The sequence below is a fragment of the Carassius gibelio genome, chromosome B16, assembly GCF_023724105.1.
Source record: "Carassius gibelio isolate Cgi1373 ecotype wild population from Czech Republic chromosome B16, carGib1.2-hapl.c, whole genome shotgun sequence".
NCBI lineage: Eukaryota > Metazoa > Chordata > Actinopteri > Cypriniformes > Cyprinidae > Carassius > Carassius gibelio.
The window spans coordinates 11,569,721-11,858,078 of NC_068411.1; the positions used below are offsets into that span (position 1 = coordinate 11,569,721).

Genomic DNA, 288,358 nt, shown 5'->3' on the forward strand with positions numbered 1-288,358 from the left:
AAAGGCTCGAATGGGCCCTGCTGTAGTGATTTAAGCACTAGAGACAGGTCCCAAGAGGGTATACAGGGGGGCCGGGATGGATTTAACCTCCTGGCCCCTCTAAGGAACCTGATGATGAGGTCATGCTTACCCAAAGACTTCCCATTCACAGGGTCATGGTACGCAGCAATAGCGGCAACCTGGACTTTGAGGGTGGAGGGAGACAGCCTTCGCTCCAACCCTTGCTGCAAAAAGGATAGCACGGCCGCAATCGGGCATCTTCGGGGGTCTTCTCGGCGAGAAGAACACCACTCAACGAACAGGTTCCACTTCAAGGCATAGGCGTGTCTCGTAGACGGTGCTCTTGCCGAAGTGATGGTGTTAACTACCTCTTGGGGTAGGTCACCTAGAACCTCCGCGTCCCGTCCAGGGACCAAACATGGAGTTTCCAAAGGTCTGGACGCGGGTGCCAAATGGTGCCCCGTCTCTGAGTCAGTAAATCCCTCCTCAGAGGAACCAGCCAAGGAGGGGCTGTCGAGAGGAGCACTAGTTCGGGGAACCAGGTCCGAGTAGGCCAATATGGCGCTACTAGTAAGACTTGCTCCTCGTCCTCCTGGACTTTGCACAACGTCTGTGCGAGAAGGCTCACTGGGGGAAACGCATACTTGCGTAGGTCCCGCGGCCAGCTGTGTGCCAGTGCGTCCGTGCCGAGAGTTCCCTCGGTCAGGGAGTAGAAAGCCTGGCAGTGAGAGGTCTCTGGAGCAGCAAACAGGTCTACCTGAGCGGCTCTGAACCGCCTCCAAATCAGCTGGACCGTCAGGGGATGGAGTCGCCATTCTCCCGGGAGCATTGCTCAAGACAGCTCGTCGGCTGTACGACTGAGCAGGCCTGGAATGTGAACAGCACGAAGTGACCTCAGAACCTTCTGACTCCAAAGGAGGAGGTGGCGGGCGAGTTGCAAGATGCGACGAGAGCGCAGACCACCTTGGTGGTTGATGTACGCAACAGTCGCAGTGTTGTCCAATCGGACCAGCACAGGCTTGCCTCGTAAGAGACCTTTGAGACGGTTCAAGGCAAGGTGCGTTGCTAACAACTCTAGGCAATTGATGTGCCACTGCAGCTGCGGGCCCGTCCAAACCCCTAAGACTGCATGCCCGTTGTACGTGGCCCCCCCGGCGGTGGTGGAGGCATGCGTGTAAACCACAGCATGCCTGGAGATCTGCTCTAAGGGCACCCCTGCCCATAGGAATGCCAGATCTGACCACGGAGTGAGGGTTTGGCGACAGGCCGGTGTAACTTGGACCCGGTGAGTGCCGCGCTTCCACGCCCACCTCGGGACTCGGCCATAAAGCCAGTGCCGGAGCGGTCTCATATGTGATAGGCCGAGCGGTGTAAGTGCCGCTGTGGCCACCATATGCCCCAGGAGCCTCTGAAAGAGTTTCAGTGGGACCGCCGTCCTGCTCTTGGACGTATTCAAGCAGGCTAGCACCGACCGCGCACGTTCCTCTGTGAGGCGTGCTGTCTGTTCGACCGAATCCAACTCCATATCGAGAAAAGAGATCCTCTGCAATGGTGAGAGTTTGCTCTTTTCCCAGCTGACCTGAAGGCCCAACAGGCTCAGGTGCCGGAGCACCACATCCCTGTTCTCGCACAACTGATCTCGAGACTGTGCTAGTATCAGCCAATTGAGAATGCGAACACTCTGCTCTCTGAGAGGAACGAGAGCTGCCTCCGTGACTTCCGTGAAGACACAGGGAGACTGGGACAGCCGGAAGGGCAGGACCTTGTACTGATATGCTAGTCCTTCGAACGCAAGCCGCAGAAAAGGTCTGTGGCGCGGAAGTATGGACACATGAAAGTACACGTCCTTCAGGTCGATCGCTGCAAACCAATCTTGGGGACGAACGCACCTGAAAATGCGTTTCTGTGTCAACATTTTGAACTGTAGCCGATAGAGGGCCCGATTCAAAACTCGCAGATCCAAGACCGGTCGTAACCCACCGCTTTTCTTGGGTACAATGAGGTACGGGCTGTAAAGCCCCTTCCAGGTTTGACGGGGGCCAGGACGGGAGGGGCAGCCTGCCTGTGCCCAGCTCAACGGCACCACTTGGAGGCTGCTGCAGATGCGACGCGTGAGCAGGGGCGGATGCAGGGGGCTGCCCTCGGCGACGAGCAGGCTGGGGCACTGCAGCCGGCGGGTGGGTGGAGATAGCAGCAGCTGCCCGCCGGGGCAGGATGTGTCGGATCGCCTCAGTCTGCTTCTGGGCAGCCGAGAATTGCTGGGCCAAAATCTCGACTGCGTCGCCGAAGAGGCCGGTCTGGGACACAGGGGCATTGAGAAACCGGACCTTGTCGGTGTCCCTCATGTCTGCCAGACCCAGCCACAGATGGCGCTCCTGGACCACTAATGTGGACATCGCACGACCCAGCAAACTCGCGGTGACCTTCGTCGCTCGAAGCGCAAGGTCAGTGGCGGTTCGGAGCTCTTCCAGAAGCGCTGGATCGTGACCACCCTCGTGCAGGTCTTTCAGTGCCTTAGCCTTGTGCACCTGCAGTAACGCCATAGCGTGTAAGGCGGAAGCAGCTTCCCCGCAAGCCACATAGGCACTGCCGGTCAGACCAGACGAGTGCCTACAGGCCCGGGAAGGGAGCACCGGGTCTCCACGCCAGGAGGCGGCGGACTTAGGACACAATTGCCATCCACGACTTGGTGAGCTCGTCATGCACTTCCGGAAAGAAAGGCACTGGGGTGGGGCGCTGAGAACCAGCGCGCACCACCCCGAGAAACCAATCATCCAGCCGTGAGGGCTCGGGACGCGGTGGGGGATTCCACTCGAGCCCTACCCTCTCGGCGGCCCGGGAAAGCATAGCTGCCACTTCGGGATCCGAATCAGGCTTTGTCACCATCCCAGAGGACGGTAGCGCAACCGAACTGTGATCCGACAGCTCTCCCTCTGATGCTGAGATCGACATCTGGTCGGGGGGAGTCCCACTGGATACCGCTGGTACGCTCCTTGAAGAGGGCCCAGCGCGTTCCGTGGGTTGCTCCACTGGATCGGAGGTGCTAGAGGAGTGATGGTCCCCAGAGGGTTGGTTCCCTGGTTTGCCACCACTGTGATCCTCAAACCACTCGCGCTACTGCCGGAAGTGGTTCTCGTCTGTCGGCCGCCAGAACGAGCCCCAGATCGCGGCCGCGGCAACGGGACTCCGCCCCCCTGAAGGTAGCGGAGCCTGGTTTGCAGCTCCGAGATGGTCATATTCCCGCAGTGAGAACATGACTCATCCACGAAAGCCACCTCAGCGTGCTCGACGCCCAGACACGTGAGGCAGCGATCGTGACCATCACCCGGTGCCAGGTAACGACCGCACCCAGAAACGCACGGGTGAAACGGCATCCTTATAAGGACGATCCGTCGTCTTTACAAAGACGCACCCGTAAAGCTCTTTTAGAGAGAATTTGCTCTTTTAGGAAATGCTCTTTCAGTGCTGAGGCGCACAAGGGGGGATGGCCGCTTGCAACACGACAGGGGTAGTGCAACCTGAAGTGTGCAAATCCACTCGACACAGGAACGACCGCCGCTGAAGCGCCGTCTCGCCAACACACGAAGCTTCCGAGAGCGTGCTGAACCCGTAGTTCACAGCAGACACAGTTGAGCAGAGCGATACTAACGCTGGTATGCATTGCACCTGCTGCCCTCTTATACTCACGCAGTGATCAGCGGCAGCTGGATGCAATAATTGCATGCCAATGTGCATTGGCTCGTTTAGTTTACACTCGAAGTAGATTGGTCTATCGAAGCGATATCCCATATTCGTCGGTCATCCGACGTGGCGTCGAGAGTGACCGACTGAAAGGGAACCCGTGTTACAACACTCCTCCATCTCCCCTACAAGAGTTTGTGAATGTGAAGAGATTTTCAACCAAGCAACTTGTGAATCTGTAATAGATCAGTTCTACTAAACAATTCATCTTACATCCTTTTTATCGCCCAGTATGAAGCAAATGCAAATATTCCACAGCACAACATCATTTAGCTTGTGTATGTTGCCAGCTGTGAGACAATGATGAAACTCAACTGAGAGCTGGTAATTATAGTCAGACATATACGCTTATGTTACAAAGATTGTATAATTTTCGCAAAAGACACAAACAAGAGTGTTTCCCGTGCAATTCTATAATGATAAATAGCCTCTACGGCTTTATGCAATTTGGATGATTGACTACTATAAGTGAAACTGAAAAAAAATGCAGCAAAGAAAAGGAAAATCATTACAGACAATAGGCAGGAAAGCAGGCTGTTTTACTATCATACCGCTCGATTGCAGTAAATTGCATCAGCACAGCCTCCGTTTCAATAGTCTAGTCGCTCCTTCCAAAATCTCAAGAATAACACGGTCTTGAAATCAGTTTCAATAAGGAAAAAGTGACAAGTGCCTCATAAAATCAGCCATGTAAGTTTAAGTGGATGTACACTTCAACCTGTCAGAGAAAAGTCAAAACCGTGTCAGGACAAATGAACTTTCTGAAGGCTGATGGAGCAGATCTGTTCCCCAAAAACTGTATCTGCCCGTTTTCACAAATTCTACTACTGTCTGTGGACTTAAACGCAAATATGACTTAAAGTTGATTTAAATAAATGATTATTATTGAACTGAAAGGTTAAATACTGATTTACTCATGTGGTGGGCATGACCTGTTAGATATCTAATACTCCTCCACAGACAGTCACCAAGGCATACGCTGCATCTAGACTATCACTGATGTTAAAGGCTCAGTTTTATTAAAGGACCAAAGATGATCTGATATGTCTTTCTCAGGGACACGCTTTCAGCTTTTCATTTCATACTGAATAGACAGCAAAACTGGCCATGTTCTCTTCTTAAGCTTCACAGAATCCTAGGAATTCAAGGATTTTGATCTGTAGCATCTGTTGGACATTTTATTGAAAAGACTGGATTGCTGTGGCCTTATCTTCCATTGTACCATGTGAAAATTCATCTAAAGAGCAGTCACACATCCATACACCAAAGTTATGGGAGCAGAAAGAGAGAAAACCATCCAATTAAGCCACTCAAAGGTTCCTCATGCAGTATATTTTTACTTCTTTAAGTGTTTATATTTTATTTAGGAAACACATAACGAGAATAATGATTTAAGTCTAAATGGAAGTGTTTATCCAAAACAGATTGGTGCAAAACATGCCAAATGTGCTTGAACGTGAACTCAGTATCCCTTACGAAAGGAAAATATATTTACCAATATATTTCTTAAAATATATTGTGATATATTGTAATATATTATTTTCCCTTTTTATTTTCTAATATTTTATATATTTGAATACATTTAATAATATATTGATATATTATATAATATATTGCAAATGATTACAAATGATTGCCGCTTTCAATATATTGCAATATATTGGAAAAAAAATATATATATAAGAATATATGCCTAATATATTACTTAATATTTTTCAATATACTGCAATATATTTTTGTTTCATAAGGGATGAATCGTTTTTTCTTGAATCATTTGAGTAGGTTTCAGTCCATATCTACAGCAGATATTAAAATCCTACCCCAAAAACCATGTTAAAATAAAGTCTGAGAAACTAAAAGCAGCACAAAATTCTAGGTGAAGGCAGAAATTTCTCGAGGAGATCAAACACAGGGCATTAGTATTAGCGTTAATAGGAACTGGTTCTCCGTTAGAGCTTCCAACTCTTAGACAAACACAGCAGAGTTTACTCACTGCCTGAATGTGTCAATCAAAGTGGAGGGTTGAGCTCACACTGAATGTTTGGAAACCAGATGAAAACCCCCAAAAATGAGACGAACTAGCGGAGTCGCACTGGCAGCCACAGCTGAACATGTCCTCCAGCTACAACAAATCTCACAGACAACTCAAATGGTAAATCGGCCTGTTTTCAGTTACCCTGATGACAACAATTTGTTAAAACCTCTTGTTGAAAACATTTGTTAAACGTTAAATTTAGTGCTTTCCTACTGAAATATATTCACAATATGTTACCAAATGGGCTGAACTAACTTGGAAAAGTAGTCATAGATTGCTAAAATTGGATACATAAGAGATTAATCCTGTCTATATATTCCATGAATTATTCATTTAGCTGCTTCATTGAATGGAATACAGGCTTGTATTTGGAATATCCTCTCTTTATCCCCCAGGGAGATGGCCTGTCTGGTTTTGGTTGCAAATATAAAACATTTAAGCAATATCAAAAGATAAATTTGCTTTACCTTAAGAAAGTGTTCATTATAACCTCAGGTTTATTTTCTATTAATTTCAATTATAATTATATTCCATTTCAGCATGTTTAGAGTTTTTAACAGTTGTTTCAATTGTTTAAAATGAACAGTGAAAAAAACTAAACCAAAAAATACAAAAATAAAATATAAAATGAAGGAGTAAGATGTTTGTATCCTAAATACACTGCCATTAAGTAGGGGCTAAATAATGTGACACTGGTTCTCAGTAATTGATTGACATGTTTACCATAAATTAAGAAGAATACTGAAAATGTATTTCTTACAACAATTTGTTTAACTGTGTTAAATGCTTGAGCATGAATCATGCAAAAACAGTGGCATTAAAAATGTGGGATACAGCTTTTTGGTAAAAAAAAAAAAAAAAAAAAACAACCAAAAAAAAAAAAATTTAAATAGTTTTTCACAAACAAAAACATTTGGATATGAATTCAAAAGATTATTGCAAATGATTTTGTGAGCTTACTGTTGAGAAGGTCAAGACCTCTAAAAACATGATCCAATACAACCCCCCACCCCCCATCCGCAGCTGATTCTAATGATTTCATTGGTCATGCCAATCATGTACACAATGCTGAAACAACCACTGACCCCCAACATTAACCTCAGTGTACTGATACCGATAGACAGCATTACAGTTTGTTGCAGTCGGATCCAACCATGATATTTCTAATCTAAGTCTGAACACATTTTGACAGTTACTTGTAAAGATGCTGATTTTATGGTATATAATAGGTTATTTGTAACATTTTATGTTACAAATAACTAGGGCCGGGACTTTAACGCGTTAATTCAGATTAATTAATTACACAAAAAACAACGCGTTAACTAAGATTAATTAATTACAGAAAAAAAATTCCCGCATTTTGAATAACGTATTTTTGCACCGCGGAACGTTTCTCACTGGATGAGTTTCGGCGGACCGATTATACTGAAGCACCAACTAGCGTTCGCTTCGCATATCACCTCAGCAGCACATTGAGCCTCAAGTATCACCTCATCGCAAAACATATAGCAGCTAGCGTGGACTTTACACATTATGTTGAACTGTGTATTATTTTGTTGGTGCAACAGTTTATGTTGAACTCTTTATTGTTTTGGCCAAGGTTATTGAGAGTTGGACTTAGTATGTCATGGCCTCTGAAGCAACAGAGAGATGTTTTCTAATAGTCAGGGTTTCCAATGTTCTGAATGTAATTGACAGTATTGTGTTTTACTTAAAAACACTTTACAGAAGGTTCCAGCACCTATAAGCTACCTGAATTTCTGAAATGTACTATTTCTAAATTGTTTCTAAATATGCTATTGCTACACTTCATGGCAAAAATTGCACTGGTCTGCTAGACTTGGTTGAACAAAAATAAACAATATTTTGTTGCTTAAGCTTATGTATTCAGTCATTATTCAATGGTACACTATAAATCCATGTGAAAAAATTACTTCTCACTGTTCTCAGGTCAAATATTTATCTGCGATTAAAATGCGATTAATTTCGATTAATTAATTACAAAGCCTCTAATTAATTAGATTAATTTTTTTAATCGAGTCCCGGCCCTACAAATAACAAATAAAAAGTAACAGTTTATGTCACTTTATTTTAAGGTAGTTGTGTAGTTTAGGTATTGGGTATAATTAGGGATGTAGAATATGGTCATGCAGAATATGTGCTTTATTGATAAACAGGTAATATGTTAATAATAGGCATGTTGATAAGAAACTAGTAAATAGTGAGAATTGGTCCCTATACTCTAAAGAGTTACTGTTGACTATAGAATACTTCTGCTCCACCGACATGATCACTAGTGTACCAACCAAGACCCAGAAAAAGGCTTTCCATAACGTGTCTCTAACCCCTGCAATAAAGTGTTCATATTCACATTGACAGCATGATCAAAAGCTAGCAGCTTCAGGAGAAGCTCTCCAGTTTCAGATTTCTGAGTAACAGGGATCTACATTTGGCCTGAAGGCATCCAGCCCCACAGAGATGCTTCGTTCCAAAAGCCGCCCATCAACTATCTGAATTAATGACAGTAAAGCAGTCTTGCGGTGACTTTATTTCCTGCAGGGAATCAAACACATGAACCAGATAAAAATCTCACAGACTAACTAAATATATGCTGTATATATCTTCGTAAACATCGAAACTTTTGATTGTAAAGACTCACTGTTTCAAAGGTAGCCAAAAAACACAAACTAGATTTTAGTGTAAAATAAGTGCAAACCTTTTCGGTGTAAAGTTATAGTCAACGAAACACCTTAAATCTTAAAAATACAGAGACCTACATGTGACACAGCTATTAATTAAGAATTAATTCCCTTATTTTAGTAAATCGAAGCCATTATACTAATCGAAACCTTATACTAATTTGTTTTCCAGTTTTAATGAAACCATAATGAAATAGTACAATTGGGCCCTAATTTAATAAAACAAGGGAATGAATGAATGAGTCGCAGGAACAAATTCTTAATTTGCAGCCAAGATTTATGCATAACGAGGGAACAAATTAATAAAACAATAGAATAAATTCTTAATTTGTGGTCATGATAAATATCTTTTGTCATGTGCTGTGCTGCATAATAACGACCATAACATTTTTAAGAAAGCAGCTTAGCAGGTGAAATATTGCAGTTTTTTTTTTATAATACATAATACAATTATAGACTTCATATTTTCATTTTTAAATCCTACAGTAATTGGCCCAATTCACTTCTATTGTACAGTGTAAGTGCCTCACCGTAAGCTTCCCATTTTTGTTTAAAGAAAAGAACAGATGAGGTGATTCTTTTTTTTTCTTCTTTTTTTTGTGGTAAATCAACATTATGTCAGAAATGTCGTTGTTTTCTTTTAAGAACTTTATTTTTAAAGCCTTCGCCTACTGCCGCTCAGCCACCTTGACTTTATTTTAGGTCTCCTCTATAACTCTGACATATTTTGTGTGCTTGAATAAAGATGTCCTAACGCGCAGCTTGGTGGAAAGGGGGGAGTTGATTCTATAAATAAAGCATGATGGATGGGCATCACGCTCCATAACCCTATGTAAAGAAGGTGACTCTTCAGAACTTTAAATTAGTTTGTGTTGTGTTTACTGGTGGGGTGGCTTCAGTGTAGGTAAATGGAGGAAACAGTGGCCTTTCCCGCTCACATGATTTTCCAACTCATTACACCGACAAACTCAGCGTAACCTCATTAAACTCATTGGCCATATATGGAAGTCTGTTAGTAAGCTGATTACATTTTTAAAGGAACACTCCACTTTTTTTGAAAATAGGCTCATTTTCCAACTCCCCTAGAGTTAAAGGGGGGGTGAAATGCTCGTTTTCACTCAATATCCTGTTAATCTTGAGTACCTATAGAGTAGTACTGCATCCTTCATAACTCCAAAAGGTCTTTAGTTTTATTATATTTAATAAGAGAAAGATAGTCTGTACCGATTTTTCCCGGAAAAACACGACCGACTGGAGGCGTGATGTGTGGGCGGAGCTAAAGAATCACGAGCACGAGTAGGCTTTTGCGTTGAGAGCGTTTGGAAGCTGTGACACCGTGAGTAAAAAACCAACCAAAACAAACCATGGCTAACAGTCAGATTCAGCGTATATTTATGATCCAGAATCAGATCCCGAGTCTGAAACTGAACGAGAGCAGCAGCAGCAACGACTCGCTCCGAGCGGGGCTCGAACCCGGGTCTCGGCATGGGAGGCGGACGCACTAACAAGGAGGCAGAGATATTTGAAGCAGTTTTACTCACCGCCTGCGGTTCCAACACACGATCGTGGCCCTTTTTTTCGTTGGGATTGCATCATCCTTAAGAAATAAACGATACACAAATCCGTCGTCAAACTGGGCCATGTTTGTAAAACATGCATCTTCGAAATGCAGGGAACAAACACAAACACTTGCACAACTCCGTTGATGCTCTGTAAAAATAAACTCCATCCACTGGTCCCTTAATGCTGTTTTTTTTTTTTTTTTGGTAATCTGTGCAGGGTTGTCTTGCCCTGGCAACCAAAAATACACTTCTTTTGTGACATTTCGCGACGCTCTCGCTCTGATCACTGAATGCCTCTGCTCTCAGTGCTCTGCTATATGGGAGCGCGCGCTCTTCCGGCAGACGTGCCCTAGGACCCATATAAGGAAATTCCGCTCCATCTAACGTCACACAGAGCCATACTCGAAAAAAACTTTCCGAAACTTGTGACAAACCGGAAGGAGTATTTTTGGAACAGAAATACTCCTTCAAACGTACAACTTAATTTTTGAAACTTTGTCCATGTTTAGCATGGGAATCCAACTCTTTAACAGTGTAAAAAACTAAGTATGCATGAAATAGCATTTCACCCCCCCCCCCCCCCTTTAAACAATTTTTGAATCCATTCAGCCGATCTCCGGGTCGATCTTTTAGCTTGGCTTAGCATAGATCATTGAATCTGATCAGCCGTTAGCATCTCACCCAGAAATTACTAAAGAGCTTAGTAACTTTTCATTTTCCGTCAGTCTTAGTACACTTAGTAACTACAGTAGGAAAAATATAGAATCTCTTTGGTCATTTTTGAGCTAGCAGTGCTACCGCCAGACCCGGAGTTCGGCTGAATGGATTCGAAAACATTAAAACTCAACTGTTTAACTCTAGGGGAGTTGGAAAATTAGTCCCTTATGGGATATAAAATGGGTTTAGTATGATCAGCAGTAACCACGTCACAATGAGTGCTTTTACTTTCCGCAATCTGTGCTTCCAGGACCTGTAATTAAATTACTGACCGCTTCCATATGCATCCATCCCAGGCATGCTTTTAAGATCAAAGCCAAGTCTAGCATTCCAAACAACTCCAAACCTCACTTCTGTATCCATGATCTCTGGGAAAGTTAACGGATCGCTCCTCCTGTGTCTAGAATGAGCTCTAAGTTTTGTTTTCATAGGCCGAGTGGTGCCCTCACAAATCCTGACATCATTTGCAATAACATACACAAATGCGGCTAAAAGCTACCAGCTGTTTTAAACTCAAACCAATTCTCTCCTACATATGAGCTGGAAAACAGCCGCAAAGGTGCATTTCTGTGACTTTTACCACCACACCCCAATGTCTGCACTATGTAACTCAAACGCAGCAGCTCAAATCCAATCCTGACTACACGAAAAACAAATATGAACATTCTCCAGAAGAAAGGTTAAAGTGATGTTCCAGGTTCAATAAAAATTTAATTCTGTCATTATTTATGTATTTGCAATCCAATAAGACTTCAATTTTGTAACATATCTGAAGATATTTTATTTTTAACAAGCAACATTTTCACACTTCAAAAATACATTGTTAATGTAATCCATATGAATCAAGCAGTTTAATTCAAGTCTTCAGAACAAACACCATAAACCGATTTAATTTCATATATAAATATATCAAAGCACATACAGGGAATACATCCAGAATCTCAAGAGTGCTTGGTTAAAGGGTCACCCAAAAATGAAAATTAGCCCATAAATTACTCACCTTCAAGGCATCCTAGGTGTATATTACTTTCTTCTTTTAGATAAATCCAATCAAGAGTTATATAAAAAAAATTGTCTTTGATCTTTCAAGCTGTTTAATGGCTGTCAGCGGATGTTGCACTGCATCAGTCCAAAAGAAGCCAAATAAAAAGTGCCCATCTATAATACAAATTGCCTCACACAGCTCCAGGGGGTGAACAAAGTCCTCATGTAGCAAATCGATGTGTTTTGTAAGAAAAATAACCATATTTAAAATATGATTATGTATGATTATGTAAAATATAGTTATATGTAATACAATATGATTGAAAATATGGTTTAATTATGTTTTATATTTCAATTTAATAACACAGACATCTTACGTCATCCTCCCAGAACTGCTTCCGTGTACAACTATTGGCGTAAGCTACATTAAAGTGATTATTACGTTTAAAATTATGGATATTTTTCTTACAAAAATGCATCTATTCACTACAGGAGGCCTTTATTCACCCCCCGGACTCCTTTGAGGCATGTATTATGGTGAATCTGTGCGCTCTATTTGGTGGTTTGGAATAGCCAGGACAATTTTAAATATAACTCTGTCACGCTGTCTAGTCTCTGTTTCCCTGGGTGTCCACTAGCGGGCTCACTTCCCCTTAGGCACTTAGGCACCATAGGCATTAGATTTCCTCTAGTCTTGTCCTGTAATCATAGTAATTGCACTCCTGTTAATTGCACCAGATGCAGGCACTCTATTGTCATTAGCCTCCCTATAAATTCCAGTCTTTTCCTGTTGTTTGGATGGAGCCCTTACCCTTTGTGTTCCAGCATTCTCGTCCCCCGAGATTATTCCTGTCTGCTCGTCCTCCGAGTCCTCTCGTATTCCGAGTCCCTTTTCCTGTCCCTTTCCTTTGTTTGTTTTGTTTTGTACTGATTGGTTGGTTTGACCTTGGCTTGTTGACTACGATTTGGATTATCCCTCATTAAAGACATCGCCATTTGGATCTCTCTATCTCCCTGTGTCTCTCTGGTGCACAATCGTAACAGAAGGACTCCATCCAACAGACCCAGCGGTATGTCCTTTCATGTCTCCTCCCCAGCCAGTATGGTGGAGCGGAGGGCTAAATACTTTAAGTTAACCACCTTCCGCCAAGAGGGCAATGATGTGGGTGCCATGGCACTGGTGTTCTGGTCCCTGGCTGAGGGCATGGGATATAATGATGCGGCCCTTAAGGACTATTTTAATACTGGGCTGGATGACCCGGTTCCTCAGAAGGAACTGGCTCAATTGGACACATTCGGGTTCTGGGAATTTGTGTGCTACTTGCAGCATCAGCTTCTGTGGGATGACCCAGCCACTCTTATCTCTTCGGGTGGGATGGCCGCCAGCCCAGCGCCATCTCACAAGAAGCCTACCAGCCCAGCGCCACGATGCAAGATGCGTCACAGCACAAGGTGGTCGTCAGTCCAGCACCACTGCCCAAGATGGCCGCCAGTCCAGCGTCACAACACAAGGTGGTCGTCAGTCCAGCGCCACTGCCCAAGATGGCCACCAGCCCAGCGTCACAGCACAAGGTGGTCATCAGCTCAGCACCACGATGCAAGATGGCCGCCAGCCCAGTGCCACTGTCCAAGATGGCTGCCGGCCCAGCGACGCTGACCAAAATGGCCGCCGGTCCAGCGCCACGGCCCAAGATGGCTGTCGGTCCAGAGTCAGGGTTAGTCACCATTGTCCTTCCAGAGTCAATTCAGATTCCAGTTGACCCTCTAGAGTCGAGTCAGGTTCCTGTTGACCATCCAGAGTCGAGTCACGTTCCAGTTGACCCTCCAGAGTTGAGTCAGGTTCTAGTTGACCCTCCAGAGTCGAGTCAGGTGCTCATGGACCCTCCAGAGTCAGGGTTAGTCACTGTAGACCTTCCAGAGTCAGGTTTAGTCACTGTCGACCTTCCAGAGTCAGGGTTAGTAACCGTTGACCTTCCAGAGTCAGGGTTAGTTCCTGTTGACCTTCCAGAGTCGAGTCAGGTGCCCGTTGATTTTCCAGAGTTGAGTCAGGTTCTGGTTGACCCTCCAGTGTCGAGTCGTGTGCTCTTGGACCCTCCAGAGTCAGGGTTAGTCACCGTTGACCTTCCAGAATCAGGGCTAGTCACCGTTGACCTCCCAGAGTCAGGACTAGTCACCATTGAACCTTCCAGAGTCAGGGCTAGTTACCGTGGACTTTCCAGAGTTAAGGCTAGTCACCATTGACCTTCCAGAGTCAGGACTAGTCACCATTGACCTTCCAGAGTCAAGGCTAGTCACCGTTGACCTTTCAGAATCAAGTCAAGTCACTGGTGATCTTCAAGGACAGAGTCAAGTCACTGGTGATCTTCAGGGACAGAGTCAAATCACCGGTGATCTTCAGGGACAGAATCAAGTAACCGGTGATCTTCAAGGACCGAGTCAAGTCACCGGGGTTCTTCATGAACAAGGAAACACCATGGGAGTACCAGAGTCTCGTCATTTCCCTGTTGAACTATCGGAGCCTCTCCATGTCTCTGCTGAACTACCAGAGCCGTTCCATGTCTCTGCTGAACTACTAGAGTCTCCCCTCGGCTCGGCTGATCTATCAGAGTCTCTCCTCGCCTCTGCGGAACTTCCAGAGTCTTGTCACATCTCAGTCGAACTCTCTGAGCACCTGACTGATCCTGTTGTGGCCATGGAGGCTACCCGTAACTTGTTCATGCGCTTTGTTTCAGACTTGCCCAACCAGATTTGTCCTCCTGTCCATTTGACCACACGGAGGTGGTGGTCTTCTGCTCCACCTTGGGGGGCATCTGTTTCGGCCGCATGGATATGGTGGTCTTCTGCTCCGCCCCTGGGGGACGTCTGGTTCGGCCGCACTGATGTGGTGGTCTTCTGCTCCGCCCTGGGGGGCGTCTGTTTCGGCCGCACTGATGTGGTGGTCTTCTGCTCCGCCCTGGGGGGCGCCTGGTTCGGCCGCACGGATGTGGTGGTCTTCTGCTCCACCCTGGGGGGACGTTTGCTTCAGCCACAAGGATGTGGTGGTCTTCTGCTCCGCCCTGGTGAGCGTCACGTGATGTCCTTCTTGGACTTGTGTTTTTGTGTTTTGGTTTTTTTGTTTTTTCTGTCCTGGCCCTCCGTCCCTCCTCCTGATCCTCCGCCGGTCCACCTCCCTCCTGGATTTCTTGTCTGTGTCTTTCATTCTGTTTCCCTCTAAGGACCTGGCCCTCCGTCCCTGCCCCTGATCCTCCGCCGGTCCACCACCCTCCTGGACTCCTTGTTTTGTGTTGCACTTCTCTTGTCTCTGTTTCCCCATTCTACCTGGTCCTCTTGTCTCTGTTTTACCATTTTATCTGGCCCTCCGTCCCTCCCCCTGGTCCTCCGCCGCTGCACCTCCCTCCTGGTCTCTTTGTGTCTTTGGTTTTCCCTTGGGTACGGGTGGAGCATCTGGCAGCTGCTCCGTGGAGGAGGGGGTAATGTCACGCTGTCTAGTCTCTGTTTCCCTGGGTGTCCACTAGTGGGCTTACTTCCCCTTAGGCACTTCACCGTAGGCACTAGATTTCCTCTAGTCTTATCCTGTAATCACAGTAATTGCACTCCTGTTAATTGCACCAGGTACAGACACTCTATTGTCATTAGCCTCCCTAGAAATTCCAGTCTTTTCCTGTTGTTTGGATGGAGCCCTTACCCTTTGTGTTCCAGCATTCTCGTCCCCCGAGATTATTCCTGTCTGCTCATCCTCCGAGTCCTCTCGTATTCCGAGTCCTGGAATACTGGGACTGATTGGTTGGTTTGACCTTGGCTTGTTGACTACGATTTGGATTATGCCTCATTAAAGACACCTGCATTTGGATCTCTCTATCTCCCTGTGTCTCTTTGGTGCACGATCGTCACAAATTCCGACTGGATTCGTCTGAAGAAGAAAGTCATATACACGTAGGATGCCTTGAGGGTGAGTATAACACAAGCTTATTTACATTCCCTTTAAGCTCCTTTGTGGCATAATGTTGATTACAATGTTAAATAAATACATAAATTATTTTGAATCACTTATTTCTTAAAAGAAAATTGAGTAATAATGAGGCACATACAATTTAAGTTAATTGGGCATTTTTTTTGTATTTGACCACAGAAATTAAAAGCTTGTAATTATAGAAGACTGGGTATTTTCACACACACACACACACACACACACACACACACACACACACATACAAAACTAAAACTACAATCAATTTGTTCCTTCATGATTTTCTTTACAAAAGTAAATGGGGACTGTTCACCTTTGTAAGTGCCTCTCTGTAGCCCCGATTTTTTTTCAAATTAATATACTGTAATATCACAAATGCTGTCGACTGAACTTAACTTGTACAGAACCAAGAATATTGCTTTTAAGAAATGTTGTGGCTGGATCTTGTCAATATATTGCATCGAGGCCAGAGAATAAGTCTTGGCAGCTTTTGATGAAGTTAAGTCTCTGAAATCCCAGGAAAATGCTTTTATGATATGGTCTCTAATCTGAGGCCCAAGGCAATGTAAAAGAAGCCTTGGGTCAATGGTTGTAAACTCTTGTCATCCGATCAAAGCAGAGAAAAAAACTCATGAGGAGTAATTTTTCTTCAGGAAACTGACCGATTAGCTTGTTAACCAAACTTATCTTTGTAATTTTATTTACAAAATCGTCTGTGCCAAGAAAAAATTGCCAAAAGAAAAAAAATGCACAGATCCCAGGAAACAGGCACATACAGTAACCTCCCAAGTCTGTGACATTTCTCTTTGTGAAACATGTGCATTCAAGATGCTTGTATGATTCAGATTTAGTCATGGCGAGTAGAAACCTGTGGGAAAACCAAAGACTGGGGCCGATTTTCTTGCATAATATTCATATGTCCTCTCAATCCATGTTGTCATAGAAACAAGAACTTACTTGTTTGATGTAATTGAAAACCAGACATTAAGTGGAGCTCACATTAGCACACACACGTACACATACAGCATAAAGAGGTCACAAGCATCCACAGCATTTCCTTCACTTGATAAAAATACAGTAACACACAGTTCAATATAAATACAGGAATAAAGAACAGATCCATCTAGATGATTTTTGTGCATTGTGTTTTATTTATCTGAAGTCTGTGATTTTTCCAATGTTTACATTTCAACCATAAATTTGCCATCTTGTCTAAAAAGTTGAAAACCAACTCACAAAGAAAGGTTTGAAACCAGTTAATCACTGTTAAAACATATATATTTTTTTCTGTTTAAGTAATGAAAAACAAGCCGACATGAGAATTTTTCCTCGCAGCTCAAGCAGTAGGGTGTTGTAAATTTAATTTAGAATTTAATTCTCACCCTCGTGTTATTCCAAACCAATTTAACTTTTGTTCACCTAGGAAACACGCAGAAAAGGAAACCTGAGAGATTTCTGTCCCTCAATTGAAAGTTCATGCAAGTTCATACGAAAATGTGTAAGCTTCAGAGAGTTCATAAAGACATCATAAAATTAGTCCATATCATTTGTGCAGCCTAATTGTCTTCTTAAGAATCACAATCACTTTATACCATAGATTTAATTTATCCTTCTACTTACACATCGATCAATACACACGATAAGCCAAAGCTTACCACATTGGATAATATAATATACATTATAGTATACAGTGTACACTATGTGCGCTGATCAATTTTTATATATGAATAAATCTGTTAATCATATAAAACTATTGCATCTCTTCAGTAGACTCGGACTAAACTGCTTATTCATTTGGACTTTTGAAGTGTTAAAGTTTGGTGGAGTGGACTTTCAATGGAGGGAAAGAAATCTGTCAGCTGGATGATTTTCATCTAACTCTTTAATAACAGCTTATGTTGAAGTATGACTAAACAGTAGCATATCCATTACTTATTGTTTGCTTGTTTGTTTTAGGAAAGGAGAACTAGGCTTAGTTTCCAAGGGGAAGTCAGATGTTCTGATGACTAAGACATACTCAGTTTGTGGAAAATGACATCATAATACCATTACACAGTTTGTCACTGTTTACATGAAATTGTGAAGCCAAGACTTCCCAAGCTAATTTTAGCCACAGATGCTGGATCTTTATTCATAGTTTTTTTTTTGTGTGTGTGTGTGTTGTTTTAATGTAATTTTAATATACATTATGAACCACTTATTTTTACAGAATTGACAAATCAGAGCATAAAATATGAATAGAAATGACATACAGTAATTTCACATTATAAAACTAAATTAGACTATAGAAAATGAAAAAAGAAAATTCCGCAAGTATCGACGTAGCAGTATATATTACATGACAGTGGAGTGATCAGGAGTGTACCTGAGGTTATGATGAATTAGACAGAGAATTCTCAAGGTAATGATGTGATCGACCGACTGCTATGAGCTGATGGACAGGGGTTAGTTCAGCTGTTTGTCAGTGACTCACTATCTGGGGAGCATTTCCTCCAGGTCAGCGACCACATAGGCCACCACAGCCCAAACAGCAGAACACAGGTTCATCTCCTCTGGGTTTTGAACGCTCATTGTGTCACCGTCGCTGTGGTGGAACCAGAAGTACCTCTGGTCTGCAGTGTGTAGGCTGGCGCCTGAGAAAAAAGATACATAATGAAGAGAACTGAAATGGTGTGATTCTGTGTTTCATATGTGTGAAAATGGTCCTTCTGCCTTAGAATATTAAATAGTCTGGCTTACGTCTGTTATTTAAAATAGTTCACCCAAAAATGAAAATTCCATCGTCATTTACTCACCCACATGTTCCAAACACATTCTCTCCAATTCAGTTATTTAAAATTATGAATACATCAAATGTTCTAAAGCCATATGATAGGGTTATATAAGAAACAAATTATGGAAGCTTGTTTCTGGAATAAAAAATTAAACAGGACTTTTTTTCTCAGAATCTATAGAATTTTGAGTTTACAACCACAGAATAACACAATTAAAAAAAGGTATTTAAATAAAAAAAGTTAATTGTGACTATATCTCAAAGTTGGGGAATTGCATAACAAACAGACTTCTGAAAATCTTAAATTATTAGCTACTATACCATATTTTTCGGTACATAAGTTCCTTTTTTATCATCTGAACTGTGCTGCAATTTAAATTGTAAAGCAACTTATATAATGAAAATAATATCAACATTGGCAATTTAATTTAGCTTTAAAAAAATTAGTTTGGACTTCCCATTTAATGTAAATTCCACACACACACACACACACACACACACACACACACACACACACACACACACACACATATATATATATATATATAAAACATGATTTAGAGATGTGTACAGATGTGACTTGTTTGGTATTTTTCTTTTTCTTCTCTTAAAAATGAAAATTTGAACCGGTGCAAAATATAATAAAGCGCAGCTTATTTTCTGATAAATACAGTCTGTCAAATATCTGAACAAATAATTATTTTGAATTAGATCTGAATGATTTGTTCACTTTTTAGATGAATCTGGTTCACAGTTCACAAATCTAATGGTTTTAGCATCTGACTGGAGGGGGAATATTATCAATTTCATTCAGCTTCTCACGCAAAAACTATTGTGTGGCTCAAGAACACTGGGAATATAACGAGTGACATCAACCAATTTTATGATTCATTTATGGTGCTGAGTCGTATTTGAAACGTGAAAGCTCCTGGCCACTTTCATTGCAACAGCATGAAATAAAAGTCTTCAGAATTTTGCTTCTTGCATTTCACTGAAAAAGGAAGTCATATGTGTTTCGAATGACATGGTGTGTAAATTACCATTCATTTTGGGGCCATTACAAAATGACTACAAGCTATTCTTTTTGTTTAGTTTTAAACTCTGTATGGGTTTTCATATTCCTAGGCCTTGATTCAAGTGACGCTGATGACAAGCTGAACATGGCAGTGACTCATTAACACAGCATCACTCATGCAAAATCATTTTAAGATCAGTGTGACATAAACATGGACAAAAACGTTTTCTATATCCCTCTGCAGGCCTCATTCTCTTTGTTTGGAGGAGCAATAGAATCCAGAATGCATGTGGTTGCAGTTAAAGCCTGTTTGCCTGCCATCTATTTCTGTACTGATCCCATATGTGAACAGGCACCAGCCGCAAGATTCTTTATTCCCCAGGAAATTTAGGGACAGAGATTTGTTTGACCTTAGAAGGGTGCTTGGTGAAGCATTGCTTATTCTCTGGCCTAGAATCAATAGTGTGAGGTGTACAGTGCAGTGAACTGAAAAAACTGCACAGAGTTGAGGCTACGTTCCAACAAACCTCCAATGTAAATGCAACTATCAGTATGGTTTTTAAAACATCTATTTGGTTTTATATTTAAAGATTTTTTATTTAAACTAAACTTCAGATTGCGATGCTAATGTTCAAACGAGTTATTCACAATCTGCTATGATTACTATACTTTGCTTGTTGAGTGAAATTCTATCATTAGACTCTTATCTTGTAAAAAAATTTTTTTAAAGTTTCAAGTAAATTACGTACTTTTCTTTTCATCTATTTGGTTATATATTTAAACATTATTTATTTAAACTAAACTTCAGTTTACAATGGTAGTATCTATCTATCTATCTATCTGGCAATACTAGTTTTAAAATAATTTTTTTTTTTTTTTCAAGAATGCATTAAATTGGTCAAAATTGACTCGTATATTGTTACAAAATAAACTATATTTCAAGTAAATGGCATTTTTTCTTTTCATTTGATCATTAAATAATCCTGAAAAGAAATATTTTACAATTTCTTCAAAAATATTAAGCAGCACAACTGTTTTCAACATAGAGCTGGATAGTAATAAGAAATGTGTCTAAGCACCAAATCTGCATGATTTCTGAAGTATCATTTGACACTGAAGACTGGATTAATGATGCTGACATTTCAGCTTTATCATCGTAGGAATAAACTAAATTTAAAGATATTAAAACAACAACAACAACAAAAAATTATATTTTATATTATTACTCAATTATGTTCATTGTAATTAAATTTTTGGTCTCATAAATGCAGCTTTGCTGAGCTTAAGAAAGAAAGGGTAATTTAACAAACTTTCTGCTTTAGATTTTTTGATTATTGCTGATGATTTTATTATTACTGACTGCACTGTTAACACTATACCAGATAAAAACCCATAATACTACATCACATTCGCGGTAAATTCTACAATACCCAACAGCAAATACATACCGTATCAAGCTCCGCTTTTGAGTTGGTAAGCTGCCATGACTGTAACAGAAACCATCTCAGCTTACATTAAACTTGAGAGAAGCTGTTGAAAAGCGATGCCAAGATTTCATGTTTGAATTTGCAGCTTTATCAAGGGGAAAAACTACAGAGCAACTTCAAATGCAGCAGAGAATGGAAAACAGAAACCAGCTCAAGTTGCTCTGTATTGCAGTGGCTGTTTAGACAGCTGTGCAGGTGATTAATTTGTTTTAACGTGTTGGCTTTAAACTTTCGGCATGCATTTCTACGTGACTCCTGCTGCATTCATTTTTCCTGCAGTGATGTCAGTCAGTTCATCTGAAAACACTGTGTGCAGTGCAGCGAGGGAACAACCGGTCCTCTTGTGTGCCGCAGTTCATTGGTGGTTAAAGCAATCAGACTGGTGACTACTGACATTAATGAGATTTATCCATTCTAATGCTCAAGTAATTTAATATGATGATGGGAGAAGGCAGTATAGCTGCCATGCGTGACTTTTCACAAGAGCTAATGACTGCTTATACAGTGGGGTCGCAGGGTCTGAAATCACACCGTGAAGCTAGAACAAAGAAAAGTTATGACATAAAATGAACACCAAATATTTATATTTCTAGGTCGCTAAATCAAATGTAAGCAGATCTGTGACACAGATCAAGCAAGGTACAAAAGGTCAGATATTCTTGCCAGAAAAAGATGCTCTTTGGAACATGCTGGACGACATGAATTGTTAAATCATGTTACTTTTTTTAATGTTCAACTTTTTACTTTTTATGCTAAAGACAAATCAAAAAGATAATAATGAAATTTAATCAAATTAAATTAGAAAAAAGGACTTTAGGACTTACACCAGAAAACTGCAGAGAAGACACTCCGATGCTACAAACGGAAATATTGAAGATACTGGTCACGGTTTGTTATCTTAATAGCAATAGAACTGATCAATAGTCATAAAAATCAAACTTTGCCAGTTTTCTGAGTGTGAAAATATTAAGTGATACACTGCATTGCACCTGTCCGGATCTGCTTCTGGGGGCTAACCATGTGAGCACTCTTCACTTCTGCCAAGTTTCCCAAGCTTTTCAGAGCCAATTTCACAGACCATTGGCTGAACTCAAACAATTAATGCAGTTCTTTTAGTCATTAATCTGCTGAAGTCCATTGCGGTTTGAATGAGGAAAGCAAAAAAAAAAAAAAAAGGAGTATCAATTAAACACATTACATGTGTATAACCATGTTTGCTTAATGAGTGGCTTCTTAGCCTAAAATTGACAATGATAAAAGCAAATATAAAAAGTATAAAATAGGTACAAAGGCTACATCTTGTCTTCACAGAAGAAAGAAGGTTTGGAATGACATGACAGCGAATAGTAATTTTCAAATTTGGGTGAAATGTCCTACAGATTACGCCGTTTTACTTTGTTAATTGCAATCAATCACAAGGCATGATCCAGAAATGAATTCTGCTAGATGAAACTGACCTGGAACCCCGGCTTTCATCCACATGTTAATGTCTGTCCCCTCTCCATGTTCTTCAAGTGACGTGACATTGATGGGAGCCAACAGTTTCATCAACTCCTTCATGATTCCCCGAGCTTTGTCACTGCCAGTGAACTGCAGTCCCAGTGGACTGAAGGTGCCCAGGTCAGACTCCATTACCAGGTCAAAGTTCGAGATGTTTGCCTTAGGAGAAGAGAAGTCACCACAAAAATCAGAGTAGAAATATGTTAAAAAAATGCTATTATATTATATATTTACAGCGATCAGTTTAACATGTTAACTTAATTAGTTCTAAAAATAATGTGATTAAATGGGTCATAAGATGTTGTAATGAAAGGTTTTTTATGCATTTTAAGGTTCAAAAACACATTATTTTCCACATACTGTACATTATTGTAGCTCCTTTTTGCCACACCTTTCTGAAACGTATCGTTTTTTACAAAGCTTATCGGTCTGAAAAGCGTGGTTTGCTCTGATTGGCCAGTGCATCTATCCAGTGCATTGTGATTGGACGATAGCCTCAAGCGTGTGATGGAAATGTTATGCCCTTTACCATATGGGTCAATGGGTCAATGGTGAAGAGTTGGGGAGGTGGAGGGGAAAGACTAGAAAGAAGGTAAGGCTGCTATGATTATTTATAGTGGGTCTCTCTTGTGTTGGTTGGAAAGATGATGTGATTACTCATGGTGAATTGGCCGGGTTGATTATCTACGTGTGGTTCTCTCTCGAGGTGGTTGGATGGATAGTGCGGTTATTGATAGGGAATTGGCCGCGTTGATTCTCTGCGTGTGCACCTCCTGAAATGTGTTAATAAAACATCACGTTGTAGGCTACTCTCACAGGAAATAGTCCTCATGCTACGTGAAATCTGTTGCACACATATTTGGTTGAACTGTTCCGGAACAGTGTTGTAAATACAACTTATCCACTGATTTGTAGTTGTGTCCTCATTTAGAAGGCAAAACAAAGTAGTTTAGCTTTTAGAACGAAACACACAGTTTCGCCACATCATGGCATTAGCAACAACAGCGAGAATCTAATTTAAGCCTTCTTTCTTTGCAAAAACATTTTGGTGGCCCTTTAAAGCCACAGCAGAATTGTTGAACATCTCCAAACAACACAGCGTTTTTAGCTTCGGAATGAATCTTCGTTTTGAACAAATTGTGTGAATCAATGTTTCAAAGGCCTATTCATAAACAGTAGGGCTGGGAATCACCAGAGGCCTCACGTTACAATATTATCACAATACTTGTGTCACTATACAATATTATTGCAATTTTAAATATATTGCAATACCCTGCGATATATAGCGATATTACAGTGCTACTTGAACTTGTACAAAAAGGTTGTCCAGACCTTTCAGCAATTGGGGCATTTGAAATTAAATTACTGTTAAAATTTAATTCTATTAAATTAAACATGTAGTCTTACATCTAGGGATGCGCTGAAATGAAAATTCTGGGCCAAAACGGACACCGAAAATTGCACTTGGCTGAAAACCAAAAAATGCTTTGTAATGATTATTTGTTATTTTGTAAGACATTTTAAATGTAACTCAATTTAATGATACTGAATAATAAAAATAAAATAAAAACAAGCCAATAAAATAACCACACTTTTACTTAAAGTAACAATAAAACTGGACAGAATTTATATTAATATTGGTAACACTTTACAATAAGGTTAGTTAAATAATATTTTGTAGGTATTTTCACAATAAAATTGATTAATTAATCAAAACATGTAATTAATTGGATTAAATACTGTAATCGACTGACAGCCCTAATTATATTATATCATATTATATTATATTATATAGCAATCAATTATATTTTTTTTAATCGGGGTTCTTGTAGCTTGAATATATTTTTTTATGTGTTTTTACGTGTTTTTATGTTTTTAATGATGGTTGGTTTCATTCTCAACTGTGAATTGCCAGCCCAAGTCATACAAAGTTCTACCAACTATCTACATGACTGGATGCAATACAGTAAAAAGTTGGTTCAGTGGCCAAAACGCAGCATTGAATCCTGCTTGGCCTGAAACCAGCACTCTCTGCTCAGAATCCAACCTCATAAAGTAAAAACGAAATCCCATGGCAATGTGCAGATACAATGGAGATTCAAGTCCAACTGCTGGCTAAATTATTCCATACCATAAAGTATCACTTTACGACACACAGACCTGACAAATACGGTTTATTGCACTGTTGGTCCAAAACCAGAAGGGTCCAAGTAAAACATTATTGACAGAAATAAAAGCTAGACGGATGGGTGCCACAGCACTTGGGTTTGTGTGGGAAATATCAGCCAATTTGCTCTTGCTAAAATTAGGATCAAGTCTGAGAGTATTTTCACCATTAAAAGAGAAACCACAAAAACCTGGTAAAACCTTTTTGTCAGATGCCGTAACCCAAGACAGTAAAATAATCCATTTAAATAATTCTAAACAGAACTAATAGTGAGGGCACTGTGTGCTTTCAGGATAAAAGAGAAAGTCTATCCAATTCTTTGATGAAAGATTTCAAAAATGCTCTCAAGGACAAAAGAGCACTTGTATAATGAACAGAGCAAAATGTGCTTATTTACAAAGCCTACATTAACCCTTTGAAACATTCTGTGCTTAACTGATATAACAACATTTGCAAACAGTTTTCAAAATACATAAAACATGCCATATATTGTTAGTACAGACAACTCAGGTGTTCTGTGGCACATTCTAGAGCAAGGGTGTCAAACTCCTAGAAGGTCTCAAGCTGTGTTGGACTAATAACTAATATTAGGGTAAACATATGAAATACACAAACTGCATTCACATATGCAGTAAAAGGCGAATGTCCATGATAAATTATAGAAAAAACATCTTTCAAAAAAATCTTCTTAGGGAGTCTTCTTTGTATTCATGTTGGTTTCATGTGGTTTTGAAAGTTTTGCAAGAAAAGTTTCAATATAATGACAGTCACACTTTATTTTAAGGTCCAAATCTCGCTATTATAAAAAGCAATTAACTGTGATTTTTGCCTTAATTAGCTGCAAAGTTGGTAATTATTAATAGTAAGTAACGTAGTTGTTAAGTTTAGGTATTTGGGATGTAGAATATGGTCATGCAGAATATGTGCTTTATAAGTACTTATAAACAGCCAATATGTTAATAATAGGCATGCTATTGAGCAACTAGTGAGAATTGGGCCTTATACTAGTGTTACCTTTAATTCACACATCGTTAGATTTTTCAGTTGCACCACATGGCATTTTACCGCCTGAAATAACCAACTTGTCATAGAAAAGGTCAAATTATTTTATTCTTATTGACCTTGACACATTGTCATAAAGACCCACAGGGGTCCTCTCTATGATATTTTTTTCCCTGCATGTTTTTGCGTGTTGGCTTAAAGTTTTTATAATAATAATAAGAGATTATGCCAAACTACTTAATAAGGTTTTCTTTTCAAGATATTCATTCCTTAAATGAGGCTTTTTTTCTACAGTATGATATCAGGACAGTTGTGTCACCCTCACATTTTGACATAATCTAGATTTAAACAGAAATATGTATACTATATCAAGGTGAATTTCATTTCAAAATGAAACACATGCTATTCATAGAAGAGGTGTATTCGGGTCAATGCATGTCAGCATTTTTAATGCTTTTATGAACAAATTAATCAGAGGAGAAAAAAATCACTGACAGACACTAATTTAGCAACACTGGCAAATTGAACACTGAAGAAAAAAATTAATAAATAAAAAAACTCTGCTAAAACTAACCAACTAACTAACTTACATTAATAAACGTATGCATAAAAAAGAAACATGAATGGTAAAACTTATTCAAATCCAATTAATATTAATGCAATTTCACAAATACTTTATTAACAATTATTTAGTGGAAGCATGGATTCAATTAAATAAATTACGTATTACTTATCTTGACATGTAATTAAATTATCAGTGTTAAAGCTGTAAGTTGTGAGCTACTTGCAACACAACAAATTAAAGATTGTACCTGTCCCACTGTATGTGAAAATAGAACATTACAAATATTCGTTCCAATAGAATAAATGAACTTAATTAACATAAATGCATCTTTACATATTCGACACCCTTGTTCCAAATCGTCCAACAGAACATAACAGTGTTAGTATGATAGGGAAGTGTACTTTGTGCTGTTGGAAGTACTGAGCAGCTCCCACCCCGCCTGGCTCCTCCGCGGACCACAGCACCGTCCTCAGTGTTCTTTTGGGACGCAGCCCTGGGGACCCAAGAAATCGACAGTATGAGCTAACCACATAATATTTCAAAATACATTTTCATAATGCAGCCACTGTAATATTGCTTCACTGCCTAAGATCAAGGTTAGCCGCTTTCATCATTCAGATCTTTAGCAAAAAAAGAAAAGGACAAGAGAAGATTAAATTTATTTTTAAAATAAAAGTGCATATGTAAGGTCAGGTTGACACATCAGAGACGGCATGCTGAGGTATCTGGGAAGGCAATGCTAGATGATCCCGGCCGTCCAGACAGTTGCATACTGGGCACTTGATAACTTGTCTGTACTTCCTGCAGAGTGGAATCTGTGAGAGATATTTTGGCCTTAATTGTGTTGGGCTTTCTTGATGATCCAGATGGGAGAGCTGTCCGTGTGTGCATCCATCTCCTCAACTGCAAGTTATACATAAGAAAACTGGTCACTGTGTCCAGGTCAAATAGCACAGAAGAGGATGCGGCCGAGGGAACGTAATATACCAGAACATGAGGTTAATATGGGTAGATTTATGGGTTCTGAGCAAATAGCTCACACTGTTGCAATAATAATAAAATCTTGCATAGTAGAAGTGGAGCCAAGGACTCGATGAACTGAACGTTGTTGTTGTTGAGCATTTAAAATGTTGTAGAGAATGCTTACTCTACAAGCAGTGAAATTAATCATGTTGTCTGTGGTTATTGTGCACCATTATAGCTATATTTCGCCAGTGTTTGTGGACGCCCATTGCCAAGAGAAAGATGTTAAATACAAATGAGCACAAACCTCAGTATTGCCTGTGCAATAAAGCAACAATAGAGAGGAGAGGGGCCAAGAGACTCACACCGCATTGCATATTGACACTCAGCAGGAATTTTAATAATCTCCATTAATAACAGAATACTCTCAATTCAGTGCACTGCTTCTACAGTTACCGCACTTGCCCCCCAAAAAAATATGCATACAGTCTGAACTAAAACATCTTCAAAAAACACGAATCTTGTACAATTATTTAAAAATAGTAATACAAAATACTAAAAGCAATATAATGAGTTATAAACACATGCATTTTCATGGAATTCTTCATGGCTAATTTTAGAAAAGTAATTTAGAGTGGCAATTAATTCACAGCACATGACATATATTTTTGGATATTTATAAGTATGATCTACCGTTTAGAATTTTTTTAAATTATATAAAAAAAAAACATTAAAAATCAAGCATTTAAAAAAAATAATAATAATAATCATAAAAATGCTTATAGGGAAAATCTGTGTCAACACAGCTAGAGGGTGTGGTGAAAGACTGTCACCATTAGCACATAAGCAACAAGGATAGCTAAAGTCAACAGATTTTACTAATAAACCATCTAATCTCTGTGTAAAAATAACATAATGATGCTGCCATTTTTTTTTTCATTTCTTTATAATTCAACTTTTTTTTTTATTGTTCAACAGTCAAAATTTCACAACAGTATTCAATATTCACATTTCCAAACAGTTACATATTCAGCCACTGGTCACCATTAATCTAACAAAATAAAAGCACATGGAAATGTAACAGTTGTTAAGGAGTCCTGCCTCATCAATCACACCATTTTTATATGCTGCCATAAATGATTCCATGTTTTTTTGTTTTTGTTTTTCTCCCCAACATGCATTCATATGATGCAATTTCAATCATCCCATCAATCCAATCTTTCAAATCAGGGGTTTTGGGGCATTTCCAATTGCGCAAGATCATCCTGGCAGATGTGATACTACCAATCTTAATAAGGGTAAAAGCATTTTTTGCTATGTTAGGTACAACTGATTTATCTCCAAGAAGGCATAATTGTGGTTCCACAAGAAAATTTAAGCCCAACCACTCTTCAAGTATTCTCAGAGTTTTATGCCAAAATGACTGAACTAAAGAACATTTCCAAGTCATATGTAAATAATTGCCCTATTCTTCCTTACACTTCCAACATATATTATTTCCAGCTATGCCCATCCTTTAAAGTCTAGATGGATTATAAATCTATCTTTATACAATTTTTTAATGAATAAATTTCCCCTTAGCTTCCCTTATGTTATCACCCACATTAGATAAGATTTCCAGTCAGTTACTGATGCTGCCATTTTTATAAATTAGTTTTTCTCCCCCTGTAATTTGGCTCAACTCTCAAGTGAAATTTACAAATTAGTGGAGAACTCAGCAAATATTCATCCATGAAATTTAATATTTTGGCTTTAATCACTAATTGTTTACATTTTTTAAACTATCATTTTTTTCGGAAACAATAAAATAAAATTTACTTAATATAGCCTGGAAACCATCTGAGATTGGGTTGAATGACCCTATAACTTCTCTCATGTGTACATCTCAGTCACTAGCCGGGTTTCCATCCAAACCTGCGAATTTAACTTATGCGCAAAACTGAAATATCGCACAAAACATTTTTGAACAGGATAGCAAAAGTCCACTAAAGGAGGTAGAGCTTTTTCACATTTGGCTCCCAAACTCTGGAATAGCCTTCCTGATAATATTCAGTGTGCAGACACACGGTCTCTGTTTAAATCTAGATTAAAAACGCATCTATTTCGCCAAGCATTTGAATAATGTATCTTAAACTGTGAGTGCAGTTGCATCTGATCAAATGTGCATTTTTATTCTTTAGCTTGGGTTAAACCAATGATGTCTCTATGTGTTTCTATGTTTCCCGTGGTAACTAGGATTTACACAAGCTCCAGTCTGGACCAGAACACATGAGAAGAGATGATGCTGACCCGTCAGAGGACCCCAGATGATGCTAACCCTGAATCAACAAACAGAACTAACAAAGATTGCTACAAGTGTGTCTGCATCATATAATAATTGCTGTTAATAATGTTAATCGTCTGGCTGACTACGTCTTGTATAAATTTTTCAGGAAAATCCTGTCATATGCACATAAACTGACAGTCACCACTTATAAGCTACTACTAAATATTGTGGAAAAAGCTTAATTGTCTGTGAAGTTGCTTTGTAATGATTTGTATTGTAAAACAAATAAACTTGAATTGAACTTGAATTGAACTGAACAAGCACAGCGTCCATCCAACCAGTCAAAGAGAACAAAATTGCCACTTCCTGATAAACTGGCACTATACATCACTAAAAGAAGTAGGAAAAGCTACTGAATATAATAACTTTCCTATATAATAAATTACTTGCACCTCAGAACAAGCAGACGAAACACAACAAATGCGGTCATTGCTTTCGGAGGTGGATGCTGCTGTAAGGAACGCAGTCATTTAACTATATGACCATTTAACAACATTTCAGATGCTGTGGAAAGAGATCGTTTCACTGGTAAGTCAGGATTTACCATCCCATATCACAAACTCACATTGCTTTTTTGAGGTGCTTGTAGGAATTTATTTGCAAAACGCATTTCCAACTCCCATAATTCGCATTAACCCTTTTTCGCACAAGTCATAAACCACCTCAAGTGAGCATAAAAACCTTTTAGGGAATTAAGGCATTTTAATACGAAATTCAGCATTTCAATCAATCTGATTCTGATGCGATACATCAAAATGCGCATAAAAGCAGGCTAATAGAAACCCAGCTACTGGCAGCTGTATATAATTACATTTTTAGTCATGTGACAGAGAGAGGGGTTCTCGAAATGTTACCGTCTTCACAGGTCTCACCTAAGTCTCTGATCAAAGAAAGTGCTTCCCAGGAAATGGCGACCCCACCTCCATCATCCATAGCGCCCTGGCCCACGTCCCAGCTGTCCAGGTGACCACTGAGCAGCACCACCTAAAACAGAACCAGAGCAAAATCATACAAATAAATAGTAAAATACATTTCTCAGCATTGTTTCCTTTTTTATAGTTACACAATTATGTATTCTTGTATAAAAAGGGTTTACATAACAGACTGTTAAGGGAAAAAAGGCATCCTGGCAAACTTTTCCAGATGTTGACTGTCAGTCTAAATGGATCTTGTCAAACCCAGGACACAGTAAAAGCCTTTAAACTGATGCTCTAGATTAGATTTAAACTCTAAACATCCTCCTCTTATAGTTCTATCACTGGCTAAATATATCCCTCTACTCCGCCGAGAGCATCTTCTACCACTTTACGTTCACTTTTGGAAGAGCTACAAAACTTTAGGAATATAGCTTACAAATAATTCTCTCCAATTTTGTTTTATACTGTCAATCTGCCGTTCATACAATAGCCTCAATGGGCTGGTCATATTTTATGGCAATAAACATCCTGAATGCTGATAAATCTCCTGAACATTTGGGGAATAAAGCTCAAACGAAGTCTGTTTTTGAGACTCTACTCAGTTAAGTGAGGATTTTCCAGTTGATTTGTCAGCTATCTGCCTACAGCATCCCGTTGGCAAATAAACAAATGCTGTCTGGACATCCGCCAATCAGCTACAAGCTCGCTCCCTCCAAATGTATTTTTGAATACTGTGACAGATTTTGTCTATTTACCGTGTCGTGTTGTTGTCAGTCTCATGACAGGTTAACACTCCCAACAGCATCATGAGAAAAGGCTAACGGTAATCTATGCCAACCATCTGTGAGTTACAACGGGGTGAACTCTAAAGCAACAGCCAACGTGCCAACAGCAGAAGTACAAAAACATTCTGTAGTGACCGTTCTTTTGTGTTGAACAAAATCTTCTGTGAGACTTTCATGATCAGACACCAGAAGCACAGATGGAATGTCTAGGTGGAAACAGTTCAGGCTGTTCTTTAGTGCTGCTGAATTATTAAACAGGAGACAAATTGCTTCATTATTTTGTCATCCTGGTGCCATATCAAACCCAAATTGTGTTGTTTTTTCATTTTTAAGATTTTTTTTTACAGTATATACAAATAAACCTGCTAATGGTTTAAAAAGGACAAAGAGCATCTTTAAATTAGACAATATGACTGTTGCGCAGTTTGTCAAGTCTACTAAATTCATAAAGTGAGCAAAAGAGATACATTTAAGTTCCCTTTTAGTAGGTCAACATCATGTCAGATGACCAACAAATGAATTGAGATCTCGCTTAGAGAGACCAATCGACTTAAGAGTGTAAACTAAATGAGCCAATGCATATTGGCATGTGATTATTGCATCCAGCTGCCGCTGATCACAGCGTGAGTATAAGAAGGCAGCATGTGCAGCACATTTTTCGCTTCAGAGCTGAGTGATCACATCGTTCTGCTCCTGACTACACTACTGAGAGAAGAAGACTGAATGAGTTCATCACGCTCTTTGAGAGCTCTTCTTGTCGGTGGTACAGCACATCAGTGGTTGTGGTTTCCTGTGTCGAATGAGCTGCACACATCAGGCTGCATGTTTGTGTTGCAGGCGACCATCTCCCCTGTGCGCTTCAGCATGCTAAAAGAGCTTTTTCATATCACCCGGGCATTTCTGGATGCAGTTGTTACCTGATGCTTGGTGATGGTCTCATCTGCCTCACGTGCCTGGGCATTTAGCGTTCTGAGGTGGCGTTAGTGGATGAGTAATGTTCTCCTTGTGGGAAGATGATAATATCAGAGTCACGGGCCACACTCCGTTTCTGGAAAGGGGCAGAGCTCCGTTGCCTCTGCCTCGATCTAGTTCTTGTCATTGTGTCAGTCAGGTGGGGGCTACTTCTGGTATTTGCACAGGTGGTCTGAGGGTAATACAAACCTGATTCCAAAAAAGTTGGGACTGTACAAATTGTGACTAAAAACAGAATGCAATGATGTGGAAGTTTCAGATTTCAATATTCTTTTCAGAATACAACATATGACTTATGTTTAAACTGAGAAAAAGTATAATTTTAAGGGGAAAATAAGTTGATTTTAAATTTCATGGCATCAACACATCTCAAAAAAGTTGGGACAAGGCCATGTTTACCACTGTGTTGCATCCCCTCTTCTTTTTATAACAGTCTGCAAATATCTGGGGACTGAGGAGACAAGTTGCTCAAGTTTAGGGATAGGAATGTTGTCCCATTCTTGTCTAATACAGGTTTCTAGTTGCTCAACTGTCTTAGGTCTTCTTTGTCGCATCTTCCTCTTTATGATACGCCAAATGTTTCCTATGGGTGAAAGATCTGGACTGCAGGCTGGCCATTTCAGTACCCGGATCCTTCTTCTACGCAGCCATGATGTTGTAATTGATGCAGTATTTGGTCTGGCATTGTCATGTTGGAAAATGCAAGGTCTTCCCTGAAAGAGATGACTTCTGGATGGGAGCATATGTTGTTCTAGAACTTGGATATACCTTTCAGCATTGATGGTGCCTTTCCAGATGTGTAAGCTGCCCATGCCCCATGCACTCATGCAACCCCATACCATTAGAGATGCAGGCTTCTGAACTGAGCTCTGATAACAACTTGGGTTGTCCTTGTCCTCTTTAGTCTGGATGACATGGCATCCCAATTTTCCAAAAAGAACTTAAAATTTAGATTTGTCTGACCACAGAACAGTTTTCCACTTTGCCACAGTCCATTTTAAATAAGCCTTGGCTCATAGAAAACGCCTGCGCTTCTGGATCGTTTAGATATGGCTTTATTTTTTACCTATAGAGTTTTAGCCGGCAGCAGCGAATGGCACGTTGGATTGTGTTCACCGACAATGTTTTCTGGAAGTATTCCTGAGCCCATGTTGTGATTTCCATTACAGTAGCATTCCTGTATGTGATGCAGTGCAGTATAAGGGCCCAAAGATCATGAGCATCCAGTATGGTTTTCTGGCCTTGACCCTTACACACAGAGATTGTTCCAGATTCTCTGAATCTTTGGGTGATATTTTGCTTTGTAGATGATGATAACTTTAAACTCTTTCCAATTTTTCTCTGAGAAACTCCTTTCTGATATTGCTCCACTATTTTTCGCCGCAGCATTGGGGGAATTGGTGATCCTCTGCCCATCTTGTCTTCTGAGAGACACTGCCACTCTGAGAGGCTCTTTTTATAACCAATCATGTTGCCAACTGACCTAATAAGTTGCAAAATGGTCCTCCGGCTGTTCCTTATATGTACATTAACATTTTCCGGCCTCTTATGGCTACCTGTCCCAACATTTTTGAAATGTGTAGCTCTCATGAAATCCAAAATGAGCCAAAATTTGGCATGACATTTCAAAATGTCTCACTTTCAACATTTGATATGTTATCTATATTCTATTGTGAATAAAATAAGTTTATGAGATTTGTAAATTATTCCATTCCTTTTTACTCACAATATATACAGTGTCCCAACTTTTTTGGAATCGATTATATAGTTATGACAATCCCTCCAGTGAATCAACCTTTGGGGCACCATCACAAAGCAATGCCTGAATCGGATCCGGAAATAATGGCTATGATTTCCCGGGCTGCTGTGTGGGTAGTGCTCGAGTGGAGACTTCCACCGTGTTCTGAGCCTTATAGGTTGGACAACTGGTTCTTTTGGGAAGTCCGTTTTGGCCTCAGTGTCTTTCTTCCCGGAGGTGCATGAGGAGCTCAAAGGTCATGGATGGCACCTTTTACTGCCAGAAACCGTCGCTGGTACCTCCTCCCTCACCACCCTTGACAGTGGTGCAGCATAGGGGTATAGGGTGTTTCCCCCCAGTGGAGCGGTCGATTGCGATGCAGTTGTGTCCTCATACCGCCTCCACTCGTCAGGGCAAACTGTGCCTCCCCTCTCGGATCTGTAGGTACTCGTCTGGCCAGCGATACTTATAAGGCCTGTGGAGAAGCTGCCTTCGCCTTACACACTACAATGTTACTGCAGATTCTTCAGGCTAAAGCACTGAGGCACATGCATGAGGGTGTTCACAATCTGGAAGTTGTAAAATATCACTAAACCGCAGCTGATCTTAGACCTCAAGGCCTTCTTTAAGAGGATTACAATCCACTCTAATCTTCCATATGCACTTACACGGTAGTCAGTATGTGTAAATGCTTCCGATACCTCTTTTGGGAAGGATGAGACTTCCGCAATGTCCCTGTCCCAAGTGGTACAGGGTCACCGGCTCGATTCCTCTGCGAAGATCTGAGTATGCACTGCACCTTTTGCCTACTTATACTCACACTGTGATCAATGGCAGCTGGATGCAATAACTGAATGCCAATATACATTGGCTCATTTAGTTTACACTCGGAGTAGATTGGTCTCTCTAAGTGAGATCCCAATTTGTTGGTTATCCGAAGTGACATCTCCGTTACCTCCTTCATAGTATTGTCAAAGGACCCGGTACTTCGATGCAAAGTCGGTACTTAAAAAAATGAAAATGTGATGGTACCAGGTTTCTTTAAATACCGGTGGTACCGAGGAACCGGTCAATCCGGTTCTTGATGCATACAGCGCTATGATTTCCGCAAAGCAGAAAACGCGGACGGAATCTCAAAATCCAGTCATGAAAATGAAACTTACATTTTAATATGGACAATCACGGAATTTGTCAAAGTTAACATTAATTAATCAAATCAAATCTCCATATGGACTAGTATCTGTAAATGTTAAGCCGCAAAAGTTGGTTGAAATCTGAATCCTGCATGTTCTGCGCGTCTCTGTGTGAATGAATGAATGGCAGAGATGTGTGGGTTTGGTTACTACATAGACCGAAGCGCGTGATGCTTGCGGTAATTTCAGCATCTGCTGTCTCAGTGAGGACAAAGATACATAAACAACATCACCAGAACTGTTCTGAGTCACTTCACAAGCATTTTACCATTTCATATTAGTAAAACCAGTGTCAAAATAAAAGTAGTAGTATTTTTACATAAAGGCATTGTGCAATAAATATTACTATTATTTAGTAGAATGTATGTGATACTGCTACTACTGTTCAAAAAATTAATAAAACTTTATTTTGTAAAGAAATAAATCACACAATATTTCTTCCATGTTTAAATTTTAATAGCAAATACCCTTTATTTATAAAAAAAAATTAAATGTTTGCATTTCATTAATTAAAAGACAAATTGAATTGGGGTAAAACTTGTTTACTGTTCTTCATAATTATAATACTTGTAGAAAAACTTTAAACATAATTGCAAATAAGTATAAAGAATGGCATTGGTTTTATTTTAATGTGCTAAAAAGTGTTTTTTCTTTTTTTAAATAGCATATTTTTGTGTTTTGCTTTGGTACCGAAATTGGTACCGAGAACCGATTTTCACTGGTATCGGTACCGAATACTGAAGTTTTGGTACCGTGACAACACTATTCCTTCAGGGAACGAGGGTTACCATACATAACTGAGTCGTTATTATTTACCAGTAATCTTCCCTTCCATAAAGCTTTAAAATGTCATTCACATTTGTGTTTAAACTTGAGGCAAAATGGCCTGTAAAAGTCAAAAATACACTAGCATTCATAAGTTTGGGGTGTGATTTTTTTTGTTGTTGTTGTTTGGAAGAAATAAACACTGGTATCATCATGGATTTATTTTACTGAATATAATAGATTTTTTTTCTTTTCATCATACATATTAAGCAGCACAACTTACTATATACTCTGATAAAAAAATAAAAAATGAGCAGATAATCAGGATATTAGAAAGATTTCTGAAGAACAACATGATGTGACATGGCTGCTGAAAATGCAGATTTGCTGTCACAGGAATAAATTGCATTTTAAAATCTATTATAATAGAAATGATTTATTTTGAACTGCAATACTATTTCATAATATTGCTGTTTTTACTGCATTTTTTATCAAATATATCAAGCCTTTGAGACTTCTAATAAGAAATTTCTTTCAAAAATATAAATAAATCTTACCAACCCCAAACTTTTGTATAGTATAAATAACAATGGATAAATAAATATTAATGAATGAAATAGATCAAATAACACTTTGAGTAAATAATGGGTAAATAAAGATTTTTTTAAATACTGAGTGAAATATTCATTGAAGTTCCTTCAAGAAAAAAATTCACTGGTAACATGAAAAGTGGAAGTAAATTTGCCATAATTTCCAGCCTTATGTCACTGCTTACACAGAATCAAGAAAATCTAAAAGCTTTACGTCAATGCACAAAATCAACATAAAACGTTGTGTAACTTCTGGTAATTTCTGTAATCCCCTTCAAAGCCAGCTCACAAACAGAAACTATTTTCCCCTTCTTTCAAGTACAAAATGCAAATAAACAAAAAGTAAACCAGATTTCTTCAGAGACTGATGTTAGACCCGCACTGCATACATTACTGGTTTGGCAGGAGGATCAGAATAATTTGATGTTGTCCTGAAATATAGAACTGATGGATTAATCTAAACATATTTTTATTCATAAAAAGAAAATAAAAAATATTGTTCTATTTGCAGTTTTAGTTTTGAACATATATCAGACTAACTAGTGTAGTAATACTGACAGCATAACCATGCTCTCTGGCCAAACACATAGCATGGATGAGAAAAAAAAAAGGAAAGGAAAAAAAAGATCCAGGAACAGGCCAAAAAAAGAAAAGCACAGAGAGGTTTAGTAGTGAGTACGGAGACAAAGAGAGATCTGTCTCCTGATTAAACTTAACTTCCTAATAACTATGTGACAGGGTGGAATGTAAGGGCTGACTGACCTCATAATTAAACACTATCATGTCACCGTTAATGAGATCTGACAGGATGAGCCTATTAATTACGAAGCACTGAAATATGAATGAGGGAATGAAACTAAGAGAGTGCAAAGGGAGAGGATGAGTTGAGCCTAATGAGCCCGCTATCCAAGGGGAGTCACTGAAACACACATTCAATATTCTGCAGTAAATCTGGACCAGACAGGGGCCAAAACCTGTAACTAGCTGAACAATCAAGATGTGTAAATAAAAATGAGAACACATGCTAATCAAATGAATGTAGCCTCAGCTTGATATTTAGAATGACATAAAAAAAAATGAAAAAAAAAATAGTATGCTTAGTTCTCACTTAAAGGGATAGCTCACCCCAAAATGAAAATTTGATGTTTACCTATCTCTCTAAATGGACCATTGACACTCAGTCTCAATCAGAAGTGTAAATTGTCCATTTGAGAGATAGGTGGCGGTAATGCACTAAAAAAGTCTGTGATACACCATAAAGCAAGAAGAAGAAGAAGAAGACGTATCATGCGCCGGCTGTTGAGAATGCACTGAGGACAGTTCGGACATTGTGGTGAATCTGAGGTAAAAAACAATATAAATGTTGTTCAGTTTCTTGCACAGACTGATCATTTAGTGTCTTAACACATCAATGTGTCATCACGAGCCTCAGGGTTTAATTTGGTTTTGTTTGTGTATGTTGTTCTTTTTTTTACTCTCAAAGCCGTGTTTCAGATTCACTTCCATTACATGACTGACAGACTGCAACGGTTGGAGTTCAAAATCTGTCTTCTTGGACGCTCTGGGGGTAAGCAGATAAACATCAAATTATCTTTTTTGGGTGAACTATCCCTTTGAGTATCACTGTGCAAATGTTGATGTAGATATATTTGTTACAAATGTAGATACAAAGTACTGTATCAAACCAAACCATTGTATCGAAACCATTTTCATTTAGATTTTTTCTTACTTTCTAAGAATAAAACAAAGAATAATTTGTATTTTGGATAGTTCACCCAAAAATGAAAGTTGTGTTTCTTTCTTGTGTGGAAGACAAAAGAATATATTTTGTGACTTCCAAAGTAGTAAAACATACTATGGAAGTCTTTAGTCTTCAACGGAAGAAGGAAAAAAAATATCATACAGTGAACTATCCCTTTAACCCTTTAACTGCCCCACCAAGAAAAAAGCATTTTTTGTTTGCATTTCTTATCTCCTTATGTCATTAGTTACCACACTCAATGTATTTTTTTTCCAACACGTCCCATAATTTTTAAAACATTAGCTTAGCTTTTCTACGTTTACCATAAAGTGACAAATCAACCATTTGGTTGAGCACGTTTTTGAAAAATTATTGAAAACATACTAAAGTTTTTTCATGGCACCAAGTAAAATAATTTTGTAAAGTTAGGGCTCTTACAGTGTAATATGTCAAAAAAATATGCTTACCTTGCAAAATTTCACCAAAAACAGTTTACATGGCAGGAGTGATTTCTTTCTCTCTGACATCCATCAAAGAAGAAGTGTTGTGACAAATGCTGTTGATTTTTTTTGGCTTAACATACCTCTACCAGATGGTAGAGATGGCTCAATCAGCTTGAATTAAGTTAGGTACTCCTCTCAATAAAATATAGTGACTCAAAATGTGCTCAACCATTTGGTCGAGCGGCAGTTAAAGGGTTAAGGATGTTTTTATCTGTTTCTAAAGATTTTTTTTTTTTTTATTTAATTTTTTTTTTTTTCATGATTTTAAGTTAGGATAAAGTTAGGATAACTTGTCTTAAATCCCTAAAGGTAAGATGTTTCATGAGTTTATGGTGTTGTTTCTAATACCGTATTATCCATTACAACATAACACTAGGTACATACAGTATAATAATACATTTCACTCATAGTATGGATGTGCATGTGTACTTCTAAGTAACACCAATTATAATGTAAACAAAAGTAGACCATGATTAAGTATGATGTGACTTTTTTGCCATAGCCACAGCTCTACAAAAATGACTTATATAGAGACCTCGAAAATGTCCTGCTGAAAGCAAAATTTCTGTTGAGTCATTCACAAAGGAAACCGTTTGCATGCTGCAGACAGCACAAAAAAAAAAAAAAAATCCTTTAAGATGTTTTCATTGAATTGATCAGTGATTCTATTCAGTAAGAACCGCCATACAAGCAAATAAATACAAACCTTGTAATTTTCTCCTTAAAGCTGCAGTCCGTAACTTTTGGCGCTCTATCGGTTAATAAACAGAACTGTGTGCATTTGCGGAAAAATATTGTAGCCAAAGCTACTTCTTTCTGTTAATGTCTATGGCCTAAGTCTATGGTCTATGCAGGTACTGGGCTACTCCGCAGCGGTAGTTACCCAAACCAGTCTCATTCGTTATTCTGGCTTGGCTCGGTGTTCATCTTTAGTTCTCTCTTCACAGCAGTTCAGTCAGTGTACTGTTTGAGTAAATGAATTATTCCGAGATATTGGTTTGTTTGAACTCAGGAAGTGTCAGCCACATTAAAAAAGTTAACAGCTTAAGTCATTTGTGGATTAATGCTTATTGGAGACGCGAACTGCAGAGTTTTGAACTCTATCACAACAGACAAGAGAAGACAATGCTGAATAAAGTTTTTGCTATTTTTGGACCAAAATGTATTTTCAATGCTTCAAAAAATTCTAACTGAACCACTTTTGTAATAACTTTCATTAATAGAACAAACAATGCAAATTCTTTATAAAACTTTTTTTTTTAAATTCAATTATTTGAAAGAAGACTTGTGTTATTCCAAACCTGTAAGACTTTCTTTCTTCTACAAAACACAAAACAAAAGTAGATATTTTGAAAAATGTTGGGTTACCATTGACTTCCATTGTGTGGACAAAAAACATCATTTCTCAAAATATCAAATATCATCTTTCACTTTCAATGGAAGAAAGTAAGTCATACAGGGTTGCAATGACGGGAGAGTTTCTGAATTTTCATTTTTGGATGAACTGTTCTTTAGTGGGTTAATGTTATTCTAAAAGTTATAAAGTATTTAATATGGAAGAGAAAAAGACTGAAAGACATGCCGTTCCATCTGCTTGTAACATGTAACTATAGAGGTTAATAGGGGTCTATACAGAATAGCCTCTTCTTTCCAAAAACCTAGGAATGTGGCTGTAAAACACATCATCAATCTTCAAAATATGGTTAAAAATGATTGCAGCAACCACTAAAAACCATGAGAAGATGATTTGACTGATCTACCACAATGAAAATGTTTTTGATAAACAACAGTACTCATATAAGGGCGAACAGGAAAGTCATGATAAATAGGCCTGTGGACAGACAGAAAGACAGAGGTTACACAAACTGTCCCTCGTTCATTCTCTCCACTCCCACCACTTCCTGGAACTCCATCATTGTGTTTGCTAAAAAAGAGTGTAAAACCAGAGAGCGGTTTAAAGAACGTGTGGTGAGAGAGTGAGCAAGCTTTAGAGAGCGGATGAGGGGAAAATGAACAGACTGTACGCTCTTCCACAAGTCAGTAAATCATTCACAAACCACCTTCAGAAGACTTGTTGTAACGCCAATCATCATGAACTAGAAGAGGACAAAACAAAAGAACTAGACAGTGATGAAATGTCTGACAAGATCCTAGAAATGTTCAAAATGGGTTGCCTCAGGAACTTTCAGCAATGAAAAACAGTTTTTTTTTTTCCTGACTTAATTCTGTCAAAATACAATACACAGTTCTGTTTCAAGTCTTTAGGACATTTAAAAGGAATATTCTGGGTTCAAAACAAGCTAAGCTCTATCACCACTTACTGTATAATCTGTTACAATGTTCATTATCAGAAATAATAACTTTGACTCAGGCCTAAGTTTGTAAAATCAGCAGTAATGGACAATGGAAGTTTATGGAGTAATGATTTCTGGAGGGTTTAAAAGCAGAAATGCAAATTGTGTATGATTTTTAAAAAAGCTTGCTATGACTTTTTCAACAGATTTCATGCATTTTGTCCCCTATGTACATACTACATAGTCCACTTCTGGTATCATTTTAAAGAGTGTAAATGGTAATAATGAATTTTAAAGGGAAAAAATATATAATTAAGTACTTTAGTGTATAATGAGAAAATGAAGGCTATTTTGAGTTAAGTTAAGTTAAAAGACTCCCTTATTATTTCAAAATGTCAAATGTTATATATATTAAAAATGCAATCTTTGAGTTTGATTTGATTTGTTTAGTTAACAAAAAACTATTTAACTCAAGCGACTGAAATCATATTAGTATAAGACCCCTTAAAGTTTGAAATGAATGAATGAAAAACTGCTAGACAGATTTATTGGCCAGTTTATTAACTTCTAAATAAAGAAATGTAGTCAGCATTTGCATGATATTAACTGCTCCAGAATAAATGTCAGCAGAAAACAAAACACAACGTATATGCTGTGTGAATTCAAGCACACAACATTTTGAAAAATGATCTACTGATCTGACCAGATGAGCCATTGGCAGTTTAAACCAGCAGTTATTGCATTTTATTTTTCCGCTCGTCCAAAAATTGCGTCTGCCAAAAACAAAGTGACTTTTTCAGGTCATGCAGCCACCCTGTGAATTGAAGAAATGAGAACAGACTGATCAAATACACAGATGTGCGTAATGAGGCAGACACCACACACTGAAGCTGTCAAATTCACTCTCCAATTCTCCAAAAAACCGCTGCCATCAAACACGTGCAGACCTTGATCACATGCATTCAATTACAGAACTGGAAAGTTTTCATGTCTGAGTTGTGCCAAATGACTGCAATCACTACAAAAGAGAACACAGAGCGCTTCCTCCAAGTTCAGATTGGACGTTCTCACTACCATTCATTTTGATGGTGGTTATTATGTATTTTATTTCACGTTCCTACTAAATTGGACACTTGGAAGGTTTTTGTTCTTGTAGGCCAAACCCCTAAAATCCAGAAAAACTATTATTTTGTGTGGCAGGATATGAGGTCAATTCCAAACTGGTTTCACTTCCCTTCGCCATCTCAGAAAACTAAGTTATTGATGATTCTAGCATCCATGGTCATGTGCATTATATTAAAGTACTGTTGGCATTATAAATTATTTTTAACCAGCTTTAGCAAATCATGTTTAGAAATATTAGACATTTGTGCCAGACTACCAGCCTTGAATATCTTCTCAAGGCTGGATGAATTTTGCAGAAACTAAGTAAAATTGCATAGTTTTCTTGTTTATAGAAACTCCAGAAATGTCACATCATTTATTTATTTTTTTCTTGAGAGAACATCAATGGTGCTCTAAGCAAGATATCAGACATTATTTAGTTACTGAACTGAATAATGAATTAACTCATTCAAATAGAAAATTGGATTCAGCATTTCACATTAATGACCCCATTTTAAGAAAGACAAAAAGAAATAAAGATTATAAAGTATGCCAAGATATATTTTTTATATTCTGCCAAAACCATAATGACAGTTAGGATAAGTTTATGCAAGAGGGATTTTTGCCAGTGGTAGAGGGATATCTTAACAGTAATGGGACAAGATGGGCCACTTTCATGATTTTCAATGTTGTGCAGTAACAACTAAATTAGGAAATGCTTCCATTTAGTTCCTCTAATAATGGATGAAGGAGCATCATCATCATACTAACCTCATTCCTCAATGAGATTAAAATTTAGCAGTAAATGCTAGGTCCTAGTATTTTTGAATATCTTTCTCTGGATATCTTCCCTATGTTGCCCTCTCAATTTTTCCCCTTTTTTGAAATTTGTGAAAACACTATAATGGAGTAATTATTTAGCTTTTTGAGCCAATTGGAATGCAAAAAAAAAAAAAAAAAAAAAATTTATATATATATACAGTTTTGTTCAAAATAATAGCAGTACAATGTGACTAACCAGAATAATCAAGGTTTTTAGTATATTTTTTATTGCTACGTGGCAAACAAGTTACCAGTAGGTTCAGTAGATTGTCAGAAAACAAACAAGACCCAGCATTCATGATATGCACGCTCTTAAGGCTGTGCAATTGGGCAATTAGTTGAAAGGGGTGTGTTCAAAAAAATAGCAGTGTCTACCTTTGACTGTACAAACTCAAAACTATTTTGTACAAACTTTTTTTTTCTGGGATTTAGCAATCCTGTGAATCACTAAACTAATATTTAGTTGTATGACCACAGTTTTTTAAAACTGCTTGACATCTGTGTGGCATGGAGTCAACCAACTTGTGGCACCTCTCAGCTGTTATTCCACTCCATGATTCTTTAACAACATTCCACAATTCATTCACATTTCTTGGTTTTGCTTCAGAAACAGCATTTTTGATATCACCCCACAAGTTCTCAATTGGATTAAGGTCTGGAGATTGGGCTGGCCACTCCATAACATTAATTTTGTTGGTTTGGAACCAAGACTTTGCCCGTTTACTAGTGTGTTTTGGGTCATTGTCTTGTTGAAACAACCATTTCAAGGGCATGTCCTCTTCAGCATAGGGCAACATGACCTCTTCAAGTATTTTAACATATGCAAACTGATCCATGATCCCTGGTATGCGATAAATAGGCCCAACACCATAGTAGGAGAAACATGCCCATATCATGATGCTTGCACCTCCATGCTTCACTGTCTTCACTGTGTACTGTGGCTTGAATTCAGAGTTTGGGGGTCGTCTCACAAACTGCCTGTGGCCCTTGGACCCAAAAAGAACAATTTTACTCTCATCAGTCCACAAAAATGTTCCTCCATTTCTCTTTAGGTCAGTTGATGTGTTCTTTGGCAAATTGTAACCTCTTCTGCACATGCCTTTTTTTTAACAGAGGGACTTTGCGGGGGATTCTTGAAAATAGATTAGCTTCACACAGACGTCTTCTAACTGTCACAGTACTTACAGGTAACTCCAGACTGTCTTTGATCATCCTGGAGGTGATCATTGGCTGAGCCTTTGCCATTCTGGTTATTCTTCTATCCATTTTGATGGTTGTCTTCCGTTTTCTTCCACGTCTCTCTGGTTTTGCTCTCCATTTTAAGGCATTGGAGATCATTTTAGCTGAACAGCCTATCATTTTTTGCACCTCTTTATAGGTTTTCCCCTCTCTAATCAACTTTTTAATCAAAGTACGCTGTTCTTCTGAACAATGTCTTGAACGACCCATTTTCCTCAGCTTTCAAATGCATGTTCAACAAGTGTTGGCTTCATCCTTAAACAGGGGCCACCTGATTCACACCTGTTTCTTCACAAAATTGATGACCTCAGTGATTGAATGCCACACTGCTATTTTTTTGAACACACCCCTTTCAACTAATTCAACTAATTGCCCAATTGCACAGCCTTAAGAGCGTGCATATCATGAATGCTGGGTCTTGTTTGTTTTCTGACAATCTACTGAACCTACTGGTAACTTGTTTGCCACGTAGCAATAAAAAAATATACGAAAAACCTTGATTATTCTGGTTAGTCACATTGTACTGCTATTATTTTGAACAATACTGTATATATATATATATATATATATATATATATATATATATATTATTTATTTATTTTTTTGTGGAACTCTCCCAGACACTGTTCTCAACGTTAACCCAACTACTGTATAACGACTTCTGCTGCTGAGAAACCCAGAAATGTGAAAAAGATCTGTCGTCCTTTCAAGTTGACTAACCCAGTCAAACATTGGTGGGTGGAGTTAGTGTAAACAACTTCTGCCAACAACACGATAGACCTTTTTTTTTTTATTTCCGGGTTTCTCAGCAGCAAAAGTCATCATAATTGGTGGAACAATGGTGACGCTTTGTAGGCGAAAATGCGGAAGCGAGTTAGCGTTTTAGCACTTCCTGTTCAATTGTCCTAGAGTCAATGGTTTTTTTGAATGGGAGTTTGGTTAAATCCCATAAAATAAGGTCTGGGGTTCACACAAGCTCAAGATACTTTCACGTTTTATTCTACGAGATAAAATACACCAATTACACACCAGTCTTGATTTTAAAATACTATTACGTTTCTTGCTAACAAGTTGCTTAATGGGACTACAGGCGCTGTCGGAAAACATTACACGTCTACACCAAGCAGTTTATCAATCTACAGTATTTTCCTATTGTAGAATAATTTATAGGACAATTAATTGTAGAATAACCAATTAAAAGTTTCCTGCTTTTTATATTGTTGTTCAACAATGTTTTGTTAAACTCATGATTATTTAACGATATTGCTAAAGCCACGTTGAAATTATGTTTACAACTAAATGAAGTTGTTAGAAAGCATACAGATTGAGGATTTTCTAGAAGCAAGGATAAAATAACTCCCTAACATAATGATAGCTGAAATCAGGTACAAAAGGTGTAAGTTTCATGAACTACGATTGAACACAGAGCTTGTTTTTTGCAATAATCCAAAAGTCGATGGACTGTTCTGTTTTAAAATATTTCAAAATGCAATTTATTCATGTGATGGCAAAACCTGCATTTTGACATTACTCAAGTCTTCAGTTTCATGTGATCCTTTCTCATGATCAAGTGTTTTTTTTTTTTTTTTCTAATATGCTGATTTCATGCTTAAGAAACATTTTTTTATTTTTTCAATGTTGAGAACATTTGTGCTGCCTAATATTGTTGTGGAAACCATTATACATTATTTTCAGGGTTCTTTGATGAATAGAATAGAACGATGAATAATTTATTTAAATCACTTCTGATCTATTTAATGCATCCTTGCATAATAAGAAAAAATCCTACTGAACCCAGATGTTTAAATGGCAGTGCAGTAGTGTAACTCCTTTTGATTTCTATGTGAAAAAAAAAAAAATCTTGATCAAACTGATCAAATGTGAATTTGTGCCACAGCATTAAAAAAAAAAACATTTAATTGATTGCAATAATCATGCAGCTTAATTTTAAAATAACTATTAGTTTAATCCAAAGCTTAAAATTGTGTTTTATTTTTTAAACTTCCGCTTCCAAATCCAAGTAGAAATCTGAGGGGACATGTTCTTGTCACAGTCTGAATGGTCATAATGCTTCTGAGAAACAGAGAAATTTTACGTACATTTCCCCCCCTTCAAAACAATAAAAGTCACTATGATCTTCTTTTTAATTGTAGCCATTTATAAATTGAATCTACCTTTATGGCAGCCATTGACAAATATTTGCCATCTGAATACTGTGGATAATCCTCTTATTTCACAGATAACACGGGACACATCTAAAGAACATCTGACTCACTGGCTGTCACCAGCACCCTCATTAGCAGTGATGAGTAATACGCTCCAAAGGTCTATACTGAGGATTCCCGTAACCATCCATCAGCGAGAACGATCAGTATTTTCAGGCATGTCTCTAGCTGTGACCGGAGTGTCATTGCTCGGTGAATTCAGACTGTGAAGAAACACCAGGGCTCAAGGTCCTGTTTGTTAGCAGAATAAAGGCCCCCAGCTTGCACAAGCCTTAGTTCTAACTAGGGCAAAGGCCAGAGCAAAGTTTCTCTCCCAAAAACATAGGCAAAACAAGGTCTAAACCAGAGCTTTTTAACTCGTTTTGCATCAAAACCCACATTATTTTAAAGTACAGTAAAGACATGTATAGTGTTACAAAATATTTACATTCTTAATAAATGCTGTTGTTCCATTCATTAAAGAATCCTGAAAAAGTATCATGGTTTTGACAAAAATATTAAACTTTTCGTTTTCAGCATTGATTTTACTAATAAATATTTATTGAGCACCAAATCAGGATATTTACTTTTCTTCTTTCCTTTGGGCAGATGTTCTTACTCAAAGCAAAGTAATTGCATTTAAGGTGCGTTATTATTTTTTTATTTAATTTTAATTTTTACTTTTTTTGAATGACTTCTGAAGGATTATGTGACACTGAACACTGACGTTACTTAATGGTTTTATTATATATTTTTATTATAATATTGTATAATATATCACAATATTACTTTTACTGTTACTATTAGAGCTTTTTTTAATCAAATGGATGCAACTTCAGTGAGCATATACTGTGTGTAAGAGACATCTTTCAAACACATTAAAGGGATAGTTCACCCAAAAATGAAAGTTCTATCATTAATTAATTGGAACACAAATTAAGATTTTTTTTATGAAATCCGAGAGCTTTCTGACCCTCCCATAGACAGCAATGCAACTACCACATTCAAGGCCCAGAAAGGTAGTAAGGACAACGATAAAATGTGACATCAGTGGTTCAACCTTAATTTTAACTGTGCCTCTATCATAATTTATTAAGCTACAAGAATACTTTCTGTGCACAAAAAAAATAAAAATAAAATAACTTTTTTGAACAATTTCTACTCTTCTGTGTCGGTCTTAATTTGTGTCCTGAAGATGAGCGAAGGTTTTACAGGTTTGGAATGACATGAGGGTAATGACATAAATTTTATTTTTGGGTGAACTGTCCCTTTAAAAAGCATGTAGTATACTGTATGTCAAGCTACTATTGCACGTGTGTGTTCTGAGAATTGGTTGCACATTGTAGCTATATTAAATAGTGTTGTTGCCTAGAATATGAAGTAGCCAGCTAGCTAGTGCTTAATATGGACTACTTTAAACTTACCACATTCTCACACATAGAAACCTCAAACTGCAGAGAACTTGACGTCAGAAACAGAAAGCGAAAAGGCCTGTGCCTAAACAAGATCCAAACCACAATAGCAAATATGAATCATGGGGATTCCTCAAACAGATTCAGAATAATATGCCAAAGCACAAATGGCATAAAAGAAAAATGTCAATTTTTGTGCAATTTTGTGTTTCAACCATTTCATTTAGCGTAGCTATAAAATGAAACACTGATATGTATTAATATTATCATGAACTGCACAGACACAACAACATGTAAAATACGGACAACACATAATGAGTTGCCTAAATTAAATAAAATTTTAAAAAGGTAAAAATATTTTATTTACATTAGCCTTATTCCTAAACTATAATTTCAAGAAAACATTAACAAACATTCAACAGACAAAGACATTGAATGCATTTTGTAAAAAGTTATTATGTGTATTTGTTTTGCTCTCCTAACTGTCCACAATTGTAAGGTTAATTAAATTGTATTTTATTTTATATTTAGCGTTGCTGCAACTCATATTTGGGTCATAATACATAAGGTCAAACATCTTTAGAAAGTAATAACAATCTTTCAAAAAGTGTGGGAATTAATGTATACACATACATATTCTTTTCTTGAGGATAGAAAATAAGAAAAAAAATTAGTCTGATATTTTTTGAATAATTATTAACAAAAGGCCCATTCTAAACATAAACCCTTGTCAAACTTCATAAAAATTGAGTTTAACCGTGTAAGAGTGTAGTAAACCAATCAGTCATGTCAGTGTTCCCTCCCATTAAATATGAGCCCAGTTTAAAAGCCAATGTTGCCCTCTTTGAACCCCAAGAGTCATGAACGTTGTCGACTCCTGTCATCCCCGTACTGATGGAGTTTGGCGAGCAGAATAAACTCTGGTTCCCCCGGGGGAATCCCCCCCCCACACACATCACAGGCCAGAAACAACAAACAGCCAACCCTGAGGTGGTTAAATCCACTCTGGTGTTATCAGAGGATATAAACATCTCAACCTCATTCTGGGACTAAACGATCAGTTGATGGGCCCAAAACGGAAAGAGGGGAGTGGGATGATGGACAGAGTGAATTAGGAGAAAAAAACAACAAGCCAAACCCATATAAAGAGGAGGAAACTGCAATTGTTCTACTCATTGCTTCCGCAACAAATGTTCTGGAAATGAAAAACTATTTGAGGTTCGTGGAAATACAGTTTGGACGCATGGCGACCTTTGCCGGAATGGACTTGGGTCCATTACAGAGATGGGAAATGTTTTGGGGAAATGACTGGAGCACATTTAGTGTATCAGTAAACCCTTGACTGGCTCTACACATTCCATAATGGCTATTTTCAGTTTAAACAGCAGTTAAATTTGTGTGAACATAAAAACACGTAAACACTATTACTTGCATTCCGTTTTTTTTTTTTCTAACTGACCAAACCTTTAACTCAACTGAGTCTGCAAACAGTAATCCAGCCAAACTTTGATTACCGTATTTTTTTCGGACTATAAGTCACACTTTTTTTCATAGTTTGGCTGGTCCTGCGACATATAGTCAGATGCGACTTATTTATCAAAATTTATTTTACATGAACCGAGAGACATGAACCAAGAGAAAACATTACCTTCTACAGCCGTTAGAGGGCGCTCTATGCTGCCAGAGATGCTGCTCAGTGCTCCTGTAGCCTACACAGAAAACATGAGCGCCCTCTCGCGGCTGTAGATGGTAATGTTTTCTCTTGGTTCTTGGTTCTAAATAAATGCGACTTTAGTCCAGTGGGACTTATATATGTTTTTTTCCTCATCATGAGGTATTTTTGGACTAATGCGACTTATACTCAGGTGCGACTGTAGAATCAGACTGTATACTTTTTCGTCTTCTGCTGCAGTTATTTTGCCAATATTTGCTGCAAATAAATATACTAATAAATAAATATATGCTCTATCATTTATTTTTTTATTTGTTATATTAATTATAAACTGTAAATTAAAATCAATACTATTAATAATAATATACAATTTACAGCTGTAAATACACATAAATACACAATTCTGTTGCAAAGAAGCATGGAAAAGTTGTAACATAGCATGCAATCCATTTATATTATAATCTTTTGAACTTAATGTTCATCAAAGAATCTTGGAAAACAGTTTGCACAAAAACTTTATGCACAACTTTGCTAAAAATTGTTGCTTAAGAATTAAATCAGCATATAAGAATGTAGTCTGACGGCTCATGTGACATTGAATACTAAAGTTATGGCTGATCTTTGGAATAAGTTCCATTTTAAAATACTTTAAAACAGAATTTTATTATAGAATCAATTTTTAAAATTCTATTATTTCACAATATTACTGTGTACGCTTTAACTAACTTAAGATTTATTGACAATACAGCATGTGCAAGTTCCATCAACTGGCCCAAAACCGTCATCCTTATTGTTATGACCTGGATATCGCCTAAACTTTAAGGTGATGTATTACCATAATCTGAACACAACCTCAAAACTTCCCGTCATTCATTAGAGAGCTATATATCCAAAATGGTTTTTATGAACACATGCTGTTAAATAGCAGGCAAAAAAAAAATCAAGGTTAAGATGCCCATGAACACAGTTTACAGTAGATGTGGTGTGTTATTCCAGTTCCCCGTCCATGGCTCGCTGGGATGAAGCAGCTATTCTGGGTGCCACGAGGTTTTATCACAGCTCAATGCATTATTTATAAGGCAGAAGCCTGGCCCCTGGAGCAGGAGAAATGAATGGTTATGACAGGGTAAACCCCACAAGATGCCAGCCACTGTGCATTGCAGGCATTAGTTGAGGCCAGCTTTTCAAAGTTGCTGATGGCCAACTCTCTGCGGTTTCTGGGAAACAATATGATACCGCATCTACAGCAGGACATTTGATCTTTTTTTTTTATGACAATGCATTATTTATTTATCAATAATAGATGTTAAAATACACAACAATTGCCTTTCTGATGGAATATCTGTATTGCAGATTAAAAAACAAATCCAAGGATCTGCAGAGCAGGAGGCTCATTTACAATATATAAACTTTAAATTCCTAACTAGCATTCTTCCCACACGCAATTATATCCCTCACTGCTTCCATATTTATATTTATTTGGCAGTTAATTCTTCTCGAGCAGCTTTAACGGCATACTAAACCACATGTACAAGTCATGGTGCAAACTATCTTTTAATACAAAATTCATCTCCATAAAAAAGCTGGCGATGGCTATAATGAACAGATGCTAAACATTCATTGGAGATAATAAATCTGATTCATAGTTTAAAAAAGGTTCTTTAGGCATTGACTTTTATTCTTTTCAGCACATCTAATCTCCATGCCAATGGAACGGGTTTGAAATGCAGCTCCGGTCCTTTTCTAAACTAAGAATGGAATTAATTGGATTGATTTAAGTAACAGATTTCATGTTTCATAATGAACCTCGCCCTTACTCTAAAAGAATCCGATTTAAAGTTGCATTCCAAAGCTGTTTCAGTGGGGTAGGCCTGCTTTTAGAGGCAGAGCTCAGACGTTTATTCAGAGAACTGTGTTTTTTCTTCTCAGACTACAGATGATGCTGAGGCTGATGATGATGAGGATGATGAGGATACTTTTCAAGGTTATTTCTGGGGAAATATAAAAGCCAGAACGACAGACACCATCTGTTGGATTACAAAGAGATCAAAAGCAGTGGGAGGAAGGAATCAAAAGAAAGAAAAAAAAAAGAAAAACAGAGAAGACAGACTCGTGTGGGCATTGCCGGAATTAAGAGGAGACTGAAAGTAGAGCAAACACAGTCTGTGTTATGATGTCTTCACTGGTGATCTCGTCTCTTTTGCTCCGGTGGGGCTGAATACGTTCTAATTCTGAACGCGACTGACATTCGCAAAGTGGGGAATTCAATTAGGCTTTTTGACATCTTGCCTGTCAACTCCATTAGACCAGTCTGTTCATGACAATTCATATCTTCTGCCCTACTGCTGGGTTTTTAGTTTAGCATCAGCAGTTATATAAGGTAGGTAGTAATGTGAGAAAAGAGACCTTTTGGCTAGTGGCATAAGGTCAGGTCCACACTGCTGCTTATTTAGTGTGCAAGCTCCACCCATTTCGACAGGATGAGATAGATTCAACAGCATGTAAATGTTTTGTTTTAACGTGATGTTTAAGGCTATGTGTATTTGAAAAGATCATTGGAAAGAATTCAGGTCTTTGGACAATATCTGCCTAATCAATACAGATTATTTAATTGTCTAAAAGTCAGCCAATCATATTTGAACTTGTCATAATCGAAAAATTGTTCGAGTTCCAGTCCTGAAAAAAAAAAACACACACAAAACACACCGCTTTGGAAAGTTATTCCTTTTGACCAAAAAGGTGTTGTTGTTTTTTTACTTCGCCCTTTTTTTAACAAAATCTTACTGAAAGTTAATTTTTTTGGAGATATTAACCTCAAATTTGGAACACAAGCATGGTTTGTAAATTATTTGGTTTGTAGATTATATTTGTGTTTTTTTTTTCATAATAATAAACAAACATCTATAGTTTTCTTTTTTTTCCACCTCATAAATAATCTGCAATGTGTCTTCTTTAAAAAGATAAAATAATGACTATTTCATAAATATATTTTTGTATCTTACAATCTCTGATATTTTTGACCTTCATGCGAGCAGCACCAGGGGGTTACATGTAACCTCAAAATTAATATCCATTTTCCATAGTGTGCATTATAAACCCTAAAAACTGTTCACAACAATGATGATAACTATAATGATAATAAATGTTGAACAATTCCAAATACACCACAACTATAACAATAATGACAGAAAATTCACATGCACTGTTTATTACTGATTTAAAATTTTCTGTATTTTTTAATGAGTTTCAATTCAATTAGCCTAAATAGTTTAGGCTTTCTCAGTTATTGACCATTACATACAAAAAAAGTGGTATTTCAACCACAATTTCAATATATTTTAACATTTTAATAGAGCATTTCCTGTGCTTGATTTGAAAAAATGAACCATCTGATTTTACCATAGACCCCCACTCTTGCCAGATCAGGATGTAAAAGTATATGTTCTTCTGCTTCAGGCAGCCAAGCCATGGACACATTTAATGAACTGGCTCTTTTCTCAGGCCTGTTCCAGCTTTGCCACTCTGGGGGAGGATGGCACTGGATGTGCAATTACAGCAGACAGGACCAGCTACACCCAGTCAACCTAGGGCAACCCAGAACAACATTGTGACACAGTGCAGTGCAATACAGCACAAAGGAATGCTGTGTAATGCATCAGCACTAATTAAAACAGAACGGGCAGTGACATAGCGTAACCCAAGGAAACATCCCACACAACAACATGGTTGCAGGATTGACTGCCTAACTATAGCGATACAGGCATAGTGATTCATAACTATGTGACTGTCAGTTTTTGGCAAGACAGTGCAAGTGTGTTGTCATTTAGAATGTACAATTCAGTGACAGCAGTGGTGGCATAGAGACAGGTGAACAGAATCACCAATATTCCATTTACCAAAACTTACACAAAGAGAAAAGACATTTGTTTTGTAAAAGCGCTGCGCTGTATGTTGAATTTGACTTTGAAATTATTTTGAAAAAAAAAAAAAAAACTGAGCAGTGCTTTTCTAAGTAAAAGCGTGACATTGGAGAGTTGTGGGTGGCTGTCAAGGCACTGCTATGAGGTGGTTAGGGAATTTGTAAAGGTGTTGCTTATTGACCAAAGTAAGTTGCTCGGTCCACACAGATGTCTTCTTTAATGTCAAAGTCAACAGGATGTTTTATTTACTGGCAGGTGAAAAGACTAACCACTTGTGTGCACACACACACAGGCTGGTATTTCCTATAATTATGCTGATATTCCATAGGCATAATGGTTTTTATGCCAAACAAAATGTATTTTTTATCCCAGTGGTTCTCAGACTTTTTATACCAAGTACCACCTCAGAAACTATTTGGCTCTCCAAGTACCACCATAATGACCAACATTAAAAAACAGTAGCGTAGTAGGCCTAACTATTCAGCAACAGCTCTGCACAGTTCAAAAAATAAGGCAGTTTTATTCCTAACAAGAATATTTATTGGTGTCAGCCACTTTAACATTGTAAATACACAGTTTGAAAATTAACACTGCACTGTGCTTACGAACAGGTAATTAAAAAACAAATTAAATTAAATTTAAATGTGTTGTGCCTAAAATTTTAATAAAAACAGTACTGTACTTAAAAGTAAAAAAAAAAAAAAAAAACTTTACTCAAATTAAGATTCAATGAAAAAAGTATTGTGTTTTAACCTTAGTTTATTTTATCTGAGTTTGAGTATTAATACTGGACTCGGGTCGGGTCAGCCAATTTAAAGCCAATTTAAAGCCCGTGCAGACCTCTAACGTGTACCACACTTTGGGAACCACTGTTCTGTCCCATTACCCTAACCCAACCCTAAATCTACCCCTCACATAAAACTTTCTACATTTTTACATTTTCAAGATACTTCATTCTGTATGGTTTAAAAGCTGGTTTCCCCATGGGGACAAGAACTGTCCCCACAAGGTCAAAATTTACTAGTATCACTATCCTTGCGGGGACATAATGTCCCTATTGCATATTAAATACCGGTACACAAACACACACAGAGACTCACACAAGCTATAAAAATGCAGATAAAATTCTTCAAACTTTTCAGGTATTTATGTGGGTCAGTGTCATGTGGTGTAACTATTAAGAAAAAGGAAAATATATATTTTACTTAAAATATAAAAACAAGTGAGTCTACATATTAATTATTATCTTCATAAAGTTGTTAAATATTTTTTATTAACACCTACATTAATAATTAATTGCGCCAGATGACATTTTACAAATTAAAACTAATCTTGTGTTGGCGTAAAAAAATCAAATGATCTGACATTTTACTGAACTTTACACCCAGTCATGAGAATCTGCAGGGGTCTATGATATAAGATGTTTTTCCAGCATTACAGTAGCATATGACCAATGTTGCAACATATGTACACTTTGACAAACAGTTGCACCACCCTGACAATTTTTACTTTAACCCCTCCAACACCCCACCCCACCCAAATTAAATAAATAAATCAAAACAAATAATTATTTAATAAAAGGAAAAGTACATGAATAAAACTACAATTAATTAAATGAATAAAAATGTAATAGAATTAAATAAATGTAATATTAGCTAATTCAAATTAATAGATTTGGACAAAAAAAAAATGTCTTTGACTCATGTTCCAAAGTGTAATGCGTAGAGTTCATGGTTTGTTTTTCTTCATTTAAATGAACAGTAAGTATACATGCCTTCCATGAGTCCCACATGCTGTTAACCTATAACCAGAGAAGCTCTTTAGTGGGGAACTCATTCATTCTTGGTTAGCTGTCAATTATGTCTTGTCCAATATGACGTACAACACACTTATCCCCTAAGTGTCTTGTTAAAGGGCACAATGTGATATGTGTATAAAGTCAGATGTTTCTCTTTTAGCAATTGATTTTTTAAATGAGAAATCAGTGAGTACAAGCTGCTCATAGTGAGGGCAGCAAGAAAATGTGTGTGGGAGAGCTTTTTTAATACCAAGTAAAAAAAAAAACATCCCCTGCAGTCATGGCATTAGGCAGACATGTGGACACACAAGCTGTCATGCTATCGTTATGGCTGCCTTCAATCACGGCGACCCACACACACACACACAAACACCAAAACCATCACTTGCAGCTCTCAGCCTTCTCTCTCTGTCAAACACACACATACACACACACACACTCAGGAGCCCTAATCAACGTCATCAGAGGTCTCCGTTTCTGCAGATGGTGGAAATCAAAACTCAACAGGCTGAGCGAAAACACACCAGCTCTGTGACAGACAGGAAGCTAAAACCACCTACACACACTAACAGTCACCATAAACAGAGTATACAGGTCGGAGGAAACCTAGAACAAGCTTACTTAAAAGACAGAATGTGTCATTTCTAAAATGTTGAGACTAGATTAAATCAAATCAAATTGTATTTATAAAGCACAATAAAAACAACAATGCTGTACAAACCGTACTAAAATAGACATCAAAAACATAAAAAGTGTGACTGTGTGCATTTACAGTATTGTTCAAAATAATAGCAGTACAATGTGACTAACCAGAATAATCAAGGTTTTTAGTATATTTTTTATTGCTACGTGGCAAACAAGTTACCAGTAGGTTCAGTAGATTGTCAGAAAACAAACAAGACCCAGCATTCATGATATGCACGCTCTTAAGGCTGTGCAATTGGGCAATTAGTTGAAAGGGGTGTGTTCAAAAAAATAGCAGTGTCTACCTTTGACTGTACAAACTCAAAACAATTTTGTACAAACATTTTTTTTTCTGGGATTTAGCAATCCTGTGAATCACTAAACTAATATTTAGTTGTATGACCACAGTTTTTTAAAACTGCTTGACATCTGTGTGGCATGGAGTCAACCAACTTGTGGCACCTCTCAGCTGTTATTCCACTCCATGATTCTTTAACAACATTCCACAATTCATTCACATTTCTTGGTTTTGCTTCAGAAACAGCATTTTTGATATCACCCCACAAGTTCTCAATTGGATTAAGGTCTGGAGATTGGGCTGGCCACTCCATAACATTAATTTTGTTGGTTTGGAACCAAGACTTTGCCCGTTTACTAGTGTGTTTTGGGTCATTGTCTTGTTGAAACAACCATTTCAAGGGCATGTCCTCTTCAGCATAGGGCAACATGACCTCTTCAAGTATTTTAACATATGCAAACTGATCCATGATCACTGGTATGCGATAAATAGGCCCAACACCATAGTAGGAGAAACATGCCCATATCATGATGCTTGCACCTCCATGCTTCACTGTCTTCACTGTGTACTGTGGCTTGAATTCAGAGTTTGGGGGTCGTCTCACAAACTGCCTGTGGCCCTTGGACCCAAAAAGAACAATTTTACTCTCATCAGTCCACAAAATGTTCCTCCATTTCTCTTTAGGCCAGTTGATGTGTTCTTTGGCAAATTGTAACCTCTTCTGCACATGCCTTTTTTTTAACAGAGGGACTTTGCGGGGGATTCTTGAAAATAGATTAGCTTCACACAGACGTCTTCTAACTGTCACAGTACTTACAGGTAACTCCAGACTGTCTTTGATCATCCTGGAGGTGATCATTGGCTGAGCCTTTGCCATTCTGGTTATTCTTCTATCCATTTTGATGGTTGTCTTCCGTTTTCTTCCACGTCTCTCTGGTTTTGCTCTCCATTTTAAGGCATTGGAGATCATTTTAGCTGAACAGCCTATCATTTTTTGCACCTCTTTATAGGTTTTCCCCTCTCTAATCAACTTTTTAATCAAAGTACACTGTTCTTCTGAACAATGTCTTGAACGACCCATTTTCCTCAGCTTTCAAATGCATGTTCAACAAGTGTTGGCTTCATCCTTAAATAGGGGCCACCTGATTCACACCTGTTTCTTCACAAAATTGATGACCTCAGTGATTGAATGCCACACTGCTATTTTTTTGAACACACCCCTTTCAACTAATTCAACTAATTGCCCAATTGCACAGCCTTAAGAGCGTGCATATCATGAATGCTGGGTCTCATTTGTTTTCTGAGAATCTACTGAACCTACTGGTAACTTGTTTGCCACGTAGCAATAAAAAAATATACGAAAAACCTTGATTATTCTGGTTAGTCACATTGTACTGCTATTATTTTGAACAAAACTGTATATATAAACCAACACAATGAGAGGAGGAGAAATCAAAACTCAGTGATTCAAAAATAGTGATTCAACCTCCTTATAAGCCTGGGTAAAAAGACTTTGATTTGAATTTAGATTGAGACTGAAATAATAATCTAAAGGAAACCAGGGAGCATCTTGAGGAGTCTTTGGACCAGAAATCAGAAGTCTAACAGATGCGGATTCAAAAGGTCAGACAGATGGTTATGTGCCGATCCGGTTAGAGCTTTAAAAAGTAAAATTTTAAAATCAATTTTGTAATGGACCTGTGGCCAGTGAAAAGGATATCATATAGGGGAGATATGATCAAATTTCCGGATGCCAGTCAGAAGTCTTGCAGCGTTTTGACCCATTTGAAAACAACTGATATTAGATTGACTTATTCCAATATGAAGATACTTGCAACAGTCAAGATGAGATCAAACAAATGTATCGCTCGAACTCTGCAAAAGACAAAAAAATAAAAAAATAAATAAAAATTGTAGTCTTAAATAGCTAATAACAATCTTAATTGGAAAAAAAAGGATTTTAACTACAGTATTTATATGTTTATCAAATTTAAGTACAGAATCGAAAATAATTCCCAAGTTTTTCTCAGAAGGTTTAACAGTAACCTTCTAAATCTCCAAATCTCCTAAATCACAATCAGAGCTTCCTGAAGGCCCAAACACAATAATCTCTGTTTTGCTCTCATTAAGATAAGAAAGTAAGAAATCCATTACTTGATATCAGAAAGACATACAGCTTAGGCCTTTTTTGCCATTGTGCTTCAAGGGCAAATACCTTGTCGACTGTCTTCACAAAGCCCTCCTACTTTTCTAGTACCCTCCCTTCAATGCCTTTTGGATAAAACCAATCCACAGCTCCATGTTTTTCTCATTAAATAACCTGCTTCACCTAAAAATATGTAACATTATGAAACTAAAATAGCATTTCTTATTTACTTCTATGTAAATCAGCTGGTGTAGCAAGTCAATAAGAAATGCTATTTTAGTTTCATAATGCAGCATATTTTTAGATAAGCATGATTTAAATAATAATATTTATAATAGCAATCCGGTAACACTTTAGTATAGGTTACAATTCTCACTAATAACTAGTTGCTTATTAGCATGCCTATTATTAACATATTGGCTGTTTATTAGTGCTTATAAAGTACATATAATGCATGACATCCATAATCCTACCCAATAACCTAAACTTAACAACTACCTTATAAACTATTAATAATCAGCAAATTAGGAGTTAATTAAGGCAAAAGTCATAGTTAATGGTTAGTTAATAGTGAGAATTGGACCTTAAAATAAAGTGTGACCAGCAATTCTTTTATTCGGTAAGGATGCATTCAATTGATCAGAAATGATTCAACAGATTCAAATAAAAGCTGTTCTTTTGAACATTCTAGTGATCAAAAAATCCTCTGAAAAACATCTTACTGAGCCCTAACGTCTGAACAGTAGTGTAGACAGTGAACTTAAAGGTGTTTTATAAAAGGTCTTTTTGTTGTGGTCACACAAACAGTATTCAAGTATTATAGATTGCACATTTAGACACTTTTTTTATTTTTCATTTTTGAAATTTGAAAAATGTCTATCATGAAGTCATAACATTATTCTCCTGAATAAACAATTGAAAAGAAAATCACTACTGACAGCACATTTATGACCAGCAGTGTGCTTACACTGAATTTCCTGCCATTATATGTCAATTCTGCATAAATGGACTGGCTTTATGCTGCTTCTGGTTTTAACAAAAGGAGGAAATTCTTAAGCAAAAGGCCAACTGAAAGGTTATATGATGCATAGCGATTGCGCTTGAGCTGTACGCTTGTCAAAAGACATCACCTCAGTCTTGCCTTTCACTGCCATGACCTGATAGACAAGCATAAATCTCTAGTCACCAAGACCATTATCGCTAATGACTGATTATTAGAACACCAATGCAAATCCAATGCCAGTTCAGAAGAGTTGAAAACAATGACTGACATTGACAATTTCCCCAAAAGTAACCTCAAGCAAGTATTGCAACACTAGGGAGAAAAAGAAGACTCCTACAAGGAAATGAGAAATAAAGGATGGTTCTTGCTCAATACGAAGTGCTTTCTAACTTCATCTTCTTTTACACGTAATCACTAAATTTGGCCAAGTGAGGAAGCTTACAAGATCCACTTCACCATTTAGTTACAGACCTGTTTCCTCATAGTCGGTTATTATTTAAATGAGAAAACCAAATGAGGCACTCGAATTCTGTTTAGTCAGCAATCCTGCAGCATTCCGTCCTGCTGAGATCATGGTCGACTTCAGCGCACGAAAGAGGAACAAATCCAGCTTTCTGACGAGCTGTGGATGTGAATGGAAAGTATAGAACATCTCCTTCTCATTTCTTTGAATGAATCACAGAAATATCACATTTCATCCCTCGATGGTGATTCTCATTAACTGATCATTACTGTAACTGTTTTACAAATATATATATATATATATATATATATATATATATATATATAGGGTATATATATACCCTACCATTCAATCCAAGTTTGGATTACAATGATAAATTGATGCTTTTATTCAGCACAAATGCATTAAATTGATCAAAAATGACATTAAAATGATCTCTGATTCAAATGAATGCTGTTCTTTCTGTTTCTGTTCATAAAAGAACTGCAGAAAATAAATATTTTATCACAGTTTCCATACTACATTAAGTAACACAACCATTTTCAACTGTGTTAATAATAAGAAAGGGTTCTTGAGCATCAAATCAGCATATCAGAATGATTTCTTAAATCATGTAACTGAAGACTGGGGAGCCTGTCCTCCAACAAAAAACGACCATATAGGTCGTTTGTGCAAGCACCTTATTACGACCTATATTTACGTTTTAAAGTTAAGCGCCCTCTAGCGGGCCTAAAAATAATGACAGTATCGCGTTGCGTCTGTCGTCATGAATTGACGTATAACGTCATTACCAATCAAAACGCACGTTTATTTAAATTCAATGTGTGGGCGTTTTACACCGATCTCACAGTATTTCCTTCATATTTTACTACTGTAGGTGGCTTATTCGTTCGAATGACCACACCTAACCCCACCCCTAAACCTAACCCTCACAGAAATCATGCTAAATTATGATTTATTGAGCATATACATTTTCGTGCACGTCCATTCCTGGGATCGAACCCACGATAGCATGATGACATATCAAGGTATAACGCAATAATCTACTAACTGAGCTACACGAAACGCAAACCAGAGGGCAAATATAAGAGTACAAAACATTAATATGAAAACGACCTTTTGCCTATAGGAGCGCAATTGTAGTATACGCTCTGATGGGTCGTATTTCAGGGACTTGGACAAACGACCTATACAAGCGTATTGGTTGGAGGACAGGTTGAGACTGGGGCTCTGCAAAGTGGGAAAATATGGTTTAAAATGTATTAAAATGGTGAACAGTTAATATTTCACATTATTTCTCTTTTTTTTATATGTCTTTGATTTGAAATGAATGCAGACTTGGTGACCATATAAATAGAAATAATATATATTAACACTGCCATGAAAATATCACCAAAAAGGGTTTTATTTTCCTTAACTAAAACATAATTGATCATTTTCTTTTTTCAGATTAGATTTCAGGGTGAAATATGACGCGGACATGTCCAGCTTTGGGAGATTCCCCTGAAAACTGAACGTCTAGAAAACAATTCAACACCAGTTTCTGTCTGAGGCTTCAGTTCCTCAAATTTCTTCATTCTCTCTGTCTCTTACGTGACTGCGGTCATGCATCCGAGTGAGAGGGATAACAGAGCACTCGAGCTGAACGCTTCTATTAAAATTTAAGACTGCAGAATGGTTCTTTTTCCCTTCACATTTAATCACACTGAATCTTTCACCACCTCCCACAGAAGACATTAACAGGGAAGAGCGCTGAAAATATAACGCATGGCTGTGGAACTGACAGAGAGGGCAGCACACTAATAGGAGTAGAAAACTTTCCCTGACAAGTCTCTAATTAGATATAAGCTGGCAGTGGATGCTGGACAGATGCATGATGATCAGTCAAAGGGGCTACAGTGTCAGTTGGGCAGCTGAGAAATCCTCTATACTGTCTATAATTGGGGCTAAGGCTGTAGATACCTTATTCCTCTGACTCCTGACTAACAGATTCCTTTCCATAAACACAAGCATTAAGAAGAAGCAGATCTCTGTAATTGGCTCCCTGTTGTCCTGCAGAGCAGCAATGCAAACAAATGTCTGAAGGACCAGTGCATGGCTTGTCAGAGGACACCACACAGATTAGTTCTCTTCCGAAACCTATAGAGCTGCTTCTGTCAACCAAGACAGCATCCTAACCGAGGTGGAACCTCCCAAATGACTGATTAGGCAGCAGCTTCATGAACTATTTTTACCGATCATTTTTGGTACTGAAAGAAATACATCTATAATTGGGATTTCTCTCACTTTGGCCGCCATATTGGATGCATTTTGTTACGGAACTTGGTGTTAAGCTAGAATCTGGCCAAGACAAGGTATCTCAGGAAGCAGCATAATTATGATTCCTTTATGGCCTTTATGCGAGGAGGGCAGCTGTAATACCTGAGGCAGTTCTCTAGGTTCTGGAAGCGAGCAAATGGAGAATTGAGACAATCACATTCATCTCAGTCTGACTCTGTACGGTCAACCCTACAACAAAAATTCTGAAGAATTCTTAGGGTAGTTTGCACACAGAACATATTTTTTGCAAACAACTACTGTTTCATTATTTCCTATGTAAGCATGCACTTTATGTTTGACTGAAGCATATACTTGTCTTTTGCAGTGTCAGGCACATGACACATTTAAAAACTGCTAACATCTTGAATTTTCAGTGTGATCGCATATGCGTGTGAATGGCCACTTAGAATACTTCCTGAAAACATAATAATTCAGTTATTTGATAAACTGCAGGCTTTTCACCCTGGGTGAAGTGGGTCCTCCTGTGCGTAAAAATGTGTGGACAAACATTTTCACAAAAATCACGAATAATCAATAACTTTTGTACAATTTCTTTTTTTTTTTTTTTTTTTTTTACATTTTATTACACCTAGTAATAGCTCCTAGTTTATTCGTCCTAGGAATAACTGAAATAAGTTAAAAAAATATATAAATTTTGGGTGGCATTAAACATGTTGAGGTTGGATTTTATACAATATATGAAAATGAGTTCCTATGCAGACACACACTAGCTAATGAGAGAGGTGTTTACTGGGTCTAGGTTTTTATTTATTTATTTATTTTTTCTGGTGAATGACACATATGGCATTGCTTGGAGATCTTGCTGTGTGTGATCTCAGGTGAGAGCTAAGAAGTGTTTGCTGAGTTTGACGAAAGGAAACACTGTGTGAAAAATCCTATATACAGTACACTACCAGTCAAAAGTTTAGTTTTTTAAAGAATTCTCTTCTGCTCACCAAACCTGCATTTATTTGATCCAGAATACAGCAAAAGCAGTAATATTGTGAAATATTTGTATTATTTAAAATAACTGCTTTCGTTAAAAAAGTTTTTTTTTTAAATGTAAAAAAAAAGTTAAAATCAAATATTTTAAGAATTAAATAAAAATCATGAGAATAAAATGAGAATAAAGTCTAAATACTATGAGAATAAAATCAAAATATTTCGATAATAAAGTTGAAATTATGAGAATAAAGTTGAAATTCAATAAGAATAAAGTCAAAATATTTTGAGAATAAAGTTAAAATTACGAGAATAATGTTGAAATGTTAAGAGAGTCAAGTCTAAATATTTCGAGAATAAAGTATAAATTATGGGAATAAAATCTAAATATTATGAGAATAAAGTCGAAATTACAATAATTAATCAGTAGGCTACAAGGTTAAAGTTATATTTAATTAATATTTAATATTTAATATTTATATATTAATATTTATATTGTATTTAATAGTTTGTTTTGAGAGTATATTCTAGTCTATTGCGCATGTAAATAGCCCGGACTGGGAGCACCGGGAGATACTTTTTTATAGTTAGTTTTATAGTGAATACAAACAATAGTCTATGTCTATTACAATAATGTTGTTTTTCATGCTCTTTAATGTGGCGTGACGTGGCAGATCATTGTATTTGCTTCAGTTTATTTAGCATCTGAATCAGTCATCTTTCCAATTACAGTGGACAGTATTTGTTTCATTAAATTAAGTTACTGTAGTTGTTGTTTTTTCCGATGTTCCTTAACTTTTCTATTTTGCTATAAATTTGTAATAAAGAGGAAAAACACATTTAAAAGTTGTAGTTCATGATAAAATTGACAGAACTTGAAAGCTGAGCTGGTTATATTAAAAGCAAAAAAGCACAAAATGAATGCCATTACTGGGTGGCTGGCATGCTAGAAATAATTAATGGAAAACGTTAAATATTATGTCTATTACTGTATTATACCATGAATAAAACAGCTTGTGAATAGACACTTAATGTTACACCTCAGAAAAGACAATAATATAACTTATGTTAAGGAGCTGGAGCTCACTTCGACCTTTAGAATGTTTTATTGTAGTTTATAATTGAATACATGTGAGGAATGAAAGGCTGGACGCCACAAACATTCTTGTGGAGTAGGTGGTGGAATTTCACAAAGAAAACAGTTTAATTTAATGAATTGATTTACATGAATACAGCGATCTGTCACGCCACATTAAAGTGCTTGAAAAACACATTATTGTAAGACACATAGGCTAGTTTGCATTTAGCTATAAAACTGATTTTGGAAGCTGAGACTTTGTTTTATATTAAAAGTACCAAAAGCACAAAGCTTATTGCTATTAGTGCTGGCGCACTACAAATAATGAATGCAATCAAAGACACAAAATATTATTTCCAAGCATACTGTCCCTTCGAGTATGACACATGGTATGATTTCTGCTAATAATCGCATATATATTTGTAGTATTAAAAAGGGTTAAATAAGAGAGCTACGGTGTGAGCTGATGTTAAGTTGTTCCTGTTCAGTCTGTCATTAATACCATATTCTCGATATTAAGATGTTTCCACAAGTCCTTAAAATTGACTGGTCATCATCCCAGTAGGATCCCATGCTCGGATGCAAAATTCCAGTGACCTGGCAACTTCTCCTGGTCCCATTTGCATATACTCTCAAAATTTTATAAATTTAATTTATAAATTTTAAATTCTTGAAACATTTCATCTTTATTCTCAAAACTTTTTGACTTTATTCTCAGAACATTTCAACTTCACTCTTGAAAATTTAGAGTTTATTCTCAAAACATTTAGATTTTATTCGCATAGTATTTTGACTTTATTCTCGAAACATTTCGACTTTATTCTCGTAGTATTTTGACTTTATTCTCGAAACATTTCTACTTTATTCTCATAGTATTTTGACTTTATTCTCGAAACATTTCGACTTTATTCTCGAAAAATTTCGACTTTATTGTAATAGTATTTTGACTTTATTCTCAAAACATTTCGACTTTATTCTCGTAGTATTTCGACTTTATTCTCGAAACATTTCAACTTTATTCTCATAGTATTTCGACTTTATTCTTGAAACATTTCAACTTTATTCTCGTAGTATTTCTACTTTATTCTAGAAACATTTCGACTTTATTCTCATAGTATTTTGACTTTATTCTCATAGTATTTCGACTTTATTCTCTGTGGCGAGTGGGGCGGGGCCGAGAGGTGTGGGAACGAGGAGTGAGGCCGGGTGCAGCTCATCTTCAATCACTACACCTGGCCTCATTCCTCGTTCCCACGCCTCTCGGCCCCGCCCCACTCGCCACATACCCCCATCGCCCCTCGCAGGCCGGGGGGTACCCTCGAGACTGCGCTCTACTCCCCCCCCCCTCCCTCTGGGGGGGGGGGGGGGCGCTCACGGGGACCTGCGGGAACCTGGGGGTAGGACAGACGAGGCGAGAGAAAAGGAGATGGAAGGAGGAGCGACAGAGACGAGAGAGGGGAGAGAGAAAAAAATAAAAAAATAAATTCTGTTTCCCAGACGCATTGCTGCTCGGCCCTCCACCAGCTGGGTGATCTCCTCCGCGGTGCCCGGCGGTGGCACTGGATGGCCCTCGGCGGACGGCGCGACACTCCTCCGCCGCCCGATGGACGGCGACGGCTCCTCCGGTTTTGGGCAGCGGCAGGAGTCCCCCGTTCCCTGCCCCTCCGGATTCCATCGCGGAGGCAGTAGGCTCCGGCCCCCTGGCGAACGGCGCCGACTCCTCCGCTCCCTCACGGACGGCAGCCGCCCCTCCATATCGTGGGCGGCCGGCAGCGAGCTCGCCCATCCCCGGCAACTCGCTCCAGCCCACCGCCTCGAGCGTCCCTGGCGGCACATACCTCGCCTGCTCGAGGGCACCGCGGATTCACCACAGCGGCGAGGGATCTTCAGCAGCGTGTCCCTCCTTCTCCCGGGCTTCGGCACCACTGTAACGATACGACCTTTTTAATCATCGGGAAGAAGGAGGCGGAACCGGCGCACAATCAAAATCACTTTAATATTAAAAAAAAACACAAAACAGCGCACCAGCCCCTCGCGGACGACTGGTGCGCACAAAATAAAAAGCAAACATAAAATAATGTCCCAGGCCTGGTCCTCTCTCGTCCTTCACGGTCGTCGCTCCAGTTTTATATCCTTCCATCTCCTATGTGGGACTCGATACCGGCGGTGGGGCGCAGGTGCAGCTCATCTTCAATCACTACACCCGGCCTCACTCCTCGTTCCCACGCCTCTCGGCCCCGCCCCACTCGCCACATTCTCATAGTATTCCGACTTTATTCTCATAGTATTAAAACTATGTAAAATATTTGAAAACATTAAAACATAATGTAACACATGAAAACATAAAAAAAACATAAAAAATCTTATGGTCCAGTCTGGTAGTGTTTTTATACGGTTTGTCCATGTTTTTTGCAGATAACTCAAGGTTGCTTATTTTAAAAAAAACTCATATTGATTACCCTAGGACCAAGAACTGATTCATTCAGTACGTGTACACGTGTAGTGAAATAGCCAATATTTATGTGAGAATTTCACTAGCAATATAGAATATTCTCGCAATTATTACTTGATGAGATGTTTTGATGTAACTTGATGTTAATTGATGTTTTCCCACCACAAATATAATAACACCAAGGTCATTGGTTGGATTCCTATGGAATTCTTATTGATGTGCACCTTGAAAACAATTTCACTGCAAATTAATTCATGGCAAATGAATCAGATCAAAATGAAGCCTATTTACTTACTAAATACATCCTAGTCTTACTGCATGTTATTCATTAGTGCACATTATTCCAAAATAAATTAATAAATAATAAGTAAAAAAAAAATGTGTCTTCATTATCTCTCTACAAACTAAATAACTTGCTCCGCTTGTAAAGCAATTTTAGTTTTTGGCTGACATCATCTAGGCCATGCAGGCAATTGGCCAATGTTAAAGGGGGGGTGAAATGCTATTTCATGCATACTGAGTTTTTTACACTGTTAAAGAGCTGGATTCCCATGCTAAACATGGACAAAGTTTCAAAAATTAAGTTGTACATTTGGAGGAGTATTTTTGTTCCCAAAATACTCCTTCCGGTTTGTCACAAGTTTCGGAAAGTTTTTTTCGAGTATGGCTCTGTGTGACGTTAGATGGAGCGGAATTTCCTTATATGGGTCCTGACGCACTTCTGCTGGAAGAGCGCGCGCTCCCGTACAGCGAGGCTGAGCAGCACAGACATTTCACTGATCAGAGCGATTCACTGATCAGAGCGAGAGCGTCGCGAAAAGTCACAAAAGAAGTGTGTTTTTGGTTGCCAGGGCAAGACAACCCTGCACAGATTACCAAAAAAAAACAGCATTAAGGGACCAGTGGATGGAGTTTATTTTTACAGAGCATCAACGGAGTTGTGCAAGTGTTTTGTTTGTTCCCTGCATTTCGAAGATGCTTGTTCACAAGGTCCAGTTTGACGACGGATTTGCGTATCGTTTATTTCTTAAGGATGATGCAATCCCAAGGAAAAAGGGTCACGATCGTGTGTTGGAACCGCAGGCGGTGAGAAAAACTGCTTCAAATATCTCTGCCTCCTTGTTAGTGCGTCAGCCTCCCATCGGAGACCCGGGTTCGAGCCCCGCTCGGAGCGAGTCGTTGCTGCTGCTGCTCTCATTCAGTTTCAGCCTCTGGATCTGATTCTGGATCATAAATAAACGTCTGAATCTGACTGTTAGCCGTGGTTTGTTTTGGATGATGGGTTTTCCCTCACGGTAATGTCACAGCTTCCACATGCTCTCAACACAAAAGCTTACTCGCGCTCGTGATTCTTTAGCTCCACCCACACGTCACGCCTCCAGCCGGTCGTGTTTTTCCGGGAAAAATCGGTACTTACTATCTTTCTCTTATGAATATAATTAAACTAAAGACTTTTTGGATTTATGAAGGATGCAGTACTACTCTATATGTACTCAAGATTAACAGGATATTTAGTGAAAACGAGCATTTCACCCCCCCTTTAACAAATAGTCAAGCAGCTATTTAGGCACTGTTTTTAAAACCTGGCTTGGAATAAGCCAATACTCTTCCAATGGATAAATTCAACTCCTACGTTTTTTCCTCAATGGATATCACATTTTACCCTGAAATGCATTTTAAAGTGGACGTAAAATGGGCTGAAAATCTTGAAGGTCTTGAAGGAAAACGAGCTGTACAAGTATATAGGGCTTACAAGAGTGCATAAGTCAACAGCCAGTTGTAAGGCGTTAGTAATAACTGTAAGGGCATTATCATTACAGGTCTTTAAAAGCATGGTGAGAAGCCAGTAATTTCCCAATAGGCAAACTGGTGTGAAGCCAATAATTTCCCACTGGATAAATTCAAGTCCTACATTTTTTCCTCACTGAATATCACATTTCACGCTGAATTGCATCTTATTATAGAAGTAAAATGGGCTTAAAATGTGATTTCATGTTGATTTTTGATGACAATTAGTCTTGAAGGAAAACAAGCTTTACTGTATTTACAAGACTCAACATCCAGTTGTAAAATCTTTGTAATACTAGCAAGGGTATTATCATTAGGAGTCTTTTGTCAGACCAGTACAACATAGCTTATTTAAATTCACCGACCTGTTCAGGATGCTTGCTGCCTGTGATTTCAGCCACAGTGTTGTAGGAGTCAACATCTGGCAGTGTTTGGGCCCCCATAGTCAGACGTACCACAATCCTCTGGCCTCTGCGGACCATCCTGGCCATCATCTGGGCATCCTCGACAGTGATGCAGGCAGTGGGAATCTGGGGCACTCCAGGCTGATACCACTGCCAGCCAGTGTGGGGGCTGAAAACAACACCATGAGTGGGTTAAAACTCAGAAATATGCTTTTTATATAATACATATTGTTACAATATACAATACTGGTCAATACCGTCTTTTTTTTTATTCAATTTAAACCTTTGATAGCAAACCTGAATTTTCAGCAAGTATCATCAATTATTAATGGGGCTATATTTATAATATTGGTTCTTATTATTATCAATGTTGAAAACAGTTTTTGCTGCTTAATATTTTAGTGGAAGCTATGTTACATTTCTTTTGTCAGAATTCTTTGATAAATAGAAGGTAGACTATTAAAAGAATAGTATCTATTTGACATATATATTTTTTTTTACACCATACATTTCTTTACTGTCACTTTGGATCAATTTAATGCATCCTACTAGATAAAAGTATTAATTAATTAGGTAACACTTCATTTTAGGGTCTCTTAACTAGTTGCTTATTAGCATGCATATTACTAGCATATTAGCCATTTATTAGTACTAATCAGGCATATATTAATGCCTTATTCTATGTGACCTTATTCTACATCACTAATCCCTAAACTGACTACCTTACTAACAATTAATAAGCAGCAAATTAGGAATTTATTGAGGGAAAACTCTTAGTTAATAGTGAATATGTGTCCCCATTAACTGTTATATACACATTATACATACATCTTATTTACCCCAAACTTTTAAATGATAGTTTATCACATTTTACACAACATATTAACAGCACAACTGGTTTAAACATTGATAATAATAAGAAAGCACCAAATATTAGAATGATTTCTGAAGGATCATGCGACACTGATGATTGGAAGTAATGGCTGCTGAAGATTCAGCTTTGCCATCATAGGAATAACTTAAATTTGAAAATCCATTCAAATAGAAAACTGCATTTTAAACTCACAATATTACTGTTTTACTGTATTTTAGATTAAATAAATGGAACTTTGGTGAGCATAAGACACTTTGTTAAAAAACGTATTTCAAATGTTAAACTGGCAGTGTTTTTTATGTATGCATGTATGTTTTTTTAGGTAGTGTTTATTTTAATTTTTTGCATTTAATTGTATTTACTTTTTTCTTTATTTTTTGAGACACAAACTATCTCTGGAGTAATGTATTTTTTTGTCCCTCTTTTGTTGACAACTTTCTATTCAAAGTTCGGTTAGTAGCCAGTTTTATCTCAGTTTACAATAGCAGTCATTTTAATTCAACAGTGTGATGGTTCTGACCTGTTGATGGAGAATGGAGTTACTGAACGGATAAGTGAAGCCACAGCTCCAGCTTTAGCCGCCTCTGACGCCCCTGAAGCCCGATAGGCCACGGTCTCCCCATAGCTCACAAACGGCTGGTTATACACAACAATTTTCCCTTTAGCCTCACTTGCTCTCTTTTGGAGCTCTTCAAAAGACTCCACCACCATTACCTCTGCCTCTATACCTGCCAGAAGAATATAAGCTGGTTAGATGTTTGCAGGTGCAGGTTTTTAAAAGATGAATGGTGACTACTAACCTCCTGGAGGAGTACCTACACTACTACCAAGTCCAAGTATGGCTAAAGTGTGGTTTCTCGGTAGAAGCATCACCGCGCTCTCCTCCCCGCGCACCCAGTGAGGGATCTTCACTTGCTCTAGATGCACATTCTCCAGTCTGTCCTGTGTCAGGGCATTGTACATGTACTTAATGGCCAGGTCTAGGTTCTTAGAGCCACTGACTCTGTTTCCAATAGTGTCAGTGAACTCAGCCAGCCTCTCATAGGAACGGTTCTGAGCCTTTCCATGTACTGCTAGGTTTATGATTCGCTGAGCGATGTCAGAGTACTTAAAGATCTCTTTGGATATTTCTGAAAGCGGTTTGCTGTCGTAACTGTGAGGCCTGGAGTGACACTGTAGACAGTGAAGTATAAGAAGAGTCAGCAGCACCTGACTGATGGAGTTTAGACACATGCTTTTATTGCCAGTCATCTGAAAAGCACATGACAGGGGGAAAAAAGTCAAACATTTCTGTATTTTAAAAAAGTGATTTTTGCCATTTATAAATAGAGAAGTATTAAATGCACTATTCACACACAGATTTCTGTTATGGTAGTAATGCAGTTTAACTGGTCATAAATTGTTTCCTGGAACTGTTTTCCATTTTTTCAAGGTTGTTTTTTCTAGTCTTTCTTAATATGAAAGATTGTATACAGTGAAGCTCAAACATGTAAGCCATTGCCATTTATTTGATCACTTGCTAATGTTAGCACATACAGTATTAATAATAATACAGTAAGTTACATTCAAGCTCAGCTGGTTATACGAAATCCAAAAATGCAACAAACTGTTTGCTATTTAAAATATATGTTATATATACATAGTGGCTTATTCTTGGTTTTTGAAACGATCTTTAAAACACTTTGATGCATAATGTAAACAGCAATGTATTAAAAATTATAAATTATTTACCGGCATGATTCAAAGTACACTGTACATACCTTGAAAACATTGGTCGATTATGTGGCTACGGAAAGCGCCCAGGGACAAGCAAGACAAAACGCGTTTAGTATACAACACGAGACTTTCACAACGATGTTTCACGAACCGTTGCAGCTCTTATGAAGCAAAAGGTTAACGACTTAAGTTGTAAAAACACACAGCGATTTAAAACATAAACGTTTTTTGTGTTCATTTATAGATCAGGGTGTATGCTAAATATGTTAACCAAGATGATCAAGGCATCTCTAGAATATTTATTATTATTATTATTATTATTATTATTAAAAAAATCAAATAAGACTGAAACTGTTCTTGCTGAATAGCCTAATGTGACTAAACTATTTTATAAGTTTAGTCACATTATAGTTTAGTGACTAAACTATAATATATAATATATATATTATATATATATATATAATGGTATGAACTACTCGACCCTTTTGTGAAACTTTTACATCAGTGAAGTAATTCATGTAATTTGTTATTTAACGTGATTTGACGTGTGTGTGTGTGTGTGTGTGTGTGTGTGTGTATATATATATATATATATATATATATATATATAAACAGGTATCCTTGTTACACATAATTTATAATAACAGTAAATTATGCATTATTACAAGTAACTTGCAAGTTACCTAATCCTAACCCTAACCATATAGCACATGTAGTTAATTAATATTAGGCTTGGTAGCCAAAATGTATAAAGGACACCTTAAAATAAAGTGTAACCATGTATATAGATAGCCTATATAAGTTGTTATATCTGTAGGACTATAACATATTAATTTAGAAGGGCGGGGGCTTGTGCAACTAAACACATTTATGCATATATTTTCTGCAGTTTGTGATTGAACAGTAGAGAGTAATCTCCAAAGAGAGGTGCATAGGTAAATGCACAAGAAACATAGGCTAATTAAAATACCATGAGAAAATGTTTATTCAGTAGTGTTTTTTTTTTTTATGAAATACAATACTGTTTCTGTTTCTGTGACATTACCACTCATCACATTTCTCCAGTTCCAGCTTTTAACATCATTCCGATGCACAAATGTCCTCAAATCCCTGTAGAACTGTTTCAGAACAGTAGGCACTTCAAGGGGCTTCTAAAACATTTGTGAATATACATTTTCATAGATTTTTTTTTATTTTATTCTAACATATTACATACAATATGTAGTATATAAATAATTATATTCTATAAATTATTGTATATTAACATATACAGAGACGTCATTGACTCTAAATGGTCAGGTCTTTAAAAGAAATGACGGAAATGCACATGAAAAGAAGAGAAAAACTGAGCTGATGTGATACATGTTATTAATCACCATCACTGTTAACAACACTGTTTGAGTCTTTGGAAGGTCAGAGACATTCAGCAGAATATGCTCGAGTCAGAAACATAGGAGAAATCTTTGCAAAAGCAGCTTCCGCATGAGGGATAATATAATGAAATAAAGAAAAATGGCCTTTATTAGGGTTCCAGTCAACAGTGAACATTGAAAATGTGTTGATTGAGAACAGAGTGGGCGTAAAATCAGTAATACTGACGACTTATATTGGGTAAATGATGTTAACCTGTCATGGAAGATTCATTCTTGGACTCTTCCACTTGTTCATAATGAAGACTGAATTCATGTGAAAAAAAAAATCCATATCTTATTCTAATGAACTTTTTTTTTCCTTCCAAGCATTGGGTAAGTGCACGATATCAAATAGTTCTGTGGAAATACAAAACATTCTTGACCTTGATGCGCTTTTATGTGCAATGCAAATTTACATAATGGTCAAAGTAATTTTAATAATTTAAGTAAATTACTGCAGTGCTATGAATGGCGGTGCTGATTTCTTTACACTTCATGAGTGTTCACTTGAAAAGAGAGAGAATAAAGTAGTACAAGTAGAGAGCAATGTGTTCTTGGCTTCAGGCGAACTAGAATTTGAACTTTTAGGGACTTAACACTGTACCAACTACAATAGAAACATGAAATACATTTAAACATTCTGAAAAAATGTTGTGATCTTTGAATGATATCGGCCAGATGGAAGTACAAACATTCATTTTGACTGAAGAACAGAATGGCACAAGCCAAGGGAGAAAAACCCTTTACAAAAACAAAGAGATGAAAATCAAGTTACTGATGAAATCCAAACTGAGATAAGTTACTGAAATGTAATCAGTGGAAAATTAAAAGTATCAGATATAACCCAGGATTTACATCCCGGAATTGTCTTGTTCTTTAATAAAATGTACCTCTACTGTTAAAAATAAAAGTAGTCCACTAAAACCTGTGAGCAATGATTTACCTTCATACACTGACAACAACTGTTTTCAAAACCCATAGAGAGACAATCTTTGACGTTTTTGATTCCAAAAAAAGAAAATACAAGCCCCGGTTGGCTTTGTGAAGCAAAATTACTTTTTTGTTACATTTTTAAACAAGTAAAGTTTCCCCGTAAAAAAACAAAACCTCCCCTCGACGTGCTACCGATCCACCATTACTCTTGGAGAGGAGTTGGTTGTTATAACGATGTTACTGTTGGCAATGATTGGTCGTTCAGGCGTAGAACTCTTTACTCGGAGCCTTCTGATAGGCTGAGCTGGGAGGCTTGCGCTCTCCAAGGTCGTAGCTCCCCTCGTCCTTCTTTCTCATGCGGTACACCAGAAGGAGGATGAGGAAGATGGCAAACAGTAAGCCAATCACTCCGCCGGCTATAACCGCTGCAATAAGAAAAATGACACCATATCAAAAAAAAAAAATGTATATGGTTTAAAATAATAACTAAAATCATATTCAGGTACACATCACATTCAAATGCTTCAATGAAAACTTACAGATGCGTATGAAACAAATTAAAATATCATAGAAATTTGACACAGAGACAACAACGGTTTGTCAGCTTATAGAACTGATTAAAAAATGTATTAAAAATAATGGGTCATTTTGAGAAAAATCTTTATTTTATGCACTGGGATAAAGATTTTATTTGGTGCTTGATCAAACTGGATATGTCAACTAGCAGTCCATTAAAAAATGAATAAAAAGAAACCAATTATTTACCAAATTGGTCAATATTTATGAATTTTAATTATGTAAATGTCAACATTTCCAGTTAATTATATTTCTAGTCTTTAAACTGGCACTCTGCTGCTTTTGCAGAAACATGTGCCTCGTCATTTATCATTTCCTTCATATCCAAATGTAAATTTATTTTGTAAAAAAACAAAAAAAAAAACAATGTTCTATAAAATGCTTGGCGTATTTGTTTTTGTTAAAAATTGTAAAATACTTAATTCAAAAACTTAACTGTTTTAAGGTATAAGAAAATTGTACAAAGTAAAATTTTCTTGATTCGTAAATATATTAAAAGGTCTGACCTAAATAGAGACCCTATAGCAAATTAACTTTTAAAGGGGGGTGAAATGCTATTTCATGCATACTGAGTTTTTTACACTGATAAAGAGTTGGATTCCCAAGCTAAACATGGAAAAAGTTTAAAAAATTAAGTTGTATGTTTGAAGGAGTATTTTTGTTCCCAAAATACTCCTTCCGGTTTGTCACAAGTTTCGGAAAGTTTTTTTCGAGTATGGCTCTGTGTGACGTTAGATGGAGCGGAATTTCCTTATATGGGTCCTAAGGGCACTTCTGCCGGAAGAGCACGCGCTCCGTATAGCGAGGCTGAGCACACATTTCACTGATCAGAGCGATTCACTGATCAGAGCGAGAGCGTCGCGAAAAGTCACAAAAGAAGTGTGGTTTTGGTTGCCAGGGCAAGACAACCCTGCACAGATTACCAAAAAAAAAAACAGCATTAAGGGACCAGTCGATGGAGTTTATTTTTACAGAGCATCAACGGAGTTGTGCAAGTGTTTTTGTTTGTTCCCTGCATTTCGAAGATGCTTGTTTTACAAACAAGGCCCAGTTTGACGACGGATTTGCGTATCGTTTATTTCTTAAGGATGATGCAATCCCAACGAAAAAGGGTCACGATCGTATGTTGGAACCGCAGGCGGTGAGTAAAACTGCTTCAAATATCTCTGCCTCCTTGTTAGTGCGTCCGCCTCCCATGCCGGAGACCCGGGTTCGAGCCCCGCTCGGAGCAAGTCATTGCTGCTGCTGCTCTCATTCAGTTTCAGCCTCGGGATCTGATTCTGGATCATAAATAAACGGCTGAATCTGACTGTAAGCCATGGTTTGTTTTGGATGATGGTTTTTCCCTCACGGTAATGTCACAGCTTCCACATGCTCTCAACGCAAAAAGCCTACTCGTGCTCGTGATTCTTTAGCTCCGCCCACACGTCACGCCTCCAGCCGGTCGTGTTTTTCCGGGAAAAATCGGTACAGACTATCTTTCTCTTATGAATATAATAAAACTAAAGACTTTTTGGAGTTATGAAGGATGCAGTACTATTCTATAGGTACTCAAGATTAACAGGATATTGAATGAAAACGAGCATTTCACCCCCCCTTTAAATACTAAAAAAAAAATACTACTAATAAAAAAAAAAAAGATATTAAAACTGTGAAAATTGCCATAATTACGTTTTTAAAGGATTTTTTTCCCCCCCTTTAAAATCTTAACAGGGGACTTAAAAGTTCCCCTAATTAAAGAAACACTCTTGTATGTTGTCCATTTTGAACATACCTGCCAGCACTTCTGTCCTCTTGAAGAGATTTTCTGTGTGAAGCTCCTGATGCATGTTGTCATCTTGTACAACACTCAGTGAGCTGGTGGCTTCAACAGTGACCTGGGGCTTTTCTGTCTGATTGTCAGAGATCTAAAAAAACAGTGAGAGAGGCAGAGAGAGAAAGACAGCTTAACATCGAAATTGCTGACACAAAAAAACAGTTGAGCTTGTAGATAGTGTCGGGAAAAAAGTGAAGAGATTCAATAACAAGATTGAAGGATCCAACATAACAGTAATGCTCAGTAAAACTGTGAGAGACAGCAGGTCAGTGTAAGCGTCAAAAAGGGGCAATATCAAAAGTATCACAAGTTGTCCCAGTTTTGCAGGCTGTGCAGGTTTTCGGAGATGTGGGAGTCAGCGAAAGCTTTGATAGTGTCAGAATCAGTATGAGTGAAATGGACGAGCAACCGCACCTCTGGTACAACGTCTGCATCAATCCATGGGTCTGTGCTGATTTTGTCCATCTCTTTGGAAATGGAGGACTCTGAGCTGGGGCTGCTGCTGTAGACAGGATGCTGAGTAGACCCTGCTTTGAATTCTGGGAACCTCACATTTACCGTGGAAGTGTCTTCATAGTTATCTGTGTCACTTGAACCTAAAGAGACGTGAGAAACACAGAAATGAGGTGAATAAATACGATTTTCATTGATGTATGGTTTGTTATGATAGGACAATATTTGGTCGAAATACAACTATTTAAAAATCTGAAATCTGAGGGTGCAAAAAAATGTAATATTGAGAAAATTGCCTTTAAAGTTTAAAGTAGTTTTAGTCCAAATAACACTAGAAGCTTGCGAGAGTGGGTCTAAGAGTGAAGTATAACACAGCCTTCAGTTCAAAAGCATTGACTAATTTATGAAAAAAGGCAAATTTTCTTGGAAAATTGTGCTGTGTGAACTTGGCAATAAGTGATTGTTTTCATGAGAGTCATTGAATAATTCACTCATTCGTTTTATTCAGAAATGAAACTATTGTCTATTGCTCGGGATGCACAACAGTTGATTCTGCTATGGCTTAATTTGCAACTATTTTCATTGGCAGAGCAAAGTCACTGGCAATACTGTGTGTGCGGCCATGCTTATTTTTGTCAGCACTTGTTTGTTTGATATTGGTTAAATATCTTACAGGCCTATCTATATGTTTTGCCATATCTTTAGCTTCGTCTGAATGTTTTTAACACAAGAACAGGTTTTATGTTAATGTCTATTCACACAGAATGTGTTCTCGTGTTACTCTGTTCTGATTTGAAATGTGCCAGATGGCCATGTTTGACCATTCTGAATGTACTTTGCATATTTTGCAGCATTTCGCACATTCGAAAAACACAGCGATTATGTTAAAAACTGTTTAAAAAAGCATCTCAAGACCTTGTGTTATTTTCATTCCAAGACCCTCCATCTCACTTTTTTGAATGAAAAATACATTCTGTTTCAATGGCCCCCAAGCAACACGTCTGCTAAACCTAAAACCAGCCTAATCATACAGGGTTCTCTCGAGAATGATTATGCAACTAGTCATTTGTAAGTCATTTTCGAAAATATGAGGTTTGCACGTCTAGGACGTTATGGTCTGATGGGACTATAATGACATCCCCATGGCCTGAGCTTTAGTTTGAATGTTCCACACTTCCCTCTTTCTTGGACTTTGAGTTCTGTATAAATATAACCATAGAGAACGGGAGTGCACGATCAGCACCATTGTGCTTAAAGTGTTTCCAAGAGAGACAGACGAAATATATAAAATGTATAAATATTTCAACCATTCTCTCCATTTTGCACTGTAATTGTGCCAGGTACAAGGCACTGCGGTACCGCAGTAAGAGGCAGAGAAATGACTTATTAATAATGCAGAGTTTCTGTATGGAGCACACATCTGCTGAGTGACCATGGTGGTCTTGGCTGACCGCGTTTGACTGCAGGTGAAACATCTGCCCGCTCACAGGGTGGGCAGCATTGTCTAGTAACCACCTAGCAGCCCTTATATTACCAAAACATTACACAACCTTTAGACGCAACAAAACTGGCTCTGTGGGTTGATTATAAATACTTAATTAAATATTTTTCTAGTCCATAACTTAATAGGTAATGAGGTGAAGAGATACTTCTAGTCCATAACTCAATGCTCCACTAGTAAGATGACTGAGAAAATGTCCAAAATGTCCAAAAGCAAGTAATAGCATCATCTGTCTTTAATAATTATAGAATAAACATTACTACTCTAACTAGCCTAGACTTTTCCATTATATAGGTGCTGGCAGAGTGCAAGGGTTTTCTAGGTGGTTGCCAGGTCATTTCTATGCAGTTACAAAGTTTTTGATTGGATTGGCTACAGATGGCTTCTTCCTAGAGCAAGCCAAAACAGCCATTCCATGGGTTTCTATGGCCCTGATACAAATGGCACACTTAGTGTGTACGGCCACATGCTAGCGTCCAGTGAGTCTTTTTTATTTATGATGTCCCATTTGTCATTTTAGGTTTCAGATGGGTCCTAAGCAGACCACTAGCCTACATTAAGACCATTTTGTCTTCAAAGTGTAGACGAAGAGAAGAATCAAGGCCTTAGGCTGGCATGGCTCAGGGTTTTTGGGCTGCCTCAGAATAGTGATAGTCCCAAAATGGGCAATTTTAGAATCAGCTGGAATGACATAAACAATCCTTACCTGATCCTGAACCAGAAGTGAAGTCATCATCATCTAAAGGGTAGTCACCAGACTGCTGGTCATCCAAATAGATGTCATCAGTTGAGGCAGGGGACTGACCAGAAACCAGTACCTACACAGGTAAACACAAGCAGAACTTTCAGAACCAAAACATCCAATTTCATTTGAAAAGTGTTTGAAATTCAAGTGAACTTTCTACAAAGAAAACTATTTAGCCATTCCTATGCATACAAAACGATCTCAAATAAATCTTCACAGTTTCAAAAAAAGAAATGTACACCACTTAAGTACCATTAACATATCAAACAAAACCTTTTTTTTGTTTCATTTCAAAACAACATTGAAGAAAATCCTGGCTGATTTTGTTTTATGCTGAAGACATAAAGAACAAATGTGCCTGCCCAAGGTTCCTCCCACTTGTGTTTCCCTGGAAACTAACTCAAAGGAAAGTAATGTTTGATTCTCTTCCTCAGGAGGAACCTCTCTGAAAGCTCTCTGACCCACTGAAACGGTGCTAAAAAACCAATCTAAAAGTCAGCATCTGTCATTTCTCCAAACATTGTGGAGGTAACAAAAGGTTTATCGCTCTGAAGTAATACTTCAAGGTTGAGGAGGGTGCAAACGGACAGCCACAGTCTAGCGAGCAAATGCAAGAGGCTATCATTGTTGTCAAGATAGAGGGGCAGATGGACCAATGTTTGTTTCCAAAACCTATGACCCTTTCTTTTTCGCCCGTGTTGGTATCACATCCTCCAGTGACCTTGTCATCTCCCACAGACCTCACCATTCATGCTCGCTCGGGCTCAGCCGTCTCTGATCTTTTCCATCCATATTAACCCTTCAGCAAATCACAATGCGCCACAAGCAGGACCAGTCAAACAAAAATAAAAAGCAGGCCATGCTTTGTGATCCTGTGTGTGATTATATTTCTTTTATTGTGGAGGGCAAACAATGACTTGAAGCACTGATATTGTCTGTATATGTGTGTGTATTTGATTAAAGTCTACAAGGGCGCCAATGGATCAGACAATGAGATTGGATAATACTCCAAGCACCTTTGTGTGTAATCCGAATCCTCCTATTCACCCGGATGATAAATAATGGCACTCAGGTGATAAGGTTCAATTTGATAGTGGTCACTCATGCAGGATAAAAACCCAGAAAGAACGAAAGGGTTGGATTCAAAGCCTGTACAATAACAGGAGGCTGGAGCGGCGCTGTTTTCAGAGGCACTGAGGGGGAGATCAAACGGGACTTGAAAGCCAATTGAAGACTAAATAAAGCCATAGAAGAGCCAGAGACTGTGATCAGCCTGTGATGAGCCATCAGTCCCGTTCAGGACATCTCAAACACACATCAGTCTTTGTTTGACTCTTCGCATTTTTCACAGTCTCCTCACAAAGCAATGGCTTACATTAGGCATCATTGCTCATCGTGACAGAGAACACATAGGAAGATGGGATAAAAAAAAACTCTGTTTAACCTTGACAGCTTAAAATAATTGAACTTGAGTGACTAAACAGCCATTGTTTTTGTATGAAGGTTCCTAAGCAAATTGGTTTCAGGATTCAGACAGACTTCAAAGGCTACGTAATGTCATCTCGAATGATCTAGACCAAATTAATGCAAGCTTTAGACATGTCTGCGAATATTTAACGACAATAATGCTTATGTCCAGGAAAGGAGAGTCAATGAAAAACAAAAATCAGCATTTTTTTTTTTATAGACAGGATCCACAAACAGTAGATTAGAAAATGCTGTAAAATGTGTAGGACAGGCAGCAATGAGCTATTTCTACCTGATCCAGATAGTTCACTCAAAAGAAAAACCTTCTCATCATTTACTCACCCTCACACTGATCCAAACATTTCTTTCTTTCTTTCTTCAGAAGAAAACAAAACAAACATTTTAAAGAACCCTTATGAAACAAAAATATATTGCAGTATATTGGAAAATATCATGTAATATATTAGGCATATATTCTAATATATATTTATTTTTTTCCAATATATTGCAATATATTGAAAGCGGCAATCATTTGTATATTTTGCAATATATTATATAATATATGTGTCATCAATATATTATTAAATGTATTCAAATATATAAAATATTAGAAATAAAAAGGGAAAATAATATATTACAATATATCACAATATATTGTAAGAAATATATTGGTAAATATATTTTCCTTTCGTTAGGGAATGCTGAGAAGACCTAAGCAAGATTGGACCCCATTGACTGCTACAGTATGCACAAGAAAAACATTTCTCAAAATATCTTCCTTTAAGTTCTACTGAAGAACGAAAGTCAGGTTTGACACGACACAAGGGTGAGTAGAAGATGACTGAATTTAAATTTTTTTGTGAACTGTCCTTTTATAGGAGCTATTTTTACCCGATCTGACCTTTAAAAACTACTTCTGTTGATGTACCTTAATGTTGTCAGTTGATACAATTCCATTCCAGTTCATTCAGTTGTTACCACATTAAACACATTTTTATTTTCAAATGAAACACATTTTATAAAACCTAGTACCTTTGAAATAACTTTTTTTTTTCATTTTCACTTTCTCTTACTTTTTCTCTCTCTTTTATTCCACATTTAGAACATAATATTTAATGTGGTAAGACAGCTTGTCTGAAAGAGTCTGCCATAGGATTCAATGCTATGCATCAACATGCTCTGTTGATGAGGTGCTCAGGTTTTTAGTATGTTGCCAGCTAGGAGGTCGCTAGGGTGTTGGTAAGAGGTTTCTAGTGTGTTCTGGTTGGTTTCAAGGTGCTTAGAGCCCACAATCAAGTCAAGTATGATATTCTAAGCCTTAAAGATGTATTTCCAACCCCTTCCATTAACGGAAGTCAATGAGAATTTTTCAATAGTTCTATATTCAACCAGTTGAAATCTACATGTCTGACTGCTTAGAAATAGTACACCTTTCTCTAGTTATGGTTAAGGGCTTGTTCAGATACACATGTACACTTCATTTTCTGCATTCTGTCTAGCGCACAGTTAAGTGTAAAAGTCATCCATTGACAATGGGCACAGATAGACGTGTTAGGGCATATGCACAAAACCTAGAGGACCACTTAAGAACTCAAGTCTGTGCTGATAATGCAAATTTTGTCATGTGAACAAAAGTGGAATGCAAACAAATGAACTTTTGATTTTAAGTTGGCATTAAATGGAATGTTTCTTATTAATTGATCTTCATCCAATCAATAACCAATGTTTATAGAACCAAGTCTCCACCAAACACTCGCACTTAAAAATAACGGTTCTTTTATTGGCATTTATTCTTCCATGAAAACCCTTTAATAACCATGGAACCTTTCGACTGCAAGTTCTTCAATGTGGAAAAAGGTTCTTTAGACTATTGAAATGTTCTTCACACCAAGAAAAAAAGGTTCTTTAAAAAACTGTTCACGAAAAGCTTCTTTTGGGAACCAAAAATGGTTTTACTATGGCATCTGTGCATAAAAAAAAACTTTTGAATCACCTTTGGAATCTTTAAAAAATCTGTTTCAGTCAAATGTACATTACAATATGGAAGATACTTTGTTACTTCTTGTGACTTTAAAGAATAAGCAATAACACAGCATGCCTATTTTATCTAATAATAACACAAAATATCGAATATACAATACATTTAAAGAAGGTACAAAAGGAAAATTGCAAGAGCATAAGGAACATTTGGTTAATAAAAATAGCACATTTATATTTTTTTAAAGGTCAAACTTAACCACCAGTATCAAATCCTAAAATATTTCTGAGAAACATTTCTCCTCGTTTTTCTCTCAAATGAAAGTGAGAGTCTCTGTTGCTTAATCCGTCTTCCAGCGAGAACGATTTTGATTCCTGCGATTTCCACATCCATGTGTTTCATGAAAACTGTCTTTAATGAATGGCTAAAGTGATTTAGGAAGGTCTCTAGAAATTCCTAGCGTTTAATTGAATGGGAATGTTCGGAAGAGCTTCAGTCAAAATTGCTAATGGGGTGAAGGGACTAGAAAGTCACGAACTGAAAGAAATTGTTGCAGGTGAAGCAGTCAGATCTCAGATTTCAGGCTGAAGTCACTGTATTTTCTTTACTTTGAGGCGGCCATGAAAAAGCGAGAGAGATGTCAGTGAGGAAAAGCGAAGGAGTGAGCGAGCGCGGTAAGAGTGTGTTGGATAATATCTCTCATTCCAAAACAAACTCCTGTCAGCCATATGAAGGTGAGAGCCGCATTCCTGAGTTCCCGGACTGCAACACAAGTGCTGTATTGTGCGAGGGTCTGAGTCCCACTCTTTCAGCCCGAGCCAATGATACAGCTGGACAGGAAACTCTGAAACTCACAACCAGCTCACTCTTCTCACTCAAAAAGCCTTGCCAAGCACACCGTGTGTCTCTCTCTCTCTCAGCACACCATCACCAACTCATATGTTACACACAGTGTCCAGCCAGCTGTATGCAGCTGCCAAGTCGCAGGGTTGAAAGCAGAGAGAACGCACTGACACATATGCTGGATTTGGCAAGCGGATGTCTAAAGTACATAAAAGGAAAACATTTACTGCCTGCCCGAAAATAAGGTGAATAATTCAAAGACAGGAAATAAGAACGCTGTCCGTGCCAGCACTAAAATGTCTACACCTATATTGTAATTTAATATGATTTTAATAGGACTTCATTTGTCCTTCACCTAGAGAATGACAGTGACAGAAGCTAAACGCTAGTGGCAGTCCTCCAGGTGGCTCTGTCGGTTTCCACACCCTGTGAAAACCTGATTAATTAAGTCTAGTCAGGCTTCCCTCACACTCTAACCACAAGAGGCACAGTGCAAAATACACAAATACGGTAAACTGAGCTAGCAAATGTAAATGCAGCTATTTTCCATAAGCCATTTCTCTCAAGTCAACAACATCTTGTAGAATGGGTGGTACCTGTATGTCCATGAACAGACTCTGAACAGAGCTGAAAAGAAGCTCTTTATGTCCTAAATCTCTAATGTTAGTCTTAACTGTAAAAATGAAAATCTACGATTACGAAAAAAAAAATTCCAGTGTGGCTACTTCAACTTACAAGCTGTTCTGTACTGTATTTCAATAATATATCAGATGGTATAATAATAAAAAATTATCTTTGCATGTGTGCAAGCAAGCTAGCGCAAGGTTGGGGGTTCGATTCCCCGGGAACACATGATAGGTAAAAATTTAATTTAATTTATTTTTAATTTTAAATACACGTGAAGGCCTCATTATCTCTCAAGCAAATTGAAGAAGGGACTGGTGTGACAACTGCCAAAGTTAACTTTCTAGAAAAAGTTTGCTGGAGAATTGCTTCATAGTATAAACTGAAGTTGTAATCCCAATTGAAAGCAACACAGACATACATTTTCATGTTTAATACTGTAAAGCTGCTTTTAAAGCAATCTTTATATGACTCTGGACCACAAAACCAGGCATAGGTGTCATTGAAATTTATACATCATCTGGAAGCTGATCTTTCCATTAACGTATGGTTTGTTAGGATTGGACAATATTTGGCTTAGATAAAACTATTTTAAAATCTGGAAAATGAGAGTGCAAAAAAATCCAAATATTGAGAAATTCACCTTTAAAGTTGTTCAAATTAAGTCCAAAGCAATGCATATTACTAATCAAAAATTAGTTCATCAAAAGTTTTGATATATTTATGGTAGGAAATGTACAAAATATCTTCATGTAACATGATCTTTACTTAATATCCTAATTATTTTTGGCAGAAAAGAAAAATTTATAATTTTGACCCATACAATGTATTTTTGGTTACTGCGACTGGTTTTGTGGTCCAGGGTCACATATAAATAAACATGACCTTTACTGGACTGGAGTGTTGAATTTCAGAGCTGATATCAAACACATCGCTATAAGATCAGATGCTTTCTTAACCCCTGTTTTCTCGATCAGCTTTGTTGAGTTTATCTGTATGTTAACTTATTTTATCTCTAGATGAAGAAAATAAAATAACTTTGCATTACAAATATATTAAGTTTGTAGGAGTCACACCACATGAAATTTTACAACTTGAATTAACTTTGACTTGTCACAAAGCTTTTGCTTGACTGATTGGGCACACAAATAAGGGTCTGCAGGGGTCCTCTCTATGATGTAATTTTCCTTTGTATTCTGCAAGTTGGTGTCAAATTCGTCTCCAGTCGAGGCACCACTGCTCCTCTCTACATGAGGTCTTTCTCCCCTGAATATTAACTCACCCTGTACTATAATGACCTGAAACTTTTGCTTCATGCCATCTTCTCCCACAACTTTTCTCAATTCACCTTATTAGCCTCCACATTCTGTTCGGTTTCATTTCAGTACACATTCTTACCAATTCTAGCTGTTTTGCAATTCTTGTTATCTTTACCTTCAGTCTGCCTGTGTATTACATTACCTGTTTTCCTCATTTACCCCCGCTGTCTCTTGATTTGGATTTGTTTGCTTTGTCAGAACTGTCTTTATGGTTACTGACCTCTTACAGTCTGAATACTCCACTCTCAAACCCAGCTTATGGTTGTACTTCGGAGTCTGACCCTGGTCTACACAGTTGGTTACACCACATGAAGAGTTTCAGAAAACCTTATTATTATTCTTACTTTAACTTTAACATTAGTTGCTGATTGGACTGTTGAGATGTGGGCGTTGCACTCAAAACTGAAACACGAACATGGATGATTTGTTTACAATAAGATTTATACCATGTTTTGAACACTGAGGTTTATTACTGGCACAACAGATGTTCAATATATGTTCAAAAGTAGCATTCGCTTACAAAATGTTAGCCAAGCATTCATACTTGCGTTTGTGTACTTGCATGTTTCTGGCTTTATTAGGTATATGCTTAGAAGTTAGCCAACTAAAGTCAATCTTTGCCATTTAGTTGATGCTTTAATCCAAAGGGAATTTGTTACAAGGACGGTCCTCAGGGAGTCACCAGGGGTTGAATTTGTTTGTTTAAAAGCAGGGTAAACCATTGTGGTGGCCATACAGTATTTATCATAAAAATAAATGGAATCAGCAAGTCAGGAATGCATATATATGGATGAACATAAAAGAGCGCCGGCTACATGGTCTAACAGGCTTATGAAAAGGAGAAAATACAGCAAAGAAGAGAGAAAACGAACAGTTTCGAGACTGAATTGAAGACACTGAATACACAAGATAAAGCAGGTTTTTTTTAGCTGCTGGGTGAAGCTCACACTGCCAGACTAATATGATTATTACACTGCGAACGGCCCCTTTACACATTCCAGACTGCATTCGGTTCCCTTAATGTAATCTCAATATGAAGCAGACTGCTGTGTTTCCTTTGAAATTCCTCTCCGTGCCCCTGAGGCCTGGCTGTGTAATTTCACATAGTCTGCTGCTCTGCTCCAGCCGCAGGAAGATGTGGTGTGTTTTCCTAGTTCAGACTGACACCTATTACACAATGATGCCATAAAGCCACCATCTTTCCTGAAGGAAAACACAGACGGAGCCAACATCTCCTTCGGTTCTCTCTGATCACAAGCACTGAGCGAATTACCTCTGGACACAAAACTAAATCCAGTGTGACCTCAGTGGTCTGCTTCACTTTAATTAACAGACATACAGTACAGTGCTTTAAAATGTACCCATGGGGTTACGTTTAACCTGTGTGTTGCATATTGCAGTCTGTAATAGCTAGTTAGCTGGAAATATATTTAAAGGTTTTTCCCACTTTGATTAACCCTGGGTTAACATCGTTTTTAACCCCCGGGCCACTTTTAACCTTAGGGTTAAGCAATATTTCACACTTTTAATTCTGAATGGGACTTTTTGCTCTGGGTAATGAAGATTTAATCCATGCCCACGGGTCGCCTAGAGTCTTTTTACAGACCACCTGATACATATTGCACACAAAAATGTATTGCAATTGCTGTCCTGTGGCAAAACATGAGGCCAGCTGCAATTTAGAACAAACATGTAATAAACGCATCAGTGAATGGTGAGATATTTTATTATACTACAGAGATTGTTGAGGAAATTAAATGCTATCCCATCCAAACAGGAAAACTCATTTATTCACTAGTCAACTGTTACAGCCTCATTGTGTTTATACTTGCACTCTTGTAAACTTTTCTATCTCAGATGCATTGATTTTAAACATAGATGCAGAATATAGAGTTGTCAGAACCTTAGTTTATAGCATAACTTTAGCTATTCTTTCTGGAGGAGATTATATTTATATTATTAATAAAACTGCTCAAGAAAACAGACTAACTGTATTTATTTGAGCAGAAAACTTACATTTTGCTATGGTTTTATAGCTCAGCTCTGCAATGCAGAGAGAGTGCATACACATGGTTGCCAAGTCAGAAGATTAAGTAAACCACTGTGCAGAAACTGTATCGATTTAAGCAAAAGGTTGTGATTGGGGAATTTAAGCCTTTGACATCTGGCAACCTCCAATATAAAAGCTTGTGGAGGCTTGGAACCAAAGCAAGAAAACACAAATGCCAGTGGCCAAAATGTGCTGATGATCAAGAGATGCAGAAATCGTGATCATGATTAAAATGCAACTGATCGGAAAAGAACTAACACTGAGCTGACCTGAGCTAAATAATTACACTATTCTATTTTATGACTGCTTTACAGAAGAATTTGTCTCCATTAGTCTACGATTTTCCTGTTTACCTCTGTGAAGCTGCTTTGACATTATCTGTGCTGTAAAGCGCTGTAATTCAGGAGAAGGGACTTGACTTGCACGTCTGAAAATGTAATATTTATAAATCGGATATACTTCTGTTCCACCAAAACTCTGAAATGTGACTGATGGGAGACGAGTCGTCATGTTCATGTTGAGGAACACTGACCCAGATGGCATCAAGTATACTCTGACAGTCTGACTATTTTATTTTATTTTTTGCAAGAAAATGCTTATAAACTAAACAAAGCTTAGTTCCCTCAGATGCATTTTTTTTCTCAGCATCTGGGAGAAACAATCAAGGCAAACTCAAATTATAAATAGGAATTTCCACAGATAGACAAGCAGTTAATGCCTGATCTCAGCCTCATAAATATGCAAAGGATGCTAATGCAGTGTTTAGAAACATGTAAAGTCTTTAGTTAAAGTATTAGAATATGTATACAGGCCTTATATACACTTGGTATGAAAAATGGTTGTAATGTTATTCATCTAACTTGCCAAATGTCTCTTTTTCATTTCTTCATTAAATGTCTGCAAGATGATACTAATGCACATTGCATTCAATAGAAACATCTGAGTCATTCACTTTTGCATTGAGTTTAGAAATGAATATGATTGAATCTTACAGAAGAAGAAAAATCTGAAAGACGACAAGAATCAAAATCCAGAGCAAACAGTGGGACACTGTGTAATGACTATTGGTTAATGAGCTGAATGTGTTGAAAGCTACAGATGTTCTTCTGTCTGCTCATGTATGCATAAAAAACTTTAACAACACGCATATAAAATACCAAATTAAAGGAGAAAAACACCTTCAGATGGAAAGGGGAAAAAAAGTATTTTTTATGTTTCTCTGTTTGAGCGAATAAATGATAACTGGCTGAAAGTCTAATGAACATTGAAAAGACAAAAACAGTCAAGTTACTACGTTTAGACCTTATTATATTCAAATTGAACAAAGGCAAACAAGTTATAAACAAAAAAAATACCCCTTGAGAAAAGAGGATCACTTTAGTACACTTTAAAAAGAGTACTCAAATAATATACTTTTGATTTAAAAGAATATACTTGTGTGAACTTAATGTAATGTTTTCCGAAACTTATTTAACATTTATTTATTTAACTTATTAACATTTTAATTGCAATTAAATGAAAATATATTATAGTTAGAATTTATAATAAGTCCAGTTATTACTTTTTTTGACCAAATTAAGTCATTTTATAATTACTTTTAAAATATGATCAAAGTGTATTGCCTAAAATACTAACAACAGTAAGGTAAACTATAATTACACCTTGGGAATGATGAAGTTGCAATTTAGTACATTTTATATATATATATATATATATATATATATATATATATATATATATATATATATATTACTTTAAATGTAATATTGAATAGCACAGTACAGTTTTTATTCATTTAGTAAGTACTTTAAATGTGCTTTAATGTTAGTCAAAACTTGTGTACATCTTTAAAGCACAATAAAGGATTTTTAAAACAGAGTGATTTTAAGTGCTCTTTAAAGTAAAACTTTTAATTTTAATTTACTACAGAATGCACTTTAAAAAAATGCTTTAAGTGGCCTTTTATTTCATTAATATTATGTTATATGAAATAACAGTTTAAAAATATATATACATTTAAGATTCAAAGTACACAAGTGCACATTCAGTACAATTAAACACATTTCTTTTTCACATCATGTCATGAGTAAATGTAAATGTATTTGCCATAAAATTTTGTCTAAAGTCCATTATAAATGAAACCGCAAATAGCTGCTGTGTTTCACGGACTACAAGCTTGCGGTTCACACTACCGTGTCTCTCAGCTCTGACTGACTGGATGATTTGTGGCCAGTGTGCATGTGTCAGGCCTCCAGAGCTCCAGTAATGATCAGGTCTACTGGACAGTGTGAGAACACAGCTGTGGCCGTGATATTAACCTCAACCGACTGAGCTCTCAATGCACAGATGATATAACAGAACGCCTGGCCAGCTGCACAGATTCAAACATACAGACTAAAAACACTCACACTCCACTGCACACACACAACATCCAGCAGGTTGCCATGACTGTCAAAAAGAAGCTGGATGGGAAGTGAGAACCAGGATGAATACTGACCATTCAGACCACAGGCATGTCTGGTATTCCTAAAATGCCTTCTCAAATACAGATAAAATAAGCAAACAGAACCAGAGAAATGAAGGGATGGAGAGAAGGTCTGCAGGGGAAGGAAAGATGGGGTGGGGATGAAAGCAAAGGAAGGAAAGACAAAAAAAGTAAGGATATATATAAAAAAATAAAATAAAAAAGGTCTTGTTTTTCTTTAAAAAAAAAAAAAAAAGGTCAGGGAAGGAGGTTCTTAACCGCTAGAAACCTCCTGGTCAAAATAAGTAATACATCAGCAGTTTTCTTTTGTCTTTTTTTTTTTTTTTTTTTCTAGTAACAAGCATTAAATAAATATCAAAATCAAACAGATAACATAAATAAATAAAAAAATTAAGAAATTAATATCACCTGGTGCTTTTTTTTATTTCATAAGATGTATTTGAAGACATTTATGATCCTACAAAAGATTTCTATTTCAAAGACATGCGATTCATTTGAACATTCTCTTCTTTAAAGAATCCTGAAAAAAAAGGTTTCACGGTTTCCACAGAAATATTAAGCAGGACTTGGATAAGTGTATAAAACGAATCATGTGACACTGAAGGCTGCTGAAAAACCAGCTTCGCCATCACAGGAATAAATCACATTTTAAAAATATAATGAAAAGAAATCTTCTTTTTAATTGCAAATAATATTTCTAAATATCACTGTTTTTACTTTTCGATCAAATAAATAAATGAAAACATATTTTTTTTTAACCTGACTAACCTTTAACTGGTATAGTATGTCTATCTGAATAATAAACATTGAATTTTTGCCTCTAATGCTTTAAAAACGTAATGGAACCTCAATTTTACTCTGTTCTAGACTGCTGAGTTATAATGAAGAAAGGGAAACAATGACGGTTAAACAGCGTGTGAGGTCTACTGCATCTGGAGAACAGGTGAAAACACACACATACTGCCATAAAGACACATATACTGTACAAATACGAGAATGTTCCAGCTATTAACCTGGTCTATACACAGTTTCTTATCAACCTCTCACAGCATATAAATACGATCACGTGATCTGAAGACATTTCGCAAAGGCATCTCGGAATTGAAGAATTCTCTTCTTAATGAACGTAAACTCAATTAAGTGTTAGACTAACCGCTGATCAGTCTATATAAGTCGCAATTAATTTGCAAAACATCATAAACGTCATGTGAAGCACCATCAAGTTCTTGCCTGGCTGTACGTTTTAACGATCGTTGGAAAGCCACGGCATACTGTTCTTTCAGTAACTTAAACCCTCAATCCTCGTTTTTCCCATTTCTCCTCACAGTATGTACCATTGTGTGGGTGCACACCTGGGGCTCATGTGGGCTCTTATTTGACAGTCCTCTGGGGAGCTCAGGTAACCCATTGGGTCATGAAGTGCACACCTGGTTACTCAGACCACTGATTTACAGCACATAAAACACCTGAGCTCCGCATACAGTAAATCAGTTTAAATCTGAGAACCGATCCAGTCACTTAAATCAGACGGATGGCCAAATCTGTACATATTATAAATCACATCAGTCATAAGCTCAGATGTGAGGTCCAAGACAAAAAGAGTGTCCACTTTAAAGAGGATTTTTAAGAAACGTAATTTAGGAAAACACCAAGTTCTTCAGAATGAACTGTTTGGATTCATTATGGTTTCACATGATAATCTTTTTTCTTTATTTGGAAAAGCTTTAATGTCATGTCAATCATCAAGTAAAAAGTAACACCATATTTGCCTTATATGTAAGTGTACAAATGTTAATCATGCATTTTAAAATGCTTGTTGTAAAAAAATGTATGTTTTGCAAATATAATGAATAGATATAATAATATCACACCATATAAGTCACACAGGATGACAATTTACATGCATTGTCAAATTACATACACATGATATGGCAGACATATAATAAGCAGTGAAGCATTTTATTTTTCTAAAAAATCACCATATAACATTTTAATGAAAAAAAAAAAAGATGCACTTGGTGCAACAACACAGCTTGACATCATGCAGTTGATCAGCACCTTCAAAACAAGACAAATCTGAGCTATGAGCCTCTCTCATTTTCAGCAGCATTCCTCCGTCTGTGCTACTGGAGGCCGGCCAAACCAGCTCCCTCTCGAAGGATAACCAGGCTCAAATTTACTGCTTACTTCTAAAAACTGAGCAGACTTTGGTGGAGTCTGTCATGGACTTCTCTCTGTGCTATTCCAAAGAAGCAGTCACAGTCAGTCTCGAGACAAACTTACATGAATCTTGCAGACCGTAAACTGTTTTCCGCATTCCAACTTTTCTAAAAGGGGAAGGTATTATCTCCTAAAAAAGGAAACTTTGGGATAGAAGATCTAGGAGCATACCAGGAAATAACATACAGAAGATTTCTGTGGAGAGCAAACAAAAACATGGGATAAATCATTAGCTTTACTCTAGTCCTTTATAGTCTACACTTAATCGCCTCCAGGGTTTTATGAATATTTATTTATTTTTTATTTTTTTACAGCTAATGGCTCCTGTAAGAAACATTGCTGGTTCTTTGAGTAATACGTAATGGGAATCTCAAAAGAACACCAGAAACGTAAAAATATGGAGGACAAATGTGAAAATTCACGTAAAAGCCAACCTCAAAATATAAACCAAATCAAATGCATGGACCTTTAAAGAGGCTTGTTTCTAAAAATATGCCTTAAAAAATTCCAAACAAGCTTTGCTTTGGCAGATAAAAGTGAAGTGAGGAGGGAAAGAGAGAGAGGGGGTGAGGATGTGAGAGATAGGTAGAGAAGAAAAAAAAAAAGATCAGATCAAGCACTATGATATGATATGTCAGCTTAAACTCTGATCGGCCACATGAAAGCCTCACTATCTCGGGGTATCTTTACGTGGTCATGCCCTCCGTCTGCGGGGAGCTATCAGTTAAATAAGGTTCACCAAAACAAATCTGAAGGCAAAAAAGGGATTGCAAAACATCACAGAGCCCAGAGGTCTATGGCCAAACAATTTTAGACTTAGGGCCCTATTTTAACGATCTAAGCGCATGGTCTAAAGTGCACAGCGCATGTGCACTCAGTGCGTGTCTGTTTTGCTAGTTTAACTACAGGAAAATTGTTGGTTGGTCTAAACAGGTTGTCCCAATTCTCTTAATAAGTAATGGGTGTTATTTGGGCATAATGTGCAATAAACCAATCAGAGTCTCATCTCCCATCCCCTTTATAAGCCAGTTGAGCTCGCACCATGGCTGTTCACTAATTAGATCATGGCGGAATGTAAATTTTCATTTTAACATTTTTTGTGTGCTGCTGCGCGTCCCTGTGTGATTAATAATCAAAGTGTATGCGCGTTGTGCACCGCCTATAGGTGCATATTATTAATGCGCTCTTTAAATAACAAAGAAAAAATATTTCGCCAAACTTTAGACCAGGTTTGAGCAGTCCATTTTCAGTTCTTTAAAATAGCAACACGCCAAAAATGCACATGCCCTGCCTGAACACACCTCTTTTTTAGACCAGCATGCCCTTGGACGCACAAATGGGTGCAAGTGCATTTGCTATTTAAACAACATGGTGCAGGATGGGAGAATGAGAACTACATCATCTGAAACTAGTAAAAACACTTGCGCTGCATTGTGCCGGGTATATGATAGGGCCCTTACTCTGTGGTTCTACCATGTTAAATATTTCCCAAAGTTCCTTCAAAGGTTGAAATTATGTGTGATCAGATTCTCACGATGGATTTGATGTTAAAATGCATCCAGATGTATGAGGCTCGAAATCTTGCTTCTCTCCCTAAAACAAATTTTCTTGACTGCTGACATCAGACTGATAATATTTACCAATAGCCAGACAGCTATTTAGGCATTCCTTTCTGGTATGGAATGACCATTTTTCAGAATCAAATCTACAAAACCTACATTTTTTATTGAATATGCGGTTTTACTTAGAAAAACATAACATAACATGTCATAACATAAGTGAAATGGTGTGCAAATCTTTCATATATTTTCACAGTGTTGCTCATTAAAGATGTTGATGGCAATCTGAAGAAGACATATTTTAATGAATCCTCTGTGCAGATGCAAGATTTCCAAATATAGCTTGAAATATATGATAATGTGCATATGAACATTCCTTAACAGCTGTTATACATTGATGATGCATAATTTGCTATGCAGCGTGTGCATGATCAATAAGCTAAAAAAAAAAAAAAAAAAAAAAAAAATTGGTGTTGTATACCATGTGTGGTCCAACACAGAATGTAATAATAATAAACTATTTATGAGCTAATAATTAAGGATAAATATATTCTAAGAATTTGAGCATAACATTTGTAGAAATTACTTATTACTTACATTTACTATAATTATAAGTGCCATATTATATATATATATGTATATATATATATATATATATATATATATATATATATGTATATATATATATATATATATATATATATATATATATATATATATATATATATATATATATATATATATATATATATATATATATATATATATATATATATATAAATGCCATATAATATGTTTTTGTTTACCTAATATGTCTGTATACTGTGTAAGTTTATTATCTATGTATATATATATATATATATATATATATATATATATATATATATATATATATATATAAAAATACAAACACATGCATGTAAATATTTAAGATTTTTTTTGTTTATATTTTAAATATATTTATATATAATATAAAATATAAGAATATGGATATATAAATGTATAAACATAAATATTTTCAAAATATATAATGTATGTGTGTCTTTTTATATACATAATAAATATAAACAGTATATATATAATGTAAACAAATACTTTTATTTTGGATGTGATTAATCACATTTGATTGGTTTAATTAATTGGAAGGCACACACACACACACACACACACATACACATATATACATATACATATACATATACATATATATATATATATACATATATATATATATATATATATATATATATATATATATATATATATATATATACAGTGTTGTGGGTAACGCGTTACAAAGTAACGCGTTAGAGTACTCTAATTACTTTTTCCCTGAAATGTGTAACTTAACGCGTTAGTTTCGTGCGTAAGTAATCAGTAACTTCGTTATTTTTTTTTTTAAAAGTAATCCGTTATTTTAAGGAAAGGAAAATCCCGACTGCAGCCTGCTTTTTGTCAGACAGTATGCCTAGGTCTACTGTGCCACCTGCGGATGTATCAGTGGAGCCGAAGCTCTGTGATCGTAAAGTCAATGGCTGTGATGCGTCTGTGCCCTGCGCCTGACCCTGTGTGTGTGTGGGGGTTTTTTTTCGAACTCCCGGCAAGATAGCAGAGAGGACAGCGTTTGGTTTATGGAAGTACACACATTATTTTCAATTTGTCAACGAAAAAGAAAAGAACATAATGGTAAAATGCACACTGCGTTGGTGAAAAGCTTCTGTCGACCGCCAAAAATTCTACCTCAAATTTAACGTTTTAATCACTACTTAGTAAATGTAAGAGGACTGTGTTAAAGCGAATTTAGGCTTGTGACTGTGAGTGACACTTTAATAATAATTAGTTCGGCTATTAAGCGATTTGTCATTTGCCTGTGTGGCAATGAAGGATTTAATTCGGTTTGTTATCATTTTTGTTTGACAGGCAGCTGTTAATTTCTGTTAGATCGTTGGCTGGCTGATTGTTCATCATTTCTAAATGGATTTAAATCTGCAAGCCTGTTTAAGGTTGTGTTTACAAGTAAGCATACGTGTACTTTGATAACTGCATTATTTAAAGTTAAAGAAAAATCAGGAGTTTTCTTGTGGTGCTCATAATATACAGTAGCCCAGGCTACCCGGGCTGGGTAGGTGCAAATTTTGATTAATGATATATTCTGTGATAATAAATAAATAAAACGCCATGTGGAATAGCCTATTGCTGACTGTCTTTCCTGTTATTGTTATCCTGCAGTGTTAATTTAGTCGGATGACTGACGTTATTCATTGTCGGGAGTCATGACTTCTAGGTGCATTTAAAGGGGCCGGGGGCTGTGTCTGTCATGTGTGAGCCGCTGCAAACGGCTTTTAATTTTTGGTAACGCATGAGTACTCTAACGCGTTACTTTTATGAATAGGTAACGCTGTATCATAACTGATTACTTTTAATTGATGGTAACGTTGTAACCTAACTAACTACTTTCCAAAGTAACTATACCCAACACTGTATATATATATATATATATATATATTGTGAATTAGAAAACATGTGCACAAGTATATTTTTATGAACTTGAAACTTTCTGCAATAACTTTTAAAAGATGTTTCCATTTATTTGACATTGACACATAATTACACATATGTTTTGATTACATAATTTAATTTATCCCAAAAAGTACACAAAGGGATTCATGCGCAAATAGCTAAATGCCCCATAACCCAGCTGTTCTCACACTTCCTCGGTTTACGGCTTTCGCTGCTAGTAGTCCACAACACAAGCTACTCCCACGGAGAGAGCACAGAAACATCTGCATCTTGTACATAAAACATCTGGTCTGGATGTTTCAGCGTTCTGGACATAAGAAGCACATCCATCTATGGGATTTATGCAGGACTGGGGACTCTCACGTCGACAAATTCCTCCAAATTACCGCAGACAGCGGCCTAATCTGTCTGAGGTATGCAGGCTCTGCTATGTCAACACACTGGCATGCCATGGAGAGAAACACCTATGGAACCATTCATCACCTCAGGACAACATCCTCCCTGTTTTTATCAGATGATCTCAGACAAATACATGCACCTTCAGAAAAAACATTCACCTTCATCATTCACCTTCATCATTCAGGCTGACAGACGTTCCATCGCCTCATTATAGCAGGTACAAGCATAATTCATAAAACCGTATGGCCTTAAAGAACAAATACTTGCACACCTACACAGCACTGATTGACAACGCTCCAGATTTAGAACCGCGAGTGGAACCCACATAAATCTGTGGACAGACATGTACAGGGAGCAAATTTACTCAGTGTTACATTTCTCTTTCGCAAAAAAAGTCTGTACACAGTAAATACAGATGTGTTTCCGAAAGCACACCCACAACAGATGAGAATACCACACGCTTCTGGCAGACACACTGCTTTTTTCAGATGCTAAATTGGTCTTCAGTATGGATAAACAGCTAGCACTTGGACTGCTGGCACATTTCTATAATGCTCTTTTGGCTTGTGCATTAATACACGACTGAATAAGGTTTCAAAATGTGCAATTATCAATTATTAGAGTTTTTATTCTGGTAATCTCATTGCATATATCCACCATATAATTAAACTTAAAAGTGATGTAAATTGAGTCTGGTGTAAACAAAGAGTCTGGTGTAAAATCTGAATGGACCTCTCTGTAAGTTTATCAAGGGTTCTTTAGTAGTTTGCACATTGAGGTTTTACTTTTACGGGTTATTCACACTTTCACACCACTGAGCCCACCACCTCGGCACAAAGTTCCCCCTCTCTCTAACTCTCTGTTTTTTCACTTATCCCTCCCCCGGCTATGTATTCTTTTCACCGTAATGATTGCCTTTTGCAGGATTCACCACAAAAAATGTATAAACAGAGTTAGACAGACAGGCAGAGAGAGAGACAGAGAGAGAGAAAGAGAGAGGGACAGCCAGATAGACAGAAAGACAGACAGAAAGTCAGACAGACAGACAAACAGAAAGTCAGACAGACAGACAGACAGACAGAAAGTCAGACAGTCAGTCAGACAGACAGACAGATAGTCAGACAGACAGAAAGTCAGACAGACAGACAGACAGACAGAAAGTCAGACAGACAGACAGTCAGACAGAAAGTCAGACAGACAGACAGACAAACAGACAGTCAGACAGACAGACAGACAGACAGAAAGTCAGACAGACAGACAGAAAGTCAGACGGACAGACAGACAGAAAGTCAGACAGACAGACAGACAGACAGACAGACAGAAAGTCAGACAGACAGACAGAAAGTCAGACAGACAGACAGACAGACAGACAGACAGAAAGTCAGACAGACAGACAGACAGAAAGTCAGACAGACAGACAAACAGAAAGTCAGACAGACAGACAGACAGAAAGTCAGACAGACAGACAGACAGACAAACAGAAGGTCAGACAGACAGACAGAAAGTCAGACAGACAGACAGACAGACAGACAGAAAGTCACACAGACAAACAGAAAGTCAGACAGACAGACAGACAGAAAGTCAGACAGACAGACAGACAGACAGACAGACAGAAAGTCAGACAGACAGACAGACAGACAAACAGAAGGTCAGACAGACAGACAGAAAGTCAGACAGACAGACAGACAGACAGACAGACAGACAGAAAGTCAGACAGACAAACAGAAAGTCAGACAGACAGACAGACAGAAAGTCAGACAGACAGACAGACAGACAGAAAGTCAGACAGACAGATAGATGCAATCCAATTAAAAACTCACAAAAACTCACTCAAAAATATTCAATTTGCTGAGCTAATTGAGGAGATCAGAAATTCAGATTAAATTTACATTAGATTCCATTCTGTTACAGTTACCACACACACACACACACGTTGGTACATGTGGTTTATGGGGACTCTCCATAGGCATAATGGGTTTTATTCTGTGCAAACTGTATTTTCTATTGCCCTACCCCAACCCTACACCTAAACCTAACCCTCACAGGAAACGTTGTGCATTTTTGGATTTTCAAAATAACTAATTCTGTATGATTTATAAGCATTTTGAATTACAGGGATACTAAAAATGTCCTCATAAACCACCTCCTCATTGTAATACCTGTGTCATACCCATGTCATTATACAAATTTGTGTCCTCATTAACCACATAAACAAGCTCACACACACACAAGGATTGACTGTATATGCTGTCAGCAAACAGATATTGTTCCCACACTCTCTTTACTAGAAGTGCACACAGGTGTTCTGTGTGGGAGTCTGTTTACGTCCATGAATGAGGCGTCAGCACAGTCATCATACGTCTGTCGTAACACGTTGTCTGGGCAATGGATACAGTTCATGTTTGGTTACATCATGTTACGATGACATTATTTTGCAGAACAGCACAACAAGAAAGGGCACTCACATAATCTGTTATCAGCACTTAGTCACTCATGCCGGAGCTCTTTGCCCAGAGGCAGCTGAATTTGTGTACTTTTGTTTCTTTTATTTTTTAAATGTTAATTGGTGTAATTGAGCAGTTATGCCGTTACATTTTGGCTGTTTCCAAGTCAGACCCGACTGTTTGAGGACTTGAGACTTCATACTCACTGTTCAGGAAATGAAACCTTAAAAAAAAAAGGTCAAAATGGAATGAAATGAAAAGAAACAAGGAATGAAAGCCAGCGAGGAGCCACTTTCTATCGTTTTCATATTAATTTCATCACCTCTAAGAATCACTGAATGACCTATTAACCTTTTAACTTCTCATTTCAATGATAACATATTGAAGCAAAGCATCAAGCTTTCCTTCTATATAATTCAGAAATACGATATCACCTTTAGAATCGGATTGGATAATGCTTAAATATGGATGAGCATCAGCATGACCACTGATAAAACTGTGGATGTGGTGCAACTTGTTGGAATCACAGTCAAAATAAAGAGTTTGTAAAACCATTGCTAAGGTCAAAAAAATTAAAGAGAGATAACTTATTTTAGGATGTACTGAAAACCTGAAGGCAGCTGCTTCAATCACACAACAAATAATAAAAATAAAAAATAAACACAAAATAAATAAAAAAAAACAAGGTAACAGCACGACCAAAGGCTTTTAACAACTTCCAAATGTCTTCCTGTAAAATGACACTGCGGTGACTTGATTTTATTGCTTTTTTGTGATAGGCGTCATCACAGTTGAGAGCTGAAGGTAATTAACACATACAGATCTGTGTCCTGAAGCAACCTGCAAATTGCTGGACAACACTTCGAAAGCAGAGTTGCAATTGGGAATCGATTCACTGTGTTGCTTTGCAGTTTAGTTCGCACAAAGAATAGTGAGTCCTGCGGATAAGAACAAACTCTGACAAGGAAGAATTTCAATTCTCCCACAGTACTCTTCAATGGTTCAGAGCTCTGAAACGGTTTACTCACGTATTTATCTGAAATTCATTTGTGACCCTACAATGGTTTTCGATTTCAGAAGAGGAAGAAGTCGACTCATCTGAATTTTTAGAGCGTAAAACTGGCTGAGAAACCTTCTGGTTCTCTCAGGAGATCAGGTGTCGACTAAAATTCGTCTCAGGTGGACCAATGAATATGAGCTCAGGAAGACCAATACATTTATAAAGTCACATGAAACTTCAAGTGAACCTTCTGAGATGGAAATGCAATTGTTATCAAAGTTAAGTGTACTGTAACTTTCTCAGGAATCTCTTCAGAACATTTCCCAGACGTTGGGACATCCCTGTAAAATGGTGAGCATCATCACTCTAATATCATACACATCGCGTTATGATCATGTTGGGCTTTACAGCTCTTTCTGTACTAAAATATGCATATTAATAGTGATTTAAATACGGATAATATAAATTATGCAACATTTATGACCATCATAACAATGTGTTTATGATATGCCGTGTAAAGAAAGAATGTAACCTACACAATCAACAAAACTAACAGGAAGGACTCTGAATAAACTCACCTTGTCGCTGGAGAAGCAGATAGCTGCTGAAAGTGTCAGGAATATCCAAATGTTCCTCATTATTCCTCTTAAGAAGTCTTTTGCAAAGAAATGGTAGGATGGCACTCGTCTGCGCTCCTGAAACCAGCTTCAGCTGAAACACACGCGCAAGATCCTTTTGAAGAGATATTTGGCTCCACCTGATCCAACTTCTCTTTTGTGTTTCCAAAAGGGAACTGATGAGAGTCTTGACGCGATGTTAAAGTCTCGGGTCCATGTGAGGCAGACCGGCTTTGCTCCGAGAGAGGATGAGAGTGAGAGAGAGAGAGAGAGAGAGAGAGAGAAGAATTTCTTGCGTCACAGTTGACGAATACTTGGACCAGTAAGAGGTTTTGTCTCAAGACCTAGTAAACTGTCAACATGAGCATCATTTTGTCGGAATTGTCGGTCAAAATGTTGTCTGTGTATGAAGCTTACTTGGCTTCAGCCAAATGAAGAACGTCAGCGTTGTTAAATTAGCTGTTTGGCGCGTGGTAGCTCGTCCGACGCAGCTGTTTTTTTCTGGTCCAGGAAAAAACAGTTTCAAACTGGTATGACAAGTGGTTACTACTTTGTTGTTGATCTAGGAGGGTCTACCACTTTAGACCAAGTGGTTCTAGACGTTTTTGAATCCAGGAATCCCTTTGTCCGACTCCGAGACAATATTCGAACGACTTTTTGTTCACTAACAGTGTTGGGTATAGTTACTTTGGAAAGTAGTTAGTTAGGTTACAACGTTACCATCAATTAAAAGTAATCAGTTATGATACAGCGTTACCTATTCATAAAAGTAACGCGTTAGAGTACTCATGCGTTACCAAAAATTAAAAGCCGTTTGCAGCAGCTCACACATGACAGACATAGCCCCCGGCCCCTTTAAATGCACCTACAAGTCGTGACTCCCGACAATGAATAACGTCAGTCATCCGACTAAATTAACACTGCAGGATAACAATAACAGGAAAGACAGTCAACAATAGGCTATTCCACATTGCGTTTTATTTATTTATTATCACAGAACATATTATTAATCAAAATTCGCACCTACCCAGCCCGGGTAGCCTAGGCTACTGTATATTATGAGCACCACAAGATAACTCCTGATTTTTCTTTAACTTTAAATAATGCAGTTATCAAAGTACAAGTATGCTTACTTGTAAACACAACCTTAAACAGGCTTGCAGATTTAAATCCATTTAGAAATGATGAACAACCAGCCAGCCAACGATCTAACAGAAATTAACATCTGCCTGTGAAACAAAAATGATAACAAACCGAATTAAATCCTTCACTGCCACACAGGCAAATGACAAATCGCTTAATAGCCGAACTAATTATTATTAAAGTGTCACTCACAGAGTGTGCATTTTACCGTTATGTTCTTTTCTTTTTCGTTGACAAATTGAAAATAATGTGCGTACTTCCATAAACTAAACGCTGTCCTCTCTGCCATCTAGGCGGGAGTTCGAAAAAAAAAAAAAACCCCACACACACACACAGGGTCAGGCGCAGGGTACAGACGTATCACAGCCATTGACTTTACGATCACAGAGCTTCGGCTCCGCTGATACATCCACAGGTGGCACATTAGACCTAGGACTACTGTCTGACAAAAAGCAGGCTGCAGTCGGGATTTTCCTTTCCTTAAAATAACGGATTACTTTTTTTTAAAAATAACGAAGTTACTGATTACTTACGCACGAAACTAACGCGTTAAGTTACACATTTCAGGAAAAAGTAATTAGAGTACTCTAACGCGTTACTTTGTAACGCGTTACCCACAACACTGTTCACTAAGCTCATGTACCTCTGGTATCTATCTATATACTTCTGTTGTAATTATATATATATATATATATATATCCTGAAACCAGCTTCAGCTGAAACACAAGCAAGATCCTTTTGAAGATATATATATAAATGTCCGTTTAATGTGTTTATTTAGAATTATTTAGAAGTTGAATCATTTTCATTCACAAATTATAAACTCTCGACCACTATTTTACATAGACATGTAAATCAAAATTCCAGTTGCAAATCCATTCAGGCAGAGCTAAAATTTGAATACAATGTACAGTTTATCATAGTTGCTTTAGTTTTATTTTGTAGCAACTGTTGCTAAAATAACCTATCAGCCACCACTGCCCATCAACAGAAAAACTAAATGGCAAAGGATTGGAAATCTTTTTGTATTGTTTGAATGTTATCCCATATTAGTCATGTCCCTACAGTAGTAACACCAACAGTCCTATGTTGTTTCAGCTCAGAATATGGTTGATTACTTATTGTCGTTTCTATTCCAATGTAATCACTTTAAAACACGTTTCATTTTTTTTTTCTGTAGACTTTATTATTTTTGGAATGCTAAAACATGTTTCATTAGTAAGATGATGTTCTTAATGTTGTCTTCTAGGTTATACAACCTATCTGTGTGAATATTGTGCGGAATAAAAATAAACAGTGGAAGGAACTGTTGTAGTGGGATTTTATCGCCCCCTGCTGTTCTATACTGATATAAGCACTTTACATAATGCATTGCACACTTCATTTAAAGAGCACTTTTCATGCAAATAAGAGATTCCAAGTATTTTAATAACAACTCAGTTTGAATAATGTATACACAAGTGCATTAGTACTCAAAAACATCAAATGTTTTATTTTAGATGCCTAAAATAAAGAGCTCACAACAAATTAATGTTTTATCAAAGTTATATATTCATAAACAGGGTTTTAAGGGTAACCAGGGAAACTGAGTTAGTGGCAGATAATTTTGTCTTTAGTCAATAAAAGGTATTTTTATGTATTTCACTATGTCAATGATATTTACAATAAATACAGAGATTGTTCCAAAACCTCAAGACAAATATCACATAGCAAAATAAAAACTGTCTACATGATACACCTGAATAGATAAATGTCACTTTAAATTAGACTGAGGTGAGTGCCACATGTTACTGAAATATACATTATGCATAAAAGATATGGAGAAGGAGGGGGGGGGGGATATTGAAAAAGCAGCAGTCACACTATCATCTAACTCCAGGTTTAATGTCTGTAGCTTTTAAAGTGCCAATTTGGTTTTTCTTCCAAACAGGGGGAATCTGTGAAATGAAAAAAGAAAAAATATTAAAGTTACAATCATCACTATAATGGTAAACATGGAGGGGTGTTATGAATGTTACGTACAGGAGGTGGAGAGCTGGGTTCTAAATGCCGTCCCAGAAAAGAGAGAAGTCTTCTCCAGATGAGTCCACTGCCCAGGAACATGAACCCTGTCACTAACCAAAACACACGTGGGTCCTACACACACACACACACACACAAATCAATGTGGGTCAATAAACAACATGTACTCAAACAGACTGATAACAGTGTACACAATGCTGGCAAACTGGAACACCGTGATAAAACAGTAAACTGTAGTAAAATGGTACCAACCTCTTCAAAAGAAGATTCTAAATTCATTCCAAAAGCCACACCCATCAGACCAAATAAAGAGAGCGAGAAGGTTCCCATGGTGAGCTGGAGGTTCAGTCGCATCATGACATTACGGTGGCTAAAGACAATTTAAGGCAACACAACACTTGTGAATAGAGTGATATTTTAACTTAACAATTAGTTTTCAATAATAGTTATCTTTATATTTCTCAAGTTAATTAATCACAGTACATTAAAGGGATAGTTCATCCAAATATGAAAATTCTGTCATTAATTACTCTCCCTCATGTCGTTCCAAATCCATAAGACCTGTAAGAAATCTGAGAGCTCTGTGACCCTGCATAGACTGCAACGCAACTGAAATGTTCCTAGACCCAGAAACCTAGTAAGGACATCGGTAAAACAGCCCATGTGACAACAGGGTCACAGAGCTCTCAGATTGAATCAAAAACATCTTAGGACCCGATTACACTAGTGCAGTTTTTTATGTAAAACAGTGTTTTAAAATGAAAACGATCCTCGTCTACACTGGCGTTTTCATTGAAAACGCATGTCACATGACCATTCATGAAGGTACAACCATAGATATGTATAGGTAGATTCCCTGTTCCTTATATCTATGGGTACAACAATGATCGTGAAGTTATTAACACGGTCATAAAGGATACACAGAGAGAATGTGGGCAGCCACACCATCTTTTTTTAAAAGTGTCTGTTTACAATAAAAACACAACCCCGGAGGTTTCAAACTAAAACGAGTCTGCTGCGTTTTCAAAAGTCTCCGTTTTCAAGGGTTCGAAAACATTGGAGTAGTGTAAATGACAGTCGAAAATGCACTAGTGTAAACAGGGCCTTAATTCGTTTTTTGAAGTTAAGTGAAGGTGTTATGGGTTTGGAACGACATGAGGATGAGTAATTAATGACAATATTTACATTTTTCTTCACAAGTTTTCTGAAATGCCATGTTTAAATATGCAAACATTAAATTAAGTATGCACAAATAAAAATGCCCTAATTTTGAGAAATTTCCAGAGCAAAAATCTGAACATTGGATAAAACCTTAAAAAATTTGTTTTTCCATTTTGTAAACTTTAAAGGTGCACTAAGCCATTTTTTAAAAATGCTTTTGACCGCAATGTCGGACCATGTCCCAAAACACACTTGCAACCAATCAGCAGTAAGGGGCGTGTCTTGTAATGAAAGCGAGAAGAGAGTGATCAACTTGAGTGTACAGGATGGATATTAGCAGATCGACTATAGATAGATAAAACTGGAAGATAAATGCTAAAAAAAAATATATATATATATATATTTGAGGAACAAGAAATGAATATTAAAAAGAAGGGTTACGATCAGGCTAGAGGTCAGGCACCTTTAATATTAATGGCTTTCACAGACTAGGTTTAGGCTATCTCTTTTAATCACTTCACCAGCAAAAAATAAATAAATTAAAAATAATTTTCACCATGTTCTTAAGAGTAAAATATTACATAAGGCAAATTATATTTGAACAAACCTCTCTAAAACCTTCAGAATATAGATAGGAATAAAATTGTTAAGTCTGAGGTAAGTAAGGGCTACAAAAGTGGAGATTTCTGGCTCAGCGCGAGATAAAAACTAATTTGAATAAAATGGTCTTTAAAGATATGCATTGTAACTGAAATCAAGGCACAAATACATAAAGTGTAATAAATAACACTTAAATTTGTATTTTTATGTCTAAAATAAGACAAGTAGAAATTGCCCCGAGATCTCAAAACTGACGAGCACATGAAAAAGCAATGGTTTTGCCCGAAATGCCTTAAAACCAGACTGTAAATAACAGATGAAATTAAAAAGTGACACTGATCACTTCTTAATTAACTGGATTCTTAATTAAACTTTTTACTTTTTTTTTTTTTTTAATGAAAAACAAACAGTTGCCTTAGTGCAGTTAAAAGCATTATGTACATTACCTATCCAGATTAATGAAGATGACGCTTTCAGAGTCATCGATGAGGTCTTTCAGCTCTCGGGCTTTGTTTCCCAGCTCCTCTGCTTGCATGAAGTAATTCTCCAGCAGCAGTTCCATCTCTTCAGCGTGATCTATACCCAGACTGCTCTCCTCACTGGCCCCATGTGAACAGAAACACATAGAAAAACAGACATTTAACAGAGATAACAGATCCACACAACAATGAGCAGATATTTACACCGACATCAAGAATATTTGTTCATATAAATATATAAATGTGTTGCATTTAGAAACGTAATGGCTGTGAGGTTGGATTCTGTGATGTGACACCTACAACACTTGTGGATCACTCCATTTGGTGAGACAGAGTTCATCTATCAGTTCATCCTCATCCAGGATCTTCAGCAGACTGTCTTTAAACACTCTAATGTCTGTCTCCAGCTCTGAGAGGCTGCAGGGAGAGAGAATAATTTTACTCTCAAAAATGTTTATATATATATATATATATATATATATATATATATATATATTAGATCAAAGCTCTGCAATTTCTGTGATTACCTCTGTTTATTGGTTTATTTAATTTCTAGACTGACTAGTCGACTGAGACATACTCTATAATTAACACAAATGATCAAAGACAGACTTCATGGCAAATACACTATAATGCAGTATAATGGGAGCATTGCTCACAGTAGGCAATTTGTAATCATACAGTACTTGAAACATATTGTTAACTGCAATTTCTGGCAACTGCAATTAGGCTATTCTCCTTCAAAGCACAACCATAAAAAATATTACTACTACAAAGAAGAAAAAAAATGAATAAACACATTAATAAAAAAATGAATCAGCTGTAGAAGGCAGAGTCAACCAACCTGACTCATCCATAAGAAAAACACAACAAAATCGTTGAATAACTCTAGATAAGCTTCATACAGCAGTTATCCTTCATTGAGATTAGCTAATAAGAAAGTTAGGTTCTTAATGGTGTAGTTAAATGCTTCTTGCATTTGGAAACAATACGGCTGTGGAAAGACTTTTCCTCCAGTTTTTTAATGAAGTTAATGAACTCACCTCTTGCTATTAAGCAGGAGCATATGGAGTTTGCTGCGGTCCGCAGAGAGGAGCTTTGGGTCGACCAACGATTCCAAACAATCCAGAACCTGAGGCTGAACTTCACTCAGTCGCATCTGCAGCACATTCACCTGCACCAGAACATATGCAACAACACATGCTTGCACATAAAAACATGGAAAAATAAATGACGGAGACGCAGAGAGTGAGAACAAAAACATGGACAAAAATCAGACTGTGGTATGAAATAACAATTCCACACAATCCACTATGATCCCCATATGTCAGCAACTCAAAGTAATAAATGTGTTTACGATGCTTTTAAAGCTGCTTTAATTTTAAAAACAGTAATGTGGTGAAATATTATTTTAATCCTCCTTTTTTAAATATATTTATTCCTGTGATGCCAAAATGTAATTTTCAGCGTACATTTATTATGCATATATAAATACACAAAAATACAGTCCATATTTTATAAAAAAAATATTTACATGTATTTATTTATATTCATATAATTTATATTATAAATTAATATTTAATATACAAACTTTTTTCTGAAATGCAAGCATGTGTGTATTTATACATAAATAATACATATACACAGTTCACACACTGTAAACAAAAACCTTTATTTTGGATGCGATTAATCGTTTGACAGCACTAGTAATTTATTAGCAATCATTATGCATTCTATAATTGTTCAGTGCTCACCCTGTGCTGCAGAATGGCTTCCAGAGCTCTGAACTCAAAGGGCAATGAGTAAGTAGCCAAATTTCCATCACCCGCCAGCTGTGGCCCAAGTTCTAACACCAGCCATTTCTCCAGACCCAGACCACGGAAATCCAGCACCAGTAAACACTTGGGTGTCACCACAGCCTTGAGGGACTAAACGAAAAAATAAATCAATAAATAAACTCACAAATCTTTAATAGGAAAATGCATTCAGCTTTCAAATGCAAATGAGTATTAAGTACAACACCAAGATGAACTATGTTTATGAAACAATCTAGAACGTGTCCATACCTCCATGCGTATGATGATAGCATTGTTCCTCGCTGTAATACTTGTTAGGTGCTGGAACCTCAGATCTCTCGCCTGCAAACCAAGCTCCTGATACAACTCGGTCTTCTTCTTTTCTAAAATATATATATAAATAAATAATACAATAAAAAAGACAAAGATCAGTCCATAAAAATCCAACAAAGTAAACTAAATAATTAAATAATTAAATACATTGTCCTAATAAACAAAATTAGGATTTTTTTTTTCTCTCTCTGTTGTCAAATCTTACCAAAACAGATTTTTAAGCAACATTTTTGGTAGAAGTGTTGGTACATTTTGTAGTTTTTTTGTAGTGAATATAATATTTTCCATGCTGAATATAAAAGATCACAACTCTATTATCTTCTTTCTGTGTGTGTGTAAGACGACCACATCTTTCTGTGATGGCTTTAAATTTGAGTCAAGAAATTATACTTATTTTTAAGGAATTAAAACAGTAGGATATGAAAACCAGTCAACTCACCAAATGAGGTCACATTGCCATCAGGCTCAAATTTCATCTGTTGAATGAGAACGAGATTTAGTAAAGGTGACACAGTGACTTTATTGCAGACACAAACTGTGTATTTTGTAAACAAAAAGTTGCACAAGATGTAAGTGTTGGTCTTACCACCACAAACACTGGAGCAACACTAGACAGGGCTGCTTGGGATGCATCTGTGCCTCTCTGGCGACAGGAGAGGTCTGGAAACAGAAACAGATGTGTTATTCATGTTGTTTGAGCAGCCCAGCCATTAACTCCCACAGAGCAACACCTACAGAGTCCCTGAGCTCTCAGCAGCACTGAGCTGTGATGTGATCCTCCACATGTTGAAGCAAGAGGGCGTCTGAAAGGTGATCTTGAGCTCGTCGCACTTCTCCATGTCCAGCATCTCATCGACGCTTTCCTGAGACTCTCTCGACAGACAAACCTCAAACATGGCTCCATACTTCAAAACACTCGAGTTAAAAGTCCATTTTAGCTCCAGGACACCTCGGTGAGGTTACTGTGCTCACTCAACCTGCATAAACACTTACTTTGGTCGCGCAAAAACCGAGTGAAAACCCGTTTATGTTCCTAGTTAAAGCAAAGCACATACCACAACTCAGAGATAATGAACACGTCCGGGTTTGATGTCTTTATCGTTAGCAGTCCTGCTAACTCACACACGCACGTTTAACTCTTCGCTCGTTATGTCTTCGGGATACGAGCACGTATGATAGATGCAGTGATAACATACTCAACGCGAGCCAGCGTGTTGCTGACTTTAACGACAGCGGCTGAACGGCATGTTTTCGGAAACGGTTGATGACGTGAGGCACGCATCCAGCACGCGCTCGCTGTCTCTCCAATGGTTGGCTGTGACGTCACTGAGCTTGCTTGACGCTGCACGCTTTATCAAATTGACTTGGAAATGAACGCAAAAACATTGATACCCTTTTTCAAAATCGCCGTCATTCATGAATTATTTAAATAATTAATTATTATGCTGAGGAAATTAATCCATACCCATAACCATGAAAAGGAAGGAAATAAATAAATGAATATGTATTTAACGATGTATTTATAGATTTAACATTTATTTATTTATTTATTTTAATATGGATGAATTAATGCACATGTATATATGAATTTATTTATGTATTTATTTAATGATGTTTTTAGCGATTTACTTATAAATTTCAACATTTATTTAATTGTTTAATAATGAGTAATTTGGCCCTCCATAAACTTCTGTTTATATGTTAATATGTTGTCATAATTCTTGTTTTTTTTTTGTTTAGTTTTTTTTTTTTTGTAAAGAAACTCTGACTCATTTAATTTTATTTGTAATAATGTAAAACATTTTTAAACAGAATTTTTCATGCTATATTTTGTTTTTTAGTTCTTTATTTAATTGTTTCCTTTATATTATATTATATTATATTATATTATATTATATTATATTATAGTATGTGCATTTTAATTTACCAATTTTTACTTTCAAATCTAATAAATATGACCTTTAATATTATATTTATAAACGTATTCTTTTTAATACATCTTAATAAATACATTGTTACTTGTATATTTTGCTTGTGCATTAATTTATATTTGGCATTTTTGGGGAAGGGAAAAAAATCAGATAAAAAAAAATTGCGTCATTTGTAAATAATACACATAGAGTCGTAATTTTTTGACATTACCACTGTAGATCATGCTGCTTATGAAGAGTATTAAAAGTCAGAAGCGCAGTTCGTCCTCGCGGCCGCAGGGTGGCGCTCGCCGCACACATCCCACTCAAACCTGTCCACAGATACAGGATTCTGAGCTGCTGGTTTTACATCTGATGGCACGGTTGCATATTCGAGAAAAATAGATTGCTAAATTATTATTTCTGCTCTAGTCTTTGTGCTCGGAAGGTTTTAGGCGTCCTGTTATCCACTGAAACATCACCTCGCTGCTACTGATGCTGGAATAAAGACACGGCTTCGTCCCCATCCGCGAGCGCACAATGAATGAATGAACGAGGCAAGTGATGCTGTGCTTTGCCCGCTAGTGGTAACGCATAACAGCTTTTGTTCTGTATTTGTCCACTTGCAATAACGAACCTGGCGTGGCGTTAAGATGTTCCCGTCGTGCTATTCCAAGCCCAAAAATGGGTCTCAATTCAAGATGTCTTACACTAAAGTGATTTTTGGGGTGTTGGTGGTGTATGTCCTCCATACGTGCTGGGCCATGTACGGCTTCATTCACACCAAACCCTGTGACAGCTCTAAAGGGGACAGCTGCGTTACATCTTACCTCACTGTCAAGCCTCGACTTCAGGTGAGAAGAGCTCGTTTCGTTTAACCGACTTTGTCAAATATGTTGTCGTTGCTTCATAGCGTTACAGTTACTGTGTGTGTCAACAGCTCAGTGTCTATTCCGCTCTGGACCCCACTGATGAAACTGGATACAACCTACTGTTCAAAGTGGACAGATTTGACATCAACACCAAGTTTGAAAGGCAAGCTGACATTTTGTGTGGTTCTGTGTGAAAAAAAGTACACTTTAGCTTGATATTATTATATAAGAGTACTTATTACAGAAAAAAATATAGGCTTTACTTAAGCACTGCTTATAGGCTGCTTAAGTGCGATGTGAATGTAATGTGCTTTTTGACTGACTTCAGTTTTGGAACCAAGTACATCTTTTTAAACACATTTCATAATCATTTTGTATGTCTCATTAAAGTATGTTCTAAATGTAGTGATACGCATGTATGTAAACATAAAATCTACTTTAATGGCATTTCTATTAAAACTTGTATAGCGTGAATGGAAATACAGTATTTGCACACTTAGACGTTTGTAATGATGTTAGAAATTTAGTACATTTAAAATATATCACATAGGTTATATTTGCATATATTGTCGGTAACACATCAATAAGTGTTTTTTTTTTTTTTTTTTAAGTGTACTTAAGCCCGGTTGAGAAACATAGCCATACTATTTAAGTACACTTAAAATTTTATTTCACAATTCTATATTTTATGCAGGAAGTTTCTCACTCTCTCTCTGTCTCTCTCTCTCTCTTTCTCTCTCTATATATATATACTGTAAGTGCACATTCAGTATAAAAAAAGCACACTTTTTCACAAGATTAGATATGTTGCATGAGCAAGTTTAAACCATGTAGAATTAAAAAAAAAACTAGTCATACTATATTTAAACTGATGTATTTGTTCTGCTGTTGGTGAAAATATTCCTACATTTTATAATAATTTAATGACATTTAGAATTTTTGAAGTGTTGCTTAAGGGACGACTTTTATATCAAATTAACATAAGATATTTACCTATTGTCACTATTGTCGTCACAGGTCATTTTTAGGGCTATATGACAATCTCTTTTACCATTTACATTTCACAGAAAGTAACATTCTTTAATGTGGTTTTGTCCAATTTTATTGAATGCAAATATTGAAAGTGCAGTTTTGTCGTGTTTGGTTTTTCGTCAGATAGCATGCTTATTTCATCTAGTAAACTGTGTTTAAAGGAAGGTGAGTGTCGCCGTTCCTGAGATGACCCATAACAATGGGACGGTCCATGCTGTAGTGTTTGTGCACAAGAGTGGAGTTGTGCCTTGGAAAGACAGCAGACATGTGCGGCTTGTGGCCCGTCTCACCTCTCAAATGGTCCCTCTTCAGTCTGGCAACCGTGAGGTACAGTGGCCGTCTATTAATGCCAGCACTCCTTCAGCAATCACTTTATTGTATTCAGACAAATTTAAAACACTTCAGATCTTCAGGAAAAATATCAGGTTAGGTCAATTCTTGTGGCAGTTTATTGGTACTCTACTGCCCAATTGAAAACACTTAAGCATACTTTAAAATAATACTTATTACAGAAATAATGTTCTTAAATGCAAATTGGAAGTAATGTTTTCAGACATTAACTATGTTATGTGTAATTAAATTACAAAATAATATAGTTTTAATATATAGTCAATGCAACTAGCTGAACATTAGTTGTTTTTTGACCCACTTAAGTATATCTTAATATGTATTTCACAATTTAATCTGTTGTCTTTAAAACTTATATATTCTTAATCGCACTGGTGGAAATGTAGATGGTCATTTTACATGACCTTTTGGATGTACTGTATTTCATTAACCCTTTATAATCTATAATAACATTAAACTTATTTCATATGTTATCTAAACCTTCTTGGATATAGACACCTGCAATTCTGGCCAAATTAAAGATACTTTGTGTGTGAATTTGCTCTTGTTATAATGTAAACATCATTAATAATCCCTTGTGTTTAAAGGTCCCATGACATGGATTATTTCCTTTTCTTTAAATGCTTTTTAATGTTTCCTTAGGTGTATTTATATTGTTAGTATACTTTTTACATTTAAAATTTTGAAATAAAAAGCTTTTTTTTTTTTTACTATTACAGCTGTCGAGATTAACGAATCGTGGAAGTGTTGATTATATAATTATTTTTTCGACCTTTTCCCCATCACATGAAAGGCTGCAGTGATGAGCATTGAGTAGACAGAGTCTGTTTATCACGTGAATGCAGTGATCTCGTCATTATTGCAACACGTTTTCTCTCACAAAATGCTTTCACCACAGCTAACAGCAAACACATGAATACAGTAAGAGCTCCGTTGTGCAGCATAACAGCGTCATTCATTGTAACGGCAGTTTGGGCAAGTGTGCAGATATACTCGCGATGTGTAACAGCTCCGGAAAAAAGCGAGCGTTCTTTGATCGCTCTCTGTAGTTAAATCACAATTTAAATAACAGATTTGTTTCATGCTACTAAGAGAAACAACGTGGAGTTGATCGTTTAGTCACTGGCTTGATTCACTGATGCATAAACAGTATTAAACGATTTAGAAAGAAAGTCTGTGTGAACTTGAATGATTAGCTACCCATCAGAAATCACTGATCACAGATCAGGCATTAATGAACCCTGTTACTCACTTTGTGCCGGTGCCGTCGAATCCATATCATAAAAGTCTGTTTGTAACGCCTGTGCTGACATTGCGACGGAATTATATGTAAATATTTGGGCGGGCAAAGCAGAGAAAGGGGAGGTAACAATTCTTGTTACAACGTCACAACGAGGAGATTCAAGATCAGCCCGTTTGAGCTTCCATTTTCTCAAAGGCAGAGAAAGATAGAAAAATCTCAATTTACACCGATTCAAATTTCTATAAACTTGGGGAGCATATACAGGCTAGGGGAACTCATATTAATGTTAAAAAACCTCAGAAAGTGACATTTTCATGTCATAGGACCTTTAATTAAAAAAAAAGGATTAGTATGATTAGTAATTAGTAATTGACTCTTATTGGCCTGTTTAAATGAGCCATCAAAACACTTCATGTTTAGTTGTACACTATTGCATGTTTTGTAGATTATATGTAATAGTTTGCATAAACATTTGCAATTCTTTTTTAAAAGGTAACATTACATCCTTAAGGACTCTATGCTTACATTCCATTAGTCCATGAAAACATTTCCTACATGAATATATTCTCTATTCCAAATCAGCTCTTGCAAATGCATTATGATAGATGTCAATAAGTTCCTGTAAATGTGAATCTATCACTGTGTAAAGGCACCAGAAGAGCAGCAGATTGTTTCTTACTGGAGATCACGACTCACCTTGAACGTGATGAATGAGGATTTCACCTTCAACAGTGCTGCGGTGCCCAGCGACCTTCGCCGCTATATGAAAATGTGAGTTATTATCCGAAACCTGTATATATGAAATATCCTCTCTAGACATCCAACACTTTTTGTTCACTTTCATTTTATTTTCTCAGAGTTGAAGAGGGGAAAAAGGAAAAAAAGACATTTTATCTGCCACTGCTGCTGGTTGATGAACTAAGAAGCAGACTAAATGACTTGATTGTATGTAAAAACGGTTCAAATGAGTTTTGAGACTTTATCCAAAATACGAGTTTGGTTTCTGAATGCACATTGGCATGTTCATTTGCACAGGAGATGGACAGCGCTGCAAAAACAGTCCCTCTGACAATATCATATGACACCATTACCTTATGCAAGTTCAGAATATGGATCCACATACAAGCTGTTATATACTCACTCAAACATTTTGGTGAGTGACATACAATCATAAATTATAAATCACATACCGAGAGAACGCAGTAACTAGATTCTAAGGTTTCTCACGTTTAATAGTGCATTCCATATTAATCATAAGCATGTTTTTCTACTTTATCTCACAGGATTTTCGGAGAAGAATCTTGATGATATTAAAGCCATGCTTGTTGAGAGTGGGCTGCATGTCTTGGCTTTGTCCATTCTAGTACCTGCATTCCATGTAAAAATGCTTATTTTTATGCGCTTAATGTTTATTATGTGTATATCTTACCAACAATACATAATTATCTGGTGATTTTTTGTTTTGTTTTTGCAGCTATCATTTGAAATCTTTGCCTTCAAGAATGACATAAGGTTCTGGCGAGAAAAGAAGAGTTTAGCCGGCATTTCTAGAAGATCTGGTACTGAATCTTCATACCTAGACATGCTGCGTGTTAATGGTGCCACGATCATTTGTCGCAGCTGGGAAAAATTGTGTTTCTGTGTCTCTGCAGTTGTGTGGAGATGTTTCAGCACCATCGTAATATTCCTCCATCTACTAGAAGAACAATCCAGCTGGCTGATTCTGCTTCCCACCGGGATCTCGGCTCTAATTGAGGTATAAAAATAGATCGAATGTGCTCATTTTGGACTGCTGGCATTTATTTCTGTTAAAACCGAATGAACTGAGTATGAATCTTCCTTTAACTTTATACCGTTGTTGAATTTGTAGTTATGGAAAGTGAAAAAGATCTTGGCGCTTTCACCCAAATTTCATGTAAGTGTTTATCACTTCTACTCAGTGAGCACAGTATGGTCTTGTTGAGGAATATGGTACACGTCTTACTCATTCTAAGCTGTTTTTCTTGAAGGATGAAAGAATGGATGATTTCGAGCGAGCAACGGAAGACTGTGATTCTAAGGTATGAGTGAATTCTTTTTCAAACCATTTTATTTTGCTCATTGAATCATTTTGTTCATTTACAGTACAGACCAAAAGTTTGGACACACCTTCTCATTCAAAGGGTTTCCTTTATTTTCATGACTATGAAAATTGTAGATTCACACTGAAGGCATCAAAACTATGAATTAACACATGTGGAATTATATACATAACAAAAAAGTGTGAAACAACTGAAAATATGTCATATTTTAGGTTCTTCAAAGTAGCCACCTTTTGCTTTGATTACTGCTTTGCACACTCTTGGCGTTCTCTTGATGAGCTTCAAGAGGTAGTCACCTGAAATGGTCTTCCAACAGTCTTGAAGGAGTTCCCTGAGAGATGGTTAGCACTTGTTTGCCCTTTTGCCTTCTGTCTGCGGTCCAGCTCACCCCTAAACCATCTCGATTGGGTTCAGGTCCGGTGACTGTGGAGGCCAGGTCATCTGGGTCACTCTCCTTCTTGGTCAAATAGCTCTTGATGCCTTCAGTGTGACTCTACAATTATCATAGTCATGAAAATAAAGAAAACTCTTTGAATGAGAAGGTGTGTCCAAACTTTTGGTCTGTACTGTATATATATAACCCCGTTTTCCTCCAGTTCCTGTATTCATCTTATTCTATAGCCCCTTTCACACTGCGATTCTGGCAAATACACGGGTAAAGTGTTCCGTCAATTGTTCCCGGGTCGCTAGATTTTGCACTTTCACACTGCCAGTGATTACCTGGGATATGTGCGTGCTTTCACACACAACCCGTAAAGGTTGTACGACAAGTGACATCAGGGCGTGACGTGTAATGTACGAGTCGAAAACGTTATGCACGTTATACATTCACTGAAGCAAGCGAACGATCTCGGTGTCAGCGCGGAAAGTGAGGAACTAACTGATCTCTGCTTCATAACAGTTTGCACATATTTCTTTTGTCGCGAACGTTGATCTTCCTTCAAAACAGCCGGTAAACGAGTCACGTGATAACGTGCGTTATCACTACGACACGCCATTAGATCTGGCTTTTGTTCACACAGCGCTCGTCCCGGGATTGAACCCGGCAATGTTACTAGGTCCCCGACCCGGGATCAATCCCGGAATCAATCCCGGGACGTGTTTGTTTTCACACAGAAGGCGACCCGGCAAATGTTCTGGCAATTTGCCGGGTCCGACGTGCAGTGTGAAAGGGGCTTATGACACAATTGCGCAAACTTTTCAAGTAGTTTTACACGGACATTCTCTTTACTTTCACAGGCCATGAAGTTCTTGTCATATCTGATGTATCCATTGTGTATCAGTGGGGCCATATACTCATACTTATATCTCAAAAATAAAAGGTAACATTTTTCATTAATTAACTATAATCACATTAAACATTCATTTTTATTATTATTATTATTATTACAGTGGGTTCGGAAAGATTGTGAGAGTCTTTGTAAATTTGACCTACATTGAGGCTGGATCTACCTGTAACTACATAAATACAAATCTGTCTGTTTATATATGTTCATGTTTATACAGAAAATTCACTAAAATGTTTTAATGCCACTGTAATTTTTTTAATATATAAATATATGTATTTATGTTTCATTATGTTGTCTGCTCTCAATAGTTGGTACTCTTGGATAACCAATGGCCTTATTAGTGGTAAGAACTTTAATAATCATTTTTAAAAAAGTATTAAAGAATTATTAAACGTATATTGAGTTGTTAACACACTGTATTACTTTCTGTACAAAAGATGTGGAAATAATAGTTCATCTTTTTTTTTTTTAAATCAAGGTGTTTATGCATTTGGATTTCTGTCAATGGTTCCTCAGTTGTTCATCAATTATAAGGTTTGTTTATAGACCAGTCGTAAAATACAGTTGTCTTTTCTGTACTGTTTACTCTGAATGTTCCTTCACTTTATCTTTTGCTTTTCTCCAGTTAAAATCGGTGGCTCATCTGCAGGTGTCCATCTTTATGTATAAGGTACTCTGCAGTTTAATGAGAAATCAATTTTCATTTAAAAAAACATACGTTTTCAGGAACTCACCGCTTTATCCCTGGTCCAAAAAAGCCATTAAAACTAAGTGCCCTTTCACATAGAACACATTTTTGCATTCCATTGTGCTGCTTTTCCGTTATTATTCCATGTTAACTTGAGCTTGACAGACATCTTTGGCCAGTATTCCCGTCTATTGCATCTTTTGCGTGTCAAACATTTTTTTTTTGTCCATTACACTCCTCCACCACTCACAAATACGAAAAACTGTGTTCTGTGATAAAGTCTTCTAAACTACTAAACTTGTAGATTGATACATTTTAGTTATGTTCTTATAGATATCTTTAAGTTGTTATTATTAAGATATTAATAATCAATAATAAGAAATGAACATTTGAATGGTCATCAGACTGGTTCTCAGCTGTGTGTAGCACCTACCCCTCTGCATATCCTTCAGAAGGATCTTACCGTTAGGGCTGATGATCACTTTTAGTTGGGATACTGATCATTTAGTTTATTGTCCATAAACTAAGACAACTTTATACCCTTTCCAAAACAGATGTACAAAAATGTTTCATCAGAGTAGAGTCACAATGCTGGTTTGCCATTGCTTCTCAGGGCTTGAACACATTCATCAGTGATGTGTTCAGTGGAATAATAACCACTCCTGGACCCCATCAGTTGGCGTGCTTCAGAGATGATGTGGTCTTCCTCATCTACCTCTATCAGCGCAGGTGGGGAAAACATACAATTGGTGCATGTGGAGTGGACAAGTCATTTTATCCATTTGTCCTCATAAACTATATATACGGTGGCCACGAGAGCTCAGTGTGCTGCAACCTAAGAAAACACATGCAAAAGGAAAAAGTACCAACAAATGACAGAAACATCATCAGTTTGACAAGACATGTACTGCACATACTCACAGCACAATCAAATACAGAAACACTCTGCAAATACTCGCAACACGAAAAAATTTGGTCGTTGCAAGTATTTACAGCACTTTTCTGTATTTGATTTGTGTTATGAGCATTTGCAGTGCATTTCTGTATTTGACTCTTGTGTTGCAAGTATTTGCAGTGCATTTCTGTATATTGTTGTGTAGTGAGTATTTGCAGTGCATTTCTGTATTTTGTTGTGTTGTGAGTATTTGCAGTGCGTTTCTGTATTTTGTTGTATTGTGTTGTGTTGTGCATTTATGTTTTTGGAGTGCATTTTCATATTTGGTTGTGTTGAAAAAATTTGCAGAATGTTTATTTGATTATTGTGTTTTGCGAGTATTTGCAGTATGTTTTTTGTATTTTGTTGTGTTTCGAGTATTTTCAGTGCGTTTCTGTATTTGGTTGTGAGTATTCGCAATGCGTTTATGTCTTTGCAGCGTATTTTCGTATTTGGTTGTGTTGCTAATATTTTCAGAATGTTTCTGTATTTGATTGTGTTGTGATTATTTGCATTGCATTTCTGTATTTGTTGTGTTGTGAGTATTTGTAGTGTGTTTTTGTATTTTGTTGTGTTGTGAGTATTTGCAACACATTTCTGTATTTTGTTCTGAGTATTTGCAGTGCATTTATTGAATGTTTTTGTAGTGCATTTTCATATTTGTTTGTGTTGCGAATATTTGCAGAATTTTCTGTATTTGATTGTTGTGATGCAAGTATTTGCAGTGAATTCTGTATTTTGGTTGTGTTGTTTGAAGCACATTTCTGTATTTTGTTGTGTTGTGAGTATTTTGTAGCATGTTTATGTTTTTTGTAGCGCATTTTCATGTTTGGTTGTGTTGCGAATATTTGCAGAACTTTCTGTAGTTGACTGTGTTAGTATTTGCAGTGGATTTCTGTATTTGCTGTGCTGCAAGTATTTGAAGTGCATTTATCTATTTGGTTGTGTTCTGAATATTTGCATTGCATTTTTGTATTTGATTATTGTGTTGCGAGTATTTGCAGTGTGTTTTTGTATTTTGTTGTGTTGCAAGTATTTGCAGTCCATTTCTGTATTTGGTTGTGTTGTGAGTATTTGCAGTGCATTTATGTTTTGCAGTGCATTTTCGTATTTGGTTGTGTTGCGATTATTTGCAGAACGTTTCTTTATTTGTGTTGTGAGTATTTTCAGTGCATTTCTGTATTTTATTGTTGTGTTGTGAGTATTTGCAGTGCATTTCTGAATTTGATGGTTGTGAGTATTTGCAATGTTTATGTTTTGCAGTGCATTTTCGTATTTGATTGCATTGTGAATATTTGCAGCACGTTTCTGTATTTTCCGCACATTTCTGTATTTGCAGCACGTTCCTGTATTTGGATATGTTGTGAGTATTTGCAGTGCGTTTATGTTTTTGTTTGGGTTGTGAGTATTTGCAACACATTTTTATTTTTGGATACGTTTTCAGTGCATTTCTGTATTTTATTGTGTTTTTGGTATTTGCAGCATGTTTCTGTATTTGGTTTTGTTGTAAGCTTTTTCAGCCGGTTAATGTTTTTGGAGCACATATTTGTATTTGGTCATCTTGCGAGTATTTGCAGCGCGGTTCTCTATTTACAGCAAGTTTTCGTATTTGATTGTTCTGTTGCGAGTATTTGCAGTGCGTTTCTGTATTTGGTTGTGTTGTGAGTATTTGCAGGGCGTTTATGTTTTTGTAGAGCAATTTCATACATTTCATATTTGCAGCATGTTTTGTCAAATTAATGATTTTTTCTTAATTTGCTAGTGGTTTTTTTCTATTTGCATGTGTGTTTTTTTTTTTTTTTTGCAGTACTTTGAGCTCTCTTGGCAAACGTAAATATATACCAGAACACACACACAAATACACATTACATAAATGTATATAATTTATACACAAACTTGACTGTAATTTAAATTACCAGTAGCTTTTAGCTTTACAAACTACATTTACAGAGTAGTTTCCCATTCCCTGTTGAAAGTACAATAATTAGTCGATGGCATGGCTCAAATGCTATTTATTTCTGTCTTCAGGATTTACCCAGTGAGCAAGTCCAGGTCACGTGATATCGGTGCATCACACAGGAAGAAACCCAAAGGAAAGCTACATGAAGACTAACCCTCCACAGCGTTCCCTGACAGCTTGCGCTCTCCATATGCATGCAACATTGGAGAAACTCTACAAAAATTGTAAAAGGGCATTACAGTCACTGAAAGTTCTCTTTGTGTATCCTTGTAATGAGCCTGCCTCCTGCTGTCTGCTGTGAAATCTGACAGAGCTACACTTACAGTACACTCATTTCTACTTGAACAAGCCAGAGCTGAAGAGATTAGCAGCGCACACCTGCTTTAGACTAAATCCGTGTGTAATATTCACTCAGGCCGATCCAACCAACAAATAGAAAGTGATGTAAGCTCTGAAGGAAACTACAGCAACACCCACCTGTGCTTTTATAACCTTTGATAGAATGACTGCAATGGCAATACCTATGATTACCGCATCTAAACTACTGTTTTCAAACATTCAGAAAAATAGTTGTTTTGAACGCAAGTGAACTTTGCACGGATTTGGGAACCCATTTTGAGTTAGCAGCTTTGCATTTATCTTGGTTTTGCATCTGAACCGTAATGCAGATATTTCTGACATGCACACCTCTGCTGCGGATACAACAGGAAATGAATTTGAGAATTTGCTCAAATAACAAGCTTCAGTTCAGTACTGACTATTATTTTGAAATGTGCATTTCTTGGTCTTGTTTATTACGTAAGTATTATTTTCCATTAAAAGAAAATGTCAAATGCATCCCCGTTTGACTATATCTAGGTTTCATTTGTCTTCTTAAACATGTTTTAATTAAAGTTGGACAGTATAATTCTTTTCTTCTGGCTTTTTCACCTTGTTGCCATTAAACAAAACCTGAAAAAAAAAAACTCAAACTGTAGATGATTTTATTATATTTGAGTGTGTGAACAGCCAGGGAACTCTCCCACATATGCAGTCAGTCAGGGCTTCAGCAGCGAGCAGACTCTTTCTAATCTAACTGTACACTCCACTCAGGTATGGCTTCTGATTCACTTTCTTGAATTGCTTTCATATGATTTTCATATATGTCTAGTTTGAAACAGCAGTTCTGGAATATGGTTCCCAGTTTTGGGTGCTAGAGAATACAGGTGCTATTTTTATTTTTGTGTTGTGATTTGTTTGAGATTCACACACACACACACATATATTTACTATATATATATATATATATATATTGGTTCTGTCAAACGATTAATCGCATCCAAAATAAACATTTTTGTTAACATGTTTATACTGTGTATATTTATCATGTATATATAAATAAACACACATGCATGTTTATATTTAAGAAATAAGTTAAGTTTCTATATTAAATATAGAATTTATATGAATGTAAATATATACATGTAAATATTTTCAAAATATATGCTGTATGTGTGTGTCATTTATATATACACACAGTACTTACATATATTATGTAAACAAATGTTTTTATTTTGGATGTGATTAATAGTTTGACAGCACTGATATACAGTATTGTTCAAAATAATAGCAGTACAATGTGACTAACCAGAATAATCAAGGTTTTTCGTATATTTTTTTATTGCTACGTGGCAAACAAGTTACCAGTAGGTTCAGTAGATTCTCAGAAAACAAATGAGACCCAGCATTCATGATATGCACGCTCTTAAGGCTGTGCAATTGGGCAATTAGTTGAATTAGTTGAAAGGGGTGTGTTCAAAAAAATAGCAGTGTGGCATTCAATCACTGAGGTCATCAATTTTGTGAAGAAACAGGTGTGAATCAGGTGGCCCCTGTTTAAGGATGAAGCCAACACTTGTTGAATATGCATTTGAAAGCTGAGGAAAATGGGTCGTTCAAGACATTGTTCAGAAGAACAGCGTACTTTGATTAAAAAGTTGATTAGAGAGGGGAAAACCTATTAAGAGGTGCAAAAAATGATAGGCTGTTCAGCTAAAATGATCTCCAATGCCTTAAAATGGAGAGCAAAACCAGAGAGACGTGGAAGAAAACGGAAGACAACCATCAAAATGGATAGAAGAATAACCAGAATGGCAAAGGCTCAGCCAATGATCACCTCCAGGATGATCAAAGACAGTCTGGAGTTACCTGTAAGTACTGTGACAGTTAGAAGACGTCTGTGTGAAGCTAATCTATTTTCAAGAATCCCCCGCAAAGTCCCTCTGTTAAAAAAAAGGCATCTGCAGAAGAGGTTACAATTTGCCAAAGAACACATCAACTGGCCTAAAGAGAAATGGAGGAACATTTTGTGGACTGATGAGAGTAAAATTGTTCTTTTTGGGTCCAAGGGCCACAGGCAGTTTGTGAGACGACCCCCAAACTCTGAATTCAAGCCACAGTACACAGTGAAGACAGTGAAGCATGGAGGTGCAAGCATCATGATATGGGCATGTTTCTCCTACTATGGTGTTGGGCCTATTTATCGCATACCAGGGATCATGGATCAGTTTGCATATGTTAAAATACTTGAAGAGGTCATGTTGCCCTATGCTGAAGAGGACATGCCCTTGAAATGGTTGTTTCAACAAGACAATGACCCAAAACACACTAGTAAACGGGCAAAGTCTTGGTTCCAAACCAACAAAATTAATGTTATGGAGTGGCCAGCCCAATCTCCAGACCTTAATCCAATTGAGAACTTGTGGGGTGATATCAAAAATGCTGTTTCTGAAGCAAAACCAAGAAATGTGAATGAATTGTGGAATGTTGTTAAAGAATCATGGAGTGGAATAACAGCTGAGAGGTGCCACAAGTTGGTTGACTCCATGCCACACAGATGTCAAGCAGTTTTAAAAAACTGTGGTCGTACAACTAAATATTAGTTTAGTGATTCACAGGATTGCTAAATCCCAGAAAAAAAAAGTTTGTACAAAATAGTTTTGAGTTTGTATAGTCAAAGGTAGACACTGCTATTTTTTTGAACACACCCCTTTCAACTAATTGCCCAATTGCACAGCCTTAAGAGCGTGCATATCATGAATGCTGGGTCTTGTTTGTTTTCTGACAATCTACTGAACCTACTGGTAACTTGTTTGCCACGTAGCAATAAAAAATATACTAAAAACCTTGATTATTCTGGTTAGTCACATTGTACTGCTATTATTTTGAACAATACTGTAAATGGAGAGAGAGAGAGAAAGAGTTTTATATACACTATATATACACAATTCACAAATGTTTGTAATTATTGAATGTTATAAGTATCTTATATGCCTCACAAGGCTGTATGAAATTAATATAAAGTACAGAAGAAACCGTATTACGGTGAAACATAATTCTAACACTCTTACAAATTCTAAAATGAATTTGTAAGTGACTTTGTAAGTTAATATTTAACCAACAATAAGATTTTCAAGTTTCAAGAAACTTCAGAATAGTGTTCTCTATTGTAATTGTGGATTATTTTGAATTACTTGCTTGTTCGATTGCGTTAGAAATATGAAGAAATCTATGTATACATTGAGGAAGTGATCAGATAATGAGTTTATTCAAATGGGAATGGGCAGAAACACAACAGCCACCTGTTCTAATTCAAATCATTTTTGATCATCCTAGTGCATTTTTTTTTCTTTTTAGATTATTAGCTACTGAACAGAATTCTTAAAGGCAGAACGTGGCTCTGGTGTCTATAATTTTAAAATCTAATTCTTGCTTTGAATTGAAAAAATTAATAGGATATATATATATATATATATATGATTTATGTTGATTTAAATGTTTAAATTAATTAAATGTTGATTGCCTAATAAAATAAATCATTTTGCATAAATAGGACACAAATTGTGAAGATGGGATACACATTAAGACAACTTACCAAAAAATAAAATTAAGAATTTTTATTTATCAAGAACTGATTTAAAATAAATACATAGGACACACATACACACAAAAAAAAAAAACAATTGTGCAATTTTCAACTAATGGTGATTCAGATCCTTCTTTAAAATATCTGTCCATCTTCATTATGTGATAACACTATCAACAATGAGCTCATATTAACATTTACACAAAAGGAAACTAATCCTAGAAAATGCTAAAAACTGATATCTTTTATATCGGTGCTACAAAGGTGAAACTGTGGCAAAATATCAAAGATGACAAAGTTGTGATTCTGGATATATAATATCCATACTGCATGGTGCTTATCCAAAAAAACGTAACTATAGGATGACAGCAGTCACAAAAACCTAGGGTGGTGGAAAACATTCTTTTGCAAAGCATTTAGACGAAAAGCGTTCAAGTAATGTCTCTTCATCATTATCTTCGTCCTGCAGTGTCCTCTGCTGGCGGCGAGTGGCTATGTTGAGCTGCTCTTCATGGCAAGGCTTCTCCACGGAGCTCTATGGCCAGTTTAGCGTCTGTGTCCGTCTGTACGAGCAGCGTGCCGGAAAACTGGCCTGCAGCAGCCGGCACGAACTGAACAGGGAGGTTGATGTAGTGTTGAGATCTAGGAAAGCACATGGAAAAAGGATCAAAGGCAATAAAATATGCAGACCTAGTTAACCAAACTAGCTTATAACGCTACAGAACAAAAAAAGTATATGGAAACAAAGTGAATTGCACATCAACACAAGAAATCTCTCGCCAGCTGATATAGTACGAATAACTAAATACTGGAAGTTTGTCAGTTTAAAATTTAAACTAAACATGATTTAAAACACCACACATTTAGTACACAAATACATGCATATAGTTAAATGCATATTGTGCCACAAACCACACACACACAAAAATCTGACCTGTGGCTGAGCTCTGAATCAGAGCCTTCACATCAGGCACCGGCAGCAGGAAGTGACACGGAACGCTTCAATAAAAGCTTTCTACTTGCGGTTTTTTCCTTAAATTGGCTTTTGCAAACACTAAGACTTTCTACTACTAGTGTAAGAGTAAACAAGAGACTGTAACTCACCTTAGAGAATAATTTGAATGCTTGATGTGGAAAGGCTCTTTAGGACTTATGAATGTAAGCTGCAAGTCAATTAGAAAACCTCAAATTAAGTTTCATGCCAGACATTTAGGACAAGGAGTAATAACACTGCACTCATCAACATGCCATTTGTGACTGAATTTGTTAGACTTGAATGTATTTTATATTTCAATGGTTGCCCTGTGACCTCTTAAAGGAATAGCTCACCCAAAAGTCAACATTTCCTGAAAATGTACTCACTCTCAGGCCATCCGAGATAGATTTGTTTCTTCATCAGAACGGATGGAGAAATTTCGCCTTACATCACTGCTAACTAACGAATCCTCTGAAGGGAATGGGTGCCATCAAAATGAGAGTTCACACAGCTGATAAAAGCATCACAGTAAATCACAGACCATCAATTAATGCTCAAAATACCAGTCCATAATCGTTATGTAAACTTTTTTTTTTTAATCTTTTTTGATATGTAAACAGTGCTTGATCCCTGCAGATTTCTTTCCTGAATCAAATGAAATAAATCACTTTAACTGGAGAAATCAATAATGTTGAGGACTTGAAGTTTGAAAGGCCTTGATGAATTTACTACAAACAGCTTTTCACTTCACAGATGTTAATTAATGATGCTTTTATCAGCTGTTTGGACTCTCATTCTGACGGCACCCATTCACTGCCGAGGATCCTTTGGTGTGCAAGTGATGTACTGCTAAATTTCTAAATGCAAGTACATTCTCATTTATGGGCAAACTATTGCTTAAGTCTTTTTCACATGGAAACTGTAAAGTGACATTGCTGCCGCTTTACACTTGTCATCTGATTTTTGTTTATTTAGTGTGTAGTGACTAGTGCAGTCCTACGTTCTCACCTCGTGTGCGTTGGAGGAGTTATTTCTGAAGTTGACCTTCAGTGAGCTGGTGGCGCCCACTCGTGTGGCAGGAAATGTGTACAGACTCTGAGGTGCATAAACACCCCTCTTCTGATTCTCAGTCGAAGATCTGAACGAATTCGAAATAGCACAATATGCCTATGACATTTTAGCCTCCTCTATAGGTCAGATTTCTAACAGGAACACAAGCCTTACCCAGTCTTGGAGCTTACAGAATCCAGTCTCTTCCTGTTCTTCACAGTGGCTTCTGTTTTCACCAGTGAGGTATTCTCTTTAACACTCGATGCTTCTCCTGCTCTTATTCCCTGCACACATGAATCAATACACTCAAACGGGAAGTAGTACTACCATTCTTTCTTCTGCATTAGTGTCCTTTTTTCTTTCTAGCTTTGGGTAATTTATGACTGGAATGGCACTTTTAGCGAATGGTCAATGATGTTAGTAGGCAAATTACTAGGGCAGTTACATTAGTTTAGCCTAGCTATGAAACACACATACAGAGAAAGAAGTCTTCTGCGTTCATTAGACTCACAGTGCCACACAATTGGAAGCGAACACGGCTCTTATGCTGAGGTCTGGCTGTCGGGTGACATTCCAAATCCCAAAACTGCGCATAATCTCCCCGGTCACGTGGAAGGAAAGTGAATGGAACCTATTTACAAAACAAAACGGAAAACTTAAATCAGTTCAATGAAAATTCTAGCTCTGTCAGAGACGAGATGATCGGTCCACACCCCACCTGCATCCTCTCTTGAATCCCCAGAGTCCCGGATACCTTCTCACATCTGAAGGCAGAGTATGTGGCACGGTAAACATCTCCACTGCTATCAACGCCCTGATCCAACAGACAACAGTGAAGTCAAAATCAATAAATCCCCAGGAACTAAAGCTTTCAAAACGCTTACATAACCGCCGACATCACACACCTTTACATACGGAGGAGCAAAAGAAGAGAGGTACCATCTGACCTCCTCTCCATGATTCTCCAGCTCCAGAGAACATTCTGCAAAGAAAACAATCGTTTTCTTTTTATATTCTAATAGGCCAAGATTTCAGAATCTTACTGAAAGTCATTGTCTCAAATCAGTAATAATTTACTGTACAAATAAAGTATTCAGTTACCTGATGATTCTCCAGAGGCAGTGGGAGGGAAGACCAGCGTTCGGTTCTTGATCTCAACCTGAGGCTGGGTGCTGCTGCTCTGAGGTTTCTGTCCTGGGACGGTAGGGGTCTCAGCCTGAGGTGGCAGTGGGCGTAAAGAGCGGTCCATGGCGCAGCTAGTGGCAGAAACATCCATGGCCAGATCTTGCCGGATCTGAACTTTAATGGACTTTAGAGAAAGAGATATGAGGATGGGCATTACAGAGAGTGTTAATTTTCACCTACACTTATTCAAAAGTTTTTTATGTTTTTTTAAGGGAGTCTCTTTTGCTCATCAAGGCTTGGATTTATTTGATCAAAAAACAAACTGTGCTTTAAAATATTTATTTCTGTGGTGCAGCACTGAATTTTCAGCCATTACTCCAGCCTTCAGTGCCACATGACCCCAAACGTTTGATTAGTAGTGTACATTGTAACAAAACAAATATATATATTACTGAATATACTGAACAAATGCAGTAAACACATGTAAACAAAAACTGGATGTAATTAATCGCCATTACAATAAAATAGAAAACTTATTTTAAATTGCAGTAAGATTTCACTAAATTTGTGTGCAAATAAATCCAACATTGATGCACATAAGAAACTAATCTATAAAAAAAAAAAAAAAAAAACTTTTGAACAGCACTGTATTGTCTATCTCCACTTTATACAGAAAAATTCACGTCAACAGTTTCTCAAAAAAAAAAAAAATGTCCTTGCCTAATGCAAGTTCATTACTGTACATTCAATCGCATGTTATGAACTAGAAACATGTCTACAATCCTTAAAAACTTGAACATTCCCTTTTCATTCAGACAACACACAAATCTCCAGAAATGAATACCTTCTGTTGATTATCACACTGTACATAGATCTGTCCACTCCAAGGCAGCATGGAGGATTTGGTTGCAAGAGAAGGATTGGGACTGATGAGGATTTGCAAGTGGCTCCTGAAAAAACAAGATTTTGATACATGCTAAACATTTATAAAAGCCATGTACATTTAATTAAAAATGAGAACAAAAGGTGAGGTCATTGATTTTCCCGATGTTTGTTTATATGCGAGTCTCGTACTGAGGTTCAATGACTCCGTGCTGTGGGGTGATGGTCAGGCAGTGTGCTGGCCAGGAGAGCTCAAAGCTCAGCTCTTTGTTTGAGCGGTTCAATATCTGTACATGTCTGGTGTCAGCCACACTGTCTGCAAACAAACAAGCAGAAGACAACATTTGGAGGGGGAAGCATTCACTTGCTAAGTGAGTCAAACAACATTCATTAAACCACCTGAAGTCATTTTTAAACTCAAATGTGTCTTACTGATAGTGGGTGCAGTGAGAACCAGCTGTTCAGGTTTGATGCTCCAGGTGTTCTCCAGGTTCAGCTCTGTTTGTTTCAGCACAGGTTCTGATGGACTTAATGGAGGACCCTTGACCGGTAGCACATCCAGGGAAGCATTACTGATGTAGCGGCCCGATGACCCCAGACCGCTGAGTAGAGAACTACACATTAACTTCATCAGCATGCTGAAATCTGAAAGCATTCGTTTCTGTTTAGTACATTATTTATCGAAGAATTTTACCTGTCTGATTCAGAGGTGTGCCGCTGTGAAGGTCTGACGGACTCCATATGGTCACTCTCTCCAGAGTCCGACATTTCCGTAGTGCCAAATAGCGACAGCATAACTTTGCTCATGTTGCCATAGAAAATCTGGGCTTCATTTGGCCTTTGAGGCAGATCATAGGCTGAAAACAAATAACAATAGCCACAATCAAGGCCAGATAATTGATTAAACGAATTAAACTGAGCAAATCCTTGCCGTCTTACCCTCCTGAACCTGCTCCTCTCCAAGGAACATTTCATCAAACGGGATACTTTTCAATAAGCTGTTCTCAGACAGTACTTTATTCCCTGCTTCTGGTTTGATTCGTAGTAACCTTGAAAAGAGATTTAAAAAACAACAATTACAAAATGTGTTTTCACATCACAGAATGTGTAAAAATACACTTCTCACAGATTAAGTTCACATTTAATAAGAATATCAGGACGGTCATATCTCTAGCTGGTAAGTGGGAATAATATGCTAGTATTTCATTTCTAAAAAGGTCTACAGTGAACTATAAATGGCTGCATGCAAAACTTTTGTTTGTTTTACATACTTTGTTGAATTGAAAACAGGGCTCTTAGAAAGCATACATTTTTATTTGGTTTGTTGAAATTTTTTTGTTGAAAAACGTAAAAAAGAAATAAGTTCCTATTTTAACACTAAAATGTTTAAAAATATTCTTATATAAGCTGAGAATTCACTGACTTCCTGAATTGTTGTCGAGAGACTTCATCCCCACAGAAGAGGCAGACAGTGGCAAGAAGAGCTGCTCCAGACTGACAGAGAGCATGCTCTCTGCGTGAAGCCTTCATCGCTATTGTGATCACCTGCAGAAACGGCACTGATAAATCTTCCAAGCATGTACTGGCATTAAAAAACAAAACAAACATGCACTTAGCTCACCTCCTGTGTCCGCTCTTTCAGCACAAACTGTGAAGGGGACAAGCTAATAACAGTGGAGTCCATGACGGCTCGAGTCTGAAGATTGCTGTAGGGTACCGCTTTCACGAAAGCAGCACGTGAACCCGTGTTTCGCACGCACACACAGAGCTTACTGACACGTCCTGCCTGCACTCCACTCAGCGTGGCCACATAGCCTTCAGAACGCTTCCTCAACTCCTCCAGGATCACGTTACTCGTGCCGCCATAGCCTGACAGAGGGATCTGAGAACAACACGCTAAAATGTAATACCAAGTATTAACTAGAAGTCAACCGATGTATCGGGTTTGCAGATTAATCGGCACCGATATTTGTTTGCTGGAACTAACGATTATCGGCAAAAACCCATGTAGATAGTTTTTGGGGTTGAATCCGTTCCTGGAGCGGCTGAGAAGGGTCTGCGGTCATTATACAATTTGAGAGCAGCCTCTAGTGGTCAAAATAACTGACAGCATGGGCTATTTTTTTGACATGATACTGCACGCTAAACAGAGCGAGAAAATCCTGCTGCGCCACAGACCACCATTCACATAGTTTTCCACTAAATTACGTTAGATTTTTCCCAAATTTACGTTAATGTACAGCACATAATGAATTTTCTATTTTCAGCAAAACGTTATGTCTTTCTGTGGCTCTAATAAAGTCTGTTTGCTTCATTTATAGAGCTGTAATATAGATCACCCTTTTACTTTCCGTTTGCTCCATTTTTTTGAACACCAAACTTCTAACTCATTTATGCCTCATAGTTAATTCTTGAAGTAAACTTGTGTCCATTTGGTGAATAAATAAACAGTTTTAGACCGCTGCTTGAACACGACATGTACAATATCCATATGTAAACTGTATTGTTCCTTGTTAGAGAGTGTTAATTCCAACATTTTCTATTACTATTATTATTTATTACTACTACTTTTTTGTTCAGTATTCATTTTAAAATGGATAAATTAAAAATAATCGGTTAATTAATTCGTATCAGCCAGTGTGGTCCAACCTAACTATCAGTATCAGCAAAATCCACTATCGGTCGACCTCTAGTATTTACAACAGTGTTACGGTTTATGAGGCATTATTAATAAACTCACAGTGAACTTGACCCCAGGTTGGGAGGCACGTGCAGCAGACTGCTTGATCTCCAGTTTGGCCAGCATGGATGCAACACGGGTGGGAGCAAAGAGCAGATGAACAGTCACATCCTCTTTGGGTTTGATTGACAGCTCTCTGTTACGCGTCAGTCGCTCATCTGGGCCGAATGAGCTCTGCAGCTGCAGGGATGAGATTCACGGAAACAGACAAGTGGGAGAAAGGATAAATGCATAGACAGATGTGAATATACTGAAAACCAATGAACTGGTTGGCTGGCTGCTCATAATTGCTGTTCATCCATTACCTGTGATTACTCACATGGCAAAATACTGCTTTACTTATTGTTATAAAATACTTTATTTTATACTAATCATTTTAGCACTTCATATACTTTCATCATCATATCTCCTTAGAAGCTCCAAATATTATAGATCTAAGTGTCTAAAACTACATATCTCAATGTGTTGGCTTACCTGGAAACCGTCTTGGTCTTGGCCCCTAATGAGCAGTCTGAGTTGCTGTGATGTAGTGGGTGAATTGTTCCTTAGCACCAGTTTCTGTTGCCTACAAACACAAAAGCATCATCTCCATCCAAATCATTTTTATGAATGGCAGTTTCTATGGCTATGTAAACTCACACTGCTCTGCCCAGGGTAACCCCTCCCCATGCCATGAACTGTTTGTTGGAGAGGATGGGTGGGACCTCAGCCTGTGAGGACACGGCAGGTGAAGATACTGCTTTCCCAGAAACTCCTTGGACCGTCTCTCCTTTCAGCATCACCTCATACTGAGGTCCGCTGGGTAGAACCAAAATCGTCAACATGCTGAGAAAAGAAATTAAATGTTACTCGAAAGTACTTTAGTACTTTTTTTGTACATGCTTTTTGGAATTTTCACACTGCAGGAAAAAAAATGAATTTTTTTTTAGTTCTAGGAACTCCATTTGGGGAAACGGAATTAGCTCATACTTCAGAGTAGGGTTTAAAACAGTCCTATAGGAAATAACAGTGATGCAAATGTACGCTGATTTTCAAAAAAAGCCACATTTGTTAATATATTGAAATCAGCGATAATGGCATTTAGCTATTTGTCTGCAGGGCTGTTTTTTTCTCAGCCTCGATGATATGTAAAACTTCAAGTTGTCATAGATTTAGTCCGATTTTTACACATTCATTAAGCGTATATTGTGCGTTGAACATCCCATTAATGTTATCAAGAAACCCACGACACATGAAAACAGCTCTAATCACGGTGTCCTCTATTCATTAATTAGACCCAGATAAAGACATCACTGGAGGCTGCTTCAGAGATCCCATTGCTGGTGCCCATGAAACCAAGAAAACGGCCGATGGGGAAACTGGTTTTCTGGAAACCACCATGATGGCTTGTTCCTAGGCTAGAACTATGCGGTGCAAAAGCCAAAGTACCAAGAATATTTTAACAATACATTTTCCCCTTTAAGTAGTCAAACTACATTTCAGACAATCTGAATAGTATAGCAATTAATACAAGTAAAAAATGAAAACTGCCAACAAAAAGGATTCAAAATACAATCTGTTGAATCAATCTGAGTGAACATGCCTCTCCCTGAGTTTCTGTCTGTCCTGGGCAGTGAAGGAGACCACCACACCCTGCTCCTCTCCAGCTTTCAGAGTCAGTTCCTCTGGTCTCACAGTGAAACAGCTGTCTCCATCAGTACTCTGAAAAATAGCCAGAAAGACGAGGAGTGAATCCACAGCAAGGGCTAAGATGCATAGATTAACACTGTGGTGTTGATGCCAGGCACATTGTAGGCTATTTATAGTCAATGTCGAATTGAAACATACAATTGTGTTAAAAAGTAAAGCTCGTGATCAGGTACCTTTAGTCTGAGTAGAACATCAATGTTGCCTGCATTCTTTAAAGGAAGTTTCTGCTTGGCTGTTTGCCCCAAAGGAGCCTGAAGGCACACCGTCTGTACAGATATTCAGGTAGTAAATAAGCAACAGCAAACAAGTAAATAATCAAAGGAATTAATAAAAAGATAAAACTAAAGCCATTTCATAACCTCAAAAAGTTAAGTGTGTCTTGTAGCGATCGGTTTTATTCATTACCTGTAGGTCTTTGGGTGCATGCACTCTGGGAGTGCCTGACCTTGCCCTCAGGGCTACACTCTGAATCACATGACTGGGGCCTGGACTGTCCACCTCAATATCCACCCGTGCACTGTATTCATCAGCTGGCCCCAACTCACCTGCATCAAAAAATACAGCATCTCAAGTTCAGTCTGTGATCCTTTTTGCTATATAGACGGGAGTTTAAAACTAGAATAGTAACTCAATGATACTAAAATAAAACTAGACACCAGTTGAGAAATGTTCAACCTGTATCAGTGTCTAGGTTTACATGCCCACCTGAACTTGAAATGTACTTCTGAGGTGCACTGAAATGAACCCACACCAAGAAGGTTTCTTGATTCTGAAGAAAGAATAAAAATGTATTTAAACAGTCAAAACTGCCATCAAATCAGAAAGCAATTTAAAGAAATATTCACCTCTGCATAACTGGCATGCAGCACATGGTTTATGACTGATGAAGGTGAAAGCGAGGTCATACTTGAGCCAGGATGAAGGGAACCATCCGTGGTCATGGCAACTGGGCTCTTAGAGAAGCCGAAACAATGCCATGCTGATGCATTCTGTGGGAGACAAAACTTCTGTCCTTTAATTTGTTCAACATCCCATTGGATGAGGTCTAAGCTTTCAGGCAGAAGTCTTATAGACATACAGAAATACATCATACACAACTTCCAATCCAAACAGACAGATCTCACTGACCGCACTGATAACTAGTCGAATAGGCACAGTGGCATGAGTCCTGTTGACCAGCTTGAGCAGCAGGGCCTTAGTACTGCCCCCCGGCATGTCCCCAAAGTCCAGACAGCCAGTCTTTCCAACATCAACCTATTCATGAAAAAGAACGAAAAAAGCTCTCCATTTTTGCACATTTTACATGGATTAAATATAACTTCTAAAAGAAACCTACAGAAAAATTAACAAATTTCAAGGATAAAACTGTCATAAAATCATACTACTAATCCTGTGCATTAAAAAAAATAAAAAATACATGTAGTTTTAGTGCTCTGACACTGGCAACAAGGACAAAGAGAACTCTAACCTCAACCACAGGGTTCTCAGCCATAGCGATCAGCACCACTTTCTTAGCAAAGACTTCTGCATGCGCCACAGTCTCTGACTCTGCAGATGCAGGCCAAGATGACACACTGAGAGTATACTGATACAGTCCAGCCCTTGGTGCTATAAATAAAACCCTCTGTTCTTCTGTACATTTGGGTCCAATTATGGTCCTATTCTGTACTATCAGCCACTGGAATGGGATAGACTCCACCTGTAATGAAATGACATTTATAATACTGCACATAAAAGTGGACTAAAGACATGTCTCCATAAGACCATTGGTTCTCAACCTTTCTGTAGGTCCCCCACTGACCACAAAAATATCCGAAGCTTGTTTTGAATGTTGAGAAAGGGAAATACATGGGTATTTTGGATGTGCGAAAATATTTTAAAGCTGGTTTTGTATTATTTTATATAATTTAAGTCATCTTGGAGTGCGCTGAGGCCAGCTTGTTGAGAACCACTGATCTAGACTACATCTGACAGATTTCGAACCTTCTCTCCATCAATGGATAGGCTTGTGACGGAGATTGAAACTTGCTGCCAGCGCTCCGAGGGGTTGAAGATGTTGAGGGACGTCTGAGAGGCAATTCCCACACAGCAAGAACTGGGAAACTTCAGCTCATTTGGAACCATCACTTGAACTGAAGAAAAACTTTTTTTTTTTCTTTTTTTTTATACACAAATTTCTTTATACCACTAATGTCTTTAAAATACATTAAAATTTTTCCACTTACTTCTAAGGTCTGCAAGATCTCGTCCAGCCCATGACCCAACATTTGGCTGTCCATAGGTCTTGCTGACTGGATACTGAGGTGGATGTTGTTGACCAGAGTTCAGGTAACCAGACTGAAGACTTGTATGCCCAGGTACATGCATATGTCCCATAGATGGGTTTCCAGCAGGCACTGCAGCCGATACTCCATATATACCAGATGGCCCTCCAATCTGATAGGGAGGAGCATGTAGAGGCCCCTCTGAGCTCAGATACTGTTGTGCCAGTTGGGAACTAAAGAGGCAACGCCCTGTTAGGAGGTTGGGAAGGTTTGTCAGTGCACCCTGGGAGGTGTAGCTGGGTACTGACCCATATGTCATGTCATCTGCAGCCCCAAAACCAGATCCAGGCCCCAAGACACGAGGCAATGCTTGGTGTGCCTGTTCTGATGCTGTCCCAGATGGATGCTGAATGTTCAGCTTGCTTGAGTACCCAGAATCCACTTGAGCGTACAAGCTCGGTGCAGGCTCAGACTGGCGGTTGCCCTTAGAGTATTCATTTTCGTAGTCTTTACAGGAGTCACTTTGGCTACGTGAGCCCAGTTCAGAGGTCTTTTGGTTGAGGCCAGGAATTTCAGAGTGGCAAAGAGGCTCTGGACTCTTTGAAGAACTCAGAACATTTACATTATCGAACGGTTCCACTGGAGGAGTTGGACTGGCTCTGATTATAGTAGTGCTTAGAGCCATTGAGGTGTTTTTCTGGAGAATAGTAAAAGAGATTCAACTGTACATTCAAACCATAAAGTAAATCAGCAGCATTAATGTCAATATCAAATAATCGTCAAGAAACATGGACTTTAAATAGGGCTGCAACAATTTTTTTAGTTTCTATTAGTCTAATGGTCACTGATTATTTCACAGATTAATCAGTAGGATAGGATTGATTATTCAGCTTTTGCAATTAGTTAAAATAGTTATGCATATTCTATTAAGTAAAACAAGTTTATCACTTCAGTTTTTGAAAATGTAATTTATATTACTTCTACACAATTACACATACATACATACATACATACATACATACATACATACATACAACAAATAAATATATTTGCCACAAAATGAAATGACAGACATTTAATAAAGTGCATGAAAAAAAAAATTACTGACAGCTGCCTAATATCTATAGTGTGTCATATAGATATAAAACAAAAATGTAAGGCAGAAGACATCTTATTTTTGGATAAACTATATTACGCTCTTTAAATATCATTGTAAAGTGTTACTTTATTATTATTTATTTATATATTATTAATATCTAGGGAAGTCGTGGCCTAATGGTTAGAGAGTCGGACTCCCAATCGAAAGGTTGTGAGTTCAAGTCCCGGGCCGGCAGGAATTGTAGGTGGGGGGAGTGCATGTACAGTTCTCTCTCCACCTTCAATACCACGACTTAGGTGCCCTTGAGCAAGGCACCGAACCCCCAACTGCTCCCCAGGCGCCACAGCATAAATGGCTGCCCACTGCTCCGGGTGTGTGTTCACAGTGTGTGTGTGTGTGTTCACTGCTCTGTGTGTGTGCACTTCGGATGGGTTAAATGCAGAGCACAAATTCTGAGTATGGGTCACCATACTTGGCTGAATGACACACTGTTAAAGAGTTGGACTCCCATGCTAAACATGGACAAAGTTTCAAAAATTAAGTTGTACGTTTGAAGGAATATTTCTGTTCCAAAAATACTCCTTCCGGTTTGTCACAAGTTTCGGAAAGTTTTTTTCGAGTATGGCTCTGTGTGACGTTAGATGGAGCGGAATTTCCTTATATGGGTCCTAAGGCACTTCTGCCGGAAGAGCGCGCGCTCCCGTATAGCGAGGCTGAGCACAGACATTTCACTGATCAGAGCGATCCACTGATCAGAGCGATTATATTTCTAATAATTCAACGGCCTGTCGTCAGTTATTCCTTACTTCACATTTAGTCTAGAACTACATGTTCACACATCGCACACAGCGCCTCTATACTTCCAATTTCTCCCAATATGGGGACAGGAGACTTGTCAGTCAATAAATGGAAAACAAAGTAACTGGCGTTACTTTAGTAAAGTAACCCATTACTTTTTAAATTTACAATAGTTACTTGAATAAAGTAATCGGATTAGGTAACCTGTGTTACTCACGTAACACGTTACCCCCAACACTGATTAGAAGACATCAGGCTTTTAAGAAACAGCAACAAATTTACTTTCTAAATAGCTAATTGTTTTATACTGTGTTCCACATAAAACTAAAATGGGGTTAAACACTCACCTTATGGTGATCAGGAGTGGGCATGCAAGTGTTCTCATTAATGGAAAGATAAGTCAGTCTACTGAGAGATGGGCTTGAACAATGGGACTGAGGGGAACCTGGATCACCAGCAGGACTCCTCTGAGCCTTTCCACTACTAGGGGAACACGGAGACATCTCTCTATTTCCAAAACACATTTTGGATTAACAATAATCAATAACTAAAAAATAAATAAGTATCATATCCACTCCTCACGAATAAAAGTGGCTTACACCACAAAAAAGACAATATTCAATTATTTTAGATGATGATGTTAAGAAACAATTTTTACCCATATCCACTTGTAATGGAGGTCTGGCTTGGACTGGAGTGGGTAAGAGGGGAGGTGGATGGTCTGAAATTACAATGGGTGACCTCCACAACACCAGGGGCACTGCTCTCAGGTGATCCTTCAATAAAAAGTAGTAAAAAAAGTTGATGTCCTTAATTTTCTGAAGCTTGCATGATGTTCAAGCACATTAAGCAACATTTCATGTTGATTTTTAACATGCTAAATCTGTTATGCTGCATGTTTTGTATTTGTTTACAAAGAAAAAGAAAAGAGATACCAAATTTTTCCTGTGTTGCTGGCAGGGAATCCTGACGATCAACAGCTGCAATTTTCTCTTTTGAAACTGACTGAGTGGCTTTAGGACTTCTGGGTGATCTTGCCTGGTTAATGGCAGGTCTGTCTGTCCGGCCTCCAGCTGTCTTGGGTTTGAGTGGGGAGGTCTTCAACGACGATACTTCCGAACGGCGAAGGCCAGGTGAGGTCTTTGGGGCAAAAGCAGGAGTTGACGTGGTCCCTTCACCTTTCAGATAGCGGCGGTTACCTGTGGTGGAAGTGCTGGCCACTTGTGGTCGACCCGTACCTATTTTGACCTTGGATTCAGTGATACCTTTATTGGTAGAAGGTGCTGCACGATAGTCATTTTTGTTTTTCTCAATGCCAGATTTGAAGGAAGTGGAAGATGATGATGACTGCCCAGAAACTAAAGATCTTTTGGCTGGACGCGCAGTGGTAGATGGTAAACTGCTTGACTTGGGTCGAGGAATTCCACTTCGTTTGACATCTGACCTTGGATTTGGTGACACAACATAAGTACCCTCTGTTTGTCTAGATGCATTACCTGCCAGATTTTGACATTTCTTGCCTACTGCTTGCTCTTCCGCAACTAAACGCTCTTCCTTTTTACAGAGGAATTCATTTTCCAGAGATGCCAACTGCTGTTGAGTCAGCTTGTTAGAACTGGCCAAACTATCAGCCAAAGTGAGGATGTCCAAGCAGGACTGTGAGGTGGATCCATCACTGTCACTACTTGAGAACTCAGCCCTCTTCAGATATTTCTCCATGTCAGGAGTACTAAGGTCACCCACTGATGTGGTCTTCTGCAGATCCTCCAGCAGACCATTTTGATTTGAGGCTGCTACAGAATCAGGACTTCTAATCGACTCTTTTGCTACTTGCTGATGGCTTTTAGAGCGGCTCCGTTTAGACAGCTCCATGATCATGGCAGCGAGCTGTGCTGGATCTGAGCTGATGGAGGCATCAGCAATTGCAGATGCAATTGTACTAATGCTGAGCAGAAGATTGCTGCTGGAGTTGGGTGATTCTGAATGGACAGAACTCTCCTTATCTCCATATTGTGCAGAGATCTAAACGAATTAGACAAAAAAAAAAAAAAAAAAATCAACATTTTTGCTAATTTTCAAAAGACTGTGTGGCAGCAGTTTAAAGCTAAATGGTTATCAATACCTGGGAAACCTGTCCCTCAGTACTTTGAGTTTGCACATTATTCTCATGTGCGGCTTCAGCTGTGTTGGGCTCAAGAGTCTTATCTAGATCATCTGTAGATCACATGTAGGTCATCAAAATGTTATTAAATGTTACAAAAAAAAATTAAATAACTAATGAGTATTTTGAACGCACCTGGATTAAGCGTCTCATCAGCATCACTTTGTGGAACTGACTCAATGTTGATGGAGCTTCCCCTGGAGAACAAATCTGAGGGTCGAAGTAACGCAACAGGTTTCCTCTTCTCAGGGGATGTAATAAAGTATCCAAAAGATGGCTAAAAAAAAAACAAATAAATGAATAACTATATATTTAAGCATGGTTGTGAAGGGCTACCTTCTATCAGAGTTTAGCTATAATTATAATTAAACATCCGAAACAGCAAATCAAGGTCTTCAAAATTACAATTACTAGAAACTAGGGCTTTGCAATTAATCAGAATAATTATAAAATCGTCATTTGAGCGTGTGCAATTTCTTAATCGCTTTGTAGCTCGATTTTCCACACCACAGACCTCTGTATGCCATCTGAACTAATCAGAATGCAGTGCGCCTAAATGGAGCACGAAAACAGGACTTATCAGGCAGACATACAACTTTACACCAGGTTCACACTCCGTCTGGTGTGCGTATTTTTTCCACGCCCATGTCAACGGATCAGAGTGTTCACACTGCATGTGAATGCAGTCCGACAATGCACTCCAGGAGCGGTCCGTCTTCTGCAGCCATGCAACGATCGTTTCACGAGTCTATTTCTGCTGCACTTCATGAGCTGGATTAAAGTGACAGTGCATTATTCTCAGTAAAAAAGAACATGGATTGACACGGATATGTATCAATTACACCATAATATAAAAGCATATAAAGTTTACTGTTTCACAGTCACCACGTGGCTTTTTGGCTATATTTAAAACAAGGAAAAGCACACTTTTAGATAAACAAGGCAATAATAGATGGCAATCGTGGTGGTAGGAAAACAAAGTTATATTTACTGAGTTTAAACATGAAAATGTCTATGGAAGTTTGTATATCTGTACTGTGGTAAAAGAGAATCACAATGCTGAAAAAGCATTTTTGAAACAACTTTTGGATTTGAAATCAAAACAATGGATAAATATTGTTTGTGGTAAACAGCCACGGATCAGAAGCAGACTACAAACAGTCTGTGCTGCTTCTGCACCACATACACATACTTTAACTGTATACGCACTGCAGATGGCGTAGGCCTACGTGTTAACTTGGTGCAACAAATCTAGTTCAACGTATGAGGCAACGCCACAAAGAGCGCTTTGACCGATGCATGGCAAAAAAATATTTTGTATTATTATTATTATTATTATCCCTAGATAAAGAATTTTTCTGCCATATGTCTATTCTAGAGACATTTTGTTTTTGGGAAAGTTTTTAATGTATCGTCTGGCCAAATTTGATACCAGCATCGACTTGCATTGCATTCAAGACCCACATTGACTTCATGCATATCATGGGAAGTGATCTTACAATATTTGCACAGAGTGCTCCAAATGAGACAACTTTGAGGTTAGATTTCAGGGAGGATATTATCTTAGAAGACATATACTTCGAGTTTACAGTCCTCACCCTTTTAACATTGTCCTCTTCAGTGCTCCCAAGGCACCCCAGAGCTTCAGAGCGCCTCTGAAAAAACTCCCCCAGTGAAATACGCAGATAACTTTGGTTCCCAGGCTCAAGTTCAGAGGAGACCTGTGAGGCCCTCATGAGGATGTTGCCACTTATCGGAGCTTTCCAAGATGTGTCTCCCAGCACTTCACTCATATTCACAGCTTGAATCTGCTCTTCCTACCAGAAGGCAAAAGAAAAGTACATTTTTGGTTGTTTGTTTGGAATCACAAGAACAATTGTGTAGAATATACTTATAGGTTGGTTGAACTCAAAATCCCTGGGAACTGCTCATACCTGCATAAACCGGTGCTCCTTTTCAAACTCCTCCTGATCCTCAATTATCTTGTCCATGGCTTGGCCTAAGGTCATACAAGATTAGGCAATGAAAGCAATGAATTCAAATTAATTCAATGTGTCAATTTACTCATCTTAATGTTGTTACAAAAACACATGACTGCCTTTCATCAGTCAAACAACAGGACAAAACTAAATAACTGCGAGACAATTACAATTAGGTGTGCAACGGTTCGCTGTTAAAAATAAAAAAATAATCAAACCATACCGTTGTCCACACACGGTTCGCAACACACTACGACTGCAGCTCAACTTAAATACGACAATGCATCTGTAATACGGTTTGTTATAAACAACATGTAAAACTGAAAGAGTCCGGCTAATGCATGTTTCTGTTGATGGATACGCATTCTGGCTTCCCAATACATTACAAGTAAACACAAAAAAAAAAAAAAAAAAAAAAAGAGTCACTCTTTGTGTTGTATGCTGGAATAACTGTCATTGGTAGCATCGTCATGTGTTGACAGCGCAGGTGAGACCTTAACAGCACTCGTTGCTAGTCGAGTTTAAACTAAATTAATTTAAGCCCTGACAGTTTAAATATTAAAGAGCCAGAAGACGCAAACTCGCGTTTGCAGTGACAAGATCTGTGCAAGTGCTCATTCAAGGCGTGAATAAAGTAGTAGTTTTTGCTATTTTTGGACCAAAATGTATTTTCGATGCTTCAAAATATTCTAACTGACCCACTGATGTCGCATGGACTACTTTGATGAGGTTTTTCTTACATTTCTGGACATGGACGGTATACACGTTTCAATGGAGGGACTGAGAGCTCTCGGACTAAATCTAAAACATCTTAAACTGTGTTCCAGAGATAAATGGAGGTCTCACTGGTTTGAAACGACATGAGGGTGAGTTATTAATTATATAATTTAGATTTTTGGGTGAACGGCAACAACATGTAAATCACTCACTGCACTTTATTGAATAACGTTTGTAATTCTAATAATGATTAAACTTTCATTTATATACAGTCAAATATGCAATGTTATTAGGGGTTCATGCACACAATGCACACAATTATTGTAATTGTAATGATTTTTTTGATTACTTTTCCACCAAAAAACTGATTGTGCAGAACAAACTGTAAGGCCTAGAGACATGAAACTTGGAGAGAACCAGGCAAAGACTCACATCAATCGGCCAATGGGGAGGGCACTACAGCGAACAAAAACGTGAAATCGCTCATATCTCCTAGACTGCTTCTTGTAGACTATAAAATTTTCAATAATAGGAATCCTTGGGTCAAAGCGAAGAAAAGTGTAGAATGTCAGATTTGCATGATTTAGACAGTAGGTCAATAATTATAAAAGAAATATTCAACATTTGCATTTGGTACCATGTAATAATATGTAATAATATGGCTTTGATATAGTGTACCCAAAACTTTATGAAAAGTGAGCACATGTGTCATATGATTGTAGACAAGCATGCAAAATTTATGGGGCTCCGACATTAGTTGCCTCTGTAACTATAAAAAAAAAAGTACATTTTAAATCGCAAAAATCAATGGAATTGCCATTTTAACCTCTAGATGACAGCAGAAGACCATTTATTGGATCATTCTGCTCACTAATACAGCTCTATTTACAAATCTGCCATTTGTATTCATGTCTATAAATTATAAAGTCACTATGATAACATTCACATTTTGTCAAACTTTACCACTTAATTTATCCGGAGGAATCAAATTTTGCAATTATGCCACATTATGTTTACAGTGAGACCTGAAAATTGCGTTATAAAGAGAAGACTTGCAGTAAGCATTTTGTTACCCACCATTTACTTTAAATCGCTAGATTTTACAACAATGTGCTTGCATGTGTAAGTATGCTTACTTTGTATTAAGTATTATACCTAAGCTCATTCATTTCAGTTTGAATGTGCGTGTTGCAAGATTCTTCATCATGGATGTGTTATAATGTCAGTCCAATATTTCAGGTTGGCCTAGACCATAACAGCTTTGATGCAATGAAGGCCTTAAACAGGGCTGATAGTGAAAAAAATTCCTGAGCCTGAACTTTTTTTCCTTGCCCCCCGAGAGGGTATTATGTATGCGACGCACTTTTAACACAACTTGTTGGCCCCAAATATATAAACAGCCTAAGTATGTATAACCCTGATCATCATTATTGACAAGTGGCTCTTTTTTAGATATTTTCATATTTGCATTATGCCCTCAGTATTATTCAAGAAAACACAGCATTTTCTTCTCAATATGTTCAGTGCCTACATTGACCTTATTAGCCCATCTTAGTACAATCACTGGAAGTAAATGCTGCAGATGCTACAGTCATACCAAGACAGGTCAGTAAGTGCCATTACTTACGTTTGGAGTTGAGAAATATGAGACACAATTGCAAACACCTTCGCGCATGGAGCATTGCCTTAACCTGTATCAATCTATTTGACAAAGACACGAGGCCCGCCCCTTAACTACTTCTGATTGGCTCATGAGTCGTTGAGCGTTAAAGCTGCTCTCTGACCTGCGCATCTCACATCTAAATGACAGATCAGTACGACGACATATAGTGCCATGTAAAAAAAATTATATATATTTAATAAAAAAAAATCTAAGTTTCCGAGATAAAGTCGAAACTCCGAGATTAAAGTCGGAATATTCAGAGAATAAAGTCGAAATATCTAACCTCTGCAAAAAATAATAATAATATTAATAATAAAAATAAAGTCGGAGAATAAAGTCGAAATGTTCCGAGAATAAAATACTTTATTCCGTGCGGAAACAAGGCTATGGTTGTGACGATGACGCACTTGATTTATTAGCCTATGTAGCCTACTGCTGTTCTGTTTGCATAGACAGAACATAGCAAAACGTTTAGATATAGTTTCAGCTATTAAAACAGTTCCGTTTTGTATGTATGACACATTGATTTCGTTTCTGTTTTATTAAGTTCACTTCCGCAGTAAAGAGACGTCTGCAGATTTTGTTTGTCTGTAAATACACGGTGCGCTGTCATTCATGATGAAAATAAAACTAAATGTCATTCTCCATGATTTCAATGAATAATCCACCTGGTCAACATAATGTTTTATTCATTGATACTTTTAATTGAATAATGCCTATCACTTGAAACAGTTTTGCTGATTTGTATTTATTAAAACGATGTATTTTAAATTTATATTAGTCTACATCAACTTGTATTCCTTGTACATAACAATGAATGTGTCGGAGGGTAAGGGGATATTTGAATTATTTATGAATAAACTAGTGTATTCTAAATCAGTGACAAGATCCTTAATAGAAATCTCCACTTTGACGCGAGAAATGCATCTTTACAGATATAATGAAAGAGTTTTTGGTTTGATTTTTTTTTATTTCGTTAAGCAATAATTTAAATCTCCCCATCTATGTATTTGATGTTGGTAAGGCATGTATTGTTTTGAGGATAATTCGTTTCTACTGGATAAAAAAAAGTGCAAGTGACGACTCTTGCGCCTCTGTATTGCATTGTGCAAGCTTCCACTCTCCGCACAAACCATTGGATATGCGCCTATACCTTATGTATATCTGACTAATAAAAAATCTTCCCATTACAACTTAATTAATAAAAACAGAAACGAAATCATTTTGCCATACATACAAAACGGAACTATTTTAATAGCTGAAACGATGTCTAACATAACAGCACATATTCTCTTCCGTGCTTTTAAAAACAGACATCAAATAAACATTAGACAATCTTTTTTATTATTATTATTATTTTTATTATTTTTTTAACATGGCACTAAAACGCCGCCGTAGACCAATATAACCAACCTGATTTTTTTTTTTTTTTTTTCGCAGCCACAGTAGCCTACGCCGGAAATCCGGCGTGGTGCCGGAACGCTATCACCCCTGCTTAAAGTGCCTGAACCCCGGTAATCACTGCTTGCAGCTATATTTTTACATTTGATTACTTTATTCAATTTCTGTACCTAAAAACTAATGTTAGAGCTACCTAAAAACCTGAAAAGCACTGTTTATTTTAGTTGCATCTTTGCTATATTTGCTGTTGCTTGTAGTTAGATTTGTTCTTATTTCGTTTTTTTGGCAATTTAGTTTTTTCCCAAAACATAGCGCATACCGAATTATACCGAAACCATTGCACCCCTATTTACAATACTTCGATATTACTTGTGGCATGCTCTGCCGATTGATTGCCGATTTTTATTCTGCATCAACTCAAAAAAAATTAACAATCTTCAAAAATTCTAAATTTTTGCATGTTTTGCAGAAGAAAGTCAACACGAGGTTGATTCAACTGAGAAATGGTAAACCAAAAATAAAATTTCCATTAAGGAGAACTTTGCTTCATGAGAACATTTCACTTACTTCCAGCAAGAAAATCTTCTGTCTGAAACTGCATAGCAACTTCCTCAGGCATATTGGCCTCCATTTCTTTCTCGAAGGAAGAGTAATAGGCCAAATCAGTGACCCACTTTCCCTCTTCATTCTGGTAGACCACACTGTGAGTGGTGTTTGTGCCTAAGGAAATACTTAAGATTAATTTATAAAATACAAATACTATTTTTAATACTTCATGTTATACAACAAATGTCAGAGAAACCCATTGACATCACTCCACTAGAAATTGAAAAAAAGCGGTTACCTTGCTGTAACTCAAGCTCCACAGTGTCTGGATGGTGATTCCAAATATCATTATGTTCCTCATGATTCTCATCAAAGCTCTGGCAAAGGTACCTAGCATCCAGAGACTCTCCAGGTTGATCATCTTTACTGCTGGTGCTCAGCTGCTCATTGAGAATTGGAGAATCCCCACAAGGGCCACCACGCATGCCCAGGGCACCAAGATCCACAGTGTGGCCCAGGTCGATCCCTTGCTCGGGATTATGTGACTCCTGAAGTAACTGAGAGAGGTGGAAACTGCTCTGGTTGCCCTGAAGGAAGTTGTTGACTGTTGAAGAAATGTCCGGAGGGTTATGACCAGGACCTCCCCTCAAGTATACAGAATCCAGGTGAACTTCTGCTGTGTTATCCATTGCATCCTGTTAAGGGGAAAAGTGTTAAAAGGTAACTTCAGCAATTTTTGCTACATCATAAAATACAGAAAGACTTACAAGAGCCTCCTGTCGATCCAAACTCATGCTCCAATTAACTGGGCATCGACTGGCAGGTCCAGATGCCACAGTAGCATGACTAGCCTCCCCTGTGCCAACAGGACCAACACGATCACCCATCTGAAGAGATCAAAAAGCAATTAAAATACATCTGTAATTGTATAATTATGCTAGGATATGCTAGAAACACACACACACACAAAAACAATTGCAAATATACACAGTTTGAATGATTTTCAAGAGATGAATGCACTGAGATATGTATGCATTTAACAAAAACTCACCAATATTTCAACAAATTAGCATACTTCATAAGACCAGTAAAAAAAATGTTATTGAATTGTTGGCCTTCTGGAAAGCATGTTCATTTACTATTCATGTACTCAATAATTGGTAATTACTTCCTCAATTCAGTGTGGCATGGAGGTAATCAGTTTGTGGCACTGCTGAGGTGGTATGGAAGCCCAAGTTTCTTTTACAGTGTCCTTCAGGACATCTGCATTGTTTGGTCTCTTGTTTCTCCCAGTCAAGCACACCAACACCATGGTCATTTAACCAACCTTTGGTGCTTTTGGCAATGTGGGCAGGTGCCAAATCCTGCTGGAAAATGAAATCAGCATCTTCAAAAGCTGGTCAGCAGAAGGAAGCATGAAGTGCTCCAAAATTTCTTAATAAATGGGTGCAGTGACTTGGAGCACAATGGAGCAACACCAGCAGATGACATTGCACCAAAAATCATCACAGACTGTGGAAATTTAACACTTTGACACCAGCTTCAGACCATTACTTGTGAAGTTCACTCAAATGTTTTAATCGATTTCGCTTGACAATCCTCCTAGGACTGTGGTTCTCTGGGTTGGTTGTGCATCTTTTTCTTCCACACTTTCTAAATTCACTAAACTTTGTTAACATGCTTGGATACAGCACTCTGAACAGCCAGCTTCTTTGGCAATGAATGTTTGTGGCTTACCCTCCTTGTGCAATGATCTTCCCCATGATTGTGTAGCCTAGTGAACCAAATTGAGAGACCATTTTGAATGCTCAGGAAACCTTTACAGGTGTTTTGATATGATTAGCTGATTGGCATGTTACCATATTCTCATTTGTTGAGATAGTGAATTGGTGGGTTTTTGTTAAATGTGAGCCAAAATCACCACATTTTAAAGAACCAAAGACTTAAACTACTTCAGGACTCGGAGAACACCTGGCCATGATCAAACACTGCTTGTGTTTTTTGTAACTTGCAACTTGTAAAATTAGGAAAAGAAAAGAGTGAGCAAAAAAAAAAAAAAAAAAAGAGAAAAGCCTTCTCTCTCGCTCTCTTTCTCTGCCTTTAGAAGCAGAGTGCGCAGACTCAAGAGTTAATGCAAGTGATAATGCTTGCAGACTTGACATACTAATATTTAATATTTCAAATCAGAAACACAATCTGAGGTGAACTGTCACATGACCGTTTTCTATGAAGCTCAAATTGTGTTAAAGCATATTTTAGCTTGATACAGCTAGCACGCATGTGCAGTCTCGAGAGTGTTTCATGTCTCTTTCGGATTCGGGCACAAATGTTTGGACCCGTGAAGACCTCTAGCTCATTAGACACTAAAGCTGCGTTTCCATGACAGGAACTTTACCCAAGAACTAGGGACTTTTGGCTGGTACTCTGTGTGTTTCCACCGCAGGAACCAGGAACTAAAAGTTCTAGAAAGTCCCTGCTGACGAGGTAGTACTTTTTCGAAGTTCCGGAACTTTTGGGGGCGGGACTTGGGCGCTAAACATCCTGATTGGTTGAGTTCATGCAGAATTGCGATTTCAACCACCATTTATTCTGATCATTTTCAAAATATTACTGTTATTGTGTTATGAAATGTAATTTTAAAAAGTATTTCAGGTGAGAATGTAGTCGTTTAAAACTAAAATCTGTGGTTTATTTATAAAGAGTGCGCCTATTTAAAAATGTGTTGTTTCGCCGAGCTCGGAGACGGTCAGCTCCACGCGATCAGCAGGAGCTCAGTGCTCATGTATCCGCCGAGAGCAGCCTCACCTCGGCTAGACCTTCTGATATGTGCCGCTGGCTCTGATTTCTCTTTAGTGGTTAAACATAAAATATAATTTGTTTTGGTTAAATCTATCAGGTAATCTTTGGTCTGTACTCAATTTATCTATATGTTAAAATGAAAATAAAAAGGAGGCAATTGATATAATATTTATTTTCATTGCATTACACATTTCCCTGAAATAAGTACATTTCTGTGGCAATTATTATGTTTACATGAAAATGAAAGGAGGTAGTGGTATCTGATATCCTATTTCATTTTATTGTAAATATACAGTGAGGGAAATTGCAGTAGCCGAGGTGAGCTGACTGAAGTTATCAAGTACGCTGCTGTTTGCAGAATTACCGGATTTTCTTCATCGCAGACTTCACACTCCTGAGTCGAATGCGCAAAGACCGAACTACCAAGGATGCAAGTCCAATACAGCGTACTTTGTATTGAGAAACGCGCGCAGACCTAACTCACCAGACTATTTTCCTAATCTTCACTGTACTTTAGACTGTGGTGGAAACTAAGAAATCAACAGGTCTGGGGGGAAAATAGTTCCTGGGGAAAAAAGTTCCTGGTACAACTGTTTCGGGTAATTTCGGTGGAAATGCGGCATAACATTACCTGGCCATGCGTAATCATGCCTGATCTGCTAAGCAAAGATTGAAGCTGATCATCATCTCCCATCTGTCCACTTCCACCCACGATGCCAAGACCACGAAGCACATCATAGGTGCTCTGGACTGTGGTGGGAGGCAAAGGAATGGTAGATACACCTCCATTATTTCCTTCCTCATCACTGCCACTACTCCCGTCTCCTCCACCTCCATTACCTTATGGCACAGAGGAAAAAGTGATAAGACTTATTTCCTGCGAGTTTAAGGAATGGATTCAAAGACAGTGCTTAGACTTAGCCAGGATTAGGTCATAGTTCAATTAGGACATTCAAGTAATTTTTATAAACATGGCTTAGGGAAAAAAAAAAAAAAAAAAAAAAACGTATTTGTGCGAACATTACTTGAGGCAGAATAAAGGCACTTATATCTTAAGATCTATCAGTGCAATTTTATTTAGTTGAAACAGCTCAGAATTAAGATTTAGTCTGGGACTAGGCTTAAGCCTTGTCATGTTTAAACCAAAAACCCTAATTTTAAATGTTATTTAATAAACACCCTTTTACCAGTAATAGGTGAGTTGATGACCTGTCCCTCTGCTGAGCGGCGGTGCTCAATGCCTGTCCTGGTGTCAGGGTTCCTCCCCACCATCTGTATCTCATCATCAGAGCTTCCTCCTTCCAAACCTGGTCGAAAATGAGGCCGATGGCTCTCCCCAACCTGAACATATACAAATAACTGAAGGTGAATTACTGAATTGAATAAAAAAAAAGAGGCACATTAAAAGCCCATTAAAAGTTAGGCACATTAAAAGCACTGATAAGGATAAAAGCAGAAAGCAGCTCAAGACTAACTGGTTGTCTGGAGGCGCTGGGTAGGAGAAATCTTGCTCTGCCCCGGTTCTGTGAAGCTTCCAGTTCATCCTCTGTATCCTCTTCATCACTTGCAGGACAAGAATCCATACCTGTGGCTGCCAGACGCACATCAGGCATGTGAAAGTCCCTCTGAAATGTGACAAGGTAAAAGCAAACATTAGCCGAAAAGTTTCAGAACACCTATACATACATATGAAGAGTTCAGATGCAAAAACCTCTAAATGCCATCTGAAATTTTCATCTAAAATTTTACTTTAATGGCAATGTGCAGGTCCTTTTCCAGGCTATTAAAGTGAAATAACTGAACATAAATATAGGAGCCTGAAAAAATTATTAATTTTAGATGCAAATTTCAGATGGCATTTAGAGGTTTTTGCATCTGAACTCTTCATATATACATATATATATATATATATATATTAATATATTAGTGCTGTCAAGCAATTAATCATGCTTAATCACATCCAAAATAAGATTATGTATACATAATAAATTATGTAAACAAACACAAACACATGGCATCTATACATTTAAGAAAAATATGTTATATACATATTTTAATACATATATTAATATACATTAAATATAATAATATAAATAGAAATGTATGTTAATATTTTCAAAATATATACTGTATGTGTGCATTTATACATGCACAATACATAAACAGAGTAGATATACATAAATTATGTAAACAAAAACTTATTTGTGATTAATCATTTAAAAGCACTAATATATAAGACCACAATGCATTTTTTTCTGGGTATGTATGTGTGAAATGTGCATGCATTAAGAAAGTAAACAAGGTTCATTTAGATTTTATTTTGACTTTAGGAAGATTAACTCATACTTGGTCATAGTTATCATGGTGTCTGTTCCTTTCTGGTTCAGTGGCATGGGGTTGAGATGAAATGGAAGGTAACCCCTACAACAGGAACATATCATATCATAAAAAATAATTCATATTGAAAATGGTAATCTTTGGTAAACAAACAGTAAGAGAGAACTCACAACAGGGATTTCTTGTCCTTCTACACGGCCTCTCTGCATTGCAGGTGGCATCAGCTTATTAAAATACAGCTCTAGTTCCTGATCATGGAGCTGGTTCACATCAATCTCATCATCTAGAGGACAAAAAGCTCATTTAAATAAATTATTGCCTGGTTTATCCTGGTTCTTTAGAGCTCATTCTTCTGAAACATATAATAAAACAAAAAAATATAACCAACCTGTCATATCACTGTTCATGCTGTCCAGAGACATCAGTTTCTCATTGGCCAGGAAGCTGGCGATGCTGCCACTGCACCTTTCACTGTCTGTCCCTTCACTGGAGGAACCCTCCTCTTCCTCCATCATCAGTGGGAGCAAAGTGGCCTAAGAACAACAAAAGAGAGCTTAACACTACCATCCGATATTTGATATGCACATTTCTTAAATCATGTTAAAATGTGATTACCGTATTTTCCGGACTATAAGTCGCAGTTTTTTTTCATAGTTTGGCTGGTCCTGAGACTTATAACCAGGTGCGACTTATTTATCAAAATTAATTTGACATGAACCGAGAGAAATGAACCAATAGAAAACACACTCTCGTGGCTGGGGATGGTAATGTTTTCTCTTGGTTCTAAATAAATGCGCCTTATAGTCCAGTGTGACTTATGTTTTTTTCCTCATTATGACATATTTTATGACTGATGCGACTTATACTCAGGTGTGACTTATAGTGCGAAAAATATGGTATTAAATATACAAGTATAAAATAAGATACCGTTTGTTTGTTCATCTGTCAAACATTATGCTTTGCGTTATGTTTTGCCCACAATATCAACTGTAGAGCTTTTATTAGAAAACAAAATATTTAATTATCTTACTAAGAAATATTACTAGCAGATAGAGTGAAGACTGTATGTAATATATATATATATATATATATACACACACACACACACAAATATACAATAAAAATATAAAAATATGTATATTTTATGCAAGTTGTCTGCTGCACGGTTACAAAGATCTCACTGATTTATAAGCTATCAGAATTTCATCCTACATTCTGGACATATACATTTGATATAAAGATTATCTGACTGTTATTTCATGTCAGACTTTACAGGATAAAACTTAAGTGTCAATGAGTATAAATTACCTGAGCTGCCAATGTTTCTTTGTCTCCGATATGGGAGAATGACACAAGACCAGTTGACAGGTCTAAGGAAAGATAAAATATATGTTTCAAAATATATTTCAGTTCATACATGTTATTCACTATTTTGTAGATAATTGTTGATGATGCATTATCATTAATATTTTTTAAGTTTAACCATAAAATTAAGAACAACAAGCCATAATTAAATAAAACCTTACATACCAGCAGTCCGATGAGGAACAGAACCTGACCCTCTTGATGATGTTTTGGAAACAGAAGCAGATTCGGTTTCATCCAAATTAACATTCACCAGCATGTCAGAGAATCGATTTGCAGCAATGAAGTCACCTACATTGTCTCTACACAAAATAAATAAATAAATAAATAAAAAGTATTGAAAGAACACAGCACAGGTTATTCCCAATAATCCAGATCTGGCTGATGGCCAATTTAATGTAAGAAAACAAGACAAAATAGCTGAAGTCACACAAACATTACACTACACATTATTTATTAAAAACTCAAGAGCTGAAGACAGGTTTCGTGCACATTTTCACCAATACATTTCCATGATTTTTGAAACAATATTCATGGCCTAATGTTCCATTATTTTACAGTAAGAATAAAAATCTGTTCAAATTACCATGGCATATGTTGACTAACATTACTGACTATTTATGCTTCTTGTTTGCTTTCTTGTTTTAGTAATAAGTACAAGCTGCAACTGCGCCAGACATTAAACTCCACACAGAGAACATATCACATCACTGATTATTATCATTTAACTCCGTTAAACACAGGATCTGAATTTCGTTTTGGAAACTTTTCTCTTTCATAACCTTCACTTAAGAAAAATAAAATGACAGTGCTTACGAGGATGCTCGTCAGGATGGCCATTTTACATCATTGTGTGTGTATTTTACCCACTTAGATGCAACAAGTCGCGCTAATTAGAGCCATGCATTTCAACCCAAGCCTGACAGGCCCCGACTTATTTACGGATTTGGGACAATTTTCACATCACAGCTTAGACACAGGCCAGACATTGGGCTTGTTTCAGGCTTCCTCTTTATTTTCATATTTTAGATATCCATTAAATATTATGGTAATGAAAAGGATTTGGCGCGTTGGTGGAAACAACAGGAGACGGTGCTATCGCGACTGTCAAGAACGGCTCGGGCGGCATTTTGTGTCCCGCCTGCAGCAGTGAGATCTGGAAGAGTCTCGCATTAAAACACATACAAAAAGCTTGCCGCAAAACCCCATCAAATAATTACAATGATGGACGTGTTGGGGCCAGGGGAAACAGAATATTCGCTGTGTTCCGGTTCATTTTTGTTAAGCGCTTCTGCTCAAGACACTCTGTTAGTTTTCCTAATAATATTAATAATAATAATTTTTATATTAAAATTTTGTTAAACAAAAAATAAATAAATTCCAAAACCTACCTAAATTAATTTAATAAAGAAATGAAAATAAATAACCAATTTGCAATTTACACTATTTTAACGGCTGCAACAGCAGCTGGGCAATTGGGGAAGAGATAAATGGGAACAAAGGGAGACTTGTATCTTGTAGTGCAGACGAGATGCGCTGATGTGAAACCATTTTAAGAGAAAGCCAAAGAGAGAAGACGTGGTATCGTCTGATTATTTACGCTAGAGCAAAAAGCCTATAGCTAACTATTATAAAGCACAATAACTACGTAGTACGAGTATTTAACCCCTTAACTGTCACTCACATTTTTGAACATTGACTTTGTAGTGCATGAAACAAACTTAAATTTGTATAATTCATGAATTAAAATATTTTGTAACATGATATTGATGTACCATTTACATGGAAATGCATTGTCTGATTTTAAAATGGGTTTTAAAGGATGAATTTCGAGATTTTAAGTTTTCAGTCGATATATAACTTCTGATGATTTCTAAAATGTGATAGAGAAAAAGGCAACAAAGAAGTCTTCTTTTTTTTTTAAACAAAGGTCAAAACTCAGGTTATAATTTAGATTTTTGAGGGTGCACTCGTCATAAATTAATTGATTACTTTTCCTACATAATTTTTAGCAAAACACACTGGTAAAATATATATTTGGGAGTCTTAGACCTTTCCAACGATATATAGTTTGTCAAGATTAGATTAGATTTAATTGTAATATAGTGAAGTAAATGTAGGCGTCCCACAGAGTGGACGGGTGACAGTTAACAGGTAAAAAAAAAAATGAACCAGAAAATAACGAGCGCAACATTTTTAACAACCCAAAAAACGTCTGTTTCTTTGTCTGTTGAGTCTGATGGGGCGACGCAGAATGAACATTTTTCACGAGTCACGGCAGTAGAGGCGGCGCAACAATAATGACATGTGAATAATCCCGCCCACTCTAAACACTGATTTGTAACCCACTTACAGATGGGAAAAAATAATTAACTACTACTGAACACTTACAAATCTTCTTTGAGGCTGAGAACAAATTTTTCCCTGCCTCCATCTGACCCCTGGGAATTCATGAGTGAAAACCGTCCATCCTCTAAATATGATGCTTGGATATCAGTTACTCTGTAAAAGATAGAAAAGACTCTCAAACAACACAATACTTCAAATAAACACACAAAATTAACAGCGATACAAGTAAAGCATATGTGCCCTGAACCTACATGAACTAGCCTAGCGAACAATTTCAATCTCAAATTTTCTAACCAACAAATCAATAAAATAAATAAGCTAACTGAGACTTGTTATAGCACTTTTTTTATTGCTTCCATTGTCCTCATTTGTACGGTCGCTTTGGATAAAAGAGTTTGCTCAATGACTAAATGTAAATGTAAATAAAGCACCAGTGCTTTGACCTAAAACTGACATATAAAGTAAAAAATCTCCTGTACTCGTACTAGTTAAAATGCCCCGATACCAAACGCCGATACCACACAGCATGTGATAAGTGCCGTATTCAGACAAAGAAACGACGACAACAGAACAACAGACAGCAGAATGAAGTTATTAGAGATTAAGGATGTATATGTATGCAATGAATCTAATGTTAAACATTCAGTATTAACCCCTATATAGCTGACGTGCGCGAGCTGATAAAGCATGCTGAGTGGATTGAGCGCTTTGATAGAATACATCACTGGAAAGTTTGTAGTTCGGTCAGACATGTCGCAAATTACAACCATAGGGGCATTCACTATAAACCATTTATTCTCAACCTTAGGCATACACGACTTTCTTGCGAAAGTGAATCTAGCAGCCTGTGTGAAATGCGCTCGGCTGTTACTACTTGTCCTTATTCTGTCCCAGTAGAAATACATGCATGCGTTGTATTATATGAGCGGCTTTGGAATATAAATCACAGCACGTTTCAGATGAAAAAAAACTATCAGTTAGGAGATTTATAACTATTGGTTCCCTTCGTTATTACAGCAAAGCGCGTCATTACAGTACTAAGTGGTTGCAATGGAGCAGCTCTAATGCTATTAAATTAAAGATGAACCAAAGAGCAAAAAAAATGAACAAAGTAATAAAAACTTGTAAATACAGTCATATTAACAGCTGTCTGATTACTTTTTAGTTAAGAAAACAATATTAGCGCCCACACCAGCGAACGATATTATCAGTTTATTCTAAGCCCACGTGCGTGTGCCGCTTTAAATTCTCGAGCTCGTTATAGCAGGATGGATTCTGTTTGGCTTTCAATGTTTGTATCGTTACAGTTGTAGTGTGGACTCTGCTATTCTTTAATATTGAGAAAGATTTTTAGAACTAGATCTTTATCGTTATCTTTATCGTTATCGTGCTTGGTTGGAATGGGCCTTTAGGGATTCTCCTTGTTCCAAGAAGCTCACATTATTCTGAGATGAGATACTGAGGTTTTCGTGAAAGTCTAGGCTTAGTTGGGGGCCATGACACAAAGACAGATGCTTTGGTTAAACCAAGTGAAATAAAAATTTTAATTTGCTGTTTTACAAAACTAATATATAGGAGGTAATCACTCAAACAACAATTTTTTGGGAACAAATTAGATGAAATAACCCTTTTCAAAGATTCACCAAAGAAACTGATGAAGTCAGCGTTCTCCCCTAGTTAGGACAGACACGCAATCACAATATTCATGAGATTACATGCAGGAGTCTCCCACCTGTTGTCTACTGGAGGTCTAATTTTAGCCACGGTAGAGGCGGCCATGGGCATCCCGAGCGTAGAGCCCAGTGTCACGTTGCCGAGAGTGGTGCGGCCGCCACTGCCCAGCGAGGCGTTTGAAAGGAAGCTGGGAAACGGCTCATCCTCAATGTTTTGGAAGTTCTCCATGTCTGTGTGACTCACTGACACAGGGCTTCAACACATGAGGAGTGACCTATAAAAAAAAACAGAAGAGAGAACAGACTACACCATGAGGTCCTATAGGGAAACAGTGATAATATTACTGTCATACTGTACTTGGTTGTGTACTGGACATGGTTAGACTGCCATGAATCTGTAAACGTTTGTATCAAGTCAACTTAACATGAAGCTGGAGAATGTTGATCTTGTACAGTCAAACATAACGGGGTGTTTTATAACTCACACTGTTACACAGAGCAGAAGTCTGTGGATATGGCTGCTAGTTCCTGTTGCATTTTGTTTTATTACTTAAAAATGCTAAAGCACATTTTAACTGAATAAAAAAACGACATTTAGCATAACGTTACTGCTTCTTTCTCTAGAACTTGCGTTTTTTTTTTATCAGACGTTGTATTTAGCCGACTAGCTTTGTCAATTCAATAATGAACTTTTACGGCACATCAACCTCTGTAGTATGTTTCTGACAGCAGAAGAACAGTATTTCTGGGTGGACTGGATAAAAACTAAACAAAGAAGGTTAGCGGGATGTTTAACTCAAATAAACGCCGTGCAATGGAGACTAACGTTAACTAACGTTACACCAAGGCCAAAATACAAACACTTCAACCACACAACTTAAACAGTTAACGTTAAACAAAGATCAAAGTAACACTTAAAAATATAATTGAAACAATACAAAAAAACATTTTCCTGGTTCGGACTTACTTTTTTGGCCAGTCTTTGGATGAAAACTAAAGAATGGCAACAACTCTGAAAAAGATTTGCAACAGCTGAGAGGAATCTGTTTCGAAGACACTTACCATGAAGCGAAATACGGCACTTGTGCCTTAATTTATTCAACTACGTCATGCAAATACAGCACCGATTATTCGTGTAATGCTAAAAATCGTTGTAGTCCCCGCTTTTTGGAGAAGAGTTTCTCAAAGTGTAAAGGTGAGGCGAAGCCATTACAGGAAAATCCCGCCTCTAGGTTTCTCTTTGCGTGGGCGGGGCCTCAACATACGGCACATTTAATTGGACAATCCTTTTTGACTGCTTTCAAGAGTGGCGAAATCATGTGTCAATCACATTGTTGTGCGTTTTGAATGAAGAAGCTGTTTGTTGTATACTTTACAGTAAGTAGTTACAGCAGATAAATTCGGAATGCATTAGGACTTTAGTTGGTTGCGTATATCTTACGATCAAACATTTTAATGTTTTTTAACGATTATGCAAATATACTTTTTGAAATTACAAATGACGTTTCATATAAACTACGAGATCGTGAAATGTGAGCCAGAGAGCAGCTGATTCCACAGCTGTGGGAGCCCTGCATGACAGTTGCTCACTGAACACATTGTAATTCACCTAAAGGCACATTTGGACTGTCTTATCAAATTTAAGACTATAAATAATTATTCTGATTTAAGATCATACACAAAATTCCTGAGTGCTGGACCAGATATGTGTATTCATACGCAATAACAAATACATGGGTTGTAGAAAATATTGCTTATTGAACCACTAAAAGTACAGAAAATGTTTTAATGTCACTTCTTAAAAATATGAACACCATCCATTATTAGACCGGATTTTTTTTTTCCAGGCCTAGTCAGATTTTTATATTCAATCCACTATTTTATAAATAATAAAAGAACACAATTCTGTTGAAGTGTTTAACATTATGGCATTTAATACAACTTCCCTTTTTCTTTTCACAGAAACTTGTGACATGTACATCAAATCATCTATCAAAAGTAACCTAGCAAGGATAATTGTACTGTTCTTGCCTCTTTTACTAATAAAGCAGAAATGCATGATTTAAATAAAAAGGAGCTAAAATATTTCTGAATACATAATTTATACCAGCTGCTTAAACCTTAACCTTTATGATTCTCACAATAAAGAGTAAAGTCAATTTAGGCCAATATTTTGCAACTTTGTAATGGCAGTATCTTTTTTTCCCCTTAATCATGTCAACAAAACATAATGAATATAAAACATGTAGATAGGCTGTGTTTACATGATCAGAACATCCATTTAAACATGACTCATTTCGAAATAATACAATAAAACAACTCCATAGACTTGTCAACTTAAGGAACATTCAGTGAAGGCAGTATATAATAATAATGGACCCATGGTAAGTGCCAGTCTTCCTGCATGTCCAGCAAGCACAATCAGTTGGTCTCAGTGTAAAGTCCAGTATCAAAGAAGTGCTCAGGGCTCCTGTCATATGGCATCTATCTTCCGGTGGCCCCGTTTAGGGCACTCAGTGCAGCAGCAGATCCCAGGACGCCGCTCAGCACACCAGGCTGACCAGATACTGAACTACCATCTCCCTTTAGAATACCTGTGCACTTCCAATTGTCCATATAGTTTGCTGGTGAGATAGGCAAATTACAATTAATGAATAATAACACTTCAGTAGGTGCATATACATATATATTTTTTTTCTTTTTTTTTTTGATGACAATTGATACTACAAACCCTCACCTTTCCAGAGTCTCACACAACCATCGTCACCAGATGAAGCCAGAAGTGTACTTGTGATGTTCCAGCTGACCCGCCACACCTGAGAGTTATGACTGTCAAACTGAGCCAGCACCTGCACCTCAAATTTAGTGGGTGCTGAAGAAGAGCTGTCCTTTCTGTTATTCAAAAAGAAGCAAGTAAAGCTATTTGCATCTTTGAATGTTCAGCTTTACAAAAAGAAGAAGCTTGCATTGTTAAAGAACCCTAACGTAATTGAATTTTATAGTAAAAGTAAGTTAATTAAAAGTATACATGCAGTGATGTACAAGGTTAAACAGTAAAAAATACATTACACTACTACACAATTTATATCAATCCCATTCCACTGTAATATACATTTGGTTTCATTTTGCTCACCGAAGTGGAACCAGTTTGAAGATGCGCACGTCTTTGGTTGCAATAGCAAGTACATGGAAAGACCGTCCCAGATTTGGAGCAAACGCAATATCATGTACAGCATCTGCAACGGTCATCAGTGTCTCTGCTTTGGCATATTTCCTACAACCATCATCATAATAAAGTAAAAAAAAATAAACAGCCAATGAAGGTTCAAACAATGATAATTATGTTTCACACCATTATAAATCTGACTTTAGAATGTCTAAAATGTTGATGCTCCCAGGGGTTTTCTGGGGGCGGGGCAGCAGATGCAAAGCATGCAATGAATGTGGCAACTTTAACATCTGAAAGGATACTATGACAAAGTTATTGCTTTCTTAATTCAGACTGATTTTCTTTTTCATGAATATATGGTTGACCTGAAGAATGAAAGCGGTGTCATACTCTTGGAAAATGATATATCAGCTATATCACCACTTATCGAAACTAGGAGTGTGACAAAACACTTAGCTCACCAGATGAGGCAAAATACAGAAAATTGGTTCACTAGAAAGCGACAACAACTAAATACTATTTTTACGAAATTTTCAATGACAAAATATTTGTCTTAAATTACAAAAAGTAAAACAAAGCAGTTGTATTTAGAAATATTTTAACTAATCTAGGGCTGTAACTAATGATTACATTGAACAACATTGTTAAATTTTTTTTTTCTCCGCGGCTTAAGCTCTGCACACAAGATAACCGGCATGGTGTCAGAGAACTTCAAGACCTGTGTTGCTTTTTTCATCCAGGATGAGTGTGAACTAGCCTATGAAAGGATAAAGTGAATTGAAAGCAAACCTTGTAACATCGTTATACTCGTAAATCTGAACTTTGCCGCCATACGTTACATTGCTGTCATCGCTACCCACTGCAATCATAGGTGCATGAGCTCGGGAACTGTGAAGACAAACAAAATATATTATTATTCATCAAACAGGTGCATTCACTGATTCAGTTTACCAAGACATCAGTCTCAAAAGTGATCGGAGATGCATTGAAAGTCAAAAGAGACTTGGAAATGTTTTCTAGCACATCTATTGTGTCTGACCTTACTGTTCAATGCTGACAAGCATCCAAAATACCTGCTCTATTTGAAGTCACAGATCTAATGAGAACACAGTTGATTTCCAACTTATTAGGTTACAGATTGTTGCACATCTTTTTGCAAAGATGTTTCTGCAACAAAATCCACAACTGTGTAGATGTCGAGCTTCCATCTGTTCACATATAGATGTGAATCTCTATCATTTGTGAATTCTCACCTGGAAGGGTTCCAGGAGATGCAGGAGCAGGAGAGTTTGGATGAGATCTCATGCTGCAGGGACCACTGGCTCAGGTTCATCACGTCAGGGGCCTCGTAGATTCGCACCACCCCGTCTGCAGAACATGTGGTCAGCATCAAGCCCATGTGCTTCGGGGCAAACTTCACATCGGTCACAGATGTCCGACTGTCTACAAGTGTGGTTCTTTTTATCTGATGTGAGAACAGGGGAGACATAGATGACTGTTGTTATGTACAAACGTTGCGCACAGATTATGTTCAGCATAGAATAAGTGCTTTCTGTGTGGTATACAGTCAAATATATGCTGCTGGCAGACAATCAGTTTGCATTTTCAATAATAAGCCCATGTCCAGCAACATGTTTTTTTTTTCCTCTGCAGCAACTCGGAGCACTTTTCATATACTTTATACAGACTAAAGCACATGTGTCAATATAAGAGTAATCAGCTTATACTACCAGTCAAAAGTTTTTGAACAGTAAGATTTTTAATGTTCTTAAAAATGTTTTTCCTTTTAAAATAATTATTCTGCTCAAGCCTGCATTTATTCGATCCAATAGTTCAGCAAAAAGTTTGTAATATTTTGAAATATTTTTACTATTTAAAATAACTGGTTTTTATTTGAATACATTTTAAAATGTAGTTTATTCTTGAGATCAAAGCTGAATTTTCAGCATCTTTACTCCAGTGTTCAGTGTCACATAATCCTTCAGAAATCATTCTAAAACGCAGATTTATCAATATTTAAAATAGTTGAGTACTTTTTTTTTCAGGATTCTTTGATGAATAGAAAGATCCAAAGATCAGAATTTATCTGATATTAAAAGCTTTTGTAACATTATACACTATTCCATTCAAAAGCTTTGAGTCAATTTATTTCTTGAATTGATCAAAAGTTTTTTTTAATGTTACAATTTCTATTTCAGATAAATGCTGTTCTTCTGAACTTTCTATTCCTCAAAGAAACCTGAAAAAAAATTCTACTCAGCTGTTTTCAACAAATTATTTTTGAGCAGCCAAACAGAATATTAAAATGATTTCTGAAGGATCATGTGACTGGAGCAATGATGCTAAAAACTGAGCTCTGAAATCACAGGAATTCAATTTTTTTATATTTCCAAAAATAAAACCGTTATTTTAAATAGTATAAATGTTTTTGCTGTACTTAGGGCAAATGCACATACTAGAACAGATCTCTTACCAACTGCAGGCGGCAGATCCTTTTCCTATTTGGCCCCTAAACTCTGGAATAACCTACATAACATTGTTCGGGAGGCAGACACACTCTTGCAGTTTAAATCTAGATTAAAGACCCATCTCTTTAACCTGGTTTAAACATAACATACAAATATGCTTTTAATATCCAAATCCATTAAAGGATTTTAAGGCATTAATTAGGTAAACCGGAACCGGGAACACTTCCCATAACACCTGATGTACTTCCTACATCATTAGAAGAATGGCATCTACGATAATATTAGTCTGTTTCTCTCTTATTCCAAGGTCACCGTAGCCACCAGATCCAGTCTGTATCCAGATCAGAGGGTCACTGCAGTCACCCGGATCCAGTACATATCCAGACACTGGATCAGCACCTAGAAAGGACCTCTACTGCCCAGAAAGACAGCCGAGACCAGGACAACTAGAGCCCCAGATACAGATCCCCTGTAAAGACCTTGTCTCAGAGGACCACCAGGACAAGACCACAGGAAACAGATGATTCTTCTGCACAATCTGACTCTGCTGCAGCCTGTAATTGAACTACTGGTTTTGCCTGGTTTCTCCCAAGGTTTTTTTCTCCATTTTGTCACCGATAGAGTTTCGGTTCCTTGCCGCTGTTGCCTCTGGCTTGCTTAGTTGGGGTCACTTCATCTACAGCGATATTGTTGACTTTATTGCAAATAAATGCACAGACACTATTTAACTGAACAGAGATGACATTCACTGAATTCAATGATGAACTGCCAATTTGCATTATTGACACACTATTTTCCTAATAAATGTTGTTCAGTTGCTTTGACGCAATGTATTTTGTTTAAAATGCTATATAAATAAAGGTGACTTGACATACCCAATGGCTTTGCCCTCGTTGTTTGTCATTGGACTCTCCAACAATCTCCTCCCATACTATGGCAGTACGGTCAAAGGAGCAGGACGCCAACACTTGTCCAAACTCTGGATGGGCCCAGGTCACTCTCCACACCGAGCCACTGTGAGTCTACAAAACACACGTTTCTGTCAAAGCACAGCACGAAACCCAACACAGGGAGACTACAATAATTAATGCTAACCAAAATTCAACTGGTGAACCATCTGAATGGGAGAAATTCAGGCCAAGAACATTCACAAATTGTTTTGATTTTGAAGAATATGACTACAAACTTGTTTGCGTTTTTATTACTTTCAATCAGATTAGAACTACAATTAATAAAAAATTAATAACTCATTTATATGCTTTGTCTTCTTGCCCCCTAGTGGGCCCTGGACTCCTGGTTGAGAACCACGGTTTTATGGGAAGACCTACTTTCCAGCTTGCTGTGCAGTTCCATTCTCCATTACCACCCTTATCCCACACCTAAGAGGAAAAAAAGATATTTGCTCACTTAGTCATTTTCACGTCCTTTTAATTTACACTGAATGCTCGTTCGCCACATATGCTGCATGCATTGCAAACAAACTCAAGCAGGCCGTCGGATGCTAAACCATTTACCTTAATGCTCTGGTCGCTGGAGCACGTCGCCATTCTCCGTCCGTGAAAGTCATAAGAAACATCGTGAATCAGATCTTTATGATCGGCTGCGATACTGCGCGCGACAAACATCCTGTTTTTATTCCCTAAACTTCTTGATTAAGGCACCCGAGAAGTAAACATGAAAACTTCCCTTTTTCTCAAACGCGAGGTTGCAAGCGGTCCAATCACGTCGGACTTGGAAAGCATGTGTCCCGTAGTGATGTGTCGTTCGTGAACGAATCGTTCTTTTTGAACGAATCTTTTAGGTGAACGAATCGTTCTCGTTCACGTAATCCACTGACTCATATTTCTCGTTCAGTGAAGTTCCTCCCTCCACAGCAGCGCGGCGCTATAAGCAGCGCATGCGCAGCTAAGTAAACCGGGTAACTGAACCATTTGATCCTGTCAAAGAATTATACTCAACATCGAGCCAATAGCCTTCGAGTATGAGATGTGACAGAGTATGTGATTTGTTGAATGTAGTGAACGAATACGCCCTTCAATGAACGAGTTTCATATGAGTCTGAACTAGATCTAAAGATCGTTCGTGAACGAAATGACTGAACTAACACATGTCGTTCGTGAATGAGTTGAATGAGCTGATACATCTCGTTCGTGAATGAAATGACTGAACTGGTACACGTCGTTCGTGAATGAGTTGAATGAGCTGATACAATTCGTTCGTGAATGAAATGACTGAACTGGTACACATGTCGTTCGTGAATGAAATGAACTGGTACATAGTTTATCTCGTTCGTGAACTAAATGAATGATAGTAAACCGGTTTAGTCTGCCATTTATGTCAATCTCGCAAAATGCAAAGCAGTGCACATACGCTTGTTTTGATATTTAGCAACCACACGTTTTATCCCCGATTAATGAATGTGAATATATACAAACTGTTATTTAGGCAAGAAAACCTTGTGCTTTGTTCATCTGAACAACTTAATTAGACTTTATATATTGAATGCGATTATACACACATTTTAATAAAGCCAGATCAGTTTTTGTAACAAGTGAATACGTTCATTGACTTAAGACATAGCACATAATACACTCTTTTTTTGCCACCTGTTGTCTTATTTTGTGTAATACGAGGAAATGGTCACTGAACGAATCAGTGAACGATTCTGAACGAATCATTTTGGTGAACGAACTGAAAATGAACGAATCTCTAGAAAGAATCATAATTTCCACCACTAGAAGATCAGCGGAATTCTGCGCATGCGCAGAGCAGCCTCGCATTTTACTCAGAGCCATGCGATAGTGACAGTGCACAAGACAGGAAACCACGAATGTTTGACAGTTGCATTTATTGAACAGTAAAACGAGTGTTTAGAAAACATTACAACGACATTTAATCGTTTGGATGAACAAAACCAGCTGGCTAGAAAAAGAGCAACCAAAAGTGTGCTTTGCCATTTAAAAGGAAGCTGCTTTAGATCATTCAACAACAGTAAAACAGGAATAGGATGTGAACAGTGCAAACATGAAGTGCCCTCAATCCCTTATATAACAACTAGAGTTTAGAAGTCATCAAAACCCTCCCATCATCTCAGCAATGAGAAGTGCGGGAAGCAGAAGAGGAACCAGGGACAGCTGAATGGAAGGGGCAGCGTTGCAGAGGTTTTCCTCACAACAGGTGGTCTTCAGGGTGTATAAGGTCTTATTGGCAAGGAACTCTACAACTGTGGTCTTGTTGCACTCATCCTTCTGAAGACAGCCCTTCACTTTTATATCGAGGACAGAAGCTGAAAAAACAAAAGGGAAAGGGATTGCGGAGTAACAAAAATTAGATTTAAAAAAAAAAACCACACACACACACACTTTAGCATCACTTTTACCTGCTTTACCAACACCCACATAACACAGTTCATTATCACTGCAATTTTTCGTGGTAGTGTAACACATATCCCAGAATCCAAGCTTGCACCGAAAGCACTCAAGTGTTTGTCCTGCAAGCAAAGGGAAATTAAAGGGCTTTATTCTCCAATGGAACAAACAGGTGTGTATATGGTGTGGTCACAAGGGATTTGCCATTTAAAAAAAAAAAAAAGCCTAAATCGTTATTAGCCTAAATCACACATTTTGTATATGCAGAATAAACTTAGTTTACAAATCACATTAGTATGACTCTTAAATGTAGTAGCACAGAAAATTGTTAAATTCAAAACATGTTAATGTTTTAATAAATCAATATAGCACAATAGACTAATCAAAATCCATGGAAATGACTGACTTACCCAAGCAAAACAAAGACATCACCAACGCAAAGGCAGCAAAAATATTTCCCCTCATGTTTAAGTGAGTTTTAAAAGTGGATAAGGCAATAAATATGGAAGCAACAACTTGAGCTGGATATAGGCTACTAACAAACAGACAGTCAGTCAGTCAGTCAGTCAATGCAATCGTGTGTGACAACGGGGATTGTTGCATTATAATAAGGTGTGAGGGGGGTAAAGGCATTATCTAATTAGTAATTTACAAGAAGCAGCTGTGTAGTGTTTAACACGTGCAGCTCAAGAAAAAAAAACATTGTATCACGTGCACGTTCAAACACATCCTTTCTCAGTCGTAATTCAATGCAAACGTTTTAATCAGACTATTTAAGTTGTCAATGTAATATATTTACTTCATGACTTCCAAACACAAGTTTTAAAAAGAGAGAATGAGTGTCATTTGTGAACGAATTGGTGTGATTCGGGAATCGAAAAGAATCTTTCATTTGAACAAATCTTTCTCGTTTACTTCCACGAATAACTCTTTGATAGCTCTGCCTCATGAAGTTTTTTACATGGCAGATATAGTAATTCTTTAGAGCTTTTTTATTTTATTTATGCTTAATATTGTCTTTTTTGCTGTAGCTTGAAAAGGCATGCCCTAAGTTGTTTGATAAGGATGGCGGAAAAAATGAGCTTAGTTGACATGTGGACAAACTTGATTTGTAAATGAGCAAATTTAGTAAAAGAACGTGACATTTTGTCGGTGAACGACTTGAGTGAATGAACCACTCGTTCCTCAAACTTTAGCAGCCTTCTCATAAAGAATCATTGAATGAATCATTTTGGTGAATTGATTCAAAAGATTCGAAACACTTGTACGAGTCTCCTACCTGGAAGTAATCGAGGTAGCCATGTTGATTCTCGTCGACAGAGGACGCTGTTTTGTCGCTCTCCTCTGGCACACGGAAGTAGCCGATGGGGGTGCTGAAAGTGCTGGTAATTTTATCCTCTTTGATGAGGGTTAACGTCGCACTGCACCGTTCCTTGCCGTTTTCACGGGAACATGACAGTTTTTAACAGTGGAATAGTGACCGCTCGTTTGAGCTCAGACGACATATGATTTAACCGTCTCATTTGAATAACCCCGCTTCGGGAAAAAATGGATCAGGAGTTCGAGAACATCGATTCATCTGGACAGTGGCAGAACCTTTATAATGTAAGTCATACGGTTCTTCTGAATGATTCAATTTGAGCCGTTCGGGACACCTGCTGTATTCTACGCTGATAGATTTGTAATGTTTATCTAATAGTCCTCGGGCCGTGAGAACGAATAGGGAATTCAACTTTGCGTTACAGCGCATGCGCGTAGTACCGAGAAATACGGTCCACATGAAATTACTGTGAAATAATCTTATTTTGTGAACCACTTCAGCTCGGGTTAACCCGAACGTGAGTGGAAATGGTTTTACAATAATTTGGAACTCAGACAGTTTATTATTTTTTAATTCTTCTCAACAAGCAAAACTGATAAAACCACACAGCGAACTGTCATGCGTTAAAATAAGTTTTTTACTCTGAGTAAATGCAGGCAATGTGAAGTGCGTGAGTGGTCGAGTCACAGTGCGGTGCATTAGAGCAGCTTCCTGTGAACACGTGGGCTGTGTCTCAACACCTTGTAAGCTATCTACATAGACAGCATTTCTAGACATCACAGTTTCATGTTAGTTAGTTTTTAGGCACCATATGCGTTCCAAGTCCTATCGCCCTAAATGTCATCTGATCTCTGCCGCCTCCGAACCCCCCGCGCACATCTGTGATACTCAAAAATGACGTGAAGTTAGGGAGCTCGCCAGGTTTTGACACACAGCCATGCACTGATATGGTTTCTGAGAACTGACGAGCTCTTCCAAAGAACTGAAGAACCGAAGCTGTCAGTTTTCTATAATAACTCAGCCAGCTAGCCCTACATGCACAACCCCCCCTCCCCCCTATTTTTTTTGCCTTTATATGTTTTATTCTGACCGATTTATTTGTTCTTTATTTATATTTTAATAACATTCCCTCCTCCTTTTGTCATATTTATTTATTTATTACATGTAATGTATGAGCGTGGTGTCACCCCCCCCCCCCTTTTTTTTTCTCCCTTTATTACATAAAAGATGGCTCTTAGGGTTTTCACACTGTTGTTTGTTATTTTGTAATCTCTTTCTAGGAAATCCGTAACCAGTCTCAGGAGTGTCCCTACAAAGTGGCAAAGTTCCCAGAAAATCGCAATAGGAATAGATACAGAGACGTCAGTCCCTGTAAGTTTCTTCCACGTAAACCATTTTAACAACGTTTCACTCATTTTGTAACCTTCCCCTGAAAAGGAAAGTTTACTCAAACTTGTATAATCATGTAGCCTGCTTCAATTTGTTTCCCATCTGTATGACTTTCTTTTTTTTTCTTCTTCTTTTTTTGTCTGTGAACCAAAATAGAAATGTTATAGCCTCAGGATATCAGCCTCAGTCACCATTCACTTTCACTGTATAAAGGAAAAATGTAGTGAAAGTCAATAGTGACTTAATGTGTAAGGCAGCCATATACAGATTTGAAAGACAATGAATTAAGAAGTCGCTTTGTTTTATTAAAAAAACATCCTTCAAAGCTTTTTTTATGCAAGCTTAATCTTGATTTCAGATTAAATTAACACAAATTGCCAAAATATTTGTCGACTCTCCCTGAATAACCTGAATTTTTGTGTTAAGATGATCACAGCCGGGTGAGATTAGAAAATTCAGAGAATGACTACATAAATGCAAGCCTAATTACCGTGGAGGAGGCCCAGAGAAGGTACATATTGACACAGGTATGGCAGTAATGGAAAAAGTAAGTCCACTGTTTGCATTTCGCTAACTTGCATTGATCTCTTACTTGACCTCAATACACATTTACATGTGGATCTTATATACCAACAAATTAGATTTACTCATTTCCCCTGTTTTGAGTGAATTTGTGTTTAGCATCATGAAACCTGCCTTTTTAACATCAGACTTTTGTAGATTAAATAAGGATGTCTCATGCATTTCTTTCGCATTGGCCAGCTTGTTTGCGTATTCTCTAATGTAATTGCAGACACTTTTCTCTTTCTGCAGGGCCCACTGAGGAACACTTGTGGTCACTTCTGGCAAATGATTTGGGAACAACGGTGCAAAGCAGTTATTATGCTTAACAGAGTTATAGAGAAAGGCTCGGTGAGTGAACACAAACGACGCTTGTTCTTTGCCCTGCTTTGTTTTTGCATACGTTAGCATTTGCATTTAAAAGAAAGAAACCGCATGTGGTCCGCAAGTTGTTATATTTAAAAAAATATTGCTACATTTTATTTAGCAAGGATGCATTAGTTGAGGAAAAGTGCCAGTAAAGACGTCTGAATGATTCATCCGGAAATAATATAAAGCATCACAACTGTTTCCAACATTGATAATAATAAGCAATATTTCTCGAGCACCAAATCAGCACCATTTAAAGATATTTTGAAATGTATATTGCTGTTTCAAATTGTATAATAAAAGCAAGCTACTTGAATTGTAGTATATATCTTACACATTAATCGTCATTAATTGTTATTAAAATAATTGTCTTGAAAGTTGTTGTTTTTTTTTTGTTTTTTTTTTTGAAGGCATTATTGTGTATGAAGCTGCTTGTGTAGTGGGGGGAAATGAAATCTGTTTTTGTTCAATCTGAACAGGAGAAGTGTGCGCAGTACTGGCCATCAGAGGAGGAGCGAGACATGGATTTCAGTGACACTGGGTTTACGGTGACTCTGGTGTCTGAGGATGTCAAACCGAATTACACAATCAGACTATTAGAACTCGGAAATGGCAAGGTGAACGTAATGTTAAATTACTACATCACTGAATACTTCTCTAAACAAGACATCAAAAATAAATGTTGTTTAAATGTTGTCTAATATTTGTAGACTGGAGAAACCAGAGAGATCTACCATTTTAATTACACAACGTGGCCTGATTTTGGCGTGCCAGAGTCCCCAGCATCATTCCTCAACTTCCTTTTCAAGGTTCGAGAGTCTGGGTCACTGGGGCCAGACAACGGACCCGCGGTGGTCCACTGCAGTGCAGGGATAGGGAGATCTGGGACTTTCTCATTGGTTGACACCTGCCTTGTATTGGTAAGCCTGCGGTTACAGAATATTTCATGATTCTACAGGTTTTACAGCACATCGTCATTTTGTGAGACTGAAATCTATTTTATTTTTTATTTTTTTCAACCTGGGTTTGAAGACCGTCATTATCAGGTACTATATATAGTTCTGTTGAACTTATATTTCATTGTGGTTTTGTATTTGTAGATGGGCAAGAGGAAAGACCCTTCGTCTGTGGACATTCAAAAGGTTTTGTTAGATATGAGAGAGTATCGGATGGGCCTTATCCAAACCCCAGACCAGCTTCGATTTTCATATATGGCAGTCATGGAGGGAGCAAAGAGCCTCCTGGAAGACTCGGCTCTGCAGGTGTCAAGCATGGTGCGATTGCATTATTACATTTGATTTTGTGTAGTTTATTAAAGGGGAATTATGATGTTGCTAAAAAGAACATTATTTTGTGTATTTGGTGTAATGAAATGTGTTTATGTGGTTTAAGGTAAAAAAAAAAAAAAAAAAAACATAATTTTTCACATAATGTGCATTATTGTTTCTCCTCTATGCCATGCCTTTCTGAAACGTGTCATTTTTACAAGGGTCATCAGTCTGGAAAGCAAAGTGTGATTGGCCGAATGCCTCAAGCATGTGACGGAAATGTTACGCCCCTCATCAAACTGTCACATACATGTAAACATGAAAACCCATTATAATAAATCAGGCATGAGGCAATAATTATGGATTATAATGACTTAGACAGTCTTTTTACACGTTGTGTTGCATCGTTGTGCGTAAACATAAAACCATGTCTGCATTTGAGATCGGAGAAATGACAAACAACAAGCTCTTCTCTACACTGCTCAAAACTCACGTTTGAATCATTAGTGGCAATTTCTTTAAATATGACTGGGAGTCAAAACAGCTGGCATTTTTGGGGAGACCAGATTTATTTTAGATTTATAGTAGATTTAATAGATTTATACTTGAACATTTATAATCTTCAAAATTGACAGTAGAACTTTAAAAACATTAAGTTATTAATATTTGTGTGTGTTAGTTTGATAAACCGTATTGATTGTGCATTGCAATATATGTGAATAGTTGATGTGTAATATGAAGAGAATAAAAGGTACATGTTTGATTACATTATATAACTTACCAAAAGGATATAATGTAATGTTTATATATCTCTAACCCTAAATCTTTTGCATTGACAGCAGAAGCAGCCTGAAGAGTGGCAGGAGCCAGAAGCTTATTTGGTTTCATCTTCTCAGAGCTCCATCCTGTGTTCAGAGAAACTCAACGGTCAGTCTGACTCTTGTACAGAGCCACATGATCCAGAAAGAGAACAAGACAGCACTCATTCACCGAAGGAAGCGCATACAGAGTTAAAAACTTTAAGGTAAGATAAAAAAAAAAAAAAAAAAGTTTTATCTTTAAGCTGATAGCTGAGCGTGAGATTGTTATTCAATTTTTTCGAAATCTAGTTCAGTCAACCATAATTGTAACAACATTACTAGACTGAATTCAAAGTTGATCAACTTCAAAAGTCTGGTGTAAGTTTCTTTGTTTATATATATATATATATATATATATATATATATATATATATATATATATATATATATATATATATATATATATATATATATATATATATATATATAATGCTTTTATTCTGCAAAGATGCATTAAATTGATCAAAAGAAAATGACAATATAGATTTTTAATGTCACAAAATGTTAAAATACATTTTAAATAAATGCTCTTCTTTTAGAACATTCATAAAAAAAATAAAAAAAAAAATATATATATATATATATATATATATATATATATATATATATATATATATATAAAAATGCTATTTTAAATTGCAATAATATGCACCATATGACTTTTTATAACCAATACTTTGTGAAAATATATTTTGAAAAAGGACGTGCATTAAAGTGCCCCTATAATGCCATTTCCAATATTGCAGTGTGTAGTGTATCTGTATGTGAATGTAAATGATCTGCAAAATTGTAAAGCTGAAAGTGCACGATAAATAAAGTTATTGTCTCATAAAATAAAGAATCGACTCTGAAAAGGCTAGAAGAATCGTTAGTAATTCGAATCCCACTTCCTTGTTCGGCTACACGTAACGGGGTAACACATTTGCATAATGTGGCCCTCTGTTTCACGTTAGCCGGCTGCAAACAACTTGCATTTAACTGATGACTTCTCTAATTTCGGGGAGTTCAACTCGGGATTCACAAAATGAAATAATTTATTGAAATAGGCATATCATTTCCAACACCGCTGTACACCGTAGACCAATCACAAAAGACTAGGCCATCTGACTAATCAGAGCAGAGCAGGCCCACGGAAAGGAGGGTTTTAGAGACTGAATCTTTAAACTGTTTCCAACGAATCGTTTGAGAATCACTGGAAAATTAGGTGAAAATGCAAATAAATATTTTAAGAAAACAAAAGCGGTTTTTGACCTTGCATGTATGTAATCCTATTGTAGGAGACTCCCAAAAAATATTAGGAACTGTACAAATGGCATAATAGGGGCACTTTAAGTCATGCAATTATGCTAATACCAGGAAAATAGCTCTTTTTTTGCATTTTTTGCCTATTAAAAAATCTGAAGTAATCAACCGTATGTGTGTTGTTATTGCTTCCAGCCTTCGCAAGAGGAACCGCGAGGAACGGATAGCCAGCACGACACAGAAGGTGCAGCAAATGAAGCTGAAACTAAGCGATTCGGAGAAGAAGAAAGAGAAGTGGCTTTTCTGGAAACCAATTCTCTTGAATGTCGGCGCTGGTGCAGCTGTAGCTCTGGGACTGTGCATGTGCTGGGCCTTTCTGTCCCAGTGATGCCGTTTTATCCCACAGATTCCTCTTCTTGTCTTTTATTTGCCCAGGGACCCAAATTATGGTACTCATATTAGTAGGTGCTTGGATGTTTTGTAGATAAGGGACAAAAATGTAGAATGATCGTGTTTACAAGCATTCATAACCGGATGTTCTTTATGATTATTTGAATGTTTGTGTCATATGTGGTTATTACAGTGTAACCAATCATGTAGTTACATTGTAACTACTATAGCAATTCCATCATGGTAAGTTCTCGCAGCCTAACAACTTTCACTGTACAGTATTTTGTTGCGAAGCAATGTTAAATAGACCCTCACCGGTCCGTCTATTATTAAGACCGTTTATTAAATGTGTCTGTTTGCTAAATTCCCGCATGGATATTCATAGGGTGACTCATTTGTTTCAGTAGGTCAAAGCCCAGTGAGTTTCCGTACATGCACATCTCAGGATCTTCTAGTAATAAACTGACTGTAGATTCAGCCAAATGTAATAAGTGGTCCGGTTTCCACTTTTAAAAAAATGTACATAGTAAACTCTTTACTAAATAAGAAATATTGCTGTTTTTGTTTGCATTATTATTATAATTCTTTTGTCTCTGGCATCTTCTGTGAATATACCTTTCTGGTTTCTCAAGCTTAGATATGGGTATCTCTTATTTCGTCCATGCATGTGGGGTAAAACCAATGTATGATTGCAAATAAATGCAGATTGTGACAGATTGCATGTTTATAGATTGCTACATCAGTGCAGTGCCAGGTCTGTTAGATTAATTTTTTTAGACAATGGATGTTGCACCAACCATAGCGATTTATTTTTGTCTCCACGGATCATAGTTTGTTCCCAGTCGCTGTTACCTCACACTGTAGGATTTCATTGTGGGTTTAATGCCAATTACTTAGCAGAATCGATGGGAGTCAAATTAGATGTCTCTTCCTGCCATGGTTCCAGGAATTGATCCAATATTTCCAGAAGTGGCTAATGGTGGAGTGGTAATTTCATTCCATCTAGCCAAGTGACCAGCCGGGAAAGAACAATCCCTTTTCCTCTCAGCAGTCTGTTGTCACAAGTACGGGAAAAAGCTGACCTTTTTAGAGCTAATAACATTTTTGCAAAGATATGAGAAAGCTGTTCCAAACATGCCTTGCAAATGTAAGTGACATCTGGATTGGGCATAATTTAATATAAAAGCTGTTGAACTCATTCTCCTGGTATACTATAGTTCTAAAGCTCTGGAAATATTTTTAATTATATTAAATAGTAAAAAAAAAAAAAAGTTTTTCATTAATAAGTCACTTAAAGTAAGTTGTGAGTGCAAAATTTAGCTAAAATAAAAATATTTAAATGTTTAATGATGTAATTCTTTGTCAGAGAGGTTTGGTTACATTTACATATATTAGCCTATCGTACGGTTCCTAATGTGAAGCTTTGTCATGTCCAAAACCGGAAAGAAGAGAAAGCACAAGCCTTGGTTACTCTGGGAGTTTCTTATGATTTTAGAATTGCAGATTGGATTTAGTTTAGTTTTTTTTTTGTTTAGTTTAGGTTTATTGTCATTGCATATCTCTACACAATAAAATTAAGATGACATCAATTAGCAGCTAAAAGAATAAAAAAGTGACTCTATCAACAACAGTCAATAAATAAATCTATATAACCATTTAAAAATACACAGTAAGCATGAGAAGCATGTCTAGAGAAGCATGTCTATGGTAAATACTACTTGATGTTTTGTTTTACAACATAAATTGCACATTTGTTTCTCAAACACATTTTAAAGCTGCTTTGTTTTAAAGAACTAAGTTGCTAAGTAAGGACTTTAAGTGAGGACAGGTTGGCATGACTAAAACACGCTGTGGAGAACTACAAGATAACTTTTTATTATTGAATAAACATAAAATTATAGCTACATACTACACTGTAAATATTGAACATTTATTGAACCGTTGTAAATTCAAAAATGACATCTAGGGGTGGGGGATGTGCAATTTTAGCAAAAAATGTTAGATTTAATAAAGTCTTTTTCATCCTCTTTAGAAGAGGCCAAAAGACCATTTAGCCAAAAAGTGAGAGAGGAACACTGAATATGTTAATGTATGGTACACCACACATTAGGCCTACAAAGTACAGTTTGTGTTTATAATAAACGAGAACTACAAGATCCAGGGGCTGAATTTCATGACGTCATTTCCTAAGTATGAAGACGCTGTGCCTGATTTAAACCGTAGAGTTTAATATTTTCTAGAATCTACGAAATCCTAAAGTGTTAAAGCTAATAAAGACTGTTTTTCGTTAAACGTAATGTAGTTAGGTTTTTGTTTTGCAGCTTTAAGTGTATTTTAAAGCCGTAACTGCGAGTATACGCAGGCTCTGTGACGACAGCCTCCCGCTCGCCTTTCCGCCAGGATTTAAAACGTCAGTTGGAGCCAGGACTACATCACATCCAGAAAAGAACAGAAGAAAATTGATAATATGAGTAACTTATGTTGAAAACCTGTGTTTAATGTAGACGCTGATTTTAAATGATTACTATTGTTTGGTTTGAAACTCTTGTGGCATTTTCACGCTCGAAAACATGTCTCTGCCTCCAGAAAAAGCAACTGAATTAAAACAAATAATCCATGACCATTTAATCAAGGTAACGTTAACTCAAGCTAAAGATCAGATGTTACTCGCAAATCATGACTGTTCATTGCATTTCGTGCAATAGAATTCGCCTGTGTTTACAAATTATGTCAGAAACCATTATTTTCCTGTTTTACATCATTTTTTGTGATTAAAATCATAGTTTTAACTTAACGTTACTAGAAATGCATTACGGTTTGTTTTCCCATGTGATGTTGTTGTTGTTGTTTTTACTAGTGTATTTAGGTGGTTGACATGACAACCAACCACACATTTACATCGTGTCATTTTTGTGCAATTACTACAAATACAATTTTATTTTATTTAATTAAGTAAAACGTCCAACTACACGTTTATTTTTATTCTCAGCAAGGCTGCATTAATTTGATCACGCATAGAGTAAAAAATTATATTGTTAAATATCCTCACAATTTAAAAGAACTGCTTTTCATTTGAATACATTTTATGTTGAATTCAGCATATTAGATTGATTTCTGAAGGATCACGTGACTCTGAGCACTGGAGTAATGGCTGCTGAAAATCGCAGTAATAAGTGACATTTTAAAATGTATTAAAATAGAAAACAGTGCTTTTAAATTGTAATCAGATTTCACAGTATTGCTGTTCCTACTCTGTTTTCAATCCAATAAATGCAGCCTTTGGGAGCATAAGGGACTTCTTTTAAAAAATGACCTGACCTAACCTACATCTTGATATTGAAAATCTCCCAATGTTGTCAACGAAACCGTTTTCAGATGGATATCCATGGGAGAATTCGAGATGTTTTAGCGGAGACCGTGAGGGCTGATGGGCAGCATGGACAGCGCTCTCTCTCTGAGGAGGACTTCATACATGCTCTCCAGCGGAGGGGAATCGTGGATGACGTGATGAAAGACCTCCACTTCACAAATGTGCTAGGAGTATTCTGATTATGTTCTGCATACACTGAGATTGTACAATGAATGCATCTCTTTACCAAAGCAAAGATATTTAGTATCGCTTTAAAAGACTAGTTGATTTCCCATCAGGAGGTTTCTCACGCTGAACCTGATTCTGTGAACAAGTCTGCAACTCGTTTTGTGGACAAGAACATCGCACAGCTGAAGACAAGTGAGTGACTGTTTACCCTCATATCATTCTAAACCCATAAATGAGCTCATCTTTAAAACACAATTGCAGACATGTTCTGTGCATTACGTTAAAAGTCAGTTCAACCAAAGTAAGAGAACTACCCCTTTAAAAACATTTCACCAGCTAACATCAGTCCACTGAGGAGATACCTCTACCTACAAGTTCTGGGCGGTAAGGCCTTCCTGGAACACCTGCAGGAGCCAGAACCTTTACCTGGTCAGGTGTGCTCTACGTTCACCCTTCATCTCCACTTCCGCAACCAGCGCTTCCGCTCCAAACCAGTCCCATGTGCCTGTGAACCAGACCTACAGGAGGGCTTTCTTCTGGAGGTCCACAGAGATGGCCCAGGTTTCTTAAGCAACCCTACTTTTTCTAGCAGTCCATAATGTTCTCCATTTCATTTCAAGAACCTGTCATGTGTTTTTGTTATGGCACAGGAGATGCTGGCAAGATGGCTGATGCTACCACCATGCTGTCCATCTGTGACCCAGTGCACATGGTGCTGATTAAAACCGACACATCTGGGGACACAACACTCATTTCTTCTTATTTTCTTGACTGGAGGAGAGTTCTCAGTGCTCCCAACGGGAAAACCGGTGTCTCAGTAGAACTGCTGGGAGTGGGTAAGCAAATGTCATATTATTAATGGCGAACCTTTTCCATTCGTAACACGCAGTTTACCCAAAAATCCAATTATATGAGTATTTATCCTTATGATATTCTTGAATGACTTGCTCTCTTCGTTGGAATATAAAAGAAGATATTTTGACTAATAGTACCTTTCCTTTTATGAACAAAAACAATTGCAGCATTCTTCAAAGTACCTTCTTTTTGAGATTTAAGCTGTACATTTAAGTAGCAAAGAACACATTAAAGGGTGTTGAGGCTTAAAAGTTGTTTATGAGCATGTGTGCATGTCTTTTTTTCCTCAGGCAGTGAATGTAAAGTAGCTGTTGGTGTTCTGAATCTGAAACTGGAACTGTATCCTCCTCTTACTGAGACCTTGAGCCTGGATGTTGTCACCACCCAGGTGAGGCATTAGTATGTAAATGCTTAGGTTTCTTTCAAATTAAGTCATTGTGGATGACATTCAAAGGAATGTTTCAGATTAAGCACAAGTTAAGCTCTACTGCTAGCATTAAAAAAATAAACAAGTCTCTGTAATAAAAATGGTTACAGTAATGCCCTTGTAATGAAAGTCTATGGGGCAAAACATTGCACCAGGAATAAATGCTCCATTATGGGTTATGAAAGGTCCATATTTTGTTTTTGGGGAGGCCCAATAACAGGTTGACATGGATGCAAGGTCAAAAAAACTTTCATTGTTTTATAATATGCATTTATTTTTACCTTCTTTGTTCAGCAGCTCCCAAAAGATTCACTCAGCGATTCATTGTTCCAAACCGCTCCGTTGCATGACACTAATCTGCAACGATTAGTCCACATAATGTAGGGGTGTGAATCAGCACTGGTTTCACGATTCAATTCAATTACGATTATCATGTAAATGATTCAATTCAATTCGATATCACGATGCATTACAATACATCATGATTACCGTATTTTCCGGACTAGAAGTCGCACTTTTTTTCAATGTTTGGCTGGTCCTGCGACTTTTAGTCAGGTGCGACTTATTTATCAAAATTAATTTGACATGAACCGAGAGAAATGAACCAGGAGAAATCATGACGTATTTTTGGACTGATGCGACCTATACTCAGGTGCGACTTATGGTATGAAAAATACGGTATATCAAACTATTCAAATTAACTATCAAATCAAAGTGATAAACAAAAAGCACTTTTGGTAACACTTTAGAATAAGGTTCCGTTAGTTAATGTTAGTTAAAATATTAATTAACATGAGCAAACAATGAACAATACATTTATTACTGTAGTATTATTAATATTTGTTAATGTTAGCTAATGAAAATGGTTCTCCATTGTAAGTTCATGCGCATTCACAGTGCATTAACTAATGTTAACAAGCACGACTTTTGATTGGAATACTCCATTAGTAAATGTTGAAATTAATATCAGCTACAATTAATAAATGCTGTAGAAGGATTGTTCTTCCTTAGATCATGTTAACTAAGGTAGTTAACTAATATTAACTAATGGAACCAGTATTTGGGAGTGCTTTAAGTTTTGAAAGTTTACAGTTAATCATAGTTATGGGTTTTTCTTTTTCTCTGCATTATTGCCATTTGATTATTACTGATGAGATCATAGACACTGGCAGCTTTAGTAGACTGCATTCACACTAATGCATTCTGATGTAATCTGTTTCCACATATCAGATGTTTTGTCCTGTTCTGAGAACATAACAGTGTTTACATCAATTTTGTATCATAAAAGTAGATGCAAGTGAATTTAACCGCAGCCACGAGCTTCAGGACAAACAAACGGCAGATATGAAAGCATATCTAAAGTAAAAGACTAAAATAACAGAGAGTGGAAGCACTGTCAAGCAACGAGCACGTGGCTCACAGCACATATTCTGTGCATTGAAGCCTGCTGCGTTTGTCTCTACCGCACAAAAAAACTCCTATTTACAAAATAGAATGCGTTTTTAGAACTCGCGTGACAATCAAGCGCGCTTGTATTGATCATTGTTTTAAATTGTTTAAAATGTTCTGCTCCAGTCATAACCATGTGATGAGCAGTTAAAACAAACCACACCTATACACATTGTCAGTTAGCCATTTTTACTGTCCACCATTTTTTCACTTTGAACCCAGAACATTCCTTTAAAGGAGTTGTTATTCTCTAAACACCATTTGTTACGAAAGTGGGGATAAGTCTTCAACAAAGCTTTTTCATTCTCCTTATTTCTCTGTTATTTGTCTCCGTAACATTGCATTTTAAAAACCGCTTGCCTAAACAAAAACTGCGGATCTTACTTCTTCCAGCAATCCCTGGAAAGGCAGAAAACAGCGGAGAAGGAGAGGCTGTTTTTGGTGTATGCCAAACAGTGGTGGCAGGAGTTCTTGGAGATTCGACCCTCGCACCAGTCCAAGCTGGTGAAGATCTTTGCACAGGTGACCTGAAGTTACTGAGCAATGTACTGTTGAATGTTGCTGTATTTTGTTGAGTTATTCTTCTTCATAACAGGATTTGCCTCCGATGTTTTCTAAAACTTGTGTGTTATCCAGGATGAAAATGGTGTGAACCGGCCTGTGTGTTCATATGTACGGGTGTTACGTGCCGGCAGGCTGCTTGAGAGTCCGCGACAGGCGGCGCGTTTCGTTAGCCTGTTAGCTCAGGAGAGAGCTCCGGTGGTAGGTGGAGGAGTCCGGCAGGAGCAGTGGTGCTCTATGATGGCCTTTCTGTGCAGAAACAAGGCAAGACATGCTGATTTAACACTAGGCACTGAACCTGAATAACCATAAGCTAGAGTAAAACCTTAGAATTCATATGTGCTGTTTTTATGAACGTTGATAAATCAATTTGATGAATTTTTGTTATTGTCAGGGCGACTGTGAGGATCATGCCACACTTCTGTGTAGTCTGCTGTTGGGATTTGGACTGGATGCTTATGTATGTGTGGGCACCAAAGCCAAAAACACTCCATACACCTGGGTCATGACCTGCAGTACAGACGGTTCCATCACCTTTTGGGAAAGTTTCACTGCACACAGGTAAAAATTCATCCATTCTAACTATGCCTAAAATGTCTCGAAACTAAAAGAAAATTACTTAAAATGTATACATTTAGGAGCCTAATGGCTTTTTTTAGTTTAAGCACTTAGTTTAAGCACTTGGGTTTGTTAATATTTTTAACTGTTTAAAAAAAAAAAAAAGGTAAATTATTGTATTGATTAAGCTTACGTAATGTCACCCACCTTACAGTTCTACTTCCAAACAAAGTTTCTTTTACAGTTATTAAAAATTATAATCTGATCGCACTATGCTAAACGATTTACAAAAACAGCCTTTGTTAAATATTTGAATGGTTTTAGAATATTTATTAAGCAACAAAACAATTTATTAACTAGTATTTACATACTGAATTAATATTTATTAATATTTTGAATTAGCTTTTATTTTGATATTTTCAGTTTGTTTTATTTTTAGTTTACGTTTAAGTAATTTTCTTACTGTATGTGCTTGTTTAATTAAAAAAAATGTTCAGTTTGACTTTTATCTTTTATTTCAGTTTGAGTAATTTTAGTACTTATTTTTGGTTAGTTGACACTGCAAATTTCTAATTTCTGTTTTTATTTTTATTAAATTTTTTAATATTTCAATTTTTTATTTCGTATTTATTTAAATTAACAAAATTATTTTTTATAGTTTTAGTTTTAATTTTCATTCCCGATAGCAAAACTGGTTATGAATATGAATCTTTAATTACAAGTAAATTTCCTTTTTTTTTTTGGAATCAGACATAAATGAAAAAAAAATGTGTGAAAGTCGGTCGCAAACTCAGTCAGTGAGTCTGATTTAATCCATTAATGAGTTTGAGGCTGTTTGACTGATTCATCAAAGTACCATAAGAGTCATTTGTTCCTAAATCAGACATCACACGGATTTCGTTGTTGTTAATAATGTTTAATATCTTGCTTCCCGTTTTACTTTCTGTACTAGATACCTCCACCGTCCAATAGACCCAGATGCTCCCCCCATGGTTCCCCAACCGAAACCCAGCCACCCTTACCGGACGCTCGGCTGCGTCTTCAACCACAAGACGTTCCTGGCCAACTGTCAGCCGTCAGATGCTGTGGAGCTGTGTGTGTTTGACTTCACAGACGGCTCCCGCTGGAAGGCTATGAGCGAGGAGGCCGTGAGATCTGTGTGTGCGCCCGGCTCCACCTCCTCTCTCCCCCCGACTCCTCCTCTCTGCTCCCCTTCTATAGCGCCTAATGAGGCCAGCAACCAACTTGAGCTGGAAATGCGCTACCTATTAGCAGAGCATAGAAAGGTAATAAATCCACACATGCACAAGCAACCTTCCATCTAAAAGCAACGTAAGTGATGCTTTTTGTAATTATTTTCGAAGGAAAAAAGTGACTTATGGTTGGAAGGAAAATGAATGTTGCTCTACTTTTTGAAAATGTAAAATCTGAGTTCATCACAGTCATACGAGGCTGTTTTCTTGACTTTGAAAATACACCAAGAAAATAGTTGTCTGCTAAAGTTACTTGCTTTTGTCTGTAGGATCTTGGTCTGGCAACCGTCTGGGATGATCACCTGTCATACCTGCTGTCGGCAGCGCTGTCGGCGTATGAACTAGAGCGCTGTACAGGTGTGTCGTGTGGAAACGAGGAGTTTCAGGATGCCGTGAGAAGAGCGGTACCCGACGGACACACTTTTAAAGGCTTTCCTATTCATTTCTTGCACCGGAATGCACGCAGGGCATTCGCTACCTGCCTCAGGTACCTGCACAAACAAACAGCTACCAACAATGCCTTTATTATTGATATGTCCATTTTAAAACCATTTAAAGAAGTAGCAAAGAAATAGCAATTTTGTTCAGTGCTGTTAGTGGACAGTGGAGCTTTAAAAAAAGACAAATGACTAACATCTAAACTTGTTTTATATGCATGACTCAGATCAGCGTTCTGTGATGAGATTGTTTGCTGCCGAGGGGATCATGTGCGACTGGCGGTGAGGGTTCGTGTGTTCGCCTATCCAGAGTCGGCTTGTGCTGTGTGGATCATGTTTGCCTGCAAGTACAGATCAGTGCTGTGACAGAAAGCTGTATGACCTTTCACCTCAGGTTTATAGTTTCTTTACAGCTCCTAAAACTCATCTGCTGGGTTTGGAGTGTTATTATGAGTTTTGCAACGACACGTATGCCATTTAAATCTACGCTGCTCATATATGTGCAGTACAATTACAGTTGTTTTACATGTACTGTGTGTGTGTGTCAGTTGAAAATGTATTTATGGATATATTTTTCTAAATAAATCACTTTTACAATGCCTTTTATTTGTCCTTGGCATGGTTTCCAAAAATGTTACCAATTTGTCAGTTTCATTCAGTCTTTCATTCATTAATTCATTCAGAATTCTTTGGCTAGAAAGTTGAAAAGGATATCATTTATTTGAAACAGAAATCTTTTGTAATATCATAAATAAATATAAATATGGTCCAAAAAATTAGTTTGAATCAGTTTAATTAATGAGTCCTTGTATTGAAAGTATTAGGCCTTATTTCTTTTTCTTTTGATTTTTAAATCTTACTTACCTCAAACGTTTGAGTGGTAGTGTATTATGCCTTTTACAAAAATATTAAGCAGCACATTTTTAATATTACATCAGAAGTCTGTTCAAAAATCATAAGTTGTACATAAGCTTCTTAGCACTGGGTTTTTTCATAAGAAAATAGCTAACAAACCAAAGTATTTTTACCTTGTTAGTGACATGTTAAAATGTATTTCATTTTATTTTGTGTGTGTGTGTGTGTATATTATATATAATATTATTTTCTATAAAAAAAAATTTCCTGATGAAATTTTTTTTTAAATATAGTTGTAAATGTAAACGGGCAATCTAATGAACTGTAATAAAAAAAGAAATGCAGCTAATCAATGCAGTTTTTGGCCAGGAGATGGCAACATACTCTTCCAAAAAAAAAAAAAAAATGCACAATTGTAGACCTGATCCTAGGTAAGATGAGACAGTACATCCTGATCCGTCCTCATGCTACAGCACATTTGATGAAACCAAAGCAGATATGAGCTTGCATTCTCTTTAAGATGACCTTAGTGAACGTGTTCCCTTTGTGGTATTAAGAGTCGTTAGCAAATCTGGCCAAGTATTCAGGCCGCAAGTGCACATTATCAATTCATTATTTATCTCTCCAAGGTTGCATCATTGTCTCCTCCATAAGCTTCTAATTAACCGGTCCTAGTTGCCATGGCTGCCACCCAGTTCAACAAATACGCTTTTACAAACAGATGCTATTTTCTTTAAATCTTGAAATGTGGTCTGATGACCATGTCTGTATTCATTGATGTAGATCAAGTTACATTTAAGGTGGTAAAAAGAAAATGAAACTGGCCTACAGTTTCACAAATAAGAATAGCGCAATGTGCTAAATGAACACATGGTTAGATATCAGCTGCTTGATGTAACACATTGCATATGAACATTATCCACCTTCTTCGTGCTCCACAGAATAATTACGTTTTTTTTTCTCTTGTCAGTGTCCAAATTTTAAATTAATTAGACAATTCAATAAACACTACAACATTTGATTACAATAACGAATTAAAATAATGTACCAGTTTGCACCATCAATCAGAGTACAGTAGTTCTTGAGATTTCAAGGTTGCGCCGCCAGTAGGTGGCGACAGCCGCTATGTCACATTTGAGAGAGTTATTGAATCATTCACTTATTCCATTCTTCACTGAAAACTGATACATTCAAGAAGTAAAACCATTATATTGTGGCCGTGTGTGATGGATAATTCAGCTTGACTTCCTTTAGACTATTTTCCTTGTTGGCAAAACAGCAGACAAAATAAAGGGCAATCTAATTGTGCTAAATATTAACTTTTGACTTATTCAAGTGAATGAAATGTTCAAGTGTAGTTAGTAAAACGATGGAGAGATAATTAAGTATATCAATAATGATATAATTAATACTTCTATAAATCCACTTGGATATAATCATGCACCTTGTCAGTCAGAAAAACGCACATTTGCACTACATAAATGAAATTTTGTGCTTTAGTATTGCTGAAGACTGCAGTCTGATCTTATCAGTTAATGTACAAGTTCACACAAGGTTTAAACCAGTTCCAGTGAGTAAAATTTCTTCAAAATAGATTTTAGATTTAGATTATTTTAGAATATTTAGATATTTTAGAATAGATTTAAATAGGCTTTTATGATTTCTTTCTTCAACGTATAACGTTACATAATTTTCCTTCTGTCCACCAGGGGGAGACAAAATACAAACAACACCACAGCTCCAACCGCAAACATAAAGATGATGGTTTAAGGATTATTTAATTGATATTTTAAACCTTTTATTACATGAGTGATTACATGAACACATTTCCACCTGAGGTATCTTGTATTTCTGAATTGAAAGTCTACAACCCATCATAAGATCATACTATTATTTTCCTGTTTGCTCAGTGTGGCTCAGTAAGACTCTTAATATGAACAAGACGAAGTGCATTCCAGCACACGAGCTAGTCTTAGGGCCTCGAAATGCACTGAATGGCTTTGCTTATCTTTTGTTTCATTTTCTTTTTGCTGTTTAATCCACTTGCACATAACAAATATCTTGTGAACTGTTTGGAAACAGTGACATATCCGTCTTTCCCATCTCTCGTTAACAATTGTGCATTCAGCTTCTGAACGTGTCGAGGATGAGGAGTGTGGATGGCACGGGGGGTTGGAGTTGTGGAAAGGGTGATTTAGGTTAATGAATACTTCCTTTTTGACTGAACCCCACCTTCACTTCTAATCACATTTCCTTGTCTGGGAGAGGAAGTGTTTGATGCAGCCAAACAAGTATTGTCCTCACTGCATATGAAATGTCTTGAACTGCAGGTGCAATATTCTAATGAGTCTGTAGGGACAGAAACATCCTCTCACCAGACCAGTGACAAAAACACACTCCACTAACACTGACAAAAGTGGCTGGTGATTAGAAGAGAAGTTTGATTGGATAATGGGTTGTTTCTGACAGAGAAAAAAATCAGACAGTGTTGTTAATTGATCAGTTTGATCAAATCTAGACTGCTGCTAAACACCAGACTATAATTGTTGTATGATATGCATGTTTTTTTTTTTCCTTTTCATCTAATATTCAAGTTTCCTTGATTCTTTATGTGATTTTAATTGAAAATACTAATGAAAGTGCATTTTGTTTTTATTTTATGCTCGCTCGCTCGCTCTCTCTCTCTCTCTCTCTCTCTTTATAAAATCGTAAAAAATTCAAGGCAAACTTATATATTGAATATTATGGTTCAAATATATTTTCACTAGTTACTTGAACTCATCTGCAGATCATTTACAAATATGAACACGATTATCACAATGAAACATGAATATTTACAAAAGAGTAAAAAATTGTGCCAGTTTGTAATTACACATGCATTTATCCAATTACATACACTGTAAATTGCAAATGAGATGCTTCAGAGTGAAAATGCATAAAAGGTAAAATGACTTCAATTATCTAATGCAAGAAAGACCTGCCAGTTTTGTAATGAAACAAATACCTTTAACACTTTTTTTTCTCATTAATGGAACAAAGGCAATTATAGAACAGACATGTGAAAACAATATTTAAAGATATTAAATGCTCAAATAAATAGAATTTCTGTGAACACCTGTTCCACAAAAACAGTGTAAGCAATTAAGCCCCCCAGTGCCCCCTGTCTTTTTAATGTTTTCTGATACCAGACATTGGAAATCTGCAGTTATTAAGTCAGCAAGGGTATTAATCATGAATCAACATCAGTTTCTATAACTATTTTAGCTATATTACAGACATACTTTTAGAAAATAAACATTTAAAGATGTTTGTTATGTTTATGGTAATGCAAGAGTTTTAGACATCTTAAAAAGGTTAAATATTAAGAAGAAAGAATAAAATGTACACTAAAGTTTGGGATCAGCAATACTTTTTAAAGAAATGAATACTTTTAATCAATCAACAAAAGTGACAGAAAAAAAAATCTAATAAATTATTATTTTGTATAGGCTGTTAATGAAACAATCCTGATTAAAAAAGGTTTTCAGCTATTTTCAAATAAGAAAGAAAATTAGCATCACATCAGCATATATGATTTTTGAAGGAAATGACACTGAAGATGAATAAAAAATCTATATTTCACATTTTTACACTATATTTCACTGTTTTACTGTGTGTGTGTGTGTGTGTGTGTGTGTGTGTGTGTGTGTGTGTGTGTATATATATATATATTGATAGTGCAGAATTAATTTACAAGAATGAATTTCACAACCAAAGCAGGAAAAAAAAAATCTCTGTTCCAAGGTATCTTCCACAGCACCTATAGTTTTGTACCTATTTTTCCTTGTCCATCTTTCATCTCTATGTCCATCTGTGTTTTTGTTTTTAATGCATATAGATTCTGAGATGTATGTGACTAAAAATAAAGAGAACGCGGGTTACAGGGGAAACAATCTGCATTGCCCAGGGCAGTATGGGTAATAAAGTCATTAATTCAGCTGATTAAGCTGGCCTTTGGGTTAAAGAAAAATCATATCCGTCTCCTTCCCAGATGTAACTGGGGACGCACAGAAGAGGCGAAAATGCCAGCTAATTAGCAGACGAAAAGAGAGGGAATGAGCACGGAGGGAGGGAACAACGGATTGGGGGGACAGAGAGGTGCTTCTACTGAACTCTTAATGAGACATCTTTGGGGGTGAGGGGGTGACACGCTCATCAAACCACACACACACACACACACATCTCAAAGACTGCGCTTCCTCAGAGCCGCACGATGCTACCTAATGATCCACAACTAGAGCGGGAGCGAGAGGGGTAAAATGTCAGTTGATGCACGGTTTTAATGAGCTTGTTGTGAAAGGCGAGCAGGGCGAGGGAAAGAAAATTACAGCGAAAGAACTGACCCATCATGCTTCGCTTGAAGACTCCAAATTGCCACAGGGTTTGCTTTATTTCCTCGTTTAATAGAGACAACCCATATCTCTCGAGAGGGCTTTGTGGAAGATTGCTTCATGCTATTTTCTCTCGGAGGACAAGGTCAGGGAGCTCTCCTTCCCTCGATGGCTAAGTCAGGGGGCAGCGGATGACAACAGATAGGTCTTGTAGCCCTTCTGATGTGCCCGCTGCATCAGCCGTGTCCTTCATCCTGCCTCCCCATCTTTTGTGAGCGCGTCCAGAGCTCTTGTTTTGAGTGACAGCGGCGCAGGCGTTTTACAGATGCGTCATGTTGACTGACGGGGGACGGCAACCTGAACCTGTCGATCAGCAGAATTCAGCGAGCACAGTCGGAAAAGACCACCAGGCTAACAGATGCCTGCGCTCGGTTGTCAGAACGCGCCGCTCGCTTGACATGGGCTTCCTTATTGCTTAAGCTGCTTAAAATTCAGAGGCAAAAACATCGCCAGAGCTGCATATTAAAATCGGACAGAGGATTCATTTTGATGTGGAAGTTCAATTAAGATCTTTAATAAGATTATATTAATTGTTACAACACTGTAATTATAATTATGAGCTAAAACACTTAATATATGTTGTATTTACAGCACTTGATAAACATATAAAGTATAAATTATGTCATTTTTACAGTTAAACCCAATGATTCACCACGCTTCATTTGAGATTGCAGATTGAGTTAAATGTTATATTTGTGAGTACCATAACCAAACAGGCCATGTTAATTCAGACATATGGCCTATTTAGATATCAATACCCGCTTTTTATTTTTGCATAGATAGTAAATAGTCAAATTTTATTTAGACTTAGTAGTATTGTTGGTACTGCTTTATTTCTAGATTTCAACAATCCCAATTAAGCAGCTCAAATCAAAGCATGCATGATTTCAGCTTAAGAGCAACTGTCAAATTCAGAAGTGCATAACAAAATAATGGGGCCAATTTCAATAACACAACAAAAAAAAGTGAACTGTTACAATGCAGTGGTATACTAATGTTTTGTTTCAAATAAACAACTAGCTGCGAAATGAAAACTAGACCGATTTCTACACTGATGGTAAAACAGAATTTAATCACAACAGATTCAGAAAAGTCATACCCAACAGCATTGATACTGTGCATTGCTTAAGTATTATCTTGAATGATGCAAATATTCTAGTATGTGATTAGCACAGCTGGGATTAATTAATAAAAGTAGATTAATAAAAGCTTTTGATTAAAACAAGACGAAAACATTTTAAGCCACTGTAGTTCAACATATTTTTATCATTGGGGTTTGAAAAATTGCTTCTTTTTTTCTTTCTTTTTTTTAACCTTTTTATATTGTCAAACATAAAAATGCATCTATAATATATAATTTAAAAAAATAGTTTTTTATTTCAAGTACTGAACACACACACAGAAGGACAATTGTTTGAGCTGTTTTACATTCACTTGATCATATTATCCAGGTCTGAATGATGCAGGTAGTTTTAATTTTCCAATCAAGGAATATTTGCTATATTTTGATTTGCCAGGCTGTTCTGCACTTCATCAGCTCTCTGACTAGCAGCACTATTGATATGCCTCTCACAGGAGCCGAGGTGACCTCGCGCAACTTCAATTCCACCTGCATTGTGCTCCATTGTGTACATCTCAGGAGGGAAGCGAGAGCGCCGTGTTCGCTTCAGGCACAAGTCAAGTCCTAACAGCCCACCGCATTTTCATATCCACAGAGCATGTGTAACTTTGTGATTGTACTTTAAACATGGCAGAAAGCTGGGGGGAGTTAATCTAATTCCACATCTGACTTCTGCATTTATGTAATCTGGCTACAAACGAATTGAACATTAGTCGTTTAGTGACTGCAGAGTGATAATTCCATTTAATGTTTAATAGTTATGGGATGGTGATCACACTTGGGCAAGGAAGTCATTTCAAAAGAATGAAAAATTCCATTAAAAGAATGTTATCTGCTGAATTAGCAATGAAGGCCGGGGTCTCTGTTGGTTTGTATTTCGAGTTGACTGACATTCTGCACACATTTCTGCATTGCACTTCCCAGCAGATCATCTAACTACTAAACCTGCATAAGAAAACACCGCTTAATAATACAGGGCTCTGTTGTTTGCTTTATATAGTTGCAAACTTGTGTTGTTCTTTTAAAATAACTCATATTGATTAAATGTCAGTTATTTAGGTGTTTAGAAAAATACCTTGATATAGTCATATTATTAGTAATAGTATTGTAATTGAATATAATGCAAGACATGCAATAAATAAGTCAATAAATAATGCACTGCTCCATTATATGTTTTAAAACATATAATGCACTTTTGAGGTTCTGTGAGGATATTAAGAAGCATCAAATCTGTTTCTTGGGCAGCACAATCACTGCTGACAGCACAGAAAGCAATTACAATCTAAACATCCATCATTTAGCAGTGACAGCATGAAAAATACACTAACTTAAAGCCTTTTTATGACAAGATGTAATTAAATATTTGTATTACATCAGTGTTCGGGTCATATTTGCACTCGAAAGGATTTTGTAAAACAGTTTCTGGATCTCACATTAGTTCAGCTGATCTGGGAGAGCCCTCACTGTGAAAAGTGACATTGTGTGACCTAAAGATTTTTTTGTTTTATGGACTGCTTTAGTTATGGATTTGTTGTATGGAAAACAAATCTTTAAACATTCCCCTCTTGTGTTGTGCAAAAAATAATAAGGCTATGGATTTAAAACAACATGAGGATGAATAAACAACTTTCATTTTTGGGGTGAACCATTCTCTTGTGAAAAATACTTTTATATTTAATAGTTTAACATTTCAGACCGTTAATTGCAGGTTACTTGAATTATTAAATGCAATTAGCTTATTTTTTTACCTATTATTTCTTATTTTATTTTAATCTCTATTTGTAATTTCAGAATGATTAAAATTGAAATTATTAATACTATTTTTATTACAAGTGGCTACATAATTGTAATTGAATAGGATTAACATTTTGAATAAGAATGGTTTAAAATAACACCTTTTATTCAATTTTAATGTTATCTTTTAATGTAACATAATCTCACCTTTTAATAACAATATTTTCAATAATATTTTTATTTGTATTATTATCTGCATGTACGGTTTTTATATACTTTAAAGATTTGAAGAACACTATATATGCACAAACAATTAAAGGAGGGTCAATTGGCCATTTTTACACTGCTTTTTGGAATACTTTGTTCCTGATAGTACTGACTAAACTGTAATCTCTGACTAAACTCGAATTTATTGTTGGAGTTGATCTTGTTGCATGAATGTAGAATGTTTGAGCATTCTAATGGACTATTTGTCTTTCTTTCTAAGTTTAAGCTTTAATGTAATGTACGTAGCCTACTAGATCATCCTGAGTCACTTTACTTACTCTCAGTCTTAGTGCAGTGGTGCAGCGAGTGCTAGCTTGTAGCAGCCTCTTCCCTTCAATAATGAAAATATCACAGGAGACCCAGAGGGGGGCTGCTGACCTTTATCGGGCCGGTGCATTATCGCCACGCTTGCTTGCTCTTTCGTAAAATGCCTGGCCACACTCTTCTCCCCGGGGCAATATGGCTGAGTGACTTCAGTGGATTGAGTGCTTGTAGATCCATACCCTGTGTAAATAATTTATCACCCTCAGATGCTGCTGAAGACGGGGAGAGGGGAAATAAGCAGCAGAGTCTGTAAATGATGAAAGGGCTTATATTTGTGCACTGCAATGCACTCAATTACGGACTGACTTCGAAACGCTGGGAGAAAATTAAGCCGAGCTTGACGGAAACAAAGCGGCATTCGCTTTTCTCCGGTCGGGGTTGCTTGATGTTGGGGCAGAGGATTCAAAACACATGTTAATGCTATAACAGGCATGTTAAAGGAAGATAAATATCATCTCTGCTGACTGGGATACATTATTTGTAATATTTTGCAGAGGTTTAGAGGTATTGTCAATTTGTCATTGTAAGGAATCAACACTTATGATACTGAAGACCGATTATTAGCCTATATTAAATAAATCACTTCTTGTACTGGATGTTCATTGGCTGATACAGTGTTACATCTGTTTTAATATAGAAACATGATACTGTATATCATATGAAACACCTGTTCACACAGCTACTGTATAAGTCCCTGAAGATCACACTTAATGTTATATATTTAAAGATGATTTAAATATAGAAATAAGTAAAATGTATGTTATAATAAATATTAACCTATATATTAAAACTTACTATATCCTAGTTTAAAATTAAAATATGTATGTGTGTGTGTGTGTGTGTATATATATATATATATATATATATATATATATATATATATATATATATATATATATATATATGTTATATGTTATATGTTATATGTCATTATGTCATATGTCATATGTCATTATATCATATAGGTATCATTATATATTATATGTTATATGTTGTCTAAATGTTTTATATGCAGTATATTTTTTATATGATAATTAAGGTCAGTCTATCTGTCTATAGGCTTCTGGCAATAATTCATACAAATGCAAAATTGCAGTTTTCACCATATCATCTTCTACAGACAGATTTGCACTTAACATCTTTTTTTTCAAAGATAATAACAGCCAGTGCATAGAACCCCTTTTTATTATATATAATCTTTTTCAATTGGATGTACGTCATGATACAGAAGAAAGGATTTTTCTCTCCTTGCATTATATTTTGATTTTAAACAGATTTTTGAGGTGGAATAATGTACTTTTATCATTTGGCAGATGCTTTTATTCTAGGTGTTTTGAATTTAAAGTATAGTTTCTGAACACAAAATGAAAATGAATTAGTTTAAACAATTAGCTTGTTAATAAAAAAAGTTTTTAGTAGTAGCAAAGGGCTTGAGGCATTATGCGTCTAGCAACGCTCTTTAGCTGTGACTAGCACAACCTCTCGTATAATACATTTTGACAAGCTATTTAAAAATGTTCTCAATTTAACATTTTGAGCCCATTAGTGTTTTGTGTATCTCTGAAGGAATGCCTACCCTGGCGTATGTTGATATTGGTTAATCTCTTTCTAAAGATGCTGGCGGGTTGGACCCTCACAGTGGGGTCCTCAGTAATAGAATCCCTGCCATCTGGAGCTGGTGAGTCTGATCCAGGGGGGTTCTGTAGAACAGAGGCCCAGGCCGTATTGAATATGAATAGCCTCTAACCTCCAGAACCGCTCCAGAACCCCGCTGCGTTCTGCTCCGGTCCCTGAGGATTACCTGGGCAGTGGGCCAGAGCCATTGTTTGATACTGACTTGTGAAAGGCAATGAAAGTAACCCTCTGTGATCCCGTTGTCAAAAATATGTGCTTCGATATCATGTCAGAGGGTTTGTTGTGTGTGTCCACAAATGATGTTAAGATTTAGGAAGGAAGGAATTTAGGAAGATGCTTGAAATTGTCCAAATGTTTTATTTATTTGTATTTTTTTAATTAGAAGTGACTTAATTAAACTTGGGGCTTAGACATAAATCACATTCATGCCATTTTATAGAGCATTTCATAAGCTGCAAATGTAAATCATTTCAACCAGATTGTCATAAATCGAAGAAATGTTCTATAAAATAAATAAATAAAGCATATGCAATTGTATAAATGCAACCCATTCAAGAACAAATAATTATGTGGGGTTGGCTCTATAATTCATCTGTATTCAAGTCTTAAAAAATGAAATTAATTACATAGACTCTTTTGTGAAATGGTAAGGTTTTATGAATGTTAATGATTTTTCATGGAACCATATTTGCCAGTAAGGAACCATTTGTTTTGAACTCTTGCCCTGCCAAGCAGGTTTTATTTATTAGTTTTTAAAAAGTTGCCAGCCACCACCAGCATTTTTAATCATTTTCACAAAATGTTCATATGGCATCCAGAATATTTTGTTGTATAGATATCTGAACATTCAGGATGTCAAAAGAAAGAACAGAACCTCTGCTTTTAAACAAATAAAAATGTATTCTAGCTTCATGCATTCTTTTTTATTAACATTTGAATATCTATTACTGAAGCACGGGCGTTGCTAGGCTTTTTTAGCAGGGCTATAGCTTTTAGCTCCATAAAATGTACACAAATTCACAATTGTCTCAGAGTCAGTCCCCTTAAATTTCATATGAAAACGGCGGCAGACCTGTCTCCTCTCCGTATTTCAGCGCCCTCTTCAATCGGCAGACTCAAACAGAAACAGAGGACACAAGGTATGTGTTTATCGATAGATTGTTGGAATATGTGTATCTGTGCAGTTCTTTGTCATAAATACGGTTTACAAAATGTCACGGGGGAGCAATCGGTTTCTCATCTACTGTAAAGTTTTCGCTCCGTTCACCGCTCATTACACCGCAGCTGTTTCCTACAGCGTTAATCTAGCCATTAAAGCATATGAAGACATACTTTAATTACACTTATTTAAATATACTTAATCTAATTATACATACTTTATACATACACTACTGTCCAAAAGTCTTAATGAAATGAATGTTTGGAAATTTAAACTGATATTTCCTACTGTCATACTAAAGCAAAATATATAAATATCTGGCTTAAAACCCTTTTTTGGGAAGAAAATACTACTGTGCCTAAGACTGTACTTTACAAACGACATTGTTGTTACTTTATAAAGAACGACCATACAGTTATTCACAGAACTGATTAAAGACATTGACAGACAGCACTCATCTTAACTAAATATCAGAGTGATTGAAAGAGATACAGTAGAAACATTATGTGTGGTTTTGAATTAAATAATGACCCAGATTGTGAATACATTTATTAGCCTTAGAGTAAGGGAAGCTTGGGAAATGAGAGCATCCAACGAGTGTGTGAATGCTATGGATTTATTTTCAATAAATTTAATGTTCTTTAATGTTATACTTTTTAGGCTTTTTTATTTTATTTATTTATTTTTGTAGAAGTATCGCTTCAGGCACCGTTTAGGCACCGGTACCGTTTTAAAAGTATCGAAATGGCACCGGTATCGAATAAAACCAATTCGATACCCAACCCTACTCATAAATGATGGAAAATTCTATCATTGGCGAGGAAGCATCTCATACAGTACATGACAGAAAACTTTGTCAGTGGCAAGGGAAGAGTTGTCTTATAAATGACAGAAACATTTGTCAGTGGCGGGGGAGAGTTGTCTCATACATGATGGAAAATTTCGTCATTGGTGGGGAAGTATCTCAGAAATTACAGAAATCTTTTGCAATGGAAGGCAAGGGTTGTCTCATAAACTACGGAAAATTACATAAACAGCAGGAAAGCATTGCCTCATAAAGGAAGAAAAATTCTTCCAATTGCAGGGAAGAGTTGTCTCATAAATGATGTCAAATTTTGTCAATGGTAAGGAAAGAGTGTGGTTTTGGAACAATGTGAGGAGATGAATTAATAATTTTGATTTTGTGTGAGCTGCTTAGACCTCGGTAAAAACGAAAAACTGCATTTACACCTTTACCGTCAGCACCCACTTCCAGCTTGAAGTCTTCAAACGCAGGTCTCTGCAGAGAGGAGATACACTGCTCTGCTCTGAGAGCACAAACAGGAGAACCCAATTAGCAGTGATTTGTGGCAAAGGAGGAGATAGGGACGTGAACAAATGACGACGGGTGAGAGAAGAGACAGAGCAGTGATTAATGTGGAAGCTGTAAAGCACAGAAATGGAAAAGACAGGACCGAACAGTGGGACACTGTCTGACAGGTACCACCTGACACACCTGCTACAAGAAGAAAAGAAGAGAACAAAAGGGAATTGGCTTCACTGATCCACTGGGACTAGTTTTGTAAATAGGTTAAGAAAATGGAACATTTTCTTAAGTGAGAAAAGCTAATGAACATACCACACTGATATACAACTAGTCATGTTGTTGTTTGATTTGGCCGATTACAACAGATTTAGCTGTTTAGCAACTTATTTGGCCAAATTTCAGTTCCAAAATACACAGATGTTTTAACAATGACTGCGGCACTTTTTAATTTAACATTTGTCCGTTATTCTGAAAGCAAAAGACTGACTCCACTCACCATTGGTCACATATTTTACTTCTGCTTATACAGTACTTTACAGTACCTGTCACGATTAGTGGCGGACTTAGTGTGAAAAACTGTCAAAAACAGCACATTCTTCTATGGTTGTGTGTGCCAGGCTGAAAGATTACAATAATATGAATAAAAAAGAAATCATCAACACGTTAATTCAGTAAAACTTCAGGTAACACTTTAGTATTGGGTCCAGTTCACACTAATAAGTAGTTGCTTATTAGCATGTCTTTTATTAACATATTGGCTGTTTATTAGTGCTTATAAAGTACATTTAAGGGGCCGTTCACATATCGCGTCTTTTGCGCGCGCAAGTTCGTTATTTCCAATGTAGGCCCGCGCCATGCCAACTCATAATGGAAGTGACGTGGTCGCACGACGTCCGCACCGCATCGAGTTAAAAACATCTCAACTTTTCTGAATGCCGCAAGCGCACCGCAGGTCATGTGACAAGAACTAACCAATCAGCTTCATCCTCTTCCGTTACAACGTTGAAAACTCAGCCAAGATGAAGGAACAGCTGATCATAGCTGTATATGGATTGCCATTTTGAAATAAATTTAGCAGAGCTACTGCGAGCGATTTTTAGTGCTGCAAATCCATTTATCCTTTGCTGAAATTTCCGCATCTTCATGGAGAGAGCACGTCATGGTTGCTTGGCAAAGGCAGTCGCCTCAGGAGCGCTTCTGCCCGAGCGCTTTGGAAAAAAGGAAAAAGCGGCGCGCCTAGCGTTTTCCACGTGTTTTAGGCGCGATATGTGAACGGCCCCTAATGCATGACATCCATAATCCTACCCAATACCCTAAACTTAACAACTATCTTATAAACTAATCATAAGCAGCAAATATGGAGTTAATTGAGGCGAAAGTCATAGTTAATGGTTAGTTAATAGTGAGAATTGGACCCTAAAATAAAGTGTGACCAAAATGGGTAAGTAATTGATATGAATAATATATATTTTTTAGAATTTCTAATAAAAATATGTTTTTATTACACAGTTTAATTCTACTAAAAAGGGTTAACCAGTCTGAAATGATGAACATGTATACAAACTTGCAATGCCATTAGAGAAAAGAGTCTTCTATTTAGTTACTAAACGACTTCCACATTGGCACAGCGCAATGATGGTTTTGGAAGCTTCTCAAACAGTCTGGGTCTCTTTTAAGTCCTATAGGTCATTAACTGGAGGGAAAACACAGCCTTGAGATGGAGTCAAACACTCAGCCTGGCACGGAATTTGTTAGCTAAATATTCCTGCCGTGTCTGGCTACCCGGAACGCTGTTCTGTGGCTGTCATGGTGATGGGTCGGTATGTGGAGGATCCCGTGGAGGACTGTTCACTCAGCTAATTAAAATGCAGCAGATAGTTATGGGTCTCTCCCTCACCAGCACTCACTTCCCAGTCTCTCTCTCTCTTATTCTGGCAACACTAATTGACCAGGGGAAGCACAGCGGCAGTTCTCTCTCTTTTCTTTTCCTTTCCTTTCCTCCATCTTTTTCTTTGTATCTCTCCTCTTCTTTTCTCTCTAATGGAAGCTGTTCTGTTGGCCTTCTCTCTCCTGTCTGACTCTGCTAATTAAAACTAAGAAGAAGAGGAGCCACGTATATATGCTGCTGTCTGATTATCTGAAGAATTCAAGACTAGACTGTTCAACAAGACCAAAACAAATACCTTTCTCTTGCCCTACGTTACTTTTGATCACAAGTGATTCGGTGTTACATAAGACCAATTACAGTATTCTAAAAAGTTATCCTATGTATGCCGAACCTTTAAACCTTTCTTTTTGAAATAAGTACAGTTGAAGTGATTTGAAAGTCAAAACGTCTAATTTAGTGGACGACTTCTTCATTTGACTTGCATTAATTTGAAGAATTTTCACATTTTGTTGTGTTCCAGAGATCAAGTTTGGGGAACTGTGAGATGTGGATTCATGTCACGTGAAGACGCGAGAGCAATAGAAGATTTTTATATCATTTTGTGAACTCTTAGTGGAATTTAAAGCTGCAGTAGTGCAGATTGTATATTTTTATATTGTGGAGTTATTATCATTTGTTATATTTGTTGAGTTCATTCATTTAAAAAAAGATGTTTAATTTTGTGATCGATGCAGTCTCCAAAGAAATTTTACATGCAAAATAATAAATAATTATAAAAAATAATAAAATATTCAAAAATTCTGCCATGATTTATTTTTACGGTAGGCTAAGTATTAGTTCTTAAAGGGAAAAAAAAGTTAAATGTTGTTATTTTGTACAGTAAAACTTGTTTGAGTCTCATCCTTAAAAATGTTGTGAGCATTTACGGCATTTTTCTTCTGACAAACACAAAATGTGATATTAAACAGAATATCCAAGCCATAATGACAGTGATGGGTGAATATTACTTCTTTTAAAAACATAAAAGCATCAATAAAGTATAATAAATTAGCCCATATTACATATGTGTGAGGATCGAAATGAAATTGAAGTTGCTTAACTTTATCTTTATTATTATTATTATTATTATTATTACTTCTGTACTGATTGTGGTTAAGTAATTGCTTTTATGTAAAGCACTTTGAATTTCCTTTGTGTATGAAATGTGCTTCCTAAATAATCTTGCATTGCTATTCTAATTTTATTGTGGTACCTGTGGTGTTTTTGGATGAATTAGATAATTTATTGATGCTATAAAGGCCATTCATGTATGTCACATGATTATTGGTGATATTTTTTGTCGTTTACCTCATTTTTGTTTAGTAAAAGAGAAAATAATGCAGTGTTGGAATGCCAGCGGAGTTAGTAAATGACGATAAATGTAAATTGTTTTGTTTTACTCATTTTCTAATTTCTTTAACCAAATTGAAAGTAAGAGAGTTTCACCGCTGAAAAACCCCTAACCTTTTCTTTTTCATCCTTTTCTCTCTCTCTCTACTCCCTCACCTTTCCGTGGATTCTTCAGAAGAAGCGGGTGCCACTGCACTTCTCTGCCTTTCTTAAACCCCCTCTGATAAGTCCCAGATCCTGGAGCACATGAAGGGGGATGGGAATGAAGTGAAGCAGGTGAACTCTGGCCGGCGTCCAGGGAGGGAAAGGCGGGCAGTTTGTAGGTCAGTGCTGATGGGATACAGGGAGGAGAGAAGGCCTTGCCCGAGTTCTCTGTGCTCGCGGTTCCAGCCCAGTCTTCAATTACTGATGGAGCTCGTGCATCTCTCTCTGTCTTCCTCTCTCCTCTCATCCTCCTTGAAACCGTGCCTCCCTAAAGGCACAGGGAGACAGAAACAAGACAAAGATTTTCAGGATCGGTGGAGGGGAAAAGAAAGGTTGTGAAATATTAAACATGACGAGGCCTCATTGGAATGAAGTGGCATGTTTTCCTTTTGGATATTTCTGGGTCTTCTGAAATATACAAGCGGCAGAATAACAGCCCCGCTATATGTGTCAGTAATTAGTCGGCTGGAAGATTTACAGAAAACATTTTTACAATGTCCTAGAAAAGTCTACAGAATATTTTAGCTAAAAAAGTTACTTCAAGTTCCACTGTTGTTGTTGTTGGTTTTTTTGTGGCCTATTTTCATGTTTCTTTTCATTAGAATCCACTTAAAAAGAAACTTCTGTTTACAATGAAATCAAAGAAGGATGGTCAAATTTCTGCAATAACAACAAATTAATGACACTTAAAAACATATGAAATATGCAGCATTTTGTAGAATAACAATCCACAATAGTTGCATTTCATTTGAAGTGCTTCCACTAAAGTTGAGCATTATTTCATTTTTTTGTATTAATTGTCTCTCTCTCTCTCTCTCTCTCTCTCTCTAATTAAATAAATAAAACACTTTGGCATATTTTTAATAAGATTACTTATAGAAATAATATACTTTGAAAGACAATATTTAAGTTAAGCATTTTAATGTCTTCAGACACTTCATTGCACATTATATTTTAAAGCATATTAGTTTAAATGTATATATATAAAAAAACACAAAAAAAACACACACACACACAAAAAAAATTTCAGTTAAATTAATATAACTATATATGTATATATATATATATATATATATATATATATATATATATATATATATATATATATATATATATATATATATATATATATATATATATATATAGTTATATTAATTTAACTGAATTTTTTTTTTTTTTTGTGCAATTAAGACCACTTCTTTTTCACTGGGTGTTATAGAACATGATTGTTTGGCTGATATTGATTTTTATTAGATAAAATTTACTTTTAAGTCTAATCCTAATTGCAATAGACATTATATATAGCAGCATGTACACAAATAATATAGTAAAAATAAATAATAGCATTATTATATCATTTATATACAGTAATTTAATTATATAGGTCACAGTAAATTTCTCATTTAATTGTATGGTTTAACAGTACTATTGTAAGTACATCAACTATAGTTGCCAGCAATATACACTGAATTCACGCTCAATTCTGACCGCGCACCAGTTGAGATTCAGGAGCTGTGAGAGTCTTCCAGTCTCCAGAGTAAAGAGAAGAGATTTCACTTCCTCAGCAGTCCGTAGGGCAAACATGGGCCTTTTCATTTAAATATTAATGCCACCTCTGAAGTAAGCTAGCATGACGAGGATGCAATTATAACCTAACTAAGCCTTTGATAAGTCTTGCTACAAAGAGGGAATGTGTTAGTAAATAAACACGTTTTAAATGTTGTTGTGCCTGTTTATGTTTATGGGGAGATCTGTGCTCCTGAAGTAGCCATTAAACACTTGGAGAGAGCATTAGTGCCACACTTTAATATAAAGTTTATAGAGGGAGAAAGAGAGAGACTTTAGAAAAATGTACTGATAGCTTTTTACTCATCATCTGAGCCATTTGTCATGATTGCATGTGTGTATGAGGCACTAATGTGCATGTGCAGGCCTGCATGTTAAGTGCATGTGTTTGTGTGCGTGTGTGTACCAGCCCATGTGTTTATTGGTGGCGGGCCAGTTGTCTCTGGCTTGTATTGCTCGGTCGATAATTTCCTCATTTGCTAGCGGGAAAATAGCTAATTAAAACCCTCTTCAGCTAACAGCCTGTTTGGGAGTATGCTAATGCAGTCCTAGGCTGGCTTCTGTTCCTGCCCCGTTCCCAACACACATGCCTGAAGCCCCCCACCCACCACCGTCACACACACACACATTTTGACGGTGGTTCGGGACATTGAGTCAACCCTCACATCAATGTTGCGAGCCAAAAAGATGATTTTCTTCATTCAAAAAGAAACTCTTTAACTCAGCGTGATTAACAACTATGTAATTACATTGTAATAAGCAGTGGATTGGAGGTTTATTTCACATGTAGCACTTTATTTTACAGTCCATACTATGTACTTATTATAGTAATTACAATTACTATGTAATAACTATGTACTAACCCTGAACCTACCCCTAAACCTAATCTTACCCCATGTAGTTACCTTGTATTACCAGAACTTTCTTAGATAAATACACAGTAAGTACACTATAAGTACATGTTAGTACACGTACTGTAAAATAATGTGCAACCATTTCACAATTACACTCTTATATATTCATATAATATAAAATATATATTTTTTTAAATTGTAAATAATAGAAACATTCTTGGCGTATGTTGTTCAAGAAAGCACTACAGATATTTCTCTACAAAATTCCACAGTTTTTCCAAGGTGTTACTGCCATTTCTTTGTAAATGTTTGTGAAATTTACTGAGTGCAAATTGTTCATACACCAATTATTTGGTCACAGTTTATTTTAAGGTCCAATTCTCGCCAGTAACAAACCATTAGCAATGCTTTTTTCCTTAATAAACTCCAAATTGGCTGCTTATTAATAGTAAGTTAGTTGTTAAGTTGATGTATTGGATTAGGCATGTACAATAAGTTCATGCAGAATATTTGCTTTATAAGTACTTATAAATGTTAATGACAGGCATGCTAATAAGCAACCAGTTAATATTGAGAATTTGTCCATACGCTAAACTGTTACCAATAATTTTTCAATATGTAATCACATAAATCACATAAATGTCAGTATTTTTAAATTTTTATTGCAAATTGCAAAAGTACCAAGAGTAATACAAAAATGTAATGTCATATTTTTATTAAATGCTACAAATTAGAATATTACAAATAATAATATGAGGAATGTATACATATATGTTTTTTCTAATTCTTCACAAATGGTATATTGGTGGTAATGGTGCATTTTTACACTTTAATTCTATAATGTATTTAGTAGGTCCTTCAAAATGCTGGCAATAATGCAGATTTTTCTAAACAAACTTTTGAGCTTGTTTGCGAGGGAAATGAAAGTTTTATTCTTGACTTAAGTGTTCATGCCTTGGGGTGAACTCGCTGAAATCTGACAGCACAACACCAGAGAGTACAACTGCAAGGCTGTAGTAATTAGCTGTTTTTTACCACTGATATTTTTTATTGATGTCTTGTTTTTCTTCACTGACTTCCTTTGTAAAGCCGTGATGAAAGAGGCAGTCAAAGAGAAGAGATCGAGCCGAACAAAAAAGATTACAGCTTTCATGTCCTTGCCGCTTTTCATCAAAACTTTGCGTTGTTCATTAAGGTCACCAGACTTTTCTTTTTGTCTCCTTTTCCTCTAGCGTGTTTTGCTTATTTGCTGGGTTACATTTGACAAACCTCAATTAAGTTTGGTTGCAGAATTAATTGTGCTGAAATTGATGTCAAGCTGACGGGCGGAATACGTGTTTTCTTGTTTCTGAATCACATCCTTTCTAACTAGGTCACACATCATCAGTTTTTAGTAAGAGATATTATCTTTTGTCTAACATAGAAAATGGATATGCAGGAACTGGCATTCATAACTAATGCTTTCCGGAAACTCTGAGCAGTACCTCATCCACAATTCCCCAACATGAATTGAACAATGTGAAGCGATGATTCACGTAAGCTTTTCCATTTCAACAGGCTTACTGGAAGACAGAGCTTTGGAACGATCATTTTGAATAATTATACAGTTGTGCTTTTATCCATAAAGTGCCCTGCAGTTAACTGCAGATATATATATTTTTATTTGTAATTATCTCCTTTTACTGTTTCTGCCAGTACACATATTATACAGAAATGTATGAATACATTTTGTTATAATAATTAAGTTAGTTGCGATATACTTACATATTTTTAAGTTGTACAAATTAACATCGGATAAAGTATTACAAATCAACAAAAATTAAGAAAAAACTAAAGTATATTTGGTTGCACTTTACTTTACATACTTTACTTATACTGTACTTACAGTGTATTTATCTCAGAAAGTTCTGGTAATACAAGGTAACTACATGGGGTAGGGTTAGGTTAAGGGGTATGTTCAGGGTTTGTACCTAGTTATTACATAGTTATTGTAATTATTATACATAGTATGTATATGGGGAACAGGACTGTAAAATAAAGTGCTACCGTATATTTATAGTATGGTTAAAGTGTTAGGTTGAATGTACTGACAGGCACTTATGGTAAACTAAATTATATTTTAATGCCATTTTTATTCAAACTTACATTTTTGTGTATTTACATATATTTGTAATTACACATTTACAATTATAATAACTTCTGATAACACATGTACGCACTAATATAATAACAATACATTTAGCATAATTGCATGCAAGTAACCCTAAACCAAACCCTGATCCTAACCCTAACCATATAGTAAGTAACTGATATTACTTAAATGTGTAATTACACTGTAGCAAGGACACCTTAAATAACATGTAACCTAACTTTGCATATTTAATATCAAGTAACACTACAGTTAATAACTGCATTTTTGCAACTTGCATAATTGCATATTTGCACGCATTTTACATGTGCTTCAATGCATATGCTTACATACGCTCACATCAAAACATGATTTAATATGTTTTTTTAAATAAAAAGAAATGGACATTTTGCACTTTTTTGCAAAGTGTGTTTAGACACTTGAACGCAAGTTCAAATGCAATATAATTAAACACTTTTTCATAGGGGACTTTTAAAATGTTAAGTTATTAAGTTGCTGTAGTGTAGTATTTAAATAGAATAATAGCTTTAACATATGAAAACTTCATGGTCTACAGCATAAAATGCACTGCAGCTCTCGAGGCTCTTGAATGCTGAAACACAAAGCCATCCCAGGCATCAATTCAAGAACATAAATACTGCTATTTGAATAATCAGGAAAAAATGATTGCTGTCAATGATAAATGCACAAGTCTTTATTAATGACACACAAAAAAAGGCAAGATTGCTAGCTCAGGTTTCTCTTCGCGGGCACTTGATTGCTCACAAAGACGTTTCTGAAGCTGTCAGAGGCTTTTTGTACAGCTGCCAATTATCACTGCGCCCAGTGTTTCTCAACAATACTGCGGCGACACATCATTTGTCCAAAAGTCACACGCTTTCAAATGTTAATTGGATTTTAAAAACCAATATAAAATTCCATCGCTATAATCGCTCCTTAAAGATTTTTCTTTCATCAGAGCCGGCCGCTAATTGTGTGAGCCTGAATGGAAGTGGGCGGACGAAATTACCTTGAGTCTGTATCATAATACTGCAAACTATAGACAGGAAATGTATGACAGGTCGAGGAGATTCGTCATATTTTGTTAGTGGATGTGAGACGAGGAAGAGAACACTTCAAGGTGCAGACGCACCGTGGAGCTTTAGAATGTTCCAAAAAATATGCTGTTGAATCATGTAACTGTTGAATTATGCTATTTCAAAAGTGTTTGCGTTTCTTTCATCTTTGGAAAACAAAAAGATTTGGATATTTTCTAATGTCTCAGTATTGTTTCGTCCAAATAATGAAAAGTATGTTCCGTCCGATGTGGTTTTGCACCTCGGCGACTTCCATTAAACAGACAAAAACATTTAAAATATTGTTCATAATACGTATATAGATATACGTAAACAGATTTGAACAGAATTTTCATTTTTAGCTGTACAATACCTTGTGAACCCCCAGTATTCACATTGACTTTTTTGTCACTTGTGTTCATTTTTAAACCTTTCTGAATTTGTGAAGTATTATTTCAGCACAGATTTGCTCAATCAGAAATGTTAGTAATTATGAACACAATCGTTCTAATTGTGGGTAGTACTGGTGATAGTTATTTCACAAATAAGTGCTCAGGACTAACCACTGGAACTGTAAATTTCAGCCTTGCAGTGTTATTGAAACTAGACTCACAACATGAATTTCAATTATTCCGAACAATCTAGGACCTGATAAACAGCACATTTCTCTCGCCGCCTCATGTCCTTCACCAAGAACAGTGCAATTACATCTCTGCTGGGAAATGGGGGGCTGACAGAATACAAGAGGCCAGTAATCAGAAGAGGAGAGGTCCGTCTTGTGATAACAAATTACACACCAGAGCAACACTGCATGCTTCTGCCTAACAACATCCCTGAAGTCAGAATGTAGACCATCTCTTCCGCATTTGGCCTACTTAACTGTACACATGCTTATATAGACACGAACACGTTCAGAAAGGTCAGAGATGTCAGTGTTGTGTCTGACTGGATAGATGCTGTTTGTCTCGTATGAGAGATCATATGAGATATTGAGATGGATGAGCCTTTGAAATGTCATAGCGATAAGGCTGTTTTCTAAAAAAACAAAAACAAAAAAAAAGCATTGTTTTCAATAGACTTTAAAGGAATTGTTCACCCAAAAATGACATTTCTGTCATCATTTATTCACTCTGATGATGATGAAGTTCACTCTTCAGAACAAGTGTGACTTATATTCTTCCACGGGACATGAAAGGAGATATTTCTAGCAGAATGTATAAGCTCAAGCTGTATAGTTTTTTTTTTGTTGTTGTTTTTTTTGCCATACAGTGAAATATGATGAACGAAGAATGGTGGCCACAGTTGTTAAACAAGATTTGATTTTTAGTGAATAATGACTTTCTGTCTGTTTCTCAAACACACATATCATTTGACTTACGAAAACTTGAATGTTGCACAGAAGTCTTAGCATTGTTCACGTCCTTTTGTTTTGATATTTTGAATTAATTGATATATATATATATATATATATATATATATATATATATATATATATATATATATATATATATATATATATATATATATATATATAGGCTTAGTAATTTTATAGTACTTTAATTCAAATATTTGATTTCAGTTAGTTGGAAGCATTTTTTATTCAAATTTTTATTGTTATTGATATTCATCAAAAAAAAAATTCTTAACATTTTTTTAATTAGGTGTAATAAGATTGTCCCATTCAGTTTCAGTATATGAAAAATAGGAGCTCAGACATTTTACAAAATGTATTTTGTTTTGCATTAAATATGTGTTGAATATATATGTACGTTTATATATATATATATATATACACATGCATTGTATATATGCTTGATGCAGTAATAAAAAGGTCAGAAAGGGATGGTTCTTTAAAAAACACCAAAAATGGTTCTTCTATAGCATCCCTGTGAAGAACCTTTTAAGCACCGTTTATATATATATATATATATATATATATATATATATATATATATATATATATATTTACTGTGTATATATGTTTTTTTTTCTCTCTTTCTATACATACAGTATTTGCATATATGAGTTTGCGCATCTGTCAGCGGTCCCACACGTGCTGCATATTGATATTCCATTATTTCACGTATTATCTTAGATGAAAGGTTTTCTAATTCTACACAGAAAGACTCAAACAAAGGAAAAGCAGCCCAGGGTCAGTAATGCCGCGAGCAGCGGGACTCCACCTCCTCCTCCACCTGTCACTCAGGAACCTCTCCGTCCAAAGCCCAATTAAATCTCTCCCCTCCACGTGAGCTGACCCCGCGTGCATGAATATGTATGAGAGCGAATGCAAATAAAGCGCTTCACCGCTAGGCCTCGACGAAGAGGATAACAAAGGAAAGGCCCACACTGAGCGTCAGGAGCACGGATGCCATCACTTCCCAGGATCATCACAGGGCGAACGGAACACGAAACCTGCCAAAACCTGTGTGTGTGTGTGTGTTTGACCATTATCTGTACTACAAAAGCCTTTACATGGCTCACTAGACAGCTGGTGCGCACGAAAGGCACATCAACTACCGTTAAACTTTTTAATGTGCTTGGTAAATATGGATCTGAAGGGACATCTCTTACTTAGAGCTGAGGAAGGAAAAGCATGAATTATATATGAACTCCGGATATTGGAGTAGACTGATATGATTAGAACAGCTATTATTAGAACAATTATTATCATAATCATCATCTATAGTAGTACTAGTAGCCGTATTAGCCCCAGATTATATAAAAGTCCATCTCTGGGAATGTAATAAAACCGTTGGTCTGCATTCAGCGCTCGATTCCAAAGCCGCTGTTTGGAGGTCAGAATTAATACCCAAATAAAATAAGTAATAAGGGTGATGGCTTCATAGATAGTGACATTTAGTGCAGGAAAAGTGCCAAGTCGTCACAGCGTACAGGGGTGTGCTTGTAAATAATTAATCTTTGCTCTTCATGTCTACTTGTCAGTACAGACTGGGGGCTTGTATCCTGGCAACCCGCCATGGTTTCCGCATGCTGCAGGGAGAGAGAGGCCCTCAGGGGGGAGCCAATCATCTCTCTGCCTGGAGCTGGAGCCGCCACGCACACACAGACGCACGCAGACATGCAAGCGCAGGCTCACTCACGCAGAGACAGCCGACTATGTATGTACATATGCTGCCGTAAAGCAGATACACACACGCGTGCAAAGTGTTATGTTCTGTTTCCTTCTGGCTCTATTCCTGAGACGTCTTCATTTCACAGCCCGGCATATCTCAGCCCCACGTCATTCATATTTTAGCACGGCTGCTTAGCTTACATCTACCTCGTACACACAACAGTGGACTAAACAGCTGCTTGTTTATTTTAGTTCATTATTTAAATGCTTGAAACATACTACAATATGAATGAAGTGCTTATAATAAAGACGAATGTTAAATGTATCAGTGTAAGATACAGGTAGAGTAAGCTTTAGAGTGTTTTTGACTCATTTAAAGGGATAGTTCAACCGAAAATGAGAATTCTGTCATTATTTACTCACCCTCAAGTTATTCCAAACCTGTATGAATTTCTTTCTTTCATTGCTTCTGTCGAAACACAAACGAAGACATTTTGAAGGTTGCTAGTAGCCATTGGCTTCCATACTATTTTTTTTCCAAGCTAATGAAGTTTAACGGCTACCATCAATTGTTTGGTTACCAACCTTCTTTAAAACATATTCTTTTGTGTTCCACATCTGAAAGAAATTCATCAAGGATGATCTATCCCTCGAAATACATCTTCATTTGTCATTCCATAGTAACTTCTATTCCCTTTGAAATACGGGTAAAGTGTGTTGACAAATTTACTGACAAGCATTTATAACTAATATTTATATAATATATTTAGATTACTAAAATATAATGTCAATTCTTTGAAGCTTATATGGCACACATTTAAATATATTAATTCAGCTGCAATTAAGGACATTTCAATTATTTTAAATTTAAAAGCAAAATAACACTACAGTTAAAATTATAAAACAAGTACGTTTTAAAAGTGCACGTAAAGTTTGCAGTTAAGTGGCATTTTATTTAATTAATATTATATTCAAATACAGTTTATATATATATATATGATTGTACACTACAAGTGCATATTCAGTACAATTAAGCACACTTATTTTAAACTTCCTTCATCAAACACCTTGATTCAAAGGGTCACAAAATAAGTTCTCTGACCTTGTAGAGCGAGTGTATGTTGTGTTATTAGGTCAGTATGTTCAGTTAACCTGCCTGTGTCACTGTTAACCGTGACGCTTCTCAAAGAGGTCAAACTTCCCAGTAATAGTGTTGCGTAATATACCAAGAAACAAACAGGAGCCGAATCCAGCTGACGTAACCTAATGACCTGTTTTTAATAACCAGTCTTCAGAGTCAAATAACCAAAACTCACTTCACACACATCCACCATTCAGTCCCTGGATTCTAATTAGACAGCGAGAGCTGCTCCTGTCTCTCCGGAGTCTCAGACAACAAAAACCTCCAACTCTGTGCTGCGATGAGCAATTAAATTTGATTATTTTAGCCTTCAAATATGAATAATTAGCACATAAGAGAGGTTTGAAGATTAATGTTATAATGAGACAGAAAATCAGGCACATTAGTGCAGCCCTTCCAAATGAAAACGATGTTCATTTTTCTTGCGTTTCACTAAATATCAGGACAGTATAATGCTGGGCCTATGAAAAAGACAATATTGACTTTGAAGGTCCATATTATGTGCATGGTTTTGTTTTTGTTGAGAGGTTTTGTTCTGGTAGAGGAGGAGATGATCAGGGGAATTTCAGAATAATTTGATGAAAGCCGTGAATAGTGACTGTTACACAAACATTTCTACATTTTTGTTCTATGATACTGATTATAAGGATAGATGTGTGTAAATGTGTGTGTATGAGAGCACTGAGTGCTCCTGCCTCAGGGCTGTGTGTGTATGTGTGTGTGTTTTTGAGGACCCAGTAAAGGCCTGCCTCCAGGGTCAGCCTCATTAAAATTCTAATGGCTTCTCAGCTACATGCAAATGGCTCTAATGGCAAAGCTAAGCGAGAGAGAGAGAGAGAGAGAGAGAGAGAGAGAGACAAAGAGAGCAAGAGAGACAGAAATAATTCAAAATTAGATTCATGTTAGATTCCTGTTTTTCAAGAGGGACAGTGTCTGTCTCAGTTCACGTGTATTTGTACAAGTGGCATATTGTTGTTCAGTTAAAGCATTCAGCTCTAAGGCGTGAAGACAGTTTGATAATGCTGCTTAAATGATATTGGAACACTGATGGAAGAACAATATTACCCATATTTCATTTCAAGAGTTCATAATGTAGGGTTGAATCACAAGCCATAAGCCTGTCATTTTTCACATACATTTTCCGGCAAACAAATGCAGATGAAAACAATTCCTGGTGGCTTTGTTTGATAGATGTTTGGTTTGCGTATTTAAAGGGACAATTCAACAACAGAAAAAAAAAAAAAAAGATTATTGTATCATTGTACACATCATGCTCTTCTGTTAAACATAATAGAAAATATTTTGAAGAATGTTTAATTAAATAGGTTTTAAAAAAAAATCAATAGGGTCCACAAAAAAAACATACATTTTCAAAATGGCACAGAAGAAAGAAAGTTGCGCAAGTTTGGGATGTGATAAGGGTTATTATTTCAAACTGAAATTGTATTCATTTAAATTAATGTGTAATGTCTTTGTTAAAATGATAAATGCAGTTAGCTGAAGTTTCGAGTGCTTTTTGACCCATTTGTCTTTGCATGTAATTTCATGATTTCATAATTACTTCGACTGCTTTCATAATACGCGTAAAGTTTAATGTGATTTATGGTAAACTAAAATATATTATGGGAAACTCTAATGTGATTTCCTTTGAAACGTAGGCTATAGCATGCATTTTCAAAATGTCATTTGTAATGACGAAATTGCAAGTGAGTACAGTTAAAATATATTAACTTTAAATCCAAAATAAAATTATAATTATAATAAAGCACTCTGCATGTGCTTTACTATTTTACATTACAGTGAGTGATTTGTGTATGTGTGTGTGTGTGTGAACTTCTCCTTGAAGTAAATAACGATCCAGACATTCACTGTATTTTTTTACCATTTCCATAAAGAATGATTTCATTAATTGGCAATCAAGCACAGCCTGTGCTGTTGTCTCCTCATCGGCTCAACATGGCTGAAATTCTCAGTTACCCCAGCGATAAAACGCCTGGTGATGGCATTTCATTCAGAGAATTAAAAGAGAGAACAAGCCACAAAGCAAGGGCTGTTTATTCAAGTTTATGCACGGGGAGATGCTGAGCGAGAGAGAATAGGATGGAGAGCGAGAGTTTAAAATACATTCTTCCCAGTGTGTGTGATCCCTGCAGTGAAAGCATATCTCTAGCTGCCAGCGCTCTGCTATTGAACTCTATGTCAGAGCGCTGGAGTTCTCTTGTGCTTGCAGCTGTGGGCCTGAAGTGTTGTTTCCCAGCAAGTGAGCCAAACACTGTCCCTCAGCTTAAAGACCCCCCAAACACACACACACACACAGACGTGCACACACAGAGCGAGCACAATGGATTCAGAAAGGGCTCTCATCTGAAGAGTTCTGGCTTCTGTCTTTGAGTGTCAATTCTGTGTTCTTTTTCCCAGGCTGGATTCCTCTACTTGTGCAACATAGTTGAAGGGACTTAGGGCTTGATTTTCATCTTCATGTCAGCTTGCATTAGTCATTTCTGTTTGTGAAGGCCAGGCTGATGGGTCTGAGAGATGCTTCAGACCTCTCAACTTATGACACAGATTTAGACCCAGAAAAACCCAAAACATTAACTGTATTTCCATTGTACAACATACATATTTTTTACTTTTAAATGTATTATTTGGCAGACGGACAAGTTGCCAAATAATACATACACGTTGTGTTCCATGGTTTAACTTATAACTAAATTAAATAATGTTATATACCAATCTTATTTAACCAAAATCTTTTAACCCTAAAAGGTAAAAAAAAAAAAAAATCTAACCGTAAAATGTACTAATAACCATGATTATTAAACCATCCATCACAATTGTCATGTCAATAAATATGGACAATAAAAGACAAGTGTAACACACACACAACACTGAAATAATGGAACTTAAATCACTTTCTTGTGCAATACTGATCACAATAATAATAATAATAATAATAATAATAATAATAATAATATCTGATGTGATGTGTCACAGAGAGACTTCTGGGAATGTAATTTCACTGTCTTTCACAATAAATTATACGATAATTTATAGCTTTTTCTTGCCAAAATATACATTTATACAGTATTTTACGGTAAAATTACATGTGATGTGATTAAATTGACTTTATGGTGGTTGAAAGAGAGGGGATGAAAAACAAGAAGCCTTGATGATGCCAGTGTAAATATAAAACTGTTTCAAACGTGAAGCAAGTCCTTATATATTCTGATGATGTTGTTTGTTTGTTTTTTTCTTTGGAATAACATTCAACTGCCCATAAAAACAGGCATTAAGAAAGTAGATGTGGACAATTTTATGGTGACCTTAAAAGAAACTATAAACCGCCTTCAGGGTAAAAGTATTTGTATCCTGGTTAGCCAAGCTCTTGATGTTAGCATTGCTAGCAGCATAGCTTACCAGTTTAGCTATATAAACAATACTAATTTCAAACATTACCCTCATTATGACTAATCAATGGCAAAATACCAGTTTTGTTATTTTAGATTCAACATTCAACACAAAGAAGAATGTTCTTCCCTAAAAACCCTTAGTCTTTGTTAAGAATTTAATTCCAATCCACCCATATTCAAACACTTATCTTTTACACCGGTGGCTAACATGGGCCATTAGGACTCACAGGGCAGAACAGCTATTATGAACTTCATTTCAAACCGCCTCAAGCAGAAGTTTAATGCCACTGGATAATTCATTTCTGCAGCAAAGTGACAAATGTCTACCTTTTAAGAAACATTGGGTTTGTACCGATGGCCATTTCAAAGACCTTGGCTTGTCTTCAGTTCTTTCATCCCCTCTTACGTCTGTGGCATATTCACTATTTGTGATTCATAATTGAGTCTTGTTTTTCATCCTACAATCACGCCTTGGAGGTTGTTGTGGATTCTCATCAGTCCTATTGTTCTCTGCTGCATCTGTGCATCAGTAGGTGGTCAGCACACCTCAATCTGCCTACACTGGACCTTCAACCTGACCTGCACGGTTTCAACTGTTCTTGACATGTTCATAAATCCATGCGTGGATGGCATGTGAAGATGAACACGTGGCAGACATTTCACCTGCTGTCTGCACACAGCTCATGCCCTGCAGAAAACCTTCCCTCCTGTGGATTTGGCTACAAAGAGCTTCTCTAACAAGGACGTTGCTTTTGATGCAGGGTCAGAAATGAATGAATATTTACCCTCTGGAAATAGGCATATATTTGTAAGGGCAATTTTTATAATCACCTCATTGTATCTGTGTTTTCTTTGATGTCAAATATTTAAATTAACCCAATTACTTACATTTAATCATAATACTGTAGACTGCAAGACACTGGAAAGGTGGAACAGAAGAAAAAGGTAGCTTAAGTTTTTACAAAAAAATAGAATAGTTTAAACAACCTATAAAGTATATAGATTATAAAATGTGCAAAGAACGTTCCTCATCACTGAAGCAGTCCATGACTTCAGTCTAGCATAATTTCTGCATTCTCACACGCATCATAATCACTTAAGTTGTCAACACTGGAAAGTGAATCACTTTCATTATATCAGCATATAGTTGTTTATGATGAGAGAATTTGTGAGGGTGCAGATTTCAGTAAGTGAACTAAACTCAAATGCTTTCAGAACTGCTTTCATTGGTGACAAATCGAAATGTCTCTCAATAGCTATTGCATTCATAAGCTCAACAAAAATGTGTTTGGTTATAATGCACAATGTTGCAGAAAAGTGTTAAAGTAAAACTGATGCAACGCGAGCAGATCTGAATGTAGTGCAATTTCACATATTACTCTGATCTCTGGTTATTTTTATTTGAATTGTGCATGGATATTGCTTGCTATTTTCTTGAATTTGGGGGTTTTGTTCAGTTTTGTTCTTATTGATTTTTGGATCATGTACCATTCCATACCATAACAATTTCTATTCCTAAGTTGATGCCTAAAGACCATGTAAAGTTTATTAATGTAAAACCGATGACTCCTTTTTTCTAATTTATTTAAAATCTGCACTTTCCTTAGTTTAGCACCTCCAAAAAAGCATTATTCCTGGTCATACCCTCTAGTTATATGATCTGATTCCCTACCAGGTGAGAATGAGGGATGCATGTGCCATCAGCACACACAAGAACTCACACCTGCGTCTGTAACCGCACTGACCTAGCAACCGCCAAGAGAGCATTTGGTTGTCAACACCGGATGCCTCTCCATCTGTTGGCCCAGCGGAGAGCTTCGCTCGGCCCAGGAAGGGCTCGAGGAGTGTGAACCTGCTGAATTTGACCGTGTTGCCCAGCGTGGCACCATAGGTGGGCTGTCAGGCCGATGTCTAACATGGACCTGACTTCTGGTGCCTTTGAACGTTGACCCACTTTGCTTGTTCTTGAATTTGGTGCTTGTCAAAGTCAGATAAAGACTAGCAACAAGGGTTTTTGAGACCATGTTGACTTTGAGAGAATGTGAAGATAATCAAAATAAGGACAACACTTTTTATATTGTAGGTCTCTAACTGATCCAAACAGTAACAATCTTGAATTATTTACTCCAGCATGTTTTAATTTTGTTGACTGATTATGTATTATATTGCACATGACCAGCTTCTTGTGATATGCATTGTTAACTAAAAACAGTCAACTTTACTGTAAAAAGTGTAAATATATGCAAACCATATGATATATTTAAACATATATTAATATTAAACAGTGTGAACTATATTGTGCATAATGTTGTAACAACATAATAACATTGTAATAAAAATGTCAATACTTTAAAATTGTTTTTGTATATAGATGCAGGTATGACTTACAGATTCTGACTAGCATGTAGATTCAAGATTGCATGACCATTCATGTCATACTGTGTTTATTTTTTCATATTGTGTATTGCATTTATGATATGAATATATCATATATATCATGTGAATTGGGCTTTTTTGAGTAATTAAAGCATTTCAGTTTTCATTGTAAACTCCAAATATAACTCACAATAAAACAATTAAATAATGGCAAAGACAATGAAGATTAGCCTTATTTAATCAGTATTTTCTTTCATGTTTTTTTTAACATTTTAATGACAGTTGTTTAACTATAATCATGATCCAAGGTGTTTTTTTAATTTATTATTATTGTGTTTTTCACTCTAATCATGAGTATATATATATATGTCTCACATAGGACAGGGTTTTTGAAAAAAGGTTTAATTAAGTTATCGAACAGTGTAAAGTTCATGACCCAAGGTCATGACAAGTCTTTATTAAAAAAGGTTTCAAAAGACTGACAGGGGATACAAAAGACTGAAAAGCAATTGATATAGCAATTAGGACGTAGTTTTTAACAAAAGGAGGGGGACAGAAAAAAATTCTAGAATTCACTGGGGTAACAGAGATGTTAGTTCTCCAAGGAGGTGCCATCATCATCATGACAAAGCAGCCACAGTTTGAAGCATGTCAATTGGGGCGTTCACTGGTTTTCTGAAATCTGAAGTCTGAAGTGAACCCAAATCTAATTGGTTGTGGCTGGCCTGAAATAAATATATAAATTCTTCAGAACACATCTAGTATTGATTTTAAAATAATAGAGATCCAGTGTGAAATGTGAAATCGGTGCTACGTTTTGAAATAACACATCAATAACGCATCAAACAAAAGGCACAGTCTCTGGGTGTGTAATTGCTGGTCCACATGAGCAAACCCTTTTCTCTTTAAACTCCAGTCAGGCACTTGATGGGTATGAGATTATGTGAGACATCTAACAGCTATAAAGTGCCAGTATGATCCACGTAGGAGAGCGGAGGTATGTGGGGGCATGTTTTTGTGACATATCAGGACACAACTCTGTATAATGACATGGGTATGACACAGGTATTACAAGGAGAGAATGACTTATGAGGACATAACCCATGTCCCCATTTTTCAAAACGCTTATAAGTCATACAGAATTTTTTGAATTTTTTTGAGAAAGTAAAAATGTTCAAAGTTTCCTGTGAGGGTTAAGTTTAGGGGTAGGGTTGGTGTAGGGCCATAGAATATACAGTTATATATACAGCCTATGGGATGTCCCCACTTTTCACAAAAACACCCCTGTGTGTGTGTGTGTGTGTGTGGTTAGATAAGATTTGAGCTTGCTTGATTGTGTGACTTCTCTCACCACCACCTCCATTTACTCCTCATTTAGCCTGAAGCAGATGGCAGGCCTTGGTTCCTCTTAGTCTATGTATCTGTGTCTGTGTATGAGCATGTGCATTTGTATGACTCATAAATGCGCACCGACTGTCCAACATCCTCTGTGGGAATGAAAATCAGGAACAAAAATGTATCTTTGTCAACATTTTGTGGAAATATGTTAAAAACAGTTGAGAAGGAAACTATCTGCTGTTGCATCTGCTGTGTGGATAGCGGAGACACAAATTTGGCATTACAGTTATGGCCATTGCTAATTTCTACTCCTTGAATTGAACATGAAGTACACTTCAGCATACTTAGCGGCATACTAACTAATTATTACGGAAATGATATATTTTAAAAGAATATACTTAAGTGTCAACTGAATGTAATGTTTCAGACACCTAATTGCATGTTAATTGCAGTTAAATTAAAATTTATTATATTTTATATTTATGTAACTGCAGTTAGCTCAAATTTAGAGTGTACTTAAGTACATCTTTATACAACAACTAACACAATTGTCTTTGAAATGCAAATATGATTACACTGCAAATTTTACCGGAAAAAAATTATGTTAAACCAAAATGTTATTTCTATTAAAACTATTTTGTATGACACATTTGTAATCATGAAGTTAAGCAAGCAAAGCAATTTAGTACATTCAAAACAGTAAATTTAAATGTAATATCGAATAACACACCAATTTAAAATTATATTACTAGTACTTTGCATTGCTTTAGTATGTCAGTCAACACATTAAAATACAGTTAGTATTAGGTACCAATATAATGATTTGAAATGTACTTTATATTAAACCTTTTAATTTTATATTATCACAAAATTTAAAAGTGTACTTAAGTGTCAGGGAATCATCACAGTCACAGCCACCTCCATAATCACAAGGCGTTTCTCAATGTCAAGTATACTTCCTTGGCAGGACTGATCCTTCCAAGTCACTTCCTTCAGAGGCTAGGCGAGACTCCTCTTTAGCATACGGAGAACACGTAAATGGAACATGCTAGCAAGTGCATGTAATTGCGTCATTAGGTCAGTGAAAAGGTCCGTTTGAATAACGCTGTGAATGGTATCATTAAATTACTTTGGACAACTTAACTAGTTATTTATAAAAGAAATGCCGCTGACGCAACCAATTGTTAAATGACAGGTCTGATTCACTTAACCATTTGTATTTGTATAATTTACAATATCAATACGGTAGTAATTTGTACTGGCATTTAAACGTCAAACTTTACTTATATTTACTACAGTTATAACAAATGTTTGGTAATGTAAATAAAAACCGTTAACACCCCGACTACGTTAACGTTCGACATTTTTGAATTTTTGAACTAATGTAATATATAGCAAAGCTGCGCGCATAGGATTGTGGGTGATTTGAGAGCATGGAGAGCGCGAAGGATACACATATGCATCCTTTCCTGTGTATGGGATATTCTTCGAACGAAGGACTCAGGTTGAAATTCCGAGGATCCTTGACATTGGAACATTCCTTCGACGGATGTCGATGACGTAGCATCCTCGAAATACTGGCTTCCAAGGATCCTTCCTTGACATTGAGAAACACCTACAGTCACCTGTTCCACTCACACCTGATCCCTGTCACTGAATTACTGATCAACTGCCCTCACTAATCAAGTCAGCTACAAAGTCACTCTCACCACAGTGTTTCATTGTCCGGTTGTGTTGTGTTTTTCTCCTGTGTTGTTCTTTGAAGTTCCTGGTTCCCTCTCTCTGATGATCCCGCAAGGATATCCTTCATCAGCTAAGACCCATTAAACTGTCTCAATATTCAAGATTCTCACCCGCGATTTGCTCTTCACAATCCATAGTCAAGTCTGTCAATAAATTACCTTGTTAATCCTTTTTTTTACCTGTTGTTTATGGCTCAATTTGTGACATCAAGGGCCCTATCTTGCACCCAGCGCAATTGACTTTGTACACCGACGCATGTGTCATTCCTATTTTGCACCCGCGCAAAGCGCGCTTTTCCCTCCACAGACGCACGTCGCTAAACTAGCGAATGAACTTGCGCTCCCTGGGCGGTTCAGCGCAAAAAAGGAGGCGTGTTCCGGCGCAAACAATCCCTGGTGCTATTTTGCTGTTCCATTAAACAATTGCGCCACTGACCAGAAAAAACCTAGTCTAAAGTCAGTGGCGCGTTGCGCGTTGTTCATTATGCTATTTTAAGGGCGCATGCTTGACCATAATGTATAGCGTGCACAACGCGCATACACTTTGCTCATGTAATCTACACAGATGCAACAGTTATTTTTGCAAATCATAAATTGTTACACTAAAAAAATATTAACACATGAGATGACGGAAATCATTGTGGTGTGCCACGAAGATGTGAACAAAATAGGCATAGGCCTAAATCTAGCTTACAAATTATTCAGGCTAATTATTCTCCCATCCCCATACAACACAACTTCTCTGTCTTTCACTGCTCTTACAAGAACATCAGTCTTCTCGGCTGTGAACCGCTCCTGGCGTGCGCCTGGTAAATACGCCATAATAATAGCAATCCATAATGGAACTTGCGCACCTGCTTTTAAAGGGAATGTTGGATGACGCTCTGATTGGTTTATTTCACGTTACGCCCAAACCACACCTATGAATAATGAAGCTGCTTCAGACCAACCCACTTTAGATTTGCGCCGGGCGCAAGAGCCATTTATCCCGCCGGGAAAATAGCAACAGCGCCGAGACCCGCCCACAAACTTACTTGCGCTTCGCGCTTTGACACTTGCGTTTCAGATCGTTAAAATAGAGCCCTAAGTGTGTTAAGTAGCATAGTCTTGAAAGTGTACTCTTAAGTGCACTAAAGTGACGTTTATTTAATTAATGTTATATTATCTGCAAATACATTTTTTTAAAATATAGATTAATATTTTAAGTACACTACAAATGCACATTCAAATCAATTAACACACTTGTTTTTTTTTTTTTTACAGGGGACAATTTTAAAGTAGCTAAAATACTTCTAATGAACTGTTTTGAAAAAGTTGTTGAAACATAACTACAAGTTACTAACTAAAGCAAAACAAAATAACAAAAATAAAATAAAATTTAAATTTTGGTGTCATTGAATGTTCATTGTAATTGTGGTTTTGTGAAATGGTGAATTGTTGAAATATGTTGACAACAACAGAACTTATGTATATAGCTGGCTAACAATACTTTTGGGAAACAAACCCTAGAGCAATAATACTACCACGGAGTGAGTGTTTTTGGGCAAACCAACATCAATAAACAGCTTAATTATTGTTGCTCCAGTGTATTAGGCTGGAATAGTAGAACAAAATGTAACAATCCAAAAAACTGACACACTTAAACTTTAAGAGACGATACTATAGGTTAAAGAATGTATAGAAGGCTGATAAAACATCTGGCACACACAGCAGATTCTCAGTTAGGGTTATTGCATCTGGATCACAAAACTACTAATCACATCTTAAGCAAATTGTAGTAGTATAACTTAACCAAGCGTAATTTAGTTTTCATTACTGAAGACTTGTTGTATGCTTGCTAAACAGTAGCTCTGATGCCATATAATGCATGAAAAACATTTTGTCAGTGTGAAAAAATATCTAATTACTGCAAAAGCTACGCTACAGTTTTTGCTACTAAAAGCTTTCGAAAACAGCTTAGCGATTGTCATGCTAGCAAAAAACTGTAGCTAGTCAGCTACTTCCCAGCACTGATTGTTAAAACTTTTAAATGAACACACTAAAATGGGAAATTGCCTCAGTAGGCTAATGTTACAGAATATCTGTCCCTGTGGTGCCAAATAATAACGCTCAGAGCACACAAGTGGTTTATTGACCACTAGGATAAATGAAGTGGCTCTCTTTTAATGCTATTTGTCATGCAGTTCTCTTCCTCTATCCAGCTGAATTGATCAGAGGGTCAGATCAATATGCTGGTGTCTGCAAGGCCTCATTGTGTCCTTCTAAGCCCACTAGACTAGACTGTAAATTGAGATGTACGACTGAGAGGAAATGAATGAGTATTTGCCCTCGATGCACCGCTGAGCAACAGCTGGCACGGGTCAAAGAGAAAGATAAGCCTACTCTCTCTCTCTTACACCGTCTTCTCTGTCTATCTCTCTCTCTTTGTCGCATTTCATGTACGAAACATAGAGTTGGCAAGTCATATGCTCGTTCTGCTATAACCTTCTCAATCCCAGGGTGCTTCTCTTCGGTGCACTGCAGATGGGAGGCCATGATGAGTCAGCTAAAAAGAACCCATTACCCGAAAGATAGTTGTGCAGTAGCATGTGGGCACAGGTCCAGAATAATTCATGAAAATGACCTTTGCAGTGTCTGGCTGTCAGAGTCTCGTCACCCCCTCCCCCTAAAACCATGCAACCATTCCACACCCTTCTCTTTCAACACATACACACATAACAGTGGCACCAGACCACCTAATACAAGATGTGGCTCATTCCTCATCATTTGGTGTCAGCAGAGGGCCCACAATCTGTTTATCTTCCCCGTGTGACCATTCCCACAGAAGAAATCTGTTCGATACCACCCAAAGTGCCAAATCTGTTGCTTTAGAAGTGCTCCTGTGAAACATACAGTACAGTATATTACAGTATATTGTTTTTATTATGCTCTGTGAAAACTTTCAATACAGTGACAGTAAAGAGAGCTTCACAGTTTATATATTCACAGACAGTCACAATGGGGAAAATATAAATTTTCATGCTATTAACATGTTATACTAAAATTAAACTAAAATTTTATTTAGAATGTGATATGGCAGGGGGCCTAAGGGGGTGAAAACAGCAGTTCCCTTTCAAGGGAACATCAAACTGCATCCTCTAGGGGTCGCTATGGGGAACACCTCGTCATGACCCGTGTCTGAAGCATACATTGAAAAAACACCAACTTGTTGGCCGGCGACAGTCACTACCCACGTGACTATGAACAAGCACTGGGAGAACACGTCATTCTCTTCTTCGTCTTCACTGACTGTTCTGTTTGAAGCGTGAATCTGAAAGTACAGGTAAGAGCGATCTTTCTCTGTTTATAATGGCGACAACTAGAAAGCATTTAGAAAATGTGTGCATCCGTGTCGGCGTTATTTGACACCCGATGACACCTGCGATCTTTGCATCATTTGTTCGGGTGAAGAGCATGCACGCAATGTCTTTGAGGAGGCAATCTGCGTGCATTGTGAGCATTTTTTCAATTAAAAAAGCTCCACTCTCGTTCATCTTTCTTTTGGAAAAAAGGAAAAAAGGCAGCCATTTGCTTCCCGCGGTTCAGGACCTGTCACTGCTGAGGCACGGAGGACAATGAGCTCGTGTGAATACAGCTGGATCTGTCCGAATGGTTTAAAGAGGGACTTTCCCTTTCGCACTCGTAATGGTTGTGGACAAGAGAGAGCCTCAGGAGGATGATGTTATATCTTTAACACTTTCTGATACTGAGGTTAGTGCTCTGCTGAGTTTTTTACCAGATTTTTAAGCAGGAGATATTTGAGGATGGTGAAGAAGCTGATACTGAGCCTTCTCAATTCTCCTGCCCTGCATATGTAGAGCTGTTGGAGGTTATTGATCGCGCCATGACAAAGTAAAAAAAAGGACTTGCCATCAGAGTGTGCTAACAAGGTGACGCTGTGAGGCCAAAAAAAAAAAAAACCCTCAATGAGTGTTAGCTTTTTGACCATAGCCCTCCAGCTCAGGTGAGCCTTCCATTTCTGCATGATCTCCATACAAAGATCAAAAACAAATGAAAGAGGCCGTTTTCTTCTCACATTCATCGGTTTCGACATGAAAGTAGATCTGCCGACATCGAGGTGATGCGCGAAAAACAGCTATTAGGGTATGCCCCCTGTAGAAAGAGCTAACATCCTCTCTTAATCTCCCTCCTTGCCATCTAAGCCCCTCATTTTGCTTAAAGGGGGGGTGAAATGCTATTTCATGCATACTGAGTTGTTTACACTGTTAAAGAGTTGGATTCCCATGCTAAACATGGACAAAGTTTCAAAAATTAAGTTGTATGTTTGAAGGAGTATTTCTGTTCCAAAAATACTCCTTCCGGTTTGTCACAGGTATCAGAAAGTTTTTTTCGAGTATGGCTCTGTGTGACGTTAGATGGAGCGGAATTTCCTTATATGGGTCCTGAGGGCACGTTTGCCGGAAGAGCGCGCGCTCCCGTATAGCACAGCACTGAGAGCACAACAGACTTCACTGATCAAAGCGAGAGCGTCGCGAAATGTCACAAAAGGAGTGTGTTTTTGGTTGCCAGGGCAAGACAACCCTGCACAGATTACCAAAAGAGAAACAGCATTAAGGGACCAGTGGATGGAGTTTATTTTTTACAGAGCATCAACGGAGTTGTGCAAGTGTTTGTTCGCTGCATTTCGAAGATGCTTGTTTTACAAACAAGGTCCAGTTTGACGCCGGATTTGCACATCGTTTATTTCTTAAGGACAATGCAGTCCCAACGAAAAAGGGTCACAATCGTGTGTTGGAACCGCATGCGGTGACTAAAACTGCTTCAAATATATCTGTGTTATTAACTTCGCTATCGGCGTGTAAGCACATCAAGTAAACAACATGCGATGTTGTCATCAAACTGCACGAGTAAAACTGCTTCAAATATCTCTGTGTTGTTAACTTAGCTATCGGTGCGTAAGCACATCAAGTAAACAACATGCGATGTTGTCATCAAACTGCACTTTCCACATGTACAGCTTAAAAAAAAAAAAAAAAAAAGACGACAAAGTGGAACTTAAAAGTGGAAAGCTAAGCAAATATATACAGTTTCAGTACATGCCACATAGAGACGTTGTTGCTGATGCTGCTCTTGTTAAATTTCAGCCTCCGGATCTGATTCTGGATCATAAATATATGCTGAATCTGACTGTTAGCCATGGTTTGTTTTGGTTGGTTTTGTCCTCACGGTGTCACAGTTTCCAAACGCTCTCAACGCAAAAGCCTACTGGCGCTCGTGATTCTTTAGCTCCGCCCACACGTCACGCCTCCAGCCGGTCGTGTTTTTCCGGGAAAAATCGGTACAGACTATCTTTCTCTTATGAATATAATAAAACTAAAGACTTTTTGGAGTTATGAAGGATGCAGTACTACTCTATAGGTACTCAAGATTAACAGGATATTGAGTGAAAACGAGCATTTCACCCCCCCTTTAAATGGTAAGGCATACGCAGTAGCAGGTCAGGCTTTGGCTTTATTACACATGATGCTGGTGATTCAAGCATATCAGACTGATCTGCTAGGAGACCTGAATAGAGGCAGGGTATTACGACCGGAGACCCAGGAAAACACAGGAGACGAGAGATCCAATTGCAGTGTGGGTTTTCAGCATCCAACAACCAGGGGTCAAAACCATAAATCCATCCAAAAATAAACAAACAGGGAAGGAACAGGAAAGGGCGGAGGACCAGGGGGAGGGACGGAGAACCAGGTAAAATGGGGAAACAGAGACAAGAAGTGCAAAAACAAGGAGCCCAGGAGGGAGGTGAACAGGCAGAGGATCAGGGGGAGGGGCGTAGGGACAGGTCCATAGAGGGAAACAGAGATAAACAAAAATAAGGAGCCCAGGAGGGAGGTGGACCGGCAGAGGATCAGGGGGTGTGAATGCAAGACTCTGCGCAGCTTCTGAAATCCTGTACAGTAAGGTTTACGCGCTCCATTTAGTTCCCTTTCTTGAGATGATTAGACCTTGGTTCATTGAGCTTCATTCAGCCAGTGTGTATTTGTTCATACACCTTAAGCATCTCTTTCCCCAACATGAGATGCTTTTGGGTGATTCTAGTAGTAGTTCAGCAACACTCCCCTTCTTCCAAGAAGGGTCGCCTATGAGCGCGCTACTCTGAGCTCGGAGTTCTCTTCTCATATGAGACTGAATTCTCTGTTCTTTCACCAGAGCGCTCCAGTATTGTTTTCATAGATCGAGTTGATGATTCTCAAAAATACTGTTTTGAGATACAATATTCTATCTATAAGTGCCATGAAAGCCCCTCCTTAGAGCACTATTTGAAAATCCATGCTATGGTAAGTGTGCACGTGAAGTCTTTCTGAAAACCACTCTGTGGTAAGTTCACATGCTAGTATTTTGCGTTCTTTCTAAAATCCTATATGGTAAGGGCTTCGTAAGGTTGCTTCGTGCCCTTTCTTGAGTCGTTTAAAGCCCCGTTCATCTTGGGTGCTACTCCACCCATGTATCCTCGGATACCTATCTAAACAGGGTGTTGCTACTAGAGAACTGTTGAGACAGCTCTTACAGCAAGCTTATGCGAAAGCTAGCAGTAGCCCCTGTGTGAAAGGCAAGACTTGGTATAAAATGCTAGGTTCTTAGCCGTATCCCTTTAAAGGAATCTTTCCTGATTCCAAGCCTTCAGCTCTACCCTGGGCCAAGACCCTACAGGTAAGTTGGGTATGTAGCTTAAGGGGTACTGTCACATACAGCCGTCTAAACGTCCCAGGGGCAACTCCCATGGAAATGGTAGAGTTGGTACTTAGTGCTCGCCATGATTCTGGCCTGCACTCCCCTCAGCATGGCGGCATAGGTGTACTGTTCCCCATAGCGACCCTCTAGAGGACGCAGTTCAATATTCCCTTGAAAGGGAACGTCTCAGGTTACGAATGTAACCATGGTTCCCTGAGTAGGGAATGAGACACTGTGTCCTCTAGCTCCCTTCCATGCTTCGGACGCAAGCTTCAGACAAAAAGTGAATGACGTGTTCCCATGTGTAGTCGCGCCGATATTGAAGTCAAAGGCTATCGCCGGCCAACAAGTTGGTGTTTTTTTCAATGTATGCTTCAGACATGGGTCACGACGAGGTGTTCCCCATAGCGACCCCAAGAGGACGCAGTGTCTCGTTCCCTACTCAAGGGAACCATGGTTACATTCGTAACCTGCGACGTTTTCTTTGCACTGAGTGTAAATATTAATTAGATGCTGTTTATTTTTTATGCAAATAGCAGCAGATACTATTTGTGACTAATATATTGCGGGTACATTATAAAACAGTCTGTAATAATAACAGCATTTTTATTATTATATTATTATTATGTTTATGAAAATCATAAAAAATGGATGAATAAATATGTATACCACATTTGATTTCAATGACAGGCCTAAATACACGTTAAGCACTTTATTTTCACAGTTTCTTATTGTTTTCATATTTTTTTAATGAAATAAACACCTCTACTAGCTGAAATGGGGATAGGGAGAAAAATCATATTGGGAATTGTGGATTTTAACTTGTTTGCTTCAACTTTTGGATGCTCTCATTATGTGCTCCACTTGTCAATCCCGCAATCCCTTGCCACTCAGGTCCCATAAAGAATAAATTAAAAACACTTAAAATTAGTTTTCCCCTACAACTCATACTGCATAATTCATAGATCTGATTTTGTTATGATTTTGTCTTTTATGTCTTTCAAGAGACAGTTTATCCTGCAGAGCTGTTAGCCACATGGTAGAAGGAGGAAATATTTCTGGAAATACTGTAAAATGCAAGTGCATCAGATAAAAAAAAAAAAAAACTAACAAAAATCCCTTAAAGACTAGTCCACCTAACATGAAAATCCTAAAATGACACTCATGCTATGTCAAACTATGATTTTGTAGAATATTTCAGCTGTTTTTGTCCATACAATGAAAGTCAATGGGGTCCAAATATGTTAAGCTTCAAAGAGGTTGCAAGAAAAATATTCAATCAAACCCAATCACTTTTGTTATTCACCCTTAAATCAAATAATTAACTTGTGTATAAAGAGCCCAAATCCAATTTGGAGGCACATCAATAACCTTAATAGTCTTCATGTCATGATGTAATGACATTAGGTCACATGACATAACAACCAATATGGTTTGTTATTAATAAATCATAAGAATTCATCTTAAAGTCATGCAAGTCTAAAACGGCATGAGGGTGAGAAACTGATAAATGAATTTTAAATTTGCATAATTTTTAATTTAAATTTATTTCAGAACTAAGTAGAATCAGTATAATATGCCTGGCATATCATAAATGTTGACAAAATGCATTCCATCACAATAACAACTTCATATGAACTTCAGCCATCGGCCTAAGTCCCTCTACATTTTCAGCTTATGATTAATTTATGCTGTCTTTTTATACTGAAAACCTCTATGGCTCATCTGTGGATACCTGCCTTAAATGACACTTTTAATAAGATTTTGTGGGCACTTCGCTCCAGTCCACTGGGACATTCCCCCTTCCTAAAGCTCCCAACATCCCACCTGAGGTCCCAATCCTGTTTTCTTAACATGGAAGAATATCAGGAGCCAAATATATCCATACTAAGAATCACACACAAAAGAAAACGCACTCACACTTACCTTTCTGTCACACATCCAAAATGTAAGGAAAACGAATTAAACCCCAATCAATCAGCAAGCCGCTTATCTCTCTCATATAAACTGGAACTTTAGAAATTAGCTCATTTATTTTGGACAATTAGGCTTATTGGAGTGTGACAGGGAAAATTTGCAGTGCGGTGAGGCATGCAGCAGCTAACAATAGAGAGAAAACGACTGACAGGGTGAGATGGTCTTTTTTTTACGCCATGCTATTTTACTTATCTGTGTAACCGCTGCAGTGACGGGATCTCGCTGAAGCATTTCCACTCCTGTGAGTGAGAGAAAGACAGAAATCATCATCCTGGGGAAAGAATGCGATGGTAATGATAGAATTGAGCAAAAAAAATGCAAGACGTGAAGCATTTCTGCATTAGAATTTGGGGTTTAGTGATCTCCAAACAGTCTAAAAACTCAGTCAGTGATTTGAATTTGTATAATTTTGCAAACAAAAAAGCTGTCACAGAAAGTGTATAACTAAGTGAATATATATTTCTTTAACAGTATGATACTGTCCACAGCAAAAATGAAGATTGTGTTTCTTGCCAGAACTCATTGTATTTTTGGATTACTCTCATGATGACTGTATGTGCTTTTTGGAGTTTCAGCTTCTTGCCACCTATTCACTTGTGTTATACTGATTCACAGAGATGAATCATTTTCTAAAAATCTAAACCCCCTGTACCAAATTCCGCCAAATTCACATTTTCTAAATTTTAGAAATTAAAAAGATGAGCTGAAAATATTCATAGATGAAAAAAGAAAAATATGACTGTAGAGCGTTAAAAGTATTGAGGGTTAAATTATCCATAACAACATCAATTTAAATGTTTATTGATATATTTTCATTCATATTTAGACTTTTATGTATGTCTCTTAGTTTTGAAGGGGATAAGGTGAGATGGGAGGTTTGGGTCATGGGGCAGGAGCTTAAGATTTGACCAGTTTTTTTTTTTATTTGACTAAATGTCATTTGGCAGTACATATGATTGCATTGTCTATCTTGGCTTGCAGTACATGTGAGCCTTATACTACTGCAATACTTCAAAGATGAATGTTATTTATTCAGGGAGAGTGGCTCCTTGTGCTTTAACATTTACCTAAGCACTAAAATTAAAAATTAAAAACAACCTCTCGACTTTTAATTTCCTCATAGCTCTCTACATAATTCATCATGCGCTTGTGATTCTGATGTCTCTCGAAAAGAATGAAAAGAATGATTTGCTCTTTAATTCACACGCAGCAGCGTAGCTCACACACTTTCTCGCCTCTTTTTCTTTCATTTCCTTTCTCTCCTCTTGGTCTGTTGAAAGTAAAATCGCTAAACAGAGGAGGCCATTTATCTGATGATTAATATTTAAGGCAGGGTGTTAATAAATAATACTATTCTACATAAAAGAGATGTTTGTTATGGGCTCTTGTCTCATTACTGATGCAGGTGCCGTGCTTTCCACCATCAGTATCTTTTCAATATTAACACTCTCACAGATGGAGCACTGATTGCCTGACAAAATATGTGTATCCCCTGTTTCTAAATTATTATCATTATTAATGTCTCTTATGTTCGTTCATTCTGTTTACATTAAGAAGACAGAGGATTCAAAGATGCTCATACTGAGTTGGATTTACTTTTTGTGATTTAACCAAATGTGGTTCATTGGGGAAATGTGTTTATGATGAAATTTCAGATAATGTCAACAATAAGATTATTTAATGTATTTTTTTTCAATGCAACAATGACATTTAAGCTTGATTCTACTTTTAAGTCTTTAAGCTGTTTAATCGTAATTCTTGTTTCACATGACTTGATCCTGAGAGCTCCGCATAGCCAGTGCATTGCTATACCAGGTGAGCTACTGAGCAAGTTTACTCTGTCAGAAAAGCAATTCATTTTGGAGCTGGTTATGTGATGCAAAATGTATTAGCCTTCAAATAAAGCAGTTCATAATAGGTCAAAATATAGTATTACAGTCAATATCTATCAATAATCTCCCTCTGTAATCATAATTTGTGTAAAAAAAAAAAAAAAATCAAAGTTATTGATGTTTTCCTGACACAAGTGTTAATTTTCACTGGAAACTTAATTGAATTGTATGTGTACACATATTTTTTGGAGATCTGCATGGATTGCCTGGGATGGTTTTAACCTTGAAAAGTATATTTTATTTGATGTTAAAATACTTTCTATCTCATGGCCAATATGTATGTATTTTCAGAGATGGTTAATTCATACGAATTTGTACAACCTCACTCATACAATTTTGTACGATTTCTGTGATAGTTAAGTTTAGGGGTGGGGAATTTAGGGAATTCCTACGAATTTGCCCCCTTGTAAAATATGTACAAATTGCCATAATATCTGGTTGAAACAACATTTTATTTATTTATTTAAATTTTCAGTTCTTTTTGATGACAACAGTGACACAAAAATTTGACACTTTAATGACGGCAAATGTATATTTGGTACACCAATGTAATTAAAAAAACAGTTTAGCCAAAAAATTGTTTGAAAATTGTAACTTGTTCAACATAAATTCAGTATAATGGAATACAGTTATTTTAAAAAAAAAAACTATAGTCTAAATGATCTATATTGTGTCCCCTTAATTACACACACACACACACACACACACACACACACACACACACACACACACACAGATATGGTAACACTTTAGTTTAGGGACAAGTTTTCACTATTAAGTACTATTAGTTGCTTATTAGCATGCATATTACAGTACTAGCATATTGGCTGTTTATTAATACTTATAAACAACATATAAATGCTATTAATAACAATTAATAAGCAGCAAATTAGGATTTTATTAAGGCAAAAATCATAGTTAACAGTTTGTTAATAGTGAGAATTGGACACCAAACTGAAGTGTGACTATATTACTCAGTTATATCATTAACCTCCACTAGCTGGCTACTAGATAGCAATAACATTTCTGAGCATGCTCAGTTTCTTTTTTAGCAATTAGGTAAAAATTAAGTAATTAACAAAACAACCAATTTTCAGGGCATTTTGAAACACAGACAGTAACTGAGGACTAACTCATTTTATCTGCCATTTCCCCCAAATAAGTTCGAAAACATCCTTATAAAAATAGTAAAAATGATGGCTGTTATGCCAGTTATTTATTATAAAGCATCTCATGAATTATATTTAATATGACTCAATATGTAAAACATTGTTAATATAACAGGTGTGCTTGCAGGTACAATTATAACTTTGAACTGAACCATGCCAAGAGCTCATTGCCTACAGGCTAGGACTGTATGAACTATGCTGGGAATCGCATAAGTGTTTTCATCTGTAAAAACATGAATTGAGCCCTTTTTCACACATTCATACTGACGGAGAAGGTGAGAGAGAATGAGAAAACAGGCTGTGAAGCAGATTGGGGCTGCCAGCAAAGAGGCTTGGCACAGCTCCTAATGATGCCAGGCATGAGTCCGCTCCCAGTGCCGCCTAGACATGCACCTTGCCAGCTCCCAGTCAGGTATGGATGTCTCTATTAGTCACATGCTTCTCTATGTGTGAGAGAGACAGAGAGAGGCCCTGAGAATAAATGCACAGCCTGGAACAACAAAACCGTGGTACATTTCACATTCCCTTGTGATCAAACCTAGTGAGTCGCTGATTTTCTTCCATTTTTGACTTTGAGTATTGCATATTTCCATGTGATGAATGATGCAATAACTTTGCAACAGGGTTTTTGCTTTAAAGTAACTTATGACATGAAAGGGCCTTTCCTCATCTTTTCTCAGTGTACAGATTTAGTCTCCCACTTTCCAATCTAGTATGTATAATGTAAGTTTATATCACTTTCACTGCCTCTTGCTGACACATTATGCTATTGGACATTTGTGATGGTATTAGCAGGTAATTGGGAATGCATTTGTCTGTCTTTGGCTTATTTTCAGTGAAAGTTTAGCTTTTAAAATAAAAAATATGAATGACATTGGATTAAATGAAAAAATATCAAGGCAAGTGACATTTATTTATTAAAATTCTGTTATCATTTACTCATCCTCATGTAATTTCAAACCCGTGTGGTGTTATTATTTCCATAGAACATAACAGGAACATTTCAGAAGAATTTTCACATGTTTGGAGCTTATTAGTCATGGCCCCTTTGAACTGTCAATGTATGAAAAATATTCTGGAAAATATTTGATGCTTTGTTCCATGGAAAAAAAAGAGAGAAAGTAATATGAGTTTAAAGTTATGCGGATTGAGTAAATAATGACAGAATTTTCACTTTAGATGAACTATAACTTTAGAACGTCTCGTTTATGTATGTAACCCACCAGGGCCGGCGCTAGCCATTTGGGTGCCCTAAGCACAAATGCTTGGCGGTTTGTAAGAAAGGGTGTTTTTGGCCACTAGCTTTGAAGATGCGTGTCACACATTACATGTACACATTACATGCACGTTCTTACCTTTGACCACAATGAATTTTAAGTAGTGCTCATATCTTCACCTTGAAAATGCCAGCTTTTCATCGGATTGCTCCTGACTCGCCATCTCGCCATCTCCTGCGAATTTCTGTGTAGCTGTTGCGTGTGTGTGTCAGTGTGTGTGTGTGTGTTTGGCGCCACTGGAGCAGTCGCGTGTGCCGGCATGTGTGTAAAAACACTGGCTCTGATTGGCTACCATGAAACACATGAATCTGCTTTAGCCAATCACAACCGCTTATCTCGTCATTAACCCACCTGCTCACTCGCTGTGTGAGCCAGGGGTGTGTTTGGATTGCATAGTAACGCACCGCATTTAACGTTCAGTAACGTTAACGGCGTTGTAACGACGGGAAAAGTAATTAGTTAGATTACCGGGTTACTGAAAAAATAACGTCATTACCAAACTCCGTTCTTTTAAAACTAACATTTTTATTTAAAACATTATCTTACCTGCAAGCGACGCGCGAGCATCATCCCGCTGTCTCTTCTTTTTTCTTTTTTCTTTTTTCTGCCCCCGACTCTTGGTGCCTTTTCGAGGCCATGTCTGAGATCGGTGTCTGCCAAATTTGACATTGATTGAGGCATAATCGAACAGACCACTGGGAGGTGGGGAAGGGGGGGGGGGGGCACCATAGGGAGATTGGCACAGAGATTCTTTTTCTCGACCAATTTGGTCTAGGCCTATATTAATTTTGTATTGCTTTTGTATATTAACATGCTTTTAGAAATATTTTATTTGTTATTTATACTAGTAGCCTATTGTGATGATTTTTTCATGACCCAGATTTTTTGGTTCCCCCCCAAGCACTTGGTGCCCTACGCACAGTGCGTGATGTGCGTGTGCGGAGCGCCGGCCCTGTAACCCACGTTCTGTGGAGGGAAAGGAGATGTAATGTCGAATGACTCGGGAGTGAGTTTTCTTAGCTTTAGAAAAAATGAGGACTGGCAAGTGGGATTTCCATGCCAAGCCACTCCCCATACATACGGGTATATTGTAACCGAGATGTTCCCTTGCAGTCAGTCACATTTGACATTACGTCAAATGATGTTTGGGTCCCTATGGAAAACACCACAACCCGAGCTGTATTACATAAATTGATAATAGAAATGCTTACAGGAAAGCGTGTCAGAACAAATGTATCTCAATTTGCAACCTTCCCTACGCCTTGTAAGCCAGATAAGTGTGGGTACCAGGGGTTCGTTTTTTAGAAAAGCATCAGCAACTTTTGGTGGGTGGAGGCACAATAACAGATGTCATGTCACATGAAAAATGAAGGAAAATCAAGGGGAACACGGTAGAAGAAGGACCGTGGTATAATCTGAGACATCAATGCCAGGTTTGGAGACAAAAGATGGCATACTCTCTACAGGAAACAGTAACAGACTTCTCCGCCAAGTCTGCAGCTGCAGGGCAACGGAGGACCAGAGTTCACCAACAGGGAATAACTGGAAATAAGGCATACGTATCCAACTAAGGAATGGCACTGCAAGCCGAACACCGAGCCTGACTCCCGCAATTTACCTGTTACTACCCAACACACGGGAGGACACGGGCTCCACTCGTAGATTATAAAATCTTGCAATGGTGTTAGGTGTCACCCAGCCCACAGCTCTGTTAATGTCTGCAAAAGAGGCACCGTGTGCCAATACCCAAGAGCTGGCTACACTCCAAGTGGAATGAGCCCTTACTCCCAGGGGGTATGGCTCACCTTAGGATTGACACACCATTGTGATGGCATCCACCAACCAATGAGCCAACCTCTGCTTGGAGACAGATTTCCCTTTCTGCTATCCCCCAAAGCAGACAAAAAAAGATCAAGCTCTCCCATTTCCGAGAAAAGCGATGGAAATGGGAGAACTTGCTCTTCTTTCAGTTGACCCAAAGCCCCAGATGGCTGAAGTCTTGCCTCACTCTCACCTCACAGAACCTGTGATTGGACCACCATTTTCTCCTTTTTCACTTGCTCTTGCATCATGGGCCACTCGTTCAACAACACCAACATTAGCAAACTGCTCACCCACATGAGGCCATACACGCTGTCTGCCATCTGCCTTGTACAGTGAAAACCAGGATTCGGTGGACATTCCTGCAGTCAGCTTGCCAATTGCACGCTCCCTCAAAACTTGCGACATCTGTGGCATTGTGCTTTGTGATAAAACTGGCCTTTCATTGTGGCCAGCCTAAAGGACACCAGTGCAATAATCATGCTGTCTAATCAGTATCTTGATATGCCACACCTGTGAGGTGGATGGATTATCTCGGCAAAGGAGAAGTGCTCACTAACACAGATTTAGACAGATTTGTGAACAATATTTGCGAGAAATAGGCCTTTTTGTGTACACAGAAAAAGTCTTAGATCTTTGAGTTCAGCTCATGAAAAATGGGGGCAAAAAACAAAAGTGTTACACTTATAATTTTGTTCAGTGTACGTGAAACTTTGAGGACCAATCAGTTTATCACCAATCACTCCCAAGTTTAAGTCCTTTTTCGACACATAGTGATGGGACCAGTGCAGCATGTCATGTGACTTACATCTTACTACATGCAGGGTAGTTCTCTAAAGTTCTCTAAACACACTAGTTTATGAGTGGATGCCAACTTCTATATTTATTTTTGTAGTTAGTGGCTTTCTACGCTGAAGAAGTTATTTTCTTGAACATCCTTTGTTTAGCTTAGTTTTGATTAGTGCTAGTAAGAGTGTTTGTTTTATTCTTTTATTTTCTTTAACACCGCTCTTGTCCCTCACTTTTTTACTGTCTTTAATCCATTACGTTTGTATATAATTTGTAAAGAGGCTTTTTTTTAAGGTATTTTGGGTTTGTTTATTGACTATTCTATTATTCAATCTAATCAAATGTTAATAAACAGTGAAACACATTAATTTGTTACAATAATATTTGAATCCCAAATTAATTAAATTAATTTAAAATAAATTATAAGATGCAGACAAACAAAATAGCATCATACCAGTGACCTGAAAATGAAAGTTTATTAGCACTGGAAGTTTCCAGTTGTAACACAGCTGTGTTTGTGAAGTACACCAAAGCGCTGACAGATTAGTTTCATCATCTGAGCTGAAGAACAGGTTTTTTTCTCACTCTGGGCTGAACTTACAGCATTGCTTAGGTGTGAAACATAATTTAAAGATGCAAATAAAAAGATAGAATAGCCGTGAACGTTACAACCGCTTCACCAGCAAAAACAAACCCTGACGTTATTATGCATAACAAAGACAAATGGTCATTCGTTTTGCACCTAATGTGTAGGTGTTTGCAGGTGCTAGTGTCTATGTGTGTGTGGTCTGAAACACTTGAAACTGTACCTGTAACTGCAGGCTCACCTCTAGACAGCTTCTGTGGTCATGGGAGACAGGTAAAATGAGGTGGAGCGAGCTTCTTCAGCAGGAAACAGAGCAGGTGTTCCAATTAGCCGTTCTCCTTTAAGAACAGAATAAACAGACTCACAACACTCACAATTAATAAAAGTTGGTGGCCTGGAACTTTCCAGTATAAAAATCCTTTGGGCGTGGATTCAGCATTTTCTGCATTGCAAATTAGGAAGATAAAGCAAACAAATGTCTCAGGTGCAAATCGGAGAGTCAGACATGGCCATAATGATCTAATGAAAGTCTATTTATTCATCATTTGCTATTTGTGATACAAGCCTCTAAATGTGCATTAGGTGTATCACTTGATTTGTTAGAGTTTCTAACACTTTTATATAGGAAAGAAAGACTATAAAAAATAAAAAAAAAACTTCTTCCGAAAAACAAAATAGAACATACAGTTCAAAACATCTTTTAAGTTCTACGGAAGAAAGTGAGCCATACTTGTTTGGTACAACATGAGTCAATGCTGACAGGTGTGTAAATGATGACAGAATTTGAGAGACAGTTACTTTAAAAACAGTTCTGAGTTAAGGTCGACTTTGTCTAAGATCTTTCTTCTAACAGTTCTCACAAATTAAAAGACACATCACGTACAGAGTTATACAATGAATGTGAATAAAGTTACTTAAAAAAATAAAGAAAAAGGACAGCTTTAAATATTATTAATATCATTTGAAAAAAAAAAAAAATTGTGGAAATCTAACTCACCAAGTATAATTTATATAAGTATATTCTAACATGTGACAAATTGGCTATGAGTGGCATCTATTATAAAATGTCAAAAACTTGCACAGATTACCCTAGTTAAAAGTAAATATGCTAAAATATATTTTAAATACATTTATTTATCATGCTATTTATACTACAAATACATTTACATATTTTTGTACTTAATAAAAATACCCTGCAGTTGTACTTTTAGTATACTAAAATAGTGATATTAAAACACATTTAGGCATTTTTGCATTGTACACAAGTAGTACTCCAAATAAAGTTTAATTATGATTTTTATATAATATATGCATTTTAAATAAGTCTCAAGTAAAAAAGTGTTAGTGAATATGTCCATATGTTAACAGATTTAACTATACTAATTATGAAATAAATGTATTTTAAATATATAACTTTTTTTTACTAAGGTACACTTATTATGTTTTCATGTCTTAACTAAAAATAGTGGTGAGATTTATCATAATTACAACTCTTTGCATGTACCCCTATAAAAGCTGGTTGGAAATCACTGGTCTATAAAAAACCAACTTGGGTATAAAATAAATGTTAATACTCATTTGCATTTTGTTTCCCAACAGGATACGAATCTTATATAAATAAAAATGGTCCTGTGAGTGTTTCCTGTGCTAGAGGTTTGTCCTGATTATATCTAAAAGCCCATGCATAGAAGATCTGCATGTAGGTTTTGCTGTATTGTGTTTCTCTGTAGAGCGCCTACCATGGCCTGTCATGTTATCAGCCTTCTAGATCCAGCAGCTGTCTATTCTCAGAAAAAAAAAGAGTTGTGTGTATGTATTTTGAAGCCGTAGCAGAGATGGCTGAGATAAATCATTTCCTGCAGCTTTTCTGTTTCAGCTGATTCAGCACGCCGAAGTGCATTTTATATGACCATCAATTATTAATGCACTATAACCATATTAGCATATGTGAATATCCAACTAGGTTAGTAGGGTAAGATATATTTGCATGTGCGTGCATGATATTAGTGGATGTGTAGGATATAAATCTGTGAATATGTGTCCGCATGCATTTATGTGTTTCTGTTTCTGAAATGTATTCATGGATGTGTATAGGAATCTATTGGAGTGTTAGTGTATATGTGTATATGTGGTTGTTGACTCTTTGCAGGTTGCTGTTATTAAACAGGACTGTGGATGTGCTCTGACAGGTGGATTATGAGCCGATTATTTACGCCGCTCTTTTAATTAAAAGAAAAACTGCCTATTACTCTTCCCTCGCTCGCTCGTTAATATCTGCCACCAGATTTGGGTGTTGACGATGATCTGTAATTAAAAAGAAAAGAGGCAGCTTTATGGCAGAGTTTGGGAAACATCAGGAAATTACTTTGTGGACGACACACACACACACACACACACACACACACACACACACACACACACACACACACACACACACACACATATATATAGTCATGGTATGAAGAGATCTAAAATAATTATGGAAAATATATTCCTCTTTAGTTTTATTAAGAAAATTAAATCATTAAAGTAATATTCCAAGTGTCTATGATCTCTTAGAAAAAATTAAGCATGTTTCAATGGTTATTAAGTAACACACACATACACAAACACACACACTGCAATGTAGAACACAATGCTGCAGAAATTAACAAAAGATATTTCACTCAAAAATAAATACTCAATTGTTTGTTTTCTGTTGAACACACATAAAAAAAAATAATATATGAATGTTTCTGCTGCTTTTTTCACTTATGTATATAAAGCAAAATGTCAGTAACATCAATCCTTATTGGTTTTTGTTTGTGTAAGCACTAAGTAATCACTAATGAGGTTTGATGTTATTGAATTGTTGCCATGTTGATTTGTGTTTTGTTTGTATAAACTGATCAGTCATTTGATTTGATTCAAGAGTTAATGGATCACTTTAATGCAGGCTTTATTTCTTTTTTTGGAGTTGGACATTTTTGGACCCCATTGACTTTCAATGTACAGAGGAAAAAAATAATTTTGCACCAACAATGTGCCTGAACACACCTCGATTTCACCTCTTTTTTATTTTTACAGTGTTAACAAATTAACATATCACTCGGGATATACTGATATAAAATTCTAATTAACCTTTATTTGGAGTACTACATTTCATAATATTAAGCATAAAATGATTATTAAGTATGTAAATGTATTTGTAGTATACTTAACATACTTAACAAGACAGTGTTGTAAGTTCTTTCTGTGTCACAGAGATAATCATTATCCACCACAATCGCAATATCAACAGTCATCGTTCTCATCATGCTGAAAAGCAAAGTGTCAAATATTTCACAAGGACACAAGCACAGTGCAGTTGCATTACAGGAGCAAAACCTGTTCGCCTCTCATAAGCTACAGCAGCTGCACAAACGATGCCTGTGAACTTTATTAAAGACTATTTATATAACACCATCAAACTGTTTGAACGTTTCCTCTTTTTCCGACAATAAGAATGGCTTTTAATTTACATCCGTGTTGATTTTGTGTACCCAGCCTCTGAATACACACACACAAACACACACCTGCGCGTTTGATTGACAGCCTCCTCCTCAGTTTCAAATGTGAGGACTACGCCAACTCACAGCACTCGGATTAAGCGAGCTTTAGTGGCTTTTGATTCCTGATAGGCCAACTGTCTGTCACCTCTAATGGCATGTGGATGTGTGCATGTGTGTGTGTCTTGGAGAGAATGACTTTGACCTCAAAGTTGCACACCATGCACGCTGGTTAAAGGGTACAAACATCAATCACACTCCAGACATGGTCAGAGCAACATGCACACACACAGTTACAGTTTCAGTTGAGTGTTTGTGTGTGTGTGTGTGCGTGTGCCTGCAAATATGACTCAGAGAACACAAAACAAAACCATCTGAAAGAGTCCAGGATCAGGACACCCTTGGGTGTGTTGCTTGTCTAAGCTCTCTAATCCCAGTATTAGGTTGGTAAATGCTGCCGTTAATCCTGCACTGTTTAACACATCTTCATTATGAACGGCTCTTTGATTTACTGCTGTTACAGTGGTCATGTGAGTGTTTCAGAAAATCAAACACCCCGCAGGTTACAGCAACGCAATTGGGAAACGCAATATGCCTAATCTTGAGCCATGACAAAGGCTGTTTTCCTCATTAAAAACATGAGTTTCTACATGAGATGCGGCCCAGTGTTATAGTGGGTGGATAAAGACGACAGGAGAGGCGAGGATCCGAATGCAAATCCGTTAAATGAACAAACAAAATAAAAACAAAGGACAAGAAACACAGAACACTAAGAAACCAGAGAACTAAGAACCACAAGAGAGATCCAAACCATCCAGAAACAACAACAAAGAACCAGAGAAACACAAGGGTTAAATACTCATGAGGGTATCAAGGTAACACAGGGAATGCAAAACACCTGTGAAAGCAATCAAGGAGCAAATCAAGGTGAAAAACTAAAACTAAAAAGTCCAAACAAACTGAAAACATGTAATACACATTGTGCAATGGCTCATATGCGGGCAACCTAAAGTGTGACTTTGGGCCTGGGTGTTATACTCTTTTATAAGCAAAATTTTATATTGATTAAATAGTTCCTGTGGCTCTAGATTTTAAAGTTCTGTCATTTATGTATATGACTTTTAATTCTGAATTCATTAATATATATTGATCCCCACTTGATCCCCACCTCTCCCCCTCTCATGTGTCATATTTCTTCATAAGCATGCTGTTCATGCTCAACTATGAGCGCTTCATGCCAGGACCAGCTGGGACTTCTGCATAGTTTTATCAAGAAGGACATTCATCGTGCTGTATCTATATTGTTTAAAACACTAAAGTATAAAAGTCACACTGCTGTGACACAAATAATTGAAAGAACTAATTTCACACTTTAGTTTGGGGATCAGTATTTACTATGACGTTTGCCTCAAACTCCTAATTTGCTATTTATTAATGTTAAGATAATTGTTAAGATTTGGTAAGAGGTACAATTAAGAGATCTAAAAATATGGTCATGCAGAATAAGGCATTAATATGTGCTTTATAAGTAGTATATATGTTAATAATATGCCTGCTAATAATAAGCAACTTCAAGCAAAACTGTCTGGTTCACTTTCAGTAAATTCAAATCTCTTCGCTGTACAACAGTTGAAGTATCCTTTCTTTATTTTAGGAATGGCTCTCTTGAACTGATTTTTTTTAACTAAACAAAAGAGTAAAATAATCATAAACCATACTGAAATGCATGGTTGTTTAACTCTTTGTTTAGATTATCATACATTTTTATTATGTATTGTCATATGTTAAGTCATTTTAGATTTAGATATTTGTATATATAAAGTCTGGAAGAAAGGTAAAACAGCATCTGTTCATTAAGGGCATATTCAAAATGGTAAAAATAAATATTAATATATATATATATATATATAGTAAGTATATATATATAACACAAAAGTAATTTGTGTAATATATGTATAGAGATAGTGAAATGACTGTGAGTGGTTCAAGTGGTTCGTGTACGTACTGTTAGTGCAGATTAACTGACTGACAACATTAAAAACACGCTTCTTCTCTGACAAAAGTGTTCCAGCACAAGGATGATGCTGAATGTAAGCAATGCTCTTTGGACCCACTTGTATCAACAACATCTTCACTTTGCTCATCTTTAAGTGCTGAGTCATACTGAAGGTGCTGATGGGTTTTATTCTCTCTAAACAGGCACGGCAGGGAGCCTGAACCACAGCGCCAGGTGTTTCTGTGTTCAGCTTCTCCTCAGCCATAAATCTCCCTGGGCTCTGCTCCACCACAGATGTAGATGTGGAGAGATTACTCTGCCCAAAACAGCAGTCAGGCCCTTACTAAAGCTGCCCATTTAACTGGTAAACTGAAAACTGGTGATGTGTGTGTGTGTGTGGGTGGGTGGGTAGTTCACAAGCACTGAACTGCATCTTAGTCTTGCCAACCCAATCTCAAGGGAAAATGTAAACAATTTTCAAGGTGGCGATTTCAAATGAATTGGTAACATATAAATTGCACATATAAAAAAGTAAGCATGAAAGAAAAGAAAGCTTTATTAGCTAACTATCGACATTTAAGTTCCATTGAACTACATTGGTAATGATGGAACTTGTGACCATAGTTACTTAACTGGTACTATAACTGGTAATTAATAATCCATTAATAATCCATCAAACCCAACCCAAAGGGCTCTATCATACACCTAGCGTAATGTGGCACCAGGCGCGATGCAAGTAGTTTTTGCTGCGTTCAGCCCGACGCAGTTATCATTTTCACGTCCTGCACCATGTTGTTTAAATAGCAAATGCATTTATGTGCTAATGGGCATGCTGGCCTGAAAACAAGGCTACTGAAATAGTCTGCACCATTGACCAACTAAAACCTGTCTAAAGTCAATGGCGCAGTATTTTTCTTTGATATTTAAAGAGATTTTTTGTAATAAGTGCCTATAGGCGAGTCCACAGCAGCAGCACACAAACATGCCAAATACTAAAAATTAAAGGATTAAAATGTAAAAGATTATTATTGTGAAGGTTACATAAATATACAAATGCCTGTATGTCTTAATGGATAGTCATTGGATGTATCAGATTTAGACTATCTATTTGCTCGTGCATGAGCAGCTCCGTTTCCTCTCTGGAGACTCATTCAGTCTTTTAGCCTGCAAATTCTGCCATGTTAATAGTGAATCCGCCATGGCACCAGCGCAACTGGCTCTTACAGGGAATGGGAGATGAGACTGATTGGTTTATTGCACATTATGCCCAAAGCACACCCATTACTCATTAAGAGAATAGAGACAACCCTGTTAGACCATGCATCGGGTGCACCAACCGTTTTACCTAACATTAAACTAGCAAAAGTGGATTTGCACATGCCCTAAGTGCACCTGTGCCATGCGCTTTACACCATGTGTTTAGATTAAAAGTGCATTAGCTGATGCAATCGCACTATTTTAACTTCTTTAGACGTGGATTTGAGTGGTTTTGTCAAACCAGTTTCACTGGAGAGCGCTTCACCTCACAAGTGTAACATTGTACCGGATGAGCAACTGAGCAAACCTACCACATAAGAAAATCCATATATATGAAGCTTTATATATGGTGCTAACAATAAAAGTATCAGTTTTCAGATCTCGCAGCATGTTGTAAAAAATTATTTAACTCATAACATAATATTGTGCAAGGAATTTAGCAAAAATTATACTTTCTTAATGGAAACTCTGGCCCTGTATCATACTTGAATGAAAAGTTTTACTGTCCCATAGTTTTCATTTCAACCTGCAATTCATAATTATAGGTGTGTTAATATTGCTACGGACAGAAGAAGGATTTTTAGGAGCCATTCATGGATTGTTGAAAGTAATTTGTTAATGCTTTTGCACTTTAATGTTTTTTTTTTTAATAATCAATGGTCGAAGGGTGAGTAAAGCAATGTCACCTCATTGTACTCAGTTTTTGAAAATATTATTATTGTGTTCATAGAGTAAACCTTTTGCTGATTGCTTCTAGTGTAAACAGAAGTTACGCCCATAATTTGTGCAAAACGTCATGGGGTGTAGCAAAAAAATTGATATAGGCAACAAATCAGAACTGGGCATCAAGACCTGCAGTATAAATGTGGCCTTACAGGGAACAGTTTCCCTGCCATTTACTTAACCCTTATGCTGTTCTAAACCACTTTCTTTCATTATACGACTTTCTTTCTTCTGCAGAACACAAAAGAAGATATTTTAATGAAAGTTTTAATGTTTAAATGTTTTACCAAATGTTTTAATGTTTCAATGTTTTACCTAAATAATGAAAATCAATGTTGTCCAAAATCAACACTGGAAGCCATTGCCTTCATTTTATGCTCAAAAATGGCATATATTTCAGAATACCACTTTTGTTTTTATTTTTGGGTGATGTTTTTATTTGGGGTTATTTTGGTAACATTTTATATTATAATTACATTTTAAGTTGTTTTTACAGACCTAACAGAGATCCAAAGCTCACTAGTAATATGTGTGAGCTGTAGTTCTGTTAGTGTGTTGAGTCGTGTAATAGTGTGTCAAGTGCTCTTATGTAGGCAGGATATTATGGTAACTAAGAGAAACCCATCAACGGTGCTCAGACAGAAAGAGAGAGCCATGCAGACACACCCAGTATTGTGGTGTAATGGGCGTAATTAAATGTAATGAATAAAATCTGCATGCTCGTAAACAACACAATAACCTTTTTTAAATGTGTGAGATTATGTGGAGTGAAAAGCTCTCAGCCTGAGCTCTGCCCCTCTATATTCTTCCCTGAGCTGTCTTTATTTATCTCTGTTAGGGCAATAATCCCTTCAAATGACATCTTTATGAAAGAAACGATAATCACCTCTGCATAATATGTATTTAAATAGACATTAGACAACCATGTTTTGGTACAGTCGTGCCAATGAGGGAATGATCCGCTGTAAAAGCATTAAGGCTTTTGTTTTTGACTATCAATCAAAATGAAATATACATATTTCTTTCAATATTAATTTTGTAAGAAGCATGTATTTTTGGATGGCTACACCCCCTCCCCCAGACTAAACAGTGCTTCATCATTAAAGGAATATTTCATCCCAAAATGAATATTCTGTCATCACTTACTCACCGTCATGTCGCTTCAAACCCATACGGATTTGTTTCTGCTGTGGAACACAAAATAAAATCTTTCCCTTGCAATTACAACAATGAATGTGGGTTGGAGCATTCAAGCTTGAAAAAGTTAATAAAAGCAACTTTAAAGTACCATGGAAGTGATCCAGAAGACTTATGAAGTCACACTGTCTAAGACTTGATGGCTGCTCTGTCAATTCTTCGTCATCAGTTAGGAACCTAGGTGTGCTATTTGATCTCAATCTTTCCTTAAAAAGCCACGTTTCTAGCATTTGTAAAACTGAGCATTTTTCCATCTCTTAAAATATATCTAAATTACGGCCTATGCTCTCAATGTCAAATGCAGAAATGTTAATCCATGCATTTATGACCTCAAGGTTAGACTATTGTAATGCTTTATTGGGTGCTTGTTCTGCACGCTTGGTAAACAAACTACAGCTAGTCCAAAATGCAGCAGCAAGAGTTCTTACTAGAACCAGGAAATATGACCATATTAGCCCAGTTCTGTCCACAGGCTACCTATCAAACATCATATAGATTTTAAAATATTGCTTAATACTTATAAAGCACTGAATGGTTTAGCACCTCAGTAATTTGATAATACCTAGAATATCAAAATCAACTGCGGGCGGCAGATCCTTTTCCTATTTGGCGCCTAAACTCTGGAATAACCTACCTAACATTGTTCAGGAGGCAGACACACTCTTGCAGTTTAAATCTAGATTAAAGACCCATCTCTTTAACCTGGCATACACAGAACATACTAATATGCTTTTAATATCCAAATCCGTTAAAGGATTTTTAGGCTGCATTAATTAGGTAAACCGGAAACACTTCCCATAACACCCGGTGTACTTCCTACATCATTAGAAGAATGGCATCTACGTTAATATTTGTCTGTTTCTGTCTTATTCCGAGGTCACCGTAGCCACCAGATCCAGTCTGTATCCAGATCAGAGGGTCACTGCAGTCGCCCGGATCCAGTACGTATCCAGACACTGGATCAGCACCTAGAATGGACCTCTACAGCCCTGAAAGACAGCGGAGACCAGGACAACTAGAGCCCCAGATACAGATCCCCTGTAAAGACCTTGTCTCAGACGACCACCAGGACAAGACCACAGGAAACAGATGATTCTTCTGCACAATCTGACTTTGCTGCAGCCTGTAATTGAACTACTGGTTTTGTCTGGTCAGAGGAGAACTGGCCCCCCAACTGAGCCTGGTTTCTCCCAAGGTTTTTTTCTCCATTCTGTCACCGATGGAGTTTCGGTTCCTTGCCGCTGTCGCCTCTGGCTTGCTTAGTTGGGGTCACTTCATCTACAGCGATTATTTGACTTGATTGCAAATAAATGCACAGACACTATTTAACTGAACAGAGATGACATCACTGAATTCAATGATAAACTGCCTTTAACTGTCAATTTGCATTATTTACATACTGTTCTCCTAATGACTGTTGTTCAGTTGCTTTGACGCAATGTATTTTGTTTAAAGCGCTATATAAATAAAGGTGACTTGACTTGACAAGTCATACAAAAATTTTAAACGTCATGTGTCTAAAATCTCTGAAACCAGTGAGCAAACTGTTGCAGCTGCATCATTCAGTGATCTGAACTTGAAAAGTGAATCAGACCAATTTATAAACTGGATCAAGTGATTCATTGAAGAGATTCATCACTGATTCATCAGACACCTCTGCTTCCATGAACTTGACAAGTAAAATCCGGCCAAATGCAATGATTCGCGATGAATAACAAATTTGGTTTCAGTTCGCTCCTCTTATAATATGGCTTCAGAAGACTTGGAACATACAGTAATGAAGTCATACAGTATGAAGCACTTCTATGATAATTTTATGATGCTTTTTTTTAATGTAATGTTGCGCCTTTTTAAGATTCATTAATTTTTATTGTATTGAAAAAAGTGACTTTATATAATTTACTTTTCAATATATATGTATATGTAAAAGGAAGAAAATGATATGGGTTTAATAAAATAACACAAGTGTGAGTAAATGATTAGAAAAAATATTCATTTGTGAACCACTACAGTAACATTTTACAATACGGTTAATTCAGTTAAAATGCACAACTGTACTTTACATGAATTCTTCTAGGTTAACTTCTATTTATATAAGATAAAAAAATAAATAAATAAAAAAAAGTGTAGTTTGCATAAAAAAAAAACTCAAATATACTGAAAATCTCTTTCTATTATCCTTTGCTTCCTTCCAGGCCCCATTTTAGTGAATAAAAGCGGTCTCGACCATGTACTCTGAAATGAGCATCAGGGGAGTGAAGTCTTGCTTTCTGTCGAGCTTGTTTTTATATTGTTCAATCAGCCAGTTACCCCCGCTGTCAAAACGCATGTGCGTCTCTGTGACAACCCCGCAGTCAAATCGAATTTTCCTCCCCCGTACAGAGGACAGTGTAAACTTCTCCTCTCCGTCTTTAAGATGAGCCTTCTCTCTAAATAAATCAAAAACTCTGCCACGTCCTTGAGGTATAGCGTGTGATTTTGATACGTGCGAGTGTTTGTATGTGAAAAAGAGAGCAAAAATGGGGGAGAAAGAGCAAACGGATCTGGGAATGTGTGGAATAATGCAATTAACTCAGTATGGCATCTCAGGAGACAAAGGGGGAAGCGAGAGAGAGACGGGATGCTCTTTATAAATGTCTTTGAGCAGAGCGAGAGAGAGAGAGAGAAGGCTGAAGGACTGAAGCTGTCACAAGCACATCCCATTTCCCCATTATACTCAGTCAACAAGCTGTCAGTCAAACCCAACAGAGCTGCTTGTAGCTCATAATTAGGAGTCAAAGGTACACAACCCCACTAAACCCGTGAAACTATTTCAAACACTTCAGAAAACATTGGACACAATGTTAACAATGAGCTATACTGTACACTTAAGATACATTAGAACATGCAACTTTAGATATTTCTTTAGTCTGATGATTGCTAGTCAACTCTGAAAAAGGGAGTTTGGAATTTTTTTTTGAAAGATTTATTATGTCAAATGTATTTGATCAAAACATGCAAGCAATATATTTTGTCACCCTGCCATTTTTCCATAGCTTTAATAGAGCGACGACAGATGGAGGAGACTGACGTGAACATTTGCTTCAAGCATCTTGAGATACAGTTAAGGTGCTGAAATCTGCATCCAAAATATTTTGGAAAGTAATTACATATGGCAAATATCGCGGGGTCCAAAAGTCCACATTGAAAATCTGGTATTCAAAATCTAATTTTAATCTTAAAATAAAAAAGATTTTAGTATTTTGAAAGCCTTAAAAAGAAAGAAATGTTATGAGCTAAAATGAAAAAGAAGGATTCTGCACTTTTGGTTCATTATAGAGTTTATGCAACTTCAGTGCTGTTGTCATTAATGCCAAGTAGCACATAGATACTAAGAAATTATAAAATGCAACACTTTCAGTTGAACTTTTCTTTCAAACTGTTTTGCTGATAGTATAATTTGTCATTTTAACTTCTGCATATGCAATATGGAAGCAATTTCACTATAGTGACATCAGATTTTTGGAGCCCACTAATGCAACTAAAGTAGGTCTGTTGATAAATAAGATCTCATATGTGAAATCAGGTTCTTTTTTGTTGGCACTACTCAGAAGAGACTCACAGCCTGTGTAGTGGAAGGTGTTGGAGTATGATCTAGAAGCAATCACAATTGAATTTCTAAAGTAATCAGAGCTGTAGAAGTGAAGGATGATGTGACAACTTGTTTAATCACATTAAACCAGGGAGACATGAGATATCTTAAGAATCTGAAGTGTGGATGAGAAATCTCATATAAATTGGTTAGAGATTTGCATCTCTAATGCATCTCTAAATTACAACCTCTAATGTTCACAATATTACAGCAAAGGGCAGAGAGTCAGATCCACTCCAAATAGTTTAGCAAAGCTTATGTAACTAATATGCCTGAATTTCAGTTTGTTGTTCCTTACATAAAGATGACAAAAGCATATAAAAAGACTTCAGGCTTGTCTTGATTTATTTATTTATTTTGGAATCTGGTTAACTGTCAAAGTGTGGCTATGCAACTTTTTGGTAACACTCACCATGAAGCCTTTATTTATAATGCATTTTAAAATGCATGAAAAACCTTATAATATGTTGTATCGACTCATGAATAATCGTAAGTTATATACATTATGTATATACATTATAATTAATTTTTTTGAGGTCGTGGTTCAATTTTAAATGTATATGATTCAAAACGCATGATATATTCACTTAAATAGTAATAAATTGTAGTTCCCATAATAATTTATTGTACATATTATATTTTCATATTAAAAATCAGTACAGTATCTTAAAAAGCATTTTGTATGCATTATGATACATTAAAAGAATAACTCACCCAAAGCTGAATACTTGCTGAAAATGTATTCACCTTCAGGCCAATATGTAAGTTCACCTTCATGTAAATGAGTGTTTCTTTATCAAAGCAGGTTTGGAGAAATGTGACATTACATTTCTTGCTCACCAATGGTTTTATGCAGTGAATGGGTGCCGTCAGACTGAAAGTTCAAACAACTGATAAATAACATCACTATAATTTACAAGTAATCCACTTGATGTATCGTGAAGTGAAAAGCTGCATCTTTGTAAGAAGCCAAATATGAGTCCATAATCCATAATAATTCTTCATCCATTAAAAATCCCATCCTTTTTGTCCTTTCAAAATCAAAATCTACCAGCATATATATATATATATATATATATATATATATATATATATATATATATATATATATATGGCCTGGAGAGAAATAAGACAGATCATTACATTTCCTCTCATACACATTTGATTCCAGAGAAAAGGAATGAGAACAAACTATCATATTTACCTAATCATCAAGGAACCAATTTTGGCAGCATTCTTTAGCAGCGAGCATGGACGGGACTAATTTACTAAACACACCCTCCAGTCTCATAATTACATGTAATTTTACCGGCATAATTAACTAATTTAATTACTGCTCCTCAAGAGCATCAATTATTGATATTACGAAGCGTTCAGACAGGCTGTGGTGACACGAAGAGCATCAGAGGACGTGAAACACATGCTGGCACTTTGAGAGCTTTGGCATGGGTACAGCAATATACGACTGTGTGTTTGTGTGTGTGTGTGTTTGTGTGTGTGAGAGAGAGAGAAGGGTGGGGGAGAAAGAGTCTGAATGCAATATCAGAGTGGCACAGACCTGGACAACAGCCCAGACTGACAGCATCTGCTGTAGAAATGTGGGAGAGAGAGAGACAGACAGACCAAAGAAGGCCTCAGCTCAAGTAGACTTCAAAACTACTTTGATTGTCAGTTCAGAAATGGCTTTGAACTAATAAATGATATTACAACAAAAGTGATCAAGAGAACTTTATGCTCTACCGTACAGACGTATAGTTTGTGATTGCATTTTTATAGTTATGTGTGAGTTCTTGAACTAATAATTGACGTTTACCACAAAAACTTCCTTCCGAAAACAGGATGTTTGTTCACCATTAATACATTGCAAGAGATGCAAGATGGTTCAATTACCTTAGGCCATATTGCAAAATGGACTTAACTATTTTGAAAAGGATGGTTCACCCAAAAAATGAAAATTCTGTAATTAATTATTCACCCTCATGTCGTTCCAAACCCATAAAACACTCATCTTCAGAACACAAATTAAGATATTTTTGATGCATTCCGAGAGCTCTCTGACCCTCCCATAGACAGCTAGGATCCTAACACTATCAAGGCTCGGAAACATAGCAAGAAGATCATTAAAATAATCCGTGTGACATCAGTGGTTCAACCGTACAACCGTTTACAAGCTACAAGAATAATTTTTGTGTGCAAAGAAAACTAAAATGATGACTTGATTCAACAATTCATGTCCTCTGCGTCACACTATCACGCCATTTTGGAGAGCACCACATCGCATCACATCACATCGTTTACATTCAGATCAAAGCATAAACAATGTAAACAGCTCATGTTTGATTGTTTTGAGGCAGATTTGTTATTGTCATGATCATATATGTCTACTTGAACCAAACTAAAGAATAAAACCCCAGGTTTAGAATCAAAAGTATAGTATAGTACACTACTACTCAAAAGTTTGGGATTGGTAAGAGTTTTAAATGTTTTTGAAAGACGTCTCAGCTCACCAAGGCTGCATTTATTTGACAAAACAATTGTGAAAACAGAAATATTATAAGTAATATTAATAGTAATATAATATTACAATTAAAAATAACTGGTGTCTGTTTCAATATTGTAAAATTAATTTATTCTGCTGAATTTTCAGCAGCTATTACAGTGATCGTTCAGAAATCATTTGAATATGCAGATTTGCTGCTCAAGAAACCTTTATAATTTATATTGTATTCAATGATCAGTGGTAAGCTAGAAATGACTGCAGTGTTTTTTATAGTACAAGACACTGTTTCTTTTTCATAATACACACCTATTAATATACGTGCAACAAGGCAGCAACAAATAAAAGTGAACATTTACTGTTATATTATCTTGGAAAAGTGAGAAAATTAGGAAAGTGAAGACATTCTCATTTTGAGCTCAAACAGACGCAGCTAAAATCAGACATAAATGCATTCACACTCACACAAGAGCATGTACAAGTACAGTTTACCTACACATTACACACTCTCCCCAGAACAAATTAATATCTCTATATTATATTCTACATCTTTCTGGATGGACGCAATGCTGTCTTGGCTCTTATAAAATGCACTGATCCGTCTTTAATGAGTGCTGGGTTTTATGTGTGTCATGAAGGGAGAGGGTGTGACCGTGCATTAATATCTGCCATAATACCAGACGCCACACACACACACACACACACATCATTACGGAGAGATTTCGATTTAGAAGCATGTGGAAAATAACAGCACACATTAATAAGGCTGCTGTGCACTTGAGACATGCTGCACAATCTGAGACCTTCAGAATCTGGTTTCCTTTGGTTTTGATCAAGGAGCCATCCAGGACTAATTCAGCAGAAAGATGATTTTGTGCTCCTTTGAGTGTTCTGATCAGATATCCTTGCAGGGTTTAGGAATAGAAAAAAATATAATTTACAGACTGGAAGAGAGGATGAGAGGATTGAAAATGATAAACAGGCAAGATAAGGCGGAAAAGTAAATATCGAAAGGCAACTATACAGTTCATTAATTTTAAACCACGTATGCTGATTTTCTAGATTCGCGAGACTCAATACTTTGCCAACAACGCTCTTCGCGCTAGCTTTAGCATTAACTAGGTTCTATTCAAAGCCAGCAGCATACAGAGCTTGGGTTTCAATTAAACAAGGTAATGGGTTTGTGCTAAAAGCCACAATTGAAACTCATCTCACAAGTGCATGAAAATTGATAACATTTCATCCAGCGGTATCTATTTCTTCACAGAGATGGAACAAAAAAAAGCTCTAGTCTGACAGGCCAAAAGTACAGCATGCCAGATTGAAATAGTGTGAGTGACCAGTCCTCTTGTGACTTTAGTGTGAAGTTCCTCTGCTCCTCTATGCAGCACATTAACAAGGAGGGTAGAACTCAGGGATCATATTATATATTTGTATTATATTAATTGAATATCTATATAGGTTAAGAATATTATATACTATATTATTTATATTAATATATGTAAATATAACATATAAATATTCAAATGTTATAATACATTTTTTTCTTTTTTAATCTATTTGAAAATGTAATTTATTCCTGTGATGACCAAGCTTCATTTTCAGCATCATTACTTCAGTCTCGAGTCTCACATGATTCTTAAGGAATCATTGTAATATGCTGATTTGGTGCTTCATCTGTGCGACATCAGAAAGTAACTTTTAAATGTAATTTTTGGTTTCAATAAATACACTTTTCTGAAAGTTGTCATTCAAAACATCTATTCAAACAAACAAATGTATTCATCGTGATAGCACACCTTCAAATAATATTCAGAGGTTCTCTTTGCCCAGATGATGCATGAAAGTTTAATATCAGTCCTTTCTAAAGAATAGGTGCAATAAAGGGTTTATGCTCGCATAAATCAATCCTCTGACTTACTCACATCTGACACTACCAGATCTTAACCTGCAGTACATCTCATGAAAATTTTAAATCTATGGCTGAAATTTCAGTGGAATAAAATCTTTACTGATCTTTACTGATTTACTGAGAATGCAGAAAACTCAGTTTCTTAATTGCATCATTACAATAATACAATTGCAAATACAAGATTCTTCCTGTGCATGCAAAGGATTTGTTTCTGGATTAAAGGCATAAAGGCTGCAAGCTGTTTGGGGCTCAGTTTAGGCATGCGGGCCGGATGGCGATACAGGACAGTGTCACTATCAACTAATTAGATTCATAACATCAGGCTGAATGTGGAGGCCACATGATGAATATGCTACCCCAGTGTGACTTTTCCAGCGGGACTCTGGGATACATCTTCTGCTGACAACATGTGCCCTCAAGCAAGAAGCTGAACATTTAGCCTTGCAGCAGTACAGCTCAATGGGTCATTTGCTTTGCTATAAAAAGAGGAGTCTGCTAGGGAGCAATGCTGCATTAGCTTGTGAATTACTTGCCTAAAATTTCAATTTTAAGTTTAAATACTTTGCCTTTTCTCAGTTTAATATAGAGAGATAACATCTCAGGTTACGAATGTAACCATGGTTCCCTGAGTAGGGAACGAGACACTGCGTTCTCTAGGGGCCACTATGGGGAACACCTCTTCGTGATCCGTGTCTGAAGCATACATTGAAAAAACACCAACTTATTGGCTGGTTACAGCCTCTGACGTCACTACCGGCGCGACTATAAACAGGCACCAGGAGAACACATCATAAGCTTGCGTCCGAAGCATGGCAGGGAGCTAGAGGACGCAAGGAGCCAGTGTCTTATTCCCTACTCAGGGAACCATGGTTACATTCGTAACCTGAGACATTCCCTTTCGAGGGAACTTCAAACTGCGTCCTCTAGGGGTCACTATGGGGAACAGTATACCCATGCCGCCATGCTGAGGGGAGTGCAGGCCAGAATCATGGCAAGCACTAAGTACCAACGCAACCATTTCCACAGGTGTTGCCCCTGGGACATTTGGACGGCTGTCTGTGACAGTACCCCTTACGGCCAAAGGCCTAAGCTACATACCCAACTTAATTGTTAGGGCCTCGGCCCAGGGTAGAGCTGAAGGCTTGGAATCAGGAAAGATTCCTTTAAAGGGATACGGCTAAGAACCTAGCATTTTATACCAAGTCTTGCCTGTCACACAGGGGCTAGCGCTAGCTTACGCATAAGCTTGCTGAAAGAGCTGTCTCAACAGTTCTCTAGTAGCAACACCCTGTTTAGATAGGTATCCGAGGATACATGGGTGGAGTGGCGAAATGAACGGGGCTTTAACCGACTAAAGAAAGGGCACGAACCAACTGCACAAAGCCCTCACCATATATGATTTTAGAAAGAATGCAGAATACTAGCATGCAAACTTACCACAGTGTGGATTTCAGAATTTGTGCAAAGACATAGCATGGATTTTCAAATACTGTTCTAAGGAGGGGCTCTCGTGGTACTCTGATAGAGCAGCTCATAGATGGAATGTTGCATCTCAAAACAGTATGATTGAGAGTCATCAACTCAATCTATGGAAGCAATACTGGAGCACTCTGGGGAAAAAACAGAGAACTAAGTCTCATATGAGAGGAGAACTCTGAGCTCAGAGTAGTGCGCTCATAGGCGACCCTTTTTGGAAAAAGGGGAGCGCTCCTAAACTACCATGAGAATCGCCCAAATAGCCCCTCATGTTGAGGGAAGCGATGCTTGAAGTGGATAAATAAATACACACTGGCTGAATGAAGCCCAAGGAACCAAGGTCTAATCATCTCAAGAAAGGGAACGAGGCGGAGCACGTAACCCTTACCGATCAGGATTTCAGAAAGTGCGCAGAGTCTTGCGTGTACACTTACAACTTACGTGGATTTTAGAAAGTGTGCAAAGTGTTCACGTGCACACTGACCACTATGTGGTTTTGAGACAGTACACAAAGCTTAGCGTGTGTACCTAACGGTTCCTAAACATCGCAGAGGCACTGAATCGCACGGGAGAGGCAAGCTCAAATTTACAAACCTCGTGCGAGGGGAGCATCACCTGAGGCAGCATATACAAGAAGACTCCTGTAACTGCCACCTCCACTTCCCGCTAGATGCGACAGCACCACTAAGCGGCCAGAAGACCCCTCAGGGTGACCTGGTCGGACATCCATGAAATTCCCTGCAATGCAGGGGCGCCTCCTTTTAGTCCGGACCATCAGTCATGTGGTTGCTATGAACATAAAACCAACCAAAAACATTATGGGTCCAGTATAGGAGACTGTTATGCGAGAGGTTTCCACCTAACCTCGATCAGGTGGAGAGCTGGTGGTTACAGGGGAATTAGGAAGGGGAGGATAAAAGCAGAAGTAAAAAAATCCCTGAAGGGAATGAGTAGATTCCTTGGTATCACTCTGATTCGGATGAGAATGCTGCCTCGTCTGGATCACATCTCTTGGGTTCTGCTTACCTCCACATGACCCACGATTCCTCTTACCCCTGCCAACAGGTGGGGGAGGAGCACGAGTCACGACATGAGCCTTCTGAGCCCGTCTGTGATCCTCAAATCGAGACAAGCCAGGATCCCTATGTTGTTCGGGTTTGGACCTTGACCTTCGTGGAACGAAGGATCTGAAAGCAGCAGAACGCGCCTTCGTCTCCCTGAACTTCTCGATCACTGTCTCAACGGAAATACCGATAAGTTCAGAAGGTGAAACCTGAGTATCGAGAAGAAAGCCTTTTCTTTCTTCCTGATGTCTGCCAGGTTCATCCACAGACAAACCAAGGGATGCAGCCCCTTCATTTCTTTCTGATATCTATAGGGGGATCATGCAGAAATTAAAGGCTCACCTGAGCTGGAGGACTATGGTCAGAAAGAAAACGCTCATCTAGGTTTTTTTTTTTTTTTCTTAATGGCCTTACATTGTCATCTTGTTAGTGCATTTTCATGGCAACTCCAACTTTGCCATGGTGCGATCCATAACCATAACAGCTCTAGAAAACCAGCGCAGGAAAATTGAGAAGGCTCAGCCTCAGCTTCTTCACCATCCTCAAATATCTCCTGATTTCCCTGGGTAAAAACCCAGCAGAGCACTAACCTCAGTATCAGATAGTGTTAAAGATATAACATCATCCTCCCGAGGCTCTCTCTCTACCACCGCCATTACGAGCGTGAAAGGGAAAATCCCTCTTTAAAACATTCAAACAGATCCACCTGTATTCTCATGAGCTCATTCTCCTCCGTGCCTCAGCACAGATTACTGCCTTTTTTTCCGGAAGAGAGACAAACGAGAGCGGAGCTTTTTATAAAAAAATAAAAACGCTCACAATGCTACCGATTGCCTCCTCAAAGACATCGAGTGAGTGCTCTTCACCCAAACAAATGACGCAAAGATTGTGTGTGTCATCGGGTGTCAAATAACGCTGACACGGATGCACACATTGTCTAAACGCTTGCTAGTAGTTGCCATGATAAACAGAGAAAGATCGCTCTTACGAGTTCTTTCAGATGCACGCTTCAAACAGAACAGTCAGTGAAGATGAAGAAGAGAATGACGTGTTCTCCCGGTGCCTGTTTATAGTCGCGCCGGTAGTGACGTCAGAGGCTGTAGCCGGCCAACAATTGTTGTTATTTCAATGTTTGCTGCAGACACGTGTCACAACAAGGTGTTCCCCATAGCGGCCCCTAGAGGACACAGTTCAAAGTTCCCTTGAAAGGGAACTGAAGTTTAGCCATTTTTTACTTATTCTCTTCAAAAACTTTGCTTCTTTGCCAACCAGTGGGATGTTTTTCAAAAGTGTAGTTAACCAACTGTGTTCCCAAGATCTCCTGTTCCCAGCATAGTTCAATGATTTGGTGCTTCTTGATTCCATATAGATACAGAGAATTAAATGTGGCTGGAAGTACAGTTAAACATTGATCCATACTGTTTCTTTTCCTACTATAGAGGTCAATAGGGACCAACAACTGTTGTGCTGAACTGTTTGAAAATTTGTCTTCAACATAAGACCTCATACAGGTTTGGAACGACATGAGGGTTTACCAGCGAGTTGAGGTGTTGTGAAATGCAACTTAGCACGGAACAAACAATCAAATGATGATATAGGACTATTAGCCTGTCTATTTGTGTGCTTTTTCATTTGTCTTTGATGTGCTTGTCTCAAGCTCTTGTAATTGAGGCCTGTTACAGGTTACAGTATTCACACTGTCTGTGTAAGCATTATAGGAGCATGAAGTGTAGTTGAATTGAATTAAATTAAAAAAAAACATTCCCACACTATTGCTGACTGAGTAAATCTCCATACAGTGTTTTGTTTTCATGCATCTGCCTACTGTACAAATTAAGCACAAGCTCTAACACAAGGTACTAAAAAATCTTAAACACATAACAGAAACTCTAAATATCCAACATAATGAAACACACATCTTATTCTAAAACACATAGAATTATCATATAATTTCAGTATTTACTCAGCAAACACGCGGTGACACTTTAGTATAGGGACCAAATCCTACTATTAACCTGTTGCTTATTACCATGCCTATTACTAACATATTGGCTGTTTATTAGTACTTATAAAGCACATATTCTGCATGAATCCTAATCCTACCCCATACCTAAACTTAACAACTACCTTTCTTACTATTCAAAAACAGTAAATTATACTATGTAAACATACACATACATGCATACATATATATGTATATATGTGTGTGTGTCTGTGTGTGTGTGTGTGTGTGTGTGTGTGATGGGATGAGCACCCACTGCTCCGGGTGTGTGTGTTCATGGTGTGTTTGTGTTCACTGCTGTCTGTGTGCACTTTGGATGGGTTAAATGAAGAGCACGAATTCGGAGTATGTGTTGGCTGTATATCACTATATATATATATATATATATATATATATATATATATATATATATATATATATATATATATATATATATATATATATATATATATATATATATATATACAGTACAGACCAACAGTTTGGACACATCTTTTCATTCAAAGAGTTTTTTTATTATTTTCATGACTATGAAAATTGTAGATTCACACTCAAGGCATCAAGGGCTATTTGAGCAAGAAGGAGAGTGATGGGGTGCTGCGCCAGATGACCTGGCCTCCACAGTCACCAGACCTGAGCCCAATCAAGATGGTTTAGGGGTGAGCTGGACCACAGACAGAAGGCAAAAGGGCCAACAAGTGCTAAGCATCTCTGGGGGAACTCCTTCAAGACTGTTGGAAGACCATTTCAGGTGACTACCTCTTGAAGCTCATCAAGAGAAAGACAAGAGTGTGCAAAGTAGTAATCAAAGCAAAAGGTGGCTACTTTGAAGAACCTACAATATGACATATTTTCAGTTGTTTCACACTTTTTTGTTATGTATATAATTCCACATATAATTCCACATGTGTTCATTCATAGTTTTGATGCCTTCAGTGTGAATCTACAATTTTCATAGTCATGAAAATAAAGAAAACTCTTTGAATGAGAAGGTGTGGTCAAACTTTTGGTCTGTACTGTATATGTATACTGAGGCAAAAATCAAAGTTATTGGTTTGTTAACAGTAAGAATTAGACCTTAAAATAAAGTGTGACCAATTCAGATCATTTACACTGCTGATACTCTTAACTTTGACTTTGAGACTCTGTTTTATGCAAATAAACTACTATGTACAGTAAATGTCAATCTTGATTATGATTAGATTAAATTCTTAATAGTTTAATTTGAAATTATACTGGTACTTCTTCTACTATTATACTATACTACCACATAAATAAAAATAATAATATTTATTGCGCAACATTTCAACATTTAATAATTAACACAAAATTATATGTGGTAACCAAACAATCACTTAATTTATTTATGAAGCTATACATTTATGTTAAATGCAGAAACAATGCCAGTATTTTCTTGACTTTACTTCATTCACATGTATGTTTTTTTTTTTGTTTTTTTTGTTTTTTTTGGGTGGTATGAATAATTTTAATATGTTTTATATATACTGTATATGTTTTGCTGCAAGCTTACACATTATAATAGCAAAGGTCTGCAGTACTGTTTTCCAACCAACTAGAGATGTGATGAAAGTGTTTTTTTTTTTTTCTGAAAATGTGTCAGTTTCTTCTCTCACGGGAAAAGTCTAATTACCAAACTCAGGGTGTGAAGATACACAGCTCCTCCTCACTCTCAGTGACCTGTCATTACAAATATGTCTCTTCGATACATACAACCTCTTGACTGTCAACAACCCCCAACTTACCATATATAAATGCCTAATTTCTATAGCATCAAAGCATATGCTCGATGAGGCCCCCGGTTCCACAGATCCAGGATGTCAGCCAGGCGAGTGGCCCCCCGATGCTGAGCAACCACTGATGCTGCCATTGACACACCATCTGTAAGTATGTCACATTGGATTATAGTTCAGAAGGGTGAGTGGAAGAAGGGGAAAGGGATAGCACAATAGGGATGGAGGGAATGAGAAAATAGATGAGGGGATATGGGTGGAAAGATCAAACCCACTCCTGGAGTGAAGCCTCAATCAGACAGGTTCTTATCCTGGAAGAGAAGATTTAATCCTCCCATCCATCCATCCCTCCGTCCCTCACTCCCTTATCAAGCCGGCTGCCTGGCTGAGTTGCCGAGGGACACGGGTACTGTGACAACAGGGGTTTTGTGGTCCCCATGGGAACCCAGTGATGAGAGTGATCTAGGTGCACAAAAACCCCAGGGTTTAGGAACAGTGTCTCGGCGGATGTAGGAGGATGGGCACATGCACACACACAATTTAATACAATAGAAATTATAATTTATACAAGGTAGATTGGAGATTGGAGCTTCAAAAATGTTGTTGGTAATGAACAATGGAAACTTCAGCTGATGCCACAATCCCATATATAATCTCTCAGCAAAACAACTAAGAGATAATAAAGGGATGACAGTTTTAAGTGTTTTTCCCCCTCACTATTATTTACAACAGGATCTGCATTTTCATTTTCAAAAGGTTTTTGTTATAAGAGATCATAAAAACAAAATTTTCAGTAAAACCACTCCTCGAATCTACTTGATTTTCAAAAATCAATGAATTTGTGTCAGCTGAATGAAACATTTTTAAAATAGCCAAACATCTCAGTCTCTAAGTAACTTATTTAAAGGGTACCAAATTATGCCCCTTTATACAATATGTAATAAAAGTCTCAGGTGTCCCCAGGATGTGTTTGTGAAGTTTAGGTGTAAATACACCACACATCATTTATTTTGAACATGCCTATATGAGTGGAAGCAAAAACATGCTGTTTTCTGAGGGAACACATCCAAAACACATGCACAGAATGCGGCAGTCACGCAGCATGTGAGTACTAAACTCAGTTCTCTTTCATCTCTTATTCATTTACATTTAGCTGACACTTTTATCCAAAGCAACTTACAATTGCTGTATATGTCAGAGGTCACATGCCTCTGGAACAACTAGGGGTTAAGTGTCTTGCTCAGGGACACATTGGTGTCTCGCAGTGGATTCGAACCCGGGTCTCTCACACCAAAGGCATGTGTCTTATCCACTGCACTTAAACTGTCAGATATACACAAGTTTATGCCAAAAACACACATTAGTTATGAAAACATAATCAGTTGTGTCTGTGAAGGTAAACAGCCAGAAGAAAATCACATGGTTATATTAGATCTGTGTATTAGGTGAAGCATAATATACAGAACCCACTGCACAGCTGTTAGTGACCCAACAATAAAATAAAAATACAGAAAATCAATCACTGCTCTTGAATGTATAATTCCTGTAGCTCTAATAATAAGACATATCATACTTGAACACTGTTCTTAAATGCTCTTGCATGAAGATAAGCTTGTTGGATTGTATGCAGCTCACTCAGGGAGGGGTCTCTGCTAAATACAACAGTCGTGGGCGGGGTGTGTACAATGTGATGTCACATTTTACAGATTCTGCAAACGGCTTGTATAGAGACACTGTTTTTTTATTGCTTATTTATTTTTATCTGGATTAAAAATAAAGGATCAGGTGGATTTTTTTTATCATTATAGGGTGGTTGTGTACACACACTGCCAACACACATTAATGCTCAAACAACATGAATTTTGCATAATAGGTGCCCTTTAAGCCACAAAATACTATTCATTTAAAAGAATCAAACTAAATATAATGACGCAAAAAGCATTTAGAACATTTTCACTACATTTTATAATACTAGAATCAAACAGTTCACCCTTCACACACGTCTGTCGTAAGTAATTAATTATGAAGTATTTTTTGTTTTGTCTGTAATTGTATTATTATTATTTTTTTACAGGCATACATTTAGCAGACATTATTTATGTAAAGTGGAGGAACAAAGTAATATGTCAAAAAGCCAACAATTACTGAAGGTGCCTATCTCAGACTTACCACCGCACACTTCAACATCTGCCCTGGTCAGACGTTTGAGTATTAGAAAACCACTGTGGACAGTTTTGGAGAGAAGAGTGAGAAGCCAATTCCCTCCCCATTTGTTAAATGTGGATGTATTATAGAGAGAGAAAGCGGGAAAGATAATTGCAATTATTATAAACTAATAATTGTATAACTATATATGCACACACACAAAATTTGAATATCGTGAAAAAGTTAATTCTTATATTTTGAGATACTGGACCTTTGACTTTCATGAGCGGTAAGCTCTAATCATCAAAATTAATATATATATGAGATGCACCTGTTTATGTGTAACCAATAGCTACATATATAAATATATATAAAAAATAGCTAAGTATGTGCACACACAGAGAGATCGCTTCACCTGCCTCAGCAAACTTTCTAGAATGCACAGATGGTCATCTAATGCTTGACATTCAGCAAATGATGACAAGAACAGTGCGATGCCATTTCTCCACTCTGTGATCTCTCTCTGTTTCTAGAGGACAAGAACTGAAACAGATGTGTGGTGATAAGCCTGAGATAGCGGACCTTCACTAATGTATAGAAACTGCAGAAGATACTGTCTGTGACCACAGCTTCAAGAATGTTCTGGGTGATGAACAATGCACATTTTAACTAATGCCACAGAGCCATATGCTCCACTATCTCTCAGCAAAACCACCTCTGACTCTGCTGCAAGGTGTGGAACTGCAGAATACACCTGGGTGACCTTCAAGCACTTTGTAAGGGTACAAGGAGTTTGATTTAGCTTGATTCATGTATTTGATTTTTGCAATCGCACGAACACGTCAAATCAAGTTACACTTCAGTCTCTTCATTCGTCTGACAAACTCATCCATGCATTAAGTTTAAAACACATCCTTTTTGCCTCAGTTTTAAAAAGCTTTAACTTGCAAAGATTACATGTAAACAAACTATGGTGTTCCTTAAATATGTATGCTTTAAAATGCAATTAAATTGCAAAACAGGGCTGTTTAATAAAATTCTAGTATAGCAAACTATAATGATTAATAATTTTAGAGCCCATAAAATTGTAAGAAACCTAAAAAATTCAATTTGTGTATGTATAAACCCAGAGTGGCTGTCATAAGCACTTACCATGAATATGCTAATTTGTTTATTAGGCATATTTATGAATATTTTTGACAGAGAAGCTCTGGTGTGGAAGACTCTCCTGAGAAAATTATAGAGTTTAATAAGGTTGGAAGTAAAGCAACACAGAGATCCGCATAAATTTTGCAATGAGGTCTCAACGATTCCCCTGAGCGCTCTCTTGGCAACGGAACAGGTGAATAATGCATGGAAAAGCCTTGGAGGAATAGTGGTATATTTTTGAACGAGGCACACTGGGAATTTTCGGGACTGCTTTATTCATTTATTTTTAGGAATGGGAGGTATTTCTATAGCTACACATCACATGCGATGATCCCCCCTGTCGGAAAGGAAAGGAAAATAGTTTCTTTAATATCTCTATTGTTTCTCCTAGACAGCAATGTCATTGACATCTGATGCTTTTCAGATTTTTCTCTTGAGAATAACACCCCATTCATTTTGTCTCCTCTATAGTTTTAGAAGAGATGTAAACAATCAAAAACGCTGATACTGAAAATAAACCTAACTGAGGATAGATAGATAGATAGATAGATAGATAGATAGATAGATAGATAGATAGATAGATAGATAGATAGATAGATAGATAGATAGATCTGAGAAGGATGAGATTTGTTCATCTTGCTGCTCAGTATGAGATGGCTTGTTTAGTCATATTCCATTTGGTGTGTTTGATGTTGTATTGGCTATCTGTAATATTTCATAACTTTGGTTAATGAGGTGAAACTGTTGGGCCCACATTCAATTTAATGTCTCTTTTTTTTTTACAAGCAACTTTGATCTAGTCCATGAAATTAGAACATTAACACGATTTTGCCTTTCAGGATTTAAATGAAATATGGAACCCTCTAGAGGGTGAAATTCAATCATATTGCATGTATTATCACAAATGATGAAGTGTATGTTTTCTAAATATATTTTGGAACTTCATGGTGTTTGTTTGCATGTTCAGTGCAGTCTGAACTTGCTAGAACTTATTTGTTGTATTTCTTTGGTTATTTAAATATAGATTTATGACATACTGTACAACATTTATTTATTTATTTTTTATAAATGAGGCATGATTGCAAAAACAACAACAACAACAACAAAAATCTCATTCAAATCTAAAATTCCTGATATTTTCATCCTTCATTTGCCCCATATTATAGTACAAATAGCACCACATGAAGATTAGCTTGCTAATTGTAATAACTGTGCAGCTTTGGACCTTGAAATTGACTCGAGGTTCAGAGGCAGGACATGAATAGCTCGGACCCCTCTGCTCAATGCTTCTACACACCCCTTTCAACTCATAAACAAATGTCCCACATCTAAAGCATTCCCATAATTGTTATGCTAACCTTGGAGAAGGGAACCAAGCCATTAGCATTTGAAGGAGCTAAATATTAGCCGAGAAAAAGGCTTCTCTCTTTTATAAAGGCACTATGAAGGAAATGTGCATCAGAATACAACCATCTGTGCCATCCGTCCGCTCTACAAAGAGAGGAAAATATTTCACTAGAACCTAGGAAAAAATGGCTGTGGTGTATGTATATTTAATAAACAGATATGTTTGAATTCAGAAGTGACGTTAATGTTAGTAGGCTAATTGGAAAAAAACATCCCTCTACCTACATTTTTGAAAAATGTCCCTGTACAACTCATTCTCAAACTTTTTTAATTTTATTTTAATTTTATTTTTTGAACAACAGTTTACAATAACAGGTGCAGATTATTGATTTTGACAAATTTTGACATTTGCATAAATAGCCAGCATATATGGCTTTTCTAGCAAAAACTTGCTCGGTTACTCGTGAAACAGGAATCACTATAAAAAAGCACAGAGCAGACTAAAATGCTGTGGTTTCTTCTCTCAGTTTTTCATTTGTTTAACACTGTCAGGTTTATTATAGGTGGTACATTATTTCAAATGCACTAGTATTAACCTTTTAACTTAACAGACATTGCATTTCTGATCTGCAACATAATATATAACAATAAAACATTAACATTCATCTGTTTACAATAAAACTGAGCATACTTTTAGTGCCACTCATTAGACATTTCACTTTAAAAGTGTTCAAGAAGCAGAAATGTCACTAAAGGCATGTTTTTCTAATGAGCCTGGGCCACACATGCTGATGACACAAGACTGATCTCGGAAGATTGCCGCCAGCGTACACTTTACACATTTTTGGGAGATTTTACATCATTCTTCAACACCTGGAATTAGTTCATTACTTTAAAGTTCCTGCAGATTTTCTTTTATTACGACTCTCGAAGCCAGATAGGTCTGGAAAGTTTGACAAAAACTAAAAAGACAACTTGCCCACTGACAAAACCGCAAATATTGATTCAGCACATGGCTGTTTCTCAGCCCAAGAGGACAGGAGCGATCTCAGAACACCGAAGGATCATTTGGATGAATGGAGGGATTAAAAAGGAAATCAGATGAAAGAGTGTGGATGGGGGGATGAGGGTGAAAAGATGAGTTAATGAGTAGGGATCAGGCTTTGGCCTCTCACACTCATTACATCCCACACTACTAATCCTGCACCATTCCCACAAGTGCACTGTTTTGTTCCCTTAAAAACACATTCCTTCACAAACTCGAAGAAAGGGAGAAGGCGTGTGGATCTGTGTGTGTGTGTGTGTGCGTGCGTGTTAAAACTGAGGACAAGAGGTGGGGACAATCAACGAGAGGGAAAGAGAACGATTTGGAGAAACAGGAGATATGACTGGAATTCTTGAAAACAATGATATTCAACTAAATGGCTGATGTTCATATAGACACACTCTCCCTCTCCCAGTTTCTTCTCATAGAATTAGCCGAGCATTCCATTCCGCGCAGCAGTGATGTTAGGATTGGGATCAGAGCTGGGAAGAGGCCGTCAGCAGAACTCAGGGGTTGCTCGAAAGAAAGAAACAGCAGATGGTGGCCTTTAGTGAGGGCCCTGCTCTTTCAGACCACGGGACGCACAAACTATATGAGAAAGAGCTCTCTTTGACTAATGCCCATTCTCGCTCTCTTTAACCAGTGTGTAGGTATGAACCTTTGCTAGCAGATGGCAAGATCATTGAGAGCTATTAATTCTTTGAGAGGGTAACATGCTCTCTAAGGAGACTGGTTCCTGGGTAGAAAATGTTTGGTTTCAGAGAAAGAAAGCAACTGAAAAGAGAGAAGAAGGGAGAGCACCAGAATTTTGAGACAAACTGATTTTGACCTTTTACATTTTCTCAGCATTTTTGTTTGCATTTCAGTTTTTTATTTTCAGAGCCTTGAAAAACTTCCACAGGATAACTTAAAATTATATAAAATAATACAACCTAAATCTGATATAAAATCAAGGTATAAACTGATTCGTGTGTCAGCTGAACATACAGGTCTTAAAATTATGGAATAACAAAAATAATTGTGGTTCATTTAATATATTGAAACATATGAAAAGTATGAAAACAAGCAGCTTTGTGAACAACAGCAGAACATTCCAGAGTAAATATTATAGGAAAGATAACATTTACCAAAATGCTCTACATTTTGATTGCACACAGAGCCTGTCACCAACAACAGATTATATGGGAAGAGTATCTCGCAAGTAATATTACACAAACAACAGTACAGTTCAGGTGTGATCCTGCCTTTATAAAACACAGTTTGGTTCCACACTAAGCCACAGCAGAATTTAAAGTCTCTGAGCAAAACAGTGGAGTGCACAAAATGGTTAAGCAAATGATTCAATGACTCAGTCAATAAAGCAGTCACTAGCTGTGTCTCTTTGCATAGGCTGCACCCTCTTTCATCAAGAGCAATGCCTCATTTCAGAAAAATATTGAAGAAATTTACATCCCTTGAGGAATACCGGTCAGTTTTATGAATTAGAAATTGATGAAGTATGCGGCCGATAAATGGGACCTCAAGAGGGTGCAGCATTCAAAATGTTTTGTTCCTGAATGAATCAGTGTTTTGAAAGAATTATTTGAATGAATGATTCAATGACTCATTCATAAAGACAGTGACTTGTCGCCACCTACTGGCAAAACAATGTAATCTACAGAAAGAGTCACTGAAAAAATTCCACCGCCAATATGGAGTATGCATACAGATAAGCTATCAGTGAAAAGTCCCAATGATGTTAAACTGTGTATCAGATCTGAACACTTTTCAACCAATTAAATTTTAGGACTACAACTAACTGTTGTATAAGCCTATTTATTTTACTATTAAAACTATACCTCTACTTTACATGGTAAAATTGTATGGTTGTTTGCATATTATTGTTTCTATTTAGCATTGATTTTTCACTGCTGTTAGTGACCCTTAAGACAGATTTGAGACTCATTTTTGGCTAGTGACCCAGGAGTTGATCTAAAGATCTTCCGATGCTTTGGACTGTTCTTTCGCCAACACTTCAACTTCAACACCGACGGTACGGTTTGTCTACAACTAGACTTGAACATCATGCCACATCTTATACTCAATTTAGACAAAATGGGCAAGATATTCTCTTGAAAGTGCAGCTTCTTGAAAACAAATGTGTAAGTAAGCATTTACTTACACAAAAGAGTAATGTGTTCATTTCCACAAAGCTAAAACAGATGGAAAAATTACCAGAATGAAATCATCAAGCTGTGAACATAATTTATCATAAGCTGGAGGGAAAGACAATCGCATAAAATAACAAATGGGACCTGTTTTCTGTGATGGTCTTCTAGAAAGAAAGTATGTGTAGCTAAATAATAGGCAGCAGTTAAATGTATAATCATTTACTCATTCTCATGCTGTTCCAAACCTGGATGACTTTGTTTCTAGTTGAACTTGAAAAGGAGAATTCATTGATTTCTTCCATTTAGGGACAGATGCATTAAAAGAGCATAAACAAGTGTTCTAGTAATACAAATTAAAGTAGTTAAAATGTTAAAAATCTGGACACGTTTGATCCACATCATTAAAAAATAGCCTACATGATTAATTCACAAACTAGACTCATCCAGTTCTCAGCAATCCAGCCACAACAGGTAGAAGCTCACTGCAAATAAAGAACGGTGAGAATTAATGAATCATGACTTTAAATTATATTAAAATATTTCATATGCTTAAGAATACTTAGGAAATCGTGCATGAGTCATATGTGATATGTTTAGAGGCATGAGGGTGTAAATTACAGGATTTTCATTTTTGGATGAAGTATTCCTTTAACTCACCTCAAGTTTCCAGCGTACTCGTTGCAGATGAATCCTTATTTATTGTGCAGGTGTGTGGGTGTGTTTATGTCTGTATGTTTATGCAATTTATGTGTGCAAACCCACCCATCTTCAGAAGCAATCTAATGTTTGGAAAGCATGGAGCTATCATTTCTGCATCGCTGCATCCAGGATCACATAACCCCAGCTTAAACTGTCTGAGTCTATGATAGACTTGCATAATGTGATATAATTTCAAAGCCATGGCAGGAAACGTACAAAGAGGGTGGAGCATTTATTTGCAGATGTATGTGTCTATATGTGGAAGCGCGAGAGTATTATAGCAACTGCTTGCACAGGTCTCTCTGTAAATACTGTAGCACCTGTGTAAATGAAGATGAGAGCTGTTGTCTGTTGAGCAAGAGGATAAGAGACAGTCAGACCCACTGAATAAACTCCATCGCCAACAATGATAGACAGAAAAACAGCAACCGCCCATCACAATGACAACAGTTTGCATCGCTGATCAAATTTGATTGAAGTACATACAAAACTGCTAAGGCTCATATTGAACATTGTGATGGTTTGTTTAGTCTGGATAAGGAGCTCAGCTGTAACACAACAGCAAGGTACAACACTGATCCACAGTGATCATGGTATAACAGGTATGTGTAACACCCCTGTGAAAAAGAAGTTGTACACTTTAAATTATATACTTTATTTTTATTTATTTTTTAGGTTTCTTTCAGACACTTAATTGTATGTTTAACTGCAAATATATTAACATTTATTACTGTTTAAATTTATATTAAATGCAATTAGCTGTACTTATCTTAGAGTGCTTCAGTGCATTTTTATATGTAATTTCATAATAAATTATTCAGGGTTAGGGCTAGGGTTAGGGCTAGAGTGTTAAAGTCTATTACTGAATGTACTGACAATGAATTATTTATACTAATTTATTCGCATTAGTTCTTTACCTAATGTACTTTTAAAGTATGACAAAAACATATTAAAACAATGATTTACTGTAGAATGTACTTTAAAGTAAAACTTTTAATTTTAGATTGTAACAGATTGCACTTTCTTGGTGTATTAAGAAACATAATCATGAAAATGTAATCTATTTTCTTGTAATTGAAAATTAATTTCCTAACATTCCACTTGTTACAAACCTGTACGAGTTTCTTTCTTCTTCTGAACACATATGAAGATATTTTTTAAAGATATTATTCAAAATATCATAAAGGGAATATATACAGGTTGGGAATGACTTGGAGGTGAGTAAATGATGACATTTTTTTTAAGCACAAAACCAGTCATATATACATTTAATACATTATCAGAAAGCTGAATAATTAAGCTTTCCATTGATGTATGGTTTGTTAGGATTGGACTATATTTGGCTGAATTACTATGTGAAAATCTGGAATCTGGGGGTGCAAAAAAAAATCTTAATATTGAGAAAATCGACTTTAAAGGTGTCCAAATTAAGTTCTTAGCAATGCATATTACTAATCAAAAATTAAGTTTTGATATATTTACACTAAATATCTTCATGAAACATGATCTTTACTTAAAGGTGCAGTAGGAGATCTTGAAAAAATCTAACTCTAGTCTGATAGCACTGAGAGCCAACATCCCACACTCCCTCCCAGACAGCAAGCAGTTTCGGCCCAGAACTGGCCCACATCTGGCTCGCGTGAGATCCATGCGGGCCAGATGTGGGCCAGTACTGGGCCGAAACTGATTGCAGGCTGGGAGGGAGTGTGGGATGTTGGCTCTCAGTGCATAAAGATCATGAACCACGCCCCCTGAACGATTATGTACACCAGACGAACAGAGACAACATTACTAAATTAAATCATGTATCATTAACTTGTCAGAAAACTTCATAATGCAATTATTAACAGTACTATATTAACAGGAAGGAAGATCAGGTTGTTGATGTTTGTCTGCCATTCTCGCTCTGTCTACACCGCATACATGACGTATTCTGTCTGCGTGAACTGGGTGAGCATAGGTATGCAAATACATATTTGACAAGCAGGTAGGAAAGCCAAATAAATTGCTCGGACCGAGCATTTTAGTTGGACAAACATTTCTTGGCCCTACACCTTCCACAGAATATATAAATACATTTAGACCACTTAATTTAATGATTGCTATCAGGATACAACCAGCACAACAAAAATGTTTCTGAAGACAATCACCTAATGCACCTTTAATATCCTAACGATTTTTGGCATAACATTTTGACCCGTAAAATGTATTTTTTGACTATTGCTACAAATATACCCGTGCTACTTGTAACTGGTTTTGTGGTCCTGGGTCACATATAGTAAAATTAATATTCACTAAAATTAACATCACACTCCCATCTGCCATTGGTTGGGCAAACGCATAGACCCGCCCCAAACTCACACCATTGGTTGATCCAGTGTTGCTCAGTTGGGCTGGTCAGGACACTCAAACAAATAGATTGCTAACAGATAATAATTTTCAGGGGAATGAGACTATTTCTTGTTGTTTACTTATACATTCAAAGAGGTTCATTTTCAAGATTTGTTTTAAGGATTAAATGTCACATTTGATAAATTCTGTAATGATGGCTGGAGACATCAGGCGTTACAGTGTATCCTGATGCCTGGGGACTGAAACAGAGAGACAGAGAGGTATTCTGGGAAAGGTTACCATCAAAGATTCATATACTTGTCTCTTTTGAAGAGCTGTCTTTGAAAAAGAGAGTGAGATGTGTGTTCTCTTCACCTGAATGGACACAGCTCCCATCCAAGGACTATAGGACACCATCAGGAGCCATAACTAATACACAAAACACCGAATATAGACAGATAAATTGTAATGAAAATAAAATATTATTATATCATAGAGAATATGAGCCTAGTATTCAAAGACATGATCCCTGCACATCAAAACATATTTTGGTCAGTGAAATACAATAATCTGCATGTCTTGGAAATATACTTTCATGTTGGTTTCATATGGATTTGTATTATAAATGTTTATATTATTTTCAAGACAGGTTGTGTAACCATTAAGTCAAAATTAAAATAATGTATGTTGAAAAAAAGTTACAATTTTTTTTTATTAAATTAATTTATAATATCATTATATTTTAGGGAGTACCAAGTGACATTTTACAACCAGAACGAACTTTGCTTTGTCATAAAAAAGGATAAATAATATTTCAATGATATTTAAAATATATATCTGTTTTTATCTGCATGAACCACATGACTTTAATTTTATCAGCCTTTTTTTTATTTATAATTAAGCACCAAATGTTTATATGTGTGTTTGTGTTTGTAAATATATTCCTATTATATCCTTATAGAAATAATTATACAAATAATATTAAAAATGGTCATAATTTAATTTATATGATTTATAATAATTGTATATTTATATGTATAATAATAATTGTATATTTATATGTATAATAATATTTATATATTTAATTTTATATTTATACATTATGTACATTTACCTACTCTATGATTTGGTTCATAATCAAACAGCATGCTTAATAAAATCTGAGCGCTGAGTTAGATGTGAGGTCCTATCATGGCCTTGCACGTTCCCTTTTAAATAAAGTATTACAAACTAATGCAAGTTCTGACTAAACAAGAAAAGAAGGGTGAGGATTTTTGTTGTGATGTGCTAATTGCAGGGCTTTGTGCATCGTAAGTGGTTTTGTTTTCAAAGGAGGACGCCAGTGCTACGTTTTTGAGGACCCTTTTTCAGAACATGACGGATAGCGCTATTTGCAAACTCTTTGCACCTGCTAAGCTGCAGGGTGTTTGGCCAACCCACCTGCAGAAAGCAAGTAGAATTTTTCATGACAAAGACTCATGATTACCTAATACATATAGCACACTTACAGATTCTACCCAAGCAGAACGTTACACCCTTCCATGCATCAAAGTGAGAGGAAAGGCAAAGCGGATTCTCACTTGTTGCCACCAGAAGGGAGGCATTTCCATCGCCATGGCAACTTGCCACGGATGTGAGACTATTTGAAGGTGGACTGCTGTGAATAAGGGACATTACGGGACTGGCGCCAGACCGTCTGTGGTGCGAGACCCATGAATCTACCATGAGGATTATGGGAAAATTGTCTATGCTGTGGGAAGGCTGGCACACAAAATGAATGAAATGAGTTAGACTAAACGGTGATTCATCCATGTTTCATAACCAAATACCTCTTCTGGAGAATGCTTGAATGAAAGATGCCTACAGAAGAATATGTTAATGTTTGTGACTCTATGAGCATTGGGTGTTAAGGTGACTGATCAAGAATGAGTGTCTGGACTCAAAGCATTCGCCTAGAGAACAATGTACTTCTCTTTCAATGCTGCATGAAGTTCTCAAGCACTTGATGAGAAATTTGAAAATGGATATACACTGATTCTTGGAAATATATACATACTGTATATAGGGCACAAAACATCCACATGTGTGCACTGAGTTTCTTTCTTTTTTTATTTTTCATATAGGGAGGACCAGAGCTCTCGTAGTTCATATTTCTCAGTATAGATTTTTTTTTTTTTAGTTTGTGAATAAATGCATGGTATCACACAACATGGGGTAAGTTGTGACAGTGGAGTCTGCCATTAAACAGTGTAAGATTTCAGCTAAACAAAGAGAAAACATCATCCAGTTCATCAAAACAAGTCACTGAACAGCAGACATGTACACGGTCATGTACAAAATAAAAATGTTTTTGTTGATGTCACATTATGAAACACATTTTGCCCCAATAAAAATTAAAAACCCTTTTCCTGAGAACATGATTCAGACTTTCAAGGTAAGACTTTATAACAACATTCCATTTGTTAAAACTACCTACACTAGTTAATATTAACTATAATGAAAAGCATAATATCTTATTGTGTTAATTCCAAACTTTACTAATGTATTATTCAAATCTAAACTTGTGTCTTAATGAAACTAAAATGAACTAAAATTAATTGTATTTTTAGATTAATAAACACAGTAACAAATGTATTGCTCACTGCTATTTAATATTAGTTAATGTTTTAACTAATATTAACTAACTGGACCCTCTTGTATAGTGTTAACACTTTCAGTTTAGACCAAATTTGCCTTTTTATCTAGTTGTCCCTTAACTAAATAGTAATGTTTTATTGTGCTTACTTGACTCAAAAGCTAGAAAACATTTTATTTATTAAGGGGCAGGGGAAAAAAGTAATTTAAAAGGGGTTTGAATGTTTTTAGAATTCGACTTTCTAGTCAGGATACTGAGACAACTTGCCCCGGACTTGCTAAAAATGTAGGCTAACAACGGAATGATTTTGTTCATAATTAACGAATGTAAATCTTTGGACCTCTTTCATTTTTTCTGTTTTGGAAACACACATGCAGATATCCACACGCGGCTAAACGCACACGCGCGCACACATGCACACGGACGTTTCACCCAGCAGCCTCTTATTCGCGCTCGAGCCCCTACAGGTCGCGCGCTGCTCCATCATCACGGGAGCTCGTGACTGACCGGTTTCTCCTCGCGCAGCACTGTCAAAGCTCGAGCGAGTGGCGCCTCCCCCTTTCCTCTGTATATGACCAGACTCAACTCCTCCGCTGTTTTACACTGTGCTTTCCCTCTCAGACAGGAGATGTGCTCCGGATAGAACCGCGCTCCTCTTCTCGCGTGCTCCAAATTGCGTTTTAAAACGAACCCCTCTTGTTGCGTCCCGCGCACGTTTGTTTCCCCCCGTTCTCGTTGAGCTCTTTGTGCTTTTGTTTATTACAATGAAGGCCAGCGCACCGGTTCGCCCTCACAAGGTTTCTTCTGGCTCCAGTCAGCTCTCCTTGCGTTATTTGTCGGAGCGCAGCCAATGCAAAATGGAAGAGGAGGATCTTTTCTGTCTGCAGTACGACATGAACGACTGCTACAGCCGACTCAAGCGCCTGGTGCCCACTATTCCGCAGGATAAGAAAGTCAGTAAAGTGGAGATCCTCCAGCATGTCATTGACTATATCCTGGACCTGCAGCTGGCGCTGGAGACGCACCCGTCTCTCCTGAAACAGACGAGCCCACCCGCCTCCACACGGACCCCTCTCACACAAATCAACACAGAGCAGGTAAGCAGGACCAGAAACCTCCGTGAACGTTCACTAAAACAACTGTGGTGATGCTGGCTGTGCACGATAGTCTCGTTACGCACAGAAGTGACAATAGTGCGTGTTTCTTTGAACTGCACCAGACCAAATGTGATGCTGTAGAGCAGACTGCTGGAGGCCTGTGTTTCCTTGTTCTTTGCCAAAATGTAAAAACATGAGCATTTTCTTAGTGTCCAATTTAATTTATTTTATATTACATATATCATATGTAATTTAAAATCATCTTTTAGCTATGAGGCATATATCAAAACCTTTGTATATGTGTGTGTGTGTGTGTGTGCATATTTATTAAAGCTGTATTATCTGCTGTATGATCATTATTATTTTAAATGACTCCATGTACAATAGCTTAATGATGGTTATTGTGGCCCTCATGTCACCTCACCGTTAGCCGCAGTATGAATGAACGCACCTGTTTCCTTTGCTTTCAGAGGACGACGGGAGTCAATAAGGAAGACTCAGTTTTATGTCGCTGAAATGTTGCACACCGGTGAGTACATTCGATTCAATATCAAAGATTCTCAAAGGACTCATCCCATGACTCATGTAAGGTTACTTACAATAATTCATCCAATCCTAGATGGCTTCTTCAGCACTTCTGTGTGTAGGCATGTGTCTTGTTTTTTTATGGATAGCCAAACACTGCTTTTAATAATAAATGAATCATTGTAAAATGATTTCGCATCGCAGTCCGTGTCGCACATTCTTTCATTTTTAAAACATAAAATGGCTAATTCATGCTAATTAATTGATACTATAAAAGAAAAGATTTCTTTAAAATATACATTTTAGGGTGTTGCTGCCAAAATACTGTCACAGTTTTGTTTCTAAACCAATTATCTCAATAGAAAAAAAGCAGCTACATTAAAACACACCAAGTGTGTTAATCAGCCTGCATTAAGACCATTTCAAGCTTGAAGACATGCAGCAGTGGAAAAAGCCAGAGAAATGCTTTTCATTACCCAGAATCCACAGCCTGAGAACAGGGCTGAACTGTCAGGATAATTGGGTAACAGACTTCTAATGGAGCTGGCAGTACATGCAGCTGCAATGGCTATTATTAATAGAGCCATGACAGTAAAAAACACATAGATAGAAGTTATTACCATAATATTCCTGTTAGTATGAATGCCGGTTTTTGTGGCAATCTGTCTACTTGAGCTTTCCGCTCTGGCTGGACTGTAACTCTGGCTCCTTGACGCTGGCAGCGGCTCGGACCCAGCTGTAGGTTGTGCAATAACTGTCCATTCTATGGCAGTCTCGCTAAGAGGGGGGTTGGACGGTAGCTACAGAGTGAAACGTCCGAGGCGGTTGGCCCGCAGCTGTGTGTGGGAGCGCGTATACGCATGAGGTTAGCGGTCCGGGCCAGCGAAGCACTGCGTTTGTTGTTTAACCCGGTTTGTTTTTGGGTTGTTGATCAAGCATGCCCTCTGTTTATTGGGTGGAGCCGGTCAGTCTGGAGCAGACAGTTCACACACCCCTTCTATTCATTCCTCTCTCACAGGTGTGCACTGAACCCATCCAAAGCCAAGCCCAGCTTCACCAGGGAATCCAACACACACCAGACCCAATCGCAGGGGAGCAGCACTGAAACTAATAGCTACTAAATCATAATATGTAAACATTTTAACGTCAGCTGTCAAAGATGCGGTGAAGCCAGCCAGATTTCTCCTGTGCCCATTCTGTTCTCTCTCAGTGGGGGAAGCGCTGAATCTGGACAGAGAATCCAAAGCCAATGGAATTCCAATTGGAACAGAACTAAAGGCTCCTCAGATAAAAAAAAAAAAAAACTCTGCATCTAATTTGACTAAAAACAGCAGACTGTAAAGCTTTATGTGTCAAAATGGAAACATCTGAACAGGGATCTCCCTACTCTTTAATATTGTAAAGAACTACGATAAGTGTTGACTTAAATAATACTGTACATAACAAGGAGGATGTTCTATAAATGTATGTGTAAGAGAGTATATGTTCAACCAGCTGATTGTAATTATTCTAAAATATTTTTTATCCAAAATGTTTTGTTCTGTAAATATTGTGTTTTCACATAAATGTAGTGAATGATTACATGATGTTCTGCTAATAAAGGTCTCACATCATATTTTCTGTCCGTTAAATTAGTTTCGTGAGCATAGTTACTAAAACATATACAATAAACCTTTACTGGATTCCTGATGCGTGAATATATTTAGAAACGGTTTCATTTGAATTAGTTGATGGCTAATATTTTTCATCCGTATAATAAATTATTTGAAATGAATGAGAATATTATTTACTGAACAATCAATCAAGGAAGCAGTATTTTATTTTTTTTTGTACAAAACCTCTCCAAACACATCTGCCCTAACGCAAGTTGTATATAATTTCACAATTCTTTTCATATTTTTTAATTCTTTTTGAATTTCCGTTAAGGTGAAAAATAATTTTATAGCATACTTATGCGAGTATTGATATAAAAGAAATAATTCATGCATAAACATGCAAAATATTGTCCTTCCAAACAACTATATGTGATCTTTGAAAACATTTTAATTTCTAATTCAGATGTACCTATTAAAATTTGCCTCTTTTCTTTTTCTTTTTTTTTTTCTACAGAAGCACAACCTTGATCGTTTTCAACCGTATATTTGAGATATTTTCTTTAATATTTGTATACTGTTTTAACCGTCTCACTTTCTATAGAACCACAGTGGATAAAAGACACAGTGTTTGAGGGAATGAAAGATGTCTTCAATCAACGAAACATATCGAACCGTCATTTATTTCCACTTTGCTCGCTGTCCTGCTTCTGACGTTTTCATGTTTGCCATTCGTTCCTGGCGAACAAAAAGATTTGAAACATTTTTCATGCCCTGTATTATAATCAGACTGCATTGAAGGAACTGTACGATGGCCTTCACAGTACGCACAGTGACAAAAATACAAAAGATAGCTATGTATTGTCTCATATTATATTACAGATAAAATGATCTGGCCATTTGTCAATCTACAATAGAAAACCACTTCTTTTTTTTAATACAATACTAACTCATCTTTTTATAGGAATATTCCAAACCGAGTGATACAATTTTTTATTATTGCATTGTTCATTGTTTACCTATATGTGCTCTGCTCTATGCTTAAGCCTGCAGTCTCTTTTCTAATTGTGCCCCCTAATGGACCGATCTATTTTAGAGTAGATTATGCAGAAAAACAATAGACAGTTGAACCAAATAAGCAGATTCTGCAGGTATTCTACATTCTAGCTCTGCTAACATTGTTTGCATAGTCAAATCAACTCCGACAAAAGAAAACCCCAAGCGTTTCTGCACAGTTAGCAGCTCCCCCCTTCTCTCTCCATCCCTCTCAAGGTTAAAAACAACGGGGCCCGTAGATGTCCATGGGATACTGTAGACACCGCCTGCAGATTTGCAGCGTCTCCCAGCATGCTCACAGCGTCGCATGTTCTCAGATTCTCAGGTTTTGTGCCTCTCAGCTATTTTCAGCCTCGCCGAAATGAGAAATTCAAAGAGGGCAGGGGAATATCGTGAAAAAAGATGTGACCCGCTGCCACCGTACACACTAATAGAGGCTCCTGAGGGCCCCTCATTCCCAGCAGGTACAAAATGCACCTGTGTGTTGCTACTACATACAGAGCCAACATACTGCTTATGTCATCCAGGTGTAGAACAAATATACACAGTGGAATAAGCCACACCTCCCCCAGCTGTCAATCATCTGCTCTATATGAGCAGTGTAATAAGTCAGTGTTCCAAGAATATCTGTTTATTAGAAACCCGCACAAGGTTCCTGTCTCCCCCCACTTAAACAGTAATCAATTTCATTATCACACACAGTCATATATTACTTTCCATAATAATTTTCCATAAACAAGCCGGCCAGTGTATAAGTGTGTTAGTCTGCTTCACACTCGTTGTTTGACTGTACACCTTGGTGTTTTTCTCTGCTGGCGCCTCGTCTGGCTCTGAGCAGTGACGAGGGCGACTGTGGGAAATGATCACATCCTGTCTGATAAGAATAGGCCTCCGTGTAGCGCTGGTCAAACTCAACGGAGCAGCAGTCAAACAAGGATCAGTGGTCTGGAAATGTTGTCGGCCAACAGAGTTATTATCAAAACAAGCAGCTCGGGCTGCTGTTGTAAAGTCGGGATTGTTTGAACAGGTGTGAGACAGTATGACATTGTGTGTTGTGCGCTTGTGTAAATGCGCCTGTGCGCATCCGTCCATTTTAAACTGTATTCAGTAATAAAAGCGATCACTGGAAAAAAGAAAACAGTTAAGTCAGTTAGTTCAGTAATAGCTTTAAGATCAATTTTTGTTTTTATTTATTAATTTAATTATACACTACTAGTTAACACCTGCACCCACTTCATTGGGTTGTTTTTTCTATCTATCTATCTATCTATCTATCTATCTATCTATCTATCTATCTATCTATCTATCTATCTATCTATCTATCTATCTATCTATCTATCTATCTATCTATCTATCTATCTATCTATCTATCTATCAATTTGCTAAAAGTAACAGTAAATACATTTACAATGTTACAAAACAAATACTGTTCTTTTCAACTGTATCTTCATCAGTGAATCTTGAAAAAATGTATTATTGAGTCCAGAAAAATATAAAGCAGCACAACTGTTTTCAAAATTGCTAATGTTACATTTAAATATATAAATGTATATAAAGGTTTTTTGAATTTGAAACATATTTCACACTATTACTGTTTTGTTTTTTAAATTGTTCAAATTCTTATTTATTTATTTTTAATATAGAAAACATAATAAAGGAAACGCAGTCAAGCAGCACGGTGTGATGCAAAACTTGGAACTGTTTAAAAAGCTGTTTTAAACTATTTGATAAGCATCCCAGCATGAACATCTTACACAATATTACACAAGGTGTGTCTAAATTTTTAACTGGTTGTAAAAAAAAACACTATTATATCCAGGCATCACTGGCTTCCATTTTGGGGGCCCAAAAAATGTGTAATTTCAGAAATATGCAAAGCAGCCATTTAAACAGCTATCGCCCACTTTTGCATTAAATCTACCACACAAGACTAACAAACGCAATACGATTTTGCCACTCAACCATGAACATTTAGTCTTCATTTTATGGTCATCAAGGGGCTTCATTCCCTTTCCTCCTGCTTTCTTGACCCCCCACAGAGAGAAATGGACAGGGAGAGATGGAGCGAGCGAGCGGAACACGTCGGGTCCTGAACAGCACCTGATTACAGGCTAATAGCCTCAGAGTGATTGAACATTTCAGCCTTCTGGCTAATTGGTGCTATTTAAAGTAGCTATTAGCACACAATGGCAGTCACTCACTCATAAACAAAGACAAGATCTGGCCTCTGAAAATATGGCAAGATGGAAAGATTATTTAAATTTGGAGAGATTAAAATACAGATTTGCCAGTATTTAGTTGTAACTAACTAAAAGCTCAGCTCTTTTTTTATAATAGTTTTCTAATATATCACTTATGCTCTTCAGATTATATATTTTTTAAATATGTATGCTTTTAATTGTATTTTTTACTTAATATATATATATTTATATATTTTTTTTCTGTAGTGAAATGTTTGATTACATAAAAAATAATTAGTTGACCATATTAAATCATTTTAAATATATGCAATATTTTTGATGGTTGATTTATAAATATAAAACAACTGGATTTTTAAATCATAAATGGTATTGCTACTACAATGAGTGGACAAAATTTAAATAAAATAAATAATTTAAACAAAATTATTCATGGTAATAAAAAAAACTCAATATAAGGTTACTGAATGCCTTAAACATTAACAATACCTTGCAATTCTCTGTTTAATTTCTGACATTAGAGTTGAAATAGGTTTTTGGACTGGTATTCTGTTTCTGGTTTGAGTGTATTTACGGTCTGTGAGGTTGAGATGCGCTTGGTAATACTTCATTTGGGGAGCGCTGCTCAAAAGCCTCTTGATTCATTCTAGACAAGTATGAGTTTTCATAAATAAAGCATATTGGTTCAATATAGATATAGATATCGAATCTATTTCATTATGCAGGAGCATATGGAAGCACTTTGAGAGCTTGCGTGCCTGATTGTAAGTAAAATAGGCCTCTGCTGTGAGCACATCTCTTCCAGCCTCCAAAACACCTCATTCATTCGAAATCAATGTTTCTTATTGTGCCAGGCAGCGGAATGACCATGCAGGCGAGAAGAAAGAAAATGAAAGGAGAAAATAGGAGGACAAATGATTAAAAGAAAGAGAAAAAAAAGTCAAATAAGAGTGTGGCGCGTAATATTAAAAAGAAAAGGCTGAGGTGGATTCATTGCCAATGTTCAGGTCCTGAGAGATGGAGAATGAATTACAGAAATGAGCCCTGTAAACAATGCCAGGCCTTTGCTTCTCATTCAAATGACTCCTCCCCTCATTTACCCTCCTATCCCTGGAGAACGAGTGATTAGAGAGGAGGGCGAGGGATCTGGATCACTGCTGTCAGGAAGGGACGCCAGCCGTGCTAGAGGAACATGACCCTGAGGTGGAATGATCACACGGGCAATATGTCACAGCAAATGCCGGCGCAGGGTGCCAGGGCCACATCCACAGGTTTCCTGGCACACAGACAGTTGGCACCATGTTCATACGCCGGCTGATTATGCCTGACATGAAAGAACTGAACCACTTGTGGTGGTGTGAAATAGATTTTTTTCAAGGGGGTTCTTTCCATGCTATATGTGTGTGTGGACAGTCAAACTGAAAGTCATATACTCTGTACACATTTTTTGTAATTTAGTCTTTATTTATTTATTTATTTATGTTAAAGTTGCAGTCTGTAACCTTTTTTGGTTAAAAATGATCCAAAATCAACATTTGAGCAAGTACATAATCAGCCAGTGTTCAAAACTATCGCTCTTCACCTGATTCAAAACGGTAAGCCAATTATAATGTTTTATAATTTGAGTGGTACGGGTAGGTTTTCGAGGGAAATTCAAGCATGTCGCCGTGTCATTACATCATGTCTGTAAACTGGGGTTGCCAAGTCCACGGTTTCCCCTCGAAACTGGGCTGCTTTAAAACGGTGGCGGATCCTTTATAGCCTATTCTCACAGCAGCTGGAATAATTACATTTATCATTTTAATGGCGGATTGTAATCCAGAAAGGATTATATGTTCATGAAACACATGTGAATGAAATCAAATTTTATTCCAGTTGCTTCTGATTACAGATAGCCTGGGATTACACAAGATTTGGTTTTGAAAGACAACCAGTTTGAAGGAAGAATAATTAGCTTTATTGGTTAAAAGAATTTCTTAAAATGAAATTCAAATGGTATGACAATTAGAGGTTAGACTTTACAGAAATTAGATTCTAATCCAAATTATAGGCCTCCTCAGTCACGCAATGCTGAATAATTTGAGGATAAAGTATAACAATAATAATAATTTAGCACGGTTTGTTGTGACATGAGCTAACCAATCTTTCGATTAAAATCGCTATTGGTAGTGTGATCCATTATAATGCTTTTTTCCTCAGTTGGTCAGAACAAACATGCCAGACTTCTTACTTGTTCAGATGACAATATCCAGTTAAATTTCTTATTTGGCTCATATACTCCAAGACATAAGATAGAATCTGTGATTGTGAAGTGCAGTACATATCCACACTGGAGTGGTGACTGACTGCCACACACACAAACTCCTCTAAAACATCAGATTCATCTGCGCTGGAGCCGTATCGGTGCACAACCCACCCAAGGAAGATAATTCCGCAAACAGCTGCCATTGCAGGTTTCCAAACAGAGATGGCAACAAAGAGTCAACACATATGGACTGCAGCTTTAAATATACCTGCACTGTAAAAATTAGGGTCACACTTTAGTTTGGGGAGCAGTTCTGACTGCTAATATATATTTACTACAACTTTACCTCAAACTCCTAATTTACTGCTTATTGATAGTTTGTGAGGTAGCTGTTAAGTTTAGGTATGGGATCTAGACTTTGGTCTTACAGATAAGGCATTAATATGTGCTTTATAACTACTAAAGTAAATATGCTAGTAATATGCATGTCAATAAGCAACTAGTTAATAGATAGAACTGGTCCCTATACTGAAGTGTTACCAAAATGTGTTTTTGAATAAATAAATAAATAAATAAAAACAAAGATTATAGGGGTAACACTTTAGTATAGGGAACAATTATCACTATTATCTAGTTTCTTATTAGTATGCATATTACCAACATGTTCACTTTTTATTAGTACTTATACCATTTTGTTTACTTAAATGGGGTGTCATCTCATTTATCATCAGTAAAATATGGAGTGCCACAAGGATCCGTCCTAGGTCACCTTCTATTTTCAATATACATGTTGCCCCTTGGTAATATTATTAGAAAATATGGAATTAGCTTCCACTGTTATGCTGATGATACTCAGCTATATATCTCAACGAGACCAGATTCAGCTTCTAAATTATCTAAGCTAACAGAGTGTGTTAAAAATGTAAATGATTGGATGACAAATAATTTTCTCCAATTAAATTCGGATAAGAAAGTGATATTAATTATTGGACCAAAACACACTACACAGAATCTTGCAGAACTAGACGGATGTACTGTTACTTCCTCTACAGTCAAAAATCTGGGTGTTATATTAGACAGCAACTTGTCTTTTGAAAATCATATTTCCCATGTTCCAAAAACTGCATTCTTCCATCTTAGAAACATTGCCAAGCTACGAAACATGTTATCTGTTTCTGATGCAGAAAAGCTAGTTCATGCATTCATGACCTCTAGACTGGACTATTGTAATGCACTTCTAGGTGGTTGTCCTGCTTCTTCAATAAACAAGCTGCAGGTAGTCCAAAATGCAGCAGCTAGAGTCCTTACCAGGTCAAGAAAATATGATAATATTACGCCAATTTTACAGTCTCTGCACTGAACTATTAAGTTCCATATCAGTTACAAATTATTATTACTTACCTATAAGGCCCTAAATGGTTTAGCTCCTGCGTACCTAACTAGCCTTCTACCACGTTACAATCCATCACGCTCCCTAAGGTCACAAAACGCTGGACTTTTGGTAGTTCCTAGGATAGCAAAGTCCACTAAAGGAGGTAGAGCTTTTTCTCATTTGGCTCCCAAACTCTGGAATAGCCTTCCTGATAATGTTCGGGGTACAGAGACACTCTCTCTGTATAAATCTAGATTAAAAACGCATATCTTTCGCCAAGCATTCGAATAATGTATCTCTTAAATTGTGAGTGTAGTTGCATCTGATCAAATGCAGCTATGCTAATGATGCTAATGATGTCTCTATTTGTTTCTATGTTTTGCCACGGGATTTACATCCAGTAGATTTACATCCAGTCTGGATCCAGAACACCTGAGAAGAGATGATGCTGACCCCTCAGAGGACCCCAGATGATGCTAACCCTGAATCAAAAACAGAACTAACAAATATTGCTACAAGTGTGACTGCATCATATAATAATTATTCATTATTAATAATATTAAATAATGTTCATCGTCTGGCTGACTACGTCTTGTATTAATTTTTCAAAAAATCCTGTCATACGTGCACAAACTGACAGTCACCACTTATAAGCTACTACTAAATATTGTAGAAACATAATTTTCTGTAAAGTTGCTTTGTAACAATTTGTATTGTAAAAAGCGCTATACAAATAAACTTGAATTTAATTGAACTTATAAAGCACATATTCTGCATGACCATATTCTACATCCATATAATCCTACCTAATACATAAACAACTACCCTTCCAACTATTAAAAACCAGCAAATTTATTAGCAATTTTTGAGTGAAAATGTTTTCTATACCAAGGGTTATTTTTCAGTGTGACTGTGTGTACACTGTATATATATACACACCCTCACATAAATGTATATATTTATACTGTATATATGCATGCATGTATGTATATATATGCTCCTCTTTTGTAATCACACCTGCTAGTGGAAAGCCAGTGAGCAACTGAAATTACATTAAAGAAAAGTGTAGTCGGTGTGGATGTGGAGTTGGCCCGAGGGGATTCATGTCAGGAAAACGCCATCCGTCGGCCCGGAATGATAAATGAAACCTTCTGTTCATGAATCAAGTGTATTAAGTTAGAAGATGCATTCTGTCCAATAACCGTAGACTTCAATTCTACACGTCTTCAACGGAAACAATATCAAAGCAACACTCAAAAGATATTTATTGCCTAACATATGCTTTTATTTCTGAACAAAATTTGTCTTTGTGAGAAAAAAAAATGACAGCATGCATTATATTATATTATATTATATTATATTATATTATATTATATTATATTATATTATATTATATTATATTATATTATATTATATTATATTATATTATATTATATTATATTATATTATATTATATTATATTATATTCTTCCAAATTTCTGGGATGGATAGCACTGATCTATGACATTCTGACTTTGTGGTTTTCTATGTGTTGACCCGGCTGCTTAATTTAGCACCTAATTCAGATGTTAATTTGTTCCAGTTGAGAGGTGACTTTAAAAAGGTTTTTTCATTGACTCAGGATTATTGGCCAGATGGGCAGCCCATTAGACGTGGTTGTTTGTGAGTTTGGGATTCCCGTGATATGACCGGCGCTGGCAATAACAACAACATTCCTCACCGTGGTAACCGGGGGTTGTCATGGACAGAAGTCTCTGTGTGATTCTTTCTAGCCCTGAATTGTTAAAGTCAGTGGGTGTCATTTCCACAAACCAGCGAGGAAAAGAATCAACAACAACAATTATAACAAAAGACAAACTTCTCAGAACTGTATTATGCATAAACAACAGGGATGCTATAATAAAATATAATGTGTGACAGTGAGTCAGGCATTTATCATAACTTCGATGCATGTTATGATAAATGCATCTGAAAAAAAATCTTCCTCCCTATGTGGCACCATTTTTTTTTTTTTTTTTTTTTTAAATAATGTCTCAGTCATCTTCACATCAAGCCATTTTTGTAAACTCAGGAAGTTGTTTAAATGCATTCAGCCAATGCTTGTAAATGAACTAATTAAATGAGTGCTGCTCATGAATAAAGAAAGGTAATAACTTGGTAATAACTTTTATATTTTCACACTTAATTATGATGGACACATTCTTAATTATGTTAATGATTATTTGACTTGACAATTTTTGTGGAAGCTCACGCCACATAATGTTTTTTCTATATTTTGTGTATGAACATTGTACAAATTTTATACAGGAACATATACAAACCTTTCTATCTATCTATCTATCTATCTATCTATCTATCTATCTATCTATCTATCTATCTATCTATCTATCTATCTATCTATCTATCTATCTATCTATCTATCTATCTATCTATCTATCTATCTGTCTGTCTGTCTGTTGATCTATCAAAAATACATAAAGTAATGTGAAATTTAAAATAATTCTAAAAATGTGTTGTATTCCAGAGAAAAATTATTTAAAAAATGTAAATTATTTCTGTGATGGCAATGCTGAAGAGTTGTGCTGCTTAATATTTTAGAGGAAATTCTGATACATTTTTTTATTATTATTATTATTACAGTTTTTCTCAGTTGCTTTGGTACATTTCTGGAATCATTCTTGAGATTTGCAAAACATTAAGTGTCTGTGTCAATGAACATGTCAGTGCCATCAGAATGACAAGTCCTTGTGTCACAGTTTATGAATAAGACAGTCAAATCACTTAGTCATGTTGTCAATATAACAGTGTACTCTGGAGGGATGTTCTGATGTGAACCATGGCAACATTTTGGATGACAGTTACTGTATTGAACAATATGCCATATGCTTATGTATGCCATATAATCATTTCAAAAGTACAGATTTACACATTACTATATGTGGGATTTTGACTGAAAGAGACTGGATAGAATTCCCATTATCATTGGTTTATAATCTACATTCTCTCCATTACTAAAGATTCACTTGCACAATTCATGCCAAAATGACTAAAAGTCTTATAATAATGTACAAAAAAAAAAAAAAAAAAGTGTACTTGGCAGTTTATGACAACTAGATTAACCATTTTGCATTTAATGACTTATACGATGAACTAAAGACTAGATGTTTTAAGGGGTGAGACTATTTGCACAGAAAAGTATATAATACATTTTGAGCGACATGACATTAGCAACTGATGAATTGCATGAATGTACAAAAGCAATTGCAACTTGTTCAAAAGAATAAGAAACTGGTTTTATGATGTGCATAAATGACTAGATGGTGTGGAGGTTGAACAAGTAGTTTTGAGAATTTCATTTCTGATTTGAGAATTGCACCAAAGTTACTGAGAAAAACTGTATTATTTTTTTATTTTATTTTTTAGAATAGACAGTTCCAAAGAGCCATATTTATCTGAAATATAAATATTTTGTAAAATTATACATTTCTTTAATGCCACTTTTGATCAGTTTAATTCTTCATTGCTGAAATAAAGTAGAATTTCTTCCATTGACTTAGAAATCAACTTAAAAGAAAGAAACTGAAACAAAAAAAAAAACTCATTTTGTTAAATACACAAAACAGCCTCTTATCATAGGCTGTTTTAGCTGCATGGTACAAAATCCAGTAAATCTGTAATGTTATTTTTCAGTAAATACAGTGATCTCACATTTTGCTCAGAGGACAAACAGACAGAGGGCAGGATGGTTGTGTGTATCCCATAATGCTCTTTATTAGAGCAGGAGAAGCTGCAGCAGAGGTGCCAGCTGTTGTGCTCTCATCAGAGGGTATCTTGGCCTGGCTGGGCACAGTCTCCACTGCACTCCATGTTATCACAGGCCATATCTGAAGGCAGGAGGACATTGGCGGTCTCCAAGGCTCCTATCACCCACCACATTATCTCCAGTAGAGTGAGGGTAGATGGGCTGCCATATAAACCATCCCGTCTCTCTTTCTGTCTGTCTGTCTCATTCTCTTTCTCTCTTCTAGCTCCATCTTTAGCTCATTAGTATTAAGGAAATGAAAGATCTCTGAAGCTGGCAGCAGCTGTAATGAAAAATGAGGCCCACTCAGCCACCAATATCTATCTCATTTAGCACTTTAATGTGCTCATACAGTAAAGAGGAGAAAATGTCAAGCTTTAGATTCTCACAGAACTTCACTTTATGTTCTTCATTAGCTTCTTGTATGGTTGTATTGTATTGACAGTGATTTATGTTTTTTTTTTTTTTTTTTTTACACTTGTGTGTTTCTTTTAAAACAAAATAAATAAATAAATGAAATAAAAACTAAACTAGTATGCTTCTTTTTTCCAACTAAATACTCTCTTTTCTTAATCCCTGAATTTGAAATCTAGGCTAAACTTAAACTTAAACTTAAACCATAAAAATGGTTGTGTTCGCTGATCATTTTTGTGTAATAATATAATAATAAATAAAATAAATAAAAACTACTCATTACATTAAATAAACATTTCAGGGTGACTTAGAAAAAATAATATATTAGTAATGTGCAATCATGTAAGCAGTTAAAAAGTAACTCTAATCCTGTAATCATAATTGTAGGCATTTTACTTAAATTACTTAATTTTTTAAATCAGATTATGTAATTCAGAGTGTGTGTGTATGTGTGTATATATGTATATATGTATATATATATATATATATATATATATATATATATATATATATATATATATATATATATATATATATATATATATATATATATATATATATATATATTATCAATTGAATGCATATTTGTTTATCTAAAATACATGTTTAATTGTTCAAAGAAAAAATCAAATTTTGAACTCTGTATATATAAATATATAATAGTATAGTAGAATATATGTTACATGATTAACCTTAATGATACTTTTCTGGTGCTTTTACATTCTTTTTGAAGACTTAGTCCCCATTCATTGTAACTCAGTGAAAAAGAGCAGGCAGTACATTCTTCAAAATTGTCTCCCTTTGCACTAGAAAGCAAGCCATGCATGTCTGGAAGGACATAAGGGTAAGTAAATCATGACAGAATGTTCATTCTTGGCTGAAATATTCCTTCAAATCATCTTTAATCACTCTTTAAAACATATAAAAGCCAATTAGCATGCTAACGGATTAGCATATTTGATTAGCATAGATACAGAAAGAGTGTCACTCTTTGCTGTTTTGGCCAATGTACCATTCATATGAGTGCAGACAGCAGTTTGTCATTTGCAAGTACAAGGTGTTGACAGAAAATCAGGGCGCTTTCAATTATCAGCCAAGCTCTTCAGTGACCGGCGCCAAGTCCAGACATACAGAGACACTGCTGGACCGGGCTTGTCTGACATAACACAGCTGTGCGTCTGAAAAGCTGACAGCTGTGTGTGAGCGTCTGTGTATTTCTGAGTGTGTGTGTGTGTGTGTGTGTGTGTGTGTTTCCTTGAACCGCATTTTTTTTATATGTCACATCATCCATTAGCATTGGCAGAAGAATATGTGAGTGAGTGTGTGAGTGTGTGATATTTATAAAAGAACAGATTTTATGTGACGGTAAATGTCTATTGCTTAAATGGTCCGACCGAATAAGGCAATAATAATCTCTGCTGTGGCTCTAAATGTCTCATTTATGACTATAAAAACGTGTGTGGTGTACTGCAGGGACCAGCCGAGCGGGATCGGGATAATTGGCTAAACTGATGCCTGCATTTTGCCAGTTTTCTAGGGGTCAAAGATTCCTCTGGGCCTCCACCCAGCAACCACATTTGGATCCCCAGTGCAGCTGTGGCATATTAGCAAGGTGCCATCAATGCTAATTTATGCTGATTCAACTAAAAGCTCCTATGCTACAGCACAATGTGCTTCAGAACCCCCGAAAAACAGAATCCTGGTTTTTAAACCTCATATATAACATATGCTTTCTCTGTTTCAGTTTCTTAAACCGCTTCCTTTTGCTGGTCGTACACTTGCACCGTAGTCACGCTCTTATGCAGTCAAGCATGCAGCCGTCAGCACAACAATCTGACTTATTTATTTATTTCACAGTGCAGATATTTATTAATTTGTTTTCATTTGCACTCTGGTTAGATTGAGTCTAATACAGCCCCTCAGGAAGGCACTGCTCTATTTGGCCCATGTAAATCTCATCAGCTATTCAGGCCCATCCCTAATATACTTAGACAGCTGAGAAACATGTATTATTCATAACTCTGGAATTTTTTCATATAACCATGGTGCCGCTCCCCAGGACGAGGTAGCGTTGTGGCAATATCAGAGGTTCATCCATATTCTGGAAATAATGAGATGGCTTGTATGGTTTATGAAATGTAATCCATCATTATTACAAAACCATCAAATCTTCTGCATTACTTGTATTATTCAATAGATTTGGGGGTATTTGCTTGTTATATGAAATTAAGATTATAGCTTGCTCTGGAAAATGACATATTTTAGCTGCCCTGTCTATTTTGCTATTGTTTAAATTTCATATTGTATTCATATTGTATACTGAAAGGTGAGGCTGTTCACACAGCAACACTTACAGCCATTGGAGATAATAAATTTGCTTCTAACAATAAATGATGATAATAATAATTATTATAACTATTATTTTTTAACTATAAATCATATAATTTTATTAATAAATACAATATATTTTATTATACATTAATTATATTAATATATTTGTATATTTAATATAATAATAGTATATAATAACTATTATTATTTATAGTTGTTTTAAATGTAAAAAATGTAATATATTACATTTTAAAATATTACATTAAAAAAACAAGTGTATAATATATAATAAATAATAATTTTAACAAATTTTAATTAATTTAATCACTTTTTCCCACAGTAACACTACATACATACATACGCACACACACACACACACACACGCACACACACACACAGAATGTACACTGTTTATAAAGTAAAAATGATTTAATAGATTTCATGGTGTAAAGCTACTCTGCTTCTGTAAATACTTTGTGATATGAGCTTGAAAGTATGTGTTTAATGTCATAATTTTTGTGCTGTGGTTTTCTGTGAGTTTTGTTTTGTGTTCCAGGGTTTCGGTGCATTATTTTAGCGCTCATGCTCTTTGTGTGATATGAGAGCCTGAAGTTGTCAGGTTTCATCATCTGAACGGATTTAAAGGAGGAGGAAGCATGGCAGTCAGAGATGATTCTTCACTGATGAGTGGAATGCATTCATCTCAGGCAGTGCACTAATTGTTTGATTATACAGGGCTTCTCTTTAATGAAGCTCCTCTTTGGCATTTGGGAACATGGAGCGCCATCGAATTACCCACGCGACACTCAAGCTGGGAAAGTTGATCACTCATTAGCAGTGACTGAGAGGTAAACAAGCTGAGAGTACAGTAGCAACACGCACACGCACACACACACACACACACACACACACACACACACACGCAGGCACACATACAGGGTTTATTACTGAGACTCCCTGATCAGATCTAAATTCAACGCAGACAAAATCACCCAGAGAGTAAAGAGAAAAGACATTACCAAGCTACAGAGATTTGCTTTTCTTGCAATCCTTGTAAGTAGGAAAGTATTTCAGCACATAAAGAGATAAACAAAGAGAATCGTGTTAAATAGAAAGCTAAACAGTCCAAAATAATATAAATTGTTCAATTTAATTCACATTATCACTTGTGGGCGGAGCTTTGTTTCATGTAATATATAAATATATATGTTTATATATAAACTATTAAAAAATCATATTGTGAAATCTTTCCAATTTAAATTAATATATTGTATATTAATGTATATTAATTGTATATTGAATACTGTATATTAATAATTATAATATCCAAAATATTTTTTAGGTAATAAAAAAAACTGAATTTTCACCAGCCTCAGTCTCACAAGATCCTTCAGAAATCATTCTAATATGCTGATTTGGTACTCAACAAAAAAAAAAGAAGGAATTAATAGATTCCATATCGGGTTTTTTTTGTTTGTTTTCTTTCTGTTTGTTTTCTTGCTATTAACAAACCATTAACTAAGACTTTTGCCTCAATAAACTTCTAATTTGTTGCCTATTAATAGTTAGTAATGCAGTTATTAAGTTTATATATTGTGTAGGATTAGTTATGTAGAATATGGCCTTGCAGAATATGTGCTTTATAAGTACTAATAAACAGCCAATATGTTAATAATAGGCATGCTAATAAGCAACTATAGTTAATAGTGAGAATTATTCCCTGTGTTACCCAAGATATCTTTGATAGATAATCTAACATAAAACCAAACTTGAATGAAAAGTATTTAATAAAAATAAAAAAAATGTCTGAATGAAATATTTATTTGTATGCACATTTAATCTATAGGGTCAAGTGCTCAATGTTATTAATTTAACTAACTAATGTTAAGTAATGTTAACCATTAACTAACAAAAATAACAAAATCATTTTTTTTCTTTAATTAGCAGGATATATAAACCTCAACATCTGCAAACCTTTCAAAACAATCTAGCTTGTATAAGTGATCGTTTATTTATTTATTCAGAAGAAAATAAGGACAGAACAAGTACAAGTTGGAGAAAGAAAAGAAGAGTGAGCACAGGTGGTTAATCAGTAGTCATGACTGTTGCAATAAGACAAAAGTTAATGAGGGCTAAAGACCGACTCCAAGCCTTGCCACCACTGTTCCTACTACAATATAGAGGCGACAGACAGAATGAGAATGAGAAAGGCAAATAAAGACAGATGCAAAAATTTATAAGACACCTTGTTCTGGACAAATTTTAAGGCAACATTACATGTATCTATAGCAGGCAAGAAAATGAGTAAATATTGATATTAGTATTGATAAATGCTTTGGAGGTTATTTTTATTGTTAATTCTTAGAGTATAGTTAACCTTATTGTTAAAGTTGTTTATGTTGGAACCTTAGTGTTACTGAAGAGAAATGCTGATTATGAATATACTGTTTTATATATATATATATATATATATATATATATATATATATATATATATATATATATATATATATATATATGCTAATATGTATGCTATTTTTACACTTAATAGACTATCACGTGTTAACCTAGAAATATGTTAACAACAATCAATTGTTAGTCAAATCTCATGTGAGGAGCACTATTTGCGTGCGCTGCCTATGAAGAGTGTTATAAATTAGTCATTTATGAAGCATAAAGAGAACAAGGAAAACGTTTCATACATATGCATAGCTCCTTTTTACAGTTTCCTTCTCCTAAC

The 288,358-nt window shown here is 37.0% G+C and overlaps 10 protein-coding genes across 17 annotated transcripts; 4 read left to right on the plus strand and 6 right to left on the minus strand.

Annotated features, from left to right (window-relative positions):
• Positions 1-16,833: 16,833 nt before the first annotated feature.
• On the minus strand, positions 16,834-71,714 carry LOC127974462 (carboxypeptidase Q). 2 transcript variants are annotated; one of them, XM_052577767.1, is made up of 8 exons: positions 71,384-71,714; positions 70,424-70,874; positions 70,144-70,351; positions 68,711-68,918; positions 30,376-30,487; positions 26,616-26,707; positions 22,438-22,639; positions 16,834-18,338 (listed from the first exon to the last, which is right to left on the minus strand). In XM_052577767.1, the coding sequence occupies exons 2-8, from the start codon at positions 70,872-70,874 to the stop codon at positions 18,178-18,180; spliced, it is 1,434 nt and encodes a 477-aa protein (XP_052433727.1). In that variant the 5' UTR covers positions 71,384-71,714; the 3' UTR covers positions 16,834-18,177. The 2 variants fall into 2 exon arrangements, with proteins under 2 accessions (XP_052433727.1, XP_052433726.1); XM_052577766.1 differs by having other exon boundaries at positions 71,355-71,714.
• A 586-nt stretch (positions 71,715-72,300) lies between these two features.
• Positions 72,301-100,552, minus strand: LOC127974468 (syndecan-2-B). Its single transcript, XM_052577777.1, has 5 exons — positions 100,262-100,552; positions 78,737-78,848; positions 76,491-76,672; positions 76,035-76,167; positions 72,301-74,109 (listed from the first exon to the last, which is right to left on the minus strand). Exons 1-5 carry the CDS (start codon positions 100,319-100,321, stop codon positions 73,946-73,948), a joined length of 651 nt encoding a protein of 216 aa, XP_052433737.1. The 5' UTR covers positions 100,322-100,552; the 3' UTR covers positions 72,301-73,945.
• Positions 100,553-102,850: 2,298 nt separating this feature from the next.
• On the minus strand, positions 102,851-109,131 carry mrs2 (magnesium transporter MRS2). Its single transcript, XM_052577773.1, has 11 exons — positions 108,570-109,131; positions 108,421-108,494; positions 108,274-108,310; positions 107,772-107,884; positions 107,460-107,633; positions 106,749-106,879; positions 106,006-106,122; positions 105,673-105,825; positions 103,718-103,835; positions 103,466-103,579; positions 102,851-103,380 (listed from the first exon to the last, which is right to left on the minus strand). The coding sequence occupies exons 1-11, from the start codon at positions 108,736-108,738 to the stop codon at positions 103,309-103,311; spliced, it is 1,272 nt and encodes a 423-aa protein (XP_052433733.1). The 5' UTR covers positions 108,739-109,131; the 3' UTR covers positions 102,851-103,308.
• Positions 109,132-109,924: 793 nt separating this feature from the next.
• On the plus strand, positions 109,925-121,098 carry LOC127974458 (lipid scramblase CLPTM1L-like). The gene is made up of 17 exons (XM_052577708.1): positions 109,925-110,598; positions 110,685-110,779; positions 111,810-111,975; positions 113,889-114,010; positions 114,097-114,184; positions 114,275-114,392; positions 114,523-114,617; positions 114,714-114,798; positions 114,892-114,995; positions 115,110-115,154; positions 115,249-115,299; positions 116,560-116,642; positions 116,918-116,952; positions 117,088-117,143; positions 117,235-117,279; positions 117,911-118,026; positions 120,260-121,098. Exons 1-17 carry the CDS (start codon positions 110,398-110,400, stop codon positions 120,342-120,344), a joined length of 1,590 nt encoding a protein of 529 aa, XP_052433668.1. The 5' UTR covers positions 109,925-110,397; the 3' UTR covers positions 120,345-121,098.
• A 3,013-nt stretch (positions 121,099-124,111) lies between these two features.
• Positions 124,112-156,954, minus strand: cep192 (centrosomal protein 192). 5 transcript variants are annotated; one of them, XM_052577693.1, is made up of 48 exons: positions 156,771-156,953; positions 155,768-155,983; positions 154,078-154,188; positions 151,852-151,988; positions 151,630-151,691; positions 150,710-150,854; positions 150,492-150,604; positions 150,331-150,405; positions 149,460-149,609; positions 149,172-149,325; positions 148,616-148,824; positions 145,953-146,072; positions 145,484-145,880; positions 145,207-145,359; positions 140,814-140,878; positions 140,478-140,696; positions 139,015-139,156; positions 138,841-138,932; positions 137,654-138,740; positions 137,377-137,494; positions 137,066-137,201; positions 134,783-135,518; positions 134,541-134,689; positions 134,026-134,256; positions 133,686-133,811; positions 133,403-133,546; positions 133,263-133,326; positions 132,963-133,102; positions 132,731-132,823; positions 132,451-132,569; positions 131,508-131,693; positions 131,343-131,433; positions 130,869-131,048; positions 129,750-130,010; positions 129,552-129,673; positions 129,068-129,177; positions 128,823-128,985; positions 128,561-128,730; positions 128,321-128,444; positions 128,091-128,196; positions 127,223-127,430; positions 127,027-127,103; positions 126,840-126,935; positions 126,633-126,752; positions 126,296-126,405; positions 126,080-126,209; positions 125,200-125,258; positions 124,112-124,737 (listed from the first exon to the last, which is right to left on the minus strand). In XM_052577693.1, exons 2-48 carry the CDS (start codon positions 155,935-155,937, stop codon positions 124,605-124,607), a joined length of 8,103 nt encoding a protein of 2,700 aa, XP_052433653.1. In that variant the 5' UTR covers positions 155,938-155,983; positions 156,771-156,953; the 3' UTR covers positions 124,112-124,604. The 5 variants fall into 5 exon arrangements, with proteins under 5 accessions (XP_052433653.1, XP_052433652.1, XP_052433651.1 ...); XM_052577692.1 differs by having other exon boundaries at positions 128,561-128,742; XM_052577691.1 differs by having other exon boundaries at positions 137,066-137,225.
• Positions 156,955-157,478: 524 nt separating this feature from the next.
• Positions 157,479-163,092, minus strand: LOC127974467 (nucleoporin SEH1). Its single transcript, XM_052577775.1, has 8 exons — positions 162,860-163,092; positions 162,674-162,724; positions 162,221-162,367; positions 160,131-160,342; positions 159,667-159,765; positions 158,842-158,982; positions 158,446-158,600; positions 157,479-158,332 (listed from the first exon to the last, which is right to left on the minus strand). Exons 1-8 carry the CDS (start codon positions 162,968-162,970, stop codon positions 158,193-158,195), a joined length of 1,056 nt encoding a protein of 351 aa, XP_052433735.1. The 5' UTR covers positions 162,971-163,092; the 3' UTR covers positions 157,479-158,192.
• A 1,082-nt stretch (positions 163,093-164,174) lies between these two features.
• LOC127974470 (sperm acrosome membrane-associated protein 4) lies at positions 164,175-165,298 on the minus strand. Its single transcript, XM_052577782.1, has 3 exons — positions 165,124-165,298; positions 164,725-164,835; positions 164,175-164,631 (listed from the first exon to the last, which is right to left on the minus strand). The coding sequence occupies exons 1-3, from the start codon at positions 165,176-165,178 to the stop codon at positions 164,417-164,419; spliced, it is 381 nt and encodes a 126-aa protein (XP_052433742.1). The 5' UTR covers positions 165,179-165,298; the 3' UTR covers positions 164,175-164,416.
• Positions 165,299-166,038: 740 nt separating this feature from the next.
• Positions 166,039-172,663, plus strand: ptpn2a (protein tyrosine phosphatase non-receptor type 2a). 3 transcript variants are annotated; one of them, XM_052577771.1, is made up of 9 exons: positions 166,039-166,318; positions 167,315-167,405; positions 167,850-167,950; positions 168,237-168,335; positions 168,833-168,970; positions 169,064-169,273; positions 169,454-169,627; positions 170,464-170,645; positions 171,919-172,663. In XM_052577771.1, exons 1-9 carry the CDS (start codon positions 166,262-166,264, stop codon positions 172,109-172,111), a joined length of 1,245 nt encoding a protein of 414 aa, XP_052433731.1. In that variant the 5' UTR covers positions 166,039-166,261; the 3' UTR covers positions 172,112-172,663. The 3 variants fall into 3 exon arrangements, with proteins under 3 accessions (XP_052433731.1, XP_052433730.1, XP_052433732.1); XM_052577770.1 differs by having other exon boundaries at positions 166,040-166,318; positions 170,461-170,645; XM_052577772.1 differs by lacking the exons at positions 166,039-166,318; positions 167,315-167,405 and having other exon boundaries at positions 167,877-167,970; positions 170,461-170,645.
• A 1,652-nt stretch (positions 172,664-174,315) lies between these two features.
• cep76 (centrosomal protein 76) lies at positions 174,316-181,792 on the plus strand. The gene is made up of 12 exons (XM_052577696.1): positions 174,316-174,746; positions 175,489-175,644; positions 175,762-175,843; positions 175,988-176,212; positions 176,302-176,487; positions 176,797-176,894; positions 178,776-178,904; positions 179,019-179,207; positions 179,338-179,504; positions 180,454-180,787; positions 181,024-181,241; positions 181,419-181,792. The coding sequence occupies exons 1-12, from the start codon at positions 174,684-174,686 to the stop codon at positions 181,555-181,557; spliced, it is 1,986 nt and encodes a 661-aa protein (XP_052433656.1). The 5' UTR covers positions 174,316-174,683; the 3' UTR covers positions 181,558-181,792.
• An 87,729-nt stretch (positions 181,793-269,521) lies between these two features.
• Positions 269,522-272,223, plus strand: id4 (inhibitor of DNA binding 4). The gene is made up of 3 exons (XM_052577783.1): positions 269,522-270,083; positions 270,554-270,612; positions 271,627-272,223. The coding sequence occupies exons 1-2, from the start codon at positions 269,751-269,753 to the stop codon at positions 270,596-270,598; spliced, it is 378 nt and encodes a 125-aa protein (XP_052433743.1). The 5' UTR covers positions 269,522-269,750; the 3' UTR covers positions 270,599-270,612; positions 271,627-272,223.
• Positions 272,224-288,358: the final 16,135 nt, after the last annotated feature.

What these genes read in the sequence shown, in the direction of transcription:
- LOC127974462 (XM_052577766.1), bottom strand. An exon ending in TGTAGGTACTCCTCCAGGAG is followed by an intron (nt 70,352 to 70,423) that starts GTTAGTAGTCAC and finishes TTCTTCTGGCAG; the next exon opens with GTATAGAGGCAGAGGTAATG. An exon ending in GCAGCAAGCATCCTGAACAG is followed by an intron (nt 30,488 to 68,710) that starts GTCGGTGAATTT and finishes GTTCTGTTTTAG; the next exon opens with GTGGTGCTGCTCAGTGGTCA.
- LOC127974468 (XM_052577777.1), bottom strand. Translation starts at nt 100,321, where the DNA reads ATGAGGAACATTTGGATATTCCTGACACTTTCAGCAGCTATCTGCTTC. An exon ending in TCTGCTTCTCCAGCGACAAG is followed by an intron (nt 78,849 to 100,261) that starts GTGAGTTTATTC and finishes TTACCTGTGTAG; the next exon opens with GTACTGGTTTCTGGTCAGTC. An exon ending in CACTTCTGGTTCAGGATCAG is followed by an intron (nt 76,673 to 78,736) that starts GTAAGGATTGTT and finishes ACGTCTCTTTAG; the next exon opens with GTTCAAGTGACACAGATAAC.
- mrs2 (XM_052577773.1), bottom strand. Translation starts at nt 108,738, where the DNA reads ATGGAGCCATGTTTGAGGTTTGTCTGTCGAGAGAGTCTCAGGAAAGCG. An exon ending in GCTGAGAGCTCAGGGACTCT is followed by an intron (nt 108,495 to 108,569) that starts GTAGGTGTTGCT and finishes TTCTGTTTCCAG; the next exon opens with ACCTCTCCTGTCGCCAGAGA. An exon ending in TGGCAATGTGACCTCATTTG is followed by an intron (nt 107,885 to 108,273) that starts GTGAGTTGACTG and finishes TATATATTTTAG; the next exon opens with AAAAGAAGAAGACCGAGTTG.
- LOC127974458 (XM_052577708.1), top strand. Translation starts at nt 110,398, where the DNA reads ATGTTCCCGTCGTGCTATTCCAAGCCCAAAAATGGGTCTCAATTCAAG. An exon ending in CGGCATTTCTAGAAGATCTG is followed by an intron (nt 114,799 to 114,891) that starts GTACTGAATCTT and finishes GTGTCTCTGCAG; the next exon opens with TTGTGTGGAGATGTTTCAGC. An exon ending in ATCTACCTCTATCAGCGCAG is followed by an intron (nt 118,027 to 120,259) that starts GTGGGGAAAACA and finishes TTCTGTCTTCAG; the next exon opens with GATTTACCCAGTGAGCAAGT.
- cep192 (XM_052577690.1), bottom strand. Translation starts at nt 155,937, where the DNA reads ATGGAGAACTTCCAAAACATTGAGGATGAGCCGTTTCCCAGCTTCCTT. An exon ending in AGGAGCACCGGTTTATGCAG is followed by an intron (nt 140,697 to 140,813) that starts GTATGAGCAGTT and finishes GCCTTCTGGTAG; the next exon opens with GAAGAGCAGATTCAAGCTGT. An exon ending in CATTCAAATTATTCTCTAAG is followed by an intron (nt 124,738 to 125,199) that starts GTGAGTTACAGT and finishes GTGCTTTCCTAG; the next exon opens with ATCTCAACACTACATCAACC.
- LOC127974467 (XM_052577775.1), bottom strand. Translation starts at nt 162,970, where the DNA reads ATGTTTGTCGCGCGCAGTATCGCAGCCGATCATAAAGATCTGATTCAC. An exon ending in ACTGCACAGCAAGCTGGAAA is followed by an intron (nt 162,368 to 162,673) that starts GTAGGTCTTCCC and finishes TGTGTTTTGTAG; the next exon opens with ACTCACAGTGGCTCGGTGTG. An exon ending in AACGAGGGCAAAGCCATTGG is followed by an intron (nt 160,343 to 162,220) that starts GTATGTCAAGTC and finishes TTCTCACATCAG; the next exon opens with ATAAAAAGAACCACACTTGT.
- LOC127974470 (XM_052577782.1), bottom strand. Translation starts at nt 165,178, where the DNA reads ATGAGGGGAAATATTTTTGCTGCCTTTGCGTTGGTGATGTCTTTGTTT. An exon ending in GATGTCTTTGTTTTGCTTGG is followed by an intron (nt 164,836 to 165,123) that starts GTAAGTCAGTCA and finishes CTTTGCTTGCAG; the next exon opens with GACAAACACTTGAGTGCTTT. An exon ending in TGTGGGTGTTGGTAAAGCAG is followed by an intron (nt 164,632 to 164,724) that starts GTAAAAGTGATG and finishes TTGTTTTTTCAG; the next exon opens with CTTCTGTCCTCGATATAAAA.
- ptpn2a (XM_052577770.1), top strand. Translation starts at nt 166,262, where the DNA reads ATGGATCAGGAGTTCGAGAACATCGATTCATCTGGACAGTGGCAGAAC. An exon ending in ATACAGAGACGTCAGTCCCT is followed by an intron (nt 167,406 to 167,849) that starts GTAAGTTTCTTC and finishes TTTTGTGTTAAG; the next exon opens with ATGATCACAGCCGGGTGAGA. An exon ending in GAGTTATAGAGAAAGGCTCG is followed by an intron (nt 168,336 to 168,832) that starts GTGAGTGAACAC and finishes CAATCTGAACAG; the next exon opens with GAGAAGTGTGCGCAGTACTG.
- cep76 (XM_052577696.1), top strand. Translation starts at nt 174,684, where the DNA reads ATGTCTCTGCCTCCAGAAAAAGCAACTGAATTAAAACAAATAATCCAT. An exon ending in AAGACCTCCACTTCACAAAT is followed by an intron (nt 175,645 to 175,761) that starts GTGCTAGGAGTA and finishes ATTTCCCATCAG; the next exon opens with GAGGTTTCTCACGCTGAACC. An exon ending in GCATTCGCTACCTGCCTCAG is followed by an intron (nt 181,242 to 181,418) that starts GTACCTGCACAA and finishes TGCATGACTCAG; the next exon opens with ATCAGCGTTCTGTGATGAGA.
- id4 (XM_052577783.1), top strand. Translation starts at nt 269,751, where the DNA reads ATGAAGGCCAGCGCACCGGTTCGCCCTCACAAGGTTTCTTCTGGCTCC. An exon ending in CACAAATCAACACAGAGCAG is followed by an intron (nt 270,084 to 270,553) that starts GTAAGCAGGACC and finishes CTTTGCTTTCAG; the next exon opens with AGGACGACGGGAGTCAATAA.